At 56.5% G+C, this 230,943-nt stretch overlaps 2 protein-coding genes and 2 long non-coding RNA genes across 6 annotated transcripts; 2 read left to right on the top strand and 2 right to left on the bottom strand.

Annotated features, from left to right (window-relative positions):
- Positions 1-20,847: 20,847 nt before the first annotated feature.
- Positions 20,848-130,988, bottom strand: IQCA1 (IQ motif containing with AAA domain 1). Of its 2 annotated transcripts, XM_036236691.1 has the most exons (19): positions 130,694-130,988; positions 122,437-122,761; positions 120,160-120,279; positions 117,933-118,124; positions 112,821-112,892; positions 99,271-99,476; positions 80,546-80,630; positions 73,541-73,663; positions 65,957-66,032; positions 60,576-60,682; positions 60,301-60,402; positions 55,812-55,876; positions 52,802-52,884; positions 47,152-47,259; positions 43,763-43,962; positions 37,148-37,234; positions 30,571-30,748; positions 25,994-26,232; positions 20,848-21,459 (listed from the first exon to the last, which is right to left on the bottom strand). In XM_036236691.1, exons 1-19 carry the CDS (start codon positions 130,702-130,704, stop codon positions 21,331-21,333), a joined length of 2,508 nt encoding a protein of 835 aa, XP_036092584.1. In that variant the 5' UTR covers positions 130,705-130,988; the 3' UTR covers positions 20,848-21,330. The 2 variants fall into 2 exon arrangements, with proteins under 2 accessions (XP_036092584.1, XP_036092585.1); XM_036236692.1 differs by lacking the exon at positions 25,994-26,232.
- On the top strand, positions 67,375-68,219 carry LOC107517818. Its single transcript, XR_004955658.1, has 3 exons — positions 67,375-67,468; positions 67,547-67,725; positions 68,126-68,219. It is a non-coding gene; the product is annotated as an uncharacterized LOC107517818 (long non-coding RNA).
- A 25,964-nt stretch (positions 130,989-156,952) lies between the features above and the next one.
- On the bottom strand, positions 156,953-160,063 carry LOC118613689. Its single transcript, XR_004955700.1, has 2 exons — positions 159,956-160,063; positions 156,953-157,838 (listed from the first exon to the last, which is right to left on the bottom strand). It is a non-coding gene; the product is annotated as an uncharacterized LOC118613689 (long non-coding RNA).
- A 272-nt stretch (positions 160,064-160,335) lies between these two features.
- Positions 160,336-171,091, top strand: ACKR3 (atypical chemokine receptor 3). Of its 2 annotated transcripts, none has more exons than XM_016144301.2 (2): positions 160,336-160,470; positions 169,281-171,088. In XM_016144301.2, exon 2 carries the CDS (start codon positions 169,307-169,309, stop codon positions 170,393-170,395), a length of 1,089 nt encoding a protein of 362 aa, XP_015999787.1. In that variant the 5' UTR covers positions 160,336-160,470; positions 169,281-169,306; the 3' UTR covers positions 170,396-171,088. The 2 variants fall into 2 exon arrangements, with proteins under 2 accessions (XP_015999787.1, XP_015999786.1); XM_016144300.2 differs by lacking the exon at positions 160,336-160,470 and adding an exon at positions 160,652-160,799 and having other exon boundaries at positions 169,281-171,091.
- Positions 171,092-230,943: the final 59,852 nt, after the last annotated feature.

The raw sequence follows: 230,943 nt of genomic DNA, 5'->3' as shown, positions 1-230,943 counted from the left end.
CCCGTATGGAAGGGATTGTTGGGACCGTCAATCACTCACTTCTCCTCCGCCTCGCGCCCCGACCTTACCACCTCTTCTCTTTCTTGCTTTCTCTTGTCTCCCCTTGTGACAGTTAATTTCATGTGTCAACTTGGCTGGACCACGGCGCCCAGATATTTGGTCAAACATTATTCCGGATGTTCCTACAGAGGCATTTTTTTGGATGGAATTAATGTTTCAGTCAGACTTTGAATAAAGCAGATTACGCTCCATAATGTAGGTGGGTCTCATTCAATCAGTGGAAGGCCTGACCTGGACAAAGACTGATGTCCCCCAGGCAAGAGGGAGTTCTGACAGCAGATGGCCTTTGGGCTCGAGCCGTAACTTCTCCTGGGTCTCCAGCCTGCTGGCCTCCCCTGCAGATTTTGAACTTGCTGGTCTCCACAGTTGTGTGAGCCGACCACGTAAAACAACTCTCCCCTACATTCGCACACCCCGCTGGTTCTGTTTCTCTGGGGAGCCCTGGCGAGCCCTCCCCTCCTCCTCTCGGGGCCCGTGCACGATTTTGCGGGTCCTGTGTCGCACCCAGCACTTCCCCGCCATGGGCGGCATCTGCCTTCGGGGACCAGCCCTCGTTCCCACCCAGTATCTGTCCTCCTTCCTCTGGCTGAACAGAGCGTGGGTTCCCTCTGCCGCGCCCGGCCCCTGGCGACGAATCGCGTTGGTTTAGGACAGCGATGTGGGTCCTCGTCTCCCCTGCCCGCTGCCCGGCGTGTCCGAGGCCCTGGCGACCCAGTTCTGGCCGGCGAGAGTGGGCGTGGTCTGCTCCGGCGCCTCCGGGAGGCCTTTTCCTTCCCTGATGGCAAGAGGCAGTGGCTGCCACCTCCTCCCCCTTTCTTCTTTCCTTGAACATGGACACGATGTGTGGAGCTGTGGCTGCCACACGATAGCCACGAGGCGACAGGCAGCCGATGAGGGAGCGATGTCCTGGGGGGGGGGGGTGGGACACAGGGAGGGGGAGAGATGGCGTCTCGAGGCCACCGCTGAGCCTCTGTCTGGGCTCGGGGCTGCCAGCCGCCAGACTTCTGTCCATGTGCTGTCTGTGCCTGGCAGCGGAGCGTGTTAGTGGTCAACGCAGGTCACATGTTCACTCCGTGACAATGTCCTGGCTTCGGTCTAAAGAGAGGCAGCAGACACGGCCCAGCCTGTGATGAAGGGTGTGAGTTAACCCGCCTTGTTTTCTGTTCTTTGGTGATTGGACTCCTGCCCTCCGTGATGAAATCCCCTGGTGTGGAGAGATGGCGGCCAACCCCGGGCTGCCTGAGTGGTGGAATGGTGGCGTCATGGGCGGGGTCTCAGGGCCACGTGAGCGGGGGGCTGCCTTCCAGTGTCCCAGGGGCCGAAACTAAACGCCGGCGGAGACAGTCTCGGAAGCACTGGCCATGGGCTCTGCCGGGAAAGGTGTGAACTCAGTGGATCAGGCAACAGTTCGGATGTTCGACCAACTCGCAGAGAATGTGGTTGGCCCCTGGTTTTTTCTTTGGCCAAAGAATTACAGGTTTTGAAAGAGATTTCCAGGCGTGAATGTTGCAGCATCAAATGCCTCATGTCAGAAAGATGTTCGACGCTGGCACGTTTGTGTCAATACTAAGAAAGGGGGGGGGTAGTGTCCACACGAAGATTAGCGGGATCCGGGTGACGTAATTTAAAGAAGCAAGCCGAGAATGATTAGAGATTGCTGTCGAACTTCAAATCAGAAGGGAGGTGAAGATGAAGCACTCGTTAGGCGGATAATAAGATGACAAAGCCTCAAAATATGGCACTCGCTGATCTTAATTACCAAGCGAGCTGCTGGGTGTTTAATCAGTGGCACATACACTATGCTAATTATTCCGGCTAATTTTGTTATAATGTAATTCTTTATCAACCCTGCTATGTATAAATTAGGAATTGAAATGTAACTAACACAAATTATATTTAAGGCAACATGAATTTCTTTATTTCGGTGTGACATCTTCTAATCTCTATTTCCCTATCTTTTCTTTCTCGATTAGCTCAGGTGACCCCCCCCCCCCCCCCCGCCTCGGTCCCCAAGGCCGAAGCGTCACTCGAAGAGGAAGGAAACTGGCACCAGTCTTTCCCTCTTAACTTCTGGGGAATCTCACGTTTGACTTTTCCCCCCCGGTGATTGTCCTTGAATGTATTTACGTAATCAATGGCAGACAGACCCCGGCTCCTCTGAATGAGACGGAGGTCGCTTCATTGCTCTGCTCTGATTTGTAAATGATCTTTGGAGGGCATCACAATTCACATATTTTCGGCGGCATAGCATGTGTGACTTGTGTTCACAGGTGTGTTTAGATGAGGACTGATAACACAGGTCTCTGCCGAGAAGCATATACATTTTCTAGAATTTTCTATGTCGCGCGGTTCGTCTCTGGTGAGGACAGGAAGTCTCATGTGGCCAGGCAGAGCCCAGGGGCGTGCCTTGAGAGTCCGTCAGCCTCCCCACACTTTCTCTCTGCGTACTCTTACTTTTGAACTATTTTACAGCATATAATGGGGACCGAGTAGGTTCGATGTGGGTCTCATTTAGCGTCAGCACCTGTCGGGATGGAGCATCAGCCAGGGCCCAGCAGAGGCTCACGGTGGGAGAAACAGTCAGGCCCAAGAGCTCAGACCCCATCCTGACCTCGGGCCAGGGGACGAGCGCAGTGACCTCGGCACGGTTCTGGGACATGGATCTGCTTCTCACACAGATCTCTTCCTGCAGCCCAAATGCCCTCCGTTTCCTGGGGTTTTGGGGGTGGGGTGGCTCTTCCGTATGCGGGTTCCTGGTCAGCGTGGCCCAGGGCTCCCGTCTCCCTCCCAGACCGGGCTCGGGGTGGCCCCGCGCCTCCTTCCCAGGCCCGGGGCTTCCGTCCCCTCTCCCCGCCACGTGGCCCGTCTCTGCCCCACGGTCTCATGCGTGGCTCTCCCGGCTCCGGGCTCCCGCGGTGCAGACGCGTCTCTCCGTGGTCGGGAGCGCGCCGACGTGGCACAGACTCCCCTAAGCTCCTGTGCAGCGAGTTGGTCACAGCTTCGCGGGCCCGACGGTCGCAACCTGGCCGCGCGTGGGGACGAGTCTGCCGGCGTGCGGGCCCCGGAGGCCGCTGCGCGGAGCGGCGCTGCTCCGTGGTCCTCGTGGGCGGCTCCTCGTGCGCCGGGAGAACGGGGGCCCCTTTCGTTTCCTCCGCGGTGGGACGCGGCCGCGCCCTGCAGGCGAGGACAGCTGTTCACGGCGCCCGCGTTTTTCTGTGTGTCTGGGGGACACGACCTGTGACGGCGCGAAGAGGGGGCCGCGTGCTTGGGGGCGCCTTCCGCTCACGCCGCCGTCCGAGGGGCCGTGGCGAACGAGCGCGTTCCAGGAGGCGAGCGCGCCCCCCCCCACCCCAGCCCCCCGCGGGCCGGGCGCCCCTCCGCCTGCCGAGGACGGGGGGGGGGGGCGTGACAGTCCCCGCTCCCGCCGGCGCTGCGAGGCGGACGCGGTCACGGTCACACGACGCGCGGGGCGGGTCGCCCCGGGTCACGCGGCCGCCCAGGGGCGGTGCGAAGAGAGGACGCGGGGAGCCCGCACCCCCGCCGTCCACCCCCCACCCCCCCTGCTCTCTCGGAGTCGGTTTCTTCCTCTTCCTTCCTTTCTGTTCCTTTGGCCTTTTTTTGAAGCCCAGTATTGCGAGAAAAGGGGCAGGAGAGGTGGAGGGAAGAAAAGGGTGATGGGTCTCTGGATGGGACCGGGGTGTTTGGGGACCGCGGGAGGGGACCGGGGTGTTTGGGGACCGCGGGAGAACCGGCTGGGAGCAGCCGCCGTGACCGTGGGAATTAGACAGACAGAGAGGCTCATGCTGCGGGGTTATCGTCAGCCGCTGGGCGGGGTCCCTTCACCAAGACCCTGCGCCGGCACTGGACCACCGGGGTCGCCGCTTCATAAAAGTTATACGACTAATTGCGGGGATCACCGCTGTTGATTGGGGTGACAGTGAAGCAGCCCCAAGACCCGGTGACGTAAGCTGACAAGCTTGCCTTCTGAGAATTAAACATTAAGATCGACCCGATGGGCCCATGCAGACCGTGCAGAGGAGATTGCATACTTGGAGGGTGCAGGAGAAAGTCTGAGCCAGTAACCTGCTTTCCAATTTTTTTAATCTCTCCCGTCTCAGATAATCATCGACATAAAGGAAAAGGAGAAACCTAGAGAAAATCAGCGTCGGGGGTTGGACCTGGGCAGAGTGCATCGCCATGGCAGAGGCCTTGGGGGGTTCTTGTAAGGAGCCGAGCGGGAAGACAGAGGAAGGGCAGGCCGGACCGCGGCGGGCGAGCAGAAGGAAGTCTGAGCGTCCCGGGGGAGCGCGGGGCAGATCCTGCGTCAGCAGCAGGTCTGGGGAGGGCCCTCGGACCCCAGTGCCCCCCGACACCAGCTGCTATGACCCGCTCCACTCCTGATGGTCGGCACACGCAGGAAGGGACAGCGGTGGCCACCGGAAGGACAGTCGTGTGTGTTTCAGACAGGGGCACACGCCGGCCCTTTCAGGTGGCCATGTACTAAAAAGCAAAACCAAACATAAACGAAGACACAAAAACCTCAGAGGAGACATTCTTCCCCATGGTATTGCCCCTGGCCCTCTCTGTAGCTAATTCTTTCTCTATACTTCTGTTCTGGAACAGTAAAATGTCTGTAAAGTCAAACTCCATCCTCTCCTCTCAGTCTCGGTCTGAAAACATGTGGCCGCAGACACACATGATCCATAGTCCTCTGAGAAGTCCCCCACCCCGTGATGTTCACACCGTGTGATGCCCTCCCCCTCGGAGCGGGCTCTGTGACTTGCTTCTCCCTGGTATGTCACAGCAGGAGTGATGGATGGTTGCCTTGGCGGTTCGGTCATAAAAAGGCTGCGGCTGCCGTCTTCGGTGCACCCCGTTGCTTTCTCTTGCCCTGGTTACCCTGGGGAAGGCGGCTGCGGTGCTGTGAGCCAGCCCTGTGGAGCCACCTAGGCGAGTGAACTTGAAGGCCGATATTCTGAGGCTGTGGACAGTCATCGAGGGGGCTTGACGGTGGAACCGTCGGCCCTGCTAGCGTCTCGAGGTGACCGCACCTTCACGAGAGACTATCAGCCAGAACCACCCACCTAAAAAACGGCAAATGTGTGTTGTTTTAAGCCATGAGGTTTTGGGAATAGTTTGCGATGCAACAATCCATAGTTAACACCGTCCGAACTACCGTTTTAAGGCATGCGTGGACCTCACGCTCTCCTCGCTCACCCTTTCCTTCCCCACTCAAGGACAAGCAGAGGGCGGACTCCGATTCAGTTCTGCGAAGAACGGGTTACGTTGTGTCGCGGTGTTTCATCTTTTTTTATGAAACGGAGTTGCTGCAAGAAACGAGAGCGAATTTGAGAAGAATCTCTGATTTGTATCGCCACTGAGAATCCACACGGACGTTATGTTCATGAAAAAGAAACTTGGGGCGATCCAGAAAGGGCGCTCCGAGACGGAAACTATTATTGTAAGTTTCAAATGGCGTTGACACGGCGACCGAGGCTTGTGGAAATCAAACCAGCGACTTAAAAGGCCAGAGGAATCGTCTCATAAAAGGGGCCAAGAGCTACACATAGAGGAAAGTAAAACATCGGAGACAGGGTAAGGAATTTATCATATTATAGAAGAAATAGGAGCAGAGATATATAATAAATAAGTCAGTAATACAAAATAAATTCTGCTGTGGACTGAGCTGTGTCCTTCCTCTACCCAAATCCACACGCTGAAGTCCTAATTCCCTATGTGACTGAATTTGGAGCTGGGCCTCCAAGGAGCTAAGGAAGGTTATACGAGGTCGTAAGGGTGGGGTCCTGAGCTGATAAACTGGGTGTCTTTATAGAAGAGGAAGAGGCAGCAGAGGTCTCTCTCCCCAGGTGCACAGAGGAAAGGCCACGTGCGGACGGAGAGTCGGAGGTCGCCTACAAGCCGAGGAGAGGCCTCAGAATGAAACCTACCCTGCCGGCACCTTTATCTTGAACTTCCGGCCTTCAGAACTGAAATAAAAAAAATTCTTTTGTTTAAGGTCCTCATTCCATGCTATTTAGTTACAGCAGACTACAAATAAGTTCTTTGGGCTAAAGACTATCTTCTCTCCAAATTAAGACTCTCTTTACACTCCGTCAAAATTAAGATTTGTCTTCAAATGCAAAGTATTCTTCAAGAGATTGTGTGAAAAAATAGAAACATCCCTGAATATACTCTGATGACATCTTGGTATTTCAAAGATAAAGAAACAACTCTAAGTTTACAGTAGAAAATCCAGATTATCTAATTGCTAGTAGCTTAAAAAAAAAAATCACCAGTGGCATGAAGTAACCAGAAATGTTCGCAGAGCTCCGAGGGGCAAGCACCGTAAAGAAGTTCCACTCGCAGCCAATCTGTCACGTGTGGGGTCGTCGGAAGGAGAGCTCCATTCATAGAAAGTATTTCATTCACAACATCTCCTGAGAAAAATCACTTCAGTGAGAAAAAATCAAAATTTAGACCTCAAGAATAGAGATGCGGTTTAAAGAAAAGTTGGCAAAAAAAAAAAAAAAGTTGGTAAACAACGGACAACACAGTGGAAAAGGAAGTGCAACGTGAAAGGGGCGGCAGCGAGGGGGCCACACCCCAGCCACCTGCACCCGCGCGCGACGCCCACGGACGTGACCCCGACGCCGGAGCGAAGGCCGGACGCCGCCGCTTACGCGCCGATAGATCTAGATCGAAGGCCAGGCCCGAGTAAAGCCTCGGGGTAGGGACTGGCCTTGCGGCGGGCGGGGGGGCGGGGTCGATGCGCAGGACGGCAGACGCACTTCGGGGGGTGGTGCGCCTCGGGCGCTGGTCGGTGGTCACAGGGGTGTCTGTGATGAGTCGCCGGGCAGTTATTTTGAGTGCGTGAGGACTTTTCTGTATGCATCTTATACTTCATGATATAAAAAGGATAAAAGTAGACCATCGCAAAGAAAAATGCAGCCGGAACAGATACCAGATAGAAATATTCAGAGGAGCTTTTGTTGAGAGTTTCTTCTTACTTTGAAATCGGAACGGGATGGGGGTCGGGGGAGGTGGGGTGTTGGTGGAAGGGTCCCCCGACAGGTAAGAACAGCAGGGCTTTCTATCATGAATTCCAGGAGGCTCCGTGGGGACTGACTCGGGGCTGACGGGTCCCTTAGCTCACCTTCTAGACCTGTCAAAGGTCAAGCCGTAGGCCAAGGAACATCTGGTGAGGATGGTGTTCGGTTCCCAGGATTGCCCAGTCCTGCTCCTGTCCCCCTCAGCGGCTGGAGCCTTGTGGCAAACTCACTCTTAGCGGCCTGGGCGCTCAGAAGCCCACTGGAAGGACAACCCTGCAGATCGCTTAGGGAAAGGTGGGCGGCGCAGTAGGAAAATGAGCAAGGCACTCGTGCGGGGTAGGTAGTGGGGTGAGGGGACACAGAGCATGACCAAGAGACGGGACAGAAGTCGGCAGGAAGCGGCCCAACGTCCTGGGCAGCGTAGCCGCATCGCCCGCTATTCTATAATGAATAAGGAGCTGTAGGGGATACAGGCCACGCTTTGTAGTGCGCAAGTCAACAACGCGCGGTCTTTTCCAATGTTCACGCAATGTTTCTCGTTGCGTGGACGTTTGTTCACGTCCTAGGCCGTCCAGAGAACGTGAACAAGTTTCCAAAGAAATGTAGTTATATCCTCTGCCTGCAAGGAATAAATGAAAATATAACGATACCTCCAGACAAGCAAAAATCGTCGAAGCACTTGGATATTAAAAACAAATAAACAAAAGTGCCTTTTAGAAATAACTCGTAGGTTAGAGGAGAAGTAAAATCGGTGATCAAAAATTGTTTCATATAAATAACAATGAGGGCACTGAATGACGACGTTATGGGAAGTGGCCAAAGTCATCATCGGAAGGGAATTCATGGCATTCGGCTCTTTAATTATGAGAAAGAAGAGAAATAAAGGAACTGAGCATTCACTGCAAAAACAGAGAAAGTCATATGAAAATAAAGCCAAGAAAGCACAAATATAAAGCCAATATTTTTAGAAAATAATAAAATAGAACAACCAGAAAAATAGCCAAGGTGACTTAAAAACTCAACATTATTTTGAAAAAAAAAAAAAAAAACGAAAACAGGCGAGGTCGATAAAAAACCAAGAGAGTAAGCATAAATACTTAACCATAGGGAAAAGAGGCTACAATTAAATAGAGAATAGAATTTGAAATCCTTAAGAAAATATAGTCTAATTTATCTGAAAGTCTTCATGAAATGGATAATTTTTCAAGGAAAAAACCACCAAAAACTAAATAAGGAAGGGGCAGAAAACCATAGTACATTAATTTTGTCAATGGAACTAAAAAAATCTGTCGAAGAAAAGCCAACATAATAGCAGTCATAGCAATCACAACAAAGCTAGATCAGCGATAAATGTAATCACAAAAATCCTATGTAAAATATTGACAAATCAAACCCTGCAAAGTGTTGAAAGAACAACGCATAAGATTAATCCTACAATACGTAAATTATTGTAAGAGTACTGATTTGCTCTGCTTCGAAAAATCTACTCTTATATTTTAACTCATAATACGTCAAAGAAGAAAACAACATCATCATCTCAATAGATGCCACAATAATATTTTATAACATCTAGCATCATTTCTTATTAAAGCTTCTAGTAAGCTAGAACAAAAGAATGCTTTCTTACACGATAGAGATTTTCTTTCTAAAAGTAACAACCAACCTATATTGAAGGCTGAGACGGAGATGTTTTTACTGTGGTCAGAAACGAGACAGCAAGCTAACCATCACCACCTCTTTCCCGTTTCAGTCTGGCATCAGTTGAGAAGAGGCATCAGACAGATGGGGCTCAGAATGCCAGCTTCATTACTGATGAAGCCAACTGAAGAGGAGCTTGCTAGCAAACCCTGATGCAGGCGGCGCACACACAGCCCCTGGCAGCTCTGACCTTCCTTCTCCCACCCCAGACCAAGCAGGATTGAGCCTTCCTGGGATGCATAGAACAAAGACTAACCCCTCCTCAGACAGGCGGACCCACGGTGAATCCAGAAGGGGCTAAGCCGTGCGAGTATATTTTCTTTTCCAGCTCCCAAGGGGAATGAGATTAGAGGGAGGTCAGGAACATCTCGTGAGGACCAGTGTTTGCATACAGAAGCGCTGGGCCAGGAGACCTCTAATGGAATTCTAAAACTCTTTGAGAGGTTTTAGCCAGGATGAAGTCAGGGAAATAAATAAGAACAACAAATAGCTTTAAAGAAATCGAAATGATCACCATTATTTGCAGATGACACAGCTGTAACATCCAAGTGAATCTACGGAAAAGATATTAGTTAGAGCTTACGGAAATGTCCACTAAGCTAGCCCACTGCCTTTCCCAATCAGCAAAATTAATAGTTTTTCTATATAACGGCAAAGTTAGAAAGGTGGGCAAGGTGTAGAGGAGAGAATCCTGGCAAAACAAGTTCACACCAGCGTTCAGGAAATTCAGTAGAAGAGGACTACCGAGAGAAAATCTCCTTTAGCAGATGGCACATGTGCGACGAGCCACGATGACCACTGGAGCGCGGGAGCGGCCGAGGCATCTCTGGAAGATCGATGGGAGAGAACAGGGAGTTAAGAAGCGGACGCCGTGAAGGGGTTTCGGTTACGAAGCAGTGGCACTTCATTCACCAGGAAGGAAACGGGTTTCAACAAACGGAGTTGGGATAACAGTAAAAACAAAACGTCAAACCTGTCATATTGTGCACCAAGAACAGTTCCAGAATAGATGATTAAAAAATTTAAACGATGAAAATGAAATTGTATAACCACGAAAGGGGAAAATCGATATGTATTTTATCACCTTGGAGTAGAGAAGGGCTTCCTAAATTAAATGAAGGCAGAAACTAGAGGAAGGTAGATGTGCTCGGGTAAGCAAATGTAAATGTCTAAACATCAAAACGTTCTAGAGCACTCGTGAGGAATATGACAGAGGATTAAACCTTCACATGTAAAGGACCTTTCAATATTCAATAAGCACAGCTCCAAGTCTCCAATGGCAAAAGGGGCCAAGGACATTTACAGCCATTTCACAAAAAAGAAGTTAAAATGCCAATAACTCTTAAAGTAACTTTAAACTTCACTGATATTCAGAGAGTTGTCAGTTAAAACAAGTTATCGAATTGACAGAGCTTTAAAAATGTGTGTGTTTTGTGATGACAGTGAAAGGAATATTTACACACTCTTGCTGGGTATAAAATTTCTGGAAGACAGAATGTTTAGCATGCTTTGATTCTGGGTAAAGTATATATGAAATTATATGTAGAGGAAGATTAAAAAGATGAATTTCAAATGTTAATAGTGGTTATCTCTAAGTGGGCATTTAAAAAAATCTTTATTTTCTTGGTTTTCTACAATAAAATGATTGCTTTTGTAATCATGCTGAAAAAGCTATTTTTTTTTTAAACAATACATATGTGAGAATATAGTTCAGAAAAGTTTGAGCAATGTGTCAAAGCTGGGAACTCCCCTAGGTACTAAGCCACAGTGACCGGAAGTGTGGTGTGAATTACCCGCCCAGCGGAGCCAAAGAGATGGCCGAGAAGTGGTTCTCAGGGGACATCGAATCTTAACATTGTTGAGGCTGAAAAACCGTCCTTTGGAGGCTTTCCTGCCTTTCTGGAGTGGGCTTTTTTTTTTTTTTTTTTTTTTTCTCCTTGTGCGAGGGGCCGCCTGAACTCCTGGAAATTGGAAAAAACCCAAATATTCAATAATATGAAATTGGCTAAGTAAATGACAGTGCCTTGATTCGGTGGATTTCTACACAGCCGTTCACATCCGTGACGACAATATTTAACGGCATGGAAATTTGTTTATAGTTTGTTTAGTGACAACCAACTTTCAAAACTGAATGCGTATTATAATTTGATATTTGTAAGAAAAAGGTTATTTAAAGACTTGAAGGATATATTTCATTTTATTCTGTTCATTTTTCTGCATTATATATTTTTTATCATGAGCACCTGTTTGTTTTATAAGGGAACACGTAATAGATGTCGTTAACATACAGCTCATATAAAAATGTGAAAAAGGAGAAGAATGGTTTTCAGGTCAGCAAGAATCAGCTCTCAGTGACTGAGCGAATCAGTACTTTCAAGATGGGGTCCGTTAGGAGAGGTTTGGTCAGCGAAAGACAAGAGAGGCAAAATCGTAGCGGGGCCTCCGGGCACCGCCCAGGAGAGAAGCGTCTGACCTCTGCCCCCAGGTGGTGAGGACCACGGCAAAACCATCTGTTTCGTGAGATAGAAGCTTGAGGCCACCCTGGCCAGGTGCCATGGGACATCTGAATCGGCTCGCCAGCTCTCTGGACTAATATGGAATTGGCCCACGTGATCATGGTGGCCAAGAAGTCCCTGGGTCGCTGGGTCACAAGCCAGAGCCCCAGGAGGCCGGTGCTGCAGCCCCGGTCTGAGTCTGAGGCCTGAGGACAGGGAGAAGCGGTGGTGTGAGTTTCAGGCTGAGAGGGGACCCCGTCTCAGCCCGAGCGGCCAGGCGGGGAGGCCTGGATTCTCCCTCCCGCCGCCTGTCATTTCTACCCGGCCCTAGAGGAAGTGGCCCTAGAGGAAGTGGCCCTAGAGGAAGTGGCCCTAGAGGAAGTAGACGGTTTTACTTCCGTTTCAAATGCTAATCTCAGCGCAAACACCCAGAAATAACCTTTAACCAGCTGTCTGGGTCCCCCGTGGCTCAGTCAGGGTGACACACGGAACGAACCCCCACAGGGTTCGTGGGGCATGGCGGAGATTCGAGCACGTTTTTATCCTCAGAGGCACATGTGGGAAGGACTGCAGAACGCGGAGACGCTGGCGCCCGCGGGCTGCTGGCCGCAGGGCTCGGCCTCCCGCAGAGCAGGCCCGGACCGAAGCTTGGAGGACGGAAGGGACGGGTGCCCCTGAGACAGAGGTAGGTGCGTCCCAGAGCCCAGGCCGGTGAGGGGGGCGGTCTAACGGTGGCCTTTCTTTGCGCGAACCGAGTCGAGGTCATTTGCCGAGAGGGGCGGAGGGCTGGAGCACGGCAGGCGACGTGGGCAAGGCCCGCGGTCCTCGGGGGGCGGGGGCCGAGGCTGGGGGTGCAGAGCGAAAGGAACGGTGGTGGCGGACAGAGCCGGCGTGTGCTAGCGGGGCCTACAGGAGGGGGCGCGTCCTGCTGGGAGCCTGTCGCGTGTCCTATTATCTGAGGAGAGACGGGGCTACCTCCCAGGTGCCCCTAATCCAGACAACTGTCTTGGCGGACCTGTCGCGTGGGCCACAAAGGCTGGTAGAGCTAAGTCCCCGCTCCAGGGCCAGCTGGGTAAGAATCCAGACAAGAAGGAGCGTGATCAGCCCTCGGGACGACGTCTCGTTGCAGGAGCCAGAGAATTCCCGGGCAGGTGGCTTTTGAACTGAGTCTTGGGGAATGGACAGAATTTTGGTAGGTAGAAGGTTCCCTCCCAGATGGAGTGCGGAGGGACTGCCTGTCAGGTGCGCGGGTGGGCGCGGTGCCACGCGGAGGGGCGCGGGTCGGCCCGCAGGGTCAGCCGGCCGTGGTGAGCAGCTACTAGGTTTTTAGAGGCAGCTTGTGAAATGATCAGGGTGGTGTTCTAGAAAGATTAATTTGGCATGATTTATGGAAAGAAGAGGAAGGGGGTGCCTGGGAATAGGGAGAAGCCCCCAGTGACACAGCCTTCTTGGCTAATGAGTGGCAAAACAATGGGATTAAACAATCCTTGTGATTATGCATTTAAACTTCTAATTTTAAATCCAGCACCCTAATGAAGCATAAATTATTTTGCGATTCAAATGTATTCGGGCCTGAAGCTCCCTCTCTGTTGGTGGTGACAGGGGTGGAGGGTGGAGGGGAAGTAACCGCAAATCAACAATCAGAATCACCTGTAGCTTCTTCCAGAGAGTTCCGAAGGCATGCAGCCGCTCTCCAGGCACCTCACTTTCCAAATCGTGCTCCCGCTTGCCATCAGGACCGATGTCTGCTTCCTCTGGGAGGCTGAGATTTTGGCTGTGGCTTGTGTTCCTGAGCCGTGGCTGGTCCCTCGTTCAGCAACCTCGGCCCTCTCTGCATCTTCAGCCTGCAAGGGGCAGCTGGCCAGAGCATGGCAGGGCCCAGCCGGGGCGCAGCGTGGAGGGTTCCGTGGCCTCTCTGTTTAGAGTCAATTTGAAGCTTAGCATCTCCAAGGAGAATCTCCAGTCACCAAACAAAGTTACCTAGGACACCTTACAACCAAGGAGGGCGGGAGAATCTCGTGGGTGGTTCGGACGGCCCCAAAGGGGAAGTTGGGAAGAGTCGGAAGTGGGAACACAGAAAGAAGGGGTTCTGGTTTCACGCAGACATTGGTGGGGCCACGAGGCCGACCGGCCGCGCTCAGTGGTCATCCCATTGCCTCCTCTGTTCTACCAGCTTCCCAGCGGGCCGGGGGAGGACCGCGTGCCTGGGAGGGAGCGTTCTTTCTCCTGGTTCACAGCCAGATGGCCTTACGGGGACCTGGGCCACCCGTCGATGGAGATAACTCTCCCTGAGTGAGAGTCTGTCACCCCTGAGCTTGGGACCACCCAAGGCTGCAGGTCAGGGCAAAAGGGGGAGTTATCACATTCGATGGCCTGCTCAGTGCTCCTCTGTTCCCAGGACTATAAGCAGAGACAGTGAAAGCGCATAATCCCTCCTCCCTAGGCTTTGTAATGTGGTTGACAAGGCAACTCGACAACGAGCCATAAATCTAGGGAGTGTTTTCTGCACAGCCTGTCAAAGGCAAGGGTGGGCACACACCGCGGGGCGGGGGGGGGGGGGGAGACGGAGCCACGCAGGCATCAGACGGGGGGCATGCCAGGCTGTCGGAACGGCAGGTGCAAAGGCCCAGTAAAGGACAAGCCGGGCGCGTCTGGGGGACACAGCCAGCGTGCCACCGGGCTGGAGGGCAGTGAGACCATGGAGAGAAGGCTGAGTCTCGGCGGGGCTGCTGGTCATCGCAAGGACGGTGGCCGTCCTTGGGCCCCCTGCTCCCCCAGCCGGGTTCGGGAAAGCTGCCTTACAGTGCCAGAGGGCGACAGCTTTAGGGGAAGGACAAGTCTGTCGCCTTTGGACCGAGTGCATTTCAGACCAGGGCGGTTGGAGGAAGACTGGTGAGTCGGGGCGGCTGGTTCCTGGCTGCCTGGCGCTGGGCTCCGTCTTTGGACTGGCCAGGAGGGGCCCAGAGGCGGAGACCCCCGGGGTGCAGGGGGTCAGGCCCAGGGCCCCCAGCCGGCGAGCGGGGTGAGGCTTCCTTCGGGATGCTGAGGAATCTGCTCGCCTCTCCTCCGCGCATCCCCGGGCGGGACGAGGACCCGCCGTGGAGAGAGGCGTGGCAGGGATGACCTCCCGCCGCCGGCCGCCCACAGAACTGCCCACGGGGCCTTCTCTCTGCTGCGGCTCCCGGGAAAAGGCGGCCGAGCAGCAGGGGACAGGAGCAGCCGGATGTCAGTCCTTCTAACCCCAGCTGCATAACGGTTGGCGAATGGCCGCCAGGTCGCCAGGTCGCAGCCGCATGCAGGACCCTCGGAAGCGGGGCCTGGGACCAGAGGCTCCGGAGATGGCGCCAGGGCACCCACAGGCGCCCGTCCGTGAGGGAGGACCGGGGTTCGTGCCGGAACTGCGAGGATCTACCTTCAGCGGCCTTTCTCGTGCGTGGGGACGTGAGCAGCGCTGGCCGCGGCCAGGACTCGGGGGGGGGGTGGCCCCCTGTGTGTACAGTGCAACTACCAGGACCCTGAGATGGGGGCGTGGCCCCGGGGACAGTGGAATCACGCGGGGACCCTCCGAAGGCGTCTTCAGAGTTCAGCAATTCAGAGAATGTCCCCGGTCGGGTCTCGCCATCCCACCTGCCCTTGGTCAGCTTCTGTGAAGGCGGAAGTGATTGATGGGACAGGCAGCCCCTGCTGGGGTGTCCCAGGAGACCCCCCCGCGGAGGCCACGGCCCTGTGGTGTGTGACTTTCACTCCTCACTCGGCCTTCTGGGTGCTGGGCCACTTTTGGGACTTTCTCCAGCAGAAGCAAATGAAGCAAGCAACAAAGCTATGCATGACAGGGTATTCAAGGTGTCGCGACTGGCCGAGGCCCAGACGGCCAGCCGGCCAGCTGGTGCTAATACCGCTTTGAGGTGCGGAACCCCATGCCCACAGTGGGGGTTCACCTGGCTCTGTCTTCAGGAAAGAATATGACCTCGTTTGCCAGGGGCACAGCCAGCAGCCGCCTCCAGTCATCGGTGGCTTCACGGGTCCCTTTTTAAGCCAAGGTCATGCCCGTCGTGGGCAGCGCTGGGCCAGCGATGGTCACCCAGCGGAAGAAGTGGCCAGTCGAGGCCCAGACGAAGCGCACGAGCAGGACATGGAGGCCGTAGGTGCCCTGCCCTGCGCCCGTCAGACAGGTGAGGGCCGGGCTGGCACAGTGGCAGTGTGCACGGTTGGCCGAGACCTGACTTTGCACAGGCTCCGCCCCCGGCCACGCCCTGGGCCGCAGCCCGTCTGGCCCTCAGCTCACACTTCATCGCAAGGTGGGTGGATGCCCGTGCCCCGCACAAAATAGGTCCACGGGAACGGCTTATGTACCGAGAGTCTCTTCTCACGCCCGGTCACCCTTCCCTCCGTCTTCTACCTGGACTTGTCCGCCTCCCAGACGTCCCACAGTCCCAAGGGAGCGACGTCTCTGTGGTGGACACTTTCCGTGAGCATAAGCAGAATGGGTGAGGAGCAGGGATACGTCGGGTCGTGGAGACCCCCAAGCAGCCTAAAAACGGCCCTTCTGTGGATATTTGTACAGCGCTTACCAGAGGAGAACAGCTTATTTTCTAGTAGTGAACGAGGTACTTATTCATGAAGGGGCACGGTGCCAACTTTACGGTTAGCACACGAGATTCCCGGTGCGTCCTGGACGTGACCGGGCCACGCTCCGGCGGCTCCGACGCAGAGCAGTGCCCGCGAACCTCCACTTGAGGGCACTGTGACCCCAGCCTTGTTTCCACGTCCCCTTCAGCTGGGCCCCGGGGCAGTGCCCGGCTGGTCCACGTCTCCGTCACACTCTCAACGTGCTCCTCGAGGAACCAGGGACGCTGCCATCCTCATCGAGGATGAGGCCTTGAGCCAAGCGACAGACATGTCTGCTGGCCCTGTGCAGAGAGAGAGGCCTCTGTCCTCGGTCGCTGCGAGGGTGGGCGCCCATCTCCGGAGGTGTGGCGAGCCCTCTGGGGCCGCCCCCAAGCGTGGGGGCCGAGCCCGGTTTGATCGGGTGTTGGTGGGAGAGAGGCTGGGTCTACGTCCTCCACAGAGCCGAGGGTCTGGGCGGGGTCTGGGGTGCTGGCCCGTGGACTGCTGGCCAGGAAGCCAGGCCCCGGGGAGCAGGCATCCTGTGTGGTCTGGCGCTCATCTGAGCGTGAGTCTGACGGCCTGACCCTTCTTCCCCTCCCCCGGGCAGGTGAAGGGGCGGGGACAGGTGTCCCCAAGGCCGCCCTGTCCGGCGTTCGGAGGGGGCCCGGGGCAGGCGCTGCAGGTGCTCGCAGAGCCCTGGCAGTGCTGAAGTCCCCCCCGCCCCGCACCGCCACGCTCCGGGGTGGCACAAAGCCCCAGCCGCCCCGTGTTCCGTCGGCTCATCACCGTAAGCAGCATTTCATCCTGGCAGTGCAGTAATCCCCCTGTACCCCAAGTACCTATTGTGCACGATTCACAGTCGGCGGATGCCGCGGGGAACATGAAAAGGCACTCTGCGCCCGGCAGAAATAATTTGCAAGACCAACTCGGGGCAGAGTGTTCTCGAAGGAACTCCAGCGGTCCCACAGCCGCGCGTGGGCCAGGCGGGCTCCCCTTAGGAGGACTGGGTAACACAAAGGCCCTGGCTGGGCGCCTTGTAATTTGCTCCAACGAGTTCCAAAGTACTCACAGTCTCAATGACGTGACGAGAAATGCTACCGGCACAGCACGTGGGCTTTGTGCTTGAGATAAATACGCACACAAAAGCTAAGTGAGGGTGTTTTGGACGTCTCGTTGGAGAGGATGTGATTAAATTTACCGTAGAGAATGCTTTGAAGTCCGCGGCCGTTTTATATAAAGGTACGGGTCCCCATCGGCTGATCTGTCAGTTGTAGAATTCTCGAAAATCAGGGAAGTTGCCGAGGCAGGATCCGTCTCCACCTGGAGAGGAGCCCGACTTGCAGGCGGAGGCTGCCATCCCGCTCTGAGCACCAGCTCAGTGGGCATGTCGCGTGGGCCCGGTGACGGCGGGGAGCCCAGCCGCCGTGTGCACCGGCTGGTGCCAGCTTTGCTCAGGTGTCGTCCTGCTGGACGGCCACACGATGAGATCCCCCACCCACCAAGTCCCACAAACGCTGGCGCCTGGCGGGAGGGTGCCACGTCTCAGCGGGTGCCTGCGCCGGAGGTGGCCGGCGCGGTGTCCCAGCCGGCATCCAGGTGTTGCAAGTGGTGGCTCCGCAAACTCGCCGTGGGTGCAGGGGCTGCCCGGGGTCTGGGGCCACCGGTGTCTGCCTGTCCCACACCAGGGGCCTCGGAGTGGGGCCCTCGCCTCGAACCCCGGCCCCCTGGCTGGCCCCCGCTTCCGACCTTGTCGAGGGCGAGCCTTGCCCTCCATTTCCACATCATCCTGGTCACGTTTCTGCCGACCAGACCTGAGGCGTTCCTGCTCTGCCTCTGATGTTCCCGCTTTCCTGGGGGTCCTGGGGGTCCTGGAGGCCTGGGGGCTGCTGGGGCGGGAGAAGGTGGGCACCGCTACGTGGGTGCCGGGGTCCTGGGCTCAGGGGCGAGACGACACGGAGGACAGGAGCAGGTCCACCCAGACCGTGGGCTGGCAGCCGGGCGGGGCGGGGGCCGCGGGGGCTCGTCTGCGAGAGGAGCTCGCAGCTGGACACCCCATCGTAGGCCTTGGAGTGGGAGCAGCGGCCGAGCCCGGCCTGCAGGGGACAGCGGCTGTGGGCTGGGGGGCAGGGGACGGCGGCTGTGGGCTGGGGGGCAGGGGACGGCGGCTGTGGGCTGGGGGGCAGGGGACGGCGGCTGTGGGCTGGGGGGCAGGGGACGGCGGCTGTGGGCTGGGGGGCCGGGGACGGCGGCTGTGGGCTGGGGGGCCGGGGACGGCGGCTGTGGGCTGGGGGGCAGGGGACGGCGGCTGTGGGCTGGGGGGCCGGGGACGGCGGCTGTGGGCTGGGGGGCCGGCGGGTGTTTCCGGCCTGAGCGCTGGGTCCCCCTTTCTCATTTCTTCTCTTCTAGACTCCGCCCCGCGGGCCTGCCAGGCGCTGACGCCCTCAGCCGCGGGGCCGTCGCTCAGCGGAGCGGGCCGTGCCGGTGCCCGCGGCACCGTTCCTCACGGACTCGCTCCCTTGTTTACCGCCCCCTCAGACTCACCCGGGATTCCACGGGAGCCCCTCAGGCCGCGTGGAGATGAGGCCGTGGCACAGAAGCTGGAGTCGAAGCGGACAGCGGGGCGGAGGGGCCGCGGGTCCGCCTCGCTGTGTCTGACGCTCGGGGCGCGGTCGGGGCCGCGTTCAGTCCGGCGGGTCGTCGCACGGAGCGTCGCGTGGCCCCGGCCCTGGGCTCCGTGGCGCTTCCCTTCCCCGTCATGTGCACCCGTTATTAATCCGTGCTGGGACGGGCCGCCAGAGCGGCGCCAGCGCCGAGGGCCCGCCGCCTCCCGAGGACGCAGAGGCCGCCGACCGCCCCAGGGCCCGGGGGACGCTGGCGCGGCCCCGTCGGTGGCGTTGAGGACACACGTCGCCCCGTCCTTCGAGGCGAGGCAGCCTCTGGCCAGGCGGGGCCCCGGCCCTGAGGCTGCCCTGCGGAGCACCCCGCGCCGGCTGCGAGCACCGGCCGCGCCTTCCCCGTGGATCCTGCATCCTGCGGCTCTCGGGGCGAAACCCTGGGCACGCGGGTGCCACTGGCCGCGCGTGTGTTTGGGGGCGTGAAGGACTCTGCCCTGTGGCATTCCGGGTGCCTTCTCAAGGGCGTGTCAGTTGTTTGGGAGGCCTGGCTACGGTCCACTTGTCAGAAGTGACCATGGCGACGGTCGCGGGCTGCAGGCTAAGGGTCCACAGGCCCCTCATCTCTGGACGCGTCTGCCCTCGGGGCCATGGGAGGCAGAGCTGAAGGGCCCTCGTGGGGTCCGCCCGGTCTCCATGCACGAGGAAGCGCTCATGGCTCCCTGGGGGCCCCGGGACGGGCTCCCCAGCACAGATGCTCGGTGTCCCCGCCCCCCAAGCCCCACGTGCGGTCTCTCGGAGCCGGGAGCCGCCTGTGACTCTGGGCCAGCCTGCACGTGGGGCACGGGTTCCGGGTTCTGACGGGGGCGCGTCCGGCTGGTGACCGTCCACGGTGTTCCCAGGGGCCCTTCCTGCCCCCGCCCGGGCAGCTGGGCCGTGGGGGTCTGCGTCAGCCCTTCCTGCCGCAGCTGGGGCCGCCCTGCCCCCCCCCCAGGGGCGGGAAGCGGATGTTTTCCTGGCGTGCCGGCCGCTCGGGGTAGACAATCAACACGACGCGGCCGCCCAGGCGCCCTGCACACCTGCCGGCTCGCCCCCCCCCCCCCCCCCCCCCCCCCCCCCCCCCCCCCCCCCCCCCCCCCCCCCCCCGCCTGCTCTGGTCCTGTGACCCCGGGCAGGGCCGGGGCGGCAGGTTCCGGGGCCCTGGGCGTCGGCCATCAGCCCACTGAGGAAGGAGGGGCTGTGTGCGTGCGTGTGAATGTGAATGCTTAGTGCGTGTGTGTTTGTGTACCTGTGTCTGTGTGTGATACGTTATCTGTGTATCTGTTTACCTGTCTGCGCGTGGTGTGTTTGTGGGTCGCGTGGGTTCGTGTGTGTAGTATGCTTATGCGTACGTCTGTGTGTGGCTGCCCTGGCCCAAGGTCGCTCAGCTGGTTTGTGAATTTGGGCCCGTGCCCCCGCCTTCATCACAGCGCTGCGGGGTCCTCTCGTGAGGGTGCAGAGCCCCCCACAGCACGTGCTCCGCTGGGTGGGGGGGTGGGGCGGGGCTGCAGGTGGCGGCAGTCATCAGACGGCCAGCGGTGTGGACAGAGAGCCTGGTGCCGGGCACTGCGCCCGGTCACTGCTCGTGGCCAGACACAGGCTGCCGTGGGGAAGGGGAGGCCAGGCCTGCCTTCTGGGAGGCGGGGTCCTTTGGTCTGAGAGGGCCAGTCGCCGGAAGGCTGCTGCGGGGTGCGGCTTCCCGCTCTGCTCGGCTATGCCAGCCCTGGGGACCACTGGTGGCCGTGGGCACAGAGGACCCGACCCGCTGGGGCTCCCGGGGAGAGCCTGGGATCCGCCGTGGTCCGCGGAGCGGGCGACCGTGCGTCTTTCTCTGGCATGACTGACGGCTGCCAGATGGGGACCCGCAAATCCCCGATCTGATTCGTGCACCCGAGCTTAGGCCCTTCCTCTGACGATGTCCTCACCACGGCGGAGAAGTGGGCTACTCGCTGTCTTCCCCCAAGTCACCTTCCACAGTCGCAAAAAATTTAAATCTCTCTCCTTTGCCTCTTACCTTTCTAGTCTTTGCTTTCTCATTAAGCCTTTCTTACTTCTCCACGTAGGCTCTCTCTCCTCCACCCTTCCCCCACTTCCGCGTGGTAGTCTGCACGCGGCCATTGGCCCGCACACTGGGAATGGAGAGGCGATCCCGTCGGACCCCGATGTGCCGAGCCGTGCGGCCCTCGCCCTGGCTCCCCGTCCTCAGAGTCTGAGATTGACCTAATTCATTTTAAACGTCTTTTTTTTTTTTTTTTTTTTTTTAGCTCTAGCAACCAAATTACTGAGTCAGTTCAAGGACGACAGCATTTTATTCCATTATGTAAAATACATTAATAGAGCAAAGAATTAATTCATTAAAAGGTGTGCAAGGCAATATATAGTAGATACGGGTTAACAAAAAGACTAGTGAGCTGGTGATAGACTGAAGTCACTCACCAGTTGTCCAATCGCAGTATTTTCTGTCAAATTTTAAATTTGGCAACGGGCACCGATGAGCGGAAGCATCCGACTGAAAAAGATCGTGCAGTGTGTGAAGAGTGTCCAAACTTCACGTAGAGCAAGAAACAATGACAAGCTCCAGAGACGGTCGCTGGGGACGGCCACCTTGGTGTGCGGCCCGGCCGAGGTCTGAGAGCATCCGGAGGCCGAGGGGCGCACGGCGCCAGACCGCGCCTCCTTCAGGCAGGCGGCGGATGGCGCGTCTTCTCCCCGTAGACCCGGACCGGCTCCATCCCGAGACCCGCTCGCGGACGGCTCCTGGCAGCGGCCTTACTTTCTCTTCTTCTCCTTCTTCCCTTCCTTCCCCTTCTTTTTCCCTTTATCCTTTTCCTTCCCCGCGTTCCCTCCCATGAGTGCCAAGGCGCGCTTTTTACCCATGGGGGTTTTGGCGTACCAGTCCTGAAAACAAAACAGATCATTAGGAAAACATCGAAATGCTGTGAACTCACTGGAACACTCCTAGAAATGAGGACGAGCTCGCTAGGAAGGAAGGGGCAAGCGGCCATTAAACTCGGGGCAGTTAATGTATGTTTAGTGCAAATTCTTTCTCATCTGCATTTTTGCACTGTTTACAACCTCTGCTCAACCAGTTAACAGCTTTAGAGAACCACAGGCCAGATCTAACCAACGACCCTGCCCAGCTAAGTCACCCATCTTTCCGGGGGTCACGCTCTATATCCTGAGGGGCGGGTTTCTTGGCAACGCGAATGTGACCCCTTGGTGCACGTAGGGCCGTGAGGAGCCGGGCTGGTGGCCACGAGTGCCCCAGGAAGGGCCAGACACACCCTCGGAGGGAGGCTGAGGGAGACATGGCGGAAATAGTGAAGCCAAAATACCAACAAAGTGCTTAGTGATTGCAGCTGGCCCCGCGACGGAGTTTTCCTCGACTTTTTCGCATTTCTCTTGAAGCCTGAGAATCACTTTGGTTTGTGAACGTTTTGCTAGCAATGGCTCATTGAATGGCCACGCCACACCTTACGCATCCGTTCTCCTAGCAACGACATAGGGGTCATTTCCAGTGTTTTGTTATCATGAACGATGTCGAAATTCACAAGTTTTACACGTCTCCTTAAGAGCAAACTTCTCTAGGGCACGTGGTGGAAAGAGAATTCCTGGGCTCGCTGGCCGTGAGCATGTTCAGGTTTACTCATTACTTCCAAATGGCTCTCTGAGATGGCTGTGAGTAGGAAACTCGGCCTTGGTCTTAAAATCTACTTATTTCCTCCCGTCTCTCGGGTGCTAGTTTAGCTGGGTGCAATGTCTAGGTAGACAGTCATTTCTGCTCGGCACTTTGCAGCTATGACCTCACTGTCTTCCGGCACCTACTGCGGTCAGGGAGAGAAGTCTGATTTCCTAATTGTGGTTTGTTTGCGAATCATCCGGTATCTTTTAAGACTGGCTTGCGGGCTTGTCCTCGGGCACACGATCGTGTATGTAGATGTGGATTTATTTTTATTTGTTCTGCTCGTCTCGGAGCGTGTGTTTAACCTGAGAATTCATGCCTTTCATTCAGGAAAATTCTCAGCCAGTGTTTCTTCAGATTACTGTTCCTCTGATGTTTCTTCTTTCCTTCTAGAACTTCTCTTAGCTGGACGTGAATGTCTTTAAAGGTTCCCAATTGCAGTTTATAGATTTTATCCGTGCTGCCTCCTGGGGGGGCTTCCCCAGCCCACCATCCAGCCCCAAATCAGCTCTTCGACCACATCCAGTGTTGCGTTCACACGTCTCTTATTTTTTTTTTTGCCATTTTATGTTTATTACTATATTTTAAATTTCTAAACTCTTTTTGTGATTTTTCCCTATAATCATCTCTTCTTGTTCTATTTCTGCCTGTGGTTTCAAAACTTTGATAGTTACGCCTTCGTTTATTGTTTTGAACATCGTCATTACACTAATTTCAACACTTTTGACGGACCATACTTAGCACTAGAGTTCCTAAAACACTGGGAATTTTGATTTTCAGATTCGCGTCGAGTAGGAGGCTTTGTTTTGGTCTGTCTGTCTGTCTGTCTCTCGTTGTTCCTCCCTCCCTAAGCACTACTGCAGTTGCGTCTGCACGGGCCTCTGAACCCAAACCCAGAACGCGGGATGATTATGACGCGTTGGGAAGCGAAGGCCCCTTGCCGACCCTGGATGCCGGGGGCTCCGTCGCCGGAGCGGCCCCGCCTGCCCCGACCCGACCTCGCTTTGGTTCCCCCTCGTTTCCCTCCCCCTCGCGGGCCGGGCTGTCCCCGCGTCTCAGAGTCGTCGTCGTTCCTGCTGCTTGGGGTCTCCTCGTCCTGCCTTCAGCTCCGGCTCTGTTTCCGGCGTGGGCTGAGGCGGCCAAGTAATTTAGGCGATGAACGTTTGATTGATTGAGACCCGGCACAGAATGTGGTTCATAAAGTTGGCTTTTGGCTCCGGAGTCAGGTTTGAATGTCGGCTCTGCTCCTTCCTGGCCGTGGGACCTGGAACGAGTCACTCTGCCCCTGGTTTTCTTTTCTTTCTTTTCTTTCCTGCTATGGGAAAGTCCCTCAAACCTAGTGGCTTAATGCGAAACATTCGTTACCCTACATTCCCATAGGTCGGAAGTGACAGCATGGGTCTCACTGGGCTGCACTCAGGGCTTGCAGGTGGTGGTCCCCTCCGCAGCCTCTGGGGGGGGGGTCGGTCCCCCCCGCAGCCTCTGGGGGGATCTGTCCCCTCCGCAGCCTCTGGGGGGGTCTGTCCCCTCCGCAGCCTCTGGGGGGGTCTGTCCCCCCGCAGCCTCTGGGGGAGTCTTTCCCCTCCGGCTTCGCAGTTCCCCGAGGCCACCTGCTTCCCTGGCTTGCGGCCCCGCGTCTGCCCCCGAGCCGCGACCTCGGGCCCCCCACGTCCTTCTCGCGCTGCTCTCTCTCCGGCTCCTCCTTCCGGTCCCCTCTGCCGCGTCTTACGATTACACTGGACTCGCGAGGATGACCCGGGACGGGCTTCCTTTTTTAAGGTCAACTCACTAGCAGCCTGCATTCCCTTAACCGTGTACCTGACATTCTCGCCGGTGTCCGGGACGGGGGTGTAGACATCTTTGGGGGGGGGGCGTTATTCTGCCCACCACGCCTCTAACTCAGTTTCCTCGTTTGTAAACTAGGGGACCGTGAGGCCTAAATGCGTCAGTGGGGCGTTGGGCACACCGGCAGTCAGGACATATTCGCTGCTCTCCCCATCATGTCCAGGGTGCGGTGTGTGGAGAAGCTGTAAGACCTCGGTCCGACACGTCAGAGCGCAGTCGGGGAAGACTCAGGGCAAAAACGACCGGCCTGATTAGAGGCAGCTGCAGCCACAGTGGCGCATGGCTCAGGGGTGCGACAGGCCCATCCTGTCCACATCGGATCAGTGACTGTGCCACCGCACGAGTTTACTGAACGTGTAGCAGGGGCCGGGTGCTGCGCCCCGCCCTGGAGCTGCGGCGGGAAGCAGAGGTGTACTGGGGAACGGGGGTGACATGGGGCTGGTGGTAAACAACTGAGCGTCCCTAAAAAACGAATACAGTGATCAAAGATGCCAAGGACGCACGCGAGAAGCCTACGCATTGTCACCCCGGCGTACACAATGGCAGCACTCCTTCTCCCGAAGCGTGTGATCGGTTACGGTCCCTGGACCTCAAGCACCTGTCACAGGCTGAAAACCTGCGAGAGATATTCCGGAACGTTCGAAGTCCGGCTAAGAGAAAGCATAGGTTTTAACACTCTAACCCTTGCCCCTCAAAATGGGGAGCGATATTATTATTTTAGAAAGGAGGAAAACATTTGGGATTTCAGAAAAAAATATGATCTATCACTTGTACAGGATAAACATTTGCAACTAACACTAGCAAGTTTTCAGCAGTCGACAAAAATATTAATTCAAATGCTTGGCAAACCTCGGCTTGGAGCTGGAAATGATTTTTCTGTTTAGCCGGTGCAGGGGTCAGCGACCTTCGGTGACGAGTCCCCTCTGGCCCGCGGCCCGTTCGCGCATGTGGAGTTTCCTGGCGCCCGGCCGCGCCCGTCACTTACGCACTGCGCATGGACGCTTTCGTGCGTTTGGGGGGTCAGTGTGGCGACTGCTGGCCACCGTTCCTTGCATCTCGATCAGCAAAGCAGGAGAGAAACATGATGGAGGGAAATTTCCCCAGTGTCGAGCAGGCTTCCCGAGAGCCGAGGCCTGAATGAGGATTCCGACTCTCTTCCTGGAGGCTGCATAGCCCTAGCTGCATGGGTATGGCCTCCTCCCTCGTCTTCCCTGGGCGGCCAAAGAAGGTACGTTTCGGTCCGGAGAGAGAACGCAACTGCGTGCGTTTTGATTAAAGGGTTCCCAGGGGTGTCCGCTGGCCTGGGCGTCCGGTCAGAGCGTGGACGCGGGCCCTGCTCGGATAAAGACCCGAGTCTCCGTGACTTGTTCCCCTATAAAAGACGAGCTGGGAAGAGGGGATTCTCAAAATCCTCTCCGGATCTAAACAATTCTCTGAACCTCGCAGAACGTGTTCAGAAATGCGAAAACTCAAAACCTGGCGTGCTCGCCCGTGACTTCCTGTCGCAGAAGCGCTGATGTCACCGCAGACCATGGCAAAGATGGGGCAAAAATGGGTCAAAAGCAGCACCGGCTGGACACGGCTACGCCCCTTAGGGAACGGTCATCTCCAGGCAAAGCTTGTTACGCTGGGCGAACCAGGAGGTGAAAACGGTGAGAACCAACTGTGTGTGTGCGCGTGTATGAGAGAGAGAGAGAGAATCCAGTGTTTCTGAAGCTGTTACTCAACACTACAATCTGGCTGTTATTTCTAAGGTCAAGGACCATGATTTTCCTAAAATCTGGAAGACGCGTGCTTCGTGATCCAGAGCTTTGGCGTTTCTGACCTTCAGTGCACAGGGTGGAGTCCAGGGCGCCCGAGGCCGCCGCCTCTCGCCCGCCCCGCCGCGGCCGCTCGCCCGCTTACCTTGAACGTCTCCTCCTCCTCCCGGTACACCGGGCTCATGCTGCTGAGCGCTGGGATGAACTCGAGGGCGACCAGCGGCCTGTGCGTCTGCTGCCGGACCCTGCGCTCGGTGAGCACGCCTCGCACCACCTCGACGATGTGTCCCTGCGTGAAGCCGTCGGTGACCTTCGCCAGGCAACTCACGTTCAGGGCATTCGTCACGACCCCGCCGTGGCGCTGAATGATCTGCTTCCACAGAACTGTCGGATCGAGACGGCGGGAAAGGCACAGGGCGCGAGGGTCACCGCTGGGAAGCCAGCGCTGCCCCGGGTCCCGGCAAGAGGTCGCGAGTCACCGGGAGGGGCATGTGCGGACGCCCGCTCCGAGCTGCCTGCCGTCCGGATGGGCAGAAGCCGCGGAACGAAATGCTTCCCCGAGCGGGCTTTCACCGCGAGACGCACGTGCGAAGCCCCCCGTCTGCAGACCCCCGCGTCCCTCGCGAATGGCAGGGGGAGGGCTACGCCGCGGCCAGCCCCGTTTCAATGAGACGCCTCCGACAATGCCCCGAACTGGGGCTTCGCTCGGGGGTATACGGGATACTGCTGATCAGAATGTTTTCCAGAGTTTGGGTAAACAAGATTATGACTTTTCTTAAAATTCGTTGCTGACATTATTTTTATGTGCCAAATCTAGTTTCCATTAGCTGCCGCCGGTTCGGCTCCCTCTGGGCGACAGACGCCGTGGTAGCCATTGTGTTAATTAACCGGCTCGGCCCTGACCCTCCCCCCCAACGACCGTGGACACGCGTGGCCGGGCTGATCCGCCGGGTCCCCCGCTGCTCTGTGGGTCTGCGGGGCCTGCAGGGAGGTTTCACTTAGAACGCGAGGACGTCGGAGACGAATCGGCCGGAGACCGGGACAGAGAGCGAGGCTGGCCGTCCTCCCCGCGTTGGACGCACTGGACCCCAGGACGGCCTCTGTGGCTTTCGCAGGCCGAGGCGCCTTCTCCACCCGTAACTAGCTGCTGTGGGGACTGGGGGGCTGCGCGAGTCGCAGCCCGGGGGCGCACTGAGGCGAGGGCCCCACGGCCGGCCCGGGGGCCACCGTCGGGCCGCCCAGGCCTGAGGCCGGCAGTGTGTGCCGACGCCACAAAAGCACAGGGAGCTCGCGGCCCGCGGCGCCTGCTGCCGGGGCCCGGGAGCCGGGGGGCCGACAGCGGCGGAGGGGGCGCGAGGGCGGCGGGGGGCCCGAGGGTGGTGCGGGGGGTGTGGGGGCGGCAGGGGGCGTGTCACGGGGGGGGGCGGCGGGGCGGGGGTGGGGGGTGGGGGTGGGTGTGGGGGTGCGTCCCGGCCGAGCGCTGCATTCCGCATCCTCTCTTGGACGCAGAATAGCTCAGCTCTTCGGACGGATCTGCACCCTCCTTCCCTTCTTGGACTGAAAGGCGTCCGGGGTTCAGGTCCCTTCCTCTCCGGATCGGTTCCGTCCTGGCTAGTGCCCGAGATGCTATAGCATCTTAAAGTTTGTTTTTATTTGGGATTTTGCGCAAGAGGTGAATAATATGATTTGGACGCGCTTTTGGCCTCTGAAGCCTAGAATTCCGGAAAAATCGGAAGGCGCGGACCTGACTCATCGGCGCAGACACCGGGTCCCGGGCGGGGGCCTGTGATGAATTGGGTCATTAGCGGAACAGACCCCGGGGAAGAGAGGCAAGAGGAGGGCGCATCAGGAGAGAGGCGCGAAGGAAGCCCCAAGCGGTTTCTGGGGGCCAGACGAGGCATTAATCAACCTCGGGTGGATTTTCTTTGCAGACGTTTTGAAGGAAACGGCTTGATCTGGGGGAAGAAGGTAGATATTGAATTATCTCTGGTAAACCCGAAGGGCCGCGTTTCCTCGGGCCGACGTGCCCCTCGCTTCCCGGCCCGGCCGGCCGGTCGCCTGAGCCGCCCCGAGGACCGCGGGGCGTGGGGCCGTGGTGGCCCCCGGCCCCTTTGGCGCTCGGCTGCCGGCAGATGGATGGCCGAGCCCAGGCCTGACCTGCGGCTCTGCGGCCCGTGCTTTGCGGCCCGGAAGAGGCCATTTTTGATCACTGCAAAGACAGGAACAGTCTTTCTTTAAGATGGATGTCCCAGCGGCGGCTCCGAAAATGTCAAGGTCACGGGGGAGATGCCGGACAGCATTCGCGATGTGAGCAAAAATGGCGGCCTGAACGAATCGGCCACCAAGAAAGAAACGGGCGAGAAGCGTGTGGTTTAGTGGACGGAGCCCTGGGCCCAGGGCCACAGGCGCGTGCAGGTCTGTCACCTGCCCACGGGGGAGGGAACGCTCCCTCCTTCCTCTCCCATGATGCCGCGTGAGGAGATGCAGGCCGGAGCCTGCCACACGATGCAGTCCTCAGACTTTTAACAAGAGAACACAATGGTCTTTGTTACGCGTGGACAGCTTCGTTTTTGAAGGCCCCGCGGTGTCACCAGAGAATAGAAAGTAGTCGATCCAAAGTCAAGAATGGTGCTCTAGACCCTTAAAGTGAAGAACGCCCTTCCTCGTCCCATGGAGAGGCTTCGAAATAGATATGAGAGAGGAAAGAGGAGGAGGGGGCCGGAGCGAGGAGCCCTCATGACGGGGCGTGGGGGCGGGAAGGCTCCGGAGAGCCAGGAGCAGGGCCCCGCGCTGACCCACCCCTCCCTCGGCTGGACCCCAACCCCTGCGCCCTCGAACCCTGGTGGGGCCACGTGAGTCCTTCTGGCCAATGTCACGTGGGTGGAGGAACGGTCAGCCCCTCTGGGCCGGGCCCCTAAAGTCTCCTGAGAGCCTCCACACTGTCCTCTCTTTCATTTTCTGCAAAGGACCCAGCAGAGAGCTCGGAGGCCCCGGGAGGTGGAGAAGCCCCTGGATGGAGGGAGAAATAACTGGGACCAGGGTTCTCGCGCATCTTTTGTATCACGTGAGTCGATGAAGCCCAGGACGGCGACTTATCCAGACAGGAAGCGTGCACACTGAGAAAGGAGCGGCTCGTCAGCCGGGGGCTTGCAGCGCGTGGGAGGAGGGGGCTGTTCTTCCAGCGAACACGCCGGCCGGGGGTTTAGGACCAGCCAGGACGGACCACGCGCCCCTCCTGCCGGGCGGTGCTATTGTGACTGGAGAAGGCTGAACAGAAACGAGGCCGGAGCTGGTCGCCTGTATTGTCATCAACGCCAAACACGCCACCATGCCACCGCTCCATCTCCATTAGAACCACCGAGGGCGGTAAAGACGGGCCCTCGACGAGCCACGTCTGCGGCGCGCACACCCCGTGCAGCCCCCCGCCCTCGAGTCGGGCTGGCCTTCACCAGTCCCATGTGGTGACGGTGACTGCGTGGCTTCCGAGGCTGGGTCCCAAGCACCCTTTCAGCGCTGTCGGAACCTCCTGCAATGTTTGCCCTCGGGGCGCTTCCCCTTGGGGCTCGCGCTGTGCTGTGCAAGGCCGCGGGGGCGGGGGCAGGTGCGGGGGGCAGGTGCGGGGGGCAGGTGCGGGCTGCCTGACGGCCAGCGGCCAGCACCAGCTCCATCACAGGGGCTGCCCTGGATATCACGTGCTGTCTGGGCTTCTGATGACGAGAGCCGCAGCTGACATCTGACACCTCGGGGAGAAGTCCCCAGCTGAGCCCAGAGGACCCTCAGAACCGCGAGAGGAGTTTGTCAGCCACTGGGGAGGCCGTTACACAGCGGCGGGCTCCGGGACACCTGCCATGGGCACCGCCGCCGTCACTGCGGCGGCCTCTGCCCTCGGCCAGGCCCGCGCTCTGCTGCGGGCGCCGCCGTCACCACGGCGGCCTCTGCCCTCGGCCAGGCCCGCGCTCTGCTGCGGGCGCGGAGCTCGGCGTTCCTCCCGCCGTCTCCGACGAGGCCACACGGCCCCGTGCACCGGCCGCTCGGAGGTGGAGCGTGGCTCAGAGGTCGGCCGGGCGGCCAGGCCATGCTGCCACTCGGGGGTGGGGCCGGGATCCGGGGCCGGGTCTCGTCAGGGCCCAGGGTCCCACCTCTCACGGTCCCTGTTCTGTGTCGTTCCCGTCTAAAGCTACGTTTCAGAAGAAGTGGCGTTTGAGCCCATCTAGTCGAGAAGAAAAAAGTTGAAAAAGTAAGTGGTGTCATACTCAAGTCAGTCCACATGCCCCGGACTCATACTTTGAGGCTGAAAAAATAAGAAAAACTCAACCCAGTGAGAAGAAACGGCGTTGTGTGAGAAAGGCCCATCACCACGCGGCCCGGATGAGTCATCTACTCTCCCTGTCAAAAGAAAAATCTGCACTCGCAGGGGCTGCTGTCACCTTCGGGGCCAAGAATAATCCTCCCTATCCATTTTCCTTTGGTCCTGGGTAGAAAGAAACATGTTAATGGCGGAGCAGAGATGCGAGCTTTCCTCCTGGGACCCAGCGGTTTGCGTTGACGGCGCGGAGCGTGGCTGCCGTCCAAGTACACACACCCTCCGGCGCTCGGACTCCAGCCACCTCACCCGGTCCTCGCGGGGTGACGAGGGCCACCTTCCCAGCTTCGCGCACCTGCGGGCCAGCAGCCTGGCACCCGGCCTCGGTCACTGCATGTGGGAGGGGCTGGGGTACTTGCCGTATCTGGAGGCGTAGTCTGGCCTGGGAACCAAGATGATTTTTTGGTAAACTCTGCAAAAAGACTGGAGCTCGGCATCGAAAGGGCGGCGTGTGGTCCCCACGATCAGAATCCTGTCGTTTGGTTTCAGGAGCTTCAGAATTTTTGGAAGCTGTTTTTTTAGGCGTTTGGGTTCCATCTGGGAGAAAGAGAGAAGGAAAAACAAAAACAAAAACATGAGCCCACGTGTAGAGGAGTGATTTCAAAACACTGAAAAACACCATTTCTTAACGTTAGTCCCGGGCCAGGCCTGGGGACCAGCTTCCGAGTTTGGGTGATTGTCCTTGCAGGCCCTTCCTGTCCTCGGCCTCCGGAGTCCAGATTTGGCAAGGGGGAAGGAAGGAAGCACCTGACAGAATGTTCTAGCACCTTGGCCCTGAGAACGGGAAGTCGCAGAGGGCCTCCAAGCGGAAGGAAGCCGGCTGGGAGTGAGCGCCAGTTTGTGGAGCTCGGCCTTCCGCGGAGCTGTTCTGAAGGTGAACTTAAGATTCCCTGTGCTGACCGCTGTGACAGAGGGACCGAGGTCATGGCCGCCTGTTACGTAAGAGCATGGCCGCTCTGTCTCTGAGGCGCTGGGCGCAGCTGGGACCTGCGTTATTTTGGCAAAATCTCAGCACTAGTGAGGGAGAGGGGCAGACGACAGGTGAGGGGCCCCAGGGCGATACGTCCAGCCTGTGGGGTCAGAGTTGGCCACGTCGCCATGGCAACACGCGGCTTTAACGGAGCCGCCTGGCACCGGGGCCAGGAGGGGCCGGCGACACCCAGGGACGGGAGTGAGCATTCGACACATTCCACCCTGAGGAATGCGGGCAAAGGGCTTATCCTGGAGTCACGGCCGGCGGGCAGGGTGACAGAGCCGTGTACGACTAGCAGAGCCTTTGGGATAGCGACATTCATGTGCCCTGGGACCCTGTTCGGCGGGAGGCCCTGGGCTTGGCCCAGTCTCCCGGAGTCTGGCCCCGCAGATTCGGGGTGCCAAGCAGAGGGGCTGAGAGGACTCCTTCCAGGGAGGGCCCGGGGCATCCCGGGGTGGGTGGCCGGACCGGGCTCTGAAGCACGGGGCGTCCGCTGGAGTGGGGAGGCTGCTGCCCGCGTGGCGGCCGCGCCGGAGGCGTGCCTTCTTCCCTCGACTCACGGGAAGGCCTGTTCCTGGGGGGGCCTGACGGTGCAGCGGGGAGACCCGGCGAGGACCAGGCTGCTGGGAGGAGAGCCCGACGGGAGGCTGCAGAATCCCGGGGGAGCTCTGGCTCCAATGGGCAAGAGACGGGGAGACCCTGATTTCCAAGGGCAAGATCACGTCACTTGCAAACAGAAATAGTTCTACTTCTTCCTTTCCAATATGGATGACTCTTACTTCATTTTTTCCCTAACTGTCCTGGTGCGAAAGTCCAGTGTAATGATGAACGAAAGAGGCAATCTCAAGGAGGAAATGCCCAGTCTTTTAAGCGTGTTAGCTGTGAATTTTTTTGTAGTTGTCCTTTATCAGGCTGGAGAGGTTCCCGTCTCTTCCTACTTTTTGAGGCTTTTTTTTTTTTTTTAAATCATAAAGGAGTGCCAGATTTTGTCAAATGCTTTTCTTCATTGAGATGATGACGTGGTTTTTGTCCTTTATTCTAATGATACAGTATGTTACATTAATTGATATTTGGATGTTGAACCTGGGATAAATCCCGTTCGGTCACGGTGCATAATCCTCTTTCCATGCTGTTGGATTCGATTCAGAGGAGACTCTTCGTAACGTAACTCACAACAGAGAGAGCGAGAGAGAGAGGATTTTACAGCAGAGTCAGCCCTGCGGGCTGCACCTGAGGCCGGGCCGTGGGGCACCTTCGCCGGTTCCTCTCGCACCCATGGGAGTCCATGGTGCCCCAGCTCCGCCAGGCGATGGCTCTGTGTGCCTCTGCCCAGGCCGAGGGGAGCAGCGGGGCTTACGAGAGGGTGAAGTGCGGGGAGGCGTGATGCTGAATGGGCCGGATGTCCTGAAACCCTGCCAGCGGCAGCCCGGACCATGCGGATGAAACCTGCTCACGAAGTGCTGCCGCCAACCTCCGTCCCGGTCTTGGCAGACCCGCGCCTCCGGCACGAGGAGGGGTGTGTGCTGGGGCCTCACGTTGATGACGAACTTCCCTTGGGAGCCGGGCTGTGGGCAAAAACGAAAAAGCCCGAGGAAGAAGCTCCACGACGACACGCAGACGGTAGAGCAGACGGTTAGACGCGCGGACTGTTTCAGACACGTTCGTTCCCGGTCTCGGCTCCGCCCCTCACAGCCGCGTGACCTTGGGCAGGTTCCTCGGCTCCTCTGTGCCTCAGTCCCTGCATCTGGCCGATGGGGCAATCATGCGACCTAGCTGACCGGGGTGCCACGAGGACTGACGAGTCTGTCTGGCAAGGTGCTGAAGGGGGTCCTCATTCCGAGAGGCAGGCGCTGGGGGAGCGCAGGCCGCGCGACTGGAGAGGAAGCTTTCTCGAGGGAGAATCGGAAAAGCGGGGGGCTCGGCGATTTAGGGGAAACTGGCAACGGGCTGGCTTTGCCAACGGAGCTCGAAACGTCCCATCGGTATCCGCCGTATGAGATGGTAAGTCGTCAACTGCTCAGCTCTGGGACCCCTGCCGCCGAGAAAAGCCCTCTGCTGAGGCTCTGGACGGAGGCCGCCGCCGAGGCCTGGACCGTGTGGCGACACTCAGAGTTCGTCTTGTCCACAGCGACCTGGAGCCCTCTTATGACAAGTGCTTGTATTAAAGAAACGCGCGGAACCCTTTGAGAACGCCGAAGGAGCAGCAGCTTGGGGCGGCGGGTGGTGACTGGGAGGGGAGGGCTGGGAGGGCCCGCCTGGGCTTGCGGGGCTGTGGGGGCGGTGTTCAGGGTGATTCGGGGTGACTCCAGGTGATTCCGGCTGATCGCATCTGAGGTTCAGGGGTGAGCTTCGGGCCGGGGGTGGAGCAGGGCAGTCGTTGGTTTAGAGGTGACTTCTGAAGCCATGAGATGGCACCCAAGGAAGGGAAGGACAGAGCAAAGAACCGCGGGCCCGGGCTGGAACCCCAGGGGGCGTCAGCGTCCTTAAGGGGTGGGTCGAAGCGCGTGACAGAGATGGGAGACGGTTGCTGAGACGGAGCCACCGAAGCTCGGGGAGGGGCGAGCTTTACGAAGGTGAACGACGCTGAACGGGGCAGAGGGGCAGAGGGGGGCCCCAGCGTTCACAGGAAACGGGTGGCGCTGAGCAGGGGGCAGCAAGCCCGGGGGGCGGGGGATCGCATGGCCCGGACCCCCCCCCCCACCCCCCGCAGCCTAGTGGCCATGCGGCTGTGGCGGTCCTGCCAGTTCTGCGCCAGGAGATGCTGCCCGCTCCCTGCCCGGAAACGCCAGGGCCACCCGAGCTTCAGCAGCCCGTTTAGATGGCACGTGTCGATCGCGGGCCGCGGCCACTGCCGTCCTCGCTGCCGCCTAACGGACTGGGGCGCAGGTGCGTCCGTCCCGTGAGCGCGCCCCGCGGGTTCGTGCATCGCGCGCGGCCGACGCGTCGCCGCCCCGCACGGCCTCGTCGCGGGGGCTTCACGGCCGTGTCCAGTCCCCCCGCAGCAACCCGTGCGCTTTCCTGCGGCCAGCACCGCAAACCACCGCCAGCTCCCGCGGACCCAGCGGCGCGGACGAGGGGGCGGCGGCGCGGAAAGCGGACCGCGTCCGAGCCGCAGAGCGTGGCGAGGCTCGTGCTCCGGCGAGGGGCGGGGCGCTGTCCCCCATCCGCGCAGAGCGGGGCCTGAGCGTCCGGAGGGGAAAGGGCTTCTCGGGGGTGCTGAGGACGAAGGAGGGGGACAGGGTGTGGCCAGGGCTGCGGGGCGCCCGCGGGCAGCGCTCGGGTTGTGGCTCAGCGCCTCACGGAGGGTCAGGAGCGGTGGTGGGCGGACCGCCGGAAGCCAGGTGCTGGCACTCGGTGCTGACCCAGGTGGGGACCCTTTGCGCCCTCTGGGAGGCTTCGTCCTCTTCTGCGACACAGGGGAGGCGCCCCTGCTCCCCGGCTGCGGGCGCCTCCCCGACATGCGCGCTGTGCCCCGGGGCCCCCTCCTGCACGGACCAGTCCAGGTCTCCGGCCAGTCCCCTGTGGCCCCCTGGCTTTCTCCCTTCCTAGGGCTGGAGGAGCCTCATGCTTCCAGGGGCTTTTCACCCACAGGCCGTGGCGTCCAGGGTGGTCAGTCACTGTGCATGAGACGTTTTCCAGGTGCGGCCTGGAAGCCCTGGAACCAGTGGGCAGCCTCCCCAGGTGCTGTTTCCACCCTGGCCCTGGGGAGGGGTGGAGCCGGCAGCCTCTTGGTTTCCCTGCAGGTGGCTGGCTCTCCTTCGGCGTGCATCAGCGCCTTTGGGATCAGGGGCGCCTTCGGGACACAGGCCGGGATAGCTGCAGTCCCGGGGTGGCCGGGTGATGCGGTGAGGAGCCGGCCGCGAGGCCTCCTGGGCTCTGCCACAGATGTAGCTGCTGCCCTTGGCATCTGGTGTCACTTCTGGAGCATGGATGGCCACCGCTCATGGCTGCCCCAGGGCCTGGAGACTCGGCGGAAGGCAGAAGTCAGAGGCTGGGGGCTGGGAAGGAGAGCAAGGCTGGCCCAGGCCCAGCCTGAGCCCCCAAAAGGCAGCAGGAACCCTGCGGCCCTGCTCCACAAGGGCCCAGGCCGTGGGGGTGAGCGGGGTACAAGGGGCAGGCCCAGGACGTGGGGGCGAGTGGCAGCTGGGGATGCACGTGTGTGGCTCCCTCTCCTGCTGCGGTGCGGAGGGCGGGGTGCAGATGGCGCCCAGAGCTGCTGGTTGGGCGCGCACCCCTCTCGCAGCCCTGTCCGTGTCCGGGATGGCTCCGGCCCCCGGGCGGCCTGTGGATGTCTGGGGACCCAGGAAATCCTTCCTCTTGTGTTCGTCAGGCATTCCGGGCTTCACCCCAGGGCCCGATCCGTGGACTGCAATGGTTAATTTGCCTGAGGGATGACACGTTCTTCTAGTGCAGAGGCGGACAGAATAAAGGTCCAGTTAGTCCGCATCAAAGACGCTGCCACGAGGCCCTTCATTTTCCACGGGAATAAAACGGGGCAGGGGCTGTAGCTGTGGGGATCGGAGGCTGGGCTGGGAGAGGATCCTGGGGGGCAGGACGGCGGGGCGGACTCAGGCGGTGGTTCTGGGCATCCGGTCTGTGCATGGCGGCCATCCCTCCCCGCTGGCTGCCCGCCCCTCCTCGCCGGCCCCTTTCATGAGAGATGGCTACCGAACCCACGTTTCACTGGCCGTCAGCTCTCCCCCACCAGCCCGCCCCTCCCTCCCCACCCCAGCTCCTCCGTCTTAAGAATGAGCTCGACGCATTCCTCTTGTTCTCCAGGACAAAGTCAGTGTGCAGATGAGCAGAGGGCTGGCCCTGCTGACAGCAAGCTGACGGCTCGAGGCCCTCACGGGCAGGAATGCGCGCGGGCTTCGTGGGCTCGGGGTGGGGGGGGGGAGTTCTCCCTGCAGCCCTCGGAGGAGACCGTTAGGGACGCGGAGGCTCAGAGCAGTTACGTGACTCGCTAAGGACACGCACCCAGCTGAGGTGAGCGGCAGAGCAGGCCCGGGACCCACGCTGGCTGCACCCCACGGTCTCCCTACTTCTCAGGCTGCCGTCCGCCGGGGGAGCGAGGAGCCCTTGCCCATGAATGAGACGGTGACATCCGGGGTGTGACCCCTTGGATTATATGCCACCCTGAATTTCTCTTTAGATTCAGGAGGGGGTTCAGAGTGTTCAGGTTTGCATCTATGCGTGCTGAAAAAAAAACACGTAGGTAGCAACTTCGCCAGCAGAGGGAGCTACGTGCCGGATTCCCAGATTAAATAATAAATGAGTCCTCTTAAGAGCTGCTAAAATGACAGGGCAATCAAGGCTCATTTGGGGAAGAAGAGATTGAGCTTTCATTCTTTATCCAAATCACCTCTACCTGCTAAAAATGATGTATAATACATAAGGATCAAAAGTGATTAAAATCCTTATGAATTTAATCAGAAATTCACAGTTAACCACTATTTGCTTTGGTGCAAATTGATGTGGAATAACAATCATGTGTATCTGCAATTTTTTTTTTTAACTTGTGGGAAATTTGCTGGTGATTTGTGAGGGGAAATAGGGGGGAGAGGGGGCATTGAAAGGAAAGAAAAGAAGGAAGGAAGCAATTGAAAGAGGGCTCCCCGAGGCCCCAAGGGGGTGTCCTGCAGTCCCGCTGACCGCCGGGCCCCGCGCGGCAGGCCTTCTGTGTTACTATTACGGACAGGAGGAAGCCCTAATAATAACGCCGAGCGCGCCCTTTGCTGTTCTCCGCAGAGTTCTCTCGAATCACGTGTTTGGGTTTCGAGCTCCCTCCCCCACTTCCACACTCTTTCATTTTCTGAATTATGTCCCATAAAGGCAGCCCACTGGATCCTTTTGAATACAGACAAGCACTTAGGGTGGAGAGAGGTGGCTGTCCCCCCTCCCTCCCCCCCCACCCCCACCAGGAGAGAAAACGCCGCACCGAGAGGTGGCAGCGGAGCCCTCACCGTGCGCTCGGCGCTGGGGACCTTTTTGTAGAAGGTTTTCTCCGTGTCTCCGATCCACACCACAGACGGCTGGAGCTGCCTGGCCACCTGCAAGGAGAAGGCGGAGCCTCAGGCTGGCAACGCTGCTCCCTCTGGGGTGCGCGCTCCTCCCCGGCCCCAGGGCTCCCCAAGTCAGCTCTCGGGGGCGGGGTCTCGTGGGGCTCCAGTGCGCGGCTGTACCCCTCCTTCGCTGCAGGATGGGGCCCCAGGGCCTCATCCTGCTCGGGGTCTTCACGTTCTGCTCCGTGACTCCGAGCACCTACTCAACTCCGTTTGGCTTGAAATGAGCAACGGTTTTATGCTGCAAACGAATCTGGGCGGGGGGCGGGGCGGAGCCACGTGTTTTAATGCCCGCCCACCCGCCGCTCCCAGGTGTAGGCAGGTTTGCTCATCATGAGAAAAGCTGTTTCAGCGCAAGGGCCCCTGGGATGCCATGTCTTCCTCTCCGTGTGGCTCTGCCTCTGTGGTCCAGGCGTCACCTGGACGGTGACTCCGGAGCCCCTCCAGGACGGGCAGGGCTTTGCGACCGCGCTGGGCCTTACCGTGGGCCCACAAATAACTGCCACACACCTAACAATCCCTTCGAAGCACCGCGATGATAGCGAAGTTCAGGGATTTTTGCAACAATTGGTGCTTTGTGCAAAATCGTGACCGTAACGGCCATCTCCAGCCACAGGGAATTCGGTGTTACGTCCGCCTGTTTTTATGTTTCTTAAAAACATCATTAAGGCAGCAGGCATGGTTTTAAAGCAAGACAGACGTTTAGTAAACGATGGAAAGATCGCTAGGAACCCGGCCCCGTCTGTCTCCCCAGCGTGGCGAGCCGGCTGACGCAGATTGCGGACATTCGCAGACCCACATGGACTTCACTTGATCCCAGTACTGGTCTGACACCAGGCCGTTGGCGTTCACGGCCACACACACGCCAGGACGCTCAGACACAAGAGCAGAACTGGCCGACCACTGTTCGGCAGGCGGTATTTTTTAGACCCAGAGCCACAGAGTCTGAGAAGTCAGAACTTCGGGTTTTAGCCTCAGTACCCCAGGCGGCATGGCGGGGTGTGCGAATCACAACAGCTGCTAGTGAGCAGCTGCGTGCCAGGCCTGGACCACATGCGTCGCACGGGGCATCGCACGCCCAGCCGGGGCCAGTGTGGTCCTAGTGTGTCCTGTTCACCCTCTCTACCACCCTATGAAACAGGTGCCATTATCATCAACACCGTTTACAGGTGGGAACACCGAGGCTCGACGATGTTAAGTGACCTGTCCGAGGCGACACAGCCAGAAAGTGACCAGTAGGATGCTCGGGCACAGCGTCCTGCCTTGCGTGAGCCACAGACCTGAGTGCCCACCCTGCCTCACCTCCCACGTCTCACGACTCCAAAGCCTGTTGTCCATTACCCCCTGACCGCCTTCGTTGGTCCCTTCTCTTGGACCCTTACCTTCAGCCCCCAATGCTTTCCAACATGGCCCACCCACTGCGGTGGGAGAGGTCCCGCTCAGTGTGTGTGTGTGGGGGGAGGGGGCGGGGGTGGGCAGCTCCAAGAAACCACTGTTCCGCTAACAGCTATGTTCACGTTTAAGTCAAAAGCTTCCCTACTTCGGGCCCCTAGAGAAAATAAGAAAATGAGGTCCTGAGTGGGAAAAGTCCTAAGCTTTTTAGAAAAAAGATACTTTATTACAACAGAGGCGAAATCTTATTCTTTGCAGTCCCCCTTAACAATCTTAGTTTAAGAAGAAAGACCAATGGAAAAGCAATTTTCGCATAAACCGCCGTCCCCTGCGCTCGCGGAGGGCGGCCGCGGGCCCCTCCCCTGCTCCGTCCCTTTGGCGAGCGGTGCGTTTTCCGTAGTTTTCCTGTGTGCGTCTCCAGTCTTTCGATCCATCTTTTCTTAATGGCAATTGCAGATGCGAGGACCTGGGGTTTGAGGGTTACTTTTCTCTTTCTGCTTTTCACAAAGTAAGCCACATGGGTGGGGAGGAAACGCAGGGGTTTTATTAGCTTGGGATCATTTTGAAACCAACGGTCTTATTTCCAATAGCTGATTAAAGGCAGTTTTGGAAACCTGGTCACACCGTTCCCTTGTGCTGCCGGGGGTCCTTCGGAGCTGGGGGCGGGGGTCACCGCATGCTTCCTACGCTCCAGCCGCTGGGAACCGACGCCTCTCCCGGAACCACCACTTGCCCCGGGGTGCGCGCGGCTGCATGGGCGACTTGGGTGGTGGCGTGCTTTGGAAGGGCTCAGTTATCATCAAATGAAACAGAAAACGTTTCCCGAGCGGGTGCTTTGACAATAGCGAGACGGGAAACTTCCGAGATGCCTTGGCCTCCAGCGCTGTTTCTACCCGCGATCGCCCCGTGCCCCGTGCTGTGCCGAGCACGTCCCGCACCTTCCCCCCTTTTACAGACGAGGTCACTGAGGCACAGGGAGGGGCCAGGAGTCGGAGCCCGTTTGCCCCCCCCCAGCCCCTTCCCCCGGCCCTGCGCCACAGCCACGCGGCACCCCGCGGCGGCCTAGCGGCGGCGTGATCTTCGCGTGTTTGCGCGCCGTTCCTGCAGGTTCTTCTAACACATTCCAGCCACGAAAAGGTAGGTCTGTTTCCCCGCCCTCTTCTCCTCACCGAGCATCAACAACAAAAAACTCTTTGCCAATTTGTTCATGAAAAATGGAATCCTTTGCTCTTTTAACTTTTTCATTCAGCAATGAAAAGGCTTCATTTAAATTATCCACAGATAGTTTGATGTCGCAGACAATTAAATGTAATTAATTCGTAATAGAGCTGCTCAGAAGTGACAGGGGACGGTTCACGTCAACTGCCAGCAGAGGGCTCTTCAACCCTATCCAATATCATTACAGGTTTCAATGTTGTGTCAATTCTAGAAGAATTTCTATCAACATGTGCTTTTTCGGATTCCGGGAAGCTCTATTAAAAATTGAAGACTTCTCCATCTGTGTGAGTTTTATGGGTTTTATCCTCTGTATTCTCTAAAGAAACAACATCAAACACTCACCACCAGAATTAGACCCCCTCGGGTTAGGGTATAATGGCTCAGCGATGAAGACCTGTTTGCGTTAGGTTAATAAGCTCCAACCAAACGACCCTTGGAAGCACTGGAAGTTTTTTTCTGAAGGGTCCTATTTTGTTTGCCATAAAGAAGCCAGGAAAAAAGAAGCTGCTTTTTTTCAGTGGTGTGTCTCAAACTGAAAAAGACAGTCCATCCACCCACCTGCCCATCCGTCCGTCCATCCATCCATCCATCCACCCACCTGCCCATCCATCCATCCGTCCATCCACCACCCACCACTCACCCATCCACCCACCTGCCCATCCGTCCGTCCATCCATCCATCCATCCACCCACCTGCCCATCCATCCACCCACCTGCCCATCCATCCATCCGTCCATCCACCACCCACCACTCACCCATCCACCCACCTGCCCATCCGTCCGTCCATCCATCCATCCATCCACCCACCTGCCCATCCATCCACCCACCTGCCCATCCATTCGTCCATCCATCTGCCCATCACACACATATTTGCTGAGCACCTGTGGTGTGCCAGGCTCCCTGGTGTGAGGCGGGGGACGTCTGGGTATGGAGTGACAATGGGCCCTGCATGCAGAGTGTGGAGCTTCCTGTGACTGGGTGGGGGCTGCTGGGTGTGGGAACCGGAGGGGTTCGCTTTCCCAGACTGCAGTCGCTGGGAGTCTGTTTAAATGCTTAAAACGTGGAGACATTGGAGTTGGTATTTCCACTATTCTAAATGATATTTAAAATTTCCCTTTCCTTGCATGACCTCTTCTGAGACTGTGGAAATTACTGCAAATCCTGCCTGGATATTAGTTGGGATAAACCACAAAGGACTAAGAGTCTGGGGCCCAGCGGGGCTGACCCGGTGAGAAAGGAAGGTAAACTGAGGTGGCGGAGAGGAGCAGGTGGGGGCCGGGAGGGTGGGCGCAGGCGACAGGCTGTGACAGGTGTCGTGGGGCACCGGCACTGGTAACGGGGACACGCTGCTGCTGACGGCCAGGCCGTGTCCCAGCGGGAGGTGTCTGGAGAGCGAGGGCATCAGGCTGACAAAGCTGGACTCTCCTCCGCATCCCCACGTCTTCCCGGCCGCTCCCTGCGAGCAGGCGCACAGCTGTGCCCCCTGCGGGCAGCTCAGGGGTCACCGCCAGTGCGCACGGCCATGCTCAGCCCCGCGCGGCACGTCCCAGCCACACTGAGGGTGCCTTCCCCCAGGGTCTCCACGTCCTTTAACGCCTGTGGCGTTGACCCTGGTCCCAGGCTCATCCCCGCCACCCGGCACAGGACGGCACGCCGCACTGATGGGGCTCGGCGGCCCGCACGGTGCCCTCGCAGCCCTGCCCGGTGGACGGCGCCCGGGGTGCCCACGGCCTGCGGCCCTCGTCCCCTCAGAGCCCACCATGCCCTCTGCGGGTGCGCGGGAACTTCCTGCACGGCGGCTCGATTTTGCCTTGAACCTGAAACTGCTTTAAAATATAGTCTGTGTGAAAAAGAGAATGGTTCGATGTCTATGTGGGCTCCCTTCCTCAACCCGAAACTCTCCACGACACAGCGCAAGGCCACCGGGCTCTCTGACTGTCCCCACTCCGGGCCCGCGGTCACCAGCCCCTCCCTGCCTCCGCTGTCACACCTGAGGCTGCTCCCTCCCCCTCTCTCTGCCTTGGGCAGCTCTCTCTCTCTCTCTCTTTTTTGGGGTCAGGTGTAGGTCTTTGCTTTATGCCTATTGAATCTCACCTTGTAAAGGTGAGACCGATGTATTTATTACATTTATTACGCATCTGTGTGTGTGTATTTTTTTAAGTCACTCACGAATAGCAACGCTGCCTTCGTTTGGGTCACTATGCAGACGCGACTGGCCGGGCCCCCCGTGCCCGAGGCCTGGCCCGCTGTCCACACCGCTGCATCTGGGCAAGATCCCGTGGCACGCCGCCGGGGGCCGTTGGCCGTGAGCCCGGTGAGGACCCCTGGCAGGCAGCACCGAGGCAAGAGCCGCAACGCGCCCTCCCTCTGTCCCGCCCCGCAGGCCAGGACGGGCCACGTGGCCTAGAGGTGACCCTGGCCGGGCGGCCCCCTCAGCCCATTCTCCCGGCCTTGCTCCAGCCCCAGCCCGCGGTGGCCAGACTATGTGCGCGGGAAGAGGGCGCAAGGACCATGGGGGGCAGAAAGAATTCTCTTCCAAGACCCAGAGCACAGGAGCAGAAACGGTCCTGTGCTCTGGGTCTTTCGGAGCACAGGACCGTTTTTTGGGAGGAAGGGACACAGGACTCGGGAAGCGGTGGCCTCCTACCAAAAATGGCAACGAGACACAACAACTTCTGGTTCCTTCACCTTCTTACGCGGATATGCCGCAAGCTGACCTTGACCCGGGAGGGGAGGCTTCGCTGTCCCGCAGGCCAGCCGAAGGTCATACGGCGGCTTTGGAGACAGACCGAGGCTTAAATCCACATGCCCGCCTCTTAGTTCTTCTGTATTTTTCGGTCAGATTAAGCACTCTGAGCCTCAGTGTTCTTGTCTGTAAATGGGGACGCTAAGCCTGCCCCCCGGGATGTGGTACGAGGAAGGGCAGTGTGTACGGAGCTCCCAGCTCGCACCTGACCCCAGGCCAGAGGTCGGGGAGAGTCCCCCCTGCCCGCCTGTCCCGATTTATTGTCACGAAAACCCGAGGAGGCGGGGCCATCGTGTGTATGTGTGTGTGTGTGTGTGTGTGTGTGTGTGGAGGGGAGGTGGCCTTGCCTTCTAACTTTTTTTGTCCACAAAATACCTATTAAATGTTAATCACTTATCCCATTTCTTAATTGGTTAGAGGACTACATTTCTAATATATCCTTGTAGGAAAATTACATAGGTTCTTTTCCACCTACAGCTTTAGCAGGAGGGAGAGTTTTAAGTAACGGTTGCTCCCTTGTGCAGTAAGCATGTTTCTCAAAGGACGCCCACCGCCCCAACTCGTTATTCTATCAGCGTTATTGCGTGTGAAGAAGAGAAAGCCCCCAGAAATTATGGTAACAGAATGGATCTGAATTTATGGCTGCAAAACAAATGCGTGTGTCTCCACGTGCGGAGGGCGTTAGGGGTGGAGCGGTGTCGCCGGCCAGAAAGGAGCTGCCGAGCGGCCTGCCACCTGGGGCAAACTCAGGAATTCCTTAGCTTCCTCCGTATCACCTGAGCCCACGTGCTGAGGGCACCATACCTGGCAACTCATGCCAGGTGAGGAAGAACACCCCCGAGCCCAAATGCCTGCTGCCGTTTTTGAAGGGGAGGGGGCTGGAAACAGAAGCGGCGGATTTAGTTTCCCGTGAGATGCGGGCGTATTTCAGCAGGGATTCCCGTGGGGAAAGGAGGCTGGTCTGGCCGGCGCAGCGGGGGGAGTTCGTGCCCAGAAAGAAGCCGCGAGCAGTCGCCGGGTGCTCACCAGATGCGCGTTGCAGGAGGACGCAGTAGGGGGGTGCTCACGGCAGCCCGTGGGAGCCGGCCGTGGGCTCCGAAATCGTACCTGGAAAGCAGTGGGGGGTGTGGGGGGGGCAGAACCGCGGAGTGTAGTAAGTACCTTGAGCACCACGTGCAGCATCATCTGCAGGCCGCTCTTGCCCGGGTACTTGCCGGCGATGTTCTCCGCGGACAGGTTGAAGAGGTTGGCCCCCGTTTCGGTGCAGATGGCGTGGACCAGCATCTTCTTCCCGACCCCCGACGGGCCGGCCAGCAGCAGGGACTTCACCAGAGGCGCGTGCTCGTGCACGGCCGCGGAGCCTGAGGGGGCGGAGCAGACGCTGCAGCAGCCCGTGGGGCCCGCCGTGGGGGCCCGCGGCGCTGAGGCCGAGCGTCCAGGGCGCGCCCCGACCCCGGCGTCTGTGGCCGCCGCGGCGTGCGGGAAGCATCTCTAACCTCGGGGGGGGGGTGCCTCCCGTCTCAGCGACACCTGGACGGGCAGGTCAGGGCCCGAGGTGGAGCCCCAGGGTCTCCTCGGGCATTCGATACGTGGCTCCCCCTCCACCCTTCGCCCCAGGATTTCCCCCGGACTCATAATTTTGGAGGACGCCCCTGCAGCGCCGCACCCTCGCGCTTCGCGGGGGCGGGGTTTCTCTGCTCGGCGCAGCGGCTGCGCATCCTTCGGGAGTGCGGGAGGAAGGCGCGGGGCGGGAGGAGGGCGCGGGGCGAGGGGGGGGTGGGGGGGAGGACGACGCGTGCCCATCGGCCGCGCGTGGGCTGGACGGGAAAGGGGGGGCCGGCGCCCCTCCCCCGCCCGGCGTCTGGCCTGTCGGCCCGACACGCGGTCACACGGTGCACGGAGCCGTCACGCAGCCACGCAGAGTCCGTGCCCCCCGCTCGGGGTCCGCCTCCTCGGAGCCCAGACGCGGGCTCGAGCGGCCTCCACCGTCCCGGTGGCACCCGCAGCGCCGAAGGGGCCGGGGTCACGGCCCGGGGCGCGCGCCTCGCCGTCCGGCCCTCGGCACGCCGGGCACTTTCGCCTCGGCTGGAGGGACGTCCACGTTCTCGGGAGGACTGTGCTCTGCCCTTTCCCTCCTTTCCTCGTGCCAATGAGGAGGTGTCGTCAGCTCACTGAAGCCTTAGAAGCCACTGTCGCGGTCGCCCGGCACACGCCCCATGCACTCGGAACGCGGGTCGGAGCGAGTCCTCTTTGAAACGAAGTGAAATAGGCGGGGGGGGGGGGGGGGGGGGGGGGAGGGACACAGGAGACCCCGTTTTCCGCGCAGGAGAGAGTCCATTCCCAGGGGCTCCCCTTCCGCGTCTGGGTGTTGAGGGCTGCTCGGCTCCCGGCCCGTGGGGGCCGCCGGTGTCCAGTGTGAAAAGTCGAGAATTGCTGTCACTGGTTGGTGGTGCAAAGGGACCTAACCGGGTGCCTGTGACTCCAGCGCGGGGCGGACAGTGCTACGAGCTGTGAGCTCCCCGGAGCTCAGGGAAGACGCCAATGGGGAGGGTGGCCCTCCCGGAGGAGGCGGCCTCTGGAGAATGGGCGGAGTCGGACCCTGCAGCGAAGGGGACATCTGAGAGATTCCAAGTGAGGGGACATGGGGACCGCAGGTGTGGCACGGGGAGGCAGGTAGGGGCGGGGGGGATCGTCCTCATTGGTGACGTTATGGGGACAGCAGGGAGGTGAGGAGGGTGACTGATGCCGTCTGTGGGGTGCCCGGAAGTCGGGGTGGCAGATTTTCCCAAAAGCTGGAGAGGGGCCCCTGGGAGGGGTGCAAGGTGGGGAGGGTCCTGCTGGAGATAGAATCTGGGGGAACAGACAGGGAGAGACCCAGAAGGTGCACAATGACTCGGGGGGAGTGTTTTCCAGGAGCGGGGCTCGCCGAGGTTGGGCAGAGGGTACAGAGGGGGGTCTGGGAGGGGGCTGCACGTGGGGCGTCTCTGACCCCTGGAGGGCTGATGGGGGAGGGGCCTGGGAGGTGGTGGGGACATGCTGGCCACAGTGTCCACGGCTCTTCCTGCCCATCTCGGCTTCTGACGGCAGTTTTTAGAAAAACACGTCGAATTCCTGAGAGTAAATCTCCTTCCGGGCTTTCTGGTTTTCGAATGACTGGAGTCAGGGGTTGGCCGGTGCTCCGTGTCCTTGGCCATCTCTGCTCCTTCTTGGCCCTGGACTCGAAGCCTCACTTGTCTGGAAAGGCAGGTTCAAGGTCTGCCCGGCGGACTCTGCTGGGAACCAGCGGGTTGAACTCCCGACCAGGCGGTTTCTGTGTGGTCAGCGTCCACCCCTCTTCTCCTCGGGGACAGTAACGGCTCCGGGAGGGTGGCAGACACTGGCCAGGCGCTTCCTGGACACCCCTCTCTCACCTGGGGGCCTTTGTAAGTCCTAACCTTGTCCTGGGAGCCCGGGCTGAGGGTTGTGAGGGCACGGAGGCCCACGGAGCCTGTGTCGCCTGGCCAGGGGCGGAGCGTGGCCTTGACATGAGTCCTCGGTGTCCTCCGCCCAGCGGCTGAGTTGGTTAGTCCCAGGGGTGGCCACCTGGACCCTCAGGGCTGAGTCACACATTCCTTCTCCTGATGTTTGAGATGTAAACGAGGCGCCCGAAGGCAGGTCCAGAACGAACTCCTCTGCCCGGCCTCGCGCCAAATGTGCACACACCGGCCGTGAGAACAAACGCCAGCCAGCTCTGGGGCCAGGGTCAGCAGCCCAAGGGACTTCGGGTTCCTGCTGACAAAATGAGGGTGCAGGTGGGGTGCTCCTGAGCACCCTGCTCCTGACGCCTCCAGCATCCGTCGCCTCGCACCCGGGAGCCGGCGGGGCGACCACGTCACGCCCTTGCTCGCGAGCTGTGTCCTCGTGAGGTCCTGGCGCTCTGGCCGCAGCGCCTCCCATCACACGGAGACGACGCTCCAGAAGCTTCTCCGCTCATTTCGTTTACACGGACCCATAGATACCATATATTTGTCGTGTTGATCCCAAATTATGGGGACCCCTCAAAGTATTATCTGTTTATGTTAATGTATATTTTTTCATTTACGTCAACCGCAAATTCAATTTACTGCTTCTGACATTAAGTTAAAAGAGGCGTGAGCAATTCGTTGCCAATATGTCTAAGTTCTTATTTAAGTCCAGGCGGAAGAATATTCTAAGTGCCCGGACGATTCCCACCTCATTTTAGAGCAAATTAGACCAAGAAAAGGCAGTTTCTACTTCAGCCTGGTTGGCCTTCCCACTGCTGCCCAGCGACTCAGGTCATACGCATGTGACAGTCGTGAACAGGGGCGTAAAGTGAACGACACAGCAACGTCCCTGTCCCGCCCAGGCACTCCCGGGCACGCAGCTGGGGGCTGGTCCGTGCGTCCGAACAGCGGTGGCCGTGTGTCAGCGGTCATGGGGGCTTCGGTGCAGCCGGCAAGCCTTGGTCCTGACGGCCAGGCAGCCGCTGCAAAGCCCGCCCGCGGGGCACCCCGCTTCTAGAAGGTTCACGACGGGGCCACGGTCCTTACCTAGTGGCAAGACCCCATACAGGGCGATGAGCTGCCTGACGTCCAGGAGGGAAGGCATGGGCTCTATGGAGAGGTGGCGCAGGGTGGTGCCCAGGTAGCTGTACTCGCCTGCGGGAGAGGAACGGGACAGGTGAGCGGGGCGCCGCGCTGGCCTGAGCCGTGTGGCCCCGGCGCCCGCAAAGTGAGCACAGAAAGCGGGGCGCACACTCCTGGGCAAACGCATCGCACGAGGGGGTCAGCGAGACGGACTCATCCTTTCTCAGGGAGAGGCCCGAGCGCCGCCGAAGCCCCGCTCCGCTGGGACCCCGCCCGGGCTGTGCGTCGACCGCGAAGCGAACCTCACGTTCGAAACGGCCTTCGAAGAGTGGATTTGCGAAGTGGAACAGAATCCTAAAATGAGGCACACGCGGAGGAGTCTAAGATATACAGGGTTTTGTTGAGTTTCTACTCCAAGAGACTCTGTCGAACGTTTGCACGAACCTTGAAAATAAATTCTTTAAGGTCACAATGTGCAATCTGCATTGAGCCTAAAATGCAGTCATTTGAAAGGACGGTTATGAGTCTAATTTAGGATAAAAAGGAGCATCTCTCTTTCAGGGCAATATTCATTTACATTTTTATCATTTTTAAAGGACCACCAAAGGAATAATACAGAAATAAATCTTTACGGCTTTAATTAGAAGGCATCAAAGGGCTTAATTGTAACTAGTCATAAATCTGAAGTGTTATTTTCTAACTAATTTAGATAAGGTCACCACGAAAATTAGTCTGGCTGTCTCCATTTGTCGAGAGGATGGACCTTCACATGCTCATAAGCGTCTCTCTTGATTTGTACCTGAATCTGAAGTAAAAACGTTCGATGCTCATTTTTCCTTCCCTCTAACAAGTCTGGACCTTGGCCAAGCTGTCGATGCTATCTATATACATACGAAAAATACCTTTGTGTGTGTATAAAAATACTGAAAAGATACGCTTTTGTGTATGAAGTACTGAAAAGGCTTTGAAACATTTTCAAATGCTAAGAAAGCCGGAGTTGAAAACCAGACGCAGCTGCTGTTTGGCTGGGGAGGGCAGCCTTTCGAAGCCTCCACGTGGAAAAAAAAAAGCCCTTGCCAAGGGCACGGGCATCGGCGGGGAGAGGGAGGGGTGACGAGGGTGGCCATTACGGCTTCCGGTCCCCGCGCGGTTTAATGAGCAGGTCATAAGCAGGACGGCGGCCATTTCTCCTTCCCCAGCGTCGGAAGAGGTCCTGCCGCCGCCGTAAAATCCAGCGCTCACCGCTGTGGTCACGACGGCAGAGGTGACATGAAAGTGAGGCCCGTGTCCCAATTCCAAAAATCCACGTGAACCCACATCTGCTAGGGCCCGGCGGACTTCACGCGGACAAATCCTATTGGGCTGAATTGGCGGGTGCCCGTTCTGATGGACGTGACCGGTCCGGGCTGTTTGGCCGAGTGATGAGACTCGTTCTGAAAGTGTATGACGACGTTTAGTCACCACCACCTAGCGTGGAGGCCACCAGCCTGTCCCAGGTACCCCGTCAGAACTCAGAAGCCCCTGGGGCCCTGCACACACACGCTCTCCCATGAGGGAGAGAGGAGGAAATGGGGGGGGGGCGGAAGGTGTTTTAGAGGGAGGGCATGAGCAAGGGCAAGGGCGCCCCGGACGACGGAAGGAAGGGGACTTGGGGATGGATGGCATGTCCTTAACATTCCTACGCCGCCCAGCCGGAGGTCCCCGCAGGGAGGGGGCCGGCAATCGACAGTCGGACGACCGTCCAGACCTCTGAGCTCCCCGCCGGCGGGCCGCTCGTCCGCTGAGTCTGAAGGCGGGGGCCCCGGAATGGGACTGCGAAGCAGCCTCGGTGCGGCCCAGTTCCTGAAGGCGGCCAGACCCGGGTTAAGGAAGGGCGAGGAAGCGCATGTGCCGGGGGAACAGCCTACGGCTAAAAAAAAAACAGGTTGGTCAAGGCTTTATCGGAGAGCAAGCACACGGTGTGCAGACGGGCTGCAGGATGAACGGCGACACTCGGGGCAGAGCTTTTCGCCCTCCTCGGACGGAGCGGAGTGCGCGCCGTGGGGACGAACGCAGCCGTTGGGCCGGGCTCTGGCGCAGACGGGCTCCCGGCGCCCACGGCTCATTCTGAGCAGCTCCTTCAGGGAGGGCGCGCGGGGCGAAAATTCTCAGTCCTGGCACCTGTATAAGTTTGTGTCCTGTATATTTGAAAATGGATGCGTCTGGGCACAAACTCTTTGAATCTTCCTTCCTTTCCTTGAGCATCTAAGATACATCATGCCGTTTCCCTCTGGTATGAAATGATGCGGCGGAAAGCGCGATGACCTCCTGGCTTCCCTTCCGTTACGAGCCATGTGGCCTTTTGTTGCAGAAGGGCCCAAAGGATTTCTTTTCCCCTCTCCTTTGAAGCCTGGTACTTTTACTAGAATCCGTCACGCGTCAGTCCGTTGGAATCGATGCCCTCAGGTAGCCGGGGCGGCCTCGCGCTGTGTGTGGTCTGGTGTCTGCTTCAGGGACGTTTCCAGGGATGATCGTCCTCGGCGTGTGTTCTGCTCCTGTGCTTCGGCCATCCCTTTCAGGGGCTCACGTCCGAATGTTGGATCTTCCTTGCCTCTCTTCAGGATTCGTTACGTTGTTCTGACTCTTTTTAAGCTTGCTCTTCACTTCTAGTTTTATTTTAAGACTTCTACCTTTCCCATTTTATTTCTCCGGAAGCACTGTTTGTTGACTTTATTCATTATAATTTAGTTTTTTTCCAAGATAATTTTTCCCTTTATTTCTAACATCCCTTCACTTTTGTCACCTCATTTCTGAGTTTTTCTATTTCTGTTTTACACAGTCTCGCATATCTTCCGTAATTCTATTCACGTGCACTCGCTTGGTTAGGAAGAGTAAGTTCTAGTATGTCTGCTTGTTGGGCATGCCTCTTCGTGCTGTTAATTTGTTTCTCATTTTTTCTTTTTCACAGGAACTTTGCATAGATTTGACCTTGAACTTTTCCATTGCTGAAATTTCTATGAGTGGATATGCTTATATTTCTAGAAGATAATTTGGTTCAGGGTAGCTTTTAAAATTCCATAGAGCCTGTCTTCTGTTGTCTTTACGTATGCTGGAAGTTTGGTGGCTTACTTTTCGAAGACGCGCTGGTTCTGCCCCCACCCTCAATTTTTTCTGGAACTTTTTTTCCACTTTTATCTCTATGGTCTTCGTCCTGTTCAATTGTAATTGTGTTCCCAAGAGTTTCTTCTCTGGACAGGGCCCTGCCTTGGAAGGGAGCTGAGGCAGGTCACTTTTAAGAGCGGACAGAGGTGAGACTGCTCTAGCCCCTGCCTACGTTCTCATCTTAACCCTTCGCACTCGTCTGTTACTGAAATGGGCCAAAGCCCTCCTGGCTCCTGTCACAGTCATGACCTCGGCCTGCTGCACTTTCCAGGGAGTGCTTGCTGGTTCTTTTGGGGTCCTGTCTGTGTCCCCAGTGGCTTACACTTTGGGGTGTGAGGGGAAACCTTGTCATTGAGTTTAGGTGCAGATGTCCACAGGTCTTTGTCAATCTAGTTGTTCTGTTTTGGTGAGGGGACTTGGGAAGACCCGCTGCCATCTTTCAAACTAAGGATCTTAACTGGAAAAAAACGGACAGACTAAAGGGAGACAGCCCTTGTGGCAATGCGACTCATTTCGTGAGACCGGGTCAGTTTCATCTGAGGTCACTCTGAGGCGGCTGACCCCATTCAGTTTGACTTTAGGCATCGTAGAGATGCTTCCTTGAAACTGATGGAGAGATCACGGAAAACGTCCAAGATGATAATAAATTAATAAGAAGATGAGAAATAGGTTCGTTAAATTTTTTTGAGACTCTACGATGTGCCAGGCTTAACACTAAGCACTAGGAATTCGGTCATGAGCAAAACAGGCATGATATGGAAGGAGACTGCAGACCGGGAGATCTCAACAACAGGGAAAGAAATGAGGTTCTGCTAAAAATGTTACTTTTCGCATTAACAGAATCGATAGAACGTAATGAAGGGATTCCAGAAGAAAACCTTATATGGCTTGAACGAGAAACACATAAAATGAATAGAAACCCGACACACGTTCCAATCTATGTTCTGGTAAAACTCTTACATTTTTAGGAAATATGAGGACTCCTCTGAGTCCCAAAGAAGGAAACGTGGCTATCTCTCAAAGGGATTAAAGTAATCATTTTTTTTTTTGGATCAAAGGAAGATGTGAGCCTTCTTGTTGCCAGAGGCCCAGACTGGGTCAATGTAAACACAGGAATGAACAGGACAGAAATGGGTGACCATACCATAAAAAAAAAAAAAAAAAAATCCAAAAACGGAGAATCCACGCAGCCGCATTTACCCAGGACAGCTTCCAGCGGAGCGGCGGGGGGCGGAGGGGGGAGGCTCTTCCTAGAAGGACAGCACCCGATAAGCACAGAAGTGGGCAGAAGCAGATCACCCCCGTTTCGCCACCAGCGTCCCAACGATCGCTGCAGGCGAGCGTCACCCGCGGATGCGACGGCCTCCGAGATGCTAGGGAAAGAATCGCCTGAGCCTCTAAACGTAGCCCGCCCCCCGATTATCCTTTCGTTGCAAAGGGGAAGACGAAGCTCCACAAGGGCGAGATCTGGGCAACGGCACCTTTGCCAGTGACGGGACCGGGTGGCATCGCGTGGTCCCAGTGTGGGGTGCCGAGAAATGACGCACGGCGCCCACGTAGCTCTCCTGTCAAAAAAGTTTCGCCTGGATCGAGGCCTGAGAAAACCATCAAGCCAGTCCAGATGAAAGACAGTCTGTAAAATGGCCCAGATCGCTTGAAAATGTCAGTATCGTGAAACACTGAAAAATGCTGGAAATTGTCCTGATTAAAGGAATGCAAGGAGCCTAAAAAGATATGACCGGCACACCTATGGTCCTTGATTGGCTTTTGGATTGACAAAGAAGACCAGTTATAAAGGGCATTATTAGGAGTATTGGGAAAACTGATTACTAACTAGAGTTTAGCTAATAGCACCGCATGAACGTTGAATTCTGAGCATGGTTACCCCTTTGTGGCCACGCGGAGAATGTCCTGGTCCTTTGCAGATGCACGAAAGTGAAACCGATATTTGCTAGGGCGGTGACACTATGGAGGATTTTAAGCTTTAAACGTGCTCTCGGGGCATCGTGTTGTTTTTTAAAAACTAAGAGAAAAACATTAATTGAAGACGGTGACAGCAAATGTCCCCGCCACCTTCCTCCCAGCTACGTCTGTGGTGGCCCCACCGGGAAGGAGCCCCTCCCAGGAGGACCGGGCTGTGGACGTATGAGGGGGGCTTCCTAGGCGTTCTGTTTAAACCCGAAAGCACGAACAGGGTCCATGTCCTCATTCCAGCTAAGGCTAGGAGCCTTGCTGGCGGGGCCACAAACCTGCCTCTCCCACATGTGGGGACAGACCTGCTCCCGTTAGGCTGCAGCCCAAGGCGAACTCAAATCAATTCGATCCAACCAACGCTTACTACGAGCCGCTGCGGGCCAGGTTTTGGACTGGATGAAAAACACGAATGGAACATACCTCCAGCTGCCGGGACCTCAAAACCCAAGGGGTGACAGACACATTGCCATATACGTGCATTATTCCTGGCGTACTTTACCAATGTAATCAGAGAGGTTGACCTTCAGCGCCTGGATCAGGAGCCCTTCCTCCACCAGCTCCTTGTACAGAGATTCGATGGTCCTGGGGGCAGAGCACACCGTCCTTCTGTGAGCGCGCGCGGGCTCAGCGGCCTTTCTGGTGATCGCCCCATGTGCAGAGAGCTGCAACCAGAACCTCTACCTTAGAGCGCATTTGTATGCATGCAGATACATGGATTTTTGAGGCGTTTCTACAATTTGGGGATGAGTGAGGCTTTTTAAAAACAATACTCTCACTCATCCATGTGTACGTCTGATGTTTCCCATTAATAAGAATTACACCTTTGGGCATTCGGGACCAGCTCTAACTCCCGCAGTCTGCCTTTCATCAGTCTTCATGATGCCGCAAATATGAATTAGAAATTACTCAATAATAGTAACACAGTGGGCCCATAATTATATATTCCGTTAGCATCTGCCAGCCATAGGAGATCATTAATCCTTCACGAAATTGATGTTTCCTTTTAAGCCAATAGCATAATAGCTTAAAAGAAATATCTATGAAGAACAAAGCCTTATAGGGGAAACAGTTCTAGTATGAAATACAAAACGTTTAACGCTGTGAGTGTGATGATTTTTTTTGGAGGATGTTATACTTTTCCATAGTGTGTACAGATGTCAAAACCACTTCTCTAAGAGGCCTTGGGCACAGGGCCAGCACACGGGTAATTTATACTAATTGAGGAAAAAAATGGAGAAACTGGCCCACTTGATGAATGAAACTCCCAATGAAATTATCTGGGGCTTGGCTTGCAGGAACTCAGAGAGGTCAGGTTCAAATAATTTTGGCATAATCCCTCGAGACGTTTTTGTCTTTTCCCTTTTCTTTTCGAGGGGCTTTATTCTTTGGTCCTACCTGATTGACACTGAAGAATTGGAAAATAACTATATTTAAATAGCTCTTTGGATATTCTATGATCTCGGTTAGTGTGATTAAAACAGACTCAGGAATATTGGTTAAATTCAAGCCAAATGCCATTGGGATAAATGTTAATTCAATGACGTCAGTTTTAGATTGACTGGAATTTAATTCCAGTATTTAAAATAGCGAATTCTCTGCCGAGGATAAAAAAGGTTTTAGTTGTAAGGAATTTGAGATCACAGCACCTGACCTGTATCAAAGAAATAGCGACCATAGTGTTTTAGCTTGAATACTGATTTACTATAAACATATACTATATACTTAAACTATTAACATAAAGTTGAAAAAGACTTGTAAAACAGTCAAAACAATATAGTAAGAAGCCCAAACAGAAACCTGTGTTTGGATCTTTCTGGTGAAATACATTTTTGTTATGGAATATAACACTTTTAGCTTTAAAACTACCTTCAACTGTGATAAAAATACTGGCAGTTAAAGGTTCATTTTAACTTGCTAGAGAAGCAGAAGTCACCTTCTGGTGTCTTAGCAGAACTAGCCCTAGTCTTGTGACTCAGGGTCTTTACGATTAAAATGACAAGTCTTCCAGGAATGAGATGACCAGGTATTTCTGTGCTTCGGGGCATAAAAGTGAGTAAAATATGCTGGTCCGCCTTCGTATCATCCGAGAACTGCGTGCAGCCCATTTACAACAGCTCACTTGCAAGGCCGCACACGCCGAGAACATACTCAGTGTCTCGCGGACGTCGTCCAAAAGCCGCACGTGTATCACTGGTGTGGTTAAAGCAGCATCTTACTCAGTAGAGCGACACTTTAAACACCAGCAAATGCAAGGGGGTGGTTTTAACTTCACGGCTGGGTCACACGGGTAGACTTGGCTTTAGCTCTGGTCTGTCATCGGATAAGGCACTTCGTGTGACCTTCTCTACATGAAAGACTACTCGGTTTTGGGACTTAATGTAAGAGCAAAGAAAAAAAGCGGCCCTTCAAAGCTACTAAAAGTCACCTGGAGCCCTGTAGCATGCGTGGGCTGGGCCCTCCGCAGGGGAGGAGACTAAGATGCTCCCAGCTTCCCAAAAGTCAGTGTCCACAGCAGGTGGATGCTCGCCTCCCCGGAAACAGGACACCTGCCAGGCCCCTCTGAGGCCGTGAGCCACAGCATCTCAATCTAGATCTTTCCCCAAACAATAGGGGAAACGTGCAGCCCCGCCTCCCTCTAGGACCCCTGCAGGAGCCTTTTCCCTACACAGACAAGGCCCATGCCATACGGGGCTGTCTTTCCAGGGGCTGCTGGCCCGGCTCCAGGCACGCGTCCGTGCTCTGGGGTGCTCTGGGGTGCTCTGAGCTCTTCCCTCGTGAACAACTCTCTGCTGGCTTCCTCTCTTGTGGCTCTTCTCCCAGAGTTTGGGAGTGTACCCCTAGAACCAAAGAGGGGCTAGGGGATACCCCAAACCAGGGATGCGAAACCCAAGGGGGAAAAAGCATCCTTCGAAATGATTCCTGGTATCCATTAGGGATTTTAATTAAATTCTCTGAAAACCTATTTATCTCCAGTGTTAAAAACACTAACAGGCCATTTCAGCTTTAACAAATGAGGGTTTTAACTTATTCGTTCCTGAAGTCCAGCTGATGAAGCTCAAGGGCTGGCCAGACCCCTTTGTGAGACTGAACCTCTTCCTTTCCATCACTGGCTTCTAGAAGGGCCTCAGCCGGCCAGCCTGGGCACGGGAAGGGACGGATGGCCTGTCTCTGACCCCCAGGAACTCAGAGCTAGCATTTCCCAACAAGCTGGATTGGGCCGTTGTATCTTTAGAACTCCAGGAGCCTTACAGCTTACAGAAGTCACAGGAGCTCAGACGCAATGGGGCACGAGGGTGCCACCAGGCCCCCAACCCCGTGTGCAGGACGCCACCCTTCCTAGGGGACGGCGAAGACGCCTGGCACTCTCGCCGGACTGGGGCGGCGACACGCTGGGCGGGGCCCGTGACGTGCTGGGCGGGGCCTGACGCGCTGGGAGGGGCCGCGGGCCCGGCTCGGCTCTCCTCGCGGGGCCCTCACGTGCATCACGACAGAACAAGCACCATCCTCACCTGTCGGCCGTCAAGTCCTTATCCTTCCCCTTCTTCCCTTTCTTGCCTTTCTTCTTTTTCTTTGCCTGGAAGAAAATGGAAATATCCAGCCGTTTAGAAAAACTGAGTCATGAAGTGAGCTCTAGACGTCAGCGAGGGGGAGGGGACGTGAACAAAGACTGAGCAGGAGGCGGGCTTCATGAGCGCAGGGACTGGCCCCGAAACCCCGAGGCGCTATGTGGCCATGTCCCTGGGTGGACAGCAAAGGTCGCCGCTGTGAAACACTCACGCGGCCTCGCTCCCGGCAGGCCCCGAGCATCCGGGGGCGCCGTGGAGGAGGAGGGTGTCCCGTACGCGGCCACCAGGCTGCCTGTGTCCTCGGCACCCGGTCACCTCTGCTTTAGCAGCCAGCTCCGAATCTTTTAAACACTGCCGACTGCGTCGCCATTCTGTTTAAACCATCCATTGCCCACTGGACAAACTGAAACTCGGAGCAGCATGTGAACAGCCTGGTCTCTGTCTTCCTGTCCCCGCCCATCTTCTCTCTCAGGCCTCCTCAGGGGACGCACCGTCCTTGTCGCCCGGGGCTGACCACCGGGCCCTTTCCTAACTCTCCACTCTGTCCCTCCTCCGTGTCCACTTCCTCATTCCTTTGTTCATTATTTTCGTTGCAGCCTAATGTGTGTAAAGTCTATCCACGTGCAGACTGATTAACCTCTACATCTGATCCGTACACGTGACCACCACGCAGTCAGAGCAGAGCGCGCGTTCCCGCGGCCGCCCGGCCCCTCTCCGGCTGTGCTGCGTCCCGGTCTGCAGGGCGCCCTTGACTCCGCGGGCATCGGACTGCCTGCTCTCGCCCATGGAACCACGTGCCGTCTCCTCTCTACCTCCGGCTTCTTTCAACCGGCCTCACGGTTGCAAACTTCACATCATGTGGTGGCACGTAGCTATCCTTCACAAACACGGTTCGATTTTTAAAAAATTTCTGATGACGATAGATGCACATGCAGCTGCGAGAAGTGGCCCCGAGCGATCCATGCACGCCTTGCCAGGCAGCGCCCGGTGGTGACAGACATCTTGCAGAACGGTCTCAGGAGATGGCCACCAGGCTGTCGGCATGGACGCTGGCAACGCGGAGCATGTCTGCCGCCACGGGGTCCCTCGGGCCCGTTCTCAGTCACGCTCGCTTCCCCGCCACCACCACCCCATCCCCAACCCCCGGAAGCCACTGATCCGTTCTCCATTTCTCTAATTTTGTCCTTTCAGGAATGTCGCATCAACAGAATCAGACAGTATGTAACTTTTTTGCTCTTCACACATCATAATTCTCAGGCTATTCGTCCGGGATGTTTTATGCATCCATGGTTCATGCCTTTTGATTGCGGTTTACAGTTGTTGGCTATTACGAATTGACTAAAGTGCTATAAACTTGTATATGTGCGTAAATCTTTAATTCTTTGGAATAAATGCTCATGAGTGCAATTTCTGGTAACTGAATGCTTGTTTTTTAAGAAATGCCAGGCATTTTGCAAAGTGGTTATATCACTTTGTTTCCACCAATGAATGACACGTAAGTGATCCAGTTTCTTCCATCCACTGGCAAATCCACCTGGCCCGTTTCTGGGCTCCGTGTTCTGTCCTACTGACCCCGGTGTCGGCCCCTCGACCAACAGCGCAGTCTTGATTACTGCAGCCATAAAATGTGCTCTGGAATCAGGTACATGGATCCTTCTCACTTTATTCCTCTTTTTAAAAATTAGTGTAGTTATTCTACTTCCATCGTTTTCCTGTATAAATTTTAGTATAATCTTGTCTATGCCTATCAACTCTCTTTCTGGGATTTTGGTAAAATTGTGTTAAATTTGTATATCAGTGTGGAGATAATTGGCATTTTTACTACATTTTGTCTTCTAATCCATGAACATGGTATGTCTATCTATTTAGATCTTCTTTTATTTCTTTCATCAGTACTGTGTAGTTATAGCATACAAATCCCACACATATTTTGTTAGATTTATACCTAAGTATTTCATTTTTGGATAATTTTAAATGGCTTTATATTTCAAGTTTTGGAGCCCATCTGTTCATTCCTAGTAAATAGAAATACAATTGATTTTTGTATGTTCATCTTGTATTCTATAACCTTGCTGAATGCAGTTATTATTTCTAGGAGTTCCTTTATCGATTCCTTGAAATTTTCTAAATAGACAATCATGTCACCTGCAAATGAAACATTCGGTAGGATTCTCTAGTTAAACCAAATGGGCTTGAACATTCTGTTTGGGAGTTGTTTTAATGACAAATTCAATTTCCTTAATAGCTCCGGGGCTAGTCAAATCATCTATTTCAAATTAGGGGAGTTGTGGTAGTTTATGTTTTTGAAGGAAGTGGCCCCTTTTGTGTAAATCGTCAAATTACATGAGCGGAGTTGCTGGCGGCGGTCCCTCATTGTTCTCGTGGGGTTTGTTTTAGTTGCGGTCTTCTGTTTCCTTCCCGATAGTGATCATTCGTGTCTTCGCTCTTTTTTGTCAGTTTTACGAGCGGTTTATCAATTCTGATTATCTTCAAAGAGCCAGCTCAGTTTCGTTTATTTTCTCCATTGTTTTTTTAATTTTCAGTATGACTGATTTCTGCTTTATTTTCATTATTCCCTTCTTTCTGGTCACTTTGTTTTCTTTGCTCTTCTAGATCCTCGAGGTGGGAGCTTAGATTATTGACCTGAGACTCTTCCTCTTGACCCGTTGTCGGGGGGCGGGGGGGTCCAGGCGGATTCTGCATGTGGTCTCCACTGGCGTTGTGGGCGGGAGGGCCTCACTGCCAGTCAGAGGCAGTGCGTCGTTATTCCGTTCTGCTCCTTATGGTCTCCGTTCCTTCTTTGCTGCGGTTTGGATCTCTCGTTGCCCTGTCTTTGAGTTCGACCTGTCTTCTGCTCTGTCCACACTCTCGGTTACCAGTTAGAAGAGTTCTTAATTTCCGACACTGTGTTTTGTGGTAGAATGCTCGTGCGTTTCTTGTAAAATCAGATGCTAAATTTCTGTTTAAATATGGCATTTCCCCCGCATTTATACATGCCAGCGCTCTGGGGAATGCAAAAAGTAGAGTCAGTCAAGATTCTTACCCTCGAGGAGCCTCACGGTTTCTCCAGGAGCTCGGATATCCTGCAAGATTTCGTGTTTACGAGGGAGGATGACCGCACCACCTCGAGAGAGAGCGATGGCCTCGGAGAGGCAGGACCAGTGCTGTCATCGTGGGGATGTCGGCCGATTAATGCATGGCAAACCGATTAACTTGTAATGAGAAATCTAACAGTCAAGGAAAACGGACCCTATAGAATTCCCTCTTATAGAAAAACCGGCGTGAAACTACGGCGACTCATCAGAAGGCTGCCCGGTGAGCGCGGAAGCAGCGAAGGAGGCGGCTGTTCGCCGCGGCTCGTTACTGACACCATGCTTGTGACATCGCGGTTGGTGCTTCAGACCGGCCGGCTATAAATCCGAGGTTCCCAGGACACCCTGCTCGGGTTCCATTAATTCGTTAGAATGGCTCGCAAAGCTCTGGGAAGCACTTACTTACGTTTATCGAAGGATATTACAGAGGATGCAGACAAAGGGTCTGACGGAGAGGTGCACAGGGCGAGGTCTGGGAGGGTCGTGAGTGCGGGGGGGCCCTGAGCCTGTGAAGTCGGGGTGTGTCGTCCTCTTGGTATGTGGATGTGTTCACCAACCATCCCGGAAACTCTCTGAACCCCACACGCCGTTGGGGTTTTTTACGGGGGCTTCCTCACACAGGCACGGTCAACTGTATACTCCATTTCCAGCCTGTCTCCCTTCTCTCGAGAATAGGGGTGGGACTAAAACCTCCAGGCTTCTAATTACAGCTTGGCCTTCCTGACGACCCCTGCCCCTCCTGGGCCTCAGAGTACCCCAGAGTCACCTCATCGGAGCAGTAAGCACTCCAGGTGCTCCTACCCCTTAGAAATTGACAGGTGCTCTGAGCCAGGACTTGGGGGCTGAGACCCGTATGTATATTTTGCATTATCCCACAGGCCCTAGTAAGTAAACTTTGAATACTAGGATCCAACTGGCTTCTCTAAACCGCTGTGAGATGGACTGATGGCAATTTAAAATTCAATTCTTCCAATAACCTCCCTTCCCCCCAAAGAACTTGCTTATTGTCGTTGGTCCCCCCCAACAGGCCGACCTACAGGGGAGCCGGGTGGGCACTGGGAGCCCATGGGCTGGCTCCCCTCGTCATCCTCACCCCGTGGGAGGAGTTTGGGTGGCAGGACTCTGCAGCGAGCACGGCTCGGGGAGGTGACTCTCAGGCTGTTGAATTTATCCCACTCCTGAGCCCTCGGCCCTGAGGGCTCACGGTGACAGGAGGCAGAGTCAGGGAAGGCAGGCCTGTCCCCCCCCAGCTCCCCTGACGTGCCCTGTGGGCGGGCGCGGCCGCTCTTTGCGCCTGGATCCGCCCTGGGCCTCCCTCCGCGCGCTCATTCACTACTCACTTTTTTACCTCCTTTCTTCTTTCCCGTTTTGGCCAGAAGTTCCTTTTCTCTGTTCACGGCTAGTTTTAAGTTTTTCAGTTCCTGTCTCATCAACTCATCAACCTAGGTGAATACAAAACATACCTCTTTTAAGTGACTTTGCATTCCCTGCGTTTTTTCCTTGTGACGTTTAAAAATAGCTTAGATTCTGGGTAGGGAAAAAAGAGGGAATCGCGAAAACGGGCAGCGGCCGCAGCGCGCGGCTTGTCCCCCGCGCCCCGCGCGCTCGGCCCCACCTGCAACCTGATCTCGGATTCCAGCTCTTTCCGCTTTTCCTCTTTGATCAGCTCCGGGTCATAGTCCTGGAGGAAATTCCACGATTCGTCTTTATCCTTCCACATGTCTATGCCCCGGGAGGAGAGAGAAAAGGAAAATAAAAATTTCTTCCAACACCAAGATCGGCGAAAGCGGTTACCACGACACAAAATGCAAGTTTAATTTTCTATCACGTCCCGTGAGATGGAAGTTCGAATAAGGCAGTGGGTGTGACGGGGCCACGTGTCCCCGTCCACTTCCCAAGCGGAAGAAACGCGCTCGTGTGATTTAATGTCTAAAAAGATAAAGACGAAAACCGCTAACGCGAAACCGTCGAAGGAAAAGGTGAGCCACCAACAGTATTCTCCTGTATGACTACAGCCACGTGACGGCAACGCATGAATTGTGGGGTTACACGACTTTACAGCTGTGGGGTGACAGTTTTTGTAATGTGTCTTCTACGACTTTCACGATTCAAATGATTCACCAAAATGCGAGCGATTCCGTCGCCAGTCCGACTCACCGGCCATTTATCCTGGCCCCTACCAAAAGACAAAGCCGGCCTCACGGGTACCCGTGACGTCCCCAGGTCAGCCGCTGTGTTACCGAATTACTTTCTGGATGTTTGCGAAGTCACACATGTTTTCCGCGTCCTTTGTGCCTCGCCCTGGTAGCTAGGAGGACGGTTAGGGAAACGCGCCCTGGGAAGCCCAGTGAGCGCCCCAACGCGGCAGGGCGGCTGCGGGCTCGGGCCCAGGCGGAGGCGGCCCCACCTGCGCCTGGCGGTGGTGACAGCTGGGGCTGGCAGGTGCTGGTGTGAATGAGTGGGATCGAGGGTTGTCGGCCACGGTCTCCCCTACGGGCATGGCATGGGACCCTGAGCCTGGCCCCTGACGCAGCTGACGGAGAAGGAGAGGGGCGGGGCGTAAACTGGACAGAGACGACAGTCACAGGCAGAAACCTCCGTCAGGGGGTACAGAGAGCAAGAGGCGCCAACCATGCAGACAGGAGACGAGAAGGCGCGGGAGAGTCAGGCAGGCGAGCGGATGAGAGATGAGGGGGAGTCTGGGTAAGTCACAGAGGACGGGGGGCAGCAGGAGAGCTGAGGAATGACAGGGCTGGGGACCAGGAGAAGCTGCAGATCCTGGAGAGAAAGAGCTGAACGGCACAGAGATGTGACACGCAGCCGGCGACGGGCAGGGTGACCGCCGCGGGGCTCCGGCTGGCCGCCCCGGCGCAGGGCCCACAGCGTGGGGTCAGGTGGAGCCTCCGCTCTCACCCCGAGGGGACAGGGACCACGCGGGGCATCCGACACCCAGAAACAACCGCGCCGGAAGAGCAGACATGTCAGCAAGGTGGAAGACCAACGCCGAGGCAGCGAGCGCCCCCGAGCGCAGGCCGGGCCGGGGCCCCGCAGCACAGGGTGCCGCAGGAGGACGGGGTGCGGCGACGCATCCCCCGAAAGCGCAGGCCGGGTGAGCGAGCCTGGGCTGAGGCCCCGACACTGCTCCCGGGCGCCGGCGCGGTCACTGCAAGCCGAGTGCCACACTCGGGTCGGGCGGCCCCCTCACTTCCCCTGGGACCGCCAGCTCAGCAGCAGGGCCAGAGGGGGCACAGCCTGCCTGGACTTCAGGGCCAGTGAGGACCCAGGCTCAGAGGCCTCCCGGCCGCCGGCTGCGGGCATGGCCTCGGCCAGGAAGACGTTCTCGGGGGCTCGTCACCCAGACAGGGCAGGCGGCGGGGCTCGGGAAGGCTGACGCGGCCGTGTGCGGCAGCAGCGGGCATGCGGGAAGCGGCTGGGAAGCCAGGGCCAAATTTTTATTTCAAATAATCCTTCCCGCGAGTGGGTGCCAGCCAGAGGCCCCCACCCCCCACGTATCAGCCGGGGCGTGAAAACCCTTCATTGCCTAAATCGTCTGCATCATCCCACAGGTGGGAAAATTGCCGTCAGTCCTAAGGATTTGAGTTCGTTCTTTGCCCAGATCCCGCAGAAGGTGAATCTCTGGTTAGCGAGTCAGGGGCGGGCACGCCAAAGGCTCAGTTAATTAATGCTTTTTTTCTAGGGCATTTGCAAAAATGTGCAAATTGTGGGAAACTTTGAAATGTAGAAGTAGTACGCTTTTTTAAAAAACATGTTTAAAATTGTAAGCTTTCCCCCCCTGGAAGTTTTGAATGTGCACTATTTATGAATAGTAAATGTACTATTAGCTCATAAGGGCTCCTTCCGAACGGAGGCCCCCTTGGGCGATGGCTACCTCTTCTCACACAGCGAACACACCTGTTTCATTTAGTTCAAAGCGAAATGGCTCTAGGTTGCTCGGGAGATGCACCCAGACCGGAAGCGGCGCCTGTGATAACGAAGGGACAGGGACCGCCCCGCGTGAGGGAAGCCGAGCTGCGGTGCCTGAGGGGCAGGTGGCGGCCCGCCCCGACGCCCCGACGCCGGCCGCGGATTTCTCAAACGGAGCGGTGCCAGCCGCACCTCCGGCCCGTTCACACGACTTTGCCGTCCTCCGAGACCTCGCTCTTCACGGGACACTTCTGCACACAGCACTTCTCAATCCCTTCAAGAATTTCATGGCCGCTTATAAATGCAGGAAGCTATTCATGGTCCTCCGGGGGCAGGCCCTGCCCCCTCCCCTCCAGCAGAGAATGAGCTCCCCCCCACCCCCCACCTGTGACAAGCGCTTTCACACGTGGGCGGGTGGAGGGGGGGTGTGTGTGACAAGGGACAGGGGCTTAACCTCAGCGATTAAAATGCTAATGTTTTATTTGAAAGCGAAAACCTTTGATTTTTAAGAAAAGAGGTCTAAGAGGAAGACATTGAATTTCTTTAAGGTACCAAAGACCCGGCAGATAACTCACTCATGAAATGCCACAAGGTCCAACCAGGGAAAGGACACCTCATGTGTCCTGCTCCCAACGGACCACCGTGTGGCTTGTTTTTTGTTTTTTGTTTTAGCCTTAAAGGAAACAGACATTACACAAAGGGTGCGGAGAGTCTCAGGAGATTTTCCGGCGGTGGGAGGCGGGGTGGGTGGTGGCGCCGGTTGTTAGACTTGGGTTCCCATGGGAACATCAGATTTCCCCCAAATTAATTATTGCTTTTATCAAAATAATGCATGCACATTACACTCAGAGGATGTTAAAAGATTTTCATGAAACCGTCTGCCTTCCGTGCCAACGCCCGAGGACTCTCATCCCATGCCTCATTCATTCATTACGAAATGCTCTGTGGAAATTCGGACGTATTCATAAACCTGACTCATTCACACACTATCTAATACATGAACCCTTGATCCAGAAGTTGTTGAGTTCATGACTTTATGGAACCCGACCGTGGGCCAGGCACTGCTCCCCGAGGGACTGGGAGCAGAAGGCCCCCCCGGGCCTGGAGTCCCGCCGGGAAGACAGAGACACACGGAGAAGTCACAGGGATGGAAGCAGAGTGGGGCCAGGGGTGGCGCATGGGCTCAGGTGGGGGACGCTCGTCCCAGGTGCATCTTGGGACACGCGCCGCGGGCTCGGGGGACAGGCGGCGGTGTCCGCGTGACGGGCGCGTGGGGCGGGAGCACCCGGCCCGCCAGAGCGGGGTGAGGCCGCCGGGCTCACGTGCCCTCCGAGCTGCCTCTCCGTCCTCCTCCTGGCCCGGCCCCGCGGAGACTCCCAGGTTTAGCGCCTGCCTTTCTTCCTTTCTCCTTTGTTTTCTCCACATAGCGACATCGGAGGGGGAGGGAGCCTTCCTCGCCCCGGGGAACGGGCACCTGGGGGGAGCGTAGGACAATACCTAGATGCGCGTGGCGCCCAAATCCCCTTCTCGGGACGTCCCGGGGCGCGGGCGCCACAAAACGAGGCCGTGACAAGAAAACGACGGAGCGGCACGTGGTCAGGAGGGGCTGACGGGCGCCCAGGGGCGTCTTCAGAAGAAAGGGGGCCGCGGAAGGGTCCGGCGCGTCCGAAGGCGTGGAGAACCGGCCAGCGACCGAGGCGCAGGTCCGCAGCGCACGAGGGCGGCCGCGCGGGCCAGAGACGACGCAGTGCACCGTGGCGTCTTCACGCCGAGCTTCGCCGCAGATGCACGCTGGAGCGCTGGTGGCCCCCGGGCCAGGCCTGGGGCCCCGCCGCGTGCATCGTGCAACCCGCAGCCGGGCCCCCGGGGGCTGCCGCCGCCAGCCTAGCTCCCTCGAGCCGCCCGGCCCGGCGCAAGCACGCCCACGGCCCGCGTCGGGCCAGCGCCGCGCCTGGCTCGCTGGAGACAGTCGATGGCTGTCGGATGAATGTGTGAGCAGAGGGTGTTTTGACAGCGGTTGCTCTGCACTGCGGCTGGCCGAGGAGCCGAACCCCCGCACCTGCGGACGGGGCGCCGGAGATGCTCGCCTGTGCTGGCTGCTGCGAGCTCGAGGCGGGCGTGGTGGGCACGAAGCCTCGCACGTCTCGGGCGCCCGATAAATGTAGAATTCCCCCTTCCGCCCCCTTCCCCCCAGTTAAAGCCGTCGCCGCACGCTGGATGCCACTGTCCCCTCTGCTCCTCCCTCAGTGGGGCGTCTCGCGCAGAGCGGGAGGCCGTCGCCAGCGGCGTGTGGGCGTCTGGGTGGCGCGGGGACATTCTTGCTTTGTGCGACGAGCGCAGTGACCCGTAGTGACACCCGTGCTGAGGATGAGGCTCAGTTCACTGGGTGAAACCGCGCGTCAAATTAAAACACATGCGCCCCGTGAATAGCGGGGCCGGCGCCGGCCGGGTCAGACGGGAGCCGGGGAGGAGGCCCTCCCACCCCGGGGCTCGGAAACCCCCCGGAGTCTCGGGAGTTCCCAAACGGCGCTAGCAAGTGGGCTCAGCGAGGCCGTTCTGTGCTGGGGTCGTCCGGAGGGGGAGCGGGACCCACGGGATCCAGGAGATCGTCGTGGGAGTGCCTGAAAGGCCGGTCTGCACGTGGGCCCGAAAGGCCAGACTGTGGCTGCGCTCACTGCGTGGGCGGCGGACGGAAGGGCCTCGGGCCGACAGGTGAAACCCCGCCGTGCGAACCGTGTGGCCGTCCTCAGCTTCAGGGCCCAGGACCCACCTGCGTCCCGTTCGCCCCTAGCAGGGGACTGTGTGACGTTTCAGCGGCGAGACCCCGGGATGGGGGTTTAGACTGTGCCCCCAGCCTGTTAACAGCTCGGTCTTTTTTTTTTTTTTATACCAAATTATATACCAATTCGTAAGGCACCCAAAGGAACGCGGGTTTTAGCATGGAGGCGGGCAGAGCTGCGCCGTGAGGTGTCTGCGGCCTCGGGAGCGGGCGCTTGGTCCCCCCACCAGAGGCCGGGGCCGCGCCGGGCGGACGGGGGACGCCTCGGTCGGCGCGCGCTCTCCCACACTGACCTTTGTATGTGTTGTTCCCCTCCTCGATCGTGCGCAGGAAAACGCTCGGCGACATCTTCCACCCCTCGTCTTCCTCCTGCGGAAGCGGACGACGCCTCGTTAGTCTCTGGCGTGCTGCCCCTGTCCAGACTCGACTGTAAAAGATGCAGCACCGCGGCTTCTGTCTCTATGGTAACGCGCGGAGACCCTGCCCTGCCCCTCGCCGCCTTCCCGGGCAGGTTCCCCGCTGGCCAGTCTGATGGGGGCGGGGGGTGCGCTGTGTCCGCCCGCCGGGCCACGGATGGTTCCGGAGACCTGGCTGCCCCTGCAGGCTCGTGAGGTGCCCGTGACGCTGGCTCCCTGCCGGTCGCCTCCCTGCAGCACCGCACGCCCTGGGCTGGGTCCCGCCACCTCCCTCGCCACGGTCCGTGACCCTGCTGGATGCTGCCGCTGTCTGTGCCGCTCGGCCACTGGCCGGCTCTCTGCTTGAGCCAACACCTGGCCACTCCTTCCTCCTGCTAGCCTGTCCCCCCACCTCACAGAGGGCCCGCCCGGGACCGTGGTGTTCATAGCACACAGACAGCGAGGCCGGCCGCCCTGCCGACCCGGGGAGAGACCTTGAACCCAGGAACCCCGGGGGGCACAAAGCGACCGCCCCACCTTCCGGGACCCCCAGGGACGCAGAGCCCGCTGCGACGCGGCCCCCTCCACCCAGTCCCCTGGGCTGGCCGCTGCCCATCTGCGCTACCAGGAGACCCAGTCATCCGAGAAGAACCTGCGAGGGAAGCGAGGGAGAGACCGGCGTGGGGCGAAGCATGGCCCTGGAGAAAGGAGATCATTCATGGGCAGAAAGGAGATTTTAAACGGGCCCAGTGTTCTCGGAGGCACTGTTGTGGTCTCCCTTCAGGGCTCACCAAGGACACCTGCATCTTTTGACTTTCTAGTCCGCATGTTACTGACCATCCCTGTTGTTTCTGTTGTGGATACTCGGTTGTCCCTGGCGGGGGTGAGCACACGCCTGCACGGGGGGGCCGGGCGCTCCAGGGAGCGGAGCGGGGGGTGTTTTCGGCAGAGGGGGTGTGTGCGTCTGGGCTGGGCAGGCCACGTTCTGTTCGGACGACGGGAAGTCCCGTGCAGGGCCCTGCAAGGCCGCTGAGCCGTGCTCTTTGGAGCTCGAACTTGGTTTGCGAGCAGGAGCCCGGCGTAATGGATCTGCTTGAGGGGACGTCACTCTGGCCAGAGCGTGGCACAGGCCGGAGGGCAGGCGGGGGTGCCTCTCTGTGACCATCTTCCTTCTTCTGCGGAAAATTCCCTGTACGTCGGAGGCAGGTGTCCCCTCCTCCGTGAGGCTGTTGGGGCTCCCCCGGGTGAGGACCGCTCACGCCTGCTGGCGTCTGCTTCCCTGTACGGGTGACTGGCGGTTCGCGTGCACGTCTTCAGTGCCCCCTTGGGCTGTGGGGCCCCCAAGGAGGAGGGCCCCATCTTGCCGATCATCTGTACCCTCTGTGGAACCAGCCCGCGCCTGGTCCCTAAGTAAGTGTTTAAGGCGTGTAAGAGAAAATGAGATTTATGGCTCTATTTGTACAGCTTTACTTCTATAATAAATATTAGGTTCTCCAGGGGCGCAAAACCTCGTAAGGCCAGATTTGGGGACATCTGATCCCGACAGCAGAGAACGATGGTGAATGCCAGACGCGCTGCGACTTGACGGGGTGCAGCCCCCCGTGAGCTAACGAGACGGGCAGTTCCGGGAGACACCTCTCTGCTGGACGCTGAAGCAGGCTGGGAAGGTTTTGCTTTCTTTCTAAAAGACATATTTCTCCCTTGAAGTTTATTACAGACGAATCCCTTTCCTTGGTTGCTGTTTTAAACATTTAATATTTTGCTCACTTGCACAATTCCATGAGGAGGTTTCCTCACTCTCTTGACTCCAAAGTTACAATTTTCCTGGATCTTCTCCTTGGTGGGGTCGCCCAGGTCCACCGCATTCTGCCACAGGGCCGCCTCGGACGCGTCCCTTTCTGGGGAAACTTCTTGGCCACTCCGCCCATCACTCCCTGCTCCTCCAAGTGGCGAGGGAGTGTCCAAACAGAGGGAGGCCCTTGTCGGGGAGCAGCCTGACCCCCCGGAACTGGGCTGGCCGGCCACGGCCCACAGCCAGTCATGTGAGCTCTCTCCCCACTGGGACAGGAAACACACAGGTGGACGGCCGGTAGGGAGCGTGTTGGGAACGTGGAGCCAGGCCCCACTCGGACTCCTTCGAGACGGAGCTGGACAGGGTGCAGTCCTCGCTGGTCATGGTGAGAACCCCCCGCGCCAGCCCACGCCTGCCGCGCTTCCGGCCGTGCGCCCCCCCACGCAGCCCCCCATGTGCCCCCCCCCGAATGCTCCACCGTGCGCCCCACCATGTGTCCGTGACGGTGACATTATCCCTGATCACAGCCGCTGGGAATCACAACACTCACTCCCATCTCTGTGAGGCAGTGTGAACTTTGGTTCGAAATACCCTGAATAACGTGAGAACGTGGCCGGCAGACCATGGCTCAAAGGTTCGGTGCGATGCCCCTCCCCGTGGTCACAGAGGTGTCTGGGTGACGCCGCAGATGATGACCTTACACTTTGAACTAATCACGCCGTGCGTAGGTACAAGGATCTTTCCAGAAGGATTTAGCACGAAGTTGAGCACGTTACGGCTGAAGTAAATTTAGAGACTCCCCACTATTCGCCCGTGATGGACAGGCCAAACACATTTATAATAGCTCCAAACGGTTTAACGTACGGCTTGAGAAATAACACAGAAACGGAGTCGTAAGAGCGGGGCACGCAGCACTCCTCTTCCGTGTTTTTGTTTCCGAAGCGTCTGTGAGGCCCACACGGCCGATTCGGGGGCGAATGAAACCGCGTCGGCGGCCACCGCCGTGTGGCAAGCGTCCGGCGTTGTCACGAGCTCTCTCCGCCACCACGAAGCGCTCTGAACGGGGGGGCCTCTCCGCCCGCGGCTCCTGATACATCGGAGGGGGTTTAAAACCAAGATCCGGGAGAAAGACCGATTTCCTTCTTTCCTGTTGAATTTTGAGCGTCCCGCATGGATTCGCGATGCAAGCCAGTCCTTTGTCAGACCGACGGTTTGCAAAGACTTTCTCCCCGTTTCTAGCTTGTCTTTTCTCGCGCTCCCCAGGTCTTTGCAGAGCAAAGGGTTTTTATTCGGATGAAGTTGTGTATCGACCTTTCCTTTCCTTTCATGGATTGTGTTTTTGGTGTCAAGTCTGAGAATTCTATGCCTAGCCCTAATCCTGAACATTTTTTCCGTTTTTCGCCACAGGTTCTATACTTTTACATTTAAGTCCATAGTCCATTTTGAGTGAATTTTTACACAAGATATAAAGTTTAGATAGAGGTTCACTACCTTGCCTATGGATGAAAAACTAAGTTTTAGAAGCTCGTCTTTGAAGGTGTTTGTGGTGCTTGGATACTTTCCTTTCTACTAGCTCCAAACCGAAGATCAAAAGTCTTGCACTGATCTGTTTTCATTCCTTGAGCATCTCTGTATAAAGCAGGGGACCCCTTGCCCCACGGCCGCACGGCAGGAGGTGAGCCGCGGGGGTGGGCTGGGGTGGGGGGGTGGCGCGGGGAGCCAGCAAAGCCTCCTCTGCGTCTGCGGCCGCCCCCCAGCGCCGCCTTTGCCGCCCCAGCCCCGCCTCGGATCCTCAGGCATCAGATGCTCATAGGCACCCTGGTCCCTGGTGCCACAGAGGTCGGGGACCGCTGGTACAGAGGGTCTCCAGATAAATCCAGATGGAAATTGAAAACGTTCACATCTTAAATGTTAAATTGTTTATAAAGGTCTTCGATCGAATGAATGCAAGATCACTAGCCACGGTTATTTTGTTTTAAAATGGTCTTGCTGTGAACGGTTACAAAGATCCACCGCGATGGCCCTGCCTTTTCCTCGTACTTCTGTCCCCACGCAGGACGCAGAAACCCGCACGCTCACACCGCAGGCTCCCTTCCCGTCAGCTCCAGGTGCAGACATGTCAAGACACCCCAGGGGTGGCCATTAATCCTCAGGCTCCGGCTAATGGGGAGCCCGAGGGGGGCCCCCCCACCCCCGCGGCTCTGGGCGGGGAGGTGTTTTGGGCAGGTCGCTCCGTGACACTTCCACACAGGTGGCAGGGGCCCCGGGAGGGGGCTGAGGTGGAGCGGGAGGCAGTCACGACAGGGCGGCTGTGCCTCTGAGAGCCGGGGCAGGCGGGGTCCTGCGCTGCTGCCCCGGAGCCCAGCCCTCCCGCCCCCGGGGGGTCCCCACCCCCTCCTCACTTTCCCAGGCCCTCGCTTCTCTCTCAGCCTTGTGAATGATGTTTGATTCCAAACGCACTCTGCCGTGAGGCTGGACGCAAGCTTCCAGAGGCTCGGACAGGGCACACACGTGTCCCCAGTGGGACCTGCGGCTCCCCCCCAACCTCCCGCAGGGCCTAACTGGCCTCCCTGCCTCGGCCACTTCCTCGCCCACCGGCCGTCCCCAAACCCGTCCACACAACGCGGGCCTGAGGCTGCAACTCCTGATCTCAGATGTGCTCGAGCGGCTCCCCAGAGACACCCCTCCCTCCCCTCCGAAGACAGAAGGCCCCGCCCAGCCCCCAGCCATCCTGCACCTGCTCTGACCTTCGCAGGCCCCAACGCCACACAGTGTCCCTGGCCTCAGGTCACTGTGCTCTGAATTGGTCTCTGTTCTTCGGCACAGAGGCTGCCGGGAACCCTGGCTGCAGCCCCCCGTCCCCGCCCCGACCCCCTCCCGCTCCGGGCGCCTCCCGCGGCTCCCCCCAGCTGTCTACGGTCACCTGGAACCCTCACGAACTCACGCGACTGTCGGTCTTACACACGAGTGATGTCTTGAAGTCTGTTTTCTATTTATAGAGGTTAGTGGAGGTTCAGATGCCTATCAGGTTTTTTTTAATAGGTCTTTCTTAAGTTATCTGACTATAGATGGGGCTGACAATTGATAAATGACCAAGTGTTATAAAAATACCCAAAGAACAGTCACACAGCTCTGCAACGTGACCCAGGTTTCGGGGTGAGTCAGTATCTCTGCAGGTTAAATAAAACCAGTTTTTTCCCTCTCCCTGCTTTTTTGTGTTTTATTTGAATAGCTGGTTTCTGGAATGTCTCCAGATACTTCAGAATTGGTTCTAGAACACAACTCTTACAAGTGAATGGTAAGGTATTCCGATCTCCACGAAGTGTGCCGACGTAATTTAAGCATACCAAGTTTTACTAACGCTTACCATTTATTCTTTTCACAACCACATTGCCACTTCGTAGGCCCATCCTTTCCATGAATAAACTCATCCCTAAATCATTCTGCAGAACGTCCCCCATCATTTGCAGCTACTTCATAAATGCTGGTGGATCCAGATTTGCTTTTTGTCCCAAACTGTTTGTTAAGTGACTCTCTAATAGCTAGTTAAAAAAACACCTTCACTCAACAAAGACGAGATTATATAGTCGATAATTTCAGATTTTCATGGAACAAGCTTCACTAAGTGAACGCTTAGGAGCGTCGAGCCCCCTCATGCATATTTAGAGGAAGAGATGCTTAGAATAAACTTGAAATTCTTGCAATTATCCCTTTTCTTAGGAGCTGCTTCAGAATTGCTTTGCCAAGCACGAGGAGGGTTGTAAGAATTGACTACGTCCAGTCAGCTGTTTTTGGGGGAGGGAACCGTTTGGAACTTCTGGGGTAGGAGCTGGTTAGCCGGGCTCTGGTGGCTCGTGGGTTGGGCCTCCCCGCCGCAGGCAGGTAAAGGTCGGGCCTGGTTTACTGGGAACAGCCGCAGGGGATGGGGTGGTGGGGGGCGGGGTGGGGTGGGGAGCAGCTGCGCCGGGCCGCGGGGGTGCCGACTGCGATGCCATGGCAAGGGGGCCGTCGGCTGACCCCACAGGGAGCCCGGGAGCGAGGAGGACGCCTCAGAGCTGTCCCGGCGAGGCCGGCGGGCCGGGTCTCTGCCCCCGAACGTGGCATCCTTGGATGCAGCTGCTGGGGGCAGTGCGGGGAGTGACCCCGCATGGACCGGCCCCTCAGACCTGGAACGACGCCTCGGGGGGGACTTCGTGCGAGGGGTCAGCGTGGCAGGCGGGAGGCTGGGGTGTGGCATCTGGGTCCCGAAGGGGTGACCGGTGAGCCCTTCCGCACCCACTGCGGCAGAGGGGTGGCGCCCCAAGCGGCAGTGGGCACAGCTAAAGAGGGCCGGGCCGTGGGGGCTGGTCACAGAGCAGGCCGGTCCCCGCCGCTGGGCGGCCGCGTCTGCCAGTGAATTCTAAACAACACGCTGGTTTCATCACCGCCGCGGTTACGGGGACTTCGGGTGTCACATCTCAGGCCCACCGTCACCGCCCCCCGACTCGTGGCTCCCGAATCCTTGTCCGTCACTGTCCTCCGTGACCACCGGCCTGTCGCGTGCCCGCTCACTGTGACGCGGCACCAGACCCCACCCCGGGCTCCCCCGCACCCCGGGCTCCCCTGCACCCCGGGCTCCCCCGCACCCCGGGCTCCCCCGCACCCCGGGCTCCCCCGCACCCCGGCCTCCCCGCACCTCAGGCTCCCCCACCCCACGGGCTCCCCCGCACCCCGGGCTCCCCCGCACCCTGGGCTCCCCCGCACCGCGGTCCTCGTCTGGGCGCCGGCCAGACCCCACGTGTCGCGGCTGCTGCGACCTGAGCCGGGGCTGGTCTCTGCCCCGGACCGAGGCACGGCGGCCACGGCCTCTCAGCTGGTTCTGATCGGGGCCGGGCAGCTGCAAAGCGGTATTTGCACAAAAACACCAATCAACACACATCCACATTGTAGGCTGAGCGTCTGGCCCAAGCTCCGACCCCAGAGATGGAGTTTTTGTGAGTGAAGAACCGCCCGGGGCTGCGCCTCTCCACGCGCCCCCCGGTGAAGGTCCCAGGACCCCAGAGCCGGCCAAGCCGGCCGAGCCCGCCCCTCCACCGCCGCCACCACCGCTGCCCCGTCAGCCGCCACCACCCCCTCTGCCTCCGCAACCCCCTCCGCCCCCTCTGCCCCCTCTCCACCCTCTGCCGCCGCCACCCCCACCGCACCAGGTGAGGCCTGGCCCGAAGCGACACGGTCTGAACTCCGATTTCCTCTGCACAGTGAGAAACGAGAACTGTCACGAGAACACCCCGAGCCGTCAGTGTCAGGCGAGAAATCCGAACGGACGCCCTTCGGCTACGGTAGACGCGGTTGCTCGGTGGTCGCTTGGTTTGCCAAGCATTTCTCTTTATTTCTACCCTTGAGGAAAGATCAGCGGGACCATTTGTTTCGATGAATGAAAATGCAAAGCGAGCTCGTATGTGAACACACGTGGAAAGTACGAGTTGTCGAAACTACTCCGCATCCAAACAGCTTTTTGTAAATCATGGAAAAGATGGCAACCGAGTGTAGACCAACCTAAAAAGAAAACTGAAAAACTTGGTTTTCTAGGAAACGAATGACTGATGCCTCAGTGAATTGGAGATGATCCCGCTGACTCAAAGCAAAAAAGCAAAACGAAAAACAAACAAACAAACAAACAACTCGACTCTCTGAACTTCCGAATGCCTTACCTTCTTTTTATTCTTTGTCTTTTTCTTTTCCTTATTTTTTTTGGCTTTCTTTTCCTTTTTCTTATTTTTCTTCCTTTTGCTTTTTTCCTCCTCCTCTTGGTTGGCAATAATGTCACCGATGACCTGGTGCAGAAAAGAAAGAGCGGCAGCGTTGGATCAGAGCCCTCGCGAGACCGTCTGGGCGGCGTGTGCGCGCCGGTCTCCCCCCTCCGCCCCGCGCAGGCCCCGAGGCTGGCCCCTCCTGGGGACGCCCGCCGTCCCACCTGCCCTCTGCCTCTGGGCTCTGGGCAGACTCGGCAGGAGGCAGCAGCCGAGTCCGTCCCCGAGGGCAGCTGGAGCGAGAGGTGGAGGATGCAGGAGATGTACTAGGCGAGGCGGAGGCTCCCTCGACACCTCGACACCTCGGCCTCGGCCGAGCGCCGGGCGTGCCCGCGCCTCGTCCTCAGATCCCGGCAGAGCACACCCGTTTCCTGGCTGAACGCTGGTTGTGGCAGCTGCTCCTGAAATAATGTCACTTCTCCATAAACGACCACACACCTCTTGTCAGAGTTGGTTTCTTCCACCTGTGGTTCAATTTACATTTCCTACAGTGACCCAAACCCATTTATTCCTCTAAACTTTAACGTATTTTCTAAAAAGCACCTGGTTTGCGTAGGATGAGCATCGCTAAAGAATTCGTACAAGTCTGTAGAAAACCACATAACTCAGTTCGCTCCAACGGTTGTCTGTTGAGCTCTCACTCGCGGTGACAGAGAGCTAAGGATTCTGGGAGCCGGGAGGGTGATGACAGGTCACAGGCTCCGCTCATCACCGGGACACGCGACTTCTCTGAGACTCGGTTTCCTCGGCGTGTCCACCCACAGCACCGGGCTGGACCAGGCGCGGACGTAAGAGTGTCACAAACACTAACTCGCTCGCCGCCAAGCGATGCGGGCGCTGAGGCACGGCGTTCAGTGACCTGGTCAAGGACGCCCGGCTGGTAAGCGGCTGAGCTGGGATTCGAACAGATGGTGGTAACCGGGGTGAGTGTCACAACGCAGAAGAGGCGCGATGCAAAACGAAACGTGTGGGTTCGTCCTTCAGTACTAAACGCAGGCGGTTAAGCAAGAAGATGTGGTTCCAGGACACACAGGTGCAGTCAAAGCGGAGAGGAGCGGAAGGGAGGGCCGGCCGCCCAGCCAGCGCGGTGGGCGCCTCTGGCGAGCACGGCGCGCGGCCTTCGAAGGGGCTAATGTCACTTCGTCACTCCGCCTCCAGTACATTAGAGAAAATCACCCTCCAGGGAGCAAGTCTCTTTGATGCTGTCTTGCTGTGATTTACTAAAATGCTGAAGTCCATTTTCTAGTGTTATAGTTTCGCTATTTACACCTACGTCATTCTTAGGAACTAAGCTCACACCTCTAAAATTATAAAACGTAGCTTCCTCGTGAACAAAGGGCTATTTGGGCACCACCTGGACTTTACAAAAACCCAAACCGAACTGCAGTCGTGCATCCAGCTCCACCCTAGCCAGCCGCCCCACCCCCACCCCAGGCTCTCGGGAAGGTTTTGGTGGGGGGGAGCTCCGAGATGGGGCGCTGGGAAGGTGAGAGGGGACGCAAGAAAGTGTTGCGTACACTTTTTGGTAATAAAAATGGTGTTTTTGGACAGTATTAAAAGTTCCTCGTCAAAACAGCAATGTTTTCCCAGGGGAACAGGCTCGTCTCGACCCCCAGAACCAGTCCCAGCTCCTGCGCATGTGCGGGGCACGGGCAGTTCGGGTTCTTGGAAGTTTAGAAACTTTTGGAAATGTGAAGACTTTAAACAATACGTAAAACCTTTATTTGCGGAGCATGCCATTCAGTGCATCTTTAAAGCCTAACCCACTGTACTGTTTACATCCTAACTTCGTTTATTAATTTGGTTTTTGAATGGGTAACAGGTTTACATGGCCCGTAATTCAAAAACCATGAAAGAGCATTCGTGAAACGTTTCCTCCCTGTGCTGTGAGCCAGCCAGCAAGACACGCTTTCTAAAGCCAACCCAAGAACCTAAGACGTGCTTCTGGAGGCATTCCGTACAGATTCTGTAACTGCACGTGTGCGCACACACATCCCCACACGTAAAGCACGCCGGCCCTGCTGTGCCACGCTTGCCGACCTCATCCGGAAAAATGGCATGTGACGTAGTGGCCGAGTCTTTAAACCCATGCTGAGTTTCCTTCGCTCCTGCTCGTCACTACAGCGCACACACACGGACACGTGTACACACGCGAGTACCTATCATAAGCTCACAGTCGTCTCGTACAAACGTTAGCATTTTGTACATGCTCTTCTTGTTCTGCGCTTTTCCCCTAAATGATACATGCCTTGGCCATCTTTCCTTAGTACAGAAGGAGCTTCCTCGTCCATTTCTACGTAGATGTCGTGTAATTTATTTGATCGTTCTCCAACGACTGGAAATGCAGGTAATTATCAGTCTTTTGCTATTCCCGACAACGCCGCCATGAATAAATTCATGCAGATGTCATCTTGCAGGTGTGTGAGCGTATCCGCAGGATAAATTCCTCAGAGGAGAAGTTCCGGATCGAGTTGTACGTCCAGGTGCACGACCTTGTCAGGTCTTCCGCTGAGCTGCGCCCGCTCACACGTCTGCGGGCGCCCAGGTGACCGCGCGCTCGCCCGCACGCTCGCTGACAGAGCGTGTCACGCTCGCCAACGGCATGGGCGAAAAAACGCTGTCGTCGTCGTTGTTCTGTTTGTTTTTTTATGCCAGTAATGAATTTATTTTGCTTATTCTCTTCGACTACAGCAAAATCTCCCAAACTTAGGAGTGCACCCCGCCTGTCTAGTAAGCTGTCCTTTTTTTTTTTTTTTTTTTTTTGTAAATCGTAGGTCCAGAAGGCTGAATCTGGCACGCCACCTGCTTTATTTTATTTTTTTTAAATGTATTTAATTTTATCGAGCCATATTTTATGTATCATACGTTCCAAAGGTACCATTTTTTAAAAGTAAATGTACCAAGTCGTGGGACCATCACCATAAACCAGTTTCGGATCCTTTCCACCATCCCGATCGGACCCCCATTAACTGTGCCCCCGCTCCTCGCCCCCTTCCCGGCAAGCACGAGCCTCCACCGATGCACTTCCCTGAGCATTTCCCAGAAGTGGAATTATACGCAGTCCGTCCACGCGGCGGCATGCCGGCGGTCCCTTTACCCGTCGCCGAGTGACACTCCTTCACCCGGCAACGCCACGTTCCACCTCTCCATTCGCCAGCCGGTGGACATTTATGTCGCTTCTAATTTCTGGCTATTGTGAGTAATGCCGCCCTGAATACATACGTACCAATTTTTTTTTGGCATGGGCGTGCGTTTTCATTTCTCTTGGACAGAGTCCTCAGCGTGGACTGCTGGCTCACTTGGTAAATTTATGTTTAACTTTTGAAAACCTGACAAACTCGTGTTTCACAATGGCTGCTCCATTTCGCATTCCCACCAGCGACGTGCGAGGAGGCCCTTTTCCCCACATCCTCAACACTCGTTATCATCCGTCTTCTTGATAACGGCCATCCCCTGGCGGGTATGGAATGCTCTCTCTTTGTGGTGTGGATTTTCATCTCCCCAGTGACTAAGGATGTGGAGTATCTTTTCATGTGTTCATTAGCTATTCCTATATCTTTCTTCGTGAACTGTTTATTCAAGCCGTCTGCCAATTTTTGATTGGACTGTTTGTCTTTTCGTTACTGAGATGATGTAAGGGTTCTTGGTACATTCTGGATACGGGTCCTTTATCAGGTACATGTTTTGAAACGTCTTCTCCCAGTCTGTTCTTGTCTTTGCATTTTCTTAATGTGTCTGTTGAAGTGCAAAAGTTTTGAATTTTGATGAGGTTCAATTTATCAACTTTGTCTGTCAGCGTAGTTTAATTTCCATTTCTCTTGCATGTGTGAGGTCAATGATCTTTTCATATGCTGAACATCTTTTATTATGTTTCAAAGCCATTTAGATTTTCTTTTCTGAGAACTGTCTGTTCATATCCCTTGGCTATTTTTTTTTTTTTTTGGATTGGGTTATTGATCTTTTTCTTATAGAGCTGTAGGAGTTCTTTACATATTAGAAAAACGATCTCTTATCTGTGATATTATTACAAATAAATCTCCCACTGCTTCATCTGTCATTTGATTTCACTTGGGTTGGTTCTACCACGCAGGCTAAAAATGTGTGTGTGTGTGTGTGTGTGTGTGTGTGTGTATAGCTTATCACTTTTTCTTCCATCACTCCTGGGTTGTGTGACAGAAGCAGAAAGGTCTTTCCCACCATGAGGTTATGACATATTCCTTCGTTGGCTTCTTTGAGTCCTTTTGTCATTTTGTTTTGTTTGACATTTCAATCTCTGATCCATTTGGAACCATTCTGGGGTGAAGTGTAAAGAGATAGCGATTTAATTTTCTTCTTTTTCAGATGACACCATGGTTATTCTAATGCCATATATATTGTCCTTTTTCCTTCGCAAGAAAGGCAAGATGCCGCCTTTATGACATACTACATTTCTATGTGTGTTTGGGTATGTGTCTCGATTTTCTATTCTTGCCATCCTTCTAATCCTTTGCTCATATCAGTGGGCTCTTGATAAGTTGTTTTAACAACTGGGCTGGTTACTCGTTACCCTTTGTTTTCAGTATTTTACTGGTTATTCTTGGTTACTTATTTTCGACTTGAAGTTTAGAAGCAGGTTGGTCACCTGCTCCGTGCCCAATCCCCAAGCTCCAACATAACGCTGTTGGCATTTCTATTTAGATCACATTACATTTAAATATGATGTTTGAGAGAGCCGACGTATGTATGATGCCGGGTATTTCTACCTCAACACATGGTACGCTTTTTCGTCTTTTTGTTTGTATCCCTCAGAATGTTTTAAACTTTTCTTCACATTAAATCCTCATTTATTAAGTTATGCCCGGCTATTTTATCTCTGCGTTGTTGCTGCTGTTGTGAATGGACTCTTTTATTTTCTGCCTAGTGGCTCTTTGTACCTTCAAAAGCTATTGCTTTCTGAATATTAATTTTGTAACGCTGTCATCTGACTTCTCACATGGTTTAGTTTCTCAGTTTATTCTCTTTGCTTTTATAAGCATCAAACGCATCTTCAAAAAGTGGTACATTTGCCTCTTCCATTCCAATTTCTATATCGCTATGTTCTTCGGTCTAACTGGGTTCAACAGATCCTACGAATGACGGTGACGGTGGCCACCTTTGTAGTTCTCCTGACATCAGTGAAAATGTTTCTCGTGGATTTCCTTCAGCGTGACGTTGGCTTTTGAACTGAGACGGAAACGTTTTGCCGTGTTAACAGAGTATCCACGCATTCCGGGCGTTTTCCTTTTTAATACCGAGAACGAACGTTGGATCCAGGCGCCCGCTCAGCACCCACAGTGTCCCGGGTTCCGCTTTCGGGCCCGTCGCGCAGGGCGGCGCGTTCACACCGTTGTTCACGCAGTTGCTCGCGTGCGCCGTTCTTGCGCTCCGGCGCTTGGTGGCGCTGTTCCACGCGCTCACCGCGGAGCCCGCGTGAGCGCCCGGGTATTCCCGGTGAAACGCCTCAGGAAGACTGACCCGTGGTTCTATTTGTATTCCATCTTTTTTTTTTTTTTTTTGCATATGATATCAATGTGATTCTGCTCATTTCATAAAAAAATATTCGTACTATTTTTGTTTCTTAAAAATAAACTTGGCTCTTCGGTGCATCATTGGAACCATCGGGCTTAGTCCGCGACTTCATCCCTTCATCCTCCTCCTCCTGACACTCGGGACGATCGCTAACGCGTTCTGGAAGATGTCATCGAGCCCACCGCGTTCTCAGAGCACGTGCCGCCTGCTCTAATGACACACCTGTCCAGGGAGGTGGGCATCGCTCGGATCTCCATTTGCAGATGATAAAACAGACACTGGGGGGCGGGGCAGAGCCGGCCACGGGCCCAGCGTGTGGGGGGCCGCGACCCCCACTCTGCCAGCCCGGCTCCCCGACGATCTGTCCCGTGAGGTCGTGCCGCTCTGTGGTCACTCCTTTTTATTTTAACTACGAACCAGACATCCTCGGTTCTCTTTCAGTTTCAGTTTGCCTAGATGTTAACTCTACTCACGGGTGTTTCCCATGGACGATCTAGGCATTCTACCGACAGGAAACTGTCACCTTTCTGAACTCACACGACACGTGTCCGGCTGCTTGCCATGGACTTTCAAGACACGACTCGTGCCTGCGAATTAACCGGAGGGACAAGACTCAAACATAAAGAGTGAAAGGACACGAAGTCGAATGACGGGCCCTCGGGCAGGGCCTGGGGAACAGGAGGGCGGGCGTTACGTGGCCACGGAGGGCAGAGCGCACAGACGGCAGAGCGCACAGACGGCAGGGCTCCGGAGGCTGGCGGAGGGCTGCGGACGCCGACCTCGGGCTCGGCCTCGGGCTCGGCCAGGGATGGGGAAAGAGCGCTTCCAGCCGAAAAGCGGCAGCCATGTGACTGACCATGAGGGGGTCATGGGGAGCCCGGCCGCAGCTCGGTTCCGCTTCGCACGGCCGCATGGCGCTGCCGGTCGCCTCGCCAGCTCCCTGCGGGCTGAAGAGCGGCGGCCTGCTTTCTGCCGTGTGGACGCGGCAGACACGAGGATGCGGGCGGCTTCCTCGGTGGCCTGTGGCAGGGGTCGGCACGGTGCACCGTGCGGGCGACATCTGGCCCGTGCCCGCGCTTACACGCAGAGTCTGACCGGCACGGGGCCGCGGCCGTTCATCTACGTCCTGTCCGCGTCCGCCTCCTCCCCACGACGGCGGCGATGAGCCGCCAGGCGGGCAACGCGGTCAATTTCTGTTGAATAAATCTCAATGTACGCTGACCGACGAACATGAAAGTATTTTCATGTAAGCACTTGTGGGACCATAAACCAAGCCCTAATAATACTATGAACTTCCCAAAGATTTGAGGAAATGTGATTACGATACACTCACACTTCATCTCTCAAGCATATTTGTACCTGTTGCGGGGTCTTCTTAGAAAAAATAATAGCTGAACCGCCTTCTTCCACTTCAGGGTAGTCGGGAAAGGTGCCTGTTAGGTTCCTGAAGAGGAAAACGAAAAAGCAAATTAAGCAGAAATGACGGCGGGCCTCTCCGTTACATGTCCCGTAGCTGGCTCGGCTTCGCATTTAGATGAGTGATGGTGATGGTTATTAGGGCGGGGGAGGCCCTGCCAATCACGGGACAGACGCACTGTCCCCAGAAGGGTCTGGAGGCATCCGGAGCAGATTCCTTCCTCCCGGTGGTTGTTACTTTGAGACGGACACACCTCCCTTTGAAACAGATTGTCAACTTAAATTCTGTCTCTTTTTTCTTGAAATTACTGAGACACTCCGTGCTTGGGTTAAGAATGAAGCTGAGAACACAAATCATTTCTTTCTGTTTAAAATTTAGGATAAACACAAGGGTTTGAAACAAAGCAGAAAGCTGGAGTTGTTAGAATTGCAAATTTAGTCAGAGTGCAGGAAATACACACGATACTTTAGGTTTTTCTAAGACCCTATATTTTATGGATTATAAACAGTATATATATTTGTTGTAACCACAAAACTTCTACATTTTAAAAAAGCAGGCTTTAAAATTTAACGTTGAGGAATTTCAAAGGAATATGTAGTTAATATTCCTAAAAGGAACAGATGTCCACATCTAGAAAGGAAAGATGATCGAGCGAGGTCCATTAATCCGCAGAAGAGCAGAATCTGAGGGTCAGAGGCGGCGACCGCGCCGAGAATGATGTACGACAGTGGTTCTCAAACCTCTGGCCTTGAGAACCCTCCACAGGGCGACTTTTCAGTACAACAAGGAGCCTTTGTTTATGTGCTACAGCTGCTGACATTTACTGCATTAGGCATTAAAACTGAGAAATTTCTAAAATATGCATTTTTTATTCATTTAGAAATGACAATAAACCCATTATTTGTTAACATAAATATAATTTTTAATGAACACTATATTTCCTTAAAACATTAGCGAGGACAGTCTTATCGTTTGGTAACTTTTAAGTCTCCGTAAGGGTTGGCTGACCGGAGAGTAGCTGGATGCTCACGTCCACGTCTGCGTTCGCTCTGTTTTGGTCGAAGCATAGGAAGAAAATCCGGACTCACGCGGATGGGTAACTGAAGAAAGGGGACTGTTTTCCTAGCCTTGCGGGGCACTGCGGCCATTCCCCGCTGACTCTCCACCTCGCCCGACGAGCGTGGCTTCCTGAAGACCGCTGCGCCGTGGACTCCGAGACCGTGTCCACGAGCCTCCCTCCCCCGTCACACGAAGATCCATTCACTGGTGCCTCCTGCACGTCGAATGGCTCTTTCCCCCACACATAGTTTTCTAACACCAGGTCCTGGTCATTTGGAAAATAGCGGTTCGCTAAGTCAAGTGGCTCTTGCCAATGTTGACACGTTTCTGCGTATTAAAAAGCACGTTCGCCAACAACCTGCCAACCTTCTGACCAAAAGTCTAAGTCGTGGAAGGTCTCAACCTCGTAGAGGTGACTGTGAGATTTCTAAAATTTTAATTTTTGCTGGAAAGCTTGAATTTTACTGGTGACAAACACACTCATTGAGACTGCTGATCTAGGCCACGTCCCCGAGCCATGGCTTAGGTGCGGCAGTGGGGGTTGGCGCCCCCTCCCCAAGGGCACCCCCTCCACTCCCAGCCCTGGCAGCTGCTATGAAGTCCTTTCTGCCACCCGGCCAACTGCAACCTGACTCCCGGGTTCTCGCTGCACCTTCTGGGGACGACACAGAATTTGCCTCTCCTCCTCTTTCACACGACTGCTTTTCAAAGAGCTTAACGCAGTTATATCATCGTCTGAACAAAGCTGCTCGCTTTCTCGAAGTTCTCCTGCTGGCTCATTGCGTGGGAACATGACTCAGCCGCTCAGAGTCGCTTTGAAAGGAACGAAATGCAGCGTAGTGTGTGTGTGTGTGTGTGTGTGTGTGTGTGGGGGGGGGGCGTCTGTGGACAAATGCACCAGCAGCGAGGACGGCGGGAGACCACACACTACGGGTACCATTCTGTCTACGGAGCTACCATTATCGCGGCTCCTCAGGTGGCTTCACACACTCATTCATTCGTCCACCCATCCATTCACCTACCCGTCCATTTATCCACCCATCCATCCATCTTCCCATCCGTCCATCCTCCCATCCTCCCATCTTCCCATCCATTCATCCATCCACCCATCAGTCCATCCATCAAGCCACCCACCTACCTATCCACCCATCCATCCTTCCATCTATCCACCTATCCATCCACTTATTCATACAGTCAATCAACAAACATTTAACACCAGCTAGATCCTGGACGCAGTAATAGGAGACAGTCACCTGAAAATTAAAAGATGCTGACCCCGCCTCATGCACTCACACCCACAGCACATGGCCGATGCGTGTATCTGGCCTCAGACGTGGCTCGTCCACAGGATTCGCATCTCACACCTTCTTAGGCTTCCTGGCCATGTTCTGCTTTGGCCCGTGCATCACTTGGTCCGGCCGGTTCTTGGATAATGCGGGCGCCGGAGCTAAAAATCAGAGTGCGCTTCCTTCCACGCCCACTCGCCCTGCTCCTTGGATGACCGACCGCCTTTAGAAGCAACTCCACAGCGTAATCCTATTTCCCCACGTTATAGCTGGGATGGCTTGAGGACTCAGAGCAAACCTAGCAATGAATATGAACTAAAAACTAAAAGGCTTTATGTGTGTTGTTTTTATGGTGGATTTCTCAATTATGTGAACACCTTGGCTGTTGTAGTGACATTTAATAACGTGTTTTTTGTGGTACTTATTGCAAAAATATTACAAGTATTTATTATTAATAGGTAAGTGAACATATTTAGTTCTTAGTTGCATGAGTTTAAATCATTAATCTGAAACTGAATTAGCCTTATCCTTAAGGAAGGTAAAAACTGTCGTAGGGTGTAAATTTAAAAGATGTATTTTTAAATTTGTATCTGGAAAATGACAGTGTAACCTGATAGCTCTTTATCTCGTGCGTAGGCACATGGACACACACAGACACACACATGGACACGCACACATATGCACACACACAGACATGCATGCACATGCACGCACACACGTGTGCATACACGCGCACACACGATTTTGTGCTCACACCACTCACGCTGTCCCTCAGTGGTGGGGGGGCCTCTGTTCCCACAGCAGCTGCACCCCAGCTTTGGGATGTTCTGAGGGCGCCCTGGGTTGGCACTGGCCGGGACCCTCTCTCTGTGACAGGCCCACTCAAAGCACAGCAAGAGAAAAGGGATGTGGAATTCCACTCTGGATTTCCTCGCCTGCCCCCCAGGACTGCTCCCCGGGACTCGGCTCGGCCACTCCCCCCCCCCCTCCTCGCCATCCAGCAGCTCAAGGCGGACCGAGAAGGTGTCAAGCCCCCGGGGAAAGACGCTCGTAGTCAGAGATGAGCGAGCAGAAATACCATTTTGGCTTCCATGGAGTTTCTGGTACAAACTGGGGGGCTGACAGCAGCTCTGCAGGTGACGGCCCCCCTGGGGATTACAGGGGAGTAACCGAGGACCTCAGATCATGTGGCGTCAGACGGGATTGAAAGCGGAAATGAAGCGTCTGGCTTCGCTCGCTGCCACCCACTGGGGCCTCCCTCTGCCCCGAGCCCGCAGACACGGCCTCCTGTGCCCGCCTTCCCCGCGGCCCCGGGGCCCCGAGGGGCAGAGGCTGTCCTCTCACTGCCGCTGGCCTTGGCGTGGCGTGTGTTCGCCAAGCGCAGTGCCTAGACACCCCGGGGGGCCGTCCAGGCCCTCTGCCGGGAAGCCCCTCGCTGAGCTTAGGGCCGACGCCATTAGAGCAGCGGGAGTCCCGGGGCGACGGGCTGGACCCCCCTTCCCCGCAGCCCGCGGCTGTGCCACCGGCGGCCCGGGTACGCCCCTGGGGGAGGGTGGAGGGGACTGCCATCTCGACAGGGACAACTGGGCCGTCCCAGACCTGACCGGCCCTCGGGCTTTCGCTGGTGGGAGGGACTACTGCTCCCCGTGACCACAGCCGGCGGGCTGGGCACCTCGGGTCCCATGCTCCTCAGCGGCTCCTCCCAAAAGGGGTGCACAGTGAACCTGGGGCACGCTCAGGTCTGCCGTGTGGAAGACACACCGTCTGGCGCGCCCCGTCTCTTTAGGCACTGTCCTCTCCGCTTCCCACGGCTCACGCTGGCGACCCGCGCCCACCCCGACCCGCGCTCCCGCCTCCCCCAGACCTCCTCCCCTTCACCGCTGCCCCGAGGGAGGAAGCCCGGGCTCGCCCTGGAGCCCTCCCTCAGCCGGAACCCGGTCCAGCCGTGGGCGGCGACCCCGCCGGTTCCGCCTCCCCACTCCGCCGAGACCGGCCCACGCCGCCTCGCGCCCCTCCGAGCCTCCGCCGTCTCGCGTGCGCGCTGCGGGATCCCCCGGTCCCCCAGGCGCCCCGCCAGCGCGCCCCCGCCACAACGCGTGACGCGTGCCATTTCCCCGCTCCACGGTCACCTGTCCCCTTGCTCAGAATGAAACCGCTGCCACGCAATGACGTGCGCCTGCGCCCCGGCTCCGGCGCGGGGAGGGGCGGCACCTGCCCTGGCTCCTAAGCCGGCCCCGCTCTGCACGGCGCATCCTGCGCGCCCCCCGCCCCCCCTTCTGCACCGCCCGCCGCGCCCTCACGTGCTCCGAGGCTTCGAGGCTTCGCGCAGACGCCACGTGTGGCAGGCGTCCTGCCGGGCCATCTGGTGCCGAGTCAGTTTGTTGACCGGATAGAACAGGTTCCCTGCGAGCCTCGCGGGGGCGCGCGCGCCGGGCGTGGCGGACCGGCCACTGCCGCGCCGTTCTGGGATGACCGCCCGTTTCTCTTTGTGGCCCGGAAAGCACTTCCACGGACGCAGGGTCTTTCCTGCTGAAGACGCATTTTAACGCGACGCTCTCTGCGGAATGATTAAGTGTCACACAGGCTGCTTTTCTGCGTCGCCATCCAAAGCGCAGCCGTCCCGGAGCTGCGCTCGGACTCGGAATTCCAACGCCATGTGCGTGTCTTTGAACTGTCATCGCGGCGCTGATTTATGAGGCTGACGTGCAGCCCGTGCCGTGCCCCCCGCCCCCGCCCTCCTACACCCCCGGATTGCTGTAACAGGCGGGGGCCGCACGGAAACCTTCGCCTGGGCGTCCGCACCGGCAAACGGGACAAGTGCGGAGAACAGAACCCGCCGCGTGGCTGCGGGAAACACGACCTGAACCGCGCACGTGACGGCTCACGTCGCGCCCTCACCTGGGGGACCGGCCAGACGAGGAGCTGAGATGTTTCGTGATGCACTATTTATAGCAAAAACTGTAAATCGTAAAACCGTATTAAAAACCTGTAACCGATCACCCCATGGGGAACGGTTCTGTAATCACGGTAAAGCCCCGCTGGGGCGCTCGGCTCCTGGCGCTGACTCCCCGTTCTGCTTTCCCTGTCCCCACGGGCACCTGATGCGCACTGAGACAGACGAACACATCCGGCTCCCACGGAGCCGGGCCGCTGCCCGTGAGCAGCGGGGGCGCGCGGGGGAAGACCAGGCGGGGTGGCGGGGAGCGGGGCGCGCTATGAGGAGGAGGAGGGCACGGGACAGGCGGAGATGCTCCGACGTGCGTGGAGCCTCGGCGCTGGCCCCCTGGACCAGCTCGGAGGCGTGGGACCGGGGGTGGGGGTGGGGCGTTTTCTGTATGTTTCAGTATTGTTTTGTTTGCGATGGCAAATAGGAATTATGTTTGTAATTAAATAAGATGGTAATGCAAAATAATTTATAATACAAATAAATTTTATTTTTGGTTGGTTTCCTTTTATGTCTTATTTTAGGATTTGAGCATTATGTGAACCTTGTAATTTGTACAGTGGAATTAGTTCCATTTTCTTTGAAAATATTTTTATTCCTATAGTTGGAAACTTGTGACCTCTCTCTGGGGAATCAGAGTCTCTACTCTGCTTTCTACGACTTGCTGGCTTTACCGAGTAAGCAGGCTACTCACTGCGACTGTATTTTTTTTTTCATTCTTATTACTTTTTCACTTTATTCATCATGCACATTTGCTTCCATCTGTTTGCCAGTTCCTGGGCCTTCAGCTCTGTTTTATTGATCTATGGTGGTGCCTGTATATTAGTATCATGCGTTTATTTTTTTTTTTAATGAAATACAATGCCACTTGTTCTCCATTATTGTTCTTATTTTCTTACTTTAATCCTAATGACTTTAATGATTATGTCTTCAAGTTCAATAAATAATCCTGTTGGGATTTTAATTGAAAGTGTTATCCCTATATATTACCTAGAGCAGATGTATCATCTTTCCATTTAACCAGAAACAGGGTGTATCTGGCTATTTACTCGACCAGTTTTTTCATTTCTTCCTTTTAACACTTACAGACTGCTTAAATCTTCATACACGTCTCCCTTCATATTTAGTGTATAATTAATTTAAAAAAATATATTTTGCCGCTCTCTTTAAAATACTCATTCCTCTTATTTTCATGTCATTATAGGAACAATAATTTATGTGATGGCACTAATTTTTAGGGGGAAAGGCTATTCATATTATCCTTTCCTCTTGTGGGGAGGACTACGGTCTCTAGTAAGCATACAGATCTCTTGTTTTTAAAAAAACTCAGTGTTTCATTCATTCATTCATTCATTCACTTATTTAGGACATATGTATCAATTATCTACCATGTGGCAGATGCTGTTCCAGGCTTTGGGAAAGTGCAGTGAACAGAAGATATAAAAATTTCCATCTTTATTCAGCTGACATTTAATTATGAGAAGAATTAACCCTTGTCTTTCTGTTTTTAAATTTTTAAAACAGGAAGTGGGTATTTGATCGCATCAAATGATTTTTCTGCACGAGCTGAAGTGATCGTACCGCTCTTATTGATGTATATAATATTGAATTTTCCTACCATTTAACTATGTATGTTTCTGGGAATAAATAGGAGTGGTTTATTTGTGAACCTCTTGCAAATCTAAAAGTACCATTTGAAATAACAACTGTCCCCCGGGTCTGTTTTCTTGTTTGTTTTTTCAAGAGAATCTGGGAGAAGGGAGGTCAGCAGCTTTGCTTGTGTTAATTTAATTCTTATTCTGCAGGATAAAAAACATTGTGATAGAATTTTTTTGTTGTTATTTACTTCCAACTTGCTTGTGTTTTGGGGGGCGGGGGGGCCTCAGCGCCCACTGGGCTGCGTGGGGCAGGCTCGGGGGTGAGATGCCCGTTCGGCTCTGGACACCTGGGGCCTGAGCTGCCCCTCCCAAAACCTGAGTGGGAGGCTGACCGGCGGCTGAATCTCCGCATCCGGGTTGAAGAGAGCACTCTGGGCTGGACGGTCACACCGGGGCATCAGTGGAACAGGTGGCAGTGAGAGCCGTGGAGACGGGGGAGGGCAGGGGACGAGGAAGGCCGGGCCCGAGCTGCCCGAGCAGAGCCCAGCCTGGAGCAGCCTGCCGGCCCGCGGGTTCGGCTCCCCCACCCGGCCCTGGGCCTGGACTCACGGCGCAGCTGGGCTGATGGCCATGGGAAGCGCACTGTCCCCGGGCTTCCCGTGATGAACGCGCCATGAGGCGTGGACCGTCGAGAGGGAGGACGTGTGATGGAGGCAGCATGTTCCTGGCGGTGGAGGCAGCCGGGGCTGTGGCCGGCCAGTGGTGGGGTTGGCGCCATGGCTCCAGCCTGAGGGGAGCTGGCGGGACCCTCCCCTGCGGCCAGCAGCCGCGGCCCCGTCCATTCCTTGGTTATTGAAGAATGGGGGTTGTGTGCCCACTGGGCGGCTCCCAAAGCCCCCCCCAGAAACCCCACGGCATGCGCACGACACAGGCTGGTGGCAGGAGGCGCTGTTACTTTATTACAGAACCTCTTCGAGGACTAATGTTACTTTTTAAATAAAAATCCATTTGTCACAGCTCCCTGCCTTTCCGTCCATCCCTTCGAGGAAGCTTGAGGAGAAATCCACCCGGGCCCCCTCTTTCGGCGTGCAAATACGAGGTAGAGAACATTTGGTCAAGGTAAGGACTATTGGAAATTTATGCATGTTGTCAAACATTCTCACACAAATGTGGAAACGACCAGCTCTGGGGGTTGCAGTGATTTAGAAAGCAGAACCGGTAACATGATAAATTTCTCCCTGAGGTCCGACACCGAGCTTCGGCGGGTCCCACCGTTTCATACTCCTAGGACACAGATTTATCTGCATTTCATCAAGTATGAAAAAATATACGGACGCAGAGGTTTCCGGCCATGCCCCCCAGCCGTTTGGCTGCCTCCATTAATGTCAGCGGGCTCGTAAATTTCCCCGCGTTCTAAAGAAAGTAGCTTGTGCCACTGCACGGAAGCCTCCAGAAGTGTCACTTGCCGCCCATAAATTCACTTACACTCAATAAAGGCAATTGGCTGCACATGGACTTAATTGCCCGGGTCCTGGGGAAACTGAGGGGCGCATCGTTTCTCAAAGGCGAGGGGGGGACGGTCGTGTGCGCAGCGAGGCGCGGTCTCGGTGGCTCATCCGCGGACGTGGCTACGCTGGAGGGGCGGCCCGGCGCTTACCGCTCAGGACAGACCACGCCTCCCTCTCGATTTCGAAGCGCGGTCCTGGCTCGGGCTCGACCCCTGCAGGAACCGCCCTGCGCGACCCGCGCTCGCTTCCACTTTATTAAGAGGAGCACTACCTTACCAATGACGCACGGAGCGGACTATTCCGATTTTGGCTACTCCTCCGTTGAGAAGATGATACGTGTGCATTATTTTAACCTTTCTGTCTTACTTATTTGTATGGAGAAATTTACAGAAATCAGTAGAAAATTAATTCGCATAGAAAAATTAATACCCAGGCAAGAGCATCGCTTTGGGAAGGAATGGAAAGATTTTTTTTTTTCCATTCCATAGGTCACCATCCGTTTCTCTTCACGGACCCATAGTTCAAAACCCCAGGCATCGCTCACCCTCCGACCTCCTGACTTAAAGGGGCGAGTCACCCCCTTTTCTAACTCGAGTCCAAAAAGCGTAGGGAAACAGTCAGAAGAGGAAAAGGGTAAGTTAGCAACGCGCTCAGATGTGTACGCTTTGAACTCATCTCTTACATGCTACTTTCAAAACTAGGTCATCTTTTGTAAACAGCAACAGAGTGAATCACAGAAAAGGGCAACTTTAGGGCACGAGGTTAATTCTGCAGATTCTCCGACGTCATTCGATCGAGTGGGAAATACATATTCATGAAACACGGAGGCACGATCATCTCTGCCTAACGCGACACATACATGTTGACATGTGCCGCCCTGTGACACAGAAATTAAGTGTGTCCCAAGACAAACCAAAAGGCTTTATATCCAAGGAACGGTCTGTCCTCTGTCATGGAGCATTCGGTCCACAAAGGACGTGGCTCCGAGGTCATCTGACTTTCCCAGTTAACGTGACTTCAGCAGAGTCGGTAGATTAGGGGGCTCTCGCATTTTCGGGATAATACCGGGTTTTATTTATTCCACGGTGCTCTGCCACTCCTCGGGGTGCCTCCCGCCACTTGCCCGCTCCCCGGGAGGGCGTGCAGAGGGTGGCGGCGCCTCGAGCCCGAGGTGGCTCAAAGTTCGATCTCGGGACCAGGGGCATCAGCAACCCCTGAGAGCTTGTGCAAAATGCAAACTCTGCACCAAAAACACAGGCAACAAAAGCAAAAATAGACAAGTGGGACTACATCAAACGACAGAGCTTCCGAAAAGCAAAAGAAACAAAAAAATGAAAAGGTGATCCATAGAATGGGACGGCGTATTTGCAAACCGTGCTTACGACAAAGGGTTAACATCCAAAACATGTAAGGGACTCCCACAACTCTGCAGCAAAAACACACAAAAGGAAGTAACAATAACTCGACTAAAGATGTGGGCAAAGGAACGGAATAGAGGTTTCTTCAAAGAAGACGTACACACGGACGACAGCACATGAAAAGATGCTCAAGTCACTAATCATCGGGAAATGCAGATCAAAGCCTCAGCCAGTGGGAGGCGGCATCTGTTAGGACAGCCGTTCCCAGCGGGGGGCGAGGGGGGGGGAGACAGCCCCCGGGGGCCAGGGGGCCACGAAGAGGGACCCGAGCCCCTGGGGCGTGAATGGGAATTGCTACAGCGGTGACGGAAAACAGCGTGGCGGTTCCTCGAAAAGCGTCACGGACAAACGGACCTGCCCCGCGACCAGGCAGCTCCACTGCCGGGAAGTTACCATGAGGAAAGGGAGTCGCGACCTTGAAGAGTTAAACGCACACTTTAAAATAACAGAAACCGTGTCCGCTGGTCTCTGCCCTGGCCCCCAGCAGAGCTCCTGAAACCCGGGGACTCCGGCGACAGGCGTGTGCTCTGTTCCAACGAGGCGATGCCTGGTGCTTGGCGGGCTCCCGGAGGGGGGGGGGCGGCTGGTCACCAGACAGCCAAGGTGAGAGGCTTGGAGATTTCAACCCCGCCCTCCTTCTCCGCGCAGGGGGAAGGGGTGGAAATTAATGCTCAAAAATGTCAAAAATGGAAGTCATGGAAACCAACCATGGCTACATGAGGAAGCCTCCGGAAAGATCCCCACAGTACGGCTCCGAGGGCTTCCGGGCTGGTGAACACGTGGAGGTGTGGGGTGTGGGGGTGGCGATGCCTGGAGAGGGCGTGGGGGCCCACACCCCTTCCCACACACCTCGCCATGTGAGCCACTGCAGCAAATTACCAAAGCCAAGGGCGTTGTCATGGGAACCCTGATCTACAGCCAATCAGGAGCAGAGGTGAGAGCCTGGCGCTTGTGATTGGCATCTGAAGTTGGGGGGCAGGTGGCCCGCCTCCAGGCAGTGTCAGCGGGGCGTTGAGTTAGCTGGTGTCGCAGAGACCCGCTCCACGTGTGAGTCACGGAGGAACGCAGAGGGGAAGGGAGGCTTTTCCTCCGCAGACCCACGTTCACTGCGGCGTCCTTCACGGTAGCGAAGACACAGAGAAAACCTCGATGTCTGCCGACAGACGTGTGCGTAAAGAAAACGTGGCGTGTACCCACACGGAATGTTATTCAGCCATGAGAAGAAGGAAATCCTGAAATCCGTGACAGCGCGGATGAACCCAGAGGACTGTGAGCTCAGCGAAGTAAGCCAGACACGGGACAGATACCGCGTGGTTCCATTATGTGGAGAATCCCACGGTCACACTCGCAGAAGCGGACAGTGGAACGGTGGCCGGCGGGGCGACCGGGGAGCGGGGGGCGGGGGGGGACGACTCACGGGGTGCAGTGTCGGTGGTACAGACCGCGGTGCTAGAGACTCACCGCACGGCATGAGCCCGTGGCCGATGCCACTATCGTCTGCATAGTAACGTGCCCGGAGGGTGGATTCATGGCAAGTGCTCTTAATGCGCACACACACACACACACAAAACGGTAACTCAGCAAAGAGAGCGGGAGGGGCCGACGGAAACGGCACTTCCGGGGCGCTTCGACAAACTTTCCATCCGCTTCCGAGGCGTGCTCCAGCCCGGAGGCCCCGCGTCTGGCCCAGCAGGGACGATGACTTGCAGCTGGACCTTCGGCCCCTCCCTGCCCGTGAGGCCGGCTCGGCTCAGCTCAGCACACGCACTCCACCCGCCGGACCCCGGGCCCTGTGCTGGGATCGGAGAAGACCAGAGGAAGACATCCCTGCCCGGCCCCCGGGCTTGCCACGCAGAGGGAAAGACGCCACGGGCGTCCGCTGGACCAGGCCACGGCCCGCAGGAAAGGCGTCTGTCCACCGCACGTGCCAGTGAGCACCCGGCCGGCCTGCCGCTCTCTGGGCGCCTGGAGAAACCCGAGCTGCTGGGTGCCCCTCATCACCATGACGACACCAGACGCGGGACTCCACGCGGGTCTGCGGCTGCCCGGAGGCCTGGCGAAAATGCCCGAGGCCTCTGGCTCTCACCCCTCCTGTCCTTGCGTCCTCCGTCCAAGCTAACACTCTGCACCAAAGCGACTGGCGGAAGAAAGCTACTGGCCTGACCTGTGTCCACACCTCCGTGACCGCCCGCAGCGGCGGCTGAGAGTTTATTGAGAATGTAAGTGCACAAGGGATTCAGAATAAGGAGCCCCTGACACCCCCATCGCGTGACCAGGCCTCTCCCACCCTCCTGTCTCATTCCAGAAGTAACTCACGCTCCGTGTAGAAAACTTAAAATAGAAATGAAAAGAACCAAACTAGCCACGATCCCGCTACCCAAAGAAATCTATCGCGGACATTCTGGTGGCTCCTTTTGATGTCCTTCGAAGTCCTCGGAGAGGACGAGCCTGCACCTTGCCGGGAGACGCGGCTCTGGTTTCGCACACCGCTCACAATTCGGGATGTCTTCACTCACCTGTAGAGATGTAGTTCTGCCGGAACCACCCGAGTTTGTAGCTGAGCTCCTGGACTTCTCTGAGGCCTCTTTGTCGTCTGAAATAACCGGGGCGAGCCGGCCCCCCCGCCTGCCTCTGACCTGCATGGGGCCTCTCCGCCACGCTTGGTGTGAGGACGTCAGAATCAGCGAGGAGAAGGAGCCGCAGCTGAGGCAAGCCCGGGGTCCCAGCCCGTGGCCAACACCACCTTCTCCTGCAAAGTGCCGCCGCCGCCTGACTGTGCCCTCGGCACCGGGCGCCTGCTGCAGGACCCCTCGGAAGGGGCAGCTGTGCCCGCCGAGGTGGGAGGCGAGACCGCAGCCTGGATTCCCCCGTCTCCCATGGGTCATGCACGAACCTCGAGAAGACTACTCACGTTTCCAGAATCAAAGCCCCGTGGATAAGGGTCCCCTCGGGGAGCCCGTGGGACAGGCCGACGGTCCCTCTCGTGGAGAGAGACATGGGGTAGGAGGAGGGGCCGGCTCCCGAGGGACTGGTCGGCGATGGGAGCAGGGCGGTGTGACGGGCGCGGGGGCGGCACGGGGCTGCAGCGGGGACAGGCCCGCACCGGCCTCCGTGTGGGGACAAGACACTCGCTTCTCCGGGGTGACAGTAACTGATGCGCCTCACTCCAGACACCCCGGCCGCCCTGCTGGCCGCCTGGGCCCCCCTGGCCGGTGGGTCCGGTCACTCTGCCCCCGTGCGGACGAGTTCAGGCGCCCTCTGGCGTGAACCCCTGGATTCCTAGACTGGCATAAACCAGGCGGGGTGCGGGGGGCGGTGAGACAAGGGGTCTGTAGGTCTCCCCAAGTCCGCGTACCTTAAAACCACAAAGCCCAACTCGCCAGACTGGACACAAAAGAATGAACTTTGCAGCATTTAAATTATATCTTAATTTTTAAAATGAAAATCAAAGACACAACAAAGCATTCCAAGACTTCTGGTGAGGATGCATGCCTGCGGGCAGCTCCCCGACACACCGCCCCGCCCGCTCCCCACGCTCGGGGGCAGAACCCCTCCCGCAGCGCCTGCTCGCTGCCTGCCCTGTCCTTACCCCAGCTCTACCCGCCCCTACAGCTCCCCCCGCCGGCCACCAGCCGCTGCCTCCCGGGGATGGGCCCGGCGGTGTTTTTAAGACACTTACAGATGTGCATGAAAGACCCAGGCCCAGGAGTGAAAACCGCCAACCGCATCCAAGAACGTGCCGCCCTTCCCGCACAGCCATGGCCGAGCTGCGGCGTGTGCCGCGCGCTGCGGGTGCGCGCCTGGCCTCCTGCCTTGAGGCAGATGCTGTCGCGAGCCTCGTTTTCAGACGAGGCAGTGGAGGCACAGAGAGGCTCGGCCACCCGTCCGAGGTCACGCAGCAATCGCTAGAGCAGGGCGTGGCCCCAGGCAGCCTGGCTCTATCCTGCGCGCGTGTGCGGGCGTGTGTGTGTGTGTAGGGGGGTGCACACGCGTATGCAGGTGTCAGGAGTAATGCTTTTTAAATTATGGCTAACACGATAGGTGCCCTCACAGGATTAACAGGCGGCGGCATTTTAATCCCCAGCCGGGCCCCCTGTGAGAGGTCAAGGCCCCAACCCCGAGGCTCCCTCTTCGGCGTCACTTCTGATCCACCCCACGTTGGCTGCAGAGGTGGAGTAAAGCTCCTGAATTCACGGCGAGGTCAGACTCCTGACAGTCACGTGGCCTCGGGGCAGCCGGCGGGCGGAGGAGCGCCACCGGGCCGGTCGGGGAGCTGCCCCGTCTTTGGGGGAGTCTCCTTCTCTGGGCGTCAGGCGTAGTTCTGACAAGTTAAGTAACAAAACGTGGGGGTGGGGGGTGACGGCAGTGCTGCCTGACAGGACACTTCGCGAAGACCCGAAGGCCTGGGGTCAGCCCTGGTGTCCGGAGCTGACAGGCCCTCGGTGGCTCTGACCGTGAGGGACGCAAAGAAGGTAGCAGAGCCTGTCCAGTGGCGAGGACCCGCAGGCCCACAGACTGTAGCGGGAGGTGCCCCTGGGCTTTGGGGTGCTCCCTGTCACCTCAGGGGTTGGAGGGAGGTCGCTTCCAAGACCCCTTGTGATGCTTTAAGATGACGCTTGTTGACGGATCTTATAACTTACGTGACAGTTTATGACAGGTCCCCAAGTCAAAAGAAATAGCAAGTGCGGCAAGACATTTTTTGAAAACAAGTGTCCCCACGACGGCACCATCCAATTTGGTAGCCACCGACGACACGTGGCTATCGAAACTTAAATTCATTACAATAAAATTTAAAAAGCCCAGCTCTTCGGTGGCCCCACCTGCTTTTAAGGGGCCAGCAGCCAAGCGTGGCAGGTGGCCGCTCTGCTGGACGGTGTGACTCGAGACCATCTCCGCCGCCTCAGAGAGCCCGGCCAGGTGGCGCTGGTCCCGAGCAATGCGCACTCGGGCACTGTGGCCTTTGACCGGGGATGCCATCGGTGGGTGAGGGGGGACAGTGCTCACCTCGGGGCTGTTGCTGGGTTGTGGTGGGCTGAAGAACGGCCCCCGAATATTAGATCTTGCCCCACCTGGAGCCTGTTAATATCACCTTATATGGAAAAAGGCTCTTCGCAAATGCGACTGAATTAAGGATCGTGAGACAGAGATTATTCCGGATTACGATGGCCCTAAATGCCGTCACAAGTGTCCTCATAAGAGAAGTACAGGGGGACGTGTGAGCCACACAGAAGTGGGGGGGAGGCCATTTGACCACAGACTTTGGACCGATGCGGCCATAAGCCAAGGAACTCCAGTGGCTCCCAGGGGCCGGAAGAGGCGAGGGCCTGTCCCTCTAGAGCTCGTGGGGGCGGGGGGGCGCCGTCCTGCTGGCATCCTGACTTCCAGAACTGTGAGAAAATGAACCTCCACTGGTTTGAGCCACCAAGTTTGTGGCCACTTGTTACAGCAGCCACAGCAAACTGATCCGAGGGTTACGTTAGTTGCTGTGTAAAGCACTTAGAATTCCTGGCACAGAATAGGTGCTCAATAAATGTTCGTCATTACTGTTGTTTTAAATTAACACGCTCCTAACGTATCCAATCACCAAATGGTTCTAATGCCGAGGGAGGCCGCGGTGGGCTCTGGGCAACAAGCCCCGCCTCCAAGGTGGGGGTCCAGGTGTATGGGGGGGGGGACCGACGTTGAGGAGAGGACGTTGGGGGAGCTCCCTCAGCTGAAATCGCATTTCCAAGATTGCAACATTTGCCAAAAGTAGCTATTTCAAACAGTTCGCCTTTTTACAGGACAACAAGCACCAGGGCCACACCCTGCAGAAGATGCCGGGCCCGGGAGAGGAAGCGTGAAGCGAAGGGGAGCAGCAGGGGGTGTGGGGGTCACTCGCCGACACCCGGCATCCCCTTGCCCCACGGGCAGGAAAGAGACAGCAGAGTGTGGCCACTGGACGGGCAGAAAGCAGGAGCTACGTCTCCACCATGACCGTACAGCCAAGCTCGTCCCAGAGAGTCGACGGAAAAACCATCAGAACTTACCCGAGAGTTTGGTTAGGTAACGGCGCAAATTACATAAACGTATGCACGTAACAATAATAGAAAATGACATTTGGAGAGAGTCTTATTTATACGAAGAAAAATACTTATAAAATTCATAAGCTCAGCAAAAAGCTTTTGAGGCCCAAGTCTTTTGCTTGCGTGCTCATTCAGTCCCCATGACAACTGTTACTGCCCCTCTCAGGTGGCCTGGACGAGGCTCGAAGCAGGGGGCCCGGGCCCCGGGGCCAGCCACGGTGCCGCCAGCAGCAGCAGCAGCAGCTGGGCACTGGGTTCTTAATGACCGTTTTATTTCTCTCCTGTTCATTTATTTATTTTTCCTTCTTTCTAGCTTTCTTATAGGCCAGTTAAAAAACAAAAGGCCAATGACAACTGGGAAGAAATTTCTGCAATAATGTCAAAAAAGCTTTAGTATCAGTAATATATCCCGGTAACATTTTGGAGATCACTTAAAAAAAAAAAGACATTACAAAGGGAAGCGGATAAACGACAGGGCAGTTCCCAGGAGAAATGCTGTAGATGAAACTACAAAAGCCTCTCCCACCTCCTCCCGCATTAACAGAATAAGGACAGATTAAAAGACGATTAAGATAGAATTTTTCTCTTGCGAATATGACGAAAGATTAAAAAGTTAATAAGTTCGTTAAGTAGTGCTTCGGTGCAACAGAATATTAAGCAACCATTAAAAACCTCTTTTGGAAACTATTTTAAGGACATGGGAAAACCCAATGTTAAATTTTTAAAAATTTGAAAAAGAGTACATAAAAATATAATTAAAATATATGCGATAAAAAAGACCGAAATAAAATTTAGCAAAAAATTTAATAATAGCTATCTCTGTATACTAAAATTACAATTTTAATTGTCTTCTTTAAACTCCTCTATCTTACAAATTTTCTCCAATGAGCAAATGTTACCTTTAACATCAGGAAAAAAACACTTCCTTTAAAACAATTAAAAATTGACTTAAAGAAAAACAAATCATAAAGAAAACAAAACAAAAACAAAAACCCCAAATTCTAGTATAACCTTTTTTGGCAACTGTAAGTATTAATTAAATAATGAGCTAAGGATAAGCTTTCTAACTGTGGGAGTATATGTGAATCTTAACTTCTAGAAATTTCTTAAGTTGTCATTGCCTGCCCTACTGGAATTTAGCCTGAGGACTGCTCATATTTCATGTTTCAAAAGACAATATTTGCTTTTTATTTGTCTTTGATTTATGAAAGCAAAAACAACAACAACAAAGGGATTTTTATCAAAGTCGATCAGATAAGCGTAATCCAATTACGAGGATAAAGTCGCCCGGACCTTCCATTACTTCATGAAGAGGAAGCGCCTCGTCTCCGTGGCTCACGTGCAGCGGGCCCGTGGGAGCCGCTCTGACTGGGCCTGGAAATGGCTTGGCAGGTCACAGCACCAGGGACTGGCCATCCCAGCCGGATCTTCAAAGGGAACCACGGGGGCGAGGGGGGGAGGGGCGGCCCCCGGTGACATCAGGGCCTGCAGACGGCTCCCACGACCCCCACCCCCACCCCCAGCACCTCTGGTGGGCGACGACCCCCGGGTCTCCCGAGTCCGCAATGAAAAGACGATTTCCCAGAGTGCCATGCGGGCGTTGCACGGGTCTACGTTTTAAAATTTTGGGCGTTTTAAAATGTTTATTTTGGATTATCCCACATTCATCGCTTGTCTTTCTTCTAAAATATTTTTAACTAGGCTTTGTACTATAGGAATAATACTTATGGGGGGGGGAGACTTGGAAAGTACAGGCGACGTTACTGGTCTAGGTTCTTGACGCAGCTGCGCGGTTTGTCGTGTCGCTTCCAGAAACTTCCCAGGCGCGTGCAAACATATGTCAGATTCGTGTATAAATACGTATGCACATACATGTGTGTGTGTATGTATCTATTGGGGATTTTAATTGTACACAGTGCTTTCAACTTAGTTTTGTCACCTGAAAATAAACTGGGTTTCAAAATGTGTGTAAAAGCAAAGAACCCCGTCGCTTAGAGAAAACACATCTGTGGACACCTGCTCTCTGAAGTGCTTTGGACAGGGAGGAAACTTCCGGAGAATTATAGCTCACGAACCCAGTCAATCCTCATTGACTGTGGCAATGAAGGTTTTCATTACACGCGACGCAATTTAATCAGAAGACAGGTCACTGGAAACCTAAAGTCCCCCGATCGCGCGAACCCGTCCCGGGTACGCGCCCTGCAGACACGACAGTAACCGCACGAGGATGCACGGCCGGGGCGGGAGCGGGCTCGCTTCCCGCCACCGCGTGGGGTTCGGGCACCGCTGTGCACAGCGCCCCGCGTCCTGTCCGAATGGGACCTGTCGTCATCCGCGTTGGGGAGCGGGCACGTGGATAAAGGAGAGTGAGGACAGCCCGCGCGCACAGGTACGGGCTCTGCGCGTCCCCCAGCATCCTCGTGAGGCGCTGTGAGTCGCGTCCTCTGTCACCGACGAGGAAACCGCCCCGGGAGACGTTACGCCACTTGCTCAAGGCCACACGGCTGTTTCTGGGGAGGCCGGCCTCCAGCCCGTGTCCTTAACCATCATGCCGACGGCCTGGAGGAGGACTGGGGGGGCCGGCGGTTCGATTTCAGGGGGTCAGAGATGCACTACGCGGACCGCATTTTCCAAAGAGGTACCAGCGCTCTCATCGCAAAAATCAGGTCCTGACTTCCTGGCCCCGACACCTCCCTTTTCTAAAACGAAGCCGGTGAGTCCGTCTGGACGAGCTTCCCGGCGCGCGCATGCTGGGGGCCCGGGGCGCACCTGCGCGCATGCGCACTCACCTGCACTCGATGAACCAGTGCCGGATCTGGTCCTGGAGCTGCTCCTTCAGGTCCGGGCCCTCCACTGCCTTGAGGTCTCCCTTGATGGTAACCATGGCTTCCTTGTAGTCCTCCTCGTGCTTGATCTGCACCTCGTTCCGCAGGCAGGTCACCTTTTCGGCCTGGATGATTGTGGCGCTGACTTCATCGAACAGAGGAGGTGGGTTCTGGAAAGATGAGCCAAAAGGGTTGGGGTTGAAAAGGATACGGAGCTGGCGAAAAACAGTGAGTGCTAATGAATTACGTCGCCGTCTTCCATGGCGTCTTACCGACGATGGGTAAGAACTATGTAAAGAACACAATAATCAGGAAAATCTGAAAATGTGACTCACCACTATGGGGGGGGGTGCGGGGAGGGGAAGACGGGGTTCACTCCACACCGTTTCCAAGAATCTGGGTGTGTGTGTGTGTGTGTGTGTGTGTGTGTGAGTTAGCTTGAAAAATGCATTTTCAATAAATCTTTAAAAAAGATCAAACCACAGAAAGTAAACTTTCCCCGACATTCTCGGTTAGTGGGAGAACAAAGACTATAAAGTAAGAGAGTATTGGAAGCAAGTTAAGAGCTGGCGAAGAGAGTCTGAGTGCTCTAGTTTCAAGAAAGACGATACCCGATCAGCTCCGAAAACAGCTATTGTTAAAGACCTCTGAAGAAGGGAATGCGCGGCGGACTGGGGAGGGTCACTGTGAGGTCCACTTATCGTGTTAGGGCGACCGCCCTCGAAATCCGTTTGCAGATCCACACGTCAGCAAACGTCTGGCTGTCGAGTGCCAACCGACTGCATCCGTGAAGCGTTGTGGCAGGCGAAAACGTGAAATAACGTCGGGACGGAATTCCTTTTCTTTAAAATCCCCGGGAAATGCAGGTGGCAGGGAACAATGTCAGATCGTCTGTAGAGGTGCTGCGTGGTGGGTTTGGATGGAAAGAACTAAAAGGCGCTTGGAGAGAGGAAACGCGAATGTGGCTTGTGGTGCCGGGAAGCACAGCTTCGTGAGCGGGAAGACAGTTCCCCGTCACAGGTAGGGAAGACAGTTCCCGGTCGCAGGTAGGAATCCTGAGCTCCAGGGAGCGCAGGGATTCAGCCTGGGTAGTCTAGTAAATGAAGGACAAATTCGGCGGATTTTTATGAGCTGGACTCAGCCCATAAGGCTTATGAGAGCCAACTGATAAATTTTTAGGGATGGTGCAAGCTGGTTTTTAAACACAGCCATCTTAGAATGCTAAACTACGTAAACTTATAATGAAATTATAATAAAAGTAAAAACGATCAATACTAAAAGCTCACCACTTCCCAGCTGTTTTCACTGGATTTTACTATTACCTACACCCTTGACGTCTTGTATGTCTGTTGTATCTCAATGTTGCAAATGTCACATGATGGGGTGCGACTGTGTATCTTCCCAACTGTGTTTACTCAGAGTAGTAGCTTGAAGGTAGCTATGGTGGGAATGTTTACACCATGGAAATGAGCAAATGGTGTAAGTGAGGTTTGACTGTATAGACTTAAGGAAGTAACAGAAAATAATGATGCAGATAAACATAAAAATGTGCTATGTCTGTATCAGTTGCGTTGTGACTAGCACAAAGAATTGAGGAAAGATTCTTCTAGTGTTAAAAACTGTAACTGATTCAGCAAAGGACTGCCCAACCTTAAAAAATGACGACTGAGTGACATCCCGGCATACGTTTTGCTGTTTTACTTCCATCCTATTCAATAATGCAAATGAAAATATCGATCGATATTCATACCAGAACTACATTTATTTATCATTGCAACCACAGGCTGACGACAGATACAAGAGTTCAGTAAAAATCAAGGAAAGTGTTTTGTGAGAATCGATTGGCTACGTGAAATTTGCAACAGAGTATTACATGTTTCATTATTTGTAAATTGTGCATACACATTTTTACATGAATGAAATTATATATACGCGTATATATATACACACACACATACATAACATTTTCCCCCAAGCCAGCCAGGGTTAAGCATCACCCAGCACTGGGTACAGCCAGGACTAGAACCCAGTTGTCCTAGAAGGTCCTCTCGTCACTCACTGGTCACCTGCACCCCGCCCACAGCCCGCCTTCCGGGCACCTTCCTTCCCACAGAGGCTATGTGGTATGGGGTGGTCAGAGAGCCCTCAGAATCTGGGGCAAAGCTGACCTCAAAAGGCTGTTGTCGAATCCGAAGCATACGAAGCATCCCCTCCTCTGGGGGAAGGGGACAGGTGCGTCGTGGCGCCGCGGGGGGCGAGAGCGCGGGCTGCGGGTGACGGGGAGGACCCCGCTGGAGAGCGGGCGACGCGCAACACCCGCCCCCACGTCGCTGGTTCCCAGCCTTGTGCTGCGCCCCAGGGGCCTTTGTCTGTCTGGTGAAGCCTATGGATTCCTCAGAGTAACGTCGTCAAATGCATAAAAATCGAACACACAGGTCGACGATAAAGGAAACCGATTCTACTGACGCACGGCTCTGTCTGGTAATGCTCAGCCTGGGGTCGTGGGGGACTGAGGAAGGTCACAGACGTGGAGCGCCGGGGTCCTCACGTCGTAGCCAGGGTACATGTCATCGACATGACTGCGGCGTTGACCCCGTCACCTGGCTTAGGTGATATCTGTCGGGTTTCCCCTCTAAGGTCCCTGTCCCCACGCCCACCCCACACTGTCCTCTTTGGAAGGACGTCACTACGCATGGCCCCCTTTAAGGAGTGGGGAGTCTGGCTCTCTTCTTTGAGGAGAACGGAAAATTATTTGGAATTCTTCTGTACAGAAGCTTTGTCTCTTCTCCCACATTTATTGACTTATTAAATCATTTATTTTCGGCGGTATGGACGCGCGGGTATTTATTTTTCACTCTGGGTTATAATCCAATGCTACTTGATGATCTTGCTGTTCGGGTCGCCCCAGTTTGGGTCACCGAGAGTTCTTTCACCGCGGTAGCTCCTGTGCCACTTAGAGACACCCCCATTGCTGTGTGCACATGTTTGTTTTACACACACAAGTGACTGCCTCCTTGATGGCGTCCTCTTTCCCCAGTCCAAGGACACGACTGTTGGAAACGGCGAGTCTCTCCAGTACATACTGGGAAAACGCCCACGTGCAGGAGAGTGAAACCGGACCCTCCTCTCACACCACACGCGAACAGCACATCGACGCGGATTAAAGGCTTCGCCGTAAGACCTGAGACCGTCGGGGGGCTGAAGGACGGAGGGGCCGAAGCTTCCGGCGCTGGTCTTGGTAACGAGTCTTTGGGTGTGACATCGAAAGACAAGCGACAAAGGCAAAAACCGACCAGCGAGATGACACCAAAGGTAAAAGCTTCGCACAGCAAAGGAAACACTCGATAGCGTGCAGGAACAGGAGAAACGGCGGGTGACCCTCGGGCAGCGCTGCCCGCGTGGCCTCCCGAGGGTCGGAGCTAAGCAGAGCGGGAGCTGCGGCCTCGCCGCTCGGGACAGACTTTCTCTCAGTCCCCCTTCCAGAACAGGAGTGCGCTGGCTCCCCACCGTGCAGAAAGCAGGGTGACCGTGCACCCGCCCCGCCCGGTCAGCCGGAACTCCCAGACACAACGTTTCGTTCCTTCAAAGTTGTCGGCACCGATATGTTTGAAGTTTCTCTCTCGTCAACAGCATGTAACAGGATTAAATAAAAAATGCAACCTGAGCATTATAGAAAAGAGAAATTCATTCATTTACAAGGACAAAATACATAGAGCGAATCCTGCCAGATTATGCTTTCTAGCTCAAAAGCATAAGATGGCAAGGTTTCTTTTCCTACTTTTGACTGGGTTTATGCAGTGAGCTTTGTGCATTCTTGACATGTAGTGGTTTAGAAATTATGGATCTTATTTTTAATCTACCAGTTATTAAAAATTCAACGTCTTAACACCCGTATTTCTAACTATGTCTAGAATCAATCAGCGCCTACACAGCGTCTTTGAGCAAGTCCAGGACCTCTGCATTCACTTTTCTTCTCTCAACCTTTCACTCTATAATCACGAATTGAGATTAATGTTTTAAATCAGTAACGATTCAGATTTAACCAGGAGTTGCTCTGCTTTCTCTGTGTACTCTTCCTCTTGTATTTAGTTTTCATTTTGCTGAAGCACGCCCTTGAGTGTAGCTTTCAGAGTGGATATGGTCGCCCGTAAATATTGTAAGTACTCTCATTTCTAAAATGTCTTCATTTGGCGCCTCCCACTTGTACGGCAGTGGGGCGGCTACCCTGGAGGATGCTTTTAACATGCGGAGCTGCCGGTGACTAGCTGATAAATTTATTGCTGTTCCTGTGTAGATCAGCCATTCGACTCTGACCATGATCTACACTTGGAGTTTTGAAAGTTCACTGAAATGTGTGTAGATGTGAGCATTTCTTCATCGTGTTCTCCATTTCATGGGTCCATTAAATATAGAGAATTTTGTCTTTTCCTCTGCAAATTTCCCTTCTATTCTTTTTCTTCATTTCTCTCCTGTAAACAAATATCAGATAAATGCCAGACCGCCATTTCGTATTTTCCGTCTCCCCTTTACCTACTTGTAACATTTATAGGTTTCTTTAGTTTTATCTCTTAGGACTAATCTGGCTTTCAGTTATGTCCATTTATTATTTGAATTATTTATAAATTTAAGGAGGTTATTATTTGGTTTGCCATTCTGAGAGTGTTTTTATTTTCCTAGATTTGTTTCTAATTTTATATGTGTGCCTTTTTGTTTTTAGTAGTCACTTAGGAGAATTTTTTTTTTTGAGATGCAACATACCCTCAAATATACTAGTGAGTTGTTTTCCATAAGTTCTCCTTTTTTTCCTCCAAATTCTGAAGTGGTTTTTTAAAAAAGACAGATTCCCAGTTCCATCCTGTATGTGAGGAAGAACCAAGAAACTAGTAAATTTGGAAACTCTTCAGACGATTCTGATAATTACCCAGGTTTGAGGAAATGCTAACTGCTCTAGAGAAGAGTTTGGTAACCTACAGCCGACCAGTCAAAACGGACTCAAGGGATGTTTTTGTAAATAAAGTTTTATTGGAACACAGCCCTGTCCATTCATTTGCATATCATGTGTCTATTTTCGTGCTACAATGACAACGCTGCCTGGTTGTCGCAGAGACTGCATGGTCTGCAAAGCCTAAAATAATGATGACAAAGTGGGAGGAAGGGGAAGAAGAGGCAAGGGGAGGGGGAGGAGTTGTTCTAAAAACAGAATCAAAGAAGATGATGCCCGCAGCGCTTCCCGAGCCCCCGCTGCGCGCTCGAGCTGCAGAAACAGGTCTTAACCCGCACGCAGGGCCATCCCGCCAGACAGGCAGCGTCGTCGTGTGAGGAAGTGGAACCCAAGGGCTGGCTGACGTTCCCAAATTCACACGGCCAGCAAATGGCAGAGTCAGGAACCGAGTTCTAGGGTGTCTGAGGCGAAGCCACGCCCTGGGATGTCGGGGTTAAGTGTCGCCGCAGCCACTTGCCACCTCTGTGAGTTCTCACAGGCACCGACTCCCTTGAGGCCTCGCTCCCTCCTCCTCACGCTGGGAGCAGCGTCGGGCTCTGAAGACTGAATGGGACCCTGTACGTAAAGCCCTGGGTGAGGCCTGGCAGCGAGCGCGAGCTCAGAGCACCCCGGCGAGCGCGAGCTCAGAGCACCCCGGCTGCGGTGGGCAGCGTGACAGCACCAGGTGCATCGGCACGGAGCGGGACGCAGCCCAGGGCTGGCGGGGAGCTGCCTTGTGCAGAAAATTCCAAGGATAAGAGGAGAACACTGAAGTCTATTGCAAAAGCCGCAAAACAAGCACATGACAAACTTCAGGGCCTTATTTACAAAAGACATTGGCAAAACTCTAAGTTTGAATCGATTACTTGGAATAACAAGATCATCTGACTCAATGCATGTTGTACGCTAAAATAAGTTCCAAATGGATGAAGCAGTGAAATGTAACAAGCATGTCACACACACACACACGCGCACGCACATGCACATGCACACGCACACACACACACACACGATCTCCAAGAAACACCTAGGAAACTCTGGGAGTGATTTCTCAACTTGAATCCACAATCCAGATGCTGCTAGAATGTAGCATCCACTTAACGACAGAAAGTCAAATGAAAAAAGATGAAAAGAAAATCACACGTAATAGTTTATACACATATGCATTAGAAAGACCAAGTAAATAAGCCAATTGTCCCAGTTTAGTACAAAGAGACCATATGACTTCTATATTAGATTAAAAAAAAAAAAAACCAAAACCTACTTTAAAAGCAAATCCAGAATGCGAACTATAGAACTACTTTAAAGAGCAATGTTAAAGACAAACCGAATCGTCTCGTCACCGTTCCTGGCTGGAAACCCGCCCCTCCCTCTGGGGCCCACCGTCTCGTCTCTTCTCTTCACTTCCACATTCAGGAGATGAGCCTTCCTTAGCGGTCGGTCTCCTTCTAAAATGTACTTTCAAGAAATCTTACTTTTTCCTCAAAAAAAAAAAAAAAAAAAATTGCCCCCCCCCAGGTGCTCAAAGGCATGGCTTCATAGCATTTGTCTTGCATCAGAATAATGAGGCCGGCATTTCCTTTATTTAATCTCTCAAAAAAGTATCCGATTTTTAAGTCTCCCAGGTAATGTTTCTCATTCCTAATGTTTACACTTTAAATGGATGAAATGAAGTTTGCAATTCTTGTACGGGATTTTATCCGATCTCTCCAAGAACTATGTTAAAGATCATCCTTTTCACGAATGTGTTGACATTCGTCACGAAGGGCCCGAACTTCTCCGTCTCTGATCCATGCGGAAAATCGCCCCGAAGTCGGGTGTTGGCTTCGTGGCTCCCGACTCGGACACGACCCGCGTGGCCCTGCTTCTTATGGAAATTTGTAGCAAATGCCTTCTGCAGGTGTGCATACACACAAACCACATCTTGGCTGGGCCTTTCCCATCATCCCTAAAAACGAAGCCATGAGCAGGTGACCGCGATTCGCGTCCCATCAGTGAGGCGGTCTGACGTGTGCCTCGAGTGCCCTGATGCTTCCACATCCTGGAGTGAGACAGAGAACTCTCTCAGGCGGCCTGGGATCTCGCCACACCCCCGCTGACGCGGTCCTCCGTCCCCATGCTCTGTCACTAGAGCGCTTTGCTCACGTGCACACCCGCCTCTGAGGTAGAGACGAGGACGTGACGTCCCACTGAACGGGCGAGGCCACCGGGGCTCGCAACTCAGTGACGTCCCCCAGTCAGCTGCCTTAGCGAAGAAGCCACCGCGAGGCTCCCCGACTGCTTCGGCTCTGCGTCCCCCGTCACGGCACGCCGTGCTGTGAACACGTGTGCACTCGCGCGTGCTTCTTGATATAGACTTTCTCCGACAAAAACACATTTGGCGCCATTTGGAGCTTCCTTCTCCAGTGGTTTGTGAATTTAAAGGTCATTGCGCATTTCGGTCCTATACTAATGAGCAGCTTCTCCTTTGGGCTAAAAACATCTTTTCCTCTTTAGCAACTTTGGTCACGTGGAATTCAAATTTGTGAACTCACCGCATAAACAGCAACTCATTTAGAAATAAATTACGAATATTAAGGGGAAATAGAGAACACGATAATATACCATGTATTGAAATACATCAGCTGTAGAATAATGCATCTTAATGAAGGCTTCCCATGTGAATAAACCATTATATTTACAAGCTTTCTACAGCTAATGACCCGGAACTAGATAACGAAACCTACGTTTATGGCAAGGTCCTCTGTCAGCAAAAATATACATGTTAATAATTGATGTTGCTGTAAAAACAGGACATTAGATGATGCTTCCTGGGTTTGTGGGAAATAGGACTCTGTGGTCCATTAACTTAAAATGCTTATCTAATGTTTCATGGGCTTTGTCTTTAAAAATCCTTGTTCAAATTAGTAAGATAAAATGGGCATTTGTCCACATGGAAATCTGTTCAATTTATCAGTCACAAATACATTTGCAAATAAGAGATTTAATGAGGGTGACTCTGTCGTCCTCGTGGGGTGGGGGGGTTGGTTTCTTCCCGGTGCGTCGCTGTCCCCGAAGGCGAAGACGGCAGTGAGGGGAAGGCGAGCATCGAACGACCGCCCCGCGGGGTCCCTAGCCATCCTCGATGCGGAGATTACTTAGCCCAGCCGCCCCTGAAGGCAGCGCGTGCACCGGGAGGCCGGGACCCTCAGCACATCCGGCCACGTCACCTGCCTCGCTCCGATTTTGCCCATGAAACGAATGCCCCACGCTGTGGGCGAACTGCCCCTGAGCGGGTCCATTTTAAGACCGTGTGTGTGTTAGTTTGTGAAAGTGAGCCATCTTGTTTCACCATTTCATTTCAGAGTAATATGTCTGCATTTGCAGATCTGTGTTTCTCCGAATCTGCCTCCTCCTAAAGACGAAGCCAGCAGAAGCAGAGGAAAGATGGTGTGGAGACTCAGGGCCAGTGGTTCTGTCTACGCTCGTAAGTCTTTATTTTAGGATGCCACAGTTTTAGTGGGTGAAAAGCCACTACAGAACACAAAATTTTCAACTCCATTCGGACTAATTTCTAAAAATATTTCAGTGGCTTTAAAATTTGCTTAATTGGGACAGGGGCCAGAACAGAGTCTAGTTGAGCTTATAGCTGATGAGCAGTGGAAGCTTAACCTGGCTTTAAAAATGTTTTAAAATAAGCACTTTGATGGCACTTACAGTTTGCAAGGCACGATTTCAAGCGGTTTACAGATATTTACTAACGTATTCCTCACAATAGCCTGAGGCGTAGGTGCCGTCATTATCTGCATTTGACATGAGTAAACTGAGGCGCAGAGAGGTCAAGGCGCCGGGCCAGGGTCACAGGGCCGGGAGAGGCAGGCAGGTGCGGGGATCCCGGCGTCCTTCTCTGGCCCCTCCACTCTCTCCCTCTGCTCTGCCGTTTCTCTCCATCGGCGGGCTTCTTCTGGCGGAAACCATTTTTTCTGAAAATGGTTTTTCATGGGTACCACTGATTGCACATTTTAAAAGGACACGTTTGTGATTTTACATGCCGCTGCCGACCTGCCACGCGAAGGGGCCGCAGGGCCGCCTCCCCGCACAGCGGCGCCCGCTGGAGGCCGCTCTGCCCGCCCCGCCTGCGCCGAGCCGCTGGCCCTTCTGATCTCGGCTCACTGCGGCGGGTAGGAAGCGCCATCTAATGAGCATTTTTGAATCACGGACGGTGCGGACATCTAAGCCCAGGATTAGAAGCCGCCGGAAGAAAAATACCAGCTGACACTCTCCGGCACTTCCTGTGCGCGATTCGCCAGACTCTTTTAAACGCTTTGCAGAGATCGGTTTCCTTACAACTCAACGCAGCTCCGTGAGCGAGGCGTGACGGCAACCTCCGCTCTGCACACGTGGACATCGCGGCACCGGGAGGTCACGGCACCAGCCACGTTCACACGGCAAGTAAAGGGCGGAGCCAGAATCCGAACCCGGGCTGGCCCCGGAGTTCACGGCCTCAACCACGCTGCACGCTGCTGAGAAGACTTCGTACTGGGCCCTAATGTGAGAGAAATCAGGGAAATTCCCCGCCCCGAGATGTGGAGTAAAAAGTACTGGGACCAGGAGGCAAAAGGGAGGATAAGGAAGAGAATTCTTTTCATTATTTAATTTTTTTTTTAATTTTTTTTTTTTTTTTTTACTCCGTCTGCCTCCCCCTCCTCCCCAGCCCCTGGTAACTACGAATCACTTAATTTCTGATGACCTGGAGACCTGGCGCAAGGAACAAACAGGACAATCACGATAATAAAAGCGACTTAAAATTCAACTAAAGGTTCCCAGGTCACTGGATTGTAAAAACCCAAATGATGGAAGTGAAAATGGTTACTTTTTCTTTTTTCCCTCCAAACCTCTTGCAGTGGACTTTCGAGACCGCAGAGATTATTCCGTGTGCTCAGCGGAGCCCTGGCCTGCTTGCTGAGCCTGAGGGCCTGTCACACGCACCTGTGCTGGGCTCACCGCTCACCCTGGTTTGCGCACTCCCCGGGCCCAGCGCACGCAGTGTGCGTGTGTGCGGGCGGCACGGGTCACCGTGATGGCCCGCCCCCTGCCGCTGGACGAGGCAGCTGCACGTTGGACTCAGACCTGCGAGCTGCTCCAACGCCACGGCCAACGAGCCTCGGCAGCCAGTAATAAAGGCCCAGATACAAAATCAGTGTGTCCTGCATGTTTTATGCTACAACTGATTTTGAAATATTTTGTGTTTTGTTACAGAAAAGTTGATCGTGCTTGATAGTTTTCCATGGGATGAAATCATTCGGTTGCCATGACAATGTACTGCAATGTTCCAACATGATCAACATCAGCCATCATTCCTTGAAGTCTTTCTCGCAGCTCTGCGAAATCGGTAGCCCTATTCTGCTCTTAAGAAGAAGAAACTGAGGCTCAGAGGGTGGGGAGGTATGTGGCTTGAAGTCCCCCCCCCGCTGCCCATGTGGTAGATGGGCACACATTCCCAGCTGGGCCCTGGACCCCGGCTTCTCCCTCAACATGGCGGAGCAAAGCCTTCAAGGAGCCCGAGCGTTGAGACAGGCAGCCTTCGCAAGATACCACCTCCCCCTGGGGCACTCACAGACCGGCTCTTTTGTATTTAAACTATATTAACAAAACTAAAACAAAGCGAAACGAAACCCTGTGAACCATGGTAAATCCGTTTCTTTGAGAATAAACTTATTTCTAGAAACAACCAAACATCATTTGAAGACGAATACAATGACTAATACGCAGGACCAAGCTGGACGTAGGGGTTTGGGGCTGAAATTAAAATGCGATCATTAAAGAGCGCTTCGTTTCGATTCTTTGCGCAGCGAGGCTGGGATGGCCACTGCCCCTGAGCGTGCCGACCGAGGGCAGGAAAGTGCCGGACACCGCACACCGCCCTCCCACGTGCGGCGAGGCAGTCAGCGCTCGCCGGGCGCCCCAGCTCCTGCTTGGCTGGGGGTATGCGCTTAATAAGGAAGAAGTCTCATTTACTGGCCAGAGAATAATCTGGCTTGAAGCTTGTTTCGTGTCAGGATTTGAAAGTGAGCAGGGTTTTATGGTGCTTCGAGGACTCCCTTGATGCATTTCAAAGCGACAGTGCTTTCTCTTTAATAAGCACCCCCCCCCCCCCAGTGTTCATTATAATGCAAACACTGATAGCTTCGGGGGAACATAAAATATAAGATGGTCATGACTGCAGGACACATTATTTCGAAGGACCCGCGGAAGGAAATGTATTACATTCATTAAGTTTCCTTCCACTCGATCCACTCCATTGGCTCTGCCAATTAAAATAACCGCGCATGAATTTTTGGAGTGCTATTTATTTTCCTTTGTAGATTTTAGAATATAAATATTTAAAATGGCAATATCGGAAAAAATTTATATGACAATGGCAAGAAAAACATTTTGGTCAGGAATCGAAGGCATAATGATGCTTCTTGCTCTAATTCTGGTTTCGGTGACTACACAGTCACCGCTGGAAATGTGCCAGGCTTCCAATAAGGACGCGAACTCGGTTCTGATTAGATAACGCAAGGGTTTCTGCACGGGCATGATACAACAAAATGAAACAAAGGAAAAATGAAAACTTAAAACGAGCGAACAATATCTTAATTAGTGATAGAGTGAAAAACACATTCAATTGAAAACATTTCTTAGACTTGGGTAATGCATTTTTATGGTTATCAGTCAGTGAACACAAGATATCATTCTTTATAAATTGAATCCATATATTTCTCAACGGCATAAAATTTCAGTAACACGTGAATATTGAGAGGAGACGTACCAAAAAAAAAAAAAAAAAGAAAAAAAGCAAACTGGAGAGTTACATTTAATAAAAAACAGACAAACTACTCGCTATACTATCCAAATTCTGTATTGCTGAAAATAGACTATAAAAAAAAATTTGAGCTGAGCAGATATAAACTACAAAGTAAAACAGAAAAATCATAGTAAGAAACACATAATTTTATCTTTCTGTGGTATCGATGTATGATATTAAGACCCCAGGATGAAAAAAAATACCCTTTGGCTGGTCCCTAAATTTCTGGCGTGTAAACAGAATAGATAGATGTTCAGTAAATGCAGGTTGAATCGTTAAGGAAATTGTTGAATCAAAATTGCTGCTAATGTAGAATTTCGTGTTCAACTTAGATCATTTCCGACGGACTCTTCTGCCTGCGAGTTTGATATTTAAAGTAGAAAATTGGAGGGAACCGTCGTTTTTATCATTACGTCATATCTGCGTGCCTCTTAAGGGCGGAACCGAGACACAGTGTCACATCACTGGTAATATTCTACGGCCATCTGCTTTTATTTTTAAGCGTGTGATTTTTTTCCCCAGCTAATGAAGTTACATTTAAGCATTTTGGAAACTATAGACAAGTACAGACGAAAAAATCTTCCAAAGTCCCACATTAAGAAAACGAAAACTATTTGAATCTGGTACATTTCCTTTCTTTCTTTTGCATGTGCATGAATGTGCGTATTCATGTTTAGTTGAATCATAGTACATGCACAGTTCTAAATCCTGTATTTTCACTTTGAGCACTCTCATGTCATCATAAATCAGTCATAAATATGTATTCTCAATGTTGGCAATTACGACATTGATGTAGGTCCATCACAAATTATTTAACTACCTATATCTCTACTCCAGAATACTAGCGTAGCTACTTCCAATTTTCATGATTAAAAACAGCACTAGAATACTTCCATGCACGTACATCTCAATTTCTGATGACCTCCTTAGGGTAGAGTCGGTGGTGAAGGACGTAGCGTTTTAACGGTCTCGGGGCAGCTCGCTATCAGTCGTTCAGAAAGGCCGAACCGATTTAACGCACGCATGAGAGTGGGCACTGGGTAACACCCTTGTCAATAATTATGACTCGAAAAATCTTTTTTTGTGGCCCAATAAGGCAGACACAACGTGCTCTGCTTCACCAATTCCAAGGTGTGTCTTTTTCACAATTTAACATATCTAAGATTAGGGGCGGATGTGTATTACCATGAAGGATGTTTTGGTTATTTGACTAAATGATTTTTCTTTAATAGCAAATAAAAATCATGATGTATTTTACAATTGATAACATCTTAGATTCAATGAAATATTGTATCTCGTTTAATTTTTAATTTATCTTTTTGGGTTATTCATGAATAATCATGATTTACGTAGAACCATTTCGGTATATATTTCAACGTTCCAGTAAATTTTTAAAGAATTATGGTAAAAAAAAATTACATAAAATTTACTATGTTAGCCATTTTTCAGTATATTGCTCAGCAGTATTAAGTATATTCACACTGTCGTGCGACAGATCTGGAGAACTTTTCCATTTTGCAAAACTAAAACTCTGTCCGCACTGAACAACTCCCGAACCCCCCTCCCCCCGGCCCTCTTCGGTCACTGACCACTTATTTTTATTTCCTTGCTGCCCCCGAGAGCGCTCTAAGGAAGACACGAGTCTCACGGCGTCAATCGCCTTGAAGAAAAGCAGATGCACATCCCGTGCGCGAGGACACTCACCATGCCCAGGAATATCATCTCCTCTTGCCGCTCTCTTTCCGTTTTCTTGCTTTGACAGAAACCTCGCCAAACCTGAAAACAAAGACATGGTTACTTGTTTAATGTATAAAAAATAAAGGACACCCTGCCATACCGTTTCTCCCCGCAAACTGCAGGTTCCGAGTGACGTAACGGCTATGCAGTCAAGGTCGCGCACGTGTGTGTGTTGATGGAACAGTTTTCCTTCTGTGACTACAGGCAGAATTTCTAAAGAAAGAATGACTCACGGAAGTAGTGCACACTGCTGTCTGAGGAGCCGGCTGTGAACCCCGAGGCAGAGCCTTGTCCCCGTGTCACCCTGCTGAACAAGGGGTACTGGAGGCAGCCCCTCCACCCAGGGATCGGATGGGACCCATACCCACCCACCCTGGTAGCAAACACTGCGGACTCAGCAACAGCCTCACACCTGTTAGAACCGCTACGATCCAAAAGAGACAAATGCTGGTGAGGATGTGGAGGAAAGGAAACCCTTGAGCACCCCTGGGAGAATGGAAAGTATTACGGTCATTATGGAAAACGGCGTGGAGGTTACTCGAAATAAATTAAAAACAGAACTGCCGAACGACCCATTTCCGGACAAATAACCGAAGCAAATACAATCGGTATCTCAAAGAGACAGCTGTACCCCATGTTCACTGCAGCATTATTTGCAACAGCCAAGACATGGAGACAGCCTGAATGTCTGCTGATGACTGAAAGAAGAAAATGTGCTGTATACGCACGAGGGAATACTAGTCAGCCATAAAAAAGGAGGAGATCCTGCCAGCTGAGACAACATGGGTGGACCCTGAGGGCACTGAATAAGTGAAATAAGTCAGACAGAGAAAGAATGCATGATTTCACTTACATGTGGAATCTGAAAATACTGAACCTGTAGAAACAGACAATAGATTTGTAGTTTCCATGGGCTAGGGGGGAGGCGGGTGACAGAAATGGGTGAATATGGTCAAAGGCACAAAGGTAACTTAATTCTAGGGACATAAGACACAGTACAGTTAGCAATGCCGTACTGTGTACTTAAAGACTGAGAGTTGATCTTTAATGTTCAAAGAAAAAACGGTAATTGTGTGTGGTGATGGATGTGCTGATTAACCAAACTATGGCAATCATGTTACAATATATCCATGTACCAGGTCATCATCTACATCTTAAACTCACACAATGTTATAAATCTCAATAAAGTTGGGGGACAAAAAAGTGGCCTATAATACTCATTCGTGAGATTTCCCAAGCTGGGTTTCCTCAAGAGAAACTTCTAGATTGCAAAAGTGTGAGGGTAGATCTAAGGGTTAAATTCATGGTTAAAACCACCCCCCACCCAAAAAAAACTTCTGCAGTAACATGGGGAAATATACCACGGTAACGTCCAAGAATTGTACAACTCAAGCTGTGAACTCAGACGATTGTTTAAAACTTCATATCCCCATAGAAACTTGACAGAAAACAGTTTCTTATGTCTCTCCCCATCTCCCCTAACTCCCATTCAAACACAATTAAAGAGTCATGATCTTCCCACTCTATTTCATATCCTTATACTTTCTCTCTAGCCAATTTCTAATTTGTGTCACATTGCCATCTTCTGCATTTTCCTGTAAGCAATGTAATCTCCATTTGAAAAAAGATGGGGTACAAATCAACGATGCTCATCTGACAGAGGGAAGGAAACCTCAGTCATGCTTTTCGGAGGACCATCAAGGTTCTGATTACAGTGATGGTCACCAGAATTTTGTGTGAATAGTGCACGCATTGGCAAGCTAGCAAATGTTAACCCTTGTAGCCGTTCTGTAATTGTATGTGTGTGTAAATGTATTTTTAAAAATTCATTAAGGATTTATAAACTCACTGAATTCTTAGCCACAGTCTTTCCAACGATTATCAGTGACCTTTAAAAGCATTAGAAGAGGGCTTCCGGTCAAGGTGGCGGAGCAGGGAGCCGCTGTGCCCACCTCCACCCACAGCCACGTCGCAATGACAGCTAAGCTACAGAACCACCACCAGTGAGAACCGCCCGAGGTCTGGCTGAGCAGGAGTCCTACAACTGGGGATGCTCAGAAGAGGCCACCTCGGGACTGGTAAGAGGGCGGAGACGCGGAGCGGGTCTCTGTTTCTATGTGGCGGTTGAGAATCAGGTTGAGAACCGGGGTGGATGTCGCGGCTGCGGAGGTTCCCCCTGCGGAGTGAGGGGTCCTGGCCCCACACTAGGCTCCCAGCCCCGGGTTCCAGTGCCGGGAAGAGAAGGCCCCACAACCTCTGGCTGTGAAAACCGGTGGGGACGGAGGCTGAGTGGGACACAGGGATGTGGGAATCGCAGACCTTCCCCTTAAGGGCCCGCGGGTGGACTCACCGCTGATGGACTCGCTGGCTCTGAGCGCCAGCGTGGGAGCCCCAGCTCGAGGGGCGCTGGGGTCACACAGGGAGGAACCGGGTTGTCTGGCTTCAGGGCGAGGGCTGGAGGGGCGGCTTTCTCCCAGACAGAAGTGCCGGTGGAGGCCACTGTCCCTGTGCTGGGTCCCCCCTCATGTGGCAGCCAGACCCAGGGGCCGTCATATTGAGTCTCCATCACCTCACTGATGCCACTAGCCCCGCCCACGCGATCCTTGAGGCCCCGCCCCCCCAACTTCCGGGCCCACCCAAGCCGCTTCCAATGACTTTTCCATATGAATAGCCTGTGTTGACTCATGCTGAGGACTTCTCTAAAATCTCTCAGAGGTTCATAAACCTCAAACAACGGCACCTGGCCTCGGTGTGCCCCGTACCCTTTGCTGAGCATCCCAAGCTCGGCATCAAGGGCAGCTGGCCTCACTTTACAGCTAAGCCTCTCCCAGGTGCCTCCAATCCCAGCACAACTGACAACATCTGCAGATCATTCTGTAGCTCATACCAAATGGCCCCGGGCAGGGCTCAGGCAGTGGCCGACTGTGGCTGACTCCAGAGCCCCTCCCAAGAGGCCCCAGAACCAACACAGCCAGTGGTCAGCTTCAGACCACCCCAGAGCACCACCCAACCACCTCCACGAATGACGCACCAACGGGCAGACTGAGCGGCACCGGAGCCCCAGTAACGCGAATCCCGCTCCACAGGGTCAGGCCCCGCAAAACAGCTCCTCCAGTGTAGTCACAGTTTGTCCTCATGGCCAATCAGCCTGAGGGTCAGTCCTTCCGACTGACGTGCAAGTAGCGATCAAGGCTCAGCTACAACAGGAGGGCGCACACAACCCACACAAGGGGCACCCTGCAGCACCCGGCTCGGGTGACCCGGGAGACTGCACCACTGGGCCCCACAGGACGCCTACTACGTAAAGCCACCCTCCTAAGACTAGGAAACATAGCAGCTCCAATACACAGAAACAAAGACAGGGAGGCAGGACAAATGGGGAGACAAACGTGTCCTGCACGGGAAAAAAAAAAAAAAAAACAGACTAAAGCTCCAGAAAAATAACTAAACAAAATGGAGGCAAGCAATCTAGCAGATGTAGAGTTCAAAACTCTGGTTCTGAGGATGCTCGATGACCTCAGTGGGAACTTCAACAAAGACGTTGAAGAAGAACCAGTCAGAAATGAGGGATTAAAAGGAATTGACAGACTAGATGAAGCAGAGGATCGAACCAGTGATTTGTAAGAAAAGGCAGCAGGAAACACCCAAGCAGAACAACAATAAGAAAAAGAATCTAAAAAAATGAGGATGGTTTATGGGGCCTCTGGGACATCATTAAGTGTAACAACATTCGCATCACAGGGGTACCAGAGAGGAGAGCGAGCGAGCGAGGGACCGAAAACCTCTTTGAAGAAATGACGATGATGATGCACAACTTCCCTAACCTGGCCAAGGAAATACGCATACAAGCCCGGGAAGCGCAGAGAGTCCCAAACAAGATGGACCCAGAGAGGCCACACCCAGACACGTCATAATTAAAATGCCAAAGGTGAAGACAAAGAGAGGCTCTTAAAAGCAGCAGCAGAAGAGCTGTTAGTTACCTACACGGGAGCTCCCGTGAGGCTGTCAGCTGATTTCTCAACAGAAACTTTGCAGGGCAGAAGGTATCGACATGAAATATTCAGAGTGATGGAAAGCAAGGATCTACAACCCAGATTACTATACCCAGCAAGGTTATCATTTAGAATCAAAGGATGGAGCTTCCTAGACAAGAAAAGGCTAAAGGAGTTCATCACTCCCAAACCGGTCTTACAAGAAATGTTAAAGGGACTTCTTTAAGCAGAAGGAAAGATAAAAAATACGAATAATAAATGGCAATGACTACATATCTATCGACGATTACTTTAAATGTAAATGGATTAAACACTCTAATCAAAAAGACACAGAGTGGCTGAATGGATAAGAGAATAAGACCCTTACGTATGCAGCCTACGAGAGACTCCAGACTGAAGGACATAGACAGAAAGTAAAGGGATAGAAAAAGATATTTCCTAAAAATGGAGGGAAAAAAGCTGAGGAAGCAATACTCACACCAGACAAAACAGACTTTAAAACAGAAGCTACAGCAACAAAAATAGAAACAAACTCACAGATACGGAAAACGTTTTGGAGGTTGCTGGGTGGGAGGGGGATTATGGGGCGGGGTTAAAAAGGGAGATGGACTAAGAAGTAGGAATTGTTAGTTTCAGAATAGTCACGGGGATGTGAGGTACAGCATAGGGAATACTGTAATAAGTACGGATGGTGTCGGATGGGTACTAGGTTTATCAGGGTGGCCACTGTGTGAGTCCTATAAATGGCTGATCGCCATGTCGTACACCTGAAATTAATATGATATTGTATGTCAACTGTAATCGAAAAATAAAAAAATTATGAAAAGCAACACAACCTCAATAGTAAAACAAGACACGTGAGAAGAGAATGTCCTGTGTTTTATACCTATTTATAATAAAATTAAAAACAAAACAAAACAAAACATGATCGAGCTTAGTTAATGGTTTCCTCCGGGTAAGATAATTAATCTTTCTGGAATTGAACCCAGTTTCGCTAACGGCAGGTTTTGGCATTCCGAGCTCCCGAGCTGCCCGCCACCGCGGCGGGCGCCCCCGGCTGCGTCCCCTCGGGCACCCCCATCCTCACCTTCTGAATGTGCAGCGCGGCGGCCCCCACATCCGCCCCTTTCTCTCCGAGGAGCCTGGCTTGCTTCGCCCTGTATTCTCGCAGGAAGATCTGCTTCATGAATATCGCTCTCAGGCGACCCTGCCGCGCCCTCTCTGCGATCTGGATTAATTTAATCGCCTCTTCGAGGGGTATACTCTTTAGAGGGTATTTCTGCAAAAGGCATTTGAGAGAAATCAGGGTTTAAACATGTTAGCTGCACCAATGGGTCCCTGAACGTCACTGGCTACTTCCGGCCCGGCCTCGCCCAGCATTCCCAAACTGTGGCTAACGAGTGTGAGAGCCGCTCAGTACTAATTATTTTCCCACGAATTATGTATATTTTGATAATTTGCCATGTTCACGCTGTGGTCCCGTATTTAAGGATTCCTTAAGTTTTCCTCTGCCATTCCAAACAAAATCCTAATTCGCTGTCCAACATTTTATGTTGGCAGAGAATTATACTAGGAACGCTAATAAAATGGATTCAATGAAACTTGAAATTGCTACCAATGTTTCATTCACGTAATAGTATAAACACAAATTAAATACACGTCTCTAATACGAACATTTAAAACGTGAAACGTGCGTGAGGTGAAATGCCGACTCTCACACCAGGTACAGAACGATGTAGTGAGCGCGAGCAATGCTGAAGTCACTGCGGGGGTGGTAACTATGTGCGGGGCCGTCCCGGATCTACAGAAGTGCATTCTGGGACACCCAGACGTGCCGGGGGCCGCGAAGCCTGAGAGAAATCGGGCCCGTGCAGCAGATGCTGTCGGGTGGTCTCAGGTGGGGAATGTCGCAGCCAAGTCAGGTGAGGGGCCGGAGGAAAGCGTGGGCGGGCGCGAGGGCAGCCGGGGCGTCCAGCGGCCTGCGTGAGTGACATCTGATCAGAATACGCATGAAAAAACGTCTGAAGTCCATGAGAATGCACGTGCAAAGCCTCTGGCATCTGCAGGGGCTCGGTAAGTGTGCCTTCACCCCCCTTTTCCCTGTGTGCATGTGCGTGTGCGTGCGTGCGCACACACAGACACGCACGCTGTCACACGGAGGAGCGGGCCCTGCGTGGGCTCAGGCCCCGACCCTCTGTTGTCCCCGGAGCGAGGGCGATGCCATGCACGTGGCCTGGCTTGGGAAGAGCCTCAGGCATAGATGGGGTGCAGGGGGAGGCCGCGGGAATCGGAAAAAACCCGAACGTGGGCCGAGGCCTGTTCTGAGTCTCAGAGGGCGGCGGTGGCCACCTCATCAGGACACAGCGCAGGACACTGAGGTCCCGAGTCTGGGTGCTCTGGTTCATCGCCGGGGCTGCTGTTCCCCAGGACGCTCGCTTCTCTGTGTAACAGCGTGCGTGTGTGTGCACGCAACACGCACACACCGTTCTGCACCAGCAATGGCGGCTTAGCTGCTGACAGTGCCCCGTTCACCCCGAATTGTCCCCATTTGGACGGTCAGCTGCCGCCTTCCTGCTTGGGCCACGAAGACCCGGCAGAGGCACGAGGCACTGATCGTGCAGGCAGTGAAGGACGCCGGAATGCATGAGCCAGAAGATGCCCACGGAAGGGACGGGAGACGGAGCCTGTCCACAGCGAGCTGAGCGGGACGTCGCCGTCCAGGAGGAGGACACGAGAGTCAGAACGGCCGTGGAAACAGGTAGGAGCTGGAAGCTGGGGACGAAGGAGGTCCAGGGCCAGAGAACCGACTGGGTGGTGCCCTTTGCTCTCTGGGGGGGTGGGATGGGGGGGTGGGGGTGGCCCTAGGGATTTTTCTCTCCTTTTCCCCACAGACAGTCCACTCGAGGTGATCCAAGCGCCTTTTATAACTCAGCCTGAAGTTATAAAAGGTCAATCAGCATTTTTAGAAGGTGTGATACCTTTTGAGTTCTTAGTGAGTTATCTTAGCTGTGAATAACATTCGGCTTCCGGCTCAGGCAAGGTGGATCCGAGGTGGACGGTTACGCGGGGCCGATAACCTGCTCAATCTTGGAGACACTGATTGAACCAACAAAGCTTTATGTTTTGACCTTTATTTTTAAGTTCTTGAGAAGTAATGGCTACGAATCACCAACGACTCCTTGTACACTGAACGACGAGGGGCAAGGGTGCGGCCGTCCTCACACCGAAAAGTCTTATAACTCTTTCTCCATTAGGAGGAGAAAAAGGAGGTTTTACAGGTTACGGGATAATGTCTGTTAAAATAATGTACGAACCATTTGAGACATGTCCAATCCAGAGTCGGCTAATATCTGAGCGAGGATTTTCTCTCTTCCTTTTATTATTTCCAGCTTCTCTTTCAAAAAATACTTGGGGATGGGAATGTCTAACTGTTCCTAGAGAAGACAAAAAATAAGCAAAAGAGCGTTTCTGTCACGATTCCAAGGCTCAAATCCATTGAAAATATACAGGAAGGACGTGTGAATCCAAGGGACCGGACTCGCTTCCCACCCTCACTCAAGAGAAGACGAGCCCCGTGGACTGAAGACGCAAAGTCAGAAAGAAAAGTCGTAGCTACGCCCCTCGTTTTAACTATTACGGTGAAACTAGTCATTCCTATCAATGAACTAATTCAACTCAATTAGCTACGATAATTTTTTAAAGAACTATAATAGCATCTCGGCCTACCTAAAATAATAATGCAAATGAGAATAGCCAAGTATAGAGCGTAGAGTTCTTTGAATTAAACCTAATAATTTATTGTTAACACCAGCAACTATTTGTACGTAAATGGTGATGATTTTTCTAATAATTCCAGTTTAGTTTTACCTAAATTACCCCATTACAAAAATTATTTTAAGAATTTATTAGAAAACTTGTGTTTTTTTTTTATACAATAAATATAAACTTACATTCTTCTGTACATCACTAAATATTTCAAATTAGTGGAGGTCAAAGGAGTATTTACCAGTCCACGTTCAAAAACCAAGACCACACAAGGGTTACTGGAGGGTGTGGGTGGCCCTTGGCCAACCTCACTGAGAAACACTGTCCTAGATACTGTTTCACACGCTCCCGGCTGCCTTCTGGTAGACCGGATGACCGGGGCAAGCTCCGGTTCTAGTCTGCAGGACCAGCGCTTCCTCCTTCCCATTCGGGTGTGGCCCCCCACGCTCCCCTCTCAGACCTGGGAACTGAGAACAGGCCTTCGGGAAACAAGCATCATGGCGTAGAGGGGTGTCTCTCCGAGGGCTTGGTTGGGAATGTGTCCCCACAACTTCTGGAAGGTGGCAATAGTTTTTTTTTGAAAACTGAACCTTTCTTGGACTAATGGAGTATTTGGGGGGAACTAAGCGTGAGCTTCCAGGGTCCAGTGGCCGAAGAGTGGGGGACAGTTCGAGGAGAATGACCACACTTCCATGTTGTGATTTTATTTATTAAGAAGCGTGCTCAAGTGTCGTATGTGTCGAAATTTTAAGACAGAAACTTTATGGACATGGCTCCTATTGGTCTATGTAGGACCCTAAAATTATAGTTAGGGGTTGGAGGTGGAGGAGACCGCGGTCGAGCATGGAAGAGAGGAAGATGGCCATCGGCTGCCGTGGGCTTCCTGCTGGGTCTCTGGCCACGATACGTGTCCGGCCCCCCCAGCTGCCATGGGTTCTAGTCTCCTGGGGTCGAGTCGAGGAAACTTCTGGTAGCAGGGAAACTGTCTGCCCTTCGTGCTTCGCTACATCAGGGGACCTGTTAGGAAAGCCTCCTTATCCGGCGAGTTCCAGGAACGGTCTCCTGGCTAGGTTAGCCAAAAGGGGGCACTGAAGGGAGGATTTGGGGCCCTGCGGAACCGGGGCGGGGGCACAGCTGGACGTCTGCCAGCAACAGGGACGTGTCCAGGGACTCTGCCCTCTACTGCTGCTCCTCTCGGCGAGTCTGCTTTATTCTCTCCGAGGAGCAGCTTCCTGAGCATCCGGCGAATAAAGTCTGCAACTACTCACACGCTTGGGAGACGCCAGTCCAGACCCTGAGACGGAAACTGGTCTCTCTGTCCTGGTTCAGAATCTCTCGAGGAAGGACTGGACGGTGCGGCCGCCACGGCGTCCATCCCCGAACTAATCACCTGTGGTCAGAGGTGCTGGTCGGCGTGTGCGAACGGCTGGGTGCTGGCCCAGCGAGACCTGGGGAAGCTGTGGGCTATGCCCAGGCACGGGGGGGCCGGGTGGTCTGGGGCTCCACCCTGGCATGCAGGACTGGGCCGCAGAGAAGTTCCCAGAGCTTGCTGTGCCTCCCTGGCCTACGTAGCTTTATTTTTTTAAATAAAAAAATTTTTTTATTATGGTAACATTGGATAACAAAACCCAGTATGTTTCAGGTGTACGATTTAGCAGTAAGGCATATCTATCTATCTATCTATCTATCTATCTATCTATCTATCTGAATATATAAATAAATACATATAAAAATATCTATAGACAGCTGCATTGTGTGTTCACTGCCCCGCGTATCTTATCTAAGACAAAAGGAAACCAAGACTCCGAGGGAAGCCGAGCACTCACCGGAGCCAGCTTCAGGTCCTGCAGGACGTCGTCGAAGTAGTGGAACTCCGTGAGCTCCAGGTTGACCATCTCGTTCTTCAGCTCCAGGATGCGGCCCATCACCCCATCCAGGACTTTGCGGATCAGGATCCGTTTCTGCGGGTGGACGATCTGGTCGTAGGCGTTCTCCAGGTTTCTGAAGATCTGCACGTACTTTATGTAGAAGGTGGCCAACGTCTGGAAGATGAACACTTGACTTCTGTGTGGTTGCGTGATATTCTGAGACTCTTTGTCCAGCAAAGAATTGAGGGCTTCTTGGGTCTGATGCCACATCTTATTATACATTCTGAGGAAAGACAGAGTTTGGATAAAATAAGCCACAGTTGCTTTGAAAGGCACCCATGTTGGGCGTCTGGTGTGACAAACAGAACACATCGTCAGTGTGAGCTGCATGCAGTCACGAGGCTCCTCAGACTATCTACTGTTTTGACGTGCGTGTGATTTTTGGATATGACCACCGCCATTATTATCAAATCAATAGTTTCATAAACCTTCCATCTAAATGACATAGAGTGAGTCCTCACTGTACCTGTCAAGCCAGAGTTGTACTTGACGAGCAGACTGGTTACCTGCCTTGTCCACATGCAGGGCTGATGGAGTGCAAACCTGACGACCACTTTGGGAGGTAATTCAGTATTATCTTGTAAAGTTGAACAGGCGCATACCCCAGAAGGGACAATCACACCCTGGAGTCTCTAGTAAATCTGAACCAAGAATAACCTTGGTAACAGCGAAAACCTGGAGATGACGCCAACGGCCATCAGCGAGAGTGGGTAAACGGACGATTCCGCAGCAGCGAAGCACGAATGAATTGCAGCTCTAGGCGCCGACTGGAAACCGTGTGACCGTAAGGTGGGGTGAACGGCAAGGCGGGGACCCTGGCCGGGGAGGCGGCCTCTCTGGACCACCTTGGCCGGCTCCAGGGCCCTCGGCCCGGCTGGTCCTGTGGGCGGAGGGAGTGGACGGGCAGCGGGATCGCGGAGAGTGGGGGGGAGGCGCGTCCTCTCCCAAGGCCAAGGCGGGCCTGGGGCAGCAGCACACAGTCGGGAGCCCCTTCTACCCAAGGCTTAAGGGGGTGACAGCTGAGGTGTCGCCAGCTCTGAGGCTTCGGGCCTTTTTTTTTTTTTTTGTACTATCCCAGAATCAGTGTGTCTGGGAAGGGGCTCATCACCAGTGGGCTTCGCTGGGGGTGCGGGGGCGGGGGGGGGGTGCAGGACCCTGGCGTCCCCCAGGCGAGGAGGCACCTGTGGGTGTCGGCGTCTGTCTGGGTGTCTGTCTGTTAGGTGTCCCCTGCCGCGAGGTCGGCTCCGCCCCCCGCCTTCAGAGCAGATGGGTCCAGGGGCCCGGGGCTCCCCCTTCCCCTTCGGGTCGTCTGGCCTCCCACTCCCACCCACTCGCCGCGCCTGGCGGCCCCGGCACGTGCCTGGCCCAGAGCGGCTTAGCTCGCGCTCTGTGGGGACGAAACGCCCCCGGTTGGGACCTATGACGGCTCCTCCCACTTCCAGCCCGGCTCCCAAGGTCCGGGCCCTCCCGTCTCCCCAGGGATCTGCTGGGACTCGGGCCTGTCACCTCCCCTCGGGCCTCGGGTCACCTTCTCCACTGTCCCCGTCCCCCTCACCCACGTCTCCTCCCCCCACCCCACACCTTTGTGACACCCCTGGTCAAACGCTCGTGTGTGCATAGCCTTTTAAACCCTTTATGGCCATTTTGGAGGTGATTCGGGAGGTGGTGGAGATAAATATGCTCCTTTACCCTCCCTTTACCCTGGGGTCCCTCCTCCACCTCCCCAGGGACCCCTCCAGGCCCTGCGCCTGCCCCACCGGCCCGCCTCACGCTGTTCTCTGAGTGAGACACTGAGCATCACTCGCTGCCGCTGACCGCATGGCGCCCTCTGTCCTACGGGTGACCCTGGCGCCCCGCCCCCCGCCCCCCGCGAGAGGGGGAGAGGGCGCCCCTGTCTGCCGCCCAGGCGGGGCGCGGACACGACTGGCTCCCGAGCCGCGGCCGGTGTTTGCACCTGGGTCCGCGCGACTCAGCTCGGAGCCATCGCTCAGGCCGAAGCGCCAGCCCCACCTCCGCCACGGGCGAGAAGCGCGGCCGCGGGGTGTTGACGGACGTCCACCTGGCGGCCCCCGGGCCAGGTGCCGCCCCCGCGCCTGGGCGTGCGCGGGTCTCCTCCTCAGGCTGCCGACCCGCTTGCGTTCCCCGTGTCTACACTGCACGGCTTTTCTGCCGAGCCCGGGCTTCTTTGGACCCCGGGGTCTTCATGCGCCGCGTGCCCGCCCTCCCGCTCAGAGGCTGGTTTCCACTGGCCCCAGGGCCGTCACGCCTCGGCCGCTCCTTTCCCAGAGTCTGACCAGGCCTCCCGAGCCGCGACTTGGGCGAAAAGGATCCAAGTTTTTATTTTTCAATTTAAAATATTTTTATTTTCTAATTTAAAGTTACACTATTAACTATAATATATAAATAGGTACTATTCGTATAACATTACACATTAATACACATTTCAAGTAAAAATTAAAATACCGAAAAATAAAATTTAAGAGTAAAAATAAAAAATTTAAAAGATACTTTAACAGTATTATTTTCTCTATTATTTTTATGTGCCTGGAACAGAGATGGGAGAGTTTCATCTTTCTGACCGAAACTTAAAAGCTTCTCTTAAAGTGAAAAACCGAGATTCAGATTTAGATGATGCCTGTAACACATTTACACAACGTCGGTCGCGTTCTAAGTGCTTTACAGTGACTGGCTCACGTGATCCTCGACCGCCCTACGAGGCAGGCATTATTATTATTACTCCACTTTCCGGATGAGGGAAGTGAGGAACGGAGGAGTTATTGCCCAAAGTCATGCAATCTGAAGGCAGGATGTGCACCCAGGCAGCCTGGTTGCAAAGCTCACGCTCTGAACCCCGAAACCTTGCTGCCTCCTGTTCGTTGGGGTGAAGGCAAGTGCGGGACGGCACATCATGTGACACAGATACGATGGACACGAGACAATAAAGATATCTAGCCCCAAATACCCCATCCCCCACCTGCCCCCAGCACCTCACCGAGTTACGACACTGCACATTGCTTCCGGCACTCTGTCTGCTGGGATGGAGCACCAGGGTTCTCCAAACTTAGTGATATTTTAAAAATATTGCTAGTGAAAGAGCCCTCTGCTAGACAACTTTATTATACAAGAGAAGGTTCGCTTCAGAACATTAGAATTCCATTTAGCCCAGCACATTTCACTCTGTGCATCATAAATGACTAAAAATGGTGCTATTTACCAGGAACCGCCCCATCGAAGAACAATAACGACAAAAGCGATGCCTTCTGCCTGTTCAAAGCGTCTGGAATAGTCTGGCAATTTTGCTTGTCATGCCCCAAAAAGACAGACGAGGAAAAAAGACAGAAAGGAGAGGTGAGCGGGAAGCAAAAATGATCGTGGCAACTGAAGACAGTGAACAGGCTCATCGAGGGTCTGCCTGGAGAACGTAACCGTGTGAAAAATCCAGAGAAATGGGCATGTTCGTAGTTTACCGAAGCCCAGACTTCGAGCGTCTGAGAGGGGGCGGCAGACCCGAGGCATTCGCTGACCGATGGGTGACACAAGGCCGCGTGTACCAACAGGCCCGGCAAACGTTCGCAGAAAACAGAAAAACCGCCTGGTCCGTTCCGAGGACTAAATAAGGTGCAGGGCCCAAACCTGTCAGGACAGCATTACAGAAGAACATTACAGGCTCTTTTGTTTAAACTTGAATCTGAAATCCCACTTGGCAAACAGAACACGGGAGCCGGATCAAAAGGATCCGTCCCTCCGCCCAGGGAGGGGTCGTCTCAGGAATTCCGGAGAGGTAAACAGAAAGCTGAACTCCACAGGGCGACAGGGTGGTAAAAGGGGGAGAGTGTTTCCCCAGATGCCAAGAAGACGCTCAATAAATTTTAATTTACGGCCCGCGCCTGGTTAAGGACATCGCCTACGTGCTCGGAAGAGGGTGGCCGCCCCAAAGTGCGGGGAACCAGAGGCCGAAAGTAATTCCAGTAGAGACACCAGAGAAATACACCCTAAAAACAGCAGTAAAAAAGGATGAAGCAGATATAGAAGGGACTAACTAACACAGAAGATGTTTAAAACTGCTCATAAATGACACTACCACAAAATCCAAGGAAATCCCAAAATACGAGAAGTCACTTTGTACAGCGAGACTCTCAAGACTTAGGTAAAACCCACAAAAACTGAATGCAGAGGAAAAAAACAAAAAAGAAACTCCCTTCACTGTACCTCCGCAGAACATTAAACATTCAAGAGTTAACAGCGGGGATCGCTCCAGGTCGAGCTGAAGAAAATTCTAGAACACTGGTTGGCTGCAGAAGTTCGGAATGGGCGGAAGGCAATATCTGCTCCTGCCTGAAGAGACATGTAAAGGTAGACTCCCCAGCCTGACGTGCAGAACTAACGTTTCTAAGAATTCGGTGAGGACCCGCCGCAGAATCTATAAATACACCTCGTCCTACTTTCTGTGCGTGGGCGCGGAGCCGATGATAAAAGATCAAGACCATCTTATCAGACTTCAAAGCATTTAACACACCCACAAACACGAAGGTTGTGCCGTCCTTAAGGACGCTGCCTCCACAGGGAGCAGGTGCGGTGACCAGAGCCCCGCAAAGCCCCGGCCTTGTCGGCAGCAAGGGATCTTGGGTGGAGGAGGTTTCCACCAGGGACCAACGGCCGCGTGTGAGGAAGGGAACAGGCCTAGAGTTTCAGATGCGCAGGCTCCGCTTTGGGGCAGACGTGGCCGGGGGAGGGGCGGGGGAGGGCTGCCGCCTCAGTTCACTGTGCTCATTGATTGGCTTCCACCCAGGGTCAAAGGAGCAGAAACCCCTCCGGGGCCATGGCGGAGCTGACCCCCAGCCCGACCTTTTGGCCAAAGACCTTCCTGGTGGCTTAAGCCTTCTAGGTTCTGTGATTTGGGCTGCAGCCCCTTGACTCCTCGTCCACTGACTTTCCGTTGACCCTCGCTGGAGAGACTAGGCAAGAAGTGCTGGCTGATGGGGAAGCATTTGGCATCCGAGCGCGCCGGCCCCTGCGTCTTCCCCTTTACCCCGGAGGCCGACTTTGGAGCAGCGCTTTCCACGTGTGCGTCCACTGGCCGCACGCCCACCACCCGCCGCACCGCCAGGGGCCGGGCCAGCCTGCGGCGCCCCCACTGCCCTCCGAGCCCCATCCGGCCCGAGCCCCTCTTGGCCTCCCGGCCCTGAAATCTCAGCCTCCTTCCGCTGGGCCAGTGCCCACGAAGAAAACGCGAGACCGGAGGTGTGGCGAGACGATTTTCTAACATGAGAACTCCTGTGATGTGATTCGCATGTCATAAATTCACAATTTCAAAGTGTACAAACCAGCCGTTTTTAGAATCGTCCCAGAACTGTGCAACGATCACGTTCACCCGACTCCAGAACGTTTGCAGCGCTCCGGGAAGAAACCCTGTGCCCATCTGCAGTCATCCCCTGTTTGCCATTATTCCCCTCCGCCCGCCCCTGGCAGCCGCTAATCTAATTTCTGTCTCTATTTATTCGTCTGGTCTGGATGTGGCGCGTAAGTGGGATCGTATGACAGGTGGTCCTTGGCGACTGGCTCTGCTCGCTTTGTGCGTTTTCAGAGCTCGTCCGTTTTCTGGCATGTGTCAGGGCTTCATTTTGTTCGACTGCCAAATAGCATGCCCACTCGGCAGCTGGTGGACACGTGGGGTTTCTGCCTTTTGGCCACTGTGAACAATGCCGCGCGGCGCGTTCCGGCACAGGTTTCGGTGTGGACACGTGTTTCTGTTTCTCCTGGGTGTGGCGACGTGGTTCACAAAGGTAAAAGGGCCCCAAATGTAAAAGCAGAACCTGCTTCCTGAGGGAGTTGACCTCAGGCAGGTCACTTAACCTCTTTGTGTCTCGACTTCCTTAAGAGGCGAAGCTGGACGCTGACACCCCGGACGCCCCGAAGGATTACTGTGGGACGGGAGAACAGACGTGAAAGTGTTCTGGAGATTTCAAACGCGCCTCGTAAAGTGGCGGTCGTATTTCATCCATGAGACGACTTAGAATTTTTTTCAAGTACGTGATTGGTTTCAGACTTGAGCATATGACCTAGAAATGTCACAGATATTGAAGCCAGAAGGATTGTGGGTGGAGAAGGCTGACTATGACAGTTGAAAAAGACCAGTTATTACTTCCAAAGCTTGGCCGTCTTCCTGTGCTGGAAGGGGGCGGGGAAAGACATGACTATCCAGACATAGCACGTACTTGAACAGAAAATCAAAATACTGCAAAATGGGAATCCTCACCAAGTTATGTCATACACGATAAACTTTTACAATTCTTCCAATATTATCTAGTTGTTAATTCTCTTTCTGGAACATGCCCTTAGCCTTTTTGGTCTAAGGGAGGCCTGGCTGTCCCCGAAGGACCCAGCTGCCCCTGGGCCCTCCCGGGGAGGCGTGGAGCTGGGTCACTGGGGTCCCTTCTCATTGCCACTTCCCGGCCATTCACCCCCCTCCCCCGACACGCCCTCATTTCATCGGATGGTGTGGCCCACTGCCCTCGGCGTCACCGCCGTCCACTGCCCTTCCAGGCCCCGCCCAGGGCAGCCACGCACCGAATGGCATCTGTCCGCTCTGCCTTTCCAGCAGTTCCTGCCGTACGCATTCTGAAGCCGAGACCTGGGCCGGGTCCCGTGCCCTCGCTAGCAAGGACGTCGCCCCGGGTCGCCCTCCTCCCCGCCTAGCATCCCATTTCCTTTACGGCTGGGCCATTCCCTTCCACAAACAAATAGGCTATTGTTTCCTATCTTAAAAACAAATCTTAAAAACAGAATCGGACTGGGGCCCTGCTTCCCCTGCCACCAGCTACAGCAAAAACTCGCTTCGAAAGGTAGCCGCGCTCGCTGCCGACAATTTCTCCCCTGTTCTCTCTTACACGCTAGTCAGTCTGTCTATCCCATCTCTCGACTGAAGGCCAGCATCACCGCTGGACTCCACACGGCCAAACAATGGTCAGGTCTCAGCCCTCCTCTGACTCGCCTCGGCAGCGTCCGTCAGAGTCTGCTACCCCCCCGCCCAAGGCCCATTATGAGCACCTTTTCTTCGCCCAGCTTCCAGGGCACCCCTGTTTTGCCTCGACCTTCACCGATCACGGCTTTGCCCGTGTCCGATGCTCCTCCCCAACCTCTCGCCACTGAGGAAGCCAAGGCGGAGTTCTCGGCAGCTTCTCCCTTCTCTCCATACTCACTCCACGTCGTAAAGACCCGTCTGTGTGCCGGCAGCCACCGACTGAAGTTTCCTGCATAGACCTCTCTCCTGGACTCGAGACTTGAATATTCGACGGCATCCTTGACCTCCACTTGACGTCTGACTGGCATTTCACACTCAAGACGTCCGGAGCTGAACTCCGGATCTCCCCACCCGCAAACTCGGCCAGGCCTTAAACTCTGCTCTGATTTCCTCACCTAGAAAATAGGGTTCATAATGGCACAGGCTGGAGCGACAGTGCCCGGGGTTGCTGTATATGAACCGCTCGGCCTCTTTGAGCCTAAGTGTCCTCATCCATAAGATGCGAATAGTAACGTTAACAGCCCTCACATCACGGGAGTGTTGTAAGGTTGTTATATCTCAAGCACTTAGAACAGGGCCCACAGAGTGGGCTCTGTTAATACCTGTTTGAAATGATCATTAGAAAGAGTACACGGAGCAGCTGCCGGGCGGGCACCGGGCACCGGGCACCCTGCTTACAAGTCCCCTTTCCAGCGCCACCACCGCCCCACTGGTACAAAATCAGGGTGGTACAACGAAGCTTCCTCAAAAAGACGTCGGAACCGGGGTCTTTTCACAAAGCGATCCGTATATTACTGCGAGACTAACCAACGAGCACTGGACGTACTAAAGATACGGCGCCCTGCGCAGGGCCTGGGGCACGGCGGCGCGCCTGGGCTGGGGTTGGGGGGCTTCCTCGTTGGAGGGAGGGAGGGAGGGAGGGAGGGATGCTGTGGGCGGGAGGCGGAAGGTCTGCGCGCATGGCATTCCTTGGCAGCGAGACGCTGATGCTGCAGCCCCAGGAGTATCTTTATTTGCTATAATGTAGAAAGGAGCAGGTGGGAGAAGGAAAGAGGACAGTGCAGGGGCCGAGCGCGGCCTCTTTCGGTCTGGGGAAGGCCGCCCACGGCTGTGGCCCGGCGGCCCGTCACTTACGCGCTGGACATGGCTGGCTACTTTCCCTCTTCCCCTCTCCCGCCGGGAAGCTCTTCTGTCGCCCTCCAGACGTCGGCCTGGCTGCAGCGGTCGGGACCCCACGAGGGGCGCGCAGGGGTGGCCCTTCCGCGGGGAGGGGCCGGGGTCTGGGCGGTCCCCTCACTTCGGGCAAGGACAGGTGACAGCCTGCGATGCTTAGGCACCGAGAGCGGGGCTGGATCGGTCCCGTCGCGACCCCGAGGCTCTATCTAGAACTCTGCTGCGGTCACTCGTCGCGACGCGAGGCGGAACCTAGCAACGGAGACACTGCGCCTGCGCAGTGCGGTTCTTCTCGGGCGGCTCCCTGCTCCGCCCTCCCCCGCCCGGTGCGCGCCTGCGCCGCCGCCTGCTGTTTCCGTGGCAACCGCGCCGCGGCGGCCGGGGCAGCGGCTGCTGGTGCTCGCGAAGGATGCGCGGGCGGGAGCCGCGGGCGCGGGGAGCATGCGGGGGAGGGGCGCCGACCTCCGGCGCTACCCGCCCGGTGCGCGTTCCCCCCCTCCCGGGGCCGGCCGCAGCTCCCCGCCACCGGCTCGTCGTCCCGTGTGCCCCGTTTTCATCCACCTTCAGATATGTCCCCCCACCCCCAAGGTCCTGAATGACCCGGCCTTCCCAGCTGTAAGGCGGGGTAACAGCGGTTGGTTCTTCAGAGCTTGACTGGGCGTCTCTGCTCTGGGCCAAGAGCAGGCTCAGGCCCCGGCACACGCGACAGGTGCAGACGCTGCCCTTCTGGGGCTGCTGCAAATGAAGTGGGGCGCTGGGGTGTTGCACGAAAGGCTCCGTGGATGTTCGTTGTTAGTAAGCCGCTCCGTTCGCTCTCTTTGCTTTTCTTCATATTTAGTAACTGGAGATTTATTTGCCAGTGTTATATAACCCGCCATTCCTACAGGAGCGAGTCCAGAACTCACGCAGTAGAAAGAGCATGATGGGGACGTCCGCGTAAAGATGGCAGGATGACTCTGGACCGCAGAGCCTCTCACAATGAGTGATGAAATGAGCAGAATAGTCAAAACCAGCAACAACAACAACAAACAAAAAAAAAAAAAAAAAAAAAGAGGCAACCTAACCAGAAATGAAGTGCACACCATGCCATAAACTTACATAATTGTACTCAGTGAAATCAAAGCCTGCAGTAGAGAGCGGCGTCTGTCTCATGCCCACTTCCCAGAGGTAGCTACACGGGAAGAAAACACGTAGACAAAGCACCAACGACTCCCACTCACACGTTTGCTACAAGGAAGGCTCCAGTCTGACCAGGGAGGTGAAAGGGCAGAGTAAGGACGTTAAGTGCAGAGCAGGAAAAAACGAGGCACCTGGGGAAACGGGGCGAGAGAACGTGGTGGGTGGGGACCCAGCCCTGCCGCCCACAGGACCTGCGCAGAGCTAGCGAAGATCCCCGGGGCTTGCCGTTTTTCAGGGCCTGACTGCAGGCAAAGATTCACATTGTCACCAGGAAGAGGATGCGCTCCCGAAAGCGAGGGGGCAGTGGCAAGAGCGCTCACCGAATTCTCAGAAGAGAAGTCAGGGGTCGGGGCCGGCACAGGCCCAGCGGGTCGGTTCTCATCTTCACGGCGTGTACCGGCTGCAGACGAGCCGGTGACGGGGTGACGTCCCGGCTCTCAGCGTCACTCGGATACAGTGAGGAGGAAGTCAAGGAGAATTCGTTCACATTAAATTTGAAGAAACAGAAAATTGGCAAAGAGCAACCCGTGTTAAATATGAATAAGAGAGAGGCAGTCTACCTGCTACCCAAATCCCAGACCTCAGTAAAAGCGTAAGGTAAAAAAGGGCCATAGTGTGGGTGAAAAAGGCAAAGAACCGAGTCTGGAAGAAAACGGAACCAAACGGAAGAAAATTCTTTACACGTGTTCCACGTAACAAGGCTCCTGTCAATTTCCAGAACATTATTTTAATAGAATGAGAGCTGGGGGAGGTGATAGAATAACAAAATGAGAAGGAAAAGATTATATAACTAAAGAAACCAAATGAAAATCAGAGATAGTCCAAGATAGGACCTAACCAAGCAAGAGACTGGGCACGATTCGTCTGAATTACTGACGTAGAGGACAAGCTTTCATCAATTCCAATGAGCGTAGAGGAGAGAGACAGGCATTTAAGCCTTTAGAAGAGGTCAGCTCATGTTCCTGAGAAAGAGATCTCCGATATTCATTTTTCTCCAAAGATATAAGGAAACATTTCTGACACAGAACTACATTTGCAGGTCTGAAGTTTTCACTCCGTTCCAGGAAAAACTGATATTGAACAACCGACACCAAAGATGTTCTAGACGTATTATTGAACTTCATGGAGACTAGGGGAGTCTGGCTGGCCTCATAGAGGCCTTCAATGTCAGATGAAGAGGTAGCATATTTACAAAATTCTTGGCGAAAAATGTGACCTAAGGTAGTTCTACTCTCTGAAGTTAATTTCCCCAGATATGAAAGCCCTCAGGAAATATACTACTCCTATAGAAATCGGCATATCTTCACATGCAAATAATAGAAAACCCAATGTCCAGGTGCTCGGTGGATGGCAGGGTTTATGATCCCCCTGACCGGAGGAGTGGTGAGGCCGTTTCAGCCACTCGTGACATCGTCGGTCTCTGACGGGCTCTGCATCTTTTCCAGCTGTCGTCCCAGGATGCCGGCCGACTTTCCTCGTGGTGATGAAATGTGTCTGGACGTGACCGCCTCACCGTGTGTTTGAGCAGTCTGGACTTACCTGCACTGAGCGAGAGAGAGACAGGTAAGAAGACCCAGCAGGTACTCTGCCAGCGCGGAAGAAGGCAGTGTGGGCTGTTACACACGCGACATTCACTATGAGCCGCAGCCCATTGGCTCTTCCGGAAAGTAAGTTGCTTGATGGCGAAATCCAGCCATCAAAAGACGCAAGTCATGTTGGAAAGATGAGCAAGTTCTCGCTCAGTTCTCCCAACGGAGACCAAGGATAGTTGTTCTCTGTTGAAGCCCTGTGAGCTTCGTGGGTTGCGCACCTGTTGACCACTTATTCTATGCCAGGGACAGTGTAGGACCGGATGTGTATGCGGTCACCGAGTCCTCTCGTTACTACAAAGTGGATAGTATTTGCGTCTCATTGCACACATGTGGAGACTGCAGCCCAGAGCTCAAGCGCCTGCACGTCCCAGGCCGAACCAGCTGGTGGCAGAGTCGGTGTTCAAAGCCCCTCCTCGTACACAAAGACCACCCCCCTGAACATCACCTTTCTGTTGGCAGTAACACCTACCTTCATTCATATTATTAAAAAAGTTTTTTTTTGTTAGATGAATATTACTGAAAACTATATCAAATCACTTATTTTTTAAGAAAAAAGTCATGGCTACCTAATTAGGTAGATATAGTAGAAAAGGTGACTTTGTCCTCAATGTTTAATAATTTATGAAGCTTCATAATCCGACGGGAAGGTCCCTGGGAAAATCCGTCTTCTCGGTCCTCTTGACACATACGAAGTCATCCGGGCAGGTAGTTATTGATGCGCGTTCTCTGCAAAGCGCAGCGGTCACCGCTGGGCCACCGGAGAAGGTGACTCTGCCGCGATGGATTCTGCCCTCCAGGGGGAGAGGCGACGATTCCCCAGGGGAACTCGGCCTTCATCGTCGCGGGAGCGACACACCCGGGCGAGCCCCCAGGAGTTGTCGCATCGGCTCCCAGCCCCGAGAACACGCCCATCTCTGGAGCGTCCCTTCTCTGCCGACACACGGCGGTGGCAGGGACCACCTGGCCCCTCTAGAGGGTCCGTCTGGTTTCGGACAGTTCTGTCATTCTTGGCTTCTGCATCCCAGCTCCAGGATGAAATGGAACAGCCCTTTCCTCAGGAGCGGTCCTTTACACGTTTACGCCCCCCGCCCCGCGTCGTCCCGGTTACGGGGCGAGCGCCCTCGAGTTCTTCTGCGCGAGGTTTTCGGCTGCATCGCAGTCCGTCTCTCTGCAGCACTGTTCTCGGGCATGTCCCTCAGACACAGAGCAGTGACACCAAGCCTTCTCGGTGGGGGCCGGTCTGCACCCCAAGTGCCGACGGGAGCCCTGCCCGGGGTCCCCGCCCCTCGCGTCTATTTTATTGCCGAGCGGCCGCGTCGCACTGTCGATCCACGTGGTGGCACGGTCGGCCAGGCCTCCGCGTCCCCTGCGGTCCGTCCTGCCGAGCCGCCTCCACCGCCCAGGGTGCCCGCCCTCCCACCCCGTTCCACGTCACCCCTCGGCTGGGAGCCAGGGCACCCGCGAAGCGTTCTCGCTGAGAAAGCCAGGACGTGCGACCACATGGCCGTGGCGACGGGGCCGGGTTCGCGTCAGGCGACAGGTCACAGCCCTGCCGGACGCCCCGTCCTCCGGCTCACACTCCTCCTGGCCCTCGTCGACCCCGTGAGGTCAGGGCGCCGTCAGGCACGTCACGGTGTGGCCCCCTCCCGCGGCCGCGGCGCTGTCCTCAACCACGGGGCTCGCGGCCGAGGACTTCGAAGTTGGGCCGGTCGGCTGCCCCTCGCTTTTACCCCTCGGCGTCTCGGGGCCCTTTTCTAAGAACTCACGAGCCGTCGTGATGACCCGTCCGGCTCCACGGGCAGTTCGCGAGAGCGGAAGCTGGCCTTCGCTTCTTTGACGAGACCCCAGCCTCTCAGATCTTTGCCCCAAAACTCTGCTGTCATGTTTTCCAGGGCACCGAGGTGACTCAGCCAGACCCGGGCACTTGGTCCCTCACTCACTCTTGAGCCTCCCTGGCGGCCGGGCCAGAGTCAGAACAGCTCACGTGTCCGGCCCTGGCCTGAGACAGCTCGAGCTGCCCTTCCGCAGAAGCCGGCGAGGGCAAAGCCGCGAACCAGCAGCGCAGGGACAGGGACCTTGGACAGTCATTGCTGCTCTTTGCCCCGGGACTAGGCATGCCCCCCACGGCATGTGAGCTCCACAGAGGGGGAGAAGCGGGTCCCGAGCTGCGTGGCTGCCCCGGGGCGGCCGCGGTCTGCGTGAGCAGGACAGCTGACCCAACCGGGGTGCGGGCACATCGTAAAGGGGCAGGAGGCACAGGTGACGGCATAAACGCCACTGAGGGACATTCGGCCGTAAAAAGAACAGCGTCCTGACGCACGCCACAGCTCAGACGTGCCGCGGACATGCGAAGCTGAAACCGCGAGCCGGGCACGACGGGACAGACGCCGTGCGAGTCCACGTGACGGGAAACGTTTCGGGTCGGCAAATGTACAGACACGGAAAGCAGATGGAGGTGACCGGGGCTGGGGGGCGGGGCATTGCTTCACGGGCACACACTTCTGGGGGGCGAGGGGGGGTGGCAAAAAGCGTTGGCCTCGTCCCGACGATCGCGCAGCGTCGTGACCACAGCGGAGGCCACAGAACCACGCAGCTGAGATGGTTCGGGCGGCACATCTTACGCCGCGTGTACCCGATGCCGTGTGCCCGTCAGCGGGCGAGGCGGGTTTCCTGTGCCGCCCCACGCGCCTGCCTGGAGGGCGCTGGTCGCTCTCGGCAGGGAGTGCCCCAGGGTCACACTGCTCCCCAGGGTCACGCTGCGCCTCTTCTGCCCTTGGCCCAGCTACAGCGTCCCGGGCACCCCCTCCCCAAGCGTGGGGATCGCGCTTACGTCTGCTTAGCACAGGATGCCGCTTCTTTTCCTCGAGTATTGTGATGACGCCGCGGACGCTGGAACTCGGTCCCAGCGAGACCAGGCCCATCGTGAGCCCAGCGCCCATGCGACAGAAACGGGGCCTCTGCGCGGGCAGGTGGGCCTGTCAGGCGGCCCGTCCCAGCCCCCCGACCCCTCCTTCTGCACCCACATCCATCTCTGCACCCCCGCGTCACTCGGGGCACGGAGAGGCCCCCCCGGGTGGTTTCTAAGGTGTCGCGTGCCAGACCCCCAGCTGGTGTGACCCTGTGCGTCTAGTATTCGGGAGAGTCGGCCCGTGAAAGGTCTTTCCGAAAACTCAGGGCTGGAGCCCTGGGTGGCAGCTTCCTCCTCCGCACCCCGAGGAGCGGGGTCCCCCGGAGATGACTCTGCTCGGCCTGCAGTGAGGCCGTGGCGTAGGTCGCCCGGGAGCGTGATGCTGGACGCTGAGAAGCGACTGCGGGGGTCCCGCCGTGGTTTCGTGGGACTTCCAGGCACGCTGACAGGGACGTGGAAGGGACTTTGATCCGGGTCCGCCGTGTCCCCCCCACCCCCACTGCAGCTGGCGAAGGCAGGACAGACCAAGGCGAAGAGGTGTCAAGTTCAAACAGCACCCGAAGGCGGCCTCCTCTGAACCCGGATGTGAGGAACGCTTTCCACGCTTCCGAGCGCGAAGTGTCATTCAGCGTAAGAGGTGCATTTTTAAATGTCACGTGTCGAGCCCTCTGCGGTAACATGCCACCTCTCACGTCCGACGCCAGGTCTGTGCAAAGGAGACCCGGGAAAATGCCAGGCTCGCCACACTATCACGCACGGCTGGGAACGGATCAAGCGTGCATTCCGCTGGTTCATGATCACCGACGGGAACGCCTATGGGGTCCCGAGACCCGGCATCCAGTCTCGACTCTCCCTGACCACCGCGCCCGCCCCGCCACGTCCAGGACACGGTATGCGCCCTCACGGGGCCAGTTCCACTCGCCCCAAAGGGTCGTCGCAAGGACGGGATGAACAACGTGTGCAAAGCTCTTGGCACAAAGCGGGGCCCGATGCCGTCCCGCGACAGCCAGTCCTCTCAGCTACTGGATCTGCCTCGCGACGAGCAGGATCCGTGTTCGGGCTTCGCATGCGGACGGCCGCTGCAGGAGGGCGCAGGGCGGAGCGCTGGCCACACCGGGGCTGGACTAAGAGCGGGGGCAGCTGTAAACGGCACCGGCTGGGCGGGGCGGGGGGGGGGCTCCTTGGCTTCCCTCCGGCCCGTTGCGGTAACATATTGAACCTATTGTGGACTGGAAAGGAGTCTCGTTTGATAGGTTTTGTTGAGACTACGCTAGTAAACTGATTTCAAAGGGATATGAGCAATTCGCACATCGCATTCTGGATGGAATTCCAAAGACAACAGATGATACAAATGCCAGAGCTATTTTATGTCAAATAAACATCATTTCCACTAGGAAATGAGTGTGTGTGGGTGGTGGGGGGGGGGTGTATTTCTTATAAGCTACCTTATTATCTATAAATAAAACCTCCCAGTGTGAGAAAAAAAAACAAAAACAAAAAGGAACTAGCTAGAGGCAGGATGTTTATTATTATTATTATTATCCTGGTTTTTTTTTTTTCTTATTTTTTTCACAAACAAGGAGGCAGCTTTTGTCACCCAGGTGCAGAGGAGGTCACTTCTCATTGTTTTAACACCTGCCGTCTTTCAAAACGAACACGGTTTCCACGAGCCATTGATAAACTCAGTCTTGACCCGACCTCGAAAACGACTCTGCTTTCTTTTGAATGACTAACGCCTCTGTCCAGTTTCTGCTCTGTTTTGTTGTGCTCTGTCCGCTTGATTCCCAGACCACTTCCCGCCTCTTCTGCCGTTTTCGCAGCACTCGCAATAAGACAATGGTTCCTGGCGCTCGGGGTGGTGCCGACGACAGCTGCAGTGCTCACGAGAATGGCGCCGATTGTGTCAGCAACATGCAGCTAACGGCAGCGAAACGTCCGCTTGCCCTGCTCACTTACCCTCGTCCACTGCCACACGCAGCGAAGACGTGACCTTGGCCGGAGCCGGGCAGAAGGCAGGTGAGAACTTCCACGCGCCCGTTTCTTGCTCCGCCTGTCTCCCCAAGGTCACTCTGCTCATCCGTCTCTGGCTGATCTTTCTCTCTCCAAGGGTAGCATTTCTGAGACATGGTTCGGCCCTGTGCCGGGGCTAAGGGACCAGAGGCCCCCCCGCCGCCCCCCCCCCCCGCCACCAGCCGATGGCAAGATGGTGTCACCTGGCCGACTTCCCCAAGGATGAGGCCGCTTCCCATAACCAGTGCAGCCCGCTGCTGCCGCAGGGCTTCAACACGGAAGTCGTGGAGCGCGCCTGCCTGCCCGACGCATTTCCATGGAGTTGCTTATTTGTCCTTTTTACACTAAGAAGACTATTTCGGGCTTTTTAGTTGTTCTAATACATGAAATGCAGATAAAAACGGTAATCACGACACCTTTCAAAAGACTTTTCCTCAGTTTGCCAATGTCCGTGTAATAAATACACAGATCGGACGCAGAAGGACAGCAGAATCCCAGCAGCTCACCTGCGCCCTCCCAGCAGCTCACCTGTGCCCTCCCAGCAGCTCACCTGTGCCTTCCTGGCAGCTCACCTGCGCCCTCCCAGCAGCTCACCTGTGCCCTTCCCGTTCTCATCCCGTGTCTCCTTCCCGAAGGCAAACGCGCCTGGCTAACGCCGAAGAGGAACTTTCCCCTTATAAAGGAAGGCCTCACGCATAAACTTGATGTGAACGGAACCCACGGTGCGCCTTCTTTCGGGTCCAGCTTTGAGCATCTGCGGGCGTGAGATTCGTCCGTGTCGCTGCATGGAGACGCCGTCCCTTTTCCTCGCTGCGTAGGATTCCACCGTGTGAGCAGACTGCGGTGTGTTCGTGCTTTGTGCTGCTGCCGGACGGCCGGCTCGCTCCCGGGCTGGGGTGGTTGTGAACGATGCTGCTGTGGTCGGCCTCACACTTGCGTTTGGATATGCCTGCATCCTCCTCGCTGGAGCAGGGGGCATGTATGTGTTCCAGTTCGGCAGAAGCTGCCAAAAAGTTTTCCAAAGCAATGATCCCAATATTTTTTCTTCTGTTCTAACAATAAGAGTCCAGCTTGATCCACATGCTTGGTGGTTCTGTCTTTTTCTTTGGAATTGTGGGATGATCATTTTATTGTGGTTTTAATTTGCATTTCCCTGAGAAATAATAGTTCCTTTTCATGTGCCTCTCTGGCCATTTGAACAGCCTTTTTTTTTTTTTTTTTTTTAAATAGAGCAACTATAGAAATCTTTGACCAACTTTTATTAAATTTTCTGTTTTTTCCTTATTAATTTGTAGAAGATATTTAGGCATTCTCACACCAGTCTATGTTGAATCTATTTATTGAAAATATCTCTTCCCACTCTGAGGTTTGTCTTGTAATGATGTCTTCTGATGAGCAGAATTTCCTAAATTTAATGAAATGTAACGTATCCATCTATTTCTTTATAATTAGTGCTTTTTTTGCGTCCCATTTAAGATTTTTTTTTTGCCTACTTCGAGGTAATGAAAATATTCTTCCACGTTATCTTCCAGAAGCTTTATTATTTTGCTTTTCACGTTGAAATCTACGATCTCTTTAGAATTCATTTTTCTGCACAGAAGTAGGGATTAACTTTTTTTCCCTAGGTGACATTCTAAATCGACTCGTGCTGCTGGGAAGGGACCATCCTCTTCCCCTCCTCTCCGGCGACACCTTTCCCGTAGGCCGGTGTTCACACGCGTGTGACCTCTTTCCGAACGGTCAAATTATTAATGCTTTTCTGCATCTTTGGGATAATCATATGATTTTCTCCTTTTATTCTGTTCATGTAGTGAAATATATCGATTGATTTTGGAATGCGTATCTGGGAGAAACCCTGCTGATAGATTATCCTTATTATATACTGCGGACTTTTATATGTAAGACACCATGGAGGAATTTGGCATCTACGTTCACAAAGGATATCAGTCTGTAATTTTCTTTTAATATTTGTGTCAGGTTTTGATATCAGGGTTACCAGGCCTCATAAAATAATTTGGGAAGAGTTCTTTTTTCCTATGTTCTTTAAAGAGTTTATGTAAGATCGGTATTATTTCTTCCTGAAATGTTTGTTAGAAGCCATTTGTACTTGAAATTTTCTTTGTGGGAAGTTTTTTTATTCTTTCTTTCCCCAATTAAGAATTAAATGTCTTGAATAGATTCAGCCCTATTTGGACCTTCCATTTCTCCTTAGTGTTGACAAGTTGTGCATTTTAGGCCATTTAATCCCTTCATGTAAGTTATGAGATTTACTATATTAAATTGCTTCTAACATTCCTTTTACCATCTATAGGATACGTGGTGATATCTTCTTTGTCATTTCTGATATTTGCAACTGACGTTTTGTCTCTTTTCTCCTTGTTTAGTTTTGCTAGAGGTTCATCATTTTTATTAATATACTTGAAGAGGCACCCTTCGGTTTTATTAATTTTCTCTTCGTTTGTCTCCTGCATTATTTATTGCTGCAGACATGCGTGGGAACCTCTGTGGCTCGCCACGGCCCACCTTCGCCGTCTCGGCCTCCGCGGTGCCTCTGTGACAGGTTCCTCGCGGGCCGTGGTCGGGGGCCAGCTGGGCCGAGGTCTCAGCCGCAGGCTCGGCTGCGGGGGAATGCCTCCCGGCTCGCACGTGCGGCTGCTGGCAGCCCCGAGCGCCTCCGGAGTTGCTGGAATTCGGTTCCCCGTTGGACAGAGGCCGTCCCTCACTTGTTTTCCACGGGGGCCTACCCGCCGGGCGGCTGACAGAATGGTAGCTGGACTCGGCCAGAGTCAGCAAGAGCTCGTGAGCAAGACGGAAGCCGGAGTCTGTCCGTCACTGAATCTTGGAAGTGATTCCATTGCTCTCGCTTTTCTCTCTCCTCTCGGGTTCCGTGCTACCTAACGCCTGCAAACGCCTGCGGAATGGTGGTTCGCAGATTTCATCTCCGTACAGTCGTTTCTGGCAGGAGGGCTGGTCCAGTACAGTCGGTTCGTGAGGGTTTTATAGTTATTATTTTTCATTCCAATGTGACGGCCTTCAGCTCGTGGGGCCCCCTTCCACGGGACCGATAGACTGTTTCTCTGCCAAATATTCTTTCTTTACACTTTCTGCTTCAGAGCTATTTTCTTAACACCTGTTCTTTTCATGCCTTAGCGACATCCAGATTTAATGACACAAGCAATAATTGTAACATAAAATTAATGAGAAACTGCGGCACCTCCATTCGTAGCACTGACAACCTTCCCGTGACTGTAACCGATTGAATTTCAAAACAGCTTCAGAAAAGCAGTGAATCATGAGACATAACGCTGTGAAATCATTACAATAATCCGGGATTCGAATAAATGATACGGAGTCAAAATGATTTTCAGTTATTTCACCTGTTTTATGTTTCACGCGCTTATTACTGTCCCTGTTCATGACCACGCCTGACAATCCCCCGTTTCAAGTCTAGACGTTACTTGAAACTAGAGATGGCTCTAGTCTCCCTGCGCCCCAAGTTTTGGCGTTAGAACATCTACAGCACGGGCCGGCCGCCCGTCCTGAGACTCCTGGGGGCTGAAGCCCTCGTCCAGATTCCTCTGAAAGGGCATCGGGATGAACAAGAGAGAGAACACAAGGGCCACAGAGGCCCGAAGCCGGGTCTCGGAGGACGGGAGGCTGAGGGACCTCGCCGGGCCGGGCCGCGTCGCCGGTGCAGATCGGGGGACCCGCGCGCCCCCGGCGGCTGGCGGGGTGTCGCACGTCTTCGGACGCCGACGGCAGTTCCAGTTCCTTCAGTCGGGGCCCGGCACACAGGTCTTGACCGTGACCGCAAGCGCTGGCCCTGTGCCGGGCCGGGACGTGCGCCGGGCAAATCGAATCCTTTAACTTCATCTATGGAAGATGCAGGGGGCTCGGCGAGGACGCGGTCCTGTTTGCCGCGGGACCGGACGCCGGGGTGGGATCGCCTTTACTTTTGCTCCTTTCAAGGCCCGAAGGAATTGGCGAGGGGGCCGAGCTGGAGGTCGCCTTTCCTTTTCTTTCTCTCTCCCTTTCTTTCTTGCTTTCCTCTCTCTCTCTCTCCCCACCCCCCCGCCCTCCCTCCTCCTTTCCTTCCCTTCTGTCTTTCTTTCTTCCCTCGAAGGCTGTATTACTATTAAGCAATAGAATGGGTACGGAATTCAGGCGGAGGCAAACGGAAAAAACAAATGATCAGGTATGAAGAGGGAGAAATGGTTGACAAAGAAGATGTGCTCGTATGAGTTTTCCGTTCGCACATAACTGACTGACCTTCACGAGCTCGGAGGCTCCAGACGGCCTGGTCTGGCACCCCCGTGGGACAGTCCCACGTTGCCCCCACGTCTCCCCTACAGGCCCCGTCAGGACAGTCTCCCCCTCAGCTAAACTTCTGCGGGGCTGTTGTTTAGTTTTCGGTGGTGGTAGATAGCAGAGAAACCAACTCAAATCGGCGTGGTGAAAAGGGATGTTTATTGGCTCCCGAAGCTGCAAAGCCCGTGGGCTGAGGCTAAGTCAGGCTGTGCTCTCTCTCCCGCGAACACTAGCGTCTCATTCCCTGTGACTGAAGTCTCCATCCCTGCCTGGTGTCACGGGGTGGCACACGTCTCTAGAGTACGTCAAGCAGGCCGCGTTTTGCCAAAAATCAAACCATTTAAAGAGTTACAGGGCGTGCAGGACTTCCCTCTGGCTCGCCTCATTATCTGTTTACATAGTCCGCGTGTTAATTAACATCTCGCCGCACGTGTGATTAGAACGTCTGACTACGAGAGCATCTCCTCTGTTTTTCTGGGCCCCAGGAAGTGCACATAATGATGTATGTTATCAACGACTGAAAGTAATATTAATTGATGGGTAACCAGCACTTTCTTCTTTCATGACCTGTGGCAAATGAAAATGTGTTCCTTTGAAGTTACCGCTGCATTCTTTTGAGACGAGTCTAATCTCTCACTGAACCGACTTAACAAAAGGCGAACAGTGTTTCATGCTTGTCTCTGACTCTCCTACGTCACCTAATCACACGCGATGTCCTTACAAATGTTAATGTGACGACTGCCCAGCAAGGGATTAGGCAAAAGGCACCAACGACTTAGACAAACCAACCCTGTGCTTGAGTTTTAAAATTCTTGGTGTCAGGTTCGTTCAAAACCTGAAAGTATGGCCGTGGCTCCATAGTGTAGCGGTCAGCATGTCTGCCTAACATACAGAAGGTCCTGGCTCCACACCCCAGTGGAGCCATAGTCCATGGTCTATGGCCACGCTACTCTGAGCAAGCCCAATGTCTGATCTCGGAAGCTAAGCAGGGTCGAGCCTGGTCAGTACTTGAATGGGAGACCACCTAGGAAGACCAGGTGCTGTATGCATAAAAATAAAAAGAAAAAAACCTAAAAGTGTGATATTTTCATGATATCTGCATCATAGCACCTGATCGGTGCTGATGGCTACCTGTCCCCTCTCAGTTTACAAAGAAGAAATGATTCATTTGGCTGAATTTTTGTGAGTATTTAGTCTGATGAAATGTATTCAAAGCATTTGCCAAAATGACATTTTCCCACGCAACTGGAATAAATAACTAAAACTATTCTTTCAACTGAAGTGAAAAATACTTATTTAACTTTATCAAAAACCACTGCATGTGAGCGGCCGCGGGCAAAGGGTCGGGGTCTGCGCTTGCCTTTGGGCGCTGAGGACCCGAGGGTGCCTCCGCCCTCCGGGTCCCACTCTCCCGGACGGGCCCCTCCCTGTGGCACCTCCGTCCCGGAGCCTGTTCTGCCCTTGGCCTTTGGACCTCGCCAAGAAGAGCGGAGCGCAGAGCAGAGCGGGAGCAGGGAAAACGAAAAACCAAGGTCGGGCGGCAGGCGCGACCGCCCACATCGACGGGCCGACGGGCACACCGAACGCCGGCGGCCTCCGTGCCCTGGCCTGCCACTCAGCCCGGGTCTCTGCCCGGGTCTCTGCCCGGGTCTGGGACGGGGGCAGATCTGGGCCCAGCCCACGACCTACTGCTGAGGTCTGCGTTTTCCTCAGAAAGCAAGCCGCGGTCACTTCGGCCGTCCTCGCCGCCTAGGCCGCCCGTCCGAGCCCACGGGCCGGGTCTGTGGCGGTGGCCGGGAGCTGGGCCTGGCCAAGGTGCGAACCTTGCCGCCGCTGCCACCATGCTGGGCCGCGCTCGGGCCCGGGCCTCGTCTCTGTGCCCCCCGGCTCCACGTCGCTCGGGTCCTCCCCCGGAAAACTTCCGGGACGGTGTCCTCCTTACAAAACACTCAGGACTGTTTTAGGGGCAAAATAATGCCAGGTGGCTAGACGCTGCATTTTATAGTTTATAAGCCCCGTTCACACATTTATCTCATTTAGTCCTTATGCCGACGAGGCAAGCGACATTACCATTATTGTAAAACTGTGAAAATGAAGGTCGTGGAACGTTTCCTGGGTCACGCGGCTAGTGAGCAGGGAGCCACATGCCAGAGCCTCACATGACAAGGGACAGAATTTGAGAGAGCCTCGTAGAGGACGTCCCCACTGGCACTGTGGGGCAAGACCAAAACTCTAACTTGTGCAAAGAGGGGTTTGTTAGGAGGGTTCAAGGGCACAGATGGAGCCCAAGGTCAGCGAGACCTCACAAGGCCCGGATTCCAGAAGACGCACCAGGGAGACAGGCAGCCGCCCGCCCCGCCCGCTCACCCGCTCGCTCTGGTCAGACGTCAGGCCTCACGCCCTGGGCCCCCCGATCCACCGCTTCTCGTAAGCGGGGACCCCCCCCCAACTAGGAAAATACGGTGGGCGCCGGGATACGTGACCCACCGAAGAAGACCCAGGCTATGTGACAGGGCGGCCGCCGAGGTTAAGTGGAAACCGCCGATCCTTTTGAAACGGGGCGGCGTGTTCCCGCACACGGCTCTGCTCCCGGTTTCATGTGTACCCCTCCCCTCCGCCTCGCGAGGAGGGGTGACCGAAGACAGGGCCACCTGCCGCCCTGGGCCGAGCTCAGGAGGTGCCGGCCAGCTCCCACGTCGCACTCGGCTTCTTATGTCACTGCCACTGTCTCCATTCTCTGAGGACGAATTGCTCTTCTGCTCACCTCCCCGCCCCCCCCCCCATCCCTCCCTAAACCCTGCAGAGCTGCGCCCGGATGTCCAGATCCGTCAGCGGACAGGGGCTGTGACAAGTCCTGTCCCCGTCCGAGGAGCAAAGGCGCTTCGGCCCTAAATACGAAAGGAAAGGGGCTCCCGGAGCAAACACAGCCTCGCTCGCCGGCGAATCGCCGCCCACGCGTCCGCCGGGGCTTCTCTCTCGCCGGCGCCCGCGGGGCACCTTTCCAGGCCGAGCGCCCCAGGCGTGGCGTCCCGGGTGAGCGGACCTCGGCACCTGTGCCGGCAGGGCAGCGTCCGCCAAGGCGGATCACGCGACGAGGCACCTCCCGGTGGCGGCGTCGCGCGCCCGGTGACGAGGCTCCGTGTGCCGGGGCTGCCCGTCCATCCGTGAGCCGGTCGCGGGGTCGTTTCGAACACGAGTCCGTCCGCTCTCGCGCTGGGCACGGGGGCAGCGCCTGAGCCGGGCCGCTTTATTCCCCCGCGTCTGTCTTTGCCGTCCGAGAATCGCGGGCCGGGAGACCATGCTAATCGATGTTCTCATTATGCTCTGGGTTTCCGAAGCGAATCCTGAGACGGGGAATGTTTGGGGGGCGATCCCCGGACACATGGATGGGGGGAGGAGACAGACTCAGCTCCGGGACCCCAGGCCAGGCCCTCAGGGCGTCCAGGCGGCAGGACTGAGCGGCCTTCTAGGCTGTCCTGGGCTTCGTCGGTAGCTCACTGGTGACCTGTGTGTTTCTGCCTGGCGGAGGGGCTGCTGGTGACCCTCGGTCCTGAGTGTCGGCCCAGCGGTCGGCTTCTGGAGGAAGTGCCCGGCTCGGCCATCGAGGAGGGCAGCTCGCTTCACCGAGACTCGATTTTCTCGCCCATGAAGCAGGAGCATCGCTCTGGACTCTCCCGTCCCCTGGGCACTGCCAGGGAATGACGACGTCCCGAAAAGGAGTCTCCAGTGGAGACGCCTGGCCTTTCGCAAACCACGCACTGCCCCAGCTTGGGGTGATGCTGTCGGCGGACGGCGGACGGCGGAGACCAAGGGCACCGGACTACGCGGCAGCCGGAACAGGCGGCCACTGGCTTCCCGGGGTGCCTGCGTCTTGTCGGTCACTTGTACACACACAACACCGGAGTGTCCCCAAGGTCGTCTCCGTCATCGTCCCCGTTTACAGATGACGACCCAGGGACCCGGAGCGACCCAGGGCCGCACCCTGGGCCACGTGGGAAGCGGCCCGGCAGGCCACCGCACGGCCTCCTCTCTTCACCGGCGAGGAGCCCAGCGACCCTGCCCCAGAGCCCTCCCCCAGGTGCGGGCGTCACCCGGCGGTGCAAGGCTGCGGCCGGCATCCTAGGATCCGCGGTCGGGGTCTAGAAACACCGGCAGCGCCTTACCCAAACTGCTGGCCGCCCAGCAGGGAGGGGGCAGGGGCAGGGCGGAGGAGGCCCAGGGCACCTTGGGCTGCCCGTCCCCGTTCAAAGTGCGAGAGGCTGTGAGATCGGTCGTGAGGAGATTGAGGGGGGCTGCGGGGGGTGGCGGCGGGGGCTTTTAGAGGCATTGCTTCCGCTTAGCACAAGGCTTCTTAACCCCGGCTCCAAAAATAGGTCTGGGCGGGGTCTGGACTTCTTGGGGTGGTCTGGCAAGTTGCGTGTGCTTTTCCAGGAAGCAGGTTCGTAAATTTTATTAGAGTCTTAATGATCCGCGACCCCAGTGGTTTCAAACCACTTCGGCTGCCGCATCCCGGGGTCATCATCGGGGCCCCAGAGGGACACAGTGAAGCCCACGCGGCTTGTTCCTCACAACGGCTTGGCTTCTTCCAGGTTTTTTTTGTTTGTTTGTTTGTTTGTTTTTTATAATGCGGTCCTCTTTGAATATTACGTTTTTATCATTTTGCTAGCATTATTTATGAGCTAGGGTTGCTTGTCTTCTGTGGAGCACTGCGGGGAGGGAAACACATAATAATTTTATGACCGCATGCTCCCCTCTACCGCTTTATTGTTTTTTGCACTTTCTCCAAAAGGTATAATTTTCTTATCAAATCTAGTTTCCCTGACACATAGTCGCGCTCTTCCAGGCAAATGAATGTGCTTCTTTTAGGGAATCAGCACTTGTAAATTATATCCCTTTTAGTTGTCAAGATAGAAAATAAAAAACCTATTAAAATAGTGTTTATGTTCAAAGTAGGTCTTCTAAAAAGAAAAAAAAACGAAGGGTTCTTTTAAAAATAATTCCCCGAACAACCCTTAACAGGTTTGGATTCAAAAGGCTCTTTTCGTTACTCGTGTGAAAAGCCACACGCACGGACCCGGCCCCCTTCCCCGGCCGGAGGGTCAGCGTCGGGGCACGTCACACCGGGCGCTCGGCCGCTCGGGTCCTCGCCGGCGGTCTGACGAGGCACGGCGGTCGAGAGCGCTCCGCCGAGCAGCAGGTGCGTCAGGCGTCTGTCCCCCGAACACGAAAGCAGGCTCGTCCTGCCCCATCCCACACCCAGCGCGACGCGGCTGGCCATCGCGCTGGCGGGAGCATCGAGGCCACGGACACTGGCGAGGGCCACAAACTAGGACGTCCTCCCCCCACGGATGAGTCGCTGACGGGGGCAGCTCCCTGCGGGCGGGGGGATGGGGCGGCGGCGGCCGAGTCCCCTGACGTCGTATGGCGTGAGGAAGGGCTCCCCTACCTCCGGCGGCCGCTTTAGGGACAAACATCTCGCTGCTTTGCCCAGGTTTGCCCGAGGACACTGTCATAACCGGCAGCATGACGCGGAACGTGACGGAATCACGCGTCTGGACGGGCGGCCGGCCGGCGGCCCGCTCTGTGGCAGACGCGAACGGTAAGGACCCCTTTAAAAAACCGCTGCACCTACTCGTGCAGAGGCAAAGCGCCAGCAGTGTTGGAAAATGTCCCGTCTGGCTGTAGTAGTCCAGTAACTGCCCGGGGCGCTCGGGCTATCTCTTGGGTCTTCTGTACCATCAAAGCAAATTTGGCAGCAAGAAGCTTATAATCCCGTTTACATGTGTTTTGGGTTAGGAAGGGGCGGTGCGGGTTCTGTTCCGAGCAGCGCTGTGGTCTTGCGAGAGGCCTTGCATTTCAGGTCGAGTTAAGTTTACGTGTAAGTGAGAGAGTATGTGATGTTCCCTACACACGGCGTAAACCTCGCAGGAAAGGGTTTGGCCTGGGACATCCCTCGCGGCTGAGAACCCAGCAGGGACTTGTCCCCTGCATTTCGAGAGTGTCGCGTAAACGCTCGGAGGATGCCCCGACTCTCCACAAGTTCCTGTCCCCTCTGGGTGCCATTTAGCTGTCCACTAGGGACGCTGTCTGATCCCTGCCACATGCAGGCTCGGTGCTAAACACCCGAGTTACAGAGACTATGGTACTTGTCCGGAGTACACATCGACTGTGGGGGACGGAGAAATCAAACAACGACAGTATCCTGTGATAGATGCTTTACTGAACCCCAAAATAAAGCAAAGACCCTTTCTGGAGGAGGTGCTCTTTGAGGGCCGGCCACCTTCTGGGGAGGGTGTGTGTGTTTACACATCCCCTTGGGGAGGGATGGGGACACACAGCGCATCAACGGGGCCCCCAAATCTCCTCTTCGTCTGCAAGCCCCGCTCATTTTCCGTAACCTCAATGTGGGGACAGAGACAAGGGTCAGAAAACGGCTTTTGTCTTCACCGCCTGCACATGGTGGCCTGGACTCCACTTCGGAAGGTGACATCCATTTCTTGGGATCTGGAAACCGAGGGCCCCATGACCTTGGGTCGGTTCAGTTTTAAATCCCAGCGCTGGGATCACATCTTCCCTCTACACCCCCCTCAGAGACCCGGCCGTCCCCCCAGATAACCGGCAGCCCCCAGGCAGCCGGGGACAGTGGCCCGGACCTGACTAACGGTCACACGGCCGGACCTCTGGCAGGGTAAAGACAACACCTTGACCTAAGTTACGTTTCAGGTCCTGAGCTAGGGCGGAACGACCTCCGGGCCGCTTTCCCACGAGACCGGACAGAGGGACACTGGAAGTGACCTCAGCCCTGTCCTCCGGGCCGGAAGAAACGACTCAGCGCCCTGACCGCCCCTCCGACCGGCCAGCCGCCAGCACGACGGAACCCCCGACCCCGGAGCCTCCTCAGCTCTGCAGAACCTGTGCCGACGGCCCTCGGGGAGTCGCGCCTCAGACCAGAGCCCCCGCTCCAGGTCGGCGGAGCGGGACCAACGTGCGTTTTCTCCCTGGGCTGCGGACTCCGGCCCGTGCACGGTTGGGGCCAGTGCGCCAGGCAGGTGACTCGAGGGCAATGTCGGGGACCCGGTGACAGTCTCAGGTGAAAGAGGAACAAAGCGGTTCCACTTCGACGCCCTGCTCCACACCATTTCTGAGGGGCCACAACGCACGGCCCCCCGGCCTTCGCGCCTGCCACTGCCCCACACCCTTCGATCCCCAAGGGCACGAGGCTCTACCCGTGCACCGGCTCGGCCCCCCGGGGGACGGGGCCACTGGTTTTCACCTCGCGGGGGAGAAATCTGGTCTGCAGATAGCGGCGGCCCAGTAGAGCAGAGCGTGCAGAGGAGGGGGCGCGGCGCCCCCCCGGAGAAGCCGTGCGTCTCGGGGCCCGGCGTGCCGCGTCCAGCGCGGTCTCCCAGGAGGCCAGTCTTCGCCCCCTCTGTGTTGCATGGGACGCCCTGAGCCCTTTCTACGCATTCTTCCTTTACAGAAGCCTAGGCGAGGTCGAGGTTCCTACCAACTGAAGGATGTAAGGCGAACGCCCTGGCCTTCGGGGGCTCTGTCACCCAGACCGCTGGGAATTTGTGTCCGGCGCCCACTCTACTGAGTGTGCGCAGCCCCCCGCCCCCGCCCGCGAGTGTGGCTCCCACACTTCTGCTCCACGCGACATCTCAAAGGCCGTCAACACTCACCGCCTTCTCCAGCATCTGCGCACATGTCCGGAGGTCCTCAGACCCCTCCATCGGTGGCATGTTTAGAGAGGGAGCTCCTTAATACAGCGTATACCCCACAGTCGTGGAGCCAGGGTGCCATAGGTAGAACGTAAATATTTTGCGGATGATGTTCAAGATACGGCAGTAAGAAGAGCCAAAATAGTAGGATTCCAGGGAATGAATGAGTGTGGGCAAATTGTCAGGAGGAGAAAGCGTGGTAAGCCAATATAATCTACTTTCTTTTCGGTATAGTTAAAACCAATAAAGGTCAGGGTGGTCGGCAGGGCCTGGTCCCCTCCTCTCCTCCTCCCCTCCCCCAACCGACACTTGTCTTCGACAGTGAGTGGGGACGGCGAATTCCATATGGACCTTAGTCTCAGCACAACCACGTTTTAATGCTCAGCTTTACAACTTGGTTATAAAACAGGACAATTTCATGGTATGCAATACGGGTCTCTTCTCTCTGGGGATGTAAGATAAGACCCCTGGGAATAGACTTTATAGCAATTACGGGAGGGGTTCCTTGTGTTTTCCAAGCCAAGTACCCTTATATTACTAGAAAGAGAGGTCATGTTTATTTATTAAACTATTTGCATGGCTTAGTCTCTTGCTGTTGAACTCCTCATGCTGAAAACGCACCGTGGGCTGAGAGCTGAAAACCCCCAAGTTTACAGCATGTGAGAACGGAAATGAAGTTATTACGGGCAGCCGCGCTCTGGGTTATTTTTCAGCGTGATTACAAAGGACAGAGCCGCATTTTGACCACAAGAGTCTCGCTTCCTTTTCAGAGATTCATTACATGTGTGACTGGGGAAGAGACAGTGGATTGTGAAGCGCCAAACGACAGTAACGTTTTATTGTTATTCATAAATTTTTTTTTTTTTTTGCTCTCATGAGAAACTAGCTAATGGCTAAGCGTGTGGAGTTTCTGATATGAAGATTGAGTCCTGCGTGGCCAAAGAAGATACTTGGGCGCCTGGCGTGCCCTCCGGGGAAACGGGCCTCTTTCCGGCTGGCGCCGGCAGGGGGGCTTCTCGGGGAGCCTCCGCAGAGGCCAAGACCAGCTGTGAGGCCTCAGGAAAGTGTGCTCCTGGCCCCCGGGAGGGACTCAGAAAGCGTGTCCCCACAGAAGTGCTTGCTCATCGTCGTGATCTGACATGAGAGGACCGTCCCGCCAGCCACCTCCGGAAGTGCATTGTCCCTGTGGGAGAACCGGATCCAGGCGGCCGCTGGTGCCCGTGCTAACAGACCCCAATGTCCTGTCCTCTGTCCACACCACCTGCACCCACAGAACCTCGGCTTCAAAAGGAGAAATGAAGTATCTACAAACGCCGAGACGTGCCTTGGGCTTTTTGAATTAGCGTTCCTCCCATTTTTCAGTGTCAGCCAGCACTGATTTATGGTTTGGCCCAGTCCGCCTGGACCCCTGTCCCTGTGGCTCTCTGATTCTTGCTGGGACCCGGAGGGGGGCTGGGCCCCCCACCTCTGTGCCGGCCCGCCCGGCTTCCGGTCGCAGCTGCCTGGGGATCGGGCAGCAGTATTTGGACTCCTGTCTCCCCCCTTACTATTAAATGCACCCTTCTCTCCCCATTTCAGTAACAGAATCGTGGGCCCCTGCTGGGACTTCCTGCTGGTTTGGAGCATTTGCATTTTTGTGGGGGAGACCGAGGGAATTTCCCGAAGCAAAATGATGATGATGTTTAAGTATTGTGAAACCCTGAAAGGCAGCGCGCGAGGGAGGGAGACCTTGCTGGTAGAGGACTCTGGCCAGGGACCCCTGAACACACCCTCATGAGTGTCTGTGAGGTTTCAAGCCCCCGAGAGAGGCGGAGACGGGGAAGAGGGGAGGCGGACGGATGCCAAGGGACCCCTGGTTCCTGTTGTCTCTGAGGCCAACTCCAGTCCCTCTTAGCCTTGGTTTGGCTATGTGGGTCAATAACTCTTTCTTTTTTGCTTACCTAGTTCACGTTGGGTTTCTGGCGACTGCCAACAGAGAAAGCCAGCGGCGGCCTTCCCGCCCGCGAAGGGGAGGGGCCCTAGCGCGGCCCACGCGCTTCTGCGCGGCAGGGTTTCCGCGGACGCCACGGCAACTTTAAACAGAAACTCTAGGGCTTTGTTAATAATTTTTGGGGAGAGTGTATTTGAAAGGAAGATCTTGTTTTGCCTCATTTCTTTCTTTTTCTTTCTGAACAGGAAGAAGGAAGGAAGGAAGGAAGGAGGGAGGGAGGGAGGGAGGGAGGGAGGGAGGGAGGGAAGGAAGGAAGGAAGGAAGGAAGGAAGGAAGGAAGGAAGGAAGGAGGGAAGGAAGGAGGGAAGAAGTGGCTCCTTTTCTAATTTGAAGCTGTATTGTATTTTAAACTATCTATAGGCCTTAGAAGCATAAGTGGAAATTAAACTATATAACTTTATTAACATATAGTGTCGGTAATCTTAAAACCTGTATCCACTGAAATAATTTTATGAGATTTTCTCAGACATTTCTTCCTTGTCTTCAGGTCCAGATATTTTTGAGCTGAACCGGTTTTAGGTTTTGAAGCTAGAATCAATATATCAAAGAGCGCGGAGTGTGGAATCACGGCACTTCAGAGTGTTGCCAGAGATTCGGAAAAATGAGCCTTCGGGTTGACCCGGTGTCCCCGGGGCCCCATTCGGCCCTCCACACTTTGATATTCTCTCGTGGTAGGAGTTTCCTGGACTCACTCAGAGATCAGAAAATAAGCTTTTTTTCTGCTGAACTTTACAATGAAGTGAAAGTAGAAAGAGCAATGCTTCACTCAGAACTTTCTATTCGAGTTTTTTTTTTTTAATTTAAAAAGCTAAAATAAAAATTTCAAACATAGAGAAGAGCAAATCATGTAAAGTATACTGGTGTGTTCACCAACAGATCTAACAAATGTGCATATTTCACCTGAAGAAATGAAAATGCCGCGGACTTCGCGCAGAGGCCCCCGCGTCTCCCACTCCCTCCCGTCTCCCTCCCTCTCCTTCCTCAGAGGTCACCATTATCTTCAAGTTGGTGGGGAGCAAAAGTAACTTTAAATAGAAACTCTGGAAGTTTGTCAATAATTTTTAGGGGAAGTTTATTTTGAAAGTAAGATCTTGCTTTGCCCCTTTTCTTTCCTTTTCTTTCTGAGCAGGAAGACAGGGAGGAAGGAAGGGAAGAAGAATGGAAGGAGGCAGAAAGGAGGGAGGGAGGGAGGGAGGGAGGAAGGAGGGAAGGAAGGAAGGAAGGAAGGAAGGAAGGAAGGAAGGAAGGAACCTCATAGGCTTTGTGTAGAGTTCCACGAGAAAGATGTACTTTTCTTTGAGTGCTTTAAAATCTTAAATACTCGATACCATCTTCTGTGTACATACTGCAGCTTTTTAAAGGTAAAATGTAATGAAAAGCACATGTCTACGTGTATAGTCCTATGCGACTTGGTAGCTATCCACGCCCATGTAAACATAGCCAATCGAGACAAACAACATTGCTGTCATCTCAGAAAATTCCCTTCCAGTCAATCTCCACCCCGTGGAGAATGTTCTTGAACATTGCTCATTGCTACGGCGCCCCTGTTGAATAGCGATCGATTATACTCATGTGAGTCTATTTTGGATTTTCTTGGTTCCTTTGCTCTATTTGTCTATCATGCCAATAACACGCTGGATTGATTACCATAGCTTTATAGTGAGTCATGATGTCACAAGGTGTGAGTCTTCCAACATACTTCCGCTTCAAGGTAGTTTGAGCTATTTTTAAGTCTTTCGAATTTCCATAAAACTTTAAAAATCAACTTGCCAGCTTCCATAAGACAATGCCTAAGGGTTCTGATTAGGACTGCGTCGAACCTACAGACCAGTTTGGGGAGAACTGATATATCAACAATATCGAGTCTCCAAATCCATTCACACGGTACACCGATTCGTTCATTTTGGTCTTCTGAACTTTGTTCGGGGATGTTTATGTTGTTTTCACCACAGAGATCTCAAATATCTTTTGTTCAGATTAATGTATGTTATGCTTTTTGATGTTACTGTAGAGGAATTAATTCATTTGTTTGCTGCTGATCTAGAAAAACACATTTAGAAATACAATCAACTTTTGCGGATCGTCGTGCACCGCGTAACCGGGCCACAGGTACGACAGCGATCCCATCAGATTACAACGAAGCTGAAAATTCTCATCCCCCGGTGGAGCTGCGGCTGGCCTAGGGCTGTATGTGGCACGACGCATTCCTCACACGTGTCCGTGGTGACGCGCGCGTGAACAAACCTACTGCGACGTCGGTCGTACAAAAGCACAGCGCAGACGATTGTGCACCGTGCACGACCCTCGCTCACGACGATAAAGACACTGCTGCGGGTTCGCGCGTGCGCCGCGCTGCGCTTTCCTGGCTGAGTCCGCGCGCTTGCCGGGTGCGCAGCCGGTCGCTCCCAGACAGCAGGGCGCGGGGCGCTGGCGGCAGCCTTTCCTTCGCCTGGTCGCCACCGCATCTCGTAGGTGCGTCGTTTCCTCCCGTGCTGGATTTAATCTCGTGCGGTTGTGCACGGTCGCGCCCGAGGCCTTCACATCCTCTCCCCGCTCAGTCGCCGGCCCGCCCAGAGCACGTTCCGGTCCTGAGGGCTTCACTAACGTAAGGGTCCTACACAGGTGAACCGTTTTTCTGATACCATATTTTTACTGCACCTTTTCTATGTTTAGATATGTTTCTATACACAAGTGCCGTTTGTTACAGTTGCCTGCAGCGTCCAGTACAGTGACGAGCCGGGAGCACCCGCAGCCTGGACCACGCGGATCAGGTGTGCCGCTGGCTCGGCCTTCCAGGTTTGTGCAAGTGCCTCTATGACGTTCACGCGACGACGAAATCATCGAACGACACATTTCTTAGAGCGTGTCCCGTCGTTAACTGGAGGATGACATACTAACTTTGTATTCTGCAGCCTTTATAGTGCACTGATTAATTATCCAAGTTGTTCTATAGAGTCATCGGGATTTTCTATGTAAACCATCATGTCAACTGCAAATTAGAATGGTTTCGCATCTTTCCAACCCAAATACCTTTATTAATTTTTTTCTTTCTTATTGGTACTAGCTATGACCACCAGCACATTGTCGAAAGGAAATGGTGAAAACGGATATCCTTGCTTTGTTCTCCGTTTCAGAAGTCAAGTGTTCGATTTTCACCATTGAGTAGGATGCTAGCTCGGGCATTCATACATACCTTTTTCATATTCATACATGTTCAATATGGAATTAAGGTATTAAATTAAGTCAAAATCATTCAAGACTCAGATTGCAGCAAGTTGTTAATAATTAATTCTTATTTTTTCAAATATTTTATTTTACTAATTTAGTGAATTAGATGAATTTTCAAATATTAAACCAGTCTTGCATTTCAAGAATAAATCTCATTTACTCATAGTATATATTTTTGGATTTGCTTTGCCTTTCTTCAAATTCATTTTAAGGATTTTTATGTCTATGTTCATGAGGAACATTGGTCTGTAATATTCTTTTCTGCTAATGTTGGGTTATTTCCGTTTTGGGTTCTAATCATGACGCCTGCTGTACGCACTCCGGCGTGTTTCTCCTGGTGCAGTGTTACGCCTTCAAGCCAGGTATGTACCTTGCAATGAGATCGTTAGTCATAAGGTCGATGTATGGTTCCTTTTAGTAAATGCTGCTGAAGGAGTTGTGCCAATTTCTACCTCCACCGTGAGGTACAGCAACGTTACCCGAACTGTGGGCGTGAGCTATTTGCTGCTAGCGAGGAAAGTCCAGAAACTGACAGCGAGCATTTGGAAACTATTGCAGAAACGTGACATTGTTGAGACATACAAGTACACGGCCAGCAGACTTGTCTGACAGTGAATAGACAGTTCAGCTGTCACATACTGAGGCACAGGTGGCAGGGGCCACCCATGAGTCATTCTCAGTGGGACCATGTTTTGGTCTGCAATGCACTGGGAATTTAAAAAGGAAAAAGGACACTGGGTTTTCACCCCATGCAGCTTGAGAGGCGCTGGCGCGTGAGAATTCTGGCGGTCCCACAGCCCTGCCGACATGCCGTAATGTCTGCTGTGGCCCGTCTGGCGGGGGCTTCAGTCCTATGGCACCGTGAGTCTAATTTGCATTTTTCCAGTGACTATGAAGTCATCCGCTTTCCATGTTTGTTTGTCACCTGGAGGTCCCTTCGTGTGAAGCACCTGTTCAAGTCTTTGCCCACTTTCAAGGTGTTTGTTTTAAGTTTTCCTGAACATTTAACCTGAGCCCTTTCCCAACTCCCCGTCCCCCCCCCCCCCGTTTCTACGAGGCAGAAGGTGAGTGAAATATGCAGAGGACAAAAAATGAGGTTCCGAAGTGAGATCCATCCGAGGTCGTTCCTTCGGTTAATATTTATGAGAATCTACCATGTGCCAAAGCGTCGTGTGTCACCATGGTCTGAGTTTCACTTCTCTTACGTGGATCAAAACTGATCTATGAAACAGATGCCACAGGTGCCTGATGCCCCGATCTGAACCCCATATTTAACAACGCGGGTTTGCTGCCCAGGCATGCGAGTGGGCGGGACCTTGGAGAGACTGACCCTGGTCCCGGCCCTGGAGCTGCCTCGCACACGCACACACAGGCTGGGAACAGGAAGTGCCTGGGGGGTTACATCCTCCCTCTCACCCCGCAGCCCTGATCCAGTGGTTGGGGGTGCAAGCGTGTGCAAGCCAGCTCCCACGTCTGGAATCGGGGCAAGTTCAGGGTGCTATTGGGGCTGCACAGAATCATGAGGGTCAGGCTGCGCCTGGGACTTGGCCAGGACTACTGAACCTTTGGCTCATTTCCGCTCCCCTTGTAGCTTCTTCCAGAGCACGTCCTTCAGAAATCGGTTGCCCCCGAGTTCTCCAGGGGGCGCTTTCGGGGAACCCAGCTTTAAGACGGCCCGATGCATGTCTCGCAAGGACTTTCCTTTTTCCCTCTAAGAGCAGGTCCTCCTGCGGCCCCAGATAACAGCACGTGCAATGAAGTCGGGCAGCCCCGGGGGTGAGTTCCAGCTCTTCACCCGCAGTTCCCCTTGGGCAGGTGACCCGCTCTCCCTGAGCCTCAGTTTCCTCAGTTACAAATGTGAGACAGATACAGTGCCACCTTTGATGGTCGCTGTGAAGATTAAATGAAAGAATGTAGACGAGACACTTAGCAGAGGGACCGGCACAGAGTGAATGCTCAGATTTAGCTATTATGATGGAAACTTCCCCACCTTTATGAGTGTCCATCAAACGTTGCAAGCCTGGGGGAGTCGATCTGTTGTATTCCTGGGGAAGTGCTCTGCCTCACTGAGCCTGACTGGGGCCGGGCGGGGAGGAGGAGGAGAACCAGCATTTCTGGGACCCGCGAGGTGTCTCTGACGGGCGTCCTTTCATTTAATCCTGAGAAGCATCTGGCAAGAAGAGAAGGTTCTATTACAACAATTTTAAAGGTAAGAACCTAATATTCAAAAAGGCTAAGATACAGTGTGCACGTAAGTGGGGTTCAGGAAGACCGGTCTGCTCCAAGCCCAGGCTCTTGGGGGCAGGGCCGTCTTCCGAAGCGCTTGGTGTCCGTCATTCACGGGGGAATGTCCAGTCCTAGGTGAGATGACTCCCGCCAGGCCAAGCCGCTAGGTGCTGAAGTCTCTCCCCCGCGGCAGGGCTCCTGGGCCCCCATGTCTTGTGCCATATACTCGAGGTGGCACCTGGGCACACTCTGGTTGTCGGTCCTCAGGCCAGTGGTGCAGCTGAGCGTCTCTGGAGGCCCATCTGCAGGGGCCGGAAGCCACAGGACCCGGTTTTTAGCGCTCACGGGGAGCCAGGCCCTCGCGGTGCTGGCCCTGTGCCTTTAAAGTCAGAGGAGGCTTCAGGCAGGAGGCTGATTCAGGCCGCCACATCTGCAGGCAAATCCGATCCCAGAGGGCGGGCCTGCCCCTGGGAGCCTAAAACCCCAGGTGCAGGGGGCAGACGGGGAGGGCCAGGGAGCGGGGCCCACAGCCCTTTCCTGTCCTGGCGCTGCCTGCCGGAGGGTGAGGAACTGAGTTCTGAGTCAGCTGGGTCAGCTCCGCGGACAGAGCCTCCTCCGGCCTTCTCAGAGTTTCCTACTGGGGTGACCGAAACTCACTCCTCCCAGGCTAACCACGTGTGCGAAGCCTCCCTTATAATCGTGATCCTTCCAAAAGCTGAGGCAGACGCCCCAAGGGCCCAAGAGACATTTTAAGCCCTGGGGCGATGAATGGAATGTCGTTCCCTGCGAGGCCCCGCTCACCCTTCCATTTCCCGCAGGGCTGGGTCCTGGGCGGGGCGGGGTTGGGGGGAGGGGAGGGGAGGGGGAGGGGAGGGGAGGGAGGAGGGAGGGCCGCGGGCCTGCTCCGGGGCGCACCGCGGGGCGCGCGGGGCCCGCTGGTGCTAACGCGGTGCGCGGTCGGGCATCCGCACGTCCCGCCGCCCCTGCACCCCGCGGAGGGGCCCCGCGGGAGGGGAGGGCCCCACGGCGTCAGAACTGAAGTGGGTTCTTTTTTTTACTACTTTGCCTTTTCCTTCCTCCGCGTTAGCAACTGCATCCTGCCGCAGGTTTGTCGTCAGTGCCTGGCTTCTTTTCAAGAGCACACTCGATTCGGGGTGAACTCGAACCCGTCCCGCGCCTCAGCCTGGCGCCCCAACCCGCAGAAGGGGAAGCGCTCGGTGGCTCTGCGTGGCGGCGGCGCGTCCCTGTCCAGCGGGCTCAGACACGGGGTCACCCGCAAGGAGAAACCAGGACCGAAAACGTTACTTGGGGGCGCTCTTAACCCCCGCACCCCTGGCTGCGCGCGGGGCGCTGCGTGCGGTTTTCACCGCCGCTTTCTCCGGCGGCTCGGAGTGCGGCGCTCTGGGGACACGGAGGAGCGAAGACTCCTGCCAGTGCTCGGGGACAGTCCCCGGATTGGGCAGGGCCAGGTGGGCTCCTGTGAGCAGCCCTCTGCTTGCACCCCCAGAGCAGGTGTGCGCTTAGGTCCCCTCGGGAGTGATTTTCACAATGTCCCCGAGGCTTTTCATCCAACCACAGTATCGGTCTCCTTCAGGGCGTTCCCGAGGCCTCGGCCGGGAGAGAGCTGCACGTCCTTGTCCCCCAGACTGGGCATTCGGCCGTCTGCTCTTATTTTTAGAAGAAGTATAAAAAGAATCTCAGAAAGTTTTAGCTCGGGAGCCGGCGAGTGGGAATACCACAAGTAACCCGTGTGGCTTCAGCCACCGCGCCGCAAGTCCCCGGGAAGCAGCCACACACACAGGAGCGCCGCGCTGCGGTTGACCCTGGGGAAGAAAGTGCAGCAAGCCCGGCTCTAAAAGTGAAAGTGCAGGTCGTGGCTTTCTGGTTGCTTTTTCTAAACAGGGCAGGAGAGGTGACTGTCCACCCGAGCGGGGGCGGGGAGTGGGTGGGGCACATTTTTAGGTTGAATTTCCCCATTATGGAACTTGACCAGTCACTTCCAGATGGGAATGTGGATTTTAATAATAATAATAATAATAATAAAGCACTTGCTAAACTCACCCTCAGGAGAAGACATTATCAAGAGATTTTTTCGTAGCCCTGTTGCGTGCCTGGCACTGGGGAGGAGCTTCCGAGAACCCTTTTCCTTCGGCTTATCAAGGACTTTGGGCCTAAATTCCTTTACAAATAAAAGAATTCTAGCGAAGTCTGTGAAGATGTGTCACGCAGGTTCCTTCCCCCGCGTTCGCGGTGTGTAACTCGGCACCGACTGGGTGCTCATGCTGAAAACTGCCTCCTGTTTTGGAGACATTGACAAAGAAACGCGGGCGGAATGAATCAGCAGCGAGGCTCAGCAGTTCGGAGCTGCGACCCAGGAACAAAGTGTTTCTCGGAGCTCAGAGGCATTCAAAGGGCCCCGGGGTGTTAATGGGATTGCCGAAGACATGCCTCGGACCGGTTAAACATTTGACGATTTCGCAAGGCGCCGGGGCTCCTTCGCAGGTTCCCTTCTGCTGACACATTTCCCCCATGGGGGCTGGACTTTGTGGCTTCGTTAGACTTCGCAGATGAAAAAGGCAGGTCGGGGTTTTCCAAGAGCGCGCTTGTGTGTCAGAGGTTTGCTGGAAGCGGCGCGCGCGCGCGTGTGTGTGCACGCGCGTGTGTGGCGTGCGTGCCTGCATGCACGTGTGCGCGCGCGCGCGCCCCTGCGCCGGTGCCGAGAAGCGGGTGGCGCGGGGGAGGGGGACGGGGTTGCAGAGCTGCCATCTAGAGGCTCCTGCCTGCAGTGTATATAACGCCCGCCTGCCGCCGCGAGCTCGCAGATCCCCGAGCTGCTCGGCCCCAGGCAGCGCGCAGTGCGGAGCCGGGAAGGCGAGCCGCCCCCACGCCGGAGCCCAGCTGCGAGGTAGGAGCCTGCTCGCCCGCTCGGGCCGCGGCCCTGCTCGGGAAGGCGGGGAGGCGCCGCCGGGGCTTCTGCTCTTCAGCTCAGGGGTCTTTGTCACAGGACTTCTTTTTTTCTCATCGCTGCGATGGGTGAGACCGCGGGTCTGCTCTCTGAACGCACGGGCTGCATGTCGCGTTGGCTGCTTTGCAGAGTGCGCCTGCAAACTGGGGGCTTCGCCATTCGCTGCAGAAAGTAAAAAGGTCGCTTTTGACTTGGGAAGGACCTCTCTGTTGAATTTAGGAATCTGCTGTTTTGTTGTTGTTTGTTTTGTGTTCTGTTTTGTGCTGCTGAGGCATCGAAGGTCCAGTGAGCGGAGAACTTCGATGGTCCATTCTGCCTCTCAGAGTTGGCACCCGCGGCGGCCGGGGCCCTGCTTACCTGTTTCATTTCTGGTGTAGCAACTGGGAAATAGAATCTGCAGTCCGCGGACGGGGCTCGCAGAGACGCACTCTTAAATTAACAGGCGCCCTTAACTGAAGCAGAAAACTGCTGGGAACCTTTGTGGGTCTGGAGCATTTGAAATCAGTGCTTTGGGGGATCCAGGAGCTGTAGGGGTGGATATTAAACACAGCTCCGTCTTCTTGTCTCTTGCTTGCTTCCAATTTGAATATTCACCCAATTCGAATATTTCTTGTTCTCTCAGAAGGTGTTAAGTCCAACTTCAGTTGGAAAAAAAAGGCACACACACGGTTTTGTAATTTAAATATACTCTTCAGGTCAACCGCACGTTTTGTCCAATTTTGTTAGCATGCTTAAAGGTCGGGGGCATCTGAGAGTAAGGACTTTGGAGTGAGGTCAGCGATGGGGGCTTAGCCAGGACTGGCCTTTTCCAGACAGAATGAGAAGTTGTAAAGTCATAGTGACTGTTGTGGGCGCTTTCTCTCTCTCTCTCTCTCTCTCTCTCTCTCTCTCTCTCTCTCTCTCTCTCTCTCTCTTTCCCTCCCCCTCTGCCCCCCACTCCCCTCCCCCCACTCCCCTCCCCCCCAATTAATTTCTTCGCAACAGGATTACATTTTCTAGAAGTGCAAGAGGGGACTTCTAAGCCCTTTGAAGGTATTTCATGCGGTGACAACCCCTGAAACCCCATTCTGCAAAGTCTCAGTGTGGTAACTTTTTTTCTTTTTAAACGCAGACGCCGCCTGCCTTTGTGTCCCTTTATTTGTGCCAGGAAGACGCGGAGATCAGATAGGCTCGCCCGGGAAAGCGAGGGCGGGCGCTGGTGTCCGTGCCCAGGCATCTGCCGGCAGCCGCGGCCAGAGGCAGAGCCCCCCCCCCCAAAGCAGAGCTGCACGTGGGAGCCCTGGCTTGGAAACAATTTGCTCTTTTTTCCCCCCTGTCTCTGCCATAAACACTTGAATGTGCACACAACTGCCCGGCTTGTTGCTGCAGCCTCAGGAGATGGGGCGGGAGCGGGGGGAGGGGCTGCATGTGCAGAAAAGCTAGAGAAAATTGAGAAATGCCTGTATTTTATTGCCCATCTGATTTTTTTTTTAAATGGGCATGTTTTGCAATCAGTTTAAAGAAAATTCCAGAAAGTATAGCCAAGGCAGCATGCCTGTGCTTCAGGGAGTCAGGTTATTGGGGGTAAGGTCGTTCCCCTCTTCACTGCAAGCCCCGGGGGAGTTAAGGTGTTTCGGTTTCCAGTCAGGCCCAGAACAGGCGGAGTATAGGCTTTCTGGATGGGGGGTGGGGGGGGTAGAAAAGCAACCCGAAAAACAAACAAAAAAACCCATTTAGTCAGGAACAGTGGCTTTTTGTGCAGCGTTCTGGTCAGCGAGGCTCCTGTTTTTGAGGAGAGATGAGACGCGTCGGTGGAAGTTACTCAGACCTGAGGCTGGAAGTTGCTCTGTAAACCCTCAGAAGACCTGAGATGTCGGGACCAGGTTCTTCGCAGCGGTTTCACGGAGTCGGGGCCAGAAAGAATTCGCACTTTTAAGCCAGCAGCCGAATAATGTAGTTTTGCTCTTGGAGACTATGCCTTCCGAGCGACTTGCATGCGCTGGGCACGGTTCAGAAAGGGTCATCTCTGCTTTCTAAAGTCCAGAGAATTGGAGCTCCAGGACACACATTTTTCTACGAAAAAATAGGAAGCAAGCAAAAAAAAAAAAAAAAAAAAAAAAGAAAGGAAAAAGGGGGAGTTCTCTAATTTTGAGTGCCTAATAGTTCTCTGCAGGAAGTATTTGATGCTTTTGTTACCGTGGGGGAAAAAAATCCACTATTGCTTGTTTTTAGCAATGGGGGGATTAAAGTTCGCTCAGCCACAAGTAGGCTGGGAAGCTGACGGTGTTTTGTTCCAAGTGCCCACGGGGTGGAGAGGCTGAGACCATCGCAGGTGGCCCTGAGCTGCTTGCCGTCGGCCGAGGGACAGATGGGTACAGGGGCAGTGTGCAGCGTGGGGACTGGGGACATTGAGGGCTCGGTCACCAAGGTAGCATCTTCACATTCTCTTACTGCACCACGTACCTCTGTGGGGATCTTTTCTCTGTGTTAATAGAGGACTCTGAGATTGCATAGCGTTCTCCTGGGAACCCCGCCGTGCAGAGCGGGAGGACCCACCGCGGGTGGCTCTCAGCCTGGCTGGCCTCCCCCTGGCTCCACTCAGTCCTCAGCTGGGTGGGAATTAGGGCTCTGGTTACACGTGGCCAGCTCAGACGGCAGCCTTTGTGACGTGGGCCCTCTGGATGTGCCCTTCCCTGTCGGGCAGCCGAACCCGGCAGACGAGACCGAGTTTCTGGGTGTGGGGTTCATTTTATCCCCCAAATACTTAACGTGGACGAGGATGCTCTAGGTGTAAAGTGTCGTGTCCATGGGCCCTGAGAGTAAGTGGCCGATATCTGAACTAGGGTGTAGCTCCCCCCCCCTTTTTTTCCTCTCTCCCTTTATTATTTTTTGAGTTCTCATATGATTCAGAGCAGTTCTTTACTTGTGCAAACCGAGATCACTCGGGGTCGCTAACGAGTGTGTGAGCAATGTGTCACGGTCTTCTGTTCGCTCGGTGCGGGGTTCCTTCTCCTGCCCAGCCTCAGTTTCCAGGTGCACGGCAGTGGCGGAGGCTGGACAGCTGGTCCTGTCTGGGGGCGGCGCCGAAGTGCTCCCTGAAATTCTATCCTGGGAGAACACAGCTCCCAAATGGCAGAAAGCCAGTGAGGAAGTCCCCGTAGGCAGAGTCCCGAAGAGCCCGGGGCCAGAGGGCCCCTCGGCGCCCCAGCTGGTGCCCGGGTCCCCTCATCTGCACCCCTGGAGACCGGGGGCTCCTTCCTCCCTCAAGGGGGCCCGCCACCCGCCGTGACACGTCCACAGCCCTTCTCTGTGGTTTGCGCCACCTCCACCCTCAGGAGCCTGTTCAGCCCGAAAGGTCCCTCGCCCAAGGCCTTCCTGGCTCCTGCGGGAACAGGCCCAGCCTGGCTCCCTCGGCCCCACCCCCGGGCCCGACCGTCGCCTCCAGCCCTCCCTCATGGGGGGCTCGGCCACAGCCAGATTCGGGGACCGTCTTCAAGACGCACGGCTGATTCCCTCGTCTCTCCTTTTCCCTTGGAGGCCCCTCGTCCCCCAAGTGGGCCTCCCTCCCCCTCCCGCTCCAGGGGCGCCCGCCCCCCCATCCTCTCGCCGCCTCACCTTCTTGGCAGGCTGATGAGCTCCCGGGGCAGCGTGAGCCGATGCCGGTTTGCCGCCCGGCAGAAGATGCCACAGACATCGGGGCACGAGAAGGGGTGCCGGCCCAGAGGGAGAGCGTCTGCTCGGCCCCTTCCGGGAGCCCGTGTCCAGTGGAGCTTGAGTGACTGTTGCTCCTGGGACGACCGCTTCCTTGCGCACCTGCTTCGTGCCAGGCGGCTTTAAGGCCTGGCCGCGTCCGCACGGGCACGGTCGAGCTGCGCGGGCGCGGGGCTGGAGGGGGCGGCGGCCTCGTAAGCCGGGCGGTTACACCGCCTGGCACTGCCCCCCTGGGCAGGGAGAGGAGAGGCGGGAGAAGCGGGGCGCGTCGCTCGGGACCGGCGGGGCTGGGGGGTCAGCCGGGGGCGGGGGTCTCCCTGGCTTGCGCTGGGAACTTGCAAACACAGCGAAGGCGCTTTGGGTGAGCAGATAGCCGAACGCTTGGCATTCCGGCGTGCAGGGACTGACTTTCGGCCAGCTAAGGGGCATGGTGACCACAGCACAGGCCACCGCCCGGTGGAGAGGCTGAACTCGCACGCCTCTGATTCTGGCCGGGCCCCCGGCCGGGCGAGCTCAGGCCGGCCATCTAGATGCAGCTACATACCCCGGGCCGCTCTCCTGTTGTCAAGGATACTGGGTGGGTGAATGATGAGCGGCTCATCTCGCAGGGAAGGCTGGAGGGGACGGAGGGGAGCCCTCCACTCCACCCCCCGGGACTGGGGGGCGGTGCGGGAGGCCCTCACAGACCCCGGGGCGGGGGCGGCCAGAGCTCCTCCGCTCCTCCGCACGCCTGGGCCGGCCCTGGCATCCAGTCGTCGTGGCGACGGCGCGATGCCGGCTGAGGAAGCGGCAGGTCCCGCAGCCCCGTGAGATGACGCTCAGGGAGAAGGGAGCCCACGGCGACGCCCGCGCTCGGCTGGGCCTCTGTGGTCCGGGAAAACGGAACGCTCCGCTAAAATTCACATCAGTCACAAAATTGCAGAAAAGTTCCATGATTCTCGATGCCCGTGGAGCAAACGCCGCACTGCCCCTCTGCCGCCTCATCTCCCCCACCCCGGGCCCAGGGTTAGACTTTCCGCAGATAATTTTCTATGTCTTTACGTACACGAATGTACATACGAAAACATAATTTTTGCGTTTTTCGCATGTGAGGCTGTGCCGTGTGTGTGCGTGTGCGCGCACACTGCCTTTCACTTGCCGCTGTGACGTTCCGCGTTCACACAAGTCGTTCTTCCTCTCGTGTTTACAGCCGAGTCACGCTGCGGCCGGCGGACAGTCCCTCCGCGGGCGGACGTTCGTGCCGTCTCCGGGTTTTGCTAGCGTAGGAGCGGCACTTCGGTACACGTCCTCGTGGGCGCACTGGGGGACGTGTGACCCGTGAGGCCGCAGGACTGGACGAGTCTTTCGTTCTGCGCCCTGTTTCTTTCCCACCTGTCTGAGGCGGGCTCGGAGCCACAGGGAGGCCGGCAGCGGGCAGCGGGCCTGACGCACAGAGTCTCCCCGAGCTCGGCCCCAGGCCCGCGGGGACAGAATCGCTGGTGTGTTCCAGCAGCGGTGACTCACCTGAGGTGGGTGACGGTGTCTCCTCCAGGTTCCCATGGTCGCCAGCCCCGCCGCCTCCCAGCGGAGCGGCCCAGCCACGTGGGCTGATACACGAGTGTGTAGAGCACACTCAGCTGTCTGTGTGCTGATGAGGTCACGCTGCTTCGGCTGGAGGGCTGACGTGCTGGCCATGTCCCTCGGGCACTTGGGGGACTCACGTGGCCGCAGGGGCTCAGTAGACGCCTCGCTCAGACTTCACTGGGAGCTAGGTGGCCAGGCTTAGGGGACCAGGGCCTGGGCACACAGTTTGCTCGGATCGGGGCTCTGAGAGGCTCCCCTGTGAAAATCTTGGCCCATAACTCATCACCAGGCCCGCCCTGTCTCCCTGGGCCGCCTGCCCGTGCGCTTGGCAGCCTGGCCTTTGCCGCAGGCCACGCGCCACGCGCCACGGCACGTGGCCGTTGTCGAAGAACAGACTCCTCTCTAGAGACAGCCCTTGCGTGTCTCCGAGACCTCGCGCGTGGAAAACACCCAGATGGCTGCGCAGCCCTGGGGCTGATTCCCCTCCTGGCCCCGTTTAAACACGTGGGCCTCGACAGTGCCGCGGGTCCCGTCTCCTTCCTCTGCGCTTCCGGGGGCGGGGGGCGGGCAGCCTGGTCCCCGAGGAAGGTGCAGGTCGAGGCTTCATCTCCTGGCTGTCGGCGACGGATGATCAGCGGCCGATGGTCAGCGGAGCCAGCCGGCTCTCGCACTCCAGCATGGAGTGCCCGGCCCCGCTCCGGCCCCGGCCCTGCTCTGACCCGGCCCTGCTCTGACCCGGCCCTGCTCTGACCCGGCCCTGCTCTGACCCGGCCCTGCTCTGACCCGGCCCAGCTCTGACCCGGCCCTGCTCTGACCCGGTCCTGCTCCGGCCCTGGCTCCACTCCGGCCTCGGCTCTGCTCTGGCCCCGGCCCTGCTCCGGCCTCAGCTCTGCTCCGGCCTCAGCTCTGCTCCGGCCTCAGCTCTGCTCCGGCCTCAGCTCTGCTCCGGCCCCGGCCCTGCTCCGGCCGAGAGCCCCACTGTGCCACCTGGGGGGGGGGCATACTGCTGCAGGGGGAGCTGCGCCCGGCTCCTGGGCAGAGCTTGCAGCAATCACCACGTCGGGTTGTCGCTGTGCAGACGGCAGAGGCACATACCCTCTCCCAGCACGCCTGGGGCCCTGGGTCCCCAAGGTGCAGGGGGGCGGGGGGCCTGGGAGAACACCTCCTCCTGGGAGTGAGTTCCTGGGGAGGGGCACGGGGGCAGGTGTCTTCTCACTCTGTGCCCCTGTCCATCTGTGCACACCCAGACCAGCGGAGCGTCACCTCGGGGTGAAGAAAGAGGTGGGGGGACTTGGCATCCAAGTCAGGCTGACGAAGGCTGAGTGGGGGTCGTTCCGTTCTCTCCGGCACCTGTGAGCCGCCCCGACCCTGGGGTTCACGGCCGTGCCTGCTGAGGCCTCACGGGCGGGTGGTGCCCGTGTGGCAGAGGGCGGGGCCCCCAGGGGCGTCGGCCAAGCGGCTCTCAACCTCTGCCCAGCTGCGGGACTGAGGCTTGTTCCTCAACCAAGCGCCTCCGCCCTGCGGGTAATCAGGTCACGTAAACTAAGCCATGTGTGTCATTTTATGGAAACAGAGAAGAGGCTGGCCGCATCGCGAGCACGCGGGAGGGCATGCCGGCCTCCTCCGTCCCTCTGGGCCCGGGTCGGGTCCAGGCTGCCCTGCGGCCCGGGGAGGACGCACAGCGGCTCCCAGGCGCCGTCTGGGGCTGGCCGCCCCCCAGGCCAGTCCGGTGGGTCCCGGGGGCCTGGGACCACTCCTTGGAGGTGTCCCCTGCTGCCCTGTGTGCCTGTGTCGTACGCGGGTCCTCCGAGGACGGGGTCTTCCGAAGTCTCTCCTGCGAGGGGTTTATTTGTCCTAAACTTGGCCTTCCCGAGCCTCCTGGGCGCCCGCCATGCTGGTGGCCAGTCAGTGGCTATGGGGCATGACCTCCTGGTTGGGTGGCTCTGTGGACCTCCAGGCTTCCCAGCCGTGGGGCCGGTTTCCGCTTCCCCTTGGGGAATCAGCGGCCACTCGTAACCCAGCGGAGCTGCCAGAAGTGGGGTCCTGGGGAGAGGGGACCCAGCGGCCCGCCTCTGTGGGCTCCCAAGGGTCCTGCAGGGCGGGGACACTTACCGCTTTGCCCGCAGGAGTCAGCGGAGTGTGGGGCGGGAGCCGAGCGAATCTTCGCCCTCTGCGAGCGGTGGCTCTACAGAGCACGTGCCACGTGGTAGGTGCCGCATTCGGCCTTGGGGTCTCAGGGGACCGTGAGGCCGGTGGCCGTGTCCTGAGAAGCAGCGGCCGACAGGTTAACTGGTCTCAAGTCGGACATCAGTGAGTGAGGAGCCAGAATCCCTGCCCGGGAGAGGCTTTCGAGCTGTGCCTTCACGTCATGACCGTGGCCACCTGGGCGCTGAGCCGCGCCCACTGTCCGCCCTCCTGCAGCAGGAGGCGACTTCTGTGTTCTGCGTCTGGGCGCGAACCATCCCCGAGGCAGGTGATTAAAGAGGGGACCCTGGGCGGTGGCTCAGCGCTGGGGGCAGCTGCTTGGTCGCCCGTAGCTGAGGGTCACGCGGCCACGCCAGAGTCGGCAGGCTCGGAGCTCGGTGGACGCGCCACACACTGCCCGTGTCTCCCGAGCCCTGGGGCCCGCGGACGGAGGGCGGCCCGCACCCCAGGTGCACGCGCGGATCCCGCAGGAAGGTAAAGAGCCCTGAGTCGCACCTCTAGTGCGAAATGGGAGGGGAATCCGGACCGCCCCGGTGAAGACACCGGGCCGGGGTGCCAGCGATCCGTGGTGCGGGGAGCAGAGCGGCCCCGCCGCTTTGGGGGTGCGGGCGAGCCGGCTCCGCGGTCGCCGCTTAGAATGCGCTGGCCCCCCGCGTCCGCTGCGGCTCGGCTGCCTGACGTTCCTCTGGCGCCCGGACTGTGTCACACCCGGGTCACACCCGGGACCCCGCCGGCCTGGCGATGTCTTGAGAAGCAAATGCTGTTTCCGCGGGCGCCGCATGGGCTCGGCGTCCGGGCCGGCTCGATTCCATTCTGCAGAGCTCTGTCCGGGTGGTTTCCTGCAGGGCCGACGCGGACGAGCTGGGCCCCCAGGGCGCTGGAGAAGCGTTTCGACCGACACACGCGATTTCTAACGCAGTGGTTTCCCCCTCCCCCGTCTCCTTGGTGTGACTTGTCGTGCAGGTCGCCGGGTCGCCGCCCTCGACACCATGGAGCTGCATCTCTTCGACTACTCGGAGCCGGGGAACTTCTCCGACATCGGCTGGCCGTGCAACAGCAGTGACTGCATCGTGGTGGACACGGTGACGTGCCCCGGCCTGGCCAGCAAGAGCGTGCTGCTGTACGCGCTGTCCTTGGTCTACATTTTCATCTTCGTCATCGGCATGATCGCCAACTTCGTGGTGGTCTGGGTGAACGTCCAGGCCAAGACCACCGGCTACGACACGCACTGCTACATCTTAAACCTGGCCATCGCCGACCTGTGGGTGGTGGTCACCATCCCGGTCTGGGTGGTCAGCCTCGTGCAGCATAACCAGTGGCCCATGGGCGAGCTCACGTGCAAGGTCACGCACCTCATCTTCTCCATCAACCTGTTCGGCAGCATCTTCTTCCTCGCGTGCATGAGCGTGGACCGCTACCTGTCCATCACCTACTTCACCAACACCTCGAGCCACCGGAAGAAGGTGACGCGCCGTGTGGTCTGCGTCCTAGTGTGGCTGCTGGCCTTCTGCGTGTCCCTGCCCGACACCTACTACCTGAAGACCGTCACGTCCGCGTCCAACAACGAGACCTACTGCCGGTCCTTCTACCCCGAGCACAGCGCCAGGGAGTGGCTCATCGGCATGGAGCTGGTGTCCGTCGTCCTGGGCTTCGTGATCCCGTTCTGCGTCATCGCCGTCTTCTACTTCCTGCTGGCCCGGGCCATCGCCGCGTCCGGCGACCAGGAGAAGCACAGCAGCCGGAAGATCATCTTCTCCTACGTGGTGGTCTTCCTGGTGTGCTGGCTGCCCTACCACCTGGCCGTGCTCCTGGACGTCTGCTCCGTTCTGCACTACGTGCCCTTCAGCTGCCGGCTGGAGAACTTCCTGTTCACGGCGCTGCACGTCACGCAGTGCCTGTCGCTGGTGCACTGCTGCGTCAACCCCGTGCTGTACAGCTTCATCAACCGCAACTACCGCTACGAGCTCATGAAGGCCTTCATCTTCAAGTACTCGGCCAAAACCGGCCTCACCAAGCTCATCGACGCGTCCCGGGTGTCGGAGACCGAGTACTCGGCCTTGGAGCAGAGCCCCAAGTGACCGCTCGCCGGGTCTCCGGCCGCCGGGGAGCGTCGCCGCCCAGGCGAAGCCGAGGGGCCTCGGGGCCCCCCTCTCTCCCCCTCTCCTGCCGGCGTGGCCGTCACGGCTGTGCGTGCCGCGTGACGTCGCGTGGGGTTTGTCAAAGCCAGCGCCGGGGCGGGTTTGCCTGCACTTCTGTAAAGTAGGACTTGCTGTGTTTCCCGAAGGTTTTTTGATACGGCGATTTGTATTTAAACGTTAAGACTTTATTTTTCTCACTATTTGCTGTACCTTATTTGAAAGTTTATATTTTAAATGCTGTACGGGCGGTATCATGCTGACATGTATGCAGAGTGCTGTAGCGTTAAGATTAGCTCGACTTCGGTTTCGACTAAGGATAACAGTAACTGTTAGCTGTTGTGGAATTTTATATCTATAAATGTATAAATATATAAATATATGTTTTATTTACGGCGGTTTTATATCTGTGTGGTGCTTCGTGCCAGCATGGGACGTGGAGCAGGGACTGCTCTGTAATGCAGTTCCTGACATTAATAGTATCTGTAAATTTACATTTAAAAAAAAAAAAAAAAAAGCAATACTGTTCCAGGCTGCAGCCCGGTGCACAAAAACGAACACTCGTATTTCAGAGCGTTCTCTCAATGTGTAAGTTATTTTTTTTTTTTTAATAAAGGTTGTTTTTTTTTCCTAAAAGGGCATTTGAGTCTCCGTTTTAAAAGCATACTTGGCGTTTGGGTGGCGTGTGTGAGAATATCGCACCAACACACGCAGCACGTACACGTGAACACGTAATATTAAAAAGAGCGTGGCCAAAGGCAAAACCCCCACGATGTGCTTGGGGGAGGGGCGGAGTTCGGGGGTGCAGGCGGCGGTCGGGACGAAGCCAGCGCAGAGAAGCCCCCGCCTGCCCTGCGGGCCGGAGTCGGAGCCCAGGACTCTGGCATGGGTGCCCCGCACGTCACGCCCCTGGACCGTCTCCGCGAAGGTTCCGTGGTTCAGATCCCTCGACCGGAGGCCACGCGGTGAGTCGCCAGCCAAACCTATTTAGGCAGGGACGTCTGGGAGGCACGTCAGCAGGCAGGCTCGCCCGGGCGGTTGCTCGGGGACGGGCCCGGCCGCCCGACACTGTTCTTACCGCCTCTCCCTCCGACGAGGCCGATTTGTAGAGAGCTATTCGCCGATGCGAAGGTGGGCTGGGGCCCGGGGCTCGGGCCTCACCCGTGAGTTTGGGAGCTGAGACAGGGAAGCAGCCCACGCAGGTCGCCTGGCCTGTGGACTCGGCGGCCAGCCCCGAGCAGGGCCCAGAGGCCGAGCCTGCGGTGGGAGGGCGCCTGCTTCCCGCGAAGGGCTTTACGGCGAGAGCTGGAACCCAGCGTTGCACATCACTGTGGCTACCTGCCTGAGACACACCCGCGTCCTCAGGTGCACGGGTGCCTTGCCTGGTTCCAAACAGGGTTCAGGCTGGGTGACAATGCAGGTGGTGGGGTCATAGCACGGCCACGGGTCAGGGGACGCAGACCGAGAGGGCACAGCTCGGAGGACCGGCAGGGCGCGGTCGGAGGAAATCACGGCCCGAACATGCGCCCCGGACGGCAGAGAAGGTCGCGAGTTCACTCTGCGCTTTGTAGGGGTCTAAGTTCCCACAGGAAGGTCCCTGTCAAGTGGTGGGGGCGAGACTCACCATTACGAGGTCGGCTGCAGTGCGTGGAACAGCAAGCAATTCCGTCGAGGACGCTCCCCGCTGCCCCGGCACCCTGTGCCCCTGCCCCATTCTCCTAGAATTCTGGGGCAAGCCGGGGCGGTTATGTCACATAGGGGGTGCTTCCTGGTTGTCGTTCCCGCCTGCCTCTGCTGAGACGTCCCCTGCCTGTCCGCCGGGTCCTCACGTAGGTGTCTCGCTGTCACCCCCGTTCAGAGGTCTCTTCCTGCCGCTCCACGCCGCGCTGACCGTGGGGCCCTCGGGGACTTGGTGGGCTCCCCAGCTCCTTGTCTGCTTTCCTAGTTGCCGCTTCCAGAACCGAGGTACAGAGCGAGGGAGGGGGAGGGGAGCGGGTGCTGAACCGCATCCCCGCGGCCTGAGGCCCCGGGCCGTGTGGGCACGTCCCATCTCCCCGGGGGCGCGGGGCGCGGCGCCCTCAGACCTCTGAGGGGTCTTGGGGGTGCAGGCTCGTCTTGAGGGCTTGCCGGGGACTCAGCGCTCCGCCCCTTCCAGGAGCCCCCTCCGGCCAGGCCTTGAAGACTCGCTCTGACTTGTCCCCTCGTCCAGACTCCGGTCGTCTCCTTCGAACTCGGCCGTAGCGTCCTCCTCGCCGAGGGCGCCTGGCCGCGGAGCTGCAGGGGGTGACCGAGGCACAGGTCAAAGGCCACGGAACAGCGCCTGCCGGGGGACCATCTGCCAGTGTCTTTAAAGCGTCTGTCCCACTCCTGCGGGTGGGGTGGGGGGTGGGCAGGCGTGCGGAGCCCGGGTTTGCGACGTGAGGCGGGTGCTGGGGAGAGAAGCCCTGTCCTGAAACCCAGAGGCCAGAGAGCCTGAAGCTCTGCCACGTGGAGCTCGCTGTTTCGTGTCCTTTTCGATGGGTGACCTTCGAAGCCTCGTGAGGCCGGAAAGAAGCAGCTGTCAGTGGTTTGGCACACAGTAGGGGCCAGACCGCCGGAGCGGGCTGCAGCGGAGGGGCGGGGGGGAGCAGCCGCCCTTCCTCGTCCCCTCTGCAGCCCCCGCCCCGCCGGAGACCGGAGAGCGGCTGCCGTCACGCCCGCCCCGAAGGTCGAAGGTCGTGTGGCTTCCTGGGCCGCCCGGGGCCCCGTGGCCCGTTGTCCATGAGCCGGTGTTGAACGCTGTCTGTTTGGTTCAGTGTGTGAACAACTTCCTGGGTTCCCGACGAGCGAAGAGGAGAAGCAGGGGTTGTGAAAAAGCCAGACGTGAAACCCTCCGGGCGCGACGAGATCGCCCGTCTGCTGGAGAGCGGAGTCTGGTCCCCCGCGCAGACGGAGGCCACCGGACGAGGCCCGCGGGCCCGTGTGCCCAGGCCTCTGACAGTCGGCGACAAGGCCGAACTCGCCCGTCGCCTGCGGCTTCCCGGGCCGCGCCTACGAGTCCGGGATGTGGACATTGCGCCCTAGGCTTCTCCTCCTTGGGTCCTGGGGACACTCCCACTAAGGTGAGCCCGGAATGGCAGAATGCGGGGGGCACGCGGGAGCCGGGGGTGCGGGGGCATGCGGGAGCCGGGCACGTGCCCAGCGGGGCGGAGCGGGATGGCCGGTGAGCACAGGAAGGTCCCCAGAGCGCCAGACCGCAGGCCTGGAGCATCCCCGGGTGGACAAAGCACTGAACTTCAGTCCTGCCAGGACGCTGGTTTCGGGGGGCTGCGTACTGGGAAGCTCTGCCCGTACCTCGAAGTACTTTGCCTGCCTCCCCCTGGACCTCCCAAGGAAAGGTCCTGCACACTCTTGGGGGGCACGTACCCGCGGTGCGTCTGGGATCCCAAATCCCGGTGCCACCGCCCTTTGACACAGAGCGCTGGTCTGTACGAGGCGTGGCAGGGGGTCACGCGCGGCAGGCCGTTTGCCTCTGTGGGGCTTGTTTCCGCTCCTGGTGGCCGGCGACGGCCTGACGTCCGGAAGGCGCCGTGGCCTCGCCTCGCGCCGGCGCTCTGCTCTGGCGCACGGGCACACCGCGGACTCGTCACTGCCCGAGGTAACGAACACGTGCTTTGGGACACGGTTTCCACGGTCGCGTCTGGGACGGTCCTAGCCCTAGTGCTTGGGGGGCAGTGTCTGGGTCGTCTTCCGGAATCGAGGCGTCTGTCAGAGTGGGGCGGCTCAGTGTGGGCCCGGGAGCCATCGCTGAGACCGTCGCGGGGACCTCGCCCCCCGTCACGGCGTCTGGCGATGGCAGGGCCCGCTTCGTCAAGGCCCTGCGGAGTGCCTTCCCGAGCCTGGGGGACACGTCGCTGTCCCACCCCGTCTCTGCGCAGAGTCTGCGTCTTCCTTTGCAAGGAACAATGCATTCCAGAGAACTACGCTGAGAGATTATCTATCTACCTGTGGGCCGTCGCTGGGGGGTGGGGGTGATTATGTCCCCCGGGGACGCCTGGCAGTGCCTGGAGACGTTCGTGGCTGTCTCCACTGGGGGGGGGGGGCTGCTGCCATCCACCGTGCACAGGATGGCCGCTCGGCCCTAAAGGACAACGGAGTTGAGGCTGGGAAGACCCTGGTCTGGGCTAAACCCAGCCGATTAGACACAAGAATTCTGGAGGGCGTTCATTTTCTTCCTTCGCTCTGCCCTGAGCGGGGGACTTCTGACAATCCCAGGGCTGGGGGCGCAGCCTCAGCTTCCCACATGTGCCCCTAAGCTCTGCAGAGAATCTGGAGCCGACAGGCAAGGGCAGGACGTGCCACTGGCGAGCGGGTGGGCCACGCCGACCTCCTCGTCGGGCCCGAACGCGCCAGTCGGAAGAGTCTGGTTCACCAGCAGTTTACACGAGAGACCTGGACATGCAGACTAAACGTTAGTTCCGGCTTAAAACCTTGGAGGCTTGACCTTGCGATTTCGTGTTTATGATTTTTAGTTTAAAAGGCCCCAGGAAGGGCTTGGTTCTTGGCAGGACCCTGTCCGAATATGGGGGTGACAGACTCAGTCCCGCTCCTCAGGAGCTCGATGACGCTGGGAACCTCGTTTCGCTCCCCGTGACAAGGACCTCCCGCCTCCGCGAAGGGCGGCCGCAGAGGCCGGGGGGAGCTCATGTCCCCACACGCCGCCGAGGGAACAGGCGGAGGGGTGGGTGACGAGGGCCACCCGAGGGCCCCGCGCTCGCTCCTGGTTCAGAGTTTCCCGAGCTTCTGGCCTGACTCATGCGCCCCGGGGTCCAGCCCGCCCCGCCCCGCGCCCCGGGCTCTGCGGGCAGGTCCGAGGCCCACGGGTGGGTGCGAGTCACCTGTGCGTTGCTGTGCGGTGCCCCGACCTCTGTCTCCGTTCTCCGGGGTCATACTTCCCAGGACGGGGTGGGGGTGGGGAGGCTCGTGAAGGAGGAGGCTATCTGGACGGTACGTGGAGTGCGATGGGTAATTTGGGTGGTTTTCTCATTTTCAAAGCTTCTCTTTTGTTGGCCTTTCATATGCTTATGCCCTCGGGCCTTTCCGTGTGGGGCTCAGAACGGCTGCGAGTCACGTCCTGTCCCCCGACAGGGTTAGGGGGGCAGGGGGGAGGGGGGAGGGGAAACGCAGTGGCTTCGTCTGCCATTTGTCACCATATAATGCCCAGAAACAGCAGAATGGAAAAATCTGAATTTCCATGGTTATTTCCAGAACTAAACTGATTAAAATTATTTCCTAGGTAGGTCGGAATCTTCCCTTTTAGCTCTTTTTAGAAGAAAAGGCGGAGTCACCAGGGCCGCGGCATTAAATCTGCTTGGGTGACTCAGAATGGATGTTGGCCCGGCAACGCGCCCCGCGGCCGGCCGGGACCGTGGTGGCGGTGGCCGCTCGCCTCCTCCCAGCCTTTCGCAGGACGCGCCGGGAGCCGGTCTTCTCTCCGCTCGTGGAGAGCTGTGTCTGACAGGGGTGAGGTGCTGCGGGCGCCTCCCCCCCCGCCCCCCGCACCCCTCAGCCTCAGCCTCATCCCTCAGGCCGGTGTTCCGCAGAGAGCGCGGTGTGCGGCCCTGTAACGCGAGCTTGGACTTCGTGCGGAGCCTGAGCGCAGGCGCAAAGCCCCCGGTCGCCCGGCGGGACCCCCCGCCAGCGTCCTCCCTGCAGGGTGTTCTCTCTGCCCCCCGCCTGCACACCGTTCACTCCATCACGGCCGCACATTCGTGCCGGAGCACCCGCCGCGTGCCGGGCACCGTGCTCGTCTCTGAGACGTCGGAGAGGGCCAGGCCTTCGTTCTTCCCTCTGGGCGTGTCCCCTGTCTGGACCAGGAGATGGACAGACACTTAGAGAAAGTGTCACCCAGGTGGCGTTATCTGGAGCTGCCCCGGGGGAGAGCGGTGGGAGTGACCCCTCGGAGGAGGAGTCGGGGCTCCAGGGGCAGGCCCCGGGGACGCCGTGTGGGTCGGGGGCCTCGGGACCGCCCTGGGGTGCTGCTGCTCTCACAAGAAAAGGTTTTAAGGAAAAGTGAGGCGTCCGAGAGGCGTCCAGAAGCTGGCGACTGCCGATGCCATCGGTCACCGTGCGATGGGAGCACAGCTCCAGGTCTGAATCCAATGTCGTAAGGAGCCATGTGACCACCCCTATCCCGAGGACAGGAAATGAAGCTCGGGGACAAGGCATTCGGGGTGGACAAGGGTTCAGCGGGGCATCGCGCTGCAGAATGTACAGCCGGGCGGTTCTCCGCGGCCCGACCGCTGCCTGTGGGTCCTGGGGGCACCTGCTGCAGGCGGACGGTGGCCTGGCGGGTCTCTGCAGTTCGCAGAGCGGGCAGAGGAGACATGTTGTCAAGCTGGGCCGCCCGGGCCTCCCCAGCCCAGTCCGCGTTTGACCGCGGCCTCTCCGCCCACCGCATCCGGGGTTTTCCACCGTCTGCAGCCTGCGAAGCCCAGCGGCACTGCCCGTGGTGGTGGCAGGCGGAGCCCCCGCCCGGTGGCCCTCCAATTCAGTTTCCCCGCAGGTGACAGTCTTCTGCGTGAGAGGGACGGGTGGGACGCGAGGTCTAAGATCACCGCGTGTCCAGTCTCATCCAGTGGTGTCTCAGTAAATGTGTGACAACCGGCTTCTCGGATGAAAAAGAAAACAGAACCAAACCCTGGCTTCTGGTGTCTGTTGATACACGTCCACGATGGCCACATGCCATCACTGCGTGCAGAGGGGACACCGCAGTGGCACACGGTCACGTCGCATTTCCTCCCGGGAGCTGCCGGAGGCAGAAACCACAGGCGCACGGAGCGCGGCAGGTGCAGTGGGCGGGAGGGCGGGGCGGGTCCCGGGAATTCGGCGCTGCTGGTTTTGATACAATGTATTCTATGCTAACTTAATGGAACTTAAGTTTGATAATGGCTGTATCCAATAACCGGCTGACAAAATGACAAAAATCCTGAAACTGTAACAAATGGCTCTCGGGAACTGACGCGGACCGGACCTGTCACATGGCATCACTGGGCCACACCTCACCCTCTCGGCGGTACCCGGCGGCTCAGACGTTTCAGGCTTTCTGGGGTGCATCTGGGGTGCACGGCATACCTGGGTTCGCTTCCTCTTGGTTTCCCCCTCTGCAGACCTCCCGATTCATTACAATTTCGGAAGCTGGAAAGCGAAAGGTGAGCGACGGAGGCGAACAGAATATGCTTATGCATGTGCACACGTGTGTGTTTATGTTTGTTTCTATTTCCTCCGGTGCCATCGGAGCGGGGTTTTTGGGGCGGAGTGCCAGTTACTCCTTGTTAGATTATAACTTTTTATATTTATAACTTTAAATGCAATTTTATATTTATACATAAATTATATATTTCTTTATAAATTTTTATGTGTAATGTAAATTTATATATAGTTATAAAATATAAAGTCGTTCCTCTAATAGAATTTTAGACTGATTGCGTGGAATTCTTTGCGGTGAGCTCCCCCTGCTCAGGCTCTTCTCCTGGAGGCCCCGACTGGCGCGGCCGTGGCTGTCGGCGTGGCGGACCCGCTTCGCTGCTGAAGGTCAAGGCAGCTGTCTGGGGCTTCACCCCTGCCCTGTCTCCGTCCACCCAACTCATCCTTCACCCAATGTTGGCGGTGTTCTCCCCGGCGGCCTGCCCTAAAGGGTGACCACTGCGAACTGCACTTCCCGACCCCTGGTCTCTGGCTTCTGGGCTCCCTGGGCCAGTGGCTGGCCAGTGGGAGAGTGGGCGGCAGGGGGAAGCCAGGCTGGTCTTTCCTGCCTCTCTGCTTTGGTCCGTGTCCCCGGCAGTGGCTGCTCCTCTCTGTGACCCCCCTTCCCACCTGCTGGCCATGGAGCCCCTCCTGCCAGGCGGTCTTGGCCTCTGGGCTCAGGGACCCACCTCCTCCCGAGTCCCACAGGCTGCTCCCTGGTGCTGACCCCTGGGCAACCTCAGGGTCCTCGGTGGCCTTCCATCACCGTCAGCCCTTTTGCCCAGGGCCCCAAACTACTTTCTCTCTCCTTAAGGTCTGGTTTGGGCGCCTTGTTCCTGGCTGGGCTCTGAGTCAGCGAGCCTTCTCCCTGAACTTGACAACGTCCCCTGCTCTTGGAGGGCCATTCTCGGTTCCCACCATTGCTCCCACTACTTTGCACTCGATATATATATATATTTTTCTTTTCAATGAATTCTAATACTTGCCACTGGCATGGGTAAACGTCCACACTGGTTTTGATGCTGCCCGCACAGAATCCTGGGAGCCTGAGTCTCTTCTTCGGCATTCAGGGTTAATGTCCTGCTGGATGGTGACCACAGGCCACGGCGCTAAGGGAAGGCGCCCAGCTCTCCAGAGAGCCACGCACGCAGGGGAAGCAAACACACCCCGCAATCTAAGGAGGGTGAGTGACTCAGGGACAAGGAATTCACGGGGTCGGGCTGCGAATGGCCAGTGAATAATTAGGTGTGGTCGCTGGTCTGCTGCCCGGAAAATGACTTCATCGGCCTGTCGCTTTGGAGTCTCTGCTCAGCTGACTGTGGACACTGCACATTCGTCACCCTGGTCTGAGCCCCCGTTGCCGACCCGCCTGTCGTCACCCCCCTTTATGACCCAGGCCGAAAGCCGGGGCTCACAGGATGCCGTCAGTGCTCCTGCGGGCTTGCCGGCTGCCGGACTCCGGGGTCCTGGCTGGCACTTGCCCTGTGGGGAAGGGAAGGGATGCCCGCCCCCCTGCACCCCGACAGCCTTGCTCCAGGGTCCCTGCTCTGGTCCCAGCCGTGCACCTTGAGAGAGGAAGGGTCCGGGGGCCGCAGGTTTGAGGCAGCCGCTTCACGTCGTGGGAGCTTCGCGTGTGCCCGAGGCTGGGAGGTCCCAGGGCAGAGAAACCCTCGAGCTCGTCACCCATGCGGCCGCGGAGCCCTTGCTTCCGGCGCATGCGCTCCCGGCCCGCGGAGCCGGTCGGCCTGCAGGGCTCGGGTCGGGCTCGGCGGGGTTTCCAGGCCCGGCAACCAGGGGACGCCACACGGGGTCCGGCGCGCGTGGCTCGGTGTAGGCCCTGCCGGGCGGCCCCGCTGCCTCGCCCTGCAAACCTCGCCAGGTGGGTCCAACACCTGTCCGGGGCGAATGCGGGCTGACGCGCCCACGGGTGCCAAAGAGCCCAGTAGCTGAGCTTCGATGTTCTGTCTCCTTCTACGTCCGAGCATCCCCGAGGCAGACAGGAGAGCGAGATCGGGTGCCGCAGGCCCGTCCTGGACGCCCCTGGGGCCAGCGTCTCGGGGCCAGCGTCCGGGCGGAGCCCCTGAGGGGGTGACTACGTGGGGCGTAGGGGACGGGACTCCACTGAGTGCGTGGCGAGGGGCGTGGCGAGGGGCAGGGAGCCGCCCCAGAGGCGCTCACCTGCCCGCCAGGTCTCCCCCGCGTTGGGAAGCGGGGGAGGACGCGGTTTATCCGCCCTGGCCAGCGGGATACCCAGGCGTTTCCCGCCATCCCGCAACACGTCCAACCGGACACGGACAAAGCCGGCAGCCACAGGAGACCGCTGAGAGGCGCGGGGGCCCATTTGACACCGCTCTGGCCAGGGCCCGAGGTCACAGGCCGGAGCCGCTCCGCAGAGGGCCTGGTGGCGAGCGGGAGGCAGGTGGGCGCCGCGGGCCTCGGGGGGCGGCCGGAGCAGCCGGGGCACAGGCGGGGAGCACGCGGGCCTCGCGCCTCGCAGCTGGCGCAGGGAAGCGCCATGCCGGACAGAGGCACCTGCAGCAAACGGCGCGGGCTGATGCTCGGGGAGCGGGCCCAGCCTGGCGACTCCAGTACGACCAGAAGGCCCTGGAGAAGGTTCCAGAACAAGCACGCCGGGCTGCGGGGTCAGGGCCTCGCAGTGGTGGGAGCTGGGCTAGACCGGCTGCTTGCAACTCCCATGAAGCTCACGTGGCTAAGCTTGGCTGCACGAAAGAATCTGAAAATCAGTTGAATAAGTTGTGTTTAATATGTAACCATATCTCATCTTGAAATTAAATTTCAGGGTTGTTAAAATGCATCGAAATCTTGCTTAGCTGCCTACTTCCTTGTGCAGAAAACCGAGGGTTTACTAATAACGCTTTGCGTGTGTAGGCTGTTTTTACTGCCCAGTCCCACTGTCGGGGGGCGGCGGGGATCTTAAGTAGCAGACAGTCGAGAAAGGGGTGCGGGTGGCGACTCAGGGCTCCGAGTGAGACGAACGATGTGCAGACGAACTGTCAGAAACTCGCGCCCCGGGCGCTGGTGGGTCCCGGTTTTACTCTCCATTTATTTCTTCGCGACTTTGGGGAAACTGTAACATGAGGGTCTGGCGGTGTCTTTGTCACGGGCTCGTTTCGAGAGAAAGTTTGTAAACTCTGCAGCGTGGTGCCCGGCAAACGGAGGCGCTGGGGACAGGACCGGCCTCCTCACTTCCCCAGCGCTCTGCCCCCCTGTCACCCCCACCCCACCCCCCGGTCTAGACGTGGGCGCCCCGAACCAGGAGCCACGCTGCCTGCTCGCCCCGCGCCCAGCACCGCTCTGTGCCTCGCTGCGGAACATGCGAGTGAGCGACTGGGCGGAGTCAGCGCCCTCGCCCCGGAGCCCCAGGCTCCGCGCGCCCCGTCATGTCGCGTTCGCGGGAACGCGGCGATGACAGACAGCGGAAGCAGGGGGACGACCGACTTCGTGAGGAAACCGGCCCCGGGGCCGACAGACGCTCACCCCCCACGCCAGGCGCCCTTGGACTGGGCCGTCCCGCTGTGTCAAAGCGTTTCCTGCTCAGAGACTTGAAAACTAAGTTACTAAATCGTATATGAATTTTCTTTTCTCCATGCAAAAGAGAAAGAAATATCTCCATGTGCTTGGACTTATAAAGGTGTAGCAAGCTCACGCTATTTAAAGAAAAAGAAACAAAAACGGCCCCGTGTTCTTGGTGTACAGACGTGGACAGACACTCTGCAGGTTCCGGCAGCTCCAGCGGTGACAGCCCCAAGCAGCCCCGAGTGGGTGGCCTGGACGGCGACCAGGACCCCGGCAGAGCCCCACCGTGATCCGTGGTCTGAGCCCCTGGCAGTGAGTGAGAGGGAGAAACGCCCGTCCAGGCGTCCAGGGCTGGGCCGAGCCCGTCACAGGTGCTGCCTCATTTAATCCCGCCCCGGACTTCGGAGGGAGGTGTTTTCGTCACTCCCGTTTCACACGTAAAGGAAACGGCACCGAGTGTAAGGGGATGAGGCCTGAGTTTGAACCTAAGATCCCCAGGTTCTGGGGCCACTGACCTGGACTGTCCCAGAAAAAGGAATCGGTCTGGGCAGACGGCATGAGGGACCCGGTGGGCACCGTGACAGCCGCTCAGCTGCCCCGAGCCCTGCCGGACACCCTCGCCCCATTCACAAGAGAATGTGATCTTTTCTTCTCTTTTCAGAGTTGTGGATTTGAGCATAAGTCTTTGTGTCCTTGGTCAAGAGCAGATACACCCGATAAAATACAGATGTGTTTTGCAGAATTTGCCAAAGTCGGCAGTCACCCAAACAAGATTGCAGGCCGGGAGTGTTATCAAAAAACAGAAAATCAGGCCTTTGGGGTTCCATTCAAAAGGAAGCACAGATGAAGAGGTGGGCTTAAAATTGACCAAGGCACCCCAATTTTTACGTCGAGGTGCATTTTCCCCCTCCTTTCTTTCTGATAGCTGAATGTGGTTTTTCGCGATTACCTTCAGCCCAAAGTGTCTGGAACCGGGTGCTGTTTTCAGGGAGGCCGACCGGGGGCCGCGTCGCCCTGCGGGGACCTCGCGCTGCGAGGCGCACTGCAATCTTCTTGGTCCTCCTAAAAAAGGATTATTTCCATGTTTACTAGGTACGGAATTCACTAGAGGTGGTTGGTTCTTGTTTTTCAAAGTTCCTTTCTGAAAGTTCCTTTCTGTTTTGACAGCCCTCTGAGATTGCTCTCTAAAACCCCACCCTGCGGTTGTGCGCATAACATTTGAGGAATTCACATATTTCCAAAACTTGGTAACAGTGGGTAAGATAAAAAAACAAAATTTTTCGGCCCCACCTAGGATGACTCAATCCACGTAAGCCTCTGTCTGAGCCAGGGTGTGAATGAGTGATACGCAGATGGCATCCCAAAGGTCAAGTCACTCAGTTTGTGGAAAGACCCCAAGGCAAAGGGAGGGGCTTCCAACTTGCTTTACTGGCCCCTAAGCTTCCTGGAGCAGGCGGACCCCTGCAGGGACCGTCATCAAAGTGCACACCCCGTGCTCCGCCGGGGCAGCCGCCCGCACTGCTGGCCCCTGTGCGCCCAGCCCTGGCGATGCCGTCGCCCCTCCCGTGTTCTCCGGCGTGGCAGAAGACGGACTGCGGAGGTCAGGGGCCGCGCCGAGCCGCGAGCGCCCTGGCATTTGAGAGCGCTGTGGGCTTGCCTCCCGGCGTGTTCTCCGGCCTCCGCTCTTTTTCACCTAAAAGGATGGGAGGAAGCAGCGGAGTCACTGAACAGGAGACCGTCCCGCTCACCTTGGTGCCGCCTGGGACACCGGAGGAGCCGCAGACCCCCGCTCGGGTCAGGAGTGAGTGAGTGAGTGAGTGAGTGAGACTGGCACCCCTGGAGGAAACAGAGACTTCACTCATTCGGACCCGGCTGACGGACGGACGCACCGGCAGGGCACTCGCGAGCTCAGCTGACTCCGCACCTCCCGCCTCGGGGTGGCCTGGGCTTCGGCAAGTCAGTGTCCGCGGTTCCTAGATGAAAACCTCACGACTTGAGCCATGCCAGGACTCGCCGGCCAGAGCCTGGGGACCAGCCAGAGCCCGGGACCAGCCACGGCCCGGGACCAGCCACGGCCCGGGACCAGCCAGAGCCCGGGACCAGCCACGGCCCGGGACCAGCCACGGCCCGGGACCAGCCATGGCCCGGGACCAGCCACGGCCCGGGACCAGCCAGGGCTTGGGGACCAGCCACGGCCCGGGACCAGCCACGGCCCGGGACCAGCCAGGGCCCGGGACCAGCCACGGCCCGGGACCAGCCACGGCCCGGGACCAGCCACGGCCCGGGACCAGCCAGGGCCTGGGGACCAGCCACGGCCCGGGACCAGCCACGGCCCGGGACCAGCCACGGCCCGGGACCAGCCAGGGCCTGGGGACCAGCCACGGCCCGGGACCAGCCACGGCCCGGGACCAGGCTCCCCTCTGGCCGCCTGCAGCGTGTCTGTGGGGAGCAGCGGCTGTGGGGGTGCCGCGCACGGCAGAGATCTTTAAATGTCGGTCGTCACAACAGACCCGGCTGCCAGCACTGTGTCTTCGCGCGTCCTGGGAGCCTCGTGGGACGGACGTGGCTCCCGACGGTCGATGGGGACGATTTAAACCCATCTCGACTGGTCTCCCCGCTGCTGCCTCCACCCTCGGCACCTGGCGTGGCGCGTTCAGGAGCTGTCATCGTGAAATGTTGCTCTGAACGGTGTCTTCGTCCTGTGGAGAACAAAACGCACGACCCGGAGTCCCTCGCTTTGTCTAGCCCTGCAGCCCGTGAGAGGCGTGAGCTGTGCCACCAAACCCTTTGTCTCGAGTGACGCCGTGAATCACTAGCCCCGCTCGGCTCGCTGGTGCTGGAACTGACCTTTACCAGCAGGAGCCGAAGCAGGTTTGGGATGTTGCTTTAGTAAGAGGAACCGCACTGGCTGTTTGGCTAGAGAGAAGTATTGCTGTTTCAGTCGCCTGCGTACGGTGACCAGCCCATTCCCCTCCGGAAGCACTGCCTGGGGACACTCATTTTACTAACATAACACTCAACTTCAAGAGTCCGACATCATGTATTTTGGAAAAAAAAAAAGTTGTTTTTCAAAATCTCTAAATGACCTCATAGCTATTACCTTAACATAAACACTCACTTCTGAAATGACAGCCTTTGTGAGGGCTCACGGAGTGATTTTCTTATTAGGTTTGAATAAATGAAAGAGAAACACGAGGACTAAGGGATCACGTGTGAAAAACTCGCAGACCACAAAGAGGCCGCTCTCTCCCGGGCCACCTGCCCGGGTCGGGACGCAGATGGTGCGGCGCCTCGTGGCTCGCAGGCTGGCCTCAGAGAGACCGTGGCCGGCCCGGACGAAGGGGACCGTAAATTTTTATCAGTCCAGGAAAAATATTGTGTAAGGTAAGTTTTCGTAAGTCCTCGAATTTTATTATTCGGAGACCCACAGCCGGCCCCCCGGCCTCCTCATAATTGGAGGTTCAAGGTGACCAGCCGTCGGCACGTGGGGAGCAGACCCCGCGTGTGTGACCCGTGGTGCCCGGGCCGCAGGCTGAGGTCCTGCTCCTCACGGACACTGTTTATCAGCGTTTAATGTGCGTGCCTTTCCCCAGCCGGCACGAGGCCCGACTTCCCAGCACCTGTTTTCCTTCTAAGAATCCTCTGCGTGGCTGTTTACGAGGCAGTTTTTTTCCTCTCCTCGTATCTAAACACATGCCAGGGTGGACGCTGCACAGTTCTTTGCGAGGCGGGGCGGACGCAGGTGCCCGTGCTCTGCTCTGGGCCGGCGTGCTTGGGAGGTGATGTCCCTGGTGGAGGACAGATGTCGCGGCTCAGGGGTCTGGGCCGGGCCCCTCCCCGCCCGGAGCCCACGTCCCGGCTTGCTTTTCTGCAACACGCATGGGGATCTCAAGAATTTATTGGGGGCGGGGGTGGTGGCGGTGAGCTCAGGCACAGGGGGAATGGCCAGGTTCCCAAAGATGCATTTTGTCATCCAGAAAACCAGCAAGACATTTTGCAGATGAAGCGAAGTTGGTTAAATATTTTTCTCCAGGCACCGTGATTCCTTTAGGGAATATCTGTAGCTTAACAAGACCCAGGGGAGGGCCGGTTACAGACTTAAATTAATCAACAGGCCTCTCATCCCCCCGAGGGATTTCTTTAAAACAGACGAGACGATAAAGCGCCGTGGAAACACCCCGCCTGCAACCTCTCTGCAATACGCCCCTTCGGCACATCGGGCAGCTTTTAACAATTTCTGCAAGCTGCAGGCACGAGATACATGGAGGGCACGGGGACCTCTGTCACCCGAGAACATGTTAGAGAACAGCCATGTACTTTCCAGGGGTCACACCTCAGTACAACTTTCACCCCTAAAAACGCCCAGGGTGTTAGTTACCCACCAACTTCTAATGAGAGAATCTAATGCTTCCGACTGTGCCTTAGGCCCACGTGTCTGCCACGTGGCCCTGGCCGCGTGGCCCCGCCACTGAGCGCCCTCCCGGCTCCAGCGGGCCGCGCTCTCCTCACCACCTACGCCGCACGCCGGACCCAGCATGGCGGCCAAGAGCCGCCCGTGGTTAGTGAAACTAATCAGTGAGAATAAAACCAGCTGAGTTGGTCAGTCACACCGGGCTCATTCGAAGTGCCCAGCAGCCGCATGTGGCCGCTGGCTGTCCCGCGTGTGGCCGCTGGCTGACCCGCGTGCGGCCGCTGGCTGTCCCCCGTGTGGCCGCTGGCTGACCCGCGTGCGGCTGCTGGCTGTCCCCCGTGTGGCTGCTGGCTGTCCCGTGTAACAGATTCAGAGAATACATTCTTCACCGCGGAAAGCCCAGTTGGGCAGGGCTGCGCCCCAGTGTCCGCACTGCGAGTCCCCGGGCCAGGACCGATACACACGGCCCGCGCCCTGTCCCACGCCAGGCTGGCTGCGGCCGAGGACATCACGGGACCGCGTGGGCTGGTGCCGGTCGCGTGCACGGCTTCCGACCTGCGCGGGGGCCCCGGGCACCTGGCGACCACCTCCTTCTTCGGACACGTCCCTCTCCTGTCCCTGCCCTGCCGGTGCCCCCGGCTCGCCTCTGGCTCCTCGAACTGCCGCTTCAGCCCCTGCCCACTACCTCCGGCGTGGGGCCCTGGCCGTCTCGCCCCGGAGAAGGCTGGGGGCAGAAGGCGGGCGCAGCACGATTTCCTGGCTGGCATCCCCCCCGTGCCACACGCGCTGCCCGCCTCCCGTGTGCGTCCCCGGCAGGCTCCCCCACCCCCCCCGGCTCCTGCCTGTGCAGTCCCGTCGGGGACCCTGCCACCGCTGTCCTTGCTACCATGCCGTCAGCCCGTTTGCAGCGCGGTGGTTCCCGGGGGCCGCCCTCTGCTCCCGGGGCTCCCACGGCCCTGTCCTCTGTCGCCGTGGTTGTCCTTCTCGGCCGCTCAGCCTGACTTGCACCCCGTTTTCCTGCAGAATTTTTCGTTGTCCCTCCCTGGGGGACACGCTGCCTGCTGCGGTGGCCGTAACGAAGTGCCCCGGCCTGGGCAGCTGCGGCAACAACTTGTCTCCTCGCAGGCCCGGAGGCCGGAAGTCCGAGGCCAAGGCGCCGGCGGGGCTGGTTGCAGCCGCGGCCTCGTCCTTGACTTCCTGCCGCGGCCTCGTGCGGCCTCCTCTGCGCCCACACCCCTGCCGCCCCCCGCGTGCCCACATCCCTCTTCCCACAGGTTGGATTCCACTCAAATGGCCTTACTGAATGTCACCTGCCTCCTGGGAGTCGATACGCTCCTGCCGGGGTCCTTCGTGGGCCAGAAGAGGAGGGACTTAGCTCTGGCACCGAGGCGCCTTACCTGGGCCCAGCCGTCCAGGGGAGGCCTCGGGCCCCCAGCTCAGCCCTTGACTGTGTCCCTTCTGAGATCCCCTGTGGTGTCCCACGGGAACCCCAGACCTCCAGCTCCCTCCTCCGTGGTGGAGTGGGGCCCGCTGCCTGCTGCCCGGGGGGGCCTCCCCCCCTTCCATGGACTCTGCCCAGATCGGGAGCCGGGCTCAGGCTCCACTTACTCACCCGGATCAGGCCCCCCCATGCTCACAGCTGCACCCCTCGCTCATGCTTTCTCAGAGTGGGGCTCGCGGCCTGGTGTCCCACACTCCTGGGGTTCTGAGATCTCTGCCTCACGCGCCACGGCTCTGGGCCGGGCTGGCCGTCCCCGTCAGCGGGCACTGCCACAGTGAGCCCACAGACAAGGGGGCTCACACACAAATGCTAATCTCCCACTTCTGGAGGCCGGGAGTCCAAGGCCAAGGCCCCGGCCAGCTCGGTTTCCGGTGAGATCCTGCGTCCTGGCTCGGAGGCGGCCGCCTTCCTTCTGTGTCCTCACGTGGCTTTTCTTCCGTGCACCAGGGAGACAGTGAGCGAGACGGTCGATGACTCTTCTCCTTCTGACAAGGCCACAGTCCCTTCTGATCAGACCCACTGTCACGGCCTCATTCGAACCCGGTCACCTCCCGAAGACCCTGTCTCTAATAGAGTCAACATGTGCATTTGGGGGGGCCACGATTCAGTCCATGCAGAGGCATCGGGGGGCTCAGGCATGGGAGGAGTAACCCCAGATGGTGCATTGGGCGTGGAGCCTGAGGGGCAGCTTTCTAGAACCACCTCTGTCACTTCTCGGCCACCAGCCCGTCTGACCCGCCCGGTTCGCCCCGTGGGAAGCAGGGCCCACGCTCTGATGGCTGCGCGGCCCACGTCAGTTTTGAAAGTGAAGTTTGGTGACAGTGACGTGGAAACAGGGCGAAACCACCAGGAGAACAGACTTGTGGCGATGACGCTTCTTTCCGGAGAAAACCTGGTCCCTCAAGGCAGGGCCTGGCTGCCGCCTCCCGTTCCCAGTGAATGTGGCTTTTTTCTGCTTGACTAGAAGCGTAGTAACTTCTAGACGAGGCGGGGCTGCCGGCCCCGCCCCTGACGCTCCTCTGGCTTGCCCGGCTCACTGGGAACGTGTCCTCACATTTCGGCAAGCTAGACGGAGATAAAAACCCAGGTTTTAACCATTTTGTATAAAAACACCACAGGCTCCCGCCACAGATGTCACCGACATGTTCAGTTCTCGCCGTCATCCAGCGAGTCATCTCGAAGGTGTGGAAGGCCGCCGAGCATGCGACGTAGCCCGGAGACTGTGCCCCCTCCGCAGGCTTGTCGGTTTTGCATTTTGCTTTCCAGAATAATCTTAAACGATGTCACATCTCCATTTCTCATCAAGTCTGTCCACCCTGCATGACCGTCATGTTATGACACAATTTTACATTCTGTTATCGTGAAGCATCTGGGGTGTAGGGGGAGCCGATGGGTTCCGAGACGAGTTTGGACTTGGGGAGGCTGCCGGACGGCCGAGCGAGGACCCCAGGCCGGGACGTGCGTCTGGGTCTTGGGTGGTGCTCAAGAAGCTCACCCACCTCATCTGTGAGCGAGGCCGACGGTCCCGGCTCAGCGCCGTTGCTATGAGTTTCAGATGCATCGCCTCTTGTTCAGGAGAAACGAGGCACAGAGAAAGAGAGAGAGAGGTCTGGGCTGCTCTGGCCAGGGTAGAAGTCGGGGTGACGAAGCTTCCCTCCCCCTTGTCCGCCTTCATCGGGGAACTCGGCCAGTGCTGTGGAGCACAGGACAGCGGCTCGTCCAAGGCCCAGCCAAGCCATCGGCTCCGTGGCCAAGAGGACGGCCCTCCACCCACGTTTCATCGTGAGAAGTCACTCGGTGGTTCCCCATTAATCCCATTTTGTGAACGATAAATGACCACATCTCCAGGTCACTAATTGAAATGACAATGCAGGTGACGGCAAAATGACCGTCCACAGGACCCTGGCAGATTGCATTTCCAAAGACACGTGCAGTTACGTATTCTGACCCATGCTCTTTCACAGTGTGGCTTTGTCACCCTCTCTTGCCCCCCCCCCATACCGTGACAAGCGGGGCCCACGCCCCATCCTTGACTTAGCTACAGGAAGTCCTTGGTATTCACTATCTATGGTGACAGCAACATTACTTTCCAGCTCAGCTACAGAAATCCTCCTATTTTGAAAGAGAATTCGGTGGCAATTTCTAAGGGCGCTGTCAGACTAAGCCCCACTGCCACCTTAAGAGCCGGGCTCCCGAGGCCTGGGAGAAGGCGCTGCTCCTGTGGGCCACCAGGTTGCCACGGCGACAGCCCTACCTCACCAGCTTCCTGTGTGAGGAGGGCTTGTTATTCACCACGCCCCACACTCTTGCCACCGTCAAGATGGTACCGAGACGGTCACACCGCCCTGCCTGGGACGAGGTGCCCGCATTGGCGTGTGGGCCCGTTCAATCCCGAGGCTTCTTTTCTCCACAGCACGGTGGAGGGTCTCCTTGCAGTGGGTCTGGGGGCGTTGGGAAGAGATGGTTTGTGGGTATCCGATGAAGGCAAACGCTGACCGAGCACTCACTCACAGCCTGACACTCTTCCACGAGCTTCGTACACTAGTGCGTGTGCTGTCGTGACCGGCTGGGGCCCGTCCGCGGCCATTCAGGAATTTGGCAGTCGGCTGTACGCTTATTTTACAAATTAGCACCCAGGGCTGGATTTCACATCCTTGTGAGCAGAACATAACCCAAGGACACATGTGTAGAGACCGCCGGCCACCTACGGTCTCGGAGAGACAGATTTAGGGAGCCGAGGTCAAGGGGCTCGCTCAGGTCACCATGATGAAAGCCACCGGCAGCTGTGACAACTTGTGGAAAATAAAGCTCCATGGCGTGTCGGTTGTGACAGCAGAGATGGGGAGCCATGCCTCGGACAGAGAGTGACGGGGACAGCTGCAGCCAGAGCCTCACTGGGGGACAGGGTGTGGAGCCAGCCCGGGGGGTTCTGCCCTGAGCAGGGGCTGCCCGGCCTGGGGTTTGCATCGGGTGCACATCGGGGCTGTCAGTTAAAAATCCGATGCATTATGTCTACACCAAGGTTTGCTAAAATAGGGTTGAGTCGGTGGTGGCCTTCGTCCCTGGACTCGGCTCAGGTGCAGGTGGAGAGAATACGCAGCTCAGTCATAGCTACGACCCCAGGAAGTTCTTGCTGACGCTTCGCTCTGGGGATGTGAGGTCACAGAATCACAGTTCAACTGCTCGAAATTGTGTTGCTAATTAATTACCTCTGGCTTCAGTGACAATTATTTGTCAGCCCAAACCTTCAAGCTTGCTCCTTGGTGGTGGACGATTTGAGTGAACTAATAAGGTCCCAATTAATCTGGCTGACAATCCCAGGTGAGCCAGGCCTGGGGTCCGGCAGGCCTCCGACCGTGCACTCCCTGGAGACGAGTCAGGAGGGGCTGGCGGCTGCCCTAGGAGCGATGTCGACTCAGAGGCGCTCCCACGGAGCCGGGTCACTCGCCTGGGGGAGGCTGGGGGGAACGCAGCCGGCTGAGCAGTCGGGGACGGGTGGCACCAGCAACACCTTTGGCGTCGGTGGCAGGCATGCCTTTTCGTCCTGGTCCTCTGCAGGAGCCACCCCCACTCAGCAGGACTTGGCCTCCAAGGGGAAGGCCACAAACGAGTCATCTTTATTTACCGAAGCCCAAGTTTTCTTTTACAGCCTGTAGAAGGATGGTTTGGGGGGTAATGATGGGGTTCTGCTATGTATGATCTTATACACAGAAGCTAAGGGACAGCTCACCTGCCACCTTCTTGAAGCCACCTTCCTGCTAGAGGCTGAGCCTGCCAAGGGGAAAGTCTGAGCCAAGCTTTGCGGGTGTCCTGGGAACACCCAGATCCTGCGGGCAACCCCAGAGGCCCCAGGCGCCCGGGTCTGTCACACAGATCGTGAAACACCCTGCCTGCTGCCTCTGTGTGTCCCGCTTCCCCCGAGGGCGGGTCAGTGCTGGGCCCACATCGTGGCTGTGGCTCACCACGGAGCCCCAGGTGGCCGGAAGCCCCCGTGTCACTCACCCTGGCTGGCCTCTGCTTGCCCTCCTCCCTGCTCTCTGGTCTCACGCTCCCCAGCACCTGGCTGGGTAGGCCAGCCTCGGGGGCCGCAGCTGTGCCCGACGCCCCGTGCTCTCTTTCCGGTCCGTGCCGCAGAGCCGGAAGCAGCCGGTTCTGCGTCGTGGCCGCTGCTGTGGCTCTCGGATGGGGCAGGCTCGTCCTGGCAGTGCGGTCCTTGTGGGGGGAGGGGCACAGGACGTTGGGCCTGGGCTCCTGGTGCACGCGGGACGGGCGCTGGGCAGCGTCGGGGGCCGGGAAGCCGGCCACCCGGCCCTTGCTCACCGGCGCCCTGCGCAGCTCCCGTGGGCGAGCCCTCTGCATCCTGTCGCCGCGGCAGAGCGGTTGCAGGGGAGCCGGCGAGGCCCGTCGTCACTGTTCCACGGGTCAAGGTTCCCGCTGGTCTTCGCTCTGCTAAGATTACGAAGGCCTGGGTGGGCAGGGAGCACGCCTGTGAGGAGCCACGTGGCTCCGGACTGTCCCCTGCCGCGCTGCCTTCTCCCAGGGGCGCAGTGCTCCGGCTGCACCGGGGGACGTGCGCGTGCGTGGGGGGGACGAGCGTGCGCGGGGGATGGGCGCGTGCGCGGGGGATGGCGCGTGCGCGGGGGATGGGCGCGTGCGCGGGTGGGGGCGCGTGCGCGGGGATGGGCGGGTGCGCGGGTGGGGGCGCGTGCGCGGGGGGGCGGGGCGCGTGCACGGGGAGGTGGCAGGCGCGTGCGCAGGGGGCGCGCAGGCCCGGCTCGGGGAGGTGGGAGGTGACGTCTTGGAGGACGTGCCGGCGGCACCGCGCTGCGTGCGCCTTCGTGTTTGCTCACTGAGACCTTCCCCGCGTCATCGTCCCCGTCCGCACACGAGCAGGCGGCGTGCGGCGGGGCTGGCTGCAGGCGCCGTCCTCGCTCCGGCCCCCCGCGCCTGTCCCTCAGCGTCCCGCAGCCGGGCCGCCAGGCGGGGCCCCTCGCAGCTGCCCCTCCGTGAGGTCGGAGTCCACCGCACGCTCTGCTGGGTTCCTGTTTTCTCAAGGAGTCTCTCCGAGGTCGGCCTTGACCGAGGTCACGTGGCCAAAAAAAAATAAAAGGCAATTCTTTCAGTCACGTCCCTTTATCTCGACTCAAACAAAAAAGTCGCCCCTTTGAAGAAGACGATGTTATTTCGACCACTTCAGAACCACTCCTGTTACCTGCCACAGGTCTTCGTGCAGGGAGGCGGGGCGTGCAGGTGCCCCCTCATGGCGGGGGCGGGGTGTCGACTGCCCAGCGGGGGTCACCGCTCAGCACCCGCCGTCTGGCTTGGCACGTCCCCTCCGCCACCAGCGGGGCCAGCGGTCAGCCGCGACTCTTCCAGAAGCTTATCTAGGCTTCCGGGGCTCCACGTCCTGTACCCACAGTTGCCTGGACACAGGGCCCGCCGTTTCCATCCAGAGCACGATGTCACGAAGCGGCCGGATTCGGGGCGCTGCGCATTGTTGGAACCGTTACCCCCAATTCCAGACGCTGTTTGCTGTTCCGTGTCCACCCCTCAGACCCGTGGCCAGCGTCCTTTCTCCAGCCCCGTCTTATGAAAAACGTGTTTCCTCCCTTTTATTGGAAAACCAGGACCGCATAATTGTCACGCCCTGTCTTTGTCGCGGCTGCCAGGAGGCTTGGAGCGCAGTTCTGTGCTGCGGTGGAGGTCATTTACCTCAGCCTGATGTTTCTGGTAAAAACATTTGCCTCTCCACCTTAGTCTTTGACTCTTGTGTTTTTTATTCATGCTTCCGTGGTTTGGGAATTTATTGCCTCTTTGTTCATGGACGTGGCCCCAAACCTGGCCTGGAAACGGGCCGCTCTGTGCTCTGCCAGCAGTGCGGGCTGGCCGGTGGCCAGGACCTGACTGCCAGAGGGAGCCGAAGGCTTGCCACGTCGTCCGGGGGGAGCACTCGGGAGCGAGACCTGGGCTCGCCTTGCTCGTCACTGTGGGGCTCGCTGTCCTCGTGCGCCTCACCGTCCGCCCCTCCAGGGCCTGGCGGAGGCTTTTAAGTTGTGCAGCCCAGGCGCACAGCAGACGCGGTCAGTGTTCACGTCCTTCTGAGTGGCCTCGGGTTGCCGTGGCCAGGGCTGGGCTCCTGCATGTGCGGCCATCCCAGGGGTTTAATGCTTTCAGTCACCATCTTGAAACCCTTAGTCGTTTTATCTTTGCACATGTGTTTTGTAAATGAAGTCTGAGGGACAGGAGGGGCCCCCCTGCTGCCCCCCACCCCACTCTTTAGTCCTTTCTGCTTCCTGGGTGGGCGCAGGATGGTGCTGGTCACCGCGAAGTCTGCAGTCACCTTGCGAATATCCCTGTGCCCAAGTGAGAGGGACATGAAAACGATCGTGATGGGGTCAGAGAGAAACTGTGGGAGAAGAGACTGCGCCCCCAGTGTGGGTGGGGGACAGGAAGGGGGGAGGGTGGCCGCTTGGTCCCCCAGGGTGCCAAGACCCACGGCCACGAACTGGCTGGGCTCAGAGGCCAACACGCGCTGTCCCGCAGCCCTGGCGGCGAGGGGTCTGACGTGCCTCTGGCCCAGGGCCGTGCGCCCTGCGAGAGCTGGGCAGGAGGACAGTCCCTGGCCTGCTGCAGCTTCCCGTGGCCACCGGCCGGCAGCGCTCGGGGTTCCTCGGCTGCCCTTCAGCCTCCGCCTCTGCCTCGCAGGGCGTTGTCCCCATCGTGTGTCCCTGTGCGTCACGTCTCTTTCCGTAAGGACAGTGGTTGTCTTAGTCCGGGCAGCTCTGACAAAGTACCGCAGGTGGGTGGCTTGCACATGGCAGGAACTTGCTTCTCACGTCCTGGAGGCCGGACGCCGGCGTGCTCCGGTCCTGGCGAGCGCCCGCCTGCAGGTCGCAGGTGGCGGCTCCTCGTGTGGCGGGAAGGCCACGGGGCTCTCAGGCCTCTGCTTACGGGGGCTCCACCCTCATGGCCCGCTCACCTCCCGACGCCCCAGGGAATTAGGGCTTCCATAACGCATTTGGGAGGACACGACCTTCAGCCCGTAACATGGTGGACTGAGGGTCCACCCCGCTCCGGCTTCCCTGGATTTCCTCGGCAAGGACTGTCCCCACTAAGGTCACGTTCACAGGGCCTGGTGGACATGGAGTTCAGAGGCACGCTGCTCAGCCCGGTGCCGATGGCCGGTCGGGGCCTCTGGGGTCCTGGAGGAGGATGGGGGTGATGCTGCCTGGACTGCTGTGTCCGCTGTCGACCCTCCCAAACCGAGCTTTCTCGTCGCTCTGTCCCCTGTCTCTGCCACAGGGCACGCCGCTGGGTTCGCAGGGGCTCCAGGCGGCCGGCTGCACTTCCCGAGGCTGCCGGGGCGGCTTGGCCAGCCGTTGGAGGCCAGCGTCCCGAGGAGCGCGCCCTGAGCCACGGCGCATCGTCCCTGGGGCCCCTGTGCGAGCGTTGTGCCTGGCACCGAGCGCTTGCGGGACGCAGCGGCCAGAGGCCGGGATGCGCCAGGGCCGGGTGTGTGAACCACGTCTCGCCTGATGGGAAGCTGAAGCTTCCCGGAGGGGACAATGGCGAGGGTGGTGGCAGCCTCTGCACTGCGGGACGTGCGCACGTGTCTGGGGGCCCTGAGCAGGGCGGGCCTGGGAACCGGGGGACCCGGGCTTGCAGGGGAGGGGAGCTGCAGCGATATCACGGACGCTTTCGCTCGACAGAGAAGTGGATGAGATACTTTTCTGATGACGCACAGCAGAGGAATCTGCAAATGTGTTGGGTGACATAGACTGGCCGGCAGCCGGGAGACGGAGTTTCACGAGCAAAATCGACTTGGCCTCAAAGAACCCACTTGCGCAGGCACGAGGAAGACGTGGCCCGGAGGAGGATGATGGATGGGCTCAGGGGCGAGCGGTTCGGCCGCAGGCGCAAGGATCCGGAATAAGGCCCCGTGGTATCGCGTTCCTCTCCGGGCAGCTCACTCTCAGATCCACGTGGAAGAAGTAATGCCCAAGGCACCCCGTTCTAGTAAAAAAAAAACCCACTTTCTACCAGCAAAAGCCGTCCCAGGATAATATGGGCTTTCCCGGGGGAGAGGGAGCCCCTGTCACTGGGCCCGGGCAGGCAGCCTCATGGCGGGGAGGCAGCTCCAGGCCGGCCACCGGGGTGGTTTCTCCCTCCTCCAGGAGGGGCACCAGGCCCGACTCAGGCACGCGCCATTATTTGCCCCGTTGGTGAACTGATGAACAAACGTCTCACCTCTGGAGAAATGACAGGCGGCCCGGGGTGTTCCCGCTGCTCCCGGATCCCGGGACACCACGGAACCCCCATCCGTGTGAGGGAAGACACGTGTTCATTTGCTACGGCAGCTGTAACGAATCGTCACGAACTTGGCGAGTTAAAACAACACACATTTATTCTCTTAGAGTCCCGGAGGTCAGAGTCAGTTTCGACGCGCTAAAACCCAGGTGGGGGCAGAGCCGGTTCTTCCTGCAGGGTTTGGGAGCCACCTGCATTCCTTGGCTCAAGGCCCCTTCCTCCCCTTCAAAGCTCGTCACTCCAGCCTCCGCCTCCATTCTCACTTCTCCTTCTCTCTTCTGTGGTCTCTCTGCTTATGAGAACATGTGTGACTCCCCTTAGCGCCTGCCCGGAGAGCCGGGGGACACGTCTCCATCTCAAGAGCGATCTCTCCATCTCAGTCCCGTCTGTGAAGTCCCTTCGCCATATGGGGAATGTTCACGGGTCCCGGGGCCAGGGCGTGGCCGTCTTTCCTGGGAAGGCCGGTGTGTTACTTAGCTTAGCACCGGGTGAAAGCAAATGGGCCTGAAACGGGCCGTGGAGGCGCCTGCCGTGTTTGGGGGGTGTGGAAATGGAACTGGAGGCGGAAGAAAGAAGCCGCGAGGTTCAGAGGATCCGTGGCCACGGGGCGACCAGCAGCCCGGGAAGGGGGTGCAAGAGGTGCTCACACACGCGGGCCATGTCGGGAGAGAGGGTTCGGTGTGAGGACAGACCCCGGCCGAGAGAGCTGCCGGCAGCCAACGGATGGCCCACGGGGTGTCCCGGGCCTCACCGGGCTCCTTCTCAGAGACCCAGTGGCTCAAGACCAGGCGAGGAGGCAGCACCCGCCCCGCAGGACCGGCCGGCCGGGCCACGGTCAGGCGGTCGTCATTGGCCTAGCAGGCTGTTTCGACCCCGCTGAGGATGCTCGATGCTTTGTCCTGGGAGGCGGGGACGAGAGGGCCGTCCTGGGGCCACCTGGAGGATGGCCTGACTCTAAGAAAAAAACAATAAAAATAAGTAGAAAATAATACTTGAGAGAACAAGAAAGGAAAACCAGAGAAGGAAGCCGTGAGGGGGGCAGGGCGGAGGCTGGGAGGAAGGGATCAGGAAGGACAGCAGGAGGCGGTCAGGAACCTAAGCCCGCCCGAGGGCGCCTTAGCGTCTGGGCCTGGGGCCTCAGCCTGGGGGCCGTGCGGCTGGCACCCCAGGCCCCGGGGTGCTCGGCCAGCACGCAGTGTGCGCCTTCGGCCACCACCGTTCGCAGCATGGGGCCGGCCCTGGGCCCCAGCCTGTGTGCGTGGCCTCGCGTGGCCCCTCGTGGCCTCTCGTGGCTTCTCCGGTGGCCGACCCTCCCCCACACCCGCTTTCTTCTCGACCGCAGAGTCCTGGTCAGTCCGAGGGCTGAGGGCTCCCGCTCGGACTCGCGCAGGGCTGTGCCGCGGACCTGCCTCAGCGCCGTCTGCTCAGCCCGGGCCTCGGTGTCACCGGCGCAAACTTGGACAACCCGTGCAGTGAGCTTCCAAACGGCACGAGGCCGTGAGTGACGCGCACTTTGTGGGATCCTAAAGACCCCATGGGCCGGGCGACAGCGCGGGTCACGACGGGGCCGCCAGGCGTCCCAGCGCGAGGGCCGGGCTGCTCCTCTCGTGTTCGGCCGTGACCAGTGCCGGGAGAAGCCGCCGTGGCCGGTTTGTCCTGTGATGCTGCTGACGGCACTTACGTCAGAAAACACGCGTCCTCTCTAAGTCCTGCCGGGGAGAAGTGGGTCTCGAGTGAAGGCCGTTACACCTCCATCCACCTGTCGGCGGACACCTGCCCCCCCCCCCCGCCCCCCCTCCCGCACGGTGTTAGGGAAGCTCTGCGGAAGCTCGCTTGGCCGTGGCCGCCGCCCCGCCCCCAGGCCCCCGGCGGGACCAGCCCCGCCCCTCCATGCTGCCCGTGACGCGCGCTGTGTCACATGCGTGTTGGTCGTAAGACACTTAAATATCTTTACAGAGGCAACGGCGGTGATTTTCGTCTCGCACTAAGCCGGTGACGGACAGTTGGGGAAGAGCTGGTTTAGAAAGCGACGCGGGAGGCTCAGCCGGCTGTCACCGCAGCGCGGGACAGGACCCTGCGTGGCCCGGCTGACGTCTCCAGGCTCTGGGACAGAGCAGCCCACGGCGTCAGGGCCGGGGGCTCTGGGTGCTCCCGCTGGGCCCGGGGCAGGTCATGCTCGCGGTGTGGGCCTGGGTCCCACGCGGAGGGCGTGGGACACTGTGGGGCGCAAACGCACACCCAGGGAGCCGCGAGGTGCCACACCAGGGGCCACTCGCCCCGGGCCGTGCCGTGTGGACGTCCCAGCGGTCAGGCTCAGGGGTGCGTGGCAGGAAGAGTGGGGGCTGCGCGAGGGGGAGCCACGGAGACCCCTGTGTGCGTCGGTGGGGAACGCGGCCGTCCGGGCAGACGGGGCCTGGGCGCCAGCGGCCGGCGGCAGGGCAGACGCCGCCCCGACTCGGGGCCTCGCCAGCTCCCTGCCCCGGCTCAGTCCTGGGGAGCCGACCGTGCGCAGGCCCCGGCCCCCGACAGCACTTTCTCTCTGACAGCGTCCAGTTCATCGGCCGTTTCAGGGTGAGCGCTCGGTGCAGTCCGGGCAAGGAGCCGACAGCAGCTTGAAGGAGTGTTAGGAACCCAAGGCGGGAGAGAGAGCGGCCCGCGGGGCATTGGAGGAGTTAAACTCGCCCAGCAAGGAGAGGCTGGGACGGCGGGGGCGGGGCTTCTTCCCGGTGGCAGGCAGCTCAGGGGGAGAGCTGAGTTCTCGGGTGCCCCCCTGCACCCCTCCGTGCTCAGCCTCCAGCTAACGCCGGCTCAAAGGCTTCTCTGAAGTCCCGTGTGACCCCAGCCGCTGCTCAGAATCCAAGCTCACCTCCCTCGCTGGCGCTTGGCTGGGTCTGTCCCCGCAGATGGGGAGAGTGTGGAGGGGGAATAAAGACTCGGGGGACACGGGCCCCAGCGGCCCCTTTTCTCAGGACCCTGCTAATGCGCCATGGCCCGGCTGCCTGGTGCTGGGGACGGCCGAGCCTGTCAGACAAGGGGGCCGTTTGTCTCCATCCTCGGTGTCCAGGGTCCGAGTCCTTGGGGAGGTGCCAGGCTCTCCGCATACCCCCCCTCCCGCCCCCCAGCAGCATGAAGTGCCTCGGAGTGGACGGAAGCGGAGGGGGGTGGGCGGCCCTGGTGTCACTGTGGGAACCCGGCTGGCTCCCAACGGGGGGACAAGCATGGTGGTGGGGCTCGGGCACGGCCAGCCTCCCCGTTCGGCCTGGCCAGGCTCTCAGTGGGCAGCTGATGTCAGGCCGGGCTGTGGGCAGCCATCGGAGGCTGGAGCCCAGCTGGCCTTGGGGCCAGGATCCCGGGTGACAGATTGGATGTGCTCTGGGGTCTGTGGATCCCCCATGTTCTGCAGACGGGCCTCACGGCTGGCGAGAGGGTTGGGCCGAGGTGTAAGGCGGGGCCACGGTGAAGTTCCTCCCTGCCCCCATCTCATCCAGAGGTCACCTTGGATCCATTTTTTAATCGTGATTCAATGTCAGCTTTTTGGGGGTCAGGGAAAAGGTTTCTGTTGCTGGAGAAATGTTTGAGGGCCTCAGAGAAGCGGACGACGGCCCTGTGCCTCCCCAGCACGGTCTGCCGTGCGTGAGCGTGCGTGTGCGTGTGCGTGCGTGTGCACACGCGTGAGTGTTCAGCGCCCGTCCTCCCCGCCAGGACGCCAGTCCCCGGGGCAGGAGCTTCTGTGTGGCTGGGGCACGTGGTGTCGCCCGCACCCGGAGCGCCCGGCTCACATCGGTCCCTGATAAATACCCGTCACGCGCGTGAGTGAATGATGAGCTGAAACAGGAGCCCGGAGACCCAGGGGTAAAGCCGCCCCACCTTGTGACCTCATGGAATGATTTCACGTCTCTGAGCCCCAAAGTGGGTAGAATAACAGAGACAACCCTCCATCCACACTTGCACGACATGGTCCCCAGGGCTCCGGTGTCCCCGAACCCACAGAGGCGATGTTCTCCCTGCAAGTCAGTGTGGTGTCACATGACATGAACCATCTAACTAATTAATCAACACGAGTGGCCCCAGGAGAGAGGCCAGTAAGCAAGTGTCTTTCCTGGTCCTGGGCTCCCCAGGGGCAAGGCCGTCCCCGCGGGGTCCCTGACCGCCGAGCAGGGAGGGAGCGAAGCCGTGTGCGGGTCACAGCCGCCTGAGGTCAGGCCAGTCGCCAGCCGAGCGAGGCCCTCGGCCACCAGCTCCTGCTGCCGGGGTCGGATGGACGCCTCTGCGAAGCGGCAAACTCCTTCTGTGGAGACGCGTTGGAACCCACGCGTGCCGGATCCCAGCGCGGCCTCCCCAGGTGGCACGTTCGGGGTGCGTGCTGTCCACTGGAGTTTACACTGTCTCCCATCCGTGAAGCACAGGCCTTTCTCTGGACACTGCCTGCCGCCCAGCCAGCCTTCCTGTCCCCGATGCAGGCCTGGGGCCCCGTCGTCAGACCCGAGAAGCCCCTGGGGACCCAGCACCACTCCGAGCTCCTGGAGAGGGTCCCAGGCGGCAGCTGGCGGGGAGGCTGTGGGGGAAGCTGGGGCCCCGGGGGTTCCCTGCACCTGCTCCCAGCAGGGCGCGCCTCCCTGAGTGCAGGTCGAGGCTGCCATCCACGGCTTCGTCAACCGGGTGGCTTGAAACGACAGACGTGTACTCTCTCAAATCCTGGAGGCTCGAGGCCGGGAACCGGGGGACCGGCAGGGCTGCGTCCCTCCCGGGGTCATCGGGAGCCTCTGGTCCTCGCCTCCTCCAGCACGTGGTGGCTCCAGGTGTCCCTTGGCTTGCGGCCACATCCCTCCAGTCTCTGCCTCTTCCTCTTGCTTCTTCCCTTCCGTCCCTTACGAGGACACTCGCCCGGATAAGCCGGGACGAGCATCTCATCGAAGATCCGTAACTCGCCAACATCTGCAAAGACCCTTTTTCCAAATCAGGTCCCAATTCCAGGGTCTGGGAAGTGGACATGTCTTTCGGGGGTTTCACCATTCAACCCACACACTCAGCCTGACACTCAGCTGGGGTGTTTGGGGCCAGGAGCGGTGGTGGCTCGTCCTGCTGAGCCCACCCGAGTGACAATGTGCTCTAACCACGCAGGGGAGCTGGCTGCACCCCACGTCCCGTGCCTGCCCGCTGGGATCCCCCGCCCCATGGCCCTTCGGCCTGGCAACGGTGCGTTTTCCAGTGACTCAGAGCCCGACACAGAGGAGCCGTTCTGCTGAGAAGTGGGGGCAGGCTGTCTGGCCACGCTGCTATCTCGGGTACTTTCCTGAGCCAGTGTCCCCGGGCAAGGGGAGTGACCCTTTGAACCCCTGAGTCTTCGGCCCTGAGCTTTGTCCTCGCCTGGAGGAGCAGGGACGCTGCTGTCTCTTCCGCCCCCACAGTCTGCTCCATGACTGTGCTCAGGACGCCGAGCCGGAGGCCCACGTGGGCCTCGCCTCGCAGGCCGGAGCCGGGGCGGCAGCGAGGCTCCGCCTCTCTGCAGAGGGAGCCGCCAGGTGTCTCTTTATTCCCTGCACAATGGCCCCTCGCACGGCCGGCCCGATCCATCAAGAACCCTCCCGCACCCCGGCACAAAGCGCGGACACCCCTCCCCGGCCAGGCCGTGGTCTCGCCCCTTCCGCGTGTCCTTTCTGGGCCCCGCGGTGCCAGGCCCAGCGCCCCGTTGCAGGCCGCCCCACGGCCTCATTGTTCCGGGGGTTTGTCTCTCTTTCCCTTTGCTGAGTATTGTTTTCCTCGACAGACGGACATTTGTCTTCGCGCCAATAAATTATGCTTTTCTCACCATTTTATATCTTTTTTTTCTTTTTTTTGGTATTGTCATTGTCTCTAAGAAAAGGTTTTTTTTCTTTTTAAAATTCGCTGGGGCGGGGTGGGGTGTAGGGGCGAAGGCGGGGTTGGGGGCTGAGGCCATTGTCCCATTATCTCCCTTTCAGTTTTCTATGGTTTTCTATTCAGGTTCGAATTCTCTTTCCATTCATCTTTTGATGCAAGCTCGGGGGCGGGGGCGGGGAACCCCACTGAATTCTCTCTCCTTCACCTCTGAGCCCAGTTTTAAAATTCACCTTTTATGTTTCACCCCCAGAAAAAGAAGCATTTGCTTCAAAATACACAGTTATCATCTTGGCTCTCAGGATCAGTGGGAAAGGTAAAAAGTTAATCTTTTTTTTTTCTTTCTTTAAATGGCTGTTTTGGATGACTTATGGTCCAGATAAAACACGGGGCCTTTCTGCACGTCTGGAGGAATGATAGCAATGGCTGGGTTTGGGAAAGGCTTTACACGGCGCACGCTGTTGGCCAAACCGTATCTTTAAAAAATTAGGGGATAACGAGCATCGCCCGGTGCCAGACACTGCGCTGACTCTCCGAGAACTTTATCTCCTTTAATCCCCGGGGCCTGAGGCAGCGGCGTCTCCGTCTGCAGCTCCTCAGCGTCGGGGGCCCCGAGTGCACGTCTGGAGGTCCCGCTTCAGAGGCCGGCCTCCCGGGCACCCCTTCGCCCGCTCGGTGAGCGGGGCCCAGACGCTGGCGGGGACCACCGGGGTGCACGGAGCCGCTGGCCCCACTCCCCCGCTCACGGCTGACAGGTGTGGGCCGTGGCCAGGACGCAGGAGTCACGGAGGTGGCGTTCGGGGCTGGGACGAAGCCCCGCGGTGCAGGGAGTCCTGCTTCCCCAGGCGGCCGGGGCGCCCGACTGCAGGAGACTCGCCGGGGCAGAAGGGGCAGGGTGTGTCAGGGGTGGGGGGCAGCGTCAGGGGGACGCAGCGACCGAGGGGTCCTGTGTGGCCGGCCCACGTGAGAGGAGGGAGGGGTGAAAGGAAGGTGGGGTCTGGGGCGGGGTGCCCCCCAGAGCCTTTCAGACGGGGGTCAGACTCTGGCCGTCTTCCCAAGGGCAGGAGGCAGAAGGGCGTCAGCTCCGTTCGGACCGTGCAGGGAGCCGGCGAGCGCGTGGGGCAGGGACAGGCCCGCGGGTGCCCGGTCTGTGCGCTGTGTGAGGGTGACAGGCCTGGCGAGCGGATCCCACAGCATGAGCGCAGGCGATGGGCAGGGGCAGAATCCCGCGGGGCCTCCGCTTTAGAGACCGAGCCGCGCCCACAAAGAGGCGCGCACCCAGCAACCTGGACCGTGCCGGATCGGCGTGGCTGCCGGGCCTTCCCCATTCCACAAGCGCGGGGACCTAGTCCCAGCTGCGGGGGAAGTGGGGTCCTCGGCCGGCGCTGAGTAAAGGTGGAAGGAATCGAGGCAGCTCTCTTCACGGGGGCCCTGTTCTCCGGGGGAGTCGGGGGAGCCCAGGCAACGGCTCCGCTTCCAGCCGCAGCCCGGGCCGAGGTGCGGGGTGGCTTCCCGCCGTTCCCCAGCCTCCCCGGCCCGCGTCCTCACGGCCAGTGTTAGGGCTGGAGGGACGGCACCCCCGTGCCCCCCCCGCCAGAGACGGCCCGCACCTCCGCTTCTCCGTCCGTCCTGCTCTCCTCACATTGCCTGCTGTGACCCCTCCCGTCTCGGACCAACGGTCTGGAGGACTCGACGTCTCCTCCCGCATGTCCGCGAGCTTTCTGGAGACTGGTTCCTGCGTCCGCCCTTCAGGCGTCAGGCTCAGCTCACCCGAGGCAGCCGAGCGAAGCCCCCGGGCGCTCGTGACAGGTGACATATTCCACTCGAGCGGTGTGATCATCCGCGTTAAACGAGGATTTATGATCCACCCTCGCAAGCTAAGGCACCCGGGGAGCCCCGAGCCCCGGGCGGGGCCCCGGCCCGCGAGGGCGGAGGCCTCGCGGCTGCGTGTGCGCCTTTCTGTTTTGTGGCCATCGTCACTCATGCCAGCGTCTCTGACCCTGTTGGGGGCCAGAGAAGGCCCCGTGACGGGGAGGCAGGTTGGAGCGCTGCAGGCCCCCACCACCCCACCCCAACCCCCCCGGAAGCTGGGAGACACACAGCCACCCTCCCGGGGCCTCCGGAGAGGCCCCGCCCTGCCCACTGCCTGGGTCTGGGCTTCGGGCCTCCAGGACCCTGAGACCCAGTTTGTGGCACTTGGTCAGAGCAGCCCGGACGCTGCCCACGGCCCTGTCCCCCGTGGGGACGGCTTGAAGGCGCGAGGCCACGCAGCTGGCGGGAGCACGCCCCTACCCTTATTCCTGGTCTTCCTCCCCGCCGGCCCCCAGCTGGGGCCCTACGGGGGCGGGGGAGCGTCCGGGCGCGTGCCGAGGGGCCCTTTCCGCATTCACACGGGCCCTCGCCCACCCAGGCTCCCAGTGAGGAGTCCGCTGGGCAGCAGACCCCTGAGACCCCGGGGTGGGGTGCAGAGAGGGGGCTCGATTCAATCCTCGACTCTCACCGTTGCATTGTATAATACTGGGGGGAGGGTGACCAGCGACGCCAGCTCGTTCGTGGGATGAACTGGGGTGAGGGGAAGGAGCTCAGCCCCGAGGCCGGCAGGCCTTTTAGAACAGTGAGCACACCTCACTGACGCTTTGATGCCGGACTCTGCCCTCTGACGCGATGCGTGATATGGCGAGGCTCTGGAAGCCCAGCGGTCACGGCTGGGGTCAGGACCACCTTTCCTGGGCACCTCTCATCACAATGTGATTAAGGGGTCCTCATCCCTGGATGGACAAATGGGGCGTTTTTTAAAACTGTGGCTCCTGAGTCCCACCACGCCTACTGAATCAGGGTCTTCTGGAAGGCATCTTTTGGAGGCTTCCTGGGGGTCTTTGAGAGCTTCCGGGGTAACCTAGGGGAAGGTGACCGTGACATCGGGTCACAGGAGCCCTCTGGAGCTGCCAGGCCAAGGGCAGCGGGCTTAGTGCCCCCGCACAGGACGTGGCGTCATGTTTCTGCCCTTGGGGGTCCTCGTCTAGTGGTGGTAAAGGTCAGGGGTGAAGCTGTCTCCCTGCTCCCCCGTGACGGGGCATGACGGGGAAGCCACCTGCCGGAGGTGGAAACAGAGACGGAGGGCCGGCCGCTTGGCCGTCCCCTCATCGTACTGGGGCCCGTAGGGCAGGCGGGAAGCCTCCATTCTGAAGAGTTCTGCGGCAGACTCGAGCTTCCTAGAAACCTCTGAATAAGGAATAAATGTAAATGGGGATCTGAGCAGTTCTGAATCAAAATCTAACTGATTCTTTTGAAGTAGTAATAAGATCTTAAACACAGAATGATTTTGGCTCAGATGGCCTGGGGCCATCACCAAGGCCTTGAAGGTAGGAATCCAGACCGGTGTCCAGCGCTGGAGGCTTCCCAAGGAGGGGCTACAAGCTCGTGGGTGTGCGCGCGTGTGCGAGTGTGTGCATGTGCATGCGTGTGCGATGGCTAAATTGCCGATCGCACAGTGCTCATCCTCACACAATGGTTCGTGCTTTCGCGGCAAACCCTCCTGTCGGCCCCGGGAAGCCCCGTGTTTGCGACAGGCCCCAGAAAGCATGTTCTCTGTGCTCGGGGCAGGTTCTCGGGCCGTGCGGAACGTGGTCTGGAGGGGCCTTCTTCGTTGCCCCAGGCGGCTGGCACACCACAGCTCTCTGCTCTGGGGCCCGCTCCATGGCCTGAGTTGGAAGCCCCAGGCCGGCCCAGGGACACACGTCCTCCCGTGCAGCGAGCAGGATGGAGGGAGGAAGCCGGCCAGGAGCGCCGCGTCCACCCCGGCCCGGGGCCAGCGTTCGGCTCCTCGCTTAGCCTTCTCTCACGGCTTTCGCTGCTCATTCTAGCACTGCACACATCTTTTTTTTTTGGGGGGGGGGGACAGGGAGGAGGAGGGGGCCGGAGTTGGTGTAAAATTAAAACTTTCTTTTACTTCTAATACATTTTCGATTATGTGCGGAGCCCCAGCCTCCCGGAGTTGGCGGTGACCCGGGCAGGCTTCTGGATATCGAGGTGTCCCGTGAAAACGCACTTCGCGTGAGTTCACATTCGTAGCGTTGGTGCATCGCACGTGCTGTAAACGCGTTCGCTAAGAAATGGACCGGATGGCGGCGTGACCGGGAGGCGGGGGACTTCAGGCTGATTACAGACACACGGGGCCGCGTTTCCTCTACGAGGATTTCGCAGAAAAGCCCATCTGCTCAGCGGAGACGAAGCCCCAGATTTGAAACGCCAGGATTTCCTGAGAAGGGGATGATTCCTTACTAAATATCGGAAAATATTCCTAACTTCCCTCCAGAGAGAAGCCATGGAAGAAGACCAATCCCAAGAAAAATGCAGTCAAATGAAGGTAAAATTACGTTCGCTGTAATAATTTCAAATAAGTGGATTCTTTCCGCTCGTTACTCACTGTAGCCCCTTTGGACGCCTCAGTATCAGTGGTGCTTATTTACATGTGGCATGAATATTCATGAGGAACCGGGGCCCTGTGGGGCAGTCCTGTGATGACGGGGACCCCCCGGTTGCTCCTCTGCGGGGCCGAGAAGTCATAACAGGTTTTTACGACGGACTTTAGAAAATGATAACCCTTGGCGTTTGCTCCTGGATTGCTGACATGCTGTGCTTCGTGAGAAGAGCTCACATCACTGCCTCGGGGGACGCTGTGTGCCGAGAGGCAGACCCGCAGGTGCAGCTGGAACCAGCAGACCCAGCTGGAGGTTCCGGGAGGAATTCTGTCTGGAAGGAAACAAGCCCTGAGCAGGGGCCGGGCGGTCGGGCGGAGTCGGCGCCGGCGAGGGACCGTGCGCGCAGGTTCTGGCCCCAGGTGGCGGCCCCGCCGGCAGCCCGGGCCTCCTGGGGGTCAGGCAGGGGCAAGCCTACGAGGGCGCACCGGGCACGGGGCGGGGAACCGGAAAGTCTAGGCCCCAGGCAGTCAGAAGCAGACCCCTGTGAGGGACCCAGCTTCCGGAGGTGGCGAGGGGGGTGACTTGGCCACGGCAGGAACTAGAGCCGGGCTCGGGGGCTGCTCTCGACCCCTCTGGGACCAGGCTAATAGCAGACGCTTGTTGCGAGGATGCGCGAGGTAATGAAGAGCATCGACAAAGAGCACCCACGTTGCAGCGACGGAAGAGAGGCCGGGGAAGCCATCTCGCTGACCGTGTCGGCCGAGCAAGATCAGTTCCGCCACCGCGGCCATCTGCCCACCTGCGTCCCCACGCCGGTTCTGCATTGTTTTCCCCTAAAATTCACTTGCGCATTTTGCAAGGAACCACAGAGGGTCCGCGGACCCCGGAAGCGAGAGCCCCTGCTCTCGGGGGCCCGGCTGCTTTCGTGACTGTCATTTTATCGGTCCCTGTGCCATGTGCACGTGTGATCCTACACACACGCTTTACATTTCTAAGTTGCAAAACGGACTTTACGCATCTGACGCCCACTGCCTCCCACGCCCTGACTTGTCCGCTGAGTAGGACGGTTTCTCTGGCGTAGCCCAGGAGACGCCCCCCCCCCCCCCCCCCCGGCCACTCCTCACAGCTCCCTGGGACACTTCTGAGCCGGCGAAGAGCCCGGCTGCTTTGGCATTACTGGGGCCCCTTCCCCTTTCGCCTTGTGCAAGCCACTCCTCTGGCAGGGAGGACACGGCGGGATGTCGGGGCGCCCTGCCGGGCCTGACCTGGCCCGCTCGTCGCTGTCCGGCCGCGTCTCTCCTCACTTCTGCGCGCCACACCCCCAGCCCCGTGACCCCCCCGCAGCTGGCGGGCGGCTGGGGCTTCTGCGTGAGGGAGGCGATGGGGAGGGGTAGACGGACCGTCCGTGAGCGGCGGGGAGCAGCCGGGTCAGTGATGAGGGAGCTTCGAGAACTGGTGCGATGAGACTCCCAGGACACAGCGTTGAGTGAGGATATTCTGTTAAGGTGCAGAAAACTGCTAAAAAGGTGGAATAAGCATATTTGATTATATTCGAATATATATGAATATATGATTATATTTGCAAATTTGTGCAAAAGGAGACCCAGAAAAGCTAAAGTAGAATTTAGTGCGAGCGGTGACCTTTAGGGATCGGGTTAGAATGGGGTAGAGCGTAGCGATGGAAGAAAGGTTTGTTTGAGTAGAATTTTGTATATAATTGTGATTTTTGCAATGTCTATATTTTAATATTAAAAAATGAGGTTTCATACGAAATGCTAAAAAAGCAAAATTTAGTGTTGAATAAAAACATAAACAAATGAATTTAGCTGTACATTAAATTGATAACCCTAAGAGCACAAGAGAAAAGAATTAATTCAAGTACCTTGGAACTTTGCCAAGTAGATTTATTATGAATAATGGCACGGCCACCATAGTGCTGTAATTTTTAAATTTCTTTGTAAATATGGTGGGAGAGATTGAATAGGTAAACCGATCCCTATCATCAGGACCCAGGCCTCTCACCGCAGGCAAAGGGAACGAGGGAGGAGGACTATTTATCACCCGTCCCCACGGAGTGCCAAGGTTCATGGCAGCCCCGTTACAACGAGCACACCTAGCAGCCAGACCTTGCCTTCTAAACACCCCTTCCCGCTCATGAGAATCGGGGCTCTTTGGAGAAATTACTGACGCCAGTAGACAAGGCGTAGCTCACCCCCGGGACATCTGATTTCAGAAACCAGGGGAGCACCCCTGAGCCGAGAGGAATGCAGATCGACGGGTCCTGGCTCCAGCATCAAAAAGAGTAATTATGTGCCGCCAGGAGTTCACCTTTCTGGAATTCTTCCCGAAAATGCTGCTAATGAGGGAACGATCAGGCAAGTCCCGGATGCCAGACGTTCTTCAGGACAAATAGCTCAGACTCTGCTCAGTGCCATGGAAAACAAACAAGCCGAAGGTGGTAGATGGGAACAGCTCTAAAAACAAACAAACAAATAAATAAATAAATAAGCAAAAGCAAAAGCAAAAGCATGCCCCGAAAGACGCTTAATTGGTCGGCTCCTGGGGCAAGAAAAAGCCTCCGTCAAAGGCGGGTTGGGACAAGCGGGGAAGGCGAGTATGAGTCACGTGGGTGTGACTGTCACCTTCACGTTCCTGTTCTCAGACGCGGTCGCAGCGCTGTGGGCGCCCGGGCAGTATCGTCCGCAGGGCTGGGCCTCCGCCCGCCCACCCCCAGGCCAGCGAGCACGCTGCACGTCCACGCCGAGCCGGCACTGGCGCCCGCTGGCTTCCGGGGCAGCCCAGGTCCCGCGGGCGGGGTCCCTCTGCTCCGTCCGCTCGCGTATGCCTGGGACTGTGGACCGCAGGTTCCTGGAGACGTGCGGCGTCTCTGAGCCCTGCTGGCCGGGCCACAGCTATTTCGGAAGGAGCGGGTCTCTGGCTTGCGCCGGGCCCTGCTGTCCTCCTTTCCAAACCAAGCACCCTTTCCCTGCTTTCTCCAGGGGGTGGATCGGGAGGGCGGGGAGAGGCTGATCCGCCTGGGGACTGGGGGCTGCAGTCCCACGGACCTCGCTCTGTGGCCTGGGGCAAAGCATTTGACTCCTGGCCGCCCCTCCTCCCACATCCTAGATGGTCACTTCGGGTCAGTGCACTCAGCTTAGCACGTGGCACACATCTGAGTCCCTTGCGGGACGTGAAAACGAAACAAAAATCAAAACGTCCAGACGCAGGGCCGGGTCCCACCCCGGGTTCCCCTCCGCAGCAGGCCCTTTTCTGAAAGTTCCCCGGGTCCTCTGTCACGTGTGTCTGTCAGGGGGCCCCAGACCAGAACGAGGCTCCACCAAGCTCTCTCCAGAGGTGGGGCCGGCAACCAGCTCCCAAACCCTCGCTGAGGTTCGGAAAAACAAGCCGCAGGCGTGGGCCTCCTCGGCGGGCGGAGCCGGGCCGGGCTGGGCCCCACTCACATCTGGTGCTCGGCCAGAGGCGGGGCGCCCCCACCGCGGGGCGCGAACGTCTTCGGGTCCCCCGCCGGCCCGGGCCTTCTGAAGGGTCATCGGAGCCTGAGCGGCGCAGCGAAGGAAGAGCGGCCGGCGGGCTGACGCGTGGGCTCGGCTGCGCCGAAGCCTGTCTTCCTAGGCGGCGGGGCCCGGGCGGTGGGGCTGGCTCGGCCCCGGAGTGCCCCGTGCTGGCCGCACGGCCCCGGGGCTTCACGGTTGACCTCCGGGTGACTCGAATCACACCCTTTCCAGGAAAAAGCCTGCACTGGACCTAGCAACGTGCTTTCTGTGTGTTAAACACAGAGCTGATTCACTCAAAATACGAGAGCAAACAGCTTCGGAATGTCCTGAGATGCCTTGGATTTGGGGCCCCGTTTCTCTGTTTCCATCAGTTTAGGATTCTGTAGCCCAGATAACGAACTGGCTCAGAATCCCGTTGTTAAGCCACATGGCTGTCCCCCGCTCGGCCTCTCGAGCATCTGCTTTCTGGGCCCTTCTCCGTGGAGCTTGGCTGGCGGTCACCGGCGGTCAGGTGGGAGGGACTCAGCTCTTGTGCCGATGCGCCCGTGGCCCCCTGGCCAGCTCTGGCTTCCACAGCCCCCGGAGGGCCACTTGGTGCCCCAAATGACACTGTCCAGCCCACCCGGGCCCCCCGGGCACCATTTCCCCCTCCTTCCCCGCTGAGGTTCAGTCCCCCCGACGGGAGCCTGCAGCCCGAAGGCTTTCACTGTGACACTGGCGAGGACGGCGTCGTGGGTTGAGTGGCGGCCTCCGAAAGGCATGTGAGTGCCCTGACGCTCGGCGCCCGTGACTACCGCTTTAATTAAAAATAAATAAACGATGTACGAAGAGTCTGCGTAGGTGTAACTAAGGGGCCCGGGGCGAGGAGGTCGTCCTGGGCTATTGGCAGGTTCTAAGTCCAATGACGAGCATCCTTATGAGAGACACGTAGACGGGGACCCAGAGGAGGAGGCGGCGCTGGGAGCAATGCAGCCGTGAGCCGGGGGCGCCCGGAGCCGCCGGAGCTGGGAGAGGCGGGGGGGGCCGCCCCCCCGACCTCAGCACGCAGCCCTCAGACACTCGGTTTCCGACTTCTGGCTTCTAGAATCGTGGGGTTTCCGTTGTTTTAAGACACCTTGTTGCGGTAATATGCTACGGCAGCCACAGGGAACACACATGCATGCACACGTGCCCACGCGTGCACAGCACACACGCACACGTGCATGCACACGCACACCACACACGCACACATGTGCATAACATACACACATGCACACATACCCACATGCACATACACACATGTGCACCTGTGCACACATGCCACACACACGCACACACGTGCACACAGCACACCACGCACGGCACACACATGCACACATGGACACACACGTGTGCACACAGCACACACATGATGCGTGCACGCACACACGCCCTCTCGGAAGGTGGGGCTCTGGACCGAGGGCGGCGGACGGCAGGTGGGCAGTGGAGAGCAGCTAATGCCCGGGCCGCAGCCCAGACCCCAGGTCCATGCGCTCCTCCCCAGATGTCCACGCTCAGCATCTGGGTCCAGGTCACCGTCCTGCCCTCAGTCCTGCTAGCCCACACACCCCGTCCTTGGAGGCTGCTCTGCCGACGAGCCCCAAGTCAGTGCCCCCAGCCCCCAGCCTGCCGGCTCTGTCCTCCGCCGCCCTGCAAGCTCCTCATCGGGCCCCTCGCGGCGGCCACCTCCAGAGCCCGCTCTGCCGGTCAGCGCTGTCGCCCCGCAGAGTCCCAGGCTGCCCCGAGCGGCCCCACTCAGCTCAGCCCCGTTCCCGATGGCCTCGTGTGCATGGCCGCTCGGCCCCACACGCCCCCGCACAGCCGCGCACCGAGACTTTCAATCTTCTCTCCCTGAAATCTGCTCTGCGAACCCTTCCTCTAGCCTTTGTATTTTAAAGATGATTCGAGCCATTCTGGCATTTAATGGCGAGGTCCCGATGGTGTTTCCTCAGCCTCCTTTCGTGTGTGTGTGTGAGTGTGCGCGTGTGTGTGAGTGTGCGCGTGTGTGTGTGAGTTAACATCAAGGCATTGATTGTTTCATGTCATAGGCTGACGCCGAGGTCTCTTCTCACACAAATGTTTTTCTACGGCTAATAAGATCTCGTTACCATTTTTTCTGAGTAAAAGCTCTGAATTTGCTCCGTGTGCCTTTCGCCGTGACTATTAGTGTGATCTAGAATCCAGGTACAGTGTCCAGAGATACACCGACGTGCGTTTTCGTCGCCGCCTCTGACCCCAGAGAGTCTGACGTTCACCGGTGTGGTATTTTCCTCTACTTGGCCGTTGACGAGGCAGTCCCGTATAAAACACACATTTCTAAGGAGGAATTAGCCGGTAGGTGACTCGCGGCTTCACGTGGGCCCGGGGAACACGCGACTCCCTTCTTTTCCTCCTCGCGCCCGCGCCCGTCGTGCCCGTTAGTTGACGGGGTCCTCGAGGTTTGCTCCTTCTCTGGAGCGCTGCGCGGGTTTGTCTTTGGCCGGGGAAATCAGCGCTAGCCTCGCTGAGCCCCGCTGACCCCGAAGCGGAGGGGATTCTCCTCATTCCAGCCCGGAGCCTGTCTTCTGATTTTCCGCGTACATCAAACGTATTCCTGTCTCTCCTTTCCCATCCATCACGGTGGAAAGCGCCGGGCATGGGAAAGGTCAGATGGGCCACCTGTTGGACATACTACTCTGTCAAATAATAACCAGAAGGGAAATAATTGAAAGGAGACAGACAACAATTCATTACTAATTACACAGCGGGGCCATCTTGGCTTCAGATGTAGCGCTCAAGCTATGTGTATTTGGAAACTAAGGAGTATCAAAAAAACGTTTCTGTTTACGTGTTAGACACAGGTCATAGGTTCCGTGAGACTTGAGCTTTGTAAGCCTTTGACGAGGCCAAAAATAACACTACTTCGCATCATGGGTAGTGGCTTCACTCTCAAAATAAAGCCTCCTCAGTGGTGATGTCATTTAATTACTAATTAAAGCAATTATATTCCAATCTCGTCATGTTCTAGAATAAAACTCTAAATCTGACAGAATTCGCTGGATGGCTTTGGGCTGACTGCAGAGTCCCGAAATCGGCAACTGAAGTTGTCCTTTGAGGCAAACGCACATCATCAGCTAATGGCAGGTCCCCTGGGGGTGGCTGTCGGAGACGGGCTGGAGCATGTCGGAGACACGGACTCGACCTCCCCCGGACCCTGGCGTTCTCCGTCTCACCCCTACCCTTGACCAGGGCGTTTTGCTCATGTAAGCAGTTTGCGACTCGTTAATTTAATTTTTCACTCCAGCTTTTCCGAAACTCGGAGCCAGGTCGAACAATTATCTCACATCGAACTCCTCTGCGCGTGAAGGCGGTCTCTCTTCTGCTTTGCCCTTTAATTCCGTGTGGCATTCTGCAAGGCGGTAGGGTCGCCAGGGCCCGCCTAGGGACTGCACTTCAAGCTCGGGAAGGACAGGAGTGGAGCAGGCCAGGTTTGGACCAAGAGGGACAAAGGGAAAGTTCTGGAGGCGGGAGGTGGTTCTGTCAGTGGGCGTTGTTTTGGAAAATCTCCCTGCAAGTGCCTCCAGCACCCCCGTCATGCCCGCCCTGCCCCCACGCTGCGGGATTGCTCCCGGAGACAGCTATCATCCTCTCTGCAGCCGGCCAGCCTGCCTCGCTCGTGAACCCTGGCTGGGCTGGGCTGGACCGGGCTGAAACCTAAAATAATGTGCGGTTTTATTACCAAATTCTTGAACGGTTTTATATGTATTCGTAATGGGAGATAAGGTGAATACAATAACCCCTTGCCCATAATTCTTCTGAAACATCTGTTTTCAAAATATTATTTTACCCAGAGGGTGGCACCTTCACATAGTTGAAGCAGCTTCTCAAAGGGCCGGGCTGTCAAACTCGAGTTTAACGCATGAGCTACAGATTAACCCTGCAAACAAGATCCGCTCAGCTGCGACTCTTTGCTTAATGCCTGGATTTCTTAAACGGCTTTTCCCAAGTGTGGTCCAGGACTATTTGCTTTAGAATCATCTAGAAATCTGAAGACCGTTGGGCTTGCTCCAGACCTGCTCAATTAGAAGTTTCATGGGTAGAATCTGAGTTTAACAAGCTCCATCCAAAAAGATATTTAGGCAAAATGAAGTTCGAGGCTCAGCACATTGAGGAGTGGCAAACATTTTCCGTAAAGAGATAGAGAGATAGTAAATATTTTAGGTTTTGCGGGCTGTGGGCTCTCTGCGAAAACTAAACTCTTGCCGTAGATCGTACACAGATGGGTGGGCTTGGCTGTGCTACAATAAAACTTTATCTACAAACATAACTGGTGGGCTGGGTGTGGCCCCCGAGCTGTGGTTTGCCGTCTTTGCTCTAGGCAGTGAGTTTAGAGAGAGGAGACCCCGCGGATCGCATTTGTCGCTGCGCAGGACCCAGACTTGTGTAAGGAAACAGTCACTTGGTAAATGCAAAAATGAGCGGGTGTTTACAGCGGACGTTCGCTTTTTAAGGCTTTTTTTTTTTTTTAATTTTTTGCAGTAGAATTTTTTTTTTTTAAATCGAGGGAACCTTGGTTTATAACATTAAAGACATTTCTGTGTACGAGGTTATGATTCGACATCTGTGTGCTGCGTCGTGCCCACCACCAAAAGTTCAGTTTCGGCCATTGCCACCCGGTTAACCCCCTTTACCCGTTTCATGGTTATTTTTTAATTGACACGAGTCAGACCCACTCTTTCTGGTGTGCAGATCTATGAGTTTGGCAGATGCGTGGTCAGGGAACGGCCACGGCCACAGGGACGTGAAGCGGTCCCCTGCCGCCCCCAAACCCCCTCTAGCCGCCCTCGGCAGCCACACCGACCTGTCCCTGAAGCGTGGCCATCGCCAGAGGTGAGGTCTGTGGAATGAGCCCGTGGGAGGCTCGCCGAGCCCGGCTTCTTCCTCTGGGCGCTGAGCGTTTGGGACTCGCTCTAATGTTCACGAGTTTCGATAGCCGTTGCCCTCGCTGACCCACGGTTTTCCGTGCTGTGGATGCACCACGGTTCGCTCTTTCTCGGAGGAAAGTTTGGTTGTTTCCAGTTTGCGCACTTAGACATAACGCCGTTACGAGTGCTCACGCACGGGGTGTGTGCGTGTGTGTGTGTGTGCGCGCGCACGCGTGTGTGTGGACATACGTTTTTGTTTCTCTTTAGTAACCACCACAAGCAGATGGCCAAGCTGCATGGTGTGTGTCTAACTTTATCAGAAACTGTCGATCTGCTTTTGAACGCTGGCCGACTTTGCGCTCCTACCGGCCGTGTCTGAGAGTCCCGGTTATACTCACTTGGTATTGTCAGTCTCTCCCTCTTCCTTCCTTCCTTCCTTCCTTCCTTCCTTCCTCCCTCCCTCCCTCCCTCCCTCCCTCTCCTTCCTTCCTTCCTTCCTTCCTTCCTTCCTTCCTTCCTTCCTTCCTTCCTTCCTTCCTTCCTTCCTTCCTTTCTTCTCTCTCTCTCTCTCCCTCTTTCTTTTTTAAAAATGAACCATTTTAGTAAGTCTGTAGCGGTGTCTTATTATGGTCTTAATTTGCATTCTCTTAATGAGGGATGATGTTGAGCATCTTTTCACGAGCACTTTTTTTTTTCGCCATCTGTGTATCTTCTTCAGTGAAGAGTCGGTTCTAATTCTTTCTTTTTTTAAAATTGGGCTTTCGTTTCTTGTTGAACTTTGAGAGTTGTTTATATATTCTTAATACAAGTTCATTGTCAGTTATACGATTTGCAAATATTTTCTCTCGGTAGGTGGCTTGTTTTCTCATTCTCTGTTACAGAACAAATGTTTTAAGATTTCGATGGTGTCCAGTTGATCTTTTTTTCTTTTATGACTGTGCTTTCGCTGTCCTATCGAAGGACCCTTTGCCTGTCATGAGGTCACAGATTTGTTTCCTGTGTTTTCTCTGAAAGCTCCATAATTTTACACATTATATTTAGGCCTATGGTTCACTCAGTTCAATTTTATATAAGGCGTGAGGCATAGGGCAAATTTAATTTTTACATATGGGTGTACATTTTTTTCTAGTACCATTTGTTGAAGACTATCCTTTCTTCACAGAATTGCCTTTGCATGTTTGTAGAAAATCGATCTACCATATTTGTGAAGGTTTATTTCTGAACTTTCTCTTCTGTTCCATCGATCCGTGTGTTTATATTCTTACCAGTCATTCATGCCTAATATTGATAATTTGTGTCTTCTTTCTTTTTTCCTCGATTAGCCTGGCTAGAGATTTATTAATTTTATTGGTCTTTTCAAAGAACCAGCTTTTGGTTTCTTGATTTTTCCTATTACTTTCTTATTTTAAATGTCATTGATTTCTATTCTAATTTTTGTTATTTCCTTTCTTTGCTTGCATTTAAGTTTAGTTGGCTCTTATTTCTTTATTTTCTTAAGGTGAAAGTTTAGATTATTGCTTTTAAATTTATTTCTCAAAAATATGCATTTAATGCTATAAATTTTCCTCTAAGCACTACATCCCGTAAATTTTTGTTTTACTTTCAGTTTATCCTAATTTGAAACTTTTTAAAAACTTTTCAAGAATTCTTCTTTGATTCATGGGTAATGTACAAGTATATTATATAACCCTTGACGAAGAAAGAATCCGAACGCGCCCTCATCGACCGAAGCGGAGGAAGTGAGCTTTGCCCTGAACAGTCACACGGGAAGTCCCCACTTCTGGAGAGCTTTGCCACGGTGAGAAAATGACAGCAGAAGGCGGAGGCCATGGCCCCGGGGACGAGGCGCGTCCTCCCCACCGGCATCAAGGCCAAGGAAGCGCGTCCCCAAATGTCCCCACGTGTCCGGTTCCGAGAAGGTGGACCCTGTCGTGGTTCAGGAGACTCTTCCACAGCAGGCGATGACATCGGTCACATGCGTGGAAGCCCGACACATACGATACCCGTAAAATACAAGCCCCGGTTCTTTTGGAAAACGTCTAAGGAGTCGCTGGCTGCTGTCCAAGGCGGCCTACTTTCCAGGAGAGAAGACCCCATGAAAACGAGCCGGGCAGGCGCCTCCAGCAGGTCAGCCCCGTCCCCTGGAGGCAGGCCCTCGCGAAGCGCTAGGGGGCCCTGGATCCCATCCTCCCACAGGGCGGAGCGAGGGCGGCCCGCGCGCCATCCTCCCTCGGGCTCTGTCAGATGTCAGAGGTCCCGGCGCCCCAGGGACAGTCCCGGGAGGAAGATGCTGTCCCGGAGTCCCCCCACCGCCGGCAGGCATGTCCCCCGCGCCCCCCCCCCCCCGCCCCTGAGGTGCAGAGATGTGTCTACACCAAGCGCGGTCCACACAGCCTCAAAGCGCAAGCGAGTCGCCTCTGAGTTGGCCCGGCTCCCAGTGAGGCAGCACCCGAAGCCCAGAGCCACGCGCGACGCTTTTCCATCCACTGAAGCAACTCTGAGTTTTTCCTTTTTCTTTTATCATGTCAGTTTTTATTGGTTCGAGGGAACACTTGATGGGATTTTATTATTCTTGTATAATGTTTTATGACTAGGTTATTTAAACGTGCCTCATAAACTAATTGATTCCATTCTATATATTTCTTGTAGATAGTGTAATGACAATGTCTTTCTTGTTAACGAGTCAACTAAAATCATCCAAAAAGGTGACAAAAATTTTATTTGGTCTTTTTCCTAGAATAATTTTTGAAATTTTTCTACTTTGTTTTTACTGTTACTATTAAAGTAATTATACAACATCTCGAATGGAGACTCAATAGCATAATTTTTAAGAGAGTGTTCTCTAAATACGTATCATGTAAATGTGAATCTTATTAAGCTGTTTCCATCTTATTTGATTTCTAGACGGTCAACGTCATTGCTATTCGATGATACGTTCTCAGCCACAAACAGTAACTTTCTGACTTTCTTCTAAAATGGTATCGAACTTTCTCTTCTTTGCCATCACCGTCAGGGTTGAGGGCTTACATAAATGCTCGGCTGGAAGCCCAGCAGGACGGTGACCCCGGGGACACGGTTCAACCACAGCTTACTCAGAAGCGAGTGTCTGCATTTGCTCTCACTCCAGCTCCTGACCCGTGACCGCGGCGGGAGGCTTACGAGCGCCGTCTCCCAGATGGAGAGTCTGGGACTCACAGTTGGTTTCGTGTACCGAAGGGCGCGTTTACAATAGTTATGGAGATGGTTTTGGAGTTGTCGACATGGCCGGAGCCCGCGGCTTGGGTGCTTGTGGCCGCTGCGTGCGTGTGGGGAGGCCCGAGGGTGACTCATGGAAGACCCTTCATCAATAGCACCATGGACACCCGGCTCCCGCTCTGGGCAAGTGAGCGGAGACCCTCGCCGGCCCCTCCGGGGTACGTGAGGGGCGTGGGGGGGGTGGGGCCACTCTGCCACCGTGCTTGGCTAGGGTGCACATGCCAGCACGTCCCCATGGCACTGACAGTGGACGTCACCCCTGGGCCCATCACGCGGCCGACCACTTAGCACTGAGAACGTCCTCGACTGTGTTCACGCCGAGAACAGCAAATAGACCCTCATCGTTTCCTGGTGTTTCTCCGGCTCGGAGTGGGGGTCGATGGCTTTTATTCCTGCAGAACTCAGGTCACGGAGTTCCCTGTTGCAGCCTCGAGTTTCACCACAGGACGAAGCCGCGCCCTCCCGCTCATCCGCGACGGACGGCTCGTGCTTCGTAGACCGCGACACGGATTCTCACCGCTGCGCAGCACCTGCCCGAGCTTTGCCCAGGAAAGGGGCCACGCGAGAGGCAAACGCTCGTCTCGTCTTTCTTTGAGAATGAGCAAACTAGCCAAACACTTTTAGATCATCGAGAAGCGAATGACCTTGAGCATGTGACCTCGGTCCTCCCCCACGGGAACGTTTGCGTTCAGTCATGAGAGGAATACGCCTTCGGTTCAGGGGCGCTAAGGCTGGTCCATGCCCGCTCCAGTTTGCAGAGCACTTTGTCGTCCAGCCACATCCTGCTGGAACCTCGCACTGGCCCCCGCGTGCCCCTCGGATTTGTGGCGAGAGGTTTGTCACTGCAGTGCTCGGACCAAAGGGCTCGTCAGACGGGGGTCGAGCGACTTGCTGGGTCAACGTCAGGAGCCCTCTCCAGATGCGTCTGCGTGGGATCGTTCGTTTAAAAACAAGCGTGCACCAGAGGACTCCGCGTTTGACTGACGGATTCGGGAAACTCATGGCCAAAGGTAACATTCACTTCTAGTAACAAGCTCACGTCGGGGCGCCGTGCCATCGACCCCGTCTCACGCTGCATTTCGCCGTGTCCCCCCATGCGGGGCATCCCGGCCCGTGAAGGACGTTGGGCTGCGTCCACAGGGCGGTAGGGACCGTGAAAGCACTTTGGCAGGGAGGTGACCTTACCAAAGGAGAATTTAAGCGGACCTTTCTGGCGGTCGGGTGCGGGACAGAGCGGAGCGGGCAAGGCAGAGAGCCGGCAGCGGCCAGCGGCGAGGCGGCAGCAGAGGAGCTGGCCAGAGGTGGACGGGCTCAGGATAATTTTGGAAGTAGATGGGGCCCAGGGACGCTACGGCGCTGAGGGTGAGTCCAGGGAGACGGGCCGATGGATGGCCGGTTAGCGAGGCAGGACCGCAAAGCGGGGGGACGTCTGGGGAGGGAGCGGGGACAGTCATGGGCTCCACTTCACGCCCAGGTACCAGACCTCTATTGTCTGAAACCGCGGGAGGCCGACAACGGGGAATCGGACCGGGAAGCGAGCTTGTGATTCTCAAGGGAACCAGGGTCACGTGCGCAGACTGGCGGTCCTCGTCCCCCGGCTTGCTCTGGCCATCAGCGGGCGCCCTCGGGGAGGGATCGGCGTCCCCTCTGCTGGGGAGTCTCCCAGCTGTGACCGGAATGGAGACCCTTGGCGGCGTTTGCAGGCGGATCTCGGCCCCCGCCAGGGTCCTTCCTGGGGACGCTCCGGCCTGTCCCCTGCCTCGTGTAAGCCCGAGACTGCAGAAGGGGCAGGAGGCACGGGGCGCCTTTCATACCACAGCCGGCCGGTCCCCCGTGCCGTCGGCTTCCGTTAAACAGAGACCTCTGACTTACGATTCGGACAGAGAGAAAAAGGACGGTCCCAACCTGGGCATGTCACAGACGTGGCCCCGTGGCACTCGCCCAGCAGCGCTCGCTGGGGAAACATCTGTTTCTGTAAGATCCCGTCTTCCGTTTCGCTTCGAGGGCTTTTCTAACCTAATTGTGCGTGTCAGCGCCGTGATGGCCATTGACGCTCTCAGCCGTCAGAAACCGTCAGCTTTAGACGGCTTTACGGGCTGTCTCGGGGCGCCCGTGGGCTGCGCCGGACACGACGGATGGCTTCACGGTGTAACTGAGCCGTGCAGCTGGCCGGCCTTCCGCAGCGGTGGTGACTGCGTCTTGGCTCGGCCTCTCCCTTCGGCTCCTGCATGGCTTAGGTGCATTAAAACACAGATAACCGCGGACAGGTCTGGCAGATTACAGAGAGACCCGGACCGGAGCCAAGTCACGAGTCCTTAGTGAGCTTGCTGCTGCAGGAGGCCAGCCATGAGCTCTGAAGTTCCTCTCCCCGGCCTGCCCGTCCCCGCCCCCCGCCTCCCCTCAGGGAAGGGACAACAAATGAACCCGGCCCGGTTGGCCATGGGGATGAAATCTGTCTCATTGGGTCCTTGGAAATCCTGACAGATGAGTGGGCATTTTTTCTTTTTCTTTTCTTCATTCTTTTTGGCTGTTTCTCGGCACAATGGGGCTTCGCGTGGATTCGGGTGTTTATGTTCCCTTCTTCCATGCTGTCTTCAAGGCCTGGCTCTGGCCCTTCCAGGCCGTTACTGAGTTTCTTCGCTGTTCGCGAAGCCGCTTCTCTTCCCGGCGGCGCGTCCCGGAGTTCCCGCGTCTCCCTGGGGAATCCTCGCGCGGTAAACATGACGAGCCTGCGCTTATTGTCGCATCGAAAGTGGCCATTTGTTTTTAAATCAGGAAGCAGTGACCCTAACATTTCAAGTCAAGCTACGAATCTACTTTATTTTTGTTCTTCCTGTCGCTAGAGATAAATCTAAAATTATGAAATAATTTCAGGGAGGTAGGTCAAGCGGAACCACCGGTGTTCGGAGACAGTATCAATATTCAACAAGAAAAAAAAATCAATGGGTAAAAGCAATCCCGACGTAGAATAAAGGTTAGCCTCATCGTATGAGGCGGGCTGCTCTCTGGTTGAAAGGAGCGAAAGGAAAATAAATCAGCTTTCTCTCTTCTGGGAGATAGAGATCTGGCTGTGTTTGATGTTGGGTACAGTGTGTATCTTTAGGGCTTACAGCTGGGAGCATGAGTTTCCTGGACAGTTATGCAGCTACCCTGTCTCATAAAAAAAGCAAACTCGAATTTGCTCAAACTCCCCTTTGCCTTTCCCAGAGCCAGTTTGTCTGGTTCTCTTGCCAAAAACGTTTTTAGCCCTTTGGCATTTACGAGACGAGAGTAAATAAGGTACTTCGGAGCTCCAGGCGAGGTGGCATTGCTCAGAGGAGAGAGACGCAGATCCAATGGCCTGCTGGGGACGGCTCGCACTTGCTTGTGCAGGGCGGAAACTGGTCAGTGGTACGAACGGGCCGTCCCGCCCCGGCGAGCCACGCGCCAGCTCACCGCTGCCTGCCGAGTCCAGAACAGACGACAGCCCCTTCCCCGCAGCGAGCGACCCAGATGGCGGAATGGGTCGGGGTTGGGGGGGCGGGGCGGGGGGGGCAGTGCTCATTGACCTGGTTCTCCTGAGTTCTGGACCAGAGTCTCTGCTCCGCGTCCCCTTCCTGTGCTCCAAGTTACTGAGCATTGAAAACAGAGACAGGTGAGCTCCTGGGGACGACAGGAAGTCCCGAGGAGCAGGAGGTGACAGAGCTGGCTCGTACCCGGTCCTGACACCCGAACCCGTGTGGCTCTCACAAGGAAGGTCCGTCCAGGCAGAAACGTTCGAGGAAGGAAGACAGTGCGGGAAGACTCTCGAAGCTCTCGCCTTACTCGGGGGGGGGGGGGGGGGGCGCTGATTTTACCCCCGCGAAACGGTCCTGCGGAAAAGGTGTTTTTGAGAGGCGGCAGGCGGGCGGGCGGGGACCGTCTCCTCGGCTTTTCGCCCCGCGCCCGGGCTCCGAGCAGGAAGCGGACGCGAGCGGCGTGGCGTTGCTCCTGTGGGTTTCTGAGCTGACTGCAAACCCGAATCGGACGCGGTGAGCTCTGAGCTCAGCTGCCCCCGCGGCCGTGACCAGCCCGCAGTTCTGGCCCTGGCCCCGGCGGCTCCGCGGCGCCCCCGGGCTGGCTCCCCGCCTCGGTTCCACCAGCCGGCCCCTTACCGCAGGGTCTGAGCGCCCGCCCCCTCTCCCATGTCGTTTTGTTTGGACGTTGGCTCTTTTGTTTGCTCCCTTTGCCCAGCCGAAGTGACAGGAAACCGCTGTGCGCAGGTGGAAAGGACATTTCGTAAAGTTCATTGACCAAGCTGTGCGCTCGGAACGCTCTCAGCCAAAAAAAGAAATTCTGAAGGACTTTATGTTTCCGCCATCTTCCCCTCCACTCAGCTCGCCCCCCGCTTCCTCATTTCCAGGGGGCCTGGGCGTGTTTGCAATTTCATCTCCATCATAATTCTTTTGGGATTGCTTTACCGTCGAGGACTTTCAAAATACCAAGGTTTGTTTTCTTTCTTTCTTTCTTTCTTTCTTTCTTTCTTTCTTTCTTTCTTTCTTTCTTTCTTTCTTTCTTTCTTTCTTTCTTTCTTTCTTTCATTGTTGCTAAGTGAGCATTAAACGCACGTACTGGTTACATCATCTGAATTGGGGAAAAGACACAAAATTCGTGGGATCGTGATGGCGAGAAGCATGCAGTTGGAGAGATCCTGATCCACCGTTCTACCCTGGTGGTGCTCAGCCAGGGTGACTACTTCCCGAGGGACGTTAGCCATGCCTGGGGCTGTTCTCCGCTGGGCAGAGGCCAGGGAGGCTGCCGAACACCGTGTGGTGCACAGGACAGCTCCCCTGAGCAAGGGACGCACTGGCCCCAAATGTCCACTGTGCCCAGGGGGAGACGCCTGGTCCACCTGATGGCTGAATCCCTGCCAGCCTCTGCGTGGACAGCTCAAGGGTAGAACTAGCCATGAGACTCTCGCCTGCAGAAGTGGCCCGCCCCCCCCCCCCCCCCCCGGAGCCCGCCACAGCATACGGAGTGGGCGGCCGGCGGCCGGGGCAGGAAGGGCCAGGAGACCCAGGAGGAGTCATCTGGGGACAGAGGAGCCTGTGCCGAAAGGACATAAATAGATTTAGTAAGAGGCTGGCCTGGCGAGCCCCGGGGCCAGGCTCAGAAACGCTGGGTGAAGGCTCTGGTGATGACAATTTGGCTGGGGGAAGTGAGGCGCTGGCCTCGCCTGAGGACGCTTCCCGAGGCCCTGCGGTCGGTTCTCCCAAGGGTGTCACAGTCCAGAGGCTCCCTGCGTGCCCTGCGCTTACTCAGGTCTCCGGCCTGCAGCTTCTGCTCCCGTGCGGTTGACTTTCTGGCCCCAGCAAGGCTCGCGGAAGCCTGGGGACAGCGAGGGGCGAGATTCCAGGAGCAGGCCTGCGAGACCCTCCTCGACCACGAAGGGTCTCCGTGGCCCTGCCCGCTGGGACGGCCTCTTGTCGGTCGGTGGCCGGCGTCGCCGCCAGCTGCAGCGTCTCCCCTGATTCGGAAAGGCGGAGGCCGGCCTCTGCTCCCAGTCCAGGGTGCACGTGGGGCGCGAGCGTGTGTGGACGGCTTGCAGGCTGGCGCTCACTCCCCGGAAGTGCCGGACTGCCTGGCAGTGAGGACTCGGAGGACTGTGTGGGGCAGAGAAGGGTCGGCGTCCCCCGGGGCGTCTCTGAAACGCTGCCCAGACCGCAGCCCTCATGGCCGAGGCGCGTGGCTGAGGCCGCCGCGGTTGGCCTGGGCTCCGCGCTCTCGCGGAGGGGACGCGGGGGACAGCTTCCCTCCAGGGGACAGCGCTGCTTCCTCCGCAGGCCCCGCCCCTCAGGCTCCTCACAAACTCGGGCGGGGGCGGCTTCGCCCCTGGGCTGTTTGCTCGCAGGGCAGCCTCAGGGGGAGCACCAGGCAGAGGCCCGATCCGGGGGCCGGGGCGCACCGTCTGGCACCATGGTGGTTGTTGCTATAGTAATAACGCTTTGCACTAATAGTGCCGCGTTCAGCAGACGCGTCCTCGAGCCCTCTCCACGTGTCGCCAGGGGTGAGAACAAGTCATAACACTTTAACTTCTCATCGCCGAGCGCGGTTTCTCCGTGGTCTGTCACACCAGGGGCCCGTCAGCCAGCAGGCGTCTCCCGGCCAGCGGGGAGCGCGGCCACGTCGGGGAGGCGCTGACGGCCTCGCGGCTCCGCCGGCCTCGCTCGCACCGGCGTGCAGCGTCTTCACGACGCAGGACACTGCCGGATGGCGGCCGGATGTCCCGCGTCACCCCCATTTCCTTCAGCACGTCCCCCTCCAAGGCCTGAGGATGGCCACATGCCCTGCGCGCCTCGCCCGGGGACGAAGGTGCCCAGACGGCGTCCCCTGGACCTCCCCGAATTCCCGCCCCAGGACGGACGCCGTGGCCGTCCCAGCCCCTCTCTGGGCAGGAAGCGAAACTCCCCCCTCCTGCAGCCCGAGCAGACACACGCTGACGACGCCTTCGTGGGCTTTTTGCTGTTGTAAGTAATCAGGTGACGGCATCTTCACGCAGGATCAGCCGACACCCCCCCGCCCCCAGCTCTTCCTCACTCGTTCGAGCAGGAGCCCTCTCAGTGCCCCCTGCGTCCCCACGGAGCCTTCTGGCAAGGGCGTGAACCCCGGTGGACGGCCTGGGCAATGACGGGGATGGTCCCTTTCCCCCGGGGCCTGGGGCGTTCAGGAGGGCTGGACGCTGCTCCCGCCCTGGGGCGGACTTCTGGCCAGTCCTGGGCATTGGAGGCCCCTCTCCCTCCTCGTGACCCTGGGTGGGACTCGTCTCTCTGTCACCTCCCCTCCGGCGGAGGGTGATGCCAGCCGACAGCTTCGTGAGCCGGTAGCTTCCGGAACCATCGGGTGTCCCACACTGTCTTGAGCTCAGGGACCGTGCTGGCTGCAGAGAGCAGACCGCCCCCCCACCCCGAGCCTGGCGGCCCCACGCCCCCACTCGGGCTTGCTGCTGTGGCCGCTCGCCGCTCGGGGGCCGCGAGCCAGGAGGAGAGGCCGCTCCGTGAAAAGCCGGGTGGACACACTGCAGGGCCAGCTGCGTGTCCGGCTCCGACTCCCACGTTTTCCTCGAGGCCACGCTGGTGGGCGACGAGCGCACATCCTCAGATCAGCTGGGGCGTCCCCGCGGTCCCCTCCTTGGCCGAGAGCACGTGCTCAAGGCCGAACCCTGAGCAGCGCTTTGTCAAAATCCTCTCTTGGACCTTTTACGTCCCCCCATTCAGCCATCCGGAAAGCCCGCGGCTCACGCTTTCCCCGCCCGCCATCACCCCGACTTTAACTCCGTCTGGGAACACGCCCCCCAAGCCTTTATCTGGGCTCACGCGTTAAAACGCGTGCTGAATTTAAACACAGGGACTGAGGTTTGCTCCTGAAAACACCACACAGGGCCGGGGGCCATACGGCCTTTTCCTTTTTCCTGTAAGCAGGTAACGGGGAGGAGCCTCAGGTATTCCTGAGGGCGAGTGAGGGTTCGAGCCCCCGTTCGGGGCTCTTTCCTCCCAGAAATGTACTTTTTTGGCCGTGTGCTCACTGGGAGTGCTTTGGAGAAAACGTGGCGATGTGCAGGAGGGTTTCGTTGGATTTGTGCTGTAGTCGCGCAGATAAGGAAACGGGGCAGACGGTTTCTCCCACACAATTGGTTCATGATGGAGGTGAGACCTGACTCCAGAACCCCCAACTCCAAGACTGGCTGGCCCCCCCCCCACTCCCTGTCCGTTTCCCCGTCCCCACCCCCCGCCCCCCGCGTGGATTTCCACCCAGATCAGAACGTCCTGCTTCAGAGCGGTGTCCTTTATAAAAATTTTCTCCACATCAGAATGCACGCTTTGGGGCAATGCCTTTGAATCTGCAATTCTAAATGTGCTTCTAACTCAAAGAAAATCTGGATCTCTTTATAAGACGGGTAGACTTTAAAATACATCTAATTTGCCTGTGGGCATAGCTTTCCCTGACCAGCTCAGAGAGGAGTTATTACCATGCAAAGAAAGAAAGAAAAAAAAAAAAAGGAGGAATCTTGGTTTCTATCCATTTTAGTCAATCAATGCGGGGGTTATTTTGTGCTCTTTAAGCCAATTTACATTTTCAGTCATATTAGTTGTAGGAAGATGCAGAGCGCTAGGGGCCTTTACTTTTATTTTGTACTCTTGCTTTCCTCTGTAAGGCAGCAATCTGAAGAATAAAACGCCTAAATGGAAGATGTGGAAATGTAGCTAAACAGTTGGCTGAAATAATAGAATCCTTTCATGTCCCCTCCAGAGTTCTCCATGCTCGTATCATGATGCCAAGTTTGGGTTAAGTTACAGCCAAGTATGTTGCCTTTGCCCATTCAATTTATTCTTGGCAAACTTCAGAGAGTATTTATAATAAAGTCCCGTTTTGAGCATTCGATTGCCCCAGTGGAGTTCTAATAACACTGGGTATTTATTTAACGTCTACCTCTAGGAGTCCAAAGCACTTTGCAGACATTCCTGACTGATCTTAATATTCCTGAAAGATTTACAGATTGGAAAAAATCAACCAAAGCATGGAGCTCTGCTTGAGATCACCCAGGAAGACCGGGGCCTGCCAGATGAATCGCACACCTTAGACATCCAGGGGTCTCTGGGCCTCAGATGGTGACGCCTGCCCATCCTCCCGTCTCACTGCTGTTGACTGGAAAGTGTTTGTTTATTTCTCCATGGAGCTCTTTAATTAAGGAAAGTAGAAACCCCACAAACACTTCTGCTTGCATGTCACAGCATTAATTGGGCGAAGCATCTTTTAAATACTTTGCTTCTTCGGCAATGAGGTTGGCATTTGGATAGCTAAGGAACAGACGGTTTGGGAGGCATCCCGTTCGGACAGAAGCAATGGCAGAGATTTTTCCGTGGCCCGCAGAGCAGATGCACGCTTGCCTTGGGGGTGTGCGTGAGTGGGGAGTGGGGGCCACAGGGCCCTGGGGCGGACGGCGGAGGGAGGCGTTTGAGGTCTTTCTGGCATCTCCACCCGGCAAAAAGGCATTGGCCAAGTGTTATCGCCGCCCAGCTCTCTGCTTTTCGTGGCACAGGCCAGCACATGGTTAAGGAGCATTCTTTGGCACTTCTCATGTTTGCCACGTCGTGGTTCTGTTAAACTTTCTGGTGTGACCGAGATGGAGAACACGCCACGTCAAGCTTGTCGAAGATGATCATAGGGAGGGGTCAGAGTTGGAAGTCCAAGAGCCAGCGGATGGGCCCGTGTCCAGGGCAGGCGCTCCCGTGGGCCTCACGTGCATGGACGCGGCCAGGACGCGGCCGGCGCTGCTCCGAAGCTCGGCGCGGAAAGGCCATTCGGAGGACGCGGAAGCCGGCACCACCAGGTCCCATGTTCCGCCTTCTCTGCCCCCCGAGAGCCATCTGGCAGCGCGGGCCAGTCACGGGCGCTGGGTTAAAGGGCATCGGGCTGTCACGAGCCACGAGGCTGGCTCCGGAGCTCGGCCGACTTGGGCATTGGTGCCGCGGAGCAGCTGTATGACGGGGACAGTCCCCTTAGCTTCTGTGGGCCTCAGTCTCCCCTCCTGCAAAGCGGGTATGATAATAATAGTATCTTCCTCACGAAGGTGAAAAGGGTCAACACATGCTAAACGTTTGAGACTGTTCTTGGCACATAACTAGCGCCTTCCTGGTTTCCCGGATGTCCTTGTCCCTCGCCTGAAGGACAGCAGCACCGCCAGCTCCTCTCTCCCGTGACGCTGGTACCAGAGCACAGCGGCAAGACGCGGTGGGTGGGGACCAACGTCGGCTCCGAGGGCGGCGGCTGCAGGCCCCGCGGCGGTGGACGCTGAGGGCGTCCCGCCAGACGGGGCGAGGTGACATGGGCTTGCAGAGGTTACCTCGTCTGTCCCCAGAAATCGGGGGGGGCGTGCAGCGTTGGTGGGGGGTGCACAGGGAACGTGCCTGGGCCTGGGCCTGAGGCGGTGATGGCAGGCCACACAGAGAACCTCTCGGCTTCCCCGTGCCCCGTCCGCAGTGACCCTCAGGGAGTCTGCGTGGAGCCCTGCCGGCGTGGAGTTGTCCCCGAGCCCCCACCCCTATCCCAGCGAGATCATCTGATTTCACGGAGCACGTTCGCAGCTCAAAGTCTGGTCCCAGGTAAGAGGAAGAACCTCTCCGTAGTGGCCGGTGTGGCCCCAGACCAGACCAGCCCCCTTGGGTGCTGCAGCCATGGGCTGGCTGGACAGACAGCAGGACGTGGGCAACTGGGTGTCCGTGTGAGGGTTTCGCTGACGGGAAGAGACATGAGGCCGAGATCAAGGGGCCAACCCAGTCCTCACTCACCGTCAGGCCCCTGTGACCCAGCACCGTGGGCATAATTCCATGCCTGCCTGCCCTCCAGCTGCAGGTCCGGGAGCGAGTGTTTGGGGGGAGGGGAGGTAGCATCCTGTGACGTCCCGGACCAGCGCGGTCACCCATGAGAAGATCCTGCAGCATAAGAGGAGACAAACTCACGTTGCAGCCAACGGGGAGAAAAATACTCAAACGATGCACTACAGCAAACAGGAGGGGAATTTAGACGTCACGTCCTCTCCCCTCTGCACAGTAAGATGGGGGACGGCAGAGATGAGCAAGGGAACGGCCCACGAGGAAAAATGGTTAGAGCAAAACAAAGCTGTAAGAGAATTTAAAACAGGATCAGAGAGGTAACAGTCAGTCGGAACTCAGAAGATCGAATCAGGCGATCTTGAGAGGCACTTTTAGGATGAAGTAAAAATACAGCAGAAGAAATGAAGACTATTAGAAAAATATAGCAGCTATGAGCGAGCGAGAGAGTGGTGTTTCGATGGAAGGACGCTTCTCAAGCAGATCATGGAACTCGCCTGCCTGCACCTTCAGCCAGACCAAAGCACAACGACAAAGCGCTGTGAGTGTTTTGTCAAAAGGAACTTAACGGAAATAAATTGTAGTAGAGCATTCTTCAGTTTTAAAGAGATCACTTCGGGGGGGGGGAACAAGAATGAGGATTTCAATACTGTAATTAGTGACTTTAAATAGTGAGCTGGGAGTCAACCGGTATACTTTCCAAAGGGAGAATCCCATGCCTTCTAACCGGCCCAGGGGACAGCTGTGAAAATTGACTATATAGTTAACTATTTTTGAAAACTCAATAAATTGCAAAAAGCAGAAATAGTACTACCCACATTCTCTCACCACAAAGTGGAAAAAAACTTTAGCGGATAATGAAGATAAACAGGAAACTGCCGTCACAGGAAAATGAAAACAAAGGAAGACAAAACAAGACATTCCTACACAACCATTGGGTCCAAGAAGAAATCAAAACCACATTACGACTACTAGAATAAATGATGCTGTGTAAAGATTCAGCCTCCGTGAGGAAGGGCACATGCTACCGCATTGACTACGGCCATGAAAAACGGAACATTCAAAACACCTCTAACAATGAAAGGTCGGTTAAAAACATTCCAGCACATCCTTGCCCTTGAAATGGAATAGCGCGCGGCCATTAGAAGACTTCTATTGACATGGAACGATGCCCATGACTTGTTTTAAATAAGAAAGCTAGGTGCGCAGAATCGGCTCGCTTTGTGGAACGGCGGTTATGTCTCTCTGTGGGTGGTGGGGTGAGACACGTATTTGTTTTTTCTTTCTGCTCATGGCTGTTTTCTGCTTCGTCTGGATGGGCGTGTATTAATTAGGTGTCAAAATGGGCAAACGCGTATAGAAAAAAGAGGGCCCGGGGTAAAGAGGTGACGTCGTGACAGAGGAAAAGCACCCAGGGACTTTAAGTGGCTCCGTGAGAGCGTGGAATTCGTCGCGTGTGGCTCCTCCTATTTAGAGTCTTCAGAGATCTTACACTCCACACACGCTCGTTGAGATGTTTTTTTTTTTTTAAGCAATTTTATGAACTACCTCTGAACAGGGCCCAGTTGTTAATTTCCACTACGTGCATGATAAACGTGACCCGCTCGCTCACTGGTAACGGTTTAAGGGTGCTGCGACCAGCCGATGACGTTTGCTTTATTTCCAGAAACGCAGTGGCATGTGTCAACAAGCCGCATTCCTGTGAGAATTCCTCTGAGCCTCCGGAGTTCTGAGTGATGACTGCAGGGTATAATCACCCAGGACACCCTAAAATCTGCCTCGGTCCAGCATCTAATTGCCAGAGATTCTGACTGTAGATTAGGTGATTCAGACACCAACCAGGTTTTAATGATCCTCGCATCGCCCTAGAGAGGATCCAGGATGCTGGCTGTCGACAGACACGTCAGCGAACACACCACTGTATGTCACCCGCTTGCCCTTGTCCTGTGACCCGGCGCCCTGAGCCATGGATGCAGGAGGGGCTGGACCAGGGCTGGCCCACACCCAGCCGAGCCAGTGAACGGCTATCCCCATAATTTGGACCTGGAGCTAATGAATCTCATTAGTCTTTATTGGTGCTTGGCAGGAAAGTGATATGGACCCGGGGCAGCCATGAGCTCACTGAAACGGAGAACACTGGGCTGGGAGGGAGAATATTCCGCAGGGATGCAAGGCTAAGTGGTGAGAGAGGACGAGAGAAGGAGAGGGGAGGGGGAGGGGCGGGGGAGGGGGAGGGGAGGCATGGGGGAGGGAGAGGACGGGGGCGTTAGCCAGGCTCATGCAGAGGCCCCTTCTGAGCAGGATGAGGCGACCCCGTGCCCTCCCCGCAAAGCCCCCCACCGGCGCTCCGTTAGGCTCGCTGGGATTCCGCCACACGCGGCCGAGCAGTTAACAGCCAGGTGAAATAGCTCATGCTTCATCTATAGCAGACCTAGCGGCCACACTAGGAAACACTAAGCAACGTGGAACAGCCTTGATATGTAAGTGACACTTCCAACCAGATTCGAGTTCCCTTCTGAAAAACATAATGGCGTGGAAGCCCTCGGACAAATTGGGAAAAAAACGTTCACATAAAGCAAAAAGCCAAACAGCAACTGGATAGATCTATGGGTTTACACAATTTGAAAATCATTTACAGGACTCGATCACAATTAAGAGCCAACAAAACGTTTGTAGGCCCGTGGTGCCAGGAACCAGAAATGCCAACCGATGACAGCGTCCCGTTAGGAGCTGTCACGCATCCAAGGCAGCAGCTCGAGCTGCGAAACAGTGGGTCCCTACAAGGGGGAGATGAGGTGACGGGGTCCCGGGGAAGGAGGCCGTCTCGGGAGGCGATTGTGAGGGCGTCCATCCCGCGCTGTCAGAGTCAGCAAGCACACATACAAGACAGGCAGTTAAATCTGAGTCTCAGATAAACATTGGCTGAGTTTGTTGTTTGTTGTTTTTTGTTTTTGTTTTTGTTTTTTATTTTTATTTTTTTGGTGTATGTAGATCCTAAATATTGCATGAGATATACTGAAAAAAATTTGTCGATGATCTGCAATTAAAATTTAACAAGGCGTCCTGGGTTTTACCTGGCAACCCCGCCTGTTCCAAGCACGGCTTAATTAGTTTTCAAGCGGAGTATCAGACGAATTATCTTTGGCTCTCTCTCTCTCACACGCCCCTAAGACATTCTCGACTCTCCCAGCTCTGT

Source organism: Rousettus aegyptiacus, unplaced genomic scaffold, assembly GCF_014176215.1.
Source record: "Rousettus aegyptiacus isolate mRouAeg1 unplaced genomic scaffold, mRouAeg1.p scaffold_m13_p_2, whole genome shotgun sequence".
NCBI classification, from domain to species: Eukaryota; Metazoa; Chordata; class Mammalia; order Chiroptera; family Pteropodidae; genus Rousettus; species Rousettus aegyptiacus.
This window is presented reverse-complemented; position numbering and strand designations above follow the sequence as displayed.

Excerpts from the sequence above, each read along its gene's own strand:
- IQCA1 (XM_036236691.1), bottom strand. Across the intron at positions 60,683-65,956 it reads GGGGAACAACACATACAAAG|ACATGTGGAAGGATAAAGAC; the intron begins GTCAGTGTGGGA and ends CCCGGGGCATAG. Across the intron at positions 21,460-25,993 it reads AGGAGGAGGAGACGTTCAAG|GACTGGTACGCCAAAACCCC; the intron begins GTAAGCGGGCGA and ends TTTTGTTTTCAG.
- ACKR3 (XM_016144300.2), top strand. The coding sequence starts at position 169,307 with ATGGAGCTGCATCTCTTCGACTACTCGGAGCCGGGGAACTTCTCCGAC.